The following is a 288,358-nucleotide window of genomic DNA, read 5'->3' as shown; positions in this document are numbered from 1 at the left end:
CTTGTGGCTGTTTCCCACAACAGCAGCTTTAAACCCAGTGCTAATGGTTGCTTAATAGTCACAACGACTGCAGGGGTCTAAATGACACCTGCCCTCAAAAAGTGCCCTTGGGTAGGGAATAGGCAAGAAAATTCAACACATGAGAAATTTTTCAAAAAGTGAATATGAAGAGGGAAGTTGTACTCACACTTTAACAAAAAAAGGAAAAGAAGAAAAAGGATATGCCTAAAGATCAGTATAAGGAATTATTCGCCACATGCGTATCCAACCTCCATAAAGGTTTCAGCTCACAACAGTCAAATGGCCATCAGCAAAAGTCTACAAACTATAAATGCTGAAGGTGTTTTAGAGAAATGTGTACCTTCTATCTGCTGCTGGGATGTAAAGTGGTAACAGCACTAACGCAAACTGAATGGAGCCGCTTGAAAAGGTAGAAATTGAGCTACCATATGATGCGGCAGGGCACCTCTCGGGCTTATAACCTAAGACCACCAGAATCGGAAAGACACAGGCAGTCAAATGTGCACTGCAGCAATACTGAAATAGCCAAGACATGGAAGCAAAAAAAGGTCCATAAACAGATGAATGGACAGAGAAGAAGTGGTATATGGACAGAATGGAATAGTAGCCTCGGGAAAAAAATGAACAATGCCGTTTTCAGGACTACAGTGGAGCCTAGAAATAAGAATATAAGGTTAAGTAAGTCAAAAGGGTATGACAAATATCCTATGATATCATTTGTACATGTTATCCTAAGATTGCTACCAATGAACATATTTCCACAGAAAAAGACACTCACAGACTTATGAAATAAACTAATGGTTAGCCAAAATGAAAGGGGGGAGGATGGGTAAATTAGGACTATGGGATTAACATAAATATACTAATGTATGTTACATGCATATAAACATATAACACATAAACTATATGAATTATATAATCACCAATACCTTTAAAATATACATTCTGTATTCACATACATGGTTACAGAATCCGAAGATGAACAGACATATGTAGGAATCATTGAGCAGATTCTGTACAGCCAGACAATCAAAACACTCTAATCAAATTTACTCAGATAAGAAATAGAAATTAAATTTAAAAAACAAACCTAAGTAAGGAGACATAAACTTCTGGGGGCTTGTCCCAGCACATTCCACTCTAATTTACAACCTCGGAACACTACCTCCAGGAAGATTCTGTTGCCCTAGTAACAAGAGATGAGAACGTAATAATGCTGCCGCCTTGTGGCTCTTTCCCACAACAGCAGCTTTATACCCAGTGCTAATGGTTGCTTAATAGTCACATGGACTGCAGGGCTCTAAATGACACCTGCCCTGAAAAATGCCCTGGGGTAGGGAATAGGCAATAATATTCAACACATGAGAAATTTTTCAAGAAGTCAATAAGAGGAGGGAAGTTGTACTCACTCTTTAAAAAAAAGGAAAAGAAAAAAAAGGACATGCCTAAAGCTCAGTAGAATGAATTTTTAGACACATGCAAATTCAAATTCAAAAAGGTTTCAGCTCACACCAGTCGTTTCCATCAGCAAAATGTCTACAAACTATAAATGCTGAAGGGGTTTCAGAGAACTGTGTACCTTCTAGCTGCTGGTGGGATGTAAAGTGGTAACAGCACTAACGCAAACTGAATGGAGCTGCTTGAAAAGGTAAAAATTGAGCTACCATATGATGCGGCAGGGCACCTCTTGGGCTTATAACCTAAGACTACCAGAATCGGAAAGACACAGGCAGGCAAATGAGCACTGCAGCAATATTGAAATAGCCAAGACATGGAAGCAGAAAAAAGGTTCATAAACAGATGAATGGACAAAGAAGAAGTGGTATACGTACCAAATAGAATAGTAGCCTCGGGAAAAAAATGAACAATGCCGTTTTCAGGACTACAGTTGAGCCTAGAAATAATCATATAACGTTAAGTAACTCAAAAGGGTACGACAAATATCCTATGATAACATTTATACATGTTATCCTAAGATTGCTACCAATGAACATATTTCCACAGAAAAAGACACTCACAGACTTATCAAATAAACTAATGGTTAGCCAAAATGAAAGGTGGGAGGATGGGTTAACTAGGACTATGGGGTTAACATACATATACTAATGTATGTTAAGTGTATAAAAACATATAACAGATAAACTGTATGAATTATATAATCACCAATACCTTTAAAATATACATTTTGTAATCACATACATGGTAACAGGACCCGAGGATGAACAGACATATGTATGAATCATTGAGCAGATTCTGTACAGCCAGGCAATCAAAACACTAAAATCAAATTTACTCTGATAAGAAATAGAAATTAAATTTAAAAAACAAACATAAGTAAGGAGACATAAACTTCTGGAGGCTTGTCCCAGCACATTCCACTCTAATTTACAACCTCGGAACACTACCTCCAGGAACACTCTGTTGCCATAGTAACAAGAGTTGAGAACATAATAATGCTGCTGCCTTGTGGCTGTTTCCCACAACAGCAGCTTTAAACCCAGTGCTAATGGTTGCTTAATAGTCACAACGACTGCAGGGGTCTAAATGACACCTGCCCTCAAAAAATGCCCTGGGGTAGGGAATACGCAAGAAAATTCAACACATGAGAAATTTTTCAAAAAGTGAATATGAAGAGGGAAGTTGTACTCACACTTTAACAAAAAAAGGAAAAGAAGAAAAAGGATATGCCTAAAGATCAGTATAAGGAATTATTCGCCACATGCGTATCCAACCTCCAAAAAGGTTTCAGCTCACACCAGTCAAATGGCCATCAGCAAAAAGTCTACAAACTATAAATGCTGAAGGGGTTTTAGAGAAATGTATACCTTCTATCTGCTGCTGGGATGTAAAGTGGTAACAGCAGTAACGCAAACTGAATGGAGCTGCTTGAAAAGGTAAAAATTGAGCTACCATATGATGCGGCAGGTCACCTTTTGGGCCTATAACCTAAGACCACCTGAATCAGAAAGACACAGGCAGGCAAATGAGCACTGCAGCAATATTGAAATAGCCAAGACATGGAAGCAGAAAAAAGGTTCATAAACAGATGAATGGACAAAGAAGAAGTGGTATACGTACCAAATAGAATAGTAGCCTCGGGAAAAAAATGAACAATGCCGTTTTCAGGACTACAGTTGAGCCTAGAAATAATCATATAAGCTTAAGTAACTCAAAAGGGTACGACAAATATCCTATGATAACATTTATACATGTTATCCTAAGATAGCTACCAATGAACATATTTCCACAGAAAAAGACACTCACAGACTTATGAAATAAACTAATGGTTAGACAAAATGAAAGGTGGGAGGATGGGTAAAATAGGGCTATGGGGTTAACATACATATACTAATGTATGTTAAGTGTATAAAAACATATAACAGATAAACTGTATGAATTATATAATCACCAATACCTTTAAAATATACATTCTGTAATCACATTCATGGTAACAGAATCCGAAGATGAACAGACATATGTAGGAATCATTGAGCAGTTTCTGTACAGCCAGACAATCAAAACACTCTAATCAAATTTACTACGATAAGAAATAGAAATTAAATTTAAAAAACAAACCTAAGTAAGGAGACATAAACTTCTGGGGGCTTGTCCCAGCACATTCCACTCTAATTTACAACCTCGGAACACTACCTCCAGGAAGATTCTGTTGCCCTAGTAACAAGAGATGAGAACGTAATAATGCTGCCGCCTTGTGGCTCTTTCCCACAACAGCAGCTTTAAACCCAGTGCTAATGGTTGCTTAATAGTCACATGGACTGCAGGGCTCTAAATGACACCTGCCCTGAAAAATGCCCTGGGGTAGGGAATAGGCAATAATATTCAACACATGAGAAATTTTTTAAGAAGTCAATAAGAGGAGGGAAGTTGTACTCACTCTTTAAATAAAAAGGAAAAGAAAAAAAAGGACATGCCTAAAGCTCAGTAGAATGAATTATTAGACACATGCAAATTGAAATTCAAAAAGGTTTCAGCTCACACCAGTCGTTTCCATCAGCAAAATGTCTACAAACTATAAATGCTGAAGGGGTTTTAGAGAACTGTGTACCTTCTAGCTGCTGGTGGGATGTAAAGTGGTAACAGCACTAACGCAAACTGAATGGAGCTGCTTGAAAAGATAAAAATTGAGCTACCATATGATGCGGCAGGTCACCTTTTGGGCCTATAACCTAAGACCACCTGAATCGGAAAGACACAGGCAGGCAAATGAGCACTGCAGCAATATTGAAATAGCCAAGACATGGAAGCAGAAAAAAGGTTCATAAACAGATGAATGGACAAAGAAGAAGTGGTATACGTACCAAATAGAATAGTAGCCTCGGGAAAAAAATGAACAATGCCGTTTTCAGGACTACAGTTGAGCCTAGAAATAATCATATAACGTTAAGTAACTCAAAAGGGTACGACAAAATCCTATGAAAACATTTATACATGTTATCCTAAGATTGCTACCAATGAACATATTTCCACAGAAAAAGACACTCACAGACTTATGAAATAAACTAATGGTTAGCCAAAATGAAAGGGGGGAGGATGGGTAAATTAGGACTATGGGGTTAACATACATATACTAATGTATGTTAAGTGTATAAAAACATATAACAGATAAACTGTATGAATTATATAATCACCAATACCTTTAAAATATACATTTTGTAATCACATACATGGTAACAGGACCCGAAGATGAACAGACATATGTATGAATCATTGAGCAGATTCTGTACAGCCAGGCAATCAAAACACGCTAATCAAATTTACTCTGATAAGAAATAGAAATTAAATTTAAAAAACAAACATAAGTAAGGAGACATAAACTTCTGGGGGCTTGTCCCAGCACATTCCACTCTAATTTACAACCTCGGAACACTACCTCCAGGAAGACTCTGTTGCCGTAGTAACAAGAATTGAGAACGTAATAATGCTGCGGCCTTGTGGCTGTTTCCCACAACAGCAGCTTTAAACCCAGTACTAATAGTTGCTTAATAGTCACAAGGACTGCAGGGCTCTAAATGACACCTGCCCTGAAAAATGCCCTGGGGTAGGGAATAGGCAAGAAAATTCAACACATGAGAAATTTTTCAAGAAGTCAATAAGAGGAGGGAAGTTGTACTCACTCTTTAAAAAAAAAGGAAAAGAAAAAAAAGGACATGCCTAAAGCTCAGTATAAGGAATTATTAGACACATGCAAATTCAAATTCAACAAGGTTTCAGCTCACACCAGTCATTTCCATCAGCAAAATGTCTATAAACTATAAATGCTGAAGGGGTTTTAGAGAACTGTGTACCTTCTAGCTGCTGGTGGGATGTAAAGTGGTAACAGCACTAAGGCAAACTGAATGGAGCTGCTTGAAAAGGTAAAAATTGAGCTACCATATGATGCAGCAGGTCACCCTTTGGGCCTATAACCTAAGACCACCTGAATCGGAAAGACACAGGCAGGCAAATGAGCACTGCAGCAATATTGAAATAGCCAAGACATGGAAGCAGAAAAAAGGTTCATAAACAGATGAATGGACAAAGAAGAAGTAGTATACGTACCAAATAGAATAGTAGCCTGGGGAAAAAAATGAACAACGCCGTTTTCAGGACTACAGTTGAGCCTAGAAATAATCATATATGGTTAACTAACTCAAAAGGGTACGACAAAGATCCTATGATAATATTTATACATGTTATCCTAAGATTGCTACCAATGAACATATTTCCACAGAAAAAGACACTCACAGACTTATGAAATAAACTAATGGTTAGCAAAATGAAAGGTGGGAGGATGGGTAAATTAGGACTATGGGGTTAACATACATATACTAATGTATGTTAAGTGTATAAAAACATATAACAGATAAACTGTATGAATTATATAATCACCAATACCTTTAAAATATACATTTTGTAATCACATACATGGTAACAGGACCCGAAGATGAACAGACATATGTATGAATCATTGAGCAGATCCTGTACAGCCAGGCAATCAAAACACTCTAATCAAATTTACGCTGATAAGAAATAGAAATGAAATTTAAAAAACAAACATAAGTAAGGAGACATAAACTTCTGGGGGCTTGTCCCAGCACATTCCACTCTAATTTACAACCTCAGAACACTACCTCCAGGAAGATTCTGTTGCCCTAGTAACAAGAGTTGAGAACGTAATAATGCTGCCGCCTTGTGGCTGTTTCCCACAACAGCAGCTTTAAACCCAGTGCTAATGGTTGCTTAATAGTCACAACGACTGCAGGGGTCTAAATGACACCTGCCCTCAAAAAGTGCCCTTGGGTAGGGAATAGGCAAGAAAATTCAACACATGAGAAATTTTTCAAAAAGTGAATATGAAGAGGGCAGTTGTACTCACACTTTAACAAAAAAAGGAAAAGAAGAAAAAGGATATGCCTAAAGATCAGTATAAGGAATTATTCGCCACATGCGTATCCAACCTCCATAAAGGTTTCAGCTCACAACGGTCAAATGGCCATCAGCAAAAAGTCTACAAACTATAAATGCTGAAGGGGTTTTAGAGAAATGTGTACCTTCTATGTGCTGCTGGGATGTAAAGTGGTAACAGCACTAACGCAAACTGAATGGAGCCGCTTGAAAAGGTAGAAATTGAGCTACCATATGATGCGGCAGGGCACCTCTCGGGCTTATAACCTAAGACCACCAGAATCGGAAAGACACAGGCAGTCAAATGTGCACTGCAGCAATACTGAAATAGCCAAGACATGGAAGCAAAAAAAGGTCCATAAACAGATGAATGGACAGAGAAGAAGTGGTATATGGACAGAATGGAATAGTAGCCTCGGGGAAAAAATGAACAATGCCGTTTTCAGGACTACAGTAGAGCCTAGAAATAATAATATAAGGTTAAGTAAGTCAAAAGGGTATGACAAATATCCTATGATATCATTTATACATGTTATCCTAAGATTGCTACCAATGAACATATTTCCACAGAAAAAGACACTCACAGACTTATGAAATAAACTAATGGTTAGCCAAAATGAAAGGGGGGAGGATGGGTAAATTAGGACTATGGGATTAACATAAATATACTAATGTATGTTACATGCATATAAACATATAACAGATAAACTATATGAATTATATAATCACCAATACCTTTAAAATATACATTCTGTATTCACATACATGGTAACAGAATCCGAAGATGAACAGACATATGTAGGAATCATTGAGCAGATTCTGTACAGCCAGACAATCAAAAGACTCTAATCAAATTTACTCCAAAAAGAAATAGAATTAAATTTAAAAAACAAACATAAGTAAGGAGACATAAACTTCTGGGGGCTCGTCCCAGCACATTCCACTCTAATTTACAACCACGGAACACTACCTCCAGGAAGATTCTGTTGCCCTAGTAACAAGAGATGAGAACGTAATAATGCTGCTGCCTTGTGGCTGTTTCCCACAACAGCAGCATTAAACCCAGTGCTAATGGTTGCTTAATAGTCACAAGGACTGCAGGGCTCTAAATGACACCTGCCCTGAAAAATGCCCTGGGGTAGGGAAAAGGCAAGAAAATTCAACACATGAGAAATTTTTCAAGAAGTCAATAAGAGGAGGGAAGTTGTACTCACTCTTTAAAAAAAAGGAAAAGAAAAAAAGGGACATGCCTAAAGCTCAGTATAAGGAATTATTAGACACATGCAAATTCAAATTCAACAAGGTTTCAGCTCACACCAGTCATTTCCATCAGCAAAATGTCTATAAACTATAAATGCTGAAGGGGTTTTAGAGAAGTGTGTACCTTCTAGCTGCTGGTGGGATGTAAAGTGGTAACAGCACTAACGCAAACTGAATGGAGCTTCTTGAAAAGGTAAAAATTGAGCTACCATATGATGCAGCAGGTCACCCTTTGGGCCTATAACCTAAGACCACCTGAATCGGAAAGACACAGGCAGGCAAATGAGCACTGCAGCAATATTGAAATAGCCAAGACATGGAAGCAGAAAAAAGGTTCATAAACAGATGAATGGACAAAGAAGAAGTAGTATACGTACCAAATAGAATAGTAGCCTGGGGAAAAAAATGAACAACGCTGTTTTCAGGACTACAGTTGAGCCTAGAAATAATCATATAAGGTTAAGTAACTCAAAAGGGTACGACAAAGATCCTATGATAATATTTATACATGTTATCCTAAGATTGCTACCAATGAACATATTTCCACAGAAAAAGACACTCACAGACTTATGAAATAAACTAATGGTTAGCAAAATGAAAGGTGGGAGGATGGGTAAATTAGGACTATGGGGTTAACATACATATACTAATGTATGTTAAGTGTATAACAACATATAACAGATAAACTGTATGAATTATATAATCTCCAATACCTTTAAAATATACATTTTGTAATCACATACATGGTAACAGGACCCGAAGATGAACAGACATATGTATGAATCATTGAGCAGATCCTGTACAGCCAGGCAATCAAAACACTCTAATCAAATTTACGCTGATAAGAAATAGAAATGAAATTTAAAAAACAAACATAAGTAAGGAGACATAAACTTCTGGGGGCTTGTCCCAGCACATTCCACTCTAATTTACAACCTCAGAACACTACCTCCAGGAAGATTCTGTTGCCCTAGTAACAAGAGTTGAGAACGTAATAATGCTGCCGCCTTGTGGCTGTTTCCCACAACAGCAGCTTTAAACCCAGTGCTAATGGTTGCTTAATAGTCACAACGACTGCAGGGGTCTAAATGACACCTGCCCTCAAAAAGTGCCCTTGGGTAGGGAATAGGCAAGAAAATTCAACACATGAGAAATTTTTCAAAAAGTGAATATGAAGAGGGAAGTTGTACTCACACTTTAACAAAAAAAGGAAAAGAAGAAAAAGGATATGCCTAAAGATCAGTATAAGGAATTATTCGCCACATGCGTATCCAACCTCCATAAAGGTTTCAGCTCACAACAGTCAAATGGCCATCAGCAAAAGTCTACAAACTATAAATGCTGAAGGTGTTTTAGAGAAATGTGTACCTTCTATCTGCTGCTGGGATGTAAAGTGGTAACAGCACTAACGCAAACTGAATGGAGCCGCTTGAAAAGGTAGAAATTGAGCTACCATATGATGCGGCAGGGCACCTCTCGGGCTTATAACCTAAGACCACCAGAATCGGAAAGACACAGGCAGTCAAATGTGCACTGCAGCAATACTGAAATAGCCAAGACATGGAAGCAAAAAAAGGTCCATAAACAGATGAATGGACAGAGAAGAAGTGGTATATGGACAGAATGGAATAGTAGCCTCGGGAAAAAAATGAACAATGCCGTTTTCAGGACTACAGTGGAGCCTAGAAATAAGAATATAAGGTTAAGTAAGTCAAAAGGGTATGACAAATATCCTATGATATCATTTGTACATGTTATCCTAAGATTGCTACCAATGAACATATTTCCACAGAAAAAGACACTCACAGACTTATGAAATAAACTAATGGTTAGCCAAAATGAAAGGGGGGAGGATGGGTAAATTAGGACTATGGGATTAACATAAATATACTAATGTATGTTACATGCATATAAACATATAACACATAAACTATATGAATTATATAATCACCAATACCTTTAAAATATACATTCTGTATTCACATACATGGTTACAGAATCCGAAGATGAACAGACATATGTAGGAATCATTGAGCAGATTCTGTACAGCCAGACAATCAAAACACTCTAATCAAATTTACTCAGATAAGAAATAGAAATTAAATTTAAAAAACAAACCTAAGTAAGGAGACATAAACTTCTGGGGGCTTGTCCCAGCACATTCCACTCTAATTTACAACCTCGGAACACTACCTCCAGGAAGATTCTGTTGCCCTAGTAACAAGAGATGAGAACGTAATAATGCTGCCGCCTTGTGGCTCTTTCCCACAACAGCAGCTTTATACCCAGTGCTAATGGTTGCTTAATAGTCACATGGACTGCAGGGCTCTAAATGACACCTGCCCTGAAAAATGCCCTGGGGTAGGGAATAGGCAATAATATTCAACACATGAGAAATTTTTCAAGAAGTCAATAAGAGGAGGGAAGTTGTACTCACTCTTTAAAAAAAAGGAAAAGAAAAAAAAGGACATGCCTAAAGCTCAGTAGAATGAATTTTTAGACACATGCAAATTCAAATTCAAAAAGGTTTCAGCTCACACCAGTCGTTTCCATCAGCAAAATGTCTACAAACTATAAATGCTGAAGGGGTTTCAGAGAACTGTGTACCTTCTAGCTGCTGGTGGGATGTAAAGTGGTAACAGCACTAACGCAAACTGAATGGAGCTGCTTGAAAAGGTAAAAATTGAGCTACCATATGATGCGGCAGGGCACCTCTTGGGCTTATAACCTAAGACTACCAGAATCGGAAAGACACAGGCAGGCAAATGAGCACTGCAGCAATATTGAAATAGCCAAGACATGGAAGCAGAAAAAAGGTTCATAAACAGATGAATGGACAAAGAAGAAGTGGTATACGTACCAAATAGAATAGTAGCCTCGGGAAAAAAATGAACAATGCCGTTTTCAGGACTACAGTTGAGCCTAGAAATAATCATATAACGTTAAGTAACTCAAAAGGGTACGACAAATATCCTATGATAACATTTATACATGTTATCCTAAGATTGCTACCAATGAACATATTTCCACAGAAAAAGACACTCACAGACTTATCAAATAAACTAATGGTTAGCCAAAATGAAAGGTGGGAGGATGGGTTAACTAGGACTATGGGGTTAACATACATATACTAATGTATGTTAAGTGTATAAAAACATATAACAGATAAACTGTATGAATTATATAATCACCAATACCTTTAAAATATACATTTTGTAATCACATACATGGTAACAGGACCCGAGGATGAACAGACATATGTATGAATCATTGAGCAGATTCTGTACAGCCAGGCAATCAAAACACTAAAATCAAATTTACTCTGATAAGAAATAGAAATTAAATTTAAAAAACAAACATAAGTAAGGAGACATAAACTTCTGGAGGCTTGTCCCAGCACATTCCACTCTAATTTACAACCTCGGAACACTACCTCCAGGAACACTCTGTTGCCATAGTAACAAGAGTTGAGAACATAATAATGCTGCTGCCTTGTGGCTGTTTCCCACAACAGCAGCTTTAAACCCAGTGCTAATGGTTGCTTAATAGTCACAACGACTGCAGGGGTCTAAATGACACCTGCCCTCAAAAAATGCCCTGGGGTAGGGAATACGCAAGAAAATTCAACACATGAGAAATTTTTCAAAAAGTGAATATGAAGAGGGAAGTTGTACTCACACTTTAACAAAAAAAGGAAAAGAAGAAAAAGGATATGCCTAAAGATCAGTATAAGGAATTATTCGCCACATGCGTATCCAACCTCCAAAAAGGTTTCAGCTCACACCAGTCAAATGGCCATCAGCAAAAAGTCTACAAACTATAAATGCTGAAGGGGTTTTAGAGAAATGTATACCTTCTATCTGCTGCTGGGATGTAAAGTGGTAACAGCAGTAACGCAAACTGAATGGAGCTGCTTGAAAAGGTAAAAATTGAGCTACCATATGATGCGGCAGGTCACCTTTTGGGCCTATAACCTAAGACCACCTGAATCAGAAAGACACAGGCAGGCAAATGAGCACTGCAGCAATATTGAAATAGCCAAGACATGGAAGCAGAAAAAAGGTTCATAAACAGATGAATGGACAAAGAAGAAGTGGTATACGTACCAAATAGAATAGTAGCCTCGGGAAAAAAATGAACAATGCCGTTTTCAGGACTACAGTTGAGCCTAGAAATAATCATATAAGCTTAAGTAACTCAAAAGGGTACGACAAATATCCTATGATAACATTTATACATGTTATCCTAAGATAGCTACCAATGAACATATTTCCACAGAAAAAGACACTCACAGACTTATGAAATAAACTAATGGTTAGACAAAATGAAAGGTGGGAGGATGGGTAAAATAGGGCTATGGGGTTAACATACATATACTAATGTATGTTAAGTGTATAAAAACATATAACAGATAAACTGTATGAATTATATAATCACCAATACCTTTAAAATATACATTCTGTAATCACATTCATGGTAACAGAATCCGAAGATGAACAGACATATGTAGGAATCATTGAGCAGTTTCTGTACAGCCAGACAATCAAAACACTCTAATCAAATTTACTACGATAAGAAATAGAAATTAAATTTAAAAAACAAACCTAAGTAAGGAGACATAAACTTCTGGGGGCTTGTCCCAGCACATTCCACTCTAATTTACAACCTCGGAACACTACCTCCAGGAAGATTCTGTTGCCCTAGTAACAAGAGATGAGAACGTAATAATGCTGCCGCCTTGTGGCTCTTTCCCACAACAGCAGCTTTAAACCCAGTGCTAATGGTTGCTTAATAGTCACATGGACTGCAGGGCTCTAAATGACACCTGCCCTGAAAAATGCCCTGGGGTAGGGAATAGGCAATAATATTCAACACATGAGAAATTTTTTAAGAAGTCAATAAGAGGAGGGAAGTTGTACTCACTCTTTAAATAAAAAGGAAAAGAAAAAAAAGGACATGCCTAAAGCTCAGTAGAATGAATTATTAGACACATGCAAATTGAAATTCAAAAAGGTTTCAGCTCACACCAGTCGTTTCCATCAGCAAAATGTCTACAAACTATAAATGCTGAAGGGGTTTTAGAGAACTGTGTACCTTCTAGCTGCTGGTGGGATGTAAAGTGGTAACAGCACTAACGCAAACTGAATGGAGCTGCTTGAAAAGATAAAAATTGAGCTACCATATGATGCGGCAGGTCACCTTTTGGGCCTATAACCTAAGACCACCTGAATCGGAAAGACACAGGCAGGCAAATGAGCACTGCAGCAATATTGAAATAGCCAAGACATGGAAGCAGAAAAAAGGTTCATAAACAGATGAATGGACAAAGAAGAAGTGGTATACGTACCAAATAGAATAGTAGCCTCGGGAAAAAAATGAACAATGCCGTTTTCAGGACTACAGTTGAGCCTAGAAATAATCATATAACGTTAAGTAACTCAAAAGGGTACGACAAAATCCTATGAAAACATTTATACATGTTATCCTAAGATTGCTACCAATGAACATATTTCCACAGAAAAAGACACTCACAGACTTATGAAATAAACTAATGGTTAGCCAAAATGAAAGGGGGGAGGATGGGTAAATTAGGACTATGGGGTTAACATACATATACTAATGTATGTTAAGTGTATAAAAACATATAACAGATAAACTGTATGAATTATATAATCACCAATACCTTTAAAATATACATTTTGTAATCACATACATGGTAACAGGACCCGAAGATGAACAGACATATGTATGAATCATTGAGCAGATTCTGTACAGCCAGGCAATCAAAACACGCTAATCAAATTTACTCTGATAAGAAATAGAAATTAAATTTAAAAAACAAACATAAGTAAGGAGACATAAACTTCTGGGGGCTTGTCCCAGCACATTCCACTCTAATTTACAACCTCGGAACACTACCTCCAGGAAGACTCTGTTGCCGTAGTAACAAGAATTGAGAACGTAATAATGCTGCGGCCTTGTGGCTGTTTCCCACAACAGCAGCTTTAAACCCAGTACTAATAGTTGCTTAATAGTCACAAGGACTGCAGGGCTCTAAATGACACCTGCCCTGAAAAATGCCCTGGGGTAGGGAATAGGCAAGAAAATTCAACACATGAGAAATTTTTCAAGAAGTCAATAAGAGGAGGGAAGTTGTACTCACTCTTTAAAAAAAAAGGAAAAGAAAAAAAAGGACATGCCTAAAGCTCAGTATAAGGAATTATTAGACACATGCAAATTCAAATTCAACAAGGTTTCAGCTCACACCAGTCATTTCCATCAGCAAAATGTCTATAAACTATAAATGCTGAAGGGGTTTTAGAGAACTGTGTACCTTCTAGCTGCTGGTGGGATGTAAAGTGGTAACAGCACTAAGGCAAACTGAATGGAGCTGCTTGAAAAGGTAAAAATTGAGCTACCATATGATGCAGCAGGTCACCCTTTGGGCCTATAACCTAAGACCACCTGAATCGGAAAGACACAGGCAGGCAAATGAGCACTGCAGCAATATTGAAATAGCCAAGACATGGAAGCAGAAAAAAGGTTCATAAACAGATGAATGGACAAAGAAGAAGTAGTATACGTACCAAATAGAATAGTAGCCTGGGGAAAAAAATGAACAACGCCGTTTTCAGGACTACAGTTGAGCCTAGAAATAATCATATATGGTTAACTAACTCAAAAGGGTACGACAAAGATCCTATGATAATATTTATACATGTTATCCTAAGATTGCTACCAATGAACATATTTCCACAGAAAAAGACACTCACAGACTTATGAAATAAACTAATGGTTAGCAAAATGAAAGGTGGGAGGATGGGTAAATTAGGACTATGGGGTTAACATACATATACTAATGTATGTTAAGTGTATAAAAACATATAACAGATAAACTGTATGAATTATATAATCACCAATACCTTTAAAATATACATTTTGTAATCACATACATGGTAACAGGACCCGAAGATGAACAGACATATGTATGAATCATTGAGCAGATCCTGTACAGCCAGGCAATCAAAACACTCTAATCAAATTTACGCTGATAAGAAATAGAAATGAAATTTAAAAAACAAACATAAGTAAGGAGACATAAACTTCTGGGGGCTTGTCCCAGCACATTCCACTCTAATTTACAACCTCAGAACACTACCTCCAGGAAGATTCTGTTGCCCTAGTAACAAGAGTTGAGAACGTAATAATGCTGCCGCCTTGTGGCTGTTTCCCACAACAGCAGCTTTAAACCCAGTGCTAATGGTTGCTTAATAGTCACAACGACTGCAGGGGTCTAAATGACACCTGCCCTCAAAAAGTGCCCTTGGGTAGGGAATAGGCAAGAAAATTCAACACATGAGAAATTTTTCAAAAAGTGAATATGAAGAGGGCAGTTGTACTCACACTTTAACAAAAAAAGGAAAAGAAGAAAAAGGATATGCCTAAAGATCAGTATAAGGAATTATTCGCCACATGCGTATCCAACCTCCATAAAGGTTTCAGCTCACAACGGTCAAATGGCCATCAGCAAAAAGTCTACAAACTATAAATGCTGAAGGGGTTTTAGAGAAATGTGTACCTTCTATGTGCTGCTGGGATGTAAAGTGGTAACAGCACTAACGCAAACTGAATGGAGCCGCTTGAAAAGGTAGAAATTGAGCTACCATATGATGCGGCAGGGCACCTCTCGGGCTTATAACCTAAGACCACCAGAATCGGAAAGACACAGGCAGTCAAATGTGCACTGCAGCAATACTGAAATAGCCAAGACATGGAAGCAAAAAAAGGTCCATAAACAGATGAATGGACAGAGAAGAAGTGGTATATGGACAGAATGGAATAGTAGCCTCGGGGAAAAAATGAACAATGCCGTTTTCAGGACTACAGTAGAGCCTAGAAATAATAATATAAGGTTAAGTAAGTCAAAAGGGTATGACAAATATCCTATGATATCATTTATACATGTTATCCTAAGATTGCTACCAATGAACATATTTCCACAGAAAAAGACACTCACAGACTTATGAAATAAACTAATGGTTAGCCAAAATGAAAGGGGGGAGGATGGGTAAATTAGGACTATGGGATTAACATAAATATACTAATGTATGTTACATGCATATAAACATATAACAGATAAACTATATGAATTATATAATCACCAATACCTTTAAAATATACATTCTGTATTCACATACATGGTAACAGAATCCGAAGATGAACAGACATATGTAGGAATCATTGAGCAGATTCTGTACAGCCAGACAATCAAAAGACTCTAATCAAATTTACTCCAAAAAGAAATAGAATTAAATTTAAAAAACAAACATAAGTAAGGAGACATAAACTTCTGGGGGCTCGTCCCAGCACATTCCACTCTAATTTACAACCACGGAACACTACCTCCAGGAAGATTCTGTTGCCCTAGTAACAAGAGATGAGAACGTAATAATGCTGCTGCCTTGTGGCTGTTTCCCACAACAGCAGCATTAAACCCAGTGCTAATGGTTGCTTAATAGTCACAAGGACTGCAGGGCTCTAAATGACACCTGCCCTGAAAAATGCCCTGGGGTAGGGAAAAGGCAAGAAAATTCAACACATGAGAAATTTTTCAAGAAGTCAATAAGAGGAGGGAAGTTGTACTCACTCTTTAAAAAAAAGGAAAAGAAAAAAAGGGACATGCCTAAAGCTCAGTATAAGGAATTATTAGACACATGCAAATTCAAATTCAACAAGGTTTCAGCTCACACCAGTCATTTCCATCAGCAAAATGTCTATAAACTATAAATGCTGAAGGGGTTTTAGAGAAGTGTGTACCTTCTAGCTGCTGGTGGGATGTAAAGTGGTAACAGCACTAACGCAAACTGAATGGAGCTTCTTGAAAAGGTAAAAATTGAGCTACCATATGATGCAGCAGGTCACCCTTTGGGCCTATAACCTAAGACCACCTGAATCGGAAAGACACAGGCAGGCAAATGAGCACTGCAGCAATATTGAAATAGCCAAGACATGGAAGCAGAAAAAAGGTTCATAAACAGATGAATGGACAAAGAAGAAGTAGTATACGTACCAAATAGAATAGTAGCCTGGGGAAAAAAATGAACAACGCTGTTTTCAGGACTACAGTTGAGCCTAGAAATAATCATATAAGGTTAAGTAACTCAAAAGGGTACGACAAAGATCCTATGATAATATTTATACATGTTATCCTAAGATTGCTACCAATGAACATATTTCCACAGAAAAAGACACTCACAGACTTATGAAATAAACTAATGGTTAGCAAAATGAAAGGTGGGAGGATGGGTAAATTAGGACTATGGGGTTAACATACATATACTAATGTATGTTAAGTGTATAAAAACATATAACAGATAAACTGTATGAATTATATAATCACCAATACCTTTAAAATATACATTTTGTAATCACATACATGGTAACAGGACCCGAAGATGAACAGACATATGTATGAATCATTGAGCAGATCCTGTACAGCCAGGCAATCAAAACACTCTAATCAAATTTACGCTGATAAGAAATAGAAATGAAATTTAAAAAACAAACATAAGTAAGGAGACATAAACTTCTGGGGGCTTGTCCCAGCACATTCCACTCTAATTTACAACCTCAGAACACTACCTCCAGGAAGATTCTGTTGCCCTAGTAACAAGATTTGAGAACGTAATAATGCTGCCGCCTTGTGGCTGTTTCCCACAACAGCAGCTTTAAACCCAGTGCTAATGGTTGCTTAATAGTCACAACGACTGCAGGGGTCTAAATGACACCTGCCCTCAAAAAGTGCCCTTGGGTAGGGAATAGGCAAGAAAATTCAACACATGAGAAATTTTTCAAAAAGTGAATATGAAGAGGGAAGTTGTACTCACACTTTAACAAAAAAAGGAAAAGAAGAAAAAGGATATGCCTAAAGATCAGTATAAGGAATTATTCGCCACATGCGTATCCAACCTCCATAAAGGTTTCAGCTCACAACAGTCAAATGGCCATCAGCAAAAAGTCTACAAACTATAAATGCTGAAGGGGTTTTAGAGAAATGTCTACCTTCTATCTGCTGCTGGGATGTAAAGTGGTAACAGCACTAACGCAAACTGAATGGAGCCGCTTGAAAAGGTAGAAATTGAGCTACCATATGATGCGGCAGGGCACCTCTCGGGCTTATAACCTAAGACCACCAGAATCGGAAAGACACAGGCAGTCAAATGTGCACTGCACCAATACTGAAATAGCCAAGACATGGAAGCAGAAAAAAGGTTCATAAACAGATGAATGGACAAAGAAGAAGTGGTATACGTACCAAATAGAATAGTAGCCTCGGGAAAAAAATGAACAATGCCGTTTTCAGGACTACAGTTGAGCCTAGAAATAATCATATAAGGTTAAGTAACTCAAAAGGGTACGACAAATATCCTATGATAACATTTATACATGTTATCCTAAGATAGCTACCAATGAACATATTTCCACAGAAAAAGACACTCACAGACTTATGAAATAAACTAATGGTTAGCCAAAATGAAAGGTGGGAGGATGGGTTAACTAGGACTATGGGGTTAACATACATATACTAATGTATGTTAAGTGTATAAAAACATATAACAGATAAACTGTATGAATTATATAATCACCAATACCTTTAAAATATACATTTTGTAATCACATACATGGTAACAGGACCCGAGGATGAACAGACATATGTATGAATCATTGAGCAGATTCTGTACAGCCAGGCAATCAAAACACTAAAATCAAATTTACTCCGATAAGAAATAGAAATTAAATTTAAAAAACAAACATAAGTAAGGAGACATAAACTTCTGGAGGCTTGTCCCAGCACATTCCACTCTAATTTACAACCTCGGAACACTACCTCCAGGAAGACTCTGTTGCCCTAGTAACAAGAGTTGAGAACGTAATAATGCTGCCGCCTTGTGGCTGTTTCCCACAACAGCAGCTTTAAACCCAGTGCTAATGGTTGCTTCATAGTCAAAACGACTGCAGGGGTCTAAATGACACCTGCCCTCAAAAAATGCCCTGGGGTAGGGAATACGCAAGAAAATTCAACACATGAGAAATTTTTCAAAAAGTGAATATGAAGAGGGAAGTTGTACTCACACTTTAACAAAAAAAGGAAAAGAAGAAAAAGGATATGCCTAAAGATCAGTATAAGGAATTATTCGCCACATGCGTATCCAACCTCCAAAAAGGTTTCAGCTCACACCAGTCATTTCCATCAGCAAAATGTCTATAAACTATAAATGCTGAAGGGGTTTTAGAGAAATGTATACCTTCTAGCTGCTGGTGGGATGTAAAGTGGTAACAGCACTAACGCAAACTGAATGGAGCTGCTTGAAAAGGTAAAAATTGAGCTACCATATGATGCAGCAGGGCACCTCTTGGGCTTATAACCTAAGACTACCAGAATCGGAAAGACACGGGCAGTCAAATGTGCACTGCAGCAATATGGAAATAGCAAAGACATGGAAGCAAAAAAAATGTCCATAAACAGATGAATGGACAGAGAAGAAGTGGTATATGGACAGAATGGAATAGTAGCCTCGGGGAAAAAATGATCAATGCCGTTTTCAGGACTACAGTTGAGCCTAGAAATAATCATATAAGGTTAAGTAAGTCAAAAGGGTATGACAATTATCCTATGATATCATTTATACATGTTATCCTAAGATTGCTACCAATGAACATATTTCCACAGAAAAAGACACTCACAGACTTATGAAATAAACTAATTGTTAGCCAAAATGAAAGGTGGGAGGACGGGTAAATTAGGACTATGGGGTTAACATACATATACTAATGTATGTTAAGTGTATAAAAACATATAACAGATAAACTGTATGAATTATATAATCACCAATACCTTTAAAATATACATTCTGTAATCACATACATGGTAACAGAATCCGAAGATGAACAGACATATGTAGGAATCATTGAGCAGTTTCTGTACAGCCAGACAATCAAAACACTCTAATCAAATTTACTCCGATAAGAAATAGAAATTAAATTTAAAAAACAAACCTAAGCAAGGAGACATAAACTTCTGGGGGCTTGTCCCAGCACATTCCACTCTAATTTACAACCTCGGAACACTACCTCCAGGAAGATTCTGTTGCCCTAGTAACAAGAGATGAGAACGTAATAATGCTGCCGCCTTGTGGCTCTTTCCCACAACAGCAGATTTAAACACAGTGCTAATGGTTGCTTAATAGTCACATGGACTGCAGGGCTCTAAATGACACCTGCCCTGAAAAATGCCCTGGGGTAAGGAATAGGCAAGAATATTCAACACATGAGAAATTTTTCAAGAAATCAATAAGAGGAGGGAAGTTGTACTCACTCTTTAAAAAAGAAGGAAAAGAAAAAAAAGGACATGCCTAAAGCTCAGTAGAATGAATTATTAGACACATGCAAATTCAAATGGAAAAAGATTTCAGCTCACACCAATCGTTTCCATCAGCAAAATGTCTACAAACTATAAATGCTGAAGGGGTTTTAGAGAACTGTGTACCTTCTAGCTGCTGGTGGGATGTAAAGTGGTAACAGCACTAACACAAACTGAATGGAGCTGCATGAAAAGATAAAAATTGAGCTACCATATGATGCGGCAGGTCACCTTTTGGGCCTATAACCTAAGACCACCTGAATCGGAAAGACATAGGCAGGCAAATGAGCACTGCAGCAATAATGAAATAGGCAAGACATGGAAGCAGAAAAAAGGTTCATAAACAGATGAATGGACAAAGAAGAAGTGGTATACGTACCAAATAGAATAGTAGCCTCGGGAAAAAAATGAACAATGCCGTTTTCAGGACTACAGTTGAGCCTAGAAATAATCATATAACGTTAAGTAACTCAAAAGGGTACGACAAATATCCTATGATAACATTTATACATGTTATCCTAAGATTGCTACCAATGAACATATTTCCACAGAAAAAGACACTCACAGACTTATCAAATAAACTAATGGTTAGCCAAAATGAAAGGTGGGAGGATGGGTTAACTAGGACTATGGGGTTAACATACATATACTAATGTATGTTAAGTGTATAAAAACATATAACAGATAAACTGTATGAATTATATAATCACCAATACCTTTAAAATATACATTTTGTAATCACATACATGGTAACAGGACCCGAGGATGAACAGACATATGTATGAATCATTGAGCAGATTCTGTACAGCCAGGCAATCAAAACACTAAAATCAAATTTACTCCGATAAGAAATAGAAATTAAATTTAAAAAACAAACCTAAGTAAGGAGACATAAACTTCTGGAGGCTTGTCCCAGCACATTCCACTCTAATTTACAATCTCGGAACACTACCTCCAGGAAGACTCTGTTGCCATAGTAACAAGAGTTGAGAACGTAATAATGCTGCGGCCTTGTGGCTGTTTCCCACAACAGCAGCTTTAAACCCAGTACTAATAGTTGCTTAATAGTCACAAGGACTGCAGGGCTCTAAATGACACCTGCCCTTTAAAATGCCCTGGGGTAGGGAATAGGCAAGAAAATTCAACACATGAGAAATTTTTCAAGAAGTCAATAAGAGGAGGGAAGTTGTACTCACTCTTTAAAAAAAAGGAAAAGAAAAAAAAGGACATGCCTAAAGCTCAGTATAAGGAATTATTAGACACATGCAAATTCAAATTCAAAAAGGTTTCAGCTCACACCAGTCATTTCCATCAGCAAAATGTCTATAAACTATAAATGCTGAAGGGGTTTTAGAGAACTGTGTACCTTCTAGCTGCTGGTGGGATGTAAAGTGGTAACAGCACTAACGCAAACTGAATGGAGCTTCTTGAAAAGGTAAAAATTGAGCTACCATATGATGCAGCAGGTCACCCTTTGGGCCTATAACCTAAGACCACCTGAATCGGAAAGACACAGGCAGGCAAATGAGCACTGCAGCAATATTGAAATAGCCAAGACATGGAAGCAGAAAAAAGGTTCATAAACAGATGAATGGACAAAGAAGAAGTAGTATACGTACCAAATAGAATAGTAGCCTGGGGAAAAAAATGAACAACGCCGTTTTCAGGACTACAGTTGAGCCTAGAAATAATCATATAAGGTTAAGTAACTCAAAAGGGTACGACAAATATCCTATGATAACATTTATACATGTTATCCTAAGATTGCTACCAATGAACATATTTCCACAGAAAAAGACACTCACAGACTTATGAAATAAACTAATGGTTAGCAAAATGAAAGGTGGGAGGATGGGTAAATTAGGACTATGGGGTTAACATACATATACTAATGTATGTTAAGTGTATAACAACATATAACAGATAAACTGTATGAATTATATAATCTCCAATACCTTTAAAATATACATTTTGTAATCACATACATGGTAACAGGACCCTAAGATGAACAGACATATGTATGAATCATTGAGCAGATCCTGTACAGCCAGGCAATCAAAACACTCTAATCAAATTTACGCTGATAAGAAATAGAAATGAAATTTAAAAAACAAACATAAGTAAGGAGACATAAACTTCTGGGGGCTTGTCCCAGCACATTCCACTCTAATTTACAACCTCAGAACACTACCTCCAGGAAGATTCTGTTGCCCTAGTAACAAGAGTTGAGAACGTAATAATGCTGCCGCCTTCTGGCTGTTTCCCACAACAGCAGCTTTAAACCCAGTGCTAATGGTTGCTTAATAGTCACAACGACTGCAGGGGTCTAAATGACACCTGCCCTCAAAAAGTGCCCTTGGGTAGGGAATAGGCAAGAAAATTCAACACATGAGAAATTTTTCAAAAAGTGAATATGAAGAGGGAAGTTGTACTCACACTTTAACAAAAAAAGGAAAAGAAGAAAAAGGATATGCCTAAAGATCAGTATAAGGAATTATTCGCCACATGCGTATCCAACCTCCATAAAGGTTTCAGCTCACAACAGTCAAATGGCCATCAGCAAAAGTCTACAAACTATAAATGCTGAAGGTGTTTTAGAGAAATGTGTACCTTCTATCTGCTGCTGGGATGTAAAGTGGTAACAGCACTAACGCAAACTGAATGGAGCCGCTTGAAAAGGTAGAAATTGAGCTACCATATGATGCGGCAGGGCACCTCTCGGGCTTATAACCTAAGACCACCAGAATCGGAAGGACACAGGCAGTCAAATGTGCACTGCAGCAATACTGAAATAGCCAAGACATGGAAGCAAAAAAAGGTCCATAAACAGATGAATGGACAGAGAAGAAGTGGTATATGGACAGAATGGAATAGTAGCCTCGGGAAAAAAATGAACAATGCCGTTTTCAGGACTACAGTAGAGCCTAGAAATAATAATATAAGGTTAAGTAAGTCAAAAGGGTATGACAAATATCCTATGATATCATTTGTACATGTTATCCTAAGATTGCTACCAATGAACATATTTCCACAGAAAAAGACACTCACAGACGTATGAAATAAACTAATGGTTAGCCAAAATGAAAGGGGGGAGGATGGGTAAATTAGGACTATGGGATTAACATAAATATACTAATGTATGTTACATGCATATAAACATATAACAGATAAACTATATGAATTATATAATCACCAATACCTTTAAAATATACATTCTGTATTCACATACATGGTAACAGAATCCGAAGATGAACAGACATATGTAGGAATCATTGAGCAGATTCTGTACAGCCAGACAATCAAAAAACTCTAATCAAATTTACTCCAAAAAGAAATAGAATTAAATTTAAAAAACAAACATAAGTAAGGAGACATAAACTTCTGGGGGCTCGTCCCAGCACATTCCACTCTAATTTACAACCACGGAACACTACCTCCAGGAAGATTCTGTTGCCCTAGTAACAAGAGATGAGAACGTAATAATGCTGCCGCCTTGTGGCTGTTTCCCACAACAGCAGCATTAAACCCAGTGCTAATGGTTGCTTAATAGTCACAAGGACTGCAGGGCTCTAAATGACACCTGCCCTGAAAAATGCCCTGGGGTAGGGAATAGGCAAGAAAATTCAACACATGAGAAATTTTTCAAGAAGTCAATAAGAGGAGGGAAGTTGTACTCACTCTTTAAAAAAAAAGGAAAAGAAAAAAAAGGACATGCCTAAAGCTCAGTATAAGGAATTATTAGACACATGCAAATTCAAATTCAACAAGGTTTCAGCTCACACCAGTCATTTCCATCAGCAAAATGTCTATAAACTATAAATGCTGAAGGGGTTTTAGAGAACTGTGTACCTTCTAGCTGCTGGTGGGATGTAAAGTGGTAACAGCACTAACGCAAACTGAATGGAGCTTCTTGACAAGGTAAAAATTGAGCTACCATATGATGCAGCAGGTCACCCTTTGGGCCTATAACCTAAGACCACCTGAATCGGAAAGACACAGGCAGGCAAATGAGCACTGCAGCAATATTGAAATAGCCAAGACATGGAAGCAGAAAAAAGGTTCATAAACAGATGAATGGACAAAGAAGAAGTAGTATACGTACCAAATAGAATAGTAGCCTGGGGAAAAAAATGAACAACGCCGTTTTCAGGACTACAGTTGAGCCTAGAAATAATCATATAAGGTTAAGTAACTCAAAAGGGTACGACAAATATCCTATGATAACATTTATACATGTTATCCTAAGATTGCTACCAATGAACATATTTCCACAGAAAAAGACACTCACAGACTTATGAAATAAACTAATGGTTAGCAAAATGAAAGGTGGGAGGATGGGTAAATTAGGACTATGGGGTTAACATACATATACTAATGTATGTTAAGTGTATAACAACATATAACAGATAAACTGTATGAATTATATAATCTCCAATACCTTTAAAATATACATTTTGTAATCACATACATGGTAACAGGACCCTAAGATGAACAGACATATGTATGAATCATTGAGCAGATCCTGTACAGCCAGGCAATCAAAACACTCTAATCAAATTTACGCTGATAAGAAATAGAAATGAAATTTAAAAAACAAACATAAGTAAGGAGACATAAACTTCTGGGGGCTTGTCCCAGCACATTCCACTCTAATTTACAACCTCAGAACACTACCTCCAGGAAGATTCTGTTGCCCTAGTAACAAGAGTTGAGAACGTAATAATGCTGCCGCCTTGTGGCTGTTTCCCACAACAGCAGCATTAAACCCAGTGCTAATGGTTGCTTAATAGTCACAAGGACTGCAGGGATCTAAATGACACCTGGCCTGAAAAATGCCCTGGGGTAGGGAATAGGCAAGAAAATTCAACACATGAGAAATTTTTCAAGAAGTCAATAAGAGGAGGGAAGTTGTACTCATTCTTTAAAAAAAAAGGAAAAGAAAAAAAAGGACATGCCTAAAGCTCAGTATAAGGAATTATTAGACACATGCAAATTCAATTTCAAAAAGGTTTCAGCTCACACCAGTCATTTCCATCAGCAAAATGTCTACAAACTATAAATGCTGAAGGGGTTTTAGAGAACTGTGTACCTTCTAGCTGCTGGTGGGATGTAAAGTGGTAACAGCACTAACGCAAACTGAATGGAGTTTCTTGAAAAGGTAAAAATTGAGCTACCATATGATGCGGCAGGTCACCTTTTGGGCCTATAACCTAAGACCACCTGAATCGGAAAGACACAGGCAGGCAAATGAGCACTGAAGCAATATTGAAATAGCCAAGACATGGAAGCAGAAAAAGGGTTCATAAACAGATGAATGGACAAAGAAGAAGTGGTATACGTACCAAAGAGCATAGTAGCCTCGGGAAAAAAATGAACAATGCCGTTTTCAGGACTACAGTTGAGCCTAGAAATAATCATATAAGGTTCAGTAAGTCAAAAGGGTATGACAAATATCCTATGATATCATTTATACATGTTATCCTAAGATTGCTACCAATGAACATATTTCCACAGAAAAAGACACTCACAGACTTATGAAATAAACTAATGGTTAGACAAAATGAAAGGTGGGAGGATGGGTAAACTAGGACTATGGGGTTAACATACATATACTAATGTATGTTAAGTGTATAAAAACATATAACAGATAAACTGTATGAATTATATAATCACCAATACCTTTAAAATATACATTCTGTAATCACATACATGGTAACAGAATCCGAAGATGAACAGACATATGTAGGAATCATTGAGCAGTTTCTGTACAGCCAGACAATCAAAACACTCTAATCAAATTTACTCCGATAAGAAATAGAAATTAAATTTAAAAAACAAACCTAAGTAAGGAGACATAAACTTCTGGGGGCTTGTCCCAGCACATTCCACTCTAATTTACAACCTCGGAACACTACCTCCAGGAAGATTCTGTTGCCCTAGTAACAAGAGATGACAACGTAATAATGCTGCCGCCTTGTGGCTCTTTCCCACAACAGCAGCTTTAAACCCAGTGCTAATGGTTGCTTAATAGTCACATGGACTGCAGGGCTCTAAATGACACCTTCCCTGAAAAATGCCCTGGGGTAGGGAATAGGCAAGAAAATTCAACACATGAGAAATTTTTCAAGAAGTCAATAAGAGGAGGGAAGTTGTACTCACTCTTTAAAAAAAAGGAAAAGAAAAAAAAGGACATGCCTAAAGCTCAGTATAAGGAATTATTAGACACATGCAAATTCAAATTCAACAAGGTTTCAGCTCACACCAGTCATTTCCATCAGCAAAATGTCTATAAACTATAAATGCTGAAGGGGTTTTAGAGAACTGTGTACCTTCTAGCTGCTGGTGGGATGTAAAGTGGTAACAGCACTAACGCAAACTGAATGGAGCTTCTTGACAAGGTAAAAATTGAGCTACCATATGATGCAGCAGGTCACCCTTTGGGCCTATAACCTAAGACCACCTGAATCGGAAAGACACAGGCAGGCAAATGAGCACTGCAGCAATATTGAAATAGCCAAGACATGGAAGCAGAAAAAAGGTTCATAAACAGATGAATGGACAAAGAAGAAGTAGTATACGTACCAAATAGAATAGTAGCCTGGGGAAAAAAATGAACAACGCCGTTTTCAGGACTACAGTTGAGCCTAGAAATAATCATATAAGGTTAAGTAACTCAAAAGGGTACGACAAATATCCTATGATAACATTTATACATGTTATCCTAAGATTGCTACCAATGAACATATTTCCACAGAAAAAGACACTCACAGACTTATGAAATAAACTAATGGTTAGCAAAATGAAAGGTGGGAGGATGGGTAAATTAGGACTATGGGGTTAACATACATATACTAATGTATGTTAAGTGTATAACAACATATAACAGATAAACTGTATGAATTATATAATCTCCAATACCTTTAAAATATACATTTTGTAATCACATACATGGTAACAGGACCCTAAGATGAACAGACATATGTATGAATCATTGAGCAGATCCTGTACAGCCAGGCAATCAAAACACTCTAATCAAATTTACGCTGATAAGAAATAGAAATGAAATTTAAAAAACAAACATAAGTAAGGAGACATAAACTTCTGGGGGCTTGTCCCAGCACATTCCACTCTAATTTACAACCTCAGAACACTACCTCCAGGAAGATTCTGTTGCCCTAGTAACAAGAGTTGAGAACGTAATAATGCTGCCGCCTTGTGGCTGTTTCCCACAACAGCAGCTTTAAACCCAGTGCTAATGGTTGCTTAATAGTCACAACGACTGCAGGGGTCTAAATGACACCTGCCCTCAAAAAGTGCCCTTGGGTAGGGAATAGGCAAGAAAATTCAACACATGAGAAATTTTTCAAAAAGTGAATATGAAGAGGGAAGTTGTACTCACACTTTAACAAAAAAAGGAAAAGAAGAAAAAGGATATGCCTAAAGATCAGTATAAGGAATTATTCGCCACATGCGTATCCAACCTCCATAAAGGTTTCAGCTCACAACAGTCAAATGGCCATCAGCAAAAGTCTACAAACTATAAATGCTGAAGGTGTTTTAGAGAAATGTGTACCTTCTATCTGCTGCTGGGATGTAAAGTGGTAACAGCACTAACGCAAACTGAATGGAGCCGCTTGAAAAGGTAGAAATTGAGCTACCATATGATGCGGCAGGGCACCTCTCGGGCTTATAACCTAAGACCACCAGAATCGGAAGGACACAGGCAGTCAAATGTGCACTGCAGCAATACTGAAATAGCCAAGACATGGAAGCAAAAAAAGGTCCATAAACAGATGAATGGACAGAGAAGAAGTGGTATATGGACAGAATGGAATAGTAGCCTCGGGAAAAAAATGAACAATGCCGTTTTCAGGACTACAGTAGAGCCTAGAAATAATAATATAAGGTTAAGTAAGTCAAAAGGGTATGACAAATATCCTATGATATCATTTATACATGTTATCCTAAGATTGCTACCAATGAACATATTTCCACAGAAAAAGACACTCACAGACTTATGAAATAAACTAATGGTTAGCCAAAATGAAAGGGGGGAGGATGGGTAAATTAGGACTATGGGATTAACATAAATATACTAATGTATGTTACATGCATATAAACATATAACAGATAAACTATATGAATTATATAATCACCAATACCTTTAAAATATACATTCTGTATTCACATACATGGTAACAGAATCCGAAGATGAACAGACATATGTAGGAATCATTGAGCAGATTCTGTACAGCCAGACAATCAAAAAACTCTAATCAAATTTACTCCAAAAAGAAATAGAATTAAATTTAAAAAACAAACATAAGTAAGGAGACATAAACTTCTGGGGGCTCGTCCCAGCACATTCCACTCTAATTTACAACCACGGAACACTACCTCCAGGAAGATTCTGTTGCCCTAGTAACAAGAGATGAGAACGTAATAATGCTGCCGCCTTGTGGCTGTTTCCCACAACAGCAGCATTAAACCCAGTGCTAATGGTTGCTTAATAGTCACAAGGACTGCAGGGCTCTAAATGACACCTGCCCTGAAAAATGCCCTGGGGTAGGGAATAGGCAAGAAAATTCAACACATGAGAAATTTTTCAAGAAGTCAATAAGAGGAGGGAAGTTGTACTCACTCTTTAAAAAAAAAGGAAAAGAAAAAAAAGGACATGCCTAAAGCTCAGTATAAGGAATTATTAGACACATGCAAATTCAAATTCAACAAGGTTTCAGCTCACACCAGTCATTTCCATCAGCAAAATGTCTATAAACTATAAATGCTGAAGGGGTTTTAGAGAACTGTGTACCTTCTAGCTGCTGGTGGGATGTAAAGTGGTAACAGCACTAACGCAAACTGAATGGAGCTGCTTGACAAGGTAAAAATTGAGCTACCATATGATGCAGCAGGTCACCCTTTGGGCCTATAACCTAAGACCACCTGAATCGGAAAGACACAGGCAGGCAAATGAGCACTGCAGCAATATTGAAATAGCCAAGACATGGAAGCAGAAAAAAGGTTCATAAACAGATGAATGGACAAAGAAGAAGTAGTATACGTACCAAATAGAATAGTAGCCTGGGGAAAAAAATGAACAACGCCGTTTTCAGGACTACAGTTGAGCCTAGAAATAATCATATAAGGTTAAGTAACTCAAAAGGGTACGACAAATATCCTATGATAACATTTATACATGTTATCCTAAGATTGCTACCAATGAACATATTTCCACAGAAAAGACACTCACAGACTTATGAAATAAACTAATGGTTAGCCAAAATGAAAGGTGGGAGGATGGGTAAATTAGGACTATGGGGTTAACATACATATACTAATGTATGTTAAGTGTATAAAAACATGTAACAGATAAACTGTATGAATTATATAATCACCAATACCTTTAAAATATACATTTTGTAATCACATACATGGTAAGAGGACCCGAAGATGAACAGAAATATGTATGAATCACTGAGCAGATCCTGTACAGCCAGGCAATCAAAACACTCTAATCAAATTTACTCCGATAAGAAATAGAAATTAAATTTAAAAAAACAAACATAAGTAAGGACACATAAACTTCTGGGGGCTTGTCCCAGCACATTCCACTCTAATTTACAACCTCAGAACACTACCTCCAGGAAGATTCTGTTGCCCTAGTAACAAGAGATGAGAACGTAATAATGCTGCTGCCTTGTGGCTCTTTCCCACAACAGCAGCTTTAAACCCAGTGCTAATGTTTGCTTAATAGTCACAAGGACTGCAGGGCTCTAAATGACACCTGCCCTTAAAAATGCCCTGGGGTAGGGAATAGGCAAGAAAATTCAACACATTAGAAATTTTTCAAGAAGTCAATAAGAGGAGGGAAGTTGTACTCACTCTTTAAAAAAAAGGAAAAGAGAAAAAAGGACATTCCTAAACCTCAGTATAAGGAATTATTAGACACATGCAAATGCAAATTCAAAAAGGTTTCAGCTCACACCAGTCATTTCCATCAGCAAAATGTCTACAAACTATAAATGCTGAAGGAGTTTTAGAGAACTGTGTACCTTCTAGATCCTGGTTGGATGTAAAGTGGTAACAGCACTAACGCAAACTGAATTGAGCTGTTGAAAAGGTAAAAATTGAGCTACCATATGATGCGGCAGGTCACCTTTTGGGCCTATAACCTAAGACCACCTGAATCGGAAAGACACAGGCAGGCAAATGAGCACTGCAGCAATATTGAAATAGCCAAGACATGGAAGCAGAAAAAAGGTTCATAAACAGATGAATGGACAAAGAGGAAGTGGTATACGTACCAAATAGAATAGTAGCCTCGGGAAAAAAATGAACAATGCCGTTTTCAGGACTACAGTTGAGCCTAGAAATAATCATATAAGGTTAAGTAACTCAAAAGGGTACGACAAATATCCTATGATAACATTTATACATGTTATCCTAAGATAGCTACCAATGAACATATTTCCACAGAAAAAGACACTCACAGACTTATGAAATAAACTAATGGTTAGACAAAATGAAAGGTGGGAGGATGGGTAAACTAGGACTATGGGGTTAACATACATATACTAATGTATGTTAAGTGTATAAAAACATATAACAGATAAACTGTATGAATTATATAATCACCAATACCTTTAAAATATACATTCTGTAATCACATACATGGTAACAGAATCCGAAGATTAACAGACATATGTAGGAATCATTGAGCAGTTTCTGTACAGCCAGAAAATCAAACACTCTAATCAAATTTACTCAGATAAGAAATAGAAATTAAATTTAAAAAACAAACCTAAGTAAGGAGACATAAACTTCTGGGGGCTTGTCCCAGCATATTCCACTCTAATTTACAACCTTGGAACACTACCTCCAGGAAGATTCTGTTGCCCTAGTAACAAGAGATGAGAACGTAATAATGCTGCCACCTTGTGGCTCTTTCCCACAACAGCAGCTTTAAACCCAGTGCTAATGGTTGCTTAATAGTCACATGGACTGCAGGGCTCTAAATGACACCTGCCCTGAAAAATGCCCTGGGGTAGGGAATAGGCAAAAATATTCAACACATGAGAAATTTTTCAAGAAGTCAATAAGAGGAGGGAAGTTGTACTCACTCTTTAAAAAAAAAGGAAAAGAAAAAAAAGGACATGCCTAAAGCTCAGTAGAATGAATTATTAGACACATGCAAATTCAAATTCAAAAAGGTTTCAGCTCACAACAGTCGTTTCCATCAGCAAAATGTCTACAAACTATAAATGCTGAAGGGGTTTTAGAGAACTGTGTACCTTCTAGCTGCTGGTGGGATGTAAAGTGGTAACAGCATTAACACAAACTGAATGGAGCTGCTTGAAAAGATAAAAATTGAGCTACCATATGATGCGGCAGGTCACCTTTTGGGCCTATAACCTAAGACCACCTGAATGGGAAAGACACAGGCAGGCAAATGAGCACTGCAGCAATATTGAAATAGCCAAGACATGGAAGCAGAAAAAAGGTTCATAAACAGATGAATGGACAAAGAAGAAGTGGTATACATACCAAATAGAATAGTAGCCTCGGGAAAAAAATGAACAATGCCGTTTTCAGGACTACAGTTGAGCCTAGAAATTATCATATAACGTTAAGTAACTCAAAAGGGTACGACAAATATCCTATGAAAACATTTATACATGTTATCCTAAGATTGCTACCAATGAACATATTTCCACAGAAAAAGACACTCACAGACTTATCAAATAAACTAATGGTTAGCCAAAATGAAAGGTGGGAGGATGGGTAAATTACGACTATGGGGTTAACATACATATAGTAATGTATGTTAAGTGTATAAAAACATATAACAGATAAACTGTATGAATTATATAATCACCAATACCTTTAAAATATACATTTTGTAATCACATACATGGTAACAGGACCCGAAGATGAACAGACATATGTATGAATCATTGAGCAGATTCTGTACAGCCAGGCAATCAAAACACTCTAATCAAATTTACTCTGATAAGAAATAGAAATTAAATTTAAAAAACAAACATAAGTAAGGAGACATAAACTTCTGGGGGCTTGTCCCAGCACATTCCACTCTAATTTACAACCTCGGAACACTACCTCCAGGAAGACTCTGTTGCCGTAGTGACAAGAGTTGAGAAGGTAATAATGCTCCCGCCTTGTGGCTGTGTCCCACAACAGCAGCTTTAAACCCAGTACTAATAGTTGCTTAATAGTCACAAGGACTGCAGGGCTCTAAATGACACCTGCCCTCAAAAAATGCCCTGGGGTAGGGAATAGGCAAGAAAATTCAACACATGAGAAATTTTTCAAGAAGTCAATAAGAGGAGGGAAGTTGTACTCACTCTTTAAAAAAAAGGAAAAGAAAAAAAAGGACATGCCTAAAGCTCAGTATAAGGAATTATTAGACACATGCAAATTCAAATTCAAAAAGGTTTCAGCTCACACCAGTCATTTCCATCAGCAAAATGTCTATAAAAAATGCTGAAGGGGTTTTAGAGAACTGTGTACCTTCTAGCTGCTGGTGGGATGTAAAGTGGGAACAGCACTAACGCAAACTGAATGGAGCTTCTTGAAAAGGTAAAAATTGAGCTACCATATGATGCAGCAGGTCACCCTTTGGGCCTATAACCTAAGACCACCTGAATCGGAAAGACACGGGCAGGCAAATGAGCACTGCAGCAATATTGAAATAGCAAAGACATGGAAGCAGAAAAAAGGTTCATAAACAGATGAATGGACAAAGAAGAAGTAGTATACGTACCAAATAGAATAGTAGCCTGGGGAAAAAAATGAACAACGCCGTTTTCAGGACTACAGTTGAGCCTAGAAATAATCATATAAGGTTAAGTAACTCAAAAGGGTACGACAAATATCCTATGATAATATTTATACATGTTATCCTAAGATTGCTACCAATGAACATATTTCCACAGAAAAAGACACTCACAGACTTATGAAATAAACTAATGGTTAGCAAAATGAAAGGTGGGAGGATGGGTAAATTAGGACTATGGGGTTAACATACATATACTAATGTATGTTAAGTGTATAAAAACATATAACAGATAAACTGTATGAATTATATAATCACCAATACCTTTAAAATATACATTTTGTAATCACATACATGGTAACAGGACCCGAAGATGAACAGACATATGTATGAATCATTGAGCAGATCCTGTACTGCCAGGCAATCAAAACACTCTAATCAAATTTACACTGATAAGAAATAGAAATGAAATTTAAAAACAAACATAAGTAAGGAGACATAAACTTCTGGGGGCTTGTCCCAGCACATTCCACTCTAATTTACAACCTCAGAACACTACCTCCATGAATATTCTGTTGCCCTAGTAACAAGAGTTGAGAAAGTAATAATGCTGACGCCTTGTGGCTGTTTCCCACAACAGCAGCTTTAAACCCAGTGCTAATGGTTGCTTAATAGTCACAACGACTGCAGGGGTCTAAATGACACCTGCCCTCAAAAAGTGCCCTTGGGTAGGGAATAGGCAACAAAATTCAACACATGAGAAATTTTTCAAAAAGTGAATATGAAGAGGGAAGTTGTACTCACACTTTAACAAAAAAAGGAAAAGAAGAAAAAGGATATGCCTAAAGATCAGTATAAGGAATTATTCGCCACATGTGTATCCAACCTCCATAAAGGTTTCAGCTCACAACAGTCAAATGGCCATCAGCAAAAGTCTACAAACTATAAATGCTGAAGGTGTTTTAGAGAAATGTGTACCTTCTATCTGCTGCTGGGATGTAAAGTGGTAACAGCACTAACGCAAACTGAATGGAGCCGCTTGAAAAGGTAGAAATTGAGCTACCATACGATGCGGCAGGGCACCTCTCGGGCTTATAACCTAAGACCACCAGAATCGGAAAGACACAGGCAGTCAAATGTGCACTGCAGCAATACTGAAATAGCCAAGACATGGAAGCAAAAAAAGGTCCATAAACAGATGAATGGACAGAGAAGAAGTGGTATATGGACAGAATGGAATAGTAGCCTCGGGAAAAAAATGAACAATGCCGTTTTCAGGAATACAGTAGAGCCTAGAAATAATAATATAAGGTTAAGTAAGTCAAAAGGGTATGACAAATATCCTATGATATCATTTGTACATGTTATCCTAAGATTGCTACCAATGAACATATTTCCACAGAAAAAGACACTCACAGACGTATGAAATAAACTAATGGTTAGCCAAAATGAAAGGGGGGAGGATGGGTAAATTAGGACTATGGGATTAACATAAATATACTAATGTATGTTACATGCATATAAACATATAACAGATAAACTATATGAATTATATAATCACCAATACCTTTAAAATATACATTCTGTATTCACATACATGGTAACAGAATCCGAAGATGAACAGACATATGTAGGAATCATTGAGCAGTTTCTGTACAGCCAGACAATCAAAACACTCTAATCAAATTTACTCCGATAAGAAATAGAAATTTAATTTAAAAAACAAACCTAAGTAAGGAGACATAAACTTCTGGGGGCTTGTCCCAGCACATTCCACTCTAATTTACAACCTCGGAACACTACCACCAGGAAGATTCTGTTGCCCTAGTAACAAGAGATGAGAACGTAATAATGCTGCCGCCTTGTGGCTCTTTCCCACAACAGCAGCTTTAAACCCAGTGCTAATGGTTGCTTAATAGTCACATGGACTGCAGGGCTCTAAATGACACCTGCCCTGAAAAATGCCCAGGGGTAGGGAATAGGCAAGAATATTCAACACATGAGAAATTTTTCAAGAAGTCAATAAGAGGAGGGAAGTTGTACTCACTCTTTAAAAAAAAAGGAAAAGAAAAAAAAGGACATGCCTAAAGCTCAGTAGAATGAATTATTAGACACATGCAAATTCAAATTCAAAAAGGTTTCAGCTCACACCAGTCGTTTCCATCAGCAAAATGACTACAAACTATAAATGCTGAAGGGGTTTTAGAGAACTGTGTACCTTCTAGCTGCTGGTGGGATGTAAAGTGGTAACAGCACTAACGCAAACTGAATGGAGTTTCTTGAAAAGGTAAAAATTGAGCTACCATATGATGCGGCAGGTCACCTTTTGGGCCTATAACCTAAGACCACCTAAATCGGAAAGACACAGGCAGGCAAAGGTGCACTGCAGCAATATTGAAATAGCCAAGACATGGAAGCAGAAAAAAGGTTCATAAACAGATGAATGGACAAAGAGGAAGTGGTATACGTACCAAATAGAATAGTAGCCTCGGGAAAAAAATGAACAATGCCGTTTTCAGGACTACAGTTGAGCCTAGAAATAATCATATAAGGTTAAGTAACTCAAAAGGGTACGACAAATATCCTATGATAACATTTATACATGTTATCCTAAGATAGCTACCAATGAACATATTTCCACAGAAAAAGACACTCACAGACTTATGAAATAAACTAATGGTTAGACAAAATGAAAGGTGGGAGGATGGGTAAACTAGGACTATGGGGTTAACATACATATACTAATGTATGTTAAGTGTATAAAAACATATAACAGATAAACTGTATGAATTATATAATCACCAATACCTTTAAAATATACATTCTGTAATCACATACATGGTAACAGAATCCGAAGATTAACAGACATATGTAGGAATCATTGAGCAGTTTCTGTACAGCCAGAAAATCAAACACTCTAATCAAATTTACTCAGATAAGAAATAGAAATTAAATTTAAAAAACAAACCTAAGTAAGGAGACATAAACTTCTGGGGGCTTGTCCCAGCATATTCCACTCTAATTTACAACCTTGGAACACTACCTCCAGGAAGATTCTGTTGCCCTAGTAACAAGAGATGAGAACGTAATAATGCTGCCACCTTGTGGCTCTTTCCCACAACAGCAGCTTTAAACCCAGTGCTAATGGTTGCTTAATAGTCACATGGACTGCAGGGCTCTAAATGACACCTGCCCTGAAAAATGCCCTGGGGTAGGGAATAGGCAAAAATATTCAACACATGAGAAATTTTTCAAGAAGTCAATAAGAGGAGGGAAGTTGTACTCACTCTTTAAAAAAAAAGGAAAAGAAAAAAAAGGACATGCCTAAAGCTCAGTAGAATGAATTATTAGACACATGCAAATTCAAATTCAAAAAGGTTTCAGCTCACAACAGTCGTTTCCATCAGCAAAATGTCTACAAACTATAAATGCTGAAGGGGTTGTAGAGAACTGTGTACCTTCTAGCTGCTGGTGGGATGTAAAGTGGTAACAGCATTAACACAAACAGAATGGAGCTGCTTGAAAAGATAAAAATTGAGCTACCATATGATGCGGCAGGTCACCTTTTGGGCCTATAACCTAAGACCACCTGAATGGGAAAGACACAGGCAGGCAAATGAGCACTGCAGCAATATTGAAATAGCCAAGACATGGAAGCAGAAAAAAGGTTCATAAACAGATGAATGGACAAAGAAGAAGTGGTATACATACCAAATAGAATAGTAGCCTCGGGAAAAAAATGAACAATGCCGTTTTCAGGACTACAGTTGAGCCTAGAAATTATCATATAACGTTAAGTAACTCAAAAGGGTACGACAAATATCCTATGAAAACATTGATACATGTTATCCTAAGATTGCTACCAATGAACATATTTCCACAGAAAAAGACACTCACAGACTTATCAAATAAACTAATGGTTAGCCAAAATGAAAGGTGGGAGGATGGGTAAATTACGACTATGGGGTTAACATACATATAGTAATGTATGTTAAGTGTATAAAAACATATAACAGATAAACTGTATGAATTATATAATCACCAATACCTTTAAAATATACATTTTGTAATCACATACATGGTAACAGGACCCGAAGATGAACAGACATATGTATGAATCATTGAGCAGATTCTGTACAGCCAGGCAATCAAAACACTCTAATCAAATTTACTCTGATAAGAAATAGAAATTAAATTTAAAAAACAAACATAAGTAAGGAGACATAAACTTCTGGGGGCTTGTCCCAGCACATTCCACTCTAATTTACAACCTCGGAACACTACCTCCAGGAAGACTCTGTTGCCGTAGTAACAAGAGTTGAGAAGGTAATAATGCTGCCGCCTTGTGGCTGTGTCCCACAACAGCAGCTTTAAACCCAGTACTAATAGTTGCTTAATAGTCACAAGGACTGCAGGGCTCTAAATGACACCTGCCCTGAAAACTGCCCTGGGGTAGGGAATAGGCAAGAAAATTCAACACATGAGAAATTTTTCAAGAAGTCAATAAGAGGAGGGAAGTTGTACTCACTCTTTAAAAAAAAGGAAAAGAAAAAAAAGGACATGCCTAAAGCTCAGTATAAGGAATTATTAGACACATGCAAATTCAAATTCAAAAAGGTTTCAGCTCACACCAGTCATTTCCATCAGCAAAATGTCTATAAACTATAAATGCTGAAGGGGTTTTAGAGAACTGTGTACCTTCTAGCTGCTGGTGGGATGTAAAGTGGGAACAGCACTAACGCAAACTGAATGGAGCTTCTTGAAAAGGTAAAAATTGAGCTACCATATGATGCAGCAGGTCACCCTTTGGGCCTATAACCTAAGACCACCTGAATCGGAAAGACACGGGCAGGCAAATGAGCACTGCAGCAATATTGAAATAGCAAAGACATGGAAGCAGAAAAAAGGTTCATAAACAGATGAATGGACAAAGAAGAAGTAGTATACGTACCAAATAGAATAGTAGCCTGGGGAAAAAAATGAACAACGCCATTTTCAGGACTACAGTTGAGCCTAGAAATAATCATATAAGGTTAAGTAACTCAAAAGGGTACGACAAATATCCTATGATAATATTTATACATGTTATCCTAAGATTGCTACCAATGAACATATTTCCACAGAAAAAGACACTCACAGACTTATGAAATAAACTAATGGTTAGCAAAATGAAAGGTGGGAGGATGGGTAAATTAGGACTATGGGGTTAACATACATATACTAATGTATGTTAAGTGTATAAAAACATATAACAGATAAACTGTATGAATTATATAATCACCAATACCTTTAAAATATACATTTTGTAACCACATACATGGTAACAGGACCCGAAGATGAACAGACATATGTATGAATCATTGAGCAGATCCTGTACTGCCAGGAAATCAAAACACTCTAATCAAATTTACACTGATAAGAAATAGAAATGAAATTTAAAAACAAACATAAGTAAGGAGACATAAACTTCTGGGGGCTTGTCCCAGCACATTCCACTCTAATTTTCAACCTCAGAACACTACCTCCATGAATATTCTGTTGCCCTAGTAACAAGAGTTGAGAAAGTAATAATGCTGACGCCTTGTGGCTGTTTCCCACAACAGCAGCTTTAAACCCAGTGCTAATGGTTGCTTAATAGTCACAACGACTGCAGGGGTCTAAATGACACCTGCCCTCAAAAAGTGCCCTTGGGTAGGGAATAGGCAACAAAATTCAACACATGAGAAATTTTTCAAAAAGTGAATATGAAGAGGGAAGTTGTACTCACACTTTAACAAAAAAAGGAAAAGAAGAAAAAGGATATGCCTAAAGATCAGTATAAGGAATTATTCGCCACATGCGTATCCAACCTCCATAAAGGTTTCAGCTCACAACAGTCAAATGGCCATCAGCAAAAGTCTACAAACTATAAATGCTGAAGGTGTTTTAGAGAAATGTGTACCTTCTATCTGCTGCTGGGATGTAAAGTGGTAACAGCACTAACGCAAACTGAATGGAGCCGCTTGAAAAGGTAGAAATTGAGCTACCATATGATGCGGCAGGGCACCTCTCGGGCTTATAACCTAAGACCACCAGAATCGGAAAGACACAGGCAGTCAAATGTGCACTGCAGCAATACTGAAATAGCCAAGACATGGAAGCAAAAAAAGGTCCATAAACAGATGAATGGACAGAGAAGAAGTGGTATATGGACAGAATGGAATAGTAGCCTCGGGAAAAAAATGAACAATGCCGTTTTCAGGACTACAGTAGAGCCTAGAAATAATAATATAAGGTTAAGTAAGTCAAAAGGGTATGACAAATATCCTATGATATCATTTGTACATGTTATCCTAAGATTGCTACCAATGAACATATTTCCACAGAAAAAGACACTCACAGACGTATGAAATAAACTAATGGTTAGCCAAAATGAAAGGGGGGAGGATGGGTAAATTAGGACTATGGGATTAACATAAATATACTAATGTATGTTACATGCATATAAACATATAACAGATAAACTATATGAATTATATAATCACCAATACCTTTAAAATATACATTCTGTATTCACATACATGGTAACAGAATCCGAAGATGAACAGACATATGTAGGAATCATTGAGCAGATTCTGTACAGCCAGACAATCAAAAAACTCTAATCAAATTTACTCCAAAAAGAAATAGAATTAAATTTAAAAAACAAACATAAGTAAGGAGACATAAACTTCTGGGGGCTCGTCCCAGCACATTCCACTCTAATTTACAACCACGGAACACTACCTCCAGGAAGATTCTGTTGCCCTAGTAACAAGAGAGGAGAACGTAATAATGCTGCCGCCTTGTGGCTGTTTCCCACAACAGCAGCATTAAACCCAGTGCTAATGCTTGCTTAATAGTCACAAGGACTGCAGGGCTCTAAATGACACCTGCCCTGAAAAATGCCCTGGGGTAGGGAATAGGCAAGAAAATTCAACACATGAGAAATTTTTCAAGAAATCAATAAGAGGAGGGAAGTTGTACTCACTCTTTAAAAAAAAAGGAAAAGAAAAAAAAGGACATGCCTAAAGCTCAGTATAAGGAATTATTAGACACATGCAAATTCAAATTCAACAAGGTTTCAGCTCACACCAGTCATTTCCATCAGCAAAATGTCTATAAACTATAAATGCTGAAGGGGTTTTAGAGAACTGTGTACCTTCTAGCTGCTGGTGGGATGTAAAGTGGTAACAGCACTAACGCAAACTGAATGGAGCTGCTTGAAAAGGTAAAAATTGAGCTACCATATGATGCGGCAGGGCACCTCTTGGGCTTATAACCTAAGACTACCAGAATCGGAAAGACACAGGCAGTCAAATGTGCACTGCAGCAATATTGAAATAGCAAAGACATGGAAGCAAAAAAAATGTCAATAAACAGATGAATGGACAGAGAAGAAGTGGTATATGGACAGAATGGAATAGTAGCCTCGTGGAAAAAATGAACAATGCCGTTTTCAGGACTACAGTTGAGCCTAGAAATAATCATATAAGGTTAAGTAAGTCAAAAGGGTATGACAAATATCCTATGATATCATTTATACATGTTATCCTAAGATTGCTACCAATGAACATATTTCCACAGAAAAAGACACTCACAGACTTATGAAATAAACTAATTGTTAGCCAAAATGAAAGGTGGGAGGATGGGTAAATTAGGACTATGGGGTTAACATACATATACTAATGTATGTTAAGTGTATAAAAACATATAACAGATAAACTGTATGAATTATATAATCACCAATACCTTTAAAATATACATTCTGTAATAACATACATGGTAACAGAATCCGAAGATGAACAGACATATGTAGGAATCATTGAGCAGTTTCTGTACAGCCAGACAATCAAAACACTCTAATCAAAGTTACTCCGATAAGAAATAGAAATTTAATTTAAAAAACAAACCTAAGTAAGGAGACATAAACTTCTGGGGGCTTGTCCCAGCACATTCCACTCTAATTTACAACTTCGGAACACTACCTCCAGAAAGATTCTGTTGCCCTAGTAACAAGAGATGAGAACGTAATAATGCTGCCGCCTTGTGGCTCTTTCCCACAACAGCAGCATTAAACCCAGTGCTAATGGTTGCTTAATAGTCACAAGGACTGCAGGGATCTAAATGACACCTGGCCTGAAAAATGCCCTGGGGTAGGGAATAGGCAAGAAAATTCAACACATGAGAAATTTTTCAAGAAGTCAATAAGAGGAGGGAAGTTGTACTCATTCTTTAAAAAAAAAGGAAAAGAAAAAAAAGGACATGCCTAAAGCTCAGTATAAGGAATTATTAGACACATGCAAATTCGATTTCAAAAAGGTTTCAGCTCACACCAGTCATTTCCATTAGCAAAATGTCTACAAACTATAAATGCTGAAGGGGTTTTAGAGAACTGTGTACCTTCTAGCTGCTGGTGGGATGTAAAGTGGTAACAGCACTAACGCAAACTGAATGGAGTTTCTTGAAAAGGTAAAAATTGAGCTACCATATGATGCGGCAGGTCACCTTTTGGGCCTATAACCTAAGACCACCTAAATCGGAAAGACACAGGCAGGCAAATGTGCACTGCAGCAATATTGAAATAGCCAAGACATGGAAGCAGAAAAAGGGTTCATAAACAGATGAATGGACAAAGAAGAAGTGGTATACGTACCAAAGAGCATAGTAGCCTCGGGAAAAAAATGAACAATGCCGTTTTCAGGACTACAGTTGAGCCTAGAAATAATCATATAAGGTTAAGTAACTCAAAAGGGTACGACAAATATCCTATGATAACATTTATACATGTTATCCTACGATTGCTACCAATGAACATATTTCCACAGAAAAAGCCACTCACAGACTTATGAAATAAACTAATGGTTAGCCAAAATGAAAGGTGGGAGGATGGGTAAATTAGGACTATGGGGTTAACATACATATACTAATGTATGTTAAGTGTATAAAAACATGTAACAGATAAACTGTATGAATTATATAATCACCAATACCTTTAAAATATACATTTTGTAATCACATACATGGTAAGAGGACCCGAAGATGAACAGACATATGTATGAATCACTGAGCAGATCCTGTACAGCCAGGCAATCAAAACACTCTAATCAAATTTACTCCGATAAGAAATAGAAATTAAATTTAAAAAAACAAACATAAGTAAGGAGACATAAACTTCTGGGGGCTTGTCCCAGCACATTCCACTCTAATTTACAACCTCGGAACACTACCTCCAGGAAGACTCTGTTGCCCTAGTAACAAGAGATGAGAACGTAATAATGCTGCCGCCTTGTGGCTCTTTCCCACAACAGCAGCTTTAAACCCAGTGCTAATGTTTGCTTAATAGTCACAAGGACTGCAGGGCTCTAAATGACACCTGCCCTGAAAAATGCCCTGGGGTAGGGAATAGGCAAGAAAATTCAACACATTAGAAATTTTTCAAGAAGTCAATAAGAGGAGGGAAGTTGTACTCACTCTTTAATAAAAAAGGAAAAGAAAAAAAAGGACATGCCTAAAGCTCAGTATAAGGAATTATTAGACACATGCAAATGCAAATTCAAAAAGGTTTCAGCTCACACCAGTCATTTCCATCAGCAAAATGTCTACAAACTATAAATGCTGAAGGAGTTTTAGAGAACTGTGTACCTTCTAGATCCTGGTTGGATGTAAAGTGGTAACAGCACTAACGCAAACTGAATTGAGCTGTTGAAAAGGTAAAAATTGAGCTACCATATGATGCGGCAGGTCACCTTTTGGGCCTATAACCTAAGACCACCTGAATCGGAAAGACACAGGCAGGCAAATGAGCACTGAAGCAATATTGAAATAGCCAAGACATGGAAGCAGAAAAAAGGTTCATAAACAGATGAATGGACAGAGAAGAAGTGGTATATGGACAGAATGCAATAGTAGCCTCGGGGAAAAAATGAACAATGCCGTTTTAAGGACTAGAGTTGAGCCTAGAAATAATCATATAAGGTTCAGTAAGTCAAAAGGGTATGACAAATATCCTATGATATCATTTATACATGTTATCCTAAGATTGCTACCAATGAACATATTTCCACAGAAAAAGACACTCACAGACTTATGAAATAAACTAATGGTTAGACAAAATGAAAGGTGGGAGGATGGGTAAACTAGGACTATGGGGTTAACATACATATACTAATGTATGTTAAGTGTATAAAAACATATAACAGATAAACTGTATGAATTATATAATCACCAATACCTTTAAAATATACATTCTGTAATCACATACATGGTAACAGAATCCGAAGATGAACAGACATATGTAGGAATCATTGAGCAGTTTCTGTACAGCCAGACAATCAAAACACTCTAATCAAATTTACTCAGATAAGAAATAGAAATTAAATTTAAAAAACAAACCTAAGTAAGGAGACATAAACTTCTGGGGGCTTGTCCCAGCACATTCCACTCTAATTTACAACCTCGGAACACTACCTCCAGGAAGATTCTGTTGCCCTAGTAACAAGAGATGAGAACGTAATAATGCTGCCACCTTGTGGCTCTTTCCCACAACAGCAGCTTTAAACCCAGTGCTAATGGTTGCTTAATAGTCACATGGACTGCAGGGCTCTAAATGACACCTGCCCTGAAAAATGCCCTGGGGTAGGGAATAGGCAAAAATATTCAACACATGAGAAATTTTTCAAGAAGTCAATAAGAGGAGGGAAGTTGTACTCACTCTTTAAAAAAAAAGGAAAAGAAAAAAAAGGACATGCCTAAAGCTCAGTAGAATGAATTATTAGACACATGCAAATTCAAATTCAAAAAGGTTTCAGCTCACACCAGTCGTTTCCATCAGCAAAATGTGTACAAACTATAAATGCTGAAGGGGTTTTAGAGAACTGTGTACCTTCTAGCTGCTGGTGGGATGTAAAGTGGTAACAGCACTAACACAAACTGAATGGAGCTGCTTGAAAAGATAAAAATTGAGCTACCATATGATGCGGCAGGTCACCTTTTGGGCCTATAACCTAAGACCACCTGAATCGGAAAGACACAGGCAGGCAACTGAGCACTGCAGCAATATTGAAATAGCCAAGACATGGAAGCAGAAAAAAGGTTCATAAACAGATGAATGGACAAAGAAGAAGTGGTATACGTACCAAATAGAATAGTAGCCTCGGGAAAAAAATGAACAATGCCGTTTTCAGGACTACAGTTGAGCCTAGAAATAATCATATAACGTTAAGTAACTCAAAAGGGTACGACAAATATCCTATGAAAACATTTATACATGTTATCCTAAGATTGCTACCTATGAACATATTTCCACAGAAAAAGACACTCACAGACTTATCAAATAAACTAATGGTTAGCCAAAATGAAAGGTGGGAGGATGGGTAAATTAGGACTATGGGGTTAACATACATATACTAATGTATGTTAAGTGTATAAAAACATATAACAGATAAACTGTATGAATTATATAATCACCAATACCTTTAAAATATACATTTTGTAATCACATACATGGTAACAGGACCCGAAGATGAACAGACATATGTATGAATCATTGAGCAGATTCTGTACAGCCAGGCAATCAAAACACTCTAATCAAATTTACTCTGATAAGAAATAGAAATTAAATTTAAAAAACAAACCTAAGTAAGGAGACATAAACTTCTGGGGGCTTGTCCCAGCACATTCCACTCTAATTTACAACCTCGGAACACTACCTCCAGGAAGATTCTGTTGCCGTAGTAACAAGAGTTGAGAACGTAATAATGCTGCGGCCTTGTGGCTGTTTCCCACAACAGCAGCTTTAAACCCAGTACTAATAGTTGCTTAATAGTCACAAGGACTGCAGGGCTCCAAATGACACCTGCCCTGAAAAATGCCCTGGGGTAGGGAATAGGCAAGAAAATTCAACACACGAGAAATTTTTCAAGAAGTCAATAAGAGGAGGGAAGTTGTACTCACTCTTTAAAAAAAACGAAAAGAAAAAAAAGGACATGCCTAAAGCTCAGTATAAGGAATTATTAGACACATGCAAATTCAAATTCAAAAAGGTTTCAGCTCACACCAGTCATTTCCATCAGCAAAATGTCTATAAACTATAAATGCTGAAGGGGTTTTAGAGAACTGTGTACCTTCTAGCTGCTGGTGGGATGTAAAGTGGTAACAGCACTAACGCAAACTGAATGGAGCTTCTTGACAAGGTAAAAATTGAGCTACCATATGATGCAGCAGGTCACCCTTTGGGCCTATAACCTAAGACCACCTGAATCGGAAAGACACAGGCAGGCAAATGAGCACTGCAGCAATATTGAAATAACCAAGACATGGAAGCAGAAAAAAGGTTCATAAACAGATGAATGGACAAAGAAGAAGTAGTATACGTACCAAATAGAATAGTAGCCTGGGGAAAAAAATGAACAACGCCGTTTTCAGGACTACAGTTGAGCCTAGAAATAATCATATAAGGTTAACTAACTCAAAAGGGTACGACAAATATCCTATGATAACATTTATACATGTTATCCTAAGATTGCTACCAATGAACATATTTCCACAGAAAAAGACACTCACAGACTTATGAAATAAACTAATGGTTAGCAAAATGAAAGGTGGGAGGATGGGTAAATTAGGACTATGGGGTTAACATACATATACTAATGTATGTTAAGTGTATAAAAACATATAACAGATAAACTGTATGAATTATATAATCACCAATACCTTTAAAATATACATTTTGTAATCACATACATGGTAACAGGACCCAAAGATGAAGAGACATATGTATGAATCATTGAGCAGATCCTGTACAGCCAGGCAATCAAAACACTCTAATCAAATTTACGCTGATAAGAAATAGAAATGAAATTTTAAAAACAAACATAAGTAAGGAGACATAAACTTCTGGGGGCTTGTCCCAGCACATTCCACTCTAATTTACAACCTCAGAACACTACCTCCAGGAAGATTCTGTTGCCCTAGTAACAAGAGTTGAGAACGTAATAATGCTGCCGCCTTGTGGCTGTTTCCCACAACAGCAGCTTTAAACCCAGTGCTAATGGTTGCTTAATAGTCACAACGACTGCAGGGGTCTAAATGACACCTGCCCTCAAAAAGTGCCCTTGGGTAGGGAATAGGCAACAAAATTCAACACATGAGAAATTTTTCAAAAAGTGAATATGAAGAGGGCAGTTGTACTCACACTTTAACAAAAAAAGGAAAAGAAGAAAAAGGATATGCCTAAAGATCAGTATAAGGAATTATTCGCCACATGCGTATCCAACCTCCATAAAGGTTTCAGCTCAGAACGGTCAAATGGCCATCAGCAAAAAGTCTACAAACTATAAATGCTGAAGGGGTTTTAGAGAAATGTGTACCTTCTATGTGCTGCTGGGATGTAAAGTGGTAACAGCACTAACGCAAACTGAATGGAGCCGCTTGAAAAGGTAGAAATTGAGCTACCATATGATGCGGCAGGGCACCTCTCGGGCTTATAACCTAAGACCACCAGAATCGGAAAGACACAGGCAGTCAAATGTGCACTGCAGCAATACTGAAATAGCCAAGACATGGAAGCAAAAAAAGGTCCATAAACAGATGAATGGACAGAGAAGAAGTGGTATATGGACAGAATGGAATAGTAGCCTCGGGGAAAAAATGAACAATGCCGTTTTCAGGACTACAGTAGAGCCTAGAAATAATAATATAAGGTTAAGTAAGTCAAAAGGGTATGACAAATATCCTCTGATATCATTTATACATGTTATCCTAAGATTGCTACCAATGAACATATTTCCACAGAAAAAGACACTCACAGACGTATGAAATAAACTAATGGTTAGCCAAAATGAAAGGGGGGAGGATGGGTAAATTAGGACTATGGGATTAACATAAATATACTAATGTATGTTACATGCATATAAACATATAACAGATAAACTATATGAATTATATAATCACCAATACCTTTAAAATATACATTCTGTATTCACATACATGGTAACAGAATCCGAAGATGAACAGACATATGTAGGAATCATTGAGCAGATTCTGTACAGCCAGACAATCAAAAGACTCTAATCAAATTTACTCCAAAAAGAAATAGAATTAAATTTAAAAAACAAACATAAGTAAGGAGACATAAACTTCTGGGGGCTCGTCCCAGCACATTCCACTCTAATTTACAACCACGGAACACTACCTCCAGGAAGATTCTGTTGCCCTAGTAACAAGAGATGAGAACGTAATAATGCTGCTGCCTTGTGGCTGTTTCCCACAACAGCAGCATTAAACCCAGTGCTAATGGTTGCTTAATAGTCACAAGGACTGCAGGGCTCTAAATGACACCTGCCCTGAAAAATGCCCTGGGGTAGGGAATAGGTAAGAAAATTCAACACATGAGAAATTTTTCAAGAAGTCAATAAGAGTAGGGAAGTTGTACTCACTCTTTAAAAAAAAAGGAAAAGAAAAAAAAGGACATGCCTAAAGCTCAGTATAAGGAATTATTAGACACATGCAAATTCAAATTCAACAAGGTTTCAGCTCACACCACTCATTTCCATCAGCAAAATGTCTATAAACTATAAATGCTGAAGGGGTTTTAGAGAACTGTGTACCTTCTAGCTGCTGGTGGGATGTAAAGTGGTAACAGCACTAACGCAAACTGAATGGAGCTGTTGAAAAGGTAAAAATTGAGCTACCATATGATGCGGCAGGTCACCTTTTGGGCCTATAACCTAAGACCACCTGAATCGGAAAGACACAGGCAGGCAAATGAGCACTGCAGCAATATTGAAATAGCCAAGACATGGAAGCAGAAAAAAGGTTCATAAACAGATGAATGGACAAAGAAGAAGTGGTATACGTACCAAACAGAATAGTAGCCTCGGGAAAAAAATGAACAATGCCGTTTTCAGGACTACAGTTGAGCCTAGAAATAATCATATAAGGTTAAGTAACTCAAAAGGGTACGACAAATATCCTATGATAACATTTATACATGTTATCCTAAGATAGCTACCAATGAACATATTTCCACAGAAAAAGACACTCACAGACTTATGAAATAAACTAATGGTTAGCCAAAATGAAAGGTGGGAGGATGGGTTAACTAGGACTATGGGGTTAACATACATATACTAATGTATGTTAAGTGTATAAAAACATATAACAGATAAACTGTATGAATTATATAATCACCAATACCTTTAAAATATACATTTTGTAATCACATACATGGTAACAGGACCCGAGGATGAACAGACATATGTATGAATCATTGAGCAGATTCTGTACAGCCAGGCAATCAAAACACTAAAATCAAATTTACTCCGATAAGAAATAGAAATTAAATTTAAAAAACAAACATAAGTAAGGAGACATAAACTTCTGGAGGCTTGTCCCAGCACATTCCACTCTAATTTACAACCTCGGAACACTACCTCCAGGAAGACTCTGTTGCCATAGTAACAAGAGTTGAGAACGTAATAATGCTGCCGCCTTGTGGCTGTTTCCCACAACAGCAGCTTTAAACCCAGTGCTAATGGTTGCTTAATAGTCAAAACGACTGCAGGGGTCTAAATGACACCTGCCCTCAAAAAATGCCCTGGGGTAGGGAATACGCAAGAAAATTCAACACATGAGAAATTTTTCAAAAAGTGAATATGAAGAGGGAAGTTGTACTCACACTTTAACAAAAAAAGGAAAAGAAGAAAAAGGATATGCCTAAAGATCAGTATAAGGAATTATTCGCCACATGCGTATCCAACCTCCATAAAGGTTTCAGCTCACACCAGTCAAATGGCCATCAGCAAAAAGTCTACAAACTATAAATGCTGAAGGGGTTTTAGAGAAATGTATACCTTCTATCTGCTGCTGGGATGTAAAGTGGTAACAGCACTAACGCAAACTGAATGGAGCTGCTTGAAAAGGTAAAAATTGAGCTACCATATGATGCGGCAGGGCACCTCTTTGGCTTATAACCTAAGACTACCAGAATCGGAAAGACACAGGCAGTCAAATGTGCACTGCAGCAATATGGAAATAGCAAAGACATGGAAGCAAAAAAAATGTCTATAAACAGATGAATGGACAGAGAAGAAGTGGTATTTGGACAGAATGCAATAGTAGCCTCGGGGAAAAAATGAACAATGCCGTTTTAAGGACTAGAGTTGAGCCTAGAAATAATCATATAAGGTTAAGTAAGTCAAAAGGGTATGACAAATATCCTATGATATCATTTATACATGTTATCCTAAGATTGCTACCAATGAACATATTTCCACAGAGAAAGACACTCACAGACTTATGAAATAAACTAATTGTTAGCCAAAATGAAAGGTGGGAGGATGGGTAAATTAGGACTATGGGGTTAACATACATATACTAATGTATGTTAAGTGTATAAAAACATATAACAGATAAACTGTATGAATTATATAATCACCAATACCTTTAAAATATACATTCTGTAATAACATACATGGTAACAGAATCCGAAGATGAACAGACATATGTAGGAATCATTGAGCAGTTTCTGTACAGCCAGACAATCAAAACACTCTAATCAAATTTACTCAGATAAGAAATAGAAATTTAATTTAAAAAACAAACCTAAGTAAGGAGACATAAACTTCTGGGGGCTTGTCCCAGCACATTCCACTCTAATTTACAACCGCGGAACACTACCACCAGGAAGATTCTGTTGCCCTAGTAACAAGAGATGAGAACGTAATAATGCTGCCGCCTTGTGGCTCTTTCCCACAACAGCAGCTTTAAACCCAGTGCTAATGGTTGCTTAATAGTCACATGGACTGCAGGGCTCTAAATGACACCTGCCCTGAAAAATGCCCAGGGGTAGGGAATAGGCAAGAATATTCAACACATGAGAAATTTTTCAAGAAGTCAATAAGAGGAGGGAAGTTGTACTCACTCTTTAAAAAAAAAGGAAAAGAAAAAAAAGGACATGCCTAAAGCTCAGTAGAATGAATTATTAGACACATGCAAATTCAAATTCAAAAAGGTTTCAGCTCACACCAGTCGTTTCCATCAGCAAAATGACTACAAACTATAAATGCTGAAGGGGTTTTAGAGAACTGTGTACCTTCTAGCTGCTGGTGGGATGTAAAGTGGTAACAGCACTAACGCAAACTGAATGGAGTTTCTTGAAAAGGTAAAAATTGAGCTACCATATGATGCGGCAGGTCACCTTTTGGGCCTATAACCTAAGACCACCTAAATCGGAAAGACACAGGCAGGCAAAGGTGCACTGCAGCAATATTGAAATAGCCAAGACATGGAAGCAGAAAAAGGGTTCATAAACAGATGAATGGACAAAAAAGAAGTGGTATACGTACCAAATAGCATAGTAGCCTTGGGAAAAAAATGAACAATACCGTTTTCCGGACTACAGTTGAGCCTAGAAATAATCATATAAGGTTAAGTAACTCAAAAGGGTACGACAAATATCCTATGATAACATTTATACATGTTATCCTACGATTGCTACCAATGAACATATTTCCACAGAAAAGACACTCACAGACTTATGAAATAAACTAATGGTTAGCCAAAATGAAAGGTGGGAGGATGGGTAAATTAGGACTATGGGGTTAACATACATATACTAATGTATGTTAAGTGTATAAAAACATGTAACAGATAAACTGTATGAATTATATAATCACCAATACCTTTAAAATATACATTTTGTAATCACATACATGGTAAGAGGACCCGAAGATGAACAGAAATATGTATGAATCACTGAGCAGATCCTGTACAGCCAGGCAATCAAAACACTCTAATCAAATTTACTCCGATAAGAAATAGAAATTAAATTTAAAAAAACAAACATAAGTAAGGAGACATAAACTTCTGGGGGCTTGTCCCAGCACATTCCACTCTAATTTACAACCTCAGAACACTACCTCCAGGAAGATTCTGTTGCCCTAGTAACAAGAGATGAGAACGTAATAATGCTGCTGCCTTGTGGCTCTTTCCCACAACAGCAGCTTTAAACCCAGTGCTAATGTTTGCTTAATAGTCACAAGGACTGCAGGGCTCTAAATGACACCTGCCCTTAAAAATGCCCTGGGGTAGGGAATAGGCAAGAAAATTCAACACATTAGAAATTTTTCAAGAAGTCAATAAGAGGAGGGAAGTTGTACTCACTCTTTAAAAAAAAAGGAAAAGAGAAAAAAGGACATTCCTAAACCTCAGTATAAGGAATTATTAGACACATGCAAATGCAAATTCAAAAAGGTTTCAGCTCACACCAGTCATTTCCATCAGCAAAATGTCTACAAACTATAAATGCTGAAGGAGTTTTAGAGAACTGTGTACCTTCTAGATCCTGGTTGGATGTAAAGTGGTAACAGCACTAACGCAAACTGAATTGAGCTGTTGAAAAGGTAAAAATTGAGCTACCATATGATGCGGCAGGTCACCTTTTGGGCCTATAACCTAAGACCACCTGAATCGGAAAGACACAGGCAGGCAAATGAGCACTGCATCAATATTGAAATAGCCAAGACATGGAAGCAGAAAAAAGGTTCATAAACAGATGAATGGACAAAGAGGAAGTGGTATACGTACCAAATAGAATAGTAGCCTCGGGAAAAAAATGAACAATGCCGTTTTCAGGACTACAGTTGAGCCTAGAAATAATCATATAAGGTTAAGTAACTCAAAAGGGTACGACAAATATCCTATGATAACATTTATACATGTTATCCTAAGATAGCTACCAATGAACATATTTCCACAGAAAAAGACACTCACAGACTTATGAAATAAACTAATGGTTAGACAAAATGAAAGGTGGGAGGATGGGTAAACTAGGACTATGGGGTTAACATACATATACTAATGTATGTTAAGTGTATAAAAACATATAACAGATAAACTGTATGAATTATATAATCACCAATACCTTTAAAATATACATTCTGTAATCACATACATGGTAACAGAATCCGAAGATTAACAGACATATGTAGGAATCATTGAGCAGTTTCTGTACAGCCAGAAAATCAAACACTCTAATCAAATTTACTCAGATAAGAAATAGAAATTAAATTTAAAAAACAAACCTAAGTAAGGAGACATAAACTTCTGGGGGCTTGTCCCAGCATATTCCACTCTAATTTACAACCTTGGAACACTACCTCCAGGAAGATTCTGTTGCCCTAGTAACAAGAGATGAGAACGTAATAATGCTGCCACCTTGTGGCTCTTTCCCACAACAGCAGCTTTAAACCCAGTGCTAATGGTTGCTTAATAGTCACATGGACTGCAGGGCTCTAAATGACACCTGCCCTGAAAAATGCCCTGGGGTAGGGAATAGGCAAAAATATTCAACACATGAGAAATTTTTCAAGAAGTCAATAAGAGGAGGGAAGTTGTACTCACTCTTTAAAAAAAAAGGAAAAGAAAAAAAAGGACATGCCTAAAGCTCAGTAGAATGAATTATTAGACACATGCAAATTCAAATTCAAAAAGGTTTCAGCTCACAACAGTCGTTTCCATCAGCAAAATGTCTACAAACTATAAATGCTGAAGGGGTTTTAGAGAACTGTGTACCTTCTAGCTGCTGGTGGGATGTAAAGTGGTAACAGCATTAACACAAACTGAATGGAGCTGCTTGAAAAGATAAAAATTGAGCTACCATATGATGCGGCAGGTCACCTTTTGGGCCTATAACCTAAGACCACCTGAATGGGAAAGACACAGGCAGGCAAATGAGCACTGCAGCAATATTGAAATAGCCAAGACATGGAAGCAGAAAAAAGGTTCATAAACAGATGAATGGACAAAGAAGAAGTGGTATACATACCAAATAGAATAGTAGCCTCGGGAAAAAAATGAACAATGCCGTTTTCAGGACTACAGTTGAGCCTAGAAATTATCATATAACGTTAAGTAACTCAAAAGGGTACGACAAATATCCTATGAAAACATTTATACATGTTATCCTAAGATTGCTACCAATGAACATATTTCCACAGAAAAAGACACTCACAGACTTATCAAATAAACTAATGGTTAGCCAAAATGAAAGGTGGGAGGATGGGTTAACTAGGACTATGGGGTTAACATACATATACTAATGTATGTTAAGTGTATAAAAACATATAACAGATAAACTGTATGAATTATATAATCACCAATACCTTTAAAATATACATTTTGTAATCACATACATGGTAACAGGACCCGAGGATGAACAGACATATGTATGAATCATTGAGCAGATTCTGTACAGCCAGGCAATCAAAACACTAAAATCAAATTTACTCCGATAAGAAATAGAAATTAAATTTAAAAAACAAACATAAGTAAGGAGACATAAACTTCTGGAGGCTTGTCCCAGCACATTCCACTCTAATTTACAACCTCGGAACACTACCTCCAGGAAGACTCTGTTGCCATAGTAACAAGAGTTGAGAACGTAATAATGCTGCCGCCTTGTGGCTGTTTCCCACAACAGCAGCTTTAAACCCAGTGCTAATGGTTGCTTAATAGTCAAAACGACTGCAGGGGTCTAAATGACACCTGCCCTCAAAAAATGCCCTGGGGTAGGGAATACGCAAGAAAATTCAACACATGAGAAATTTTTCAAAAAGTGAATATGAAGAGGGCAGTTGTACTCACACTTTAACAAAAAAAGGAAAAGAAGAAAAAGGATATGCCTAAAGATCAGTATAAGGAATTATTCGCCACATGCGTATCCAACCTCCAAAAAGGTTTCAGCTCACACCAGTCAAATGGCCATCAGCAAAAAGTCTACAAACTATAAATGCTGAAGGGGTTTTAGAGAAATGTATACCTTCTATCTGCTGCTGGGATGAAAAGTGGTAACAGCACTAATGCAAACTGAATGGAGCTGCTTGAAAAGGTAAAAATTGAGCTACCATATGATGCGGCAGGGCACCTCTTGGGCTTATAACCTAAGACTACCAGAATCGGAAAGACACAGGCAGTCAAATGTGCACTGCAGCAATATGGAAATAGCAAAGACATGGAAGCAAAAAAAATGTCCATAAACAGATGAATGGACAAAGAAGAAGTGGTATACGTACCAAATAGAATAGTAGCCTCGGGAAAAAAATGAACAATGCCGTTTTCAGGACTACAGTTGAGCCTAGAAATAATCATATAAGGTTAAGTAACTCAAAAGGGTACGACAAATATCCTATGATAACATTTATACATGTTATCCTAAGATAGCTACCAATGAACATATTTCCACAGAAAAAGACACTCACAGACTTATGAAATAAACTAATGGTTAGACAAAATGAAAGGTGGGAGGATGGGTAAACTAGGACTATGGGGTTAACATACATATACTAATGTATGTTAAGTGTATAAAAACATATAACAGATAAACTGTATGAATTATATAATCACCAATACCTTTAAAATATACATTCTGTAATCACATACATGGTAACAGAATCCGAAGATGAACAGACATATGTAGGAATCATTGAGCAGTTTCTGTACAGCCAGACAATCAAAACACTCTAATCAAATTTACTCCGATAAGAAATAGAAATTAAATTTAAAAAACAAACCTAAGTAAGGAGACATAAACTTCTGGGGGCTTGTCCCAGCACATTCCACTCTAATTTACAACCTCGGAACACTACCTCCAGGAAGATTCTGTTGCCCTAGTAACAAGAGATGAGAACGTAATAATGCTGCCGCCTTGTGGCTCTTTCCCACAACAGCAGCTTTAAACCCAGTGCTAATGGTTGCTTAATAATCACATGGACTGCAGGGCTCTAAATGACACCTGCCCTGAAAAATGCCCTGGGGTAGGGAATAGGCAAGAATATTCAACACATGAGAAATTTTTCAAGAAGTCAATAAGAGGAGGGAAGTTGTACTCACTCTTTAAAAAAAAAGGAAAAGAAAAAAAAGGACATGCCTAAAGCTCAGTAGAATGAATTATTAGACACATGCAAATTCAAATTCAAAAAGGTTTCAGCTCACACCAGTCGTTTCCATCAGCAAAATGTCTACAAACTATAAATGCTGAAGGGGTTTTAGAGAACTGTGTACCTTCTAGCTGCTGGTGGGATGTAAAGTGGTAACAGCACTAACGCAAACTGAATGGAGCTGCTTGAAAAGATAAAAATTGAGCTACCATATGATGCGGCAGGTCACCTTTTGGGCCTATAACCTAAGACCACCTGAATCGGAAAGACACAGGCAGGCAAATGAGCACTGCAGCAATATTGAAATAGCCAAGACATGGAAGCAGAAAAAAGGTTCATAAACAGATGAATGGACAAAGAAGAAGTGGTATACGTACCAAATAGAATAGTAGCCTCGGGAAAAAAATGAACAATGCCGTTTTCAGGACTACAGTTGAGCCTAGAAATAATCATATAACGTTAAGTAACTCAAAAGGGTACGACAAATATCCTATGAAAACATTTATACATGTTATCCTAAGATTGCTACCAATGAACATATTTCCACAGAAAAAGACACTCACAGACTTATCAAATAAACTAATGGTTAGCCAAAATGAAAGGTGGGAGGATGGGTAAATTAGGACTATGGGGTTAACATACATATACTAATGTATGTTAAGTGTATAAAAACATATAACAGATAAACTGTATGAATTATATAATCACCAATACCTTTAAAATATACATTTTGTAATCACATACATGGTAACAGGACCCGAAGATGAACAGACATATGTATGAATCATTGAGCAGATTCTGTACAGCCAGGCAATCAAAACACTCTAATCAAATTTACTCTGATAAGAAATAGAAATTAAATTTAAAAAACAAACATAAGTAAGGAGACATAAACTTCTGGGGGCTTGTCCCAGCACATTCCACTCTAATTTACAACCTCGGAACACGACCTCCAGGAAGACTCTGTTGCCGTAGTAACAAGAGTTGAGAACGTAATAATGCTGCCGCCTTGTGGCTGTTTCCCACAACAGCAGCTTTAAACCCAGTACTAATAGTTGCTTAATAGTCACAAGGACTGCAGGGCTCTAAATGACACCTGCCCTGAAAAATGCCCTGGGGTAGGGAATAGGCAAGAAAATTCAACACATGAGAAATTTTTCAAGAAGTCAATAAGAGGAGGGAAGTTGTACTCACTCTTTAAAAAAAAAGGAAAAGAAAAAAAAGGACATGCCTAAAGCTCAGTATAAGGAATTATTAGACACATGCAAATTCAAATTCAACAAGGTTTCAGCTCACACCAGTCATTTCCATCAGCAAAATGTCTATAAACTATAAATGCTGAAGGGGTTTTAGAGAACTGTGTACCTTCTAGCTGCTGGTGGGATGTAAAGTGGTAACAGCACTAACGCAAACTGAATGGAGCTGCTTGAAAAGGTAAAAATTGAGCTACCATATGATGCAGCAGGTCACCCTTTGGGCCTATAACCTAAGACCACCTGAATCGGAAAGACACAGGCAGGCAAATGAGCACTGCAGCAATATTGAAATAGCCAAGACATGGAAGCAGAAAAAAGGTTCATAAACAGATGAATGGACAAAGAAGAAGTAGTATACGTACCAAATAGAATAGTAGCCTGGGGAAAAAAATGAACAACGCCGTTTTCAGGACTACAGTTGAGCCTAGAAATAATCATATATGGTTAACTAACTCAAAAGGGTACGACAAAGATCCTATGATAATATTTATACATGTTATCCTAAGATTGCTACCAATGAACATATTTCCACAGAAAAAGACACTCACAGACTTATGAAATAAACTAATGGTTAGCAAAATGAAAGGTGGGAGGATGGGTAAATTAGGACTATGGGGTTAACATACATATACTAATGTATGTTAAGTGTATAAAAACATATAACAGATAAACTGTATGAATTATATAATCACCAATACCTTTAAAATATACATTTTGTAATCACATACATGGTAACAGGACCCGAAGATGAACAGACATATGTATGAATCATTGAGCAGATCCTGTACAGCCAGGCAATCAAAACACTCTAATCAAATTTACGCTGATAAGAAATAGAAATGAAATTTAAAAAACAAACATAAGTAAGGAGACATAAACTTCTGGGGGCTTGTCCCAGCACATTCCACTCTAATTTACAACCTCAGAACACTACCTCCAGGAAGATTCTGTTGCCCTAGTAACAAGAGTTGAGAACGTAATAATGCTGCCGCCTTGTGGCTGTTTCCCACAACAGCAGCTTTAAACCCAGTGCTAATGGTTGCTTAATAGTCACAACGACTGCAGGGGTCTAAATGACACCTGCCCTCAAAAAGTGCCCTTGGGTAGGGAATAGGCAAGAAAATTCAACACATGAGAAATTTTCCAAAAAGTGAATATGAAGAGGGCAGTTGTACTCACACTTTAACAAAAAAAGGAAAAGAAGAAAAAGGATATGCCTAAAGATCAGTATAAGGAATTATTCGCCACATGCGTATCCAACCTCCATAAAGGTTTCAGCTCACAACGGTCAAATGGCCATCAGCAAAAAGTCTACAAACTATAAATGCTGAAGGGGTTTTAGAGAAATGTGTACCTTCTATGTGCTGCTGGGATGTAAAGTGGTAACAGCACTAACGCAAACTGAATGGAGCCGCTTGAAAAGGTAGAAATTGAGCTACCATATGATGCGGCAGGGCACCTCTCGGGCTTATAACCTAAGACCACCAGAATCGGAAAGACACAGGCAGTCAAATGTGCACTGCAGCAATACTGAAATAGCCAAGACATGGAAGCAAAAAAAGGTCCATAAACAGATGAATGGACAGAGAAGAAGTGGTATATGGACAGAATGGAATAGTAGCCTCGGGGAAAAAATGAACAATGCCGTTTTAAGGACTACAGTGGAGCCTAGAAATAATAATATAAGGTTAAGTAAGTCAAAAGGGTATGACAAATATCCTATGATATCATTTGTACATGTTATCCTAAGATTGCTACCAATGAACATATTTCCACAGAAAAAGACACTCACAGACTTATGAAATAAACTAATGGTTAGCCAAAATGAAAGGGGGGAGGATGGGTAAATTAGGACTATGGGATTAACATAAATATACTAATGTATGTTACATGCATATAAACATATAACACATAAACTATATGAATTATATAATCACCAATACCTTTAAAATATACATTCTGTATTCACATACATGGTAACAGAATCCGAAGATGAACAGACATATGTAGGAATCATTGAGCAGATTCTGTACAGCCAGACAATCAAAAGACTCTAATCAAATTTACTCCAAAAAGAAATAGAATTAAATTTAAAAAACAAACATAAGTAAGGAGACATAAACTTCTGGGGGCTCGTCCCAGCACATTCCACTCTAATTTACAACCACGGAACACTACCTCCAGGAAGATTCTGTTGCCCTAGTAACAAGAGATGAGAACGTAATAATGCTGCTGCCTTGTGGCTGTTTCCCACAACAGCAGCATTAAACCCAGTGCTAATGGTTGCTTAATAGTCACAAGGACTGCAGGGCTCTAAATGACACCTGCCCTGAAAAATGCCCTGGGGTAGGGAAAAGGCAAGAAAATTCAACACATGAGAAATTTTTCAAGAAGTCAATAAGAGGAGGGAAGTTGTACTCACTCTTTAAAAAAAAGGAAAAGAAAAAAAGGGACATGCCTAAAGCTCAGTATAAGGAATTATTAGACACATGCAAATTCAAATTCAACAAGGTTTCAGCTCACACCAGTCATTTCCATCAGCAAAATGTCTATAAACTATAAATGCTGAAGGGGTTTTAGAGAAGTGTGTACCTTCTAGCTGCTGGTGGGATGTAAAGTGGTAACAGCACTAACGCAAACTGAATGGAGCTTCTTGAAAAGGTAAAAATTGAGCTACCATATGATGCAGCAGGTCACCCTTTGGGCCTATAACCTAAGACCACCTGAATCGGAAAGACACAGGCAGGCAAATGAGCACTGCAGCAATATTGAAATAGCCAAGACATGGAAGCAGAAAAAAGGTTCATAAACAGATGAATGGACAAAGAAGAAGTAGTATACGTACCAAATAGAATAGTAGCCTGGGGAAAAAAATGAACAACGCCGTTTTCAGGACTACAGTTGAGCCTAGAAATAATCATATAAGGTTAAGTAACTCAAAAGGGTACGACAAAGATCCTATGATAATATTTATACATGTTATCCTAAGATTGCTACCAATGAACATATTTCCACAGAAAAAGACACTCACAGACTTATGAAATAAACTAATGGTTAGCAAAATGAAAGGTGGGAGGATGGGTAAATTAGGACTATGGGGTTAACATACATATACTAATGTATGTTAAGTGTATAAAAACATATAACAGATAAACTGTATGAATTATATAATCACCAATACCTTTAAAATATACATTTTGTAATCACATACATGGTAACAGGACCCGAAGATGAACAGACATATGTATGAATCATTGAGCAGATCCTGTACAGCCAGGCAATCAAAACACTCTAATCAAATTTACGCTGATAAGAAATAGAAATGAAATTTAAAAAACAAACATAAGTAAGGAGACATAAACTTCTGGGGGCTTGTCCCAGCACATTCCACTCTAATTTACAACCTCAGAACACTACCTCCAGGAAGATTCTGTTGCCCTAGTAACAAGATTTGAGAACGTAATAATGCTGCCGCCTTGTGGCTGTTTCCCACAACAGCAGCTTTAAACCCAGTGCTAATGGTTGCTTAATAGTCACAACGACTGCAGGGGTCTAAATGACACCTGCCCTCAAAAAGTGCCCTTGGGTAGGGAATAGGCAAGAAAATTCAACACATGAGAAATTTTTCAAAAAGTGAATATGAAGAGGGAAGTTGTACTCACACTTTAACAAAAAAAGGAAAAGAAGAAAAAGGATATGCCTAAAGATCAGTATAAGGAATTATTCGCCACATGCGTATCCAACCTCCATAAAGGTTTCAGCTCACAACAGTCAAATGGCCATCAGCAAAAAGTCTACAAACTATAAATGCTGAAGGGGTTTTAGAGAAATGTCTACCTTCTATCTGCTGCTGGGATGTAAAGTGGTAACAGCACTAACGCAAACTGAATGGAGCCGCTTGAAAAGGTAGAAATTGAGCTACCATATGATGCGGCAGGGCACCTCTCGGGCTTATAACCTAAGACCACCAGAATCGGAAAGACACAGGCAGTCAAATGTGCACTGCAGCAATACTGAAATAGCCAAGACATGGAAGCAGAAAAAAGGTTCATAAACAGATGAATGGACAAAGAAGAAGTGGTATACGTACCAAATAGAATAGTAGCCTCGGGAAAAAAATGAACAATGCCGTTTTCAGGACTACAGTTGAGCCTAGAAATAATCATATAAGGTTAAGTAACTCAAAAGGGTACGACAAATATCCTATGATAACATTTATACATGTTATCCTAAGATAGCTACCAATGAACATATTTCCACAGAAAAAGACACTCACAGACTTATCAAATAAACTAATGGTTAGCCAAAATGAAAGGTGGGAGGATGGGTTAACTAGGACTATGGGGTTAACATACATATACTAATGTATGTTAAGTGTATAAAAACATATAACAGATAAACTGTATGAATTATATAATCACCAATACCTTTAAAATATACATTTTGTAATCACATACATGGTAACAGGACCCGAGGATGAACAGACATATGTATGAATCATTGAACAGATTCTGTACAGCCAGGCAATCAAAACACTAAAATCAAATTTACTCCGATAAGAAATAGAAATTAAATTTAAAAAACAAACATAAGTAAGGAGACATAAACTTCTGGAGGCTTGTCCCAGCACATTCCACTCTAATTTACAACCTCGGAACACTACCTCCAGGAAGACTCTGTTGCCATAGTAACAAGAGTTGAGAACGTAATAATGCTGCCGCCTTGTGGCTGTTTCCCACAACAGCAGCTTTAAACCCAGTGCTAATGGTTGCTTCATAGTCAAAACGACTGCAGGGGTCTAAATGACACCTGCCCTCAAAAAATGCCCTGGGGTAGGGAATACGCAAGAAAATTCAACACATGAGAAATTTTTCAAAAAGTGAATATGAAGAGGGAAGTTGTACTCACACTTTAACAAAAAAAGGAAAAGAAGAAAAAGGATATGCCTAAAGATCAGTATAAGGAATTATTCGCCACATGCGTATCCAACCTCCAAAAAGGTTTCAGCTCACACCAGTCATTTCCATCAGCAAAATGTCTATAAACTATAAATGCTGAAGGGGTTTTAGAGAAATGTATACCTTCTAGCTGCTGGTGGGATGTAAAGTGGTAACAGCACTAACGCAAACTGAATGGAGCTGCTTGAAAAGGTAAAAATTGAGCTACCATATGATGCAGCAGGGCACCTCTTGGGCTTATAACCTAAGACTACCAGAATCGGAAAGACACGGGCAGTCAAATGTGCACTGCAGCAACATGGAAATAGCAAAGACATGGAAGCAAAAAAAATGTCCATAAACAGATAAATGGACAGAGAAGAAGTGGTATATGGACAGAATGGAATAGTAGCCTCGGGGAAAAAATGATCAATGCCGTTTTCAGGACTACAGTTGAGCCTAGAAATAATCATATAAGGTTAAGTAAGTCAAAAGGGTATGACAATTATCCTATGATATCATTTATACATGTTATCCTAAGATTGCTACCAATGAACATATTTCCACAGAAAAAGACACTCACAGACTTATGAAATAAACTAATTGTTAGCCAAAATGAAAGGTGGGAGGACGGGTAAATTAGGACTATGGGGTTAACATACATATACTAATGTATGTTAAGTGTATAAAAACATATAACAGATAAACTGTATGAATTATATAATCACCAATACCTTTAAAATATACATTCTGTAATCACATACATGGTAACAGAATCCGAAGATGAACAGACATATGTAGGAATCATTGAGCAGTTTCTGTACAGCCAGACAATCAAAACACTCTAATCAAATTTACTCCGATAAGAAATAGAAATTAAATTTAAAAAACAAACCTAAGTAAGGAGACATAAACTTCTGGGGGCTTGTCCCAGCACATTCCACTCTAATTTACAACCTCGGAACACTACCTCCAGGAAGATTCTGTTGCCCTAGTAACAAGAGATGAGAACGTAATAATGCTGCCGCCTTGTGGCTCTTTCCCACAACAGCAGATTTAAACACAGTGCTAATGGTTGCTTAATAGTCACATGGACTGCAGGGCTCTAAATGACACCTGCCCTGAAAAATGCCCTGGGGTAAGGAATAGGCAAGAATATTCAACACATGAGAAATTTTTCAAGAAATCAATAAGAGGAGGGAAGTTGTACTCACTCTTTAAAAAAGAAGGAAAAGAAAAAAAAGGACATGCCTAAAGCTCAGTAGAATGAATTATTAGACACATGCAAATTCAAATGGAAAAAGATTTCAGCTCACACCAATCGTTTCCATCAGCAAAATGTCTACAAACTATAAATGCTGAAGGGGTTTTAGAGAACTGTGTACCTTCTAGCTGCTGGTGGGATGTAAAGTGGTAACAGCACTAACACAAACTGAATGGAGCTGCATGAAAAGATAAAAATTGAGCTACCATATGATGCGGCAGGTCACCTTTTGGGCCTATAACCTAAGACCACCTGAATCGGAAAGACACAGGCAGGCAAATGAGCACTGCAGCAATAATGAAATAGCCAAGACATGGAAGCAGAAAAAAGGTTCATAAACAGATGAATGGACAAAGAAGAAGTGGTATACGTACCAAATAGAATAGTAGCCTCGGGAAAAAAATGAACAATGCCGTTTTCAGGACTACAGTTGAGCCTAGAAATAATCATATAACGTTAAGTAACTCAAAAGGGTACGACAAATATCCTATGATAACATTTATACATGTTATCCTAAGATTGCTACCAATGAACATATTTCCACAGAAAAAGACACTCACAGACTTATCAAATAAACTAATGGTTAGCCAAAATGAAAGGTGGGAGGATGGGTTAACTAGGACTATGGGGTTAACATACATATACTAATGTATGTTAAGTGTATAAAAACATATAACAGATAAACTGTATGAATTATATAATCACCAATACCTTTAAAATATACATTTTGTAATCACATACATGGTAACAGGACCCGAGGATGAACAGACATATGTATGAATCATTGAGCAGATTCTGTACAGCCAGGCAATCAAAACACTAAAATCAAATTTACTCCGATAAGAAATAGAAATTAAATTTAAAAAACAAACCTAAGTAAGGAGACATAAACTTCTGGAGGCTTGTCCCAGCACATTCCACTCTAATTTACAACCTCGGAACACTACCTCCAGGAAGACTCTGTTGCCATAGTAACAAGAGTTGAGAACGTAATAATGCTGCGGCCTTGTGGCTGTTTCCCACAACAGCAGCTTTAAACCCAGTACTAATAGTTGCTTAATAGTCACAAGGACTGCAGGGCTCTAAATGACACCTGCCCTTTAAAATGCCCTGGGGTAGGGAATAGGCAAGAAAATTCAACACATGAGAAATTTTTCAAGAAGTCAATAAGAGGAGGGAAGTTGTACTCACTCTTTAAAAAAAAGGAAAAGAAAAAAAAGGACATGCCTAAAGCTCAGTATAAGGAATTATTAGACACATGCAAATTCAAATTCAAAAAGGTTTCAGCTCACACCAGTCATTTCCATCAGCAAAATGTCTATAAACTATAAATGCTGAAGGGGTTTTAGAGAACTGTGTACCTTCTAGCTGCTGGTGGGATGTAAAGTGGTAACAGCACTAACGCAAACTGAATGGAGCTTCTTGAAAAGGTAAAAATTGAGCTACCATATGATGCAGCAGGTCACCCTTTGGGCCTATAACCTAAGACCACCTGAATCGGAAAGACACAGGCAGGCAAATGAGCACTGCAGCAATATTGAAATAGCCAAGACATGGAAGCAGAAAAAAGGTTCATAAACAGATGAATGGACAAAGAAGAAGTAGTATACGTACCAAATAGAATAGTAGCCTGGGGAAAAAAATGAACAACGCCGTTTTCAGGACTACAGTTGAGCCTAGAAATAATCATATAAGGTTAAGTAACTCAAAAGGGTACGACAAATATCCTATGATAACATTTATACATGTTATCCTAAGATTGCTACCAATGAACATATTTCCACAGAAAAAGACACTCACAGACTTATGAAATAAACTAATGGTTAGCAAAATGAAAGGTGGGAGGATGGGTAAATTAGGACTATGGGGTTAACATACATATACTAATGTATGTTAAGTGTATAACAACATATAACAGATAAACTGTATGAATTATATAATCTCCAATACCTTTAAAATATACATTTTGTAATCACATACATGGTAACAGGACCCTAAGATGAACAGACATATGTATGAATCATTGAGCAGATCCTGTACAGCCAGGCAATCAAAACACTCTAATCAAATTTACGCTGATAAGAAATAGAAATGAAATTTAAAAAACAAACATAAGTAAGGAGACATAAACTTCTGGGGGCTTGTCCCAGCACATTCCACTCTAATTTACAACCTCGGAACACTACCTCCAGGAAGATTCTGTTGCCCTAGTAACAAGAGTTGAGAACGTAATAATGCTGCCGCCTTGTGGCTGTTTCCCACAACAGCAGCTTTAAACCCAGTGCTAATGGTTGCTTAATAGTCACAACGACTGCAGGGGTCTAAATGACACCTGCCCTCAAAAAGTGCCCTTGGGTAGGGAATAGGCAAGAAAATTCAACACATGAGAAATTTTTCAAAAAGTGAATATGAAGAGGGAAGTTGTACTCACACTTTAACAAAAAAAGGAAAAGAAGAAAAAGGATATGCCTAAAGATCAGTATAAGGAATTATTCGCCACATGCGTATCCAACCTCCATAAAGGTTTCAGCTCACAACAGTCAAATGGCCATCAGCAAAAGTCTACAAACTATAAATGCTGAAGGTGTTTTAGAGAAATGTGTACCTTCTATCTGCTGCTGGGATGTAAAGTGGTAACAGCACTAACGCAAACTGAATGGAGCCGCTTGAAAAGGTAGAAATTGAGCTACCATATGATGCGGCAGGGCACCTCTCGGGCTTATAACCTAAGACCACCAGAATCGGAAGGACACAGGCAGTCAAATGTGCACTGCAGCAATACTGAAATAGCCAAGACATGGAAGCAAAAAAAGGTCCATAAACAGATGAATGGACAGAGAAGAAGTGGTATATGGACAGAATGGAATAGTAGCCTCGGGAAAAAAATGAACAATGCCGTTTTCAGGACTACAGTAGAGCCTAGAAATAATAATATAAGGTTAAGTAAGTCAAAAGGGTATGACAAATATCCTATGATATCATTTATACATGTTATCCTAAGATTGCTACCAATGAACATATTTCCACAGAAAAAGACACTCACAGACTTATGAAATAAACTAATGGTTAGCCAAAATGAAAGGGGGGAGGATGGGTAAATTAGGACTATGGGATTAACATAAATATACTAATGTATGTTACATGCATATAAACATATAACAGATAAACTATATGAATTATATAATCACCAATACCTTTAAAATATACATTCTGTATTCACATACATGGTAACAGAATCCGAAGATGAACAGACATATGTAGGAATCATTGAGCAGATTCTGTACAGCCAGACAATCAAAAAACTCTAATCAAATTTACTCCAAAAAGAAATAGAATTAAATTTAAAAAACAAACATAAGTAAGGAGACATAAACTTCTGGGGGCTCGTCCCAGCACATTCCACTCTAATTTACAACCACGGAACACTACCTCCAGGAAGATTCTGTTGCCCTAGTAACAAGAGATGAGAACGTAATAATGCTGCCGCCTTGTGGCTGTTTCCCACAACAGCAGCATTAAACCCAGTGCTAATGGTTGCTTAATAGTCACAAGGACTGCAGGGCTCTAAATGACACCTTCCCTGAAAAATGCCCTGGGGTAGGGAATAGGCAAGAAAATTCAACACATGAGAAATTTTTCAAGAAGTCAATAAGAGGAGGGAAGTTGTACTCACTCTTTAAAAAAAAAGGAAAAGAAAAAAAAGGACATGCCTAAAGCTCAGTATAAGGAATTATTAGACACATGCAAATTCAAATTCAACAAGGTTTCAGCTCACACCAGTCATTTCCATCAGCAAAATGTCTATAAACTATAAATGCTGAAGGGGTTTTAGAGAACTGTGTACCTTCTAGCTGCTGGTGGGATGTAAAGTGGTAACAGCACTAACGCAAACTGAATGGAGCTTCTTGACAAGGTAAAAATTGAGCTACCATATGATGCAGCAGGTCACCCTTTGGGCCTATAACCTAAGACCACCTGAATCGGAAAGACACAGGCAGGCAAATGAGCACTGCAGCAATATTGAAATAGCCAAGACATGGAAGCAGAAAAAAGGTTCATAAACAGATGAATGGACAAAGAAGAAGTAGTATACGTACCAAATAGAATAGTAGCCTGGGGAAAAAAATGAACAACGCCGTTTTCAGGACTACAGTTGAGCCTAGAAATAATCATATAAGGTTAAGTAACTCAAAAGGGTACGACAAATATCCTATGATAACATTTATACATGTTATCCTAAGATTGCTACCAATGAACATATTTCCACAGAAAAAGACACTCACAGACTTATGAAATAAACTAATGGTTAGCAAAATGAAAGGTGGGAGGATGGGTAAATTAGGACTATGGGGTTAACATACATATACTAATGTATGTTAAGTGTATAACAACATATAACAGATAAACTGTATGAATTATATAATCTCCAATACCTTTAAAATATACATTTTGTAATCACATACATGGTAACAGGACCCTAAGATGAACAGACATATGTATGAATCATTGAGCAGATCCTGTACAGCCAGGCAATCAAAACACTCTAATCAAATTTACGCTGATAAGAAATAGAAATGAAATTTAAAAAACAAACATAAGTAAGGAGACATAAACTTCTGGGGGCTTGTCCCAGCACATTCCACTCTAATTTACAACCTCAGAACACTACCTCCAGGAAGATTCTGTTGCCCTAGTAACAAGAGTTGAGAACGTAATAATGCTGCCGCCTTGTGGCTGTTTCCCACAACAGCAGCTTTAAACCCAGTGCTAATGGTTGCTTAATAGTCACAACGACTGCAGGGGTCTAAATGACACCTGCCCTCAAAAAGTGCCCTTGGGTAGGGAATAGGCAAGAAAATTCAACACATGAGAAATTTTTCAAAAAGTGAATATGAAGAGGGAAGTTGTACTCACACTTTAACAAAAAAAGGAAAAGAAGAAAAAGGATATGCCTAAAGATCAGTATAAGGAATTATTCGCCACATGCGTATCCAACCTCCATAAAGGTTTCAGCTCACAACAGTCAAATGGCCATCAGCAAAAGTCTACAAACTATAAATGCTGAAGGTGTTTTAGAGAAATGTGTACCTTCTATCTGCTGCTGGGATGTAAAGTGGTAACAGCACTAACGCAAACTGAATGGAGCCGCTTGAAAAGGTAGAAATTGAGCTACCATATGATGCGGCAGGGCACCTCTCGGGCTTATAACCTAAGACCACCAGAATCGGAAGGACACAGGCAGTCAAATGTGCACTGCAGCAATACTGAAATAGCCAAGACATGGAAGCAAAAAAAGGTCCATAAACAGATGAATGGACAGAGAAGAAGTGGTATATGGACAGAATGGAATAGTAGCCTCGGGAAAAAAATGAACAATGCCGTTTTCAGGACTACAGTAGAGCCTAGAAATAATAATATAAGGTTAAGTAAGTCAAAAGGGTATGACAAATATCCTATGATATCATTTATACATGTTATCCTAAGATTGCTACCAATGAACATATTTCCACAGAAAAAGACACTCACAGACTTATGAAATAAACTAATGGTTAGCCAAAATGAAAGGGGGGAGGATGGGTAAATTAGGACTATGGGATTAACATAAATATACTAATGTATGTTACATGCATATAAACATATAACAGATAAACTATATGAATTATATAATCACCAATACCTTTAAAATATACATTCTGTATTCACATACATGGTAACAGAATCCGAAGATGAACAGACATATGTAGGAATCATTGAGCAGATTCTGTACAGCCAGACAATCAAAAAACTCTAATCAAATTTACTCCAAAAAGAAATAGAATTAAATTTAAAAAACAAACATAAGTAAGGAGACATAAACTTCTGGGGGCTCGTCCCAGCACATTCCACTCTAATTTACAACCACGGAACACTACCTCCAGGAAGATTCTGTTGCCCTAGTAACAAGAGATGAGAACGTAATAATGCTGCCGCCTTGTGGCTGTTTCCCACAACAGCAGCATTAAACCCAGTGCTAATGGTTGCTTAATAGTCACAAGGACTGCAGGGCTCTAAATGACACCTGCCCTGAAAAATGCCCTGGGGTAGGGAATAGGCAAGAAAATTCAACACATGAGAAATTTTTCAAGAAGTCAATAAGAGGAGGGAAGTTGTACTCACTCTTTAAAAAAAAAGGAAAAGAAAAAAAAGGACATGCCTAAAGCTCAGTATAAGGAATTATTAGACACATGCAAATTCAAATTCAACAAGGTTTCAGCTCACACCAGTCATTTCCATCAGCAAAATGTCTATAAACTATAAATGCTGAAGGGGTTTTAGAGAACTGTGTACCTTCTAGCTGCTGGTGGGATGTAAAGTGGTAACAGCACTAACGCAAACTGAATGGAGCTTCTTGACAAGGTAAAAATTGAGCTACCATATGATGCAGCAGGTCACCCTTTGGGCCTATAACCTAAGACCACCTGAATCGGAAAGACACAGGCAGGCAAATGAGCACTGCAGCAATATTGAAATAGCCAAGACATGGAAGCAGAAAAAAGGTTCATAAACAGATGAATGGACAAAGAAGAAGTAGTATACGTACCAAATAGAATAGTAGCCTGGGGAAAAAAATGAACAACGCCGTTTTCAGGACTACAGTTGAGCCTAGAAATAATCATATAAGGTTAAGTAACTCAAAAGGGTACGACAAATATCCTATGATAACATTTATACATGTTATCCTAAGATTGCTACCAATGAACATATTTCCACAGAAAAAGACACTCACAGACTTATGAAATAAACTAATGGTTAGCAAAATGAAAGGTGGGAGGATGGGTAAATTAGGACTATGGGGTTAACATACATATACTAATGTATGTTAAGTGTATAACAACATATAACAGATAAACTGTATGAATTATATAATCTCCAATACCTTTAAAATATACATTTTGTAATCACATACATGGTAACAGGACCCTAAGATGAACAGACATATGTATGAATCATTGAGCAGATCCTGTACAGCCAGGCAATCAAAACACTCTAATCAAATTTACGCTGATAAGAAATAGAAATGAAATTTAAAAAACAAACATAAGTAAGGAGACATAAACTTCTGGGGGCTTGTCCCAGCACATTCCACTCTAATTTACAACCTCAGAACACTACCTCCAGGAAGATTCTGTTGCCCTAGTAACAAGAGTTGAGAACGTAATAATGCTGCCGCCTTGTGGCTGTTTCCCACAACAGCAGCTTTAAACCCAGTGCTAATGGTTGCTTAATAGTCACAACGACTGCAGGGGTCTAAATGACACCTGCCCTCAAAAAGTGCCCTTGGGTAGGGAATAGGCAAGAAAATTCAACACATGAGAAATTTTTCAAAAAGTGAATATGAAGAGGGAAGTTGTACTCACACTTTAACAAAAAAAGGAAAAGAAGAAAAAGGATATGCCTAAAGATCAGTATAAGGAATTATTCGCCACATGCGTATCCAACCTCCATAAAGGTTTCAGCTCACAACAGTCAAATGGCCATCAGCAAAAGTCTACAAACTATAAATGCTGAAGGTGTTTTAGAGAAATGTGTACCTTCTATCTGCTGCTGGGATGTAAAGTGGTAACAGCACTAACGCAAACTGAATGGAGCCGCTTGAAAAGGTAGAAATTGAGCTACCATATGATGCGGCAGGGCACCTCTCGGGCTTATAACCTAAGACCACCAGAATCGGAAGGACACAGGCAGTCAAATGTGCACTGCAGCAATACTGAAATAGCCAAGACATGGAAGCAAAAAAAGGTCCATAAACAGATGAATGGACAGAGAAGAAGTGGTATATGGACAGAATGGAATAGTAGCCTCGGGAAAAAAATGAACAATGCCGTTTTCAGGACTACAGTAGAGCCTAGAAATAATAATATAAGGTTAAGTAAGTCAAAAGGGTATGACAAATATCCTATGATATCATTTATACATGTTATCCTAAGATTGCTACCAATGAACATATTTCCACAGAAAAAGACACTCACAGACTTATGAAATAAACTAATGGTTAGCCAAAATGAAAGGGGGGAGGATGGGTAAATTAGGACTATGGGATTAACATAAATATACTAATGTATGTTACATGCATATAAACATATAACAGATAAACTATATGAATTATATAATCACCAATACCTTTAAAATATACATTCTGTATTCACATACATGGTAACAGAATCCGAAGATGAACAGACATATGTAGGAATCATTGAGCAGATTCTGTACAGCCAGACAATCAAAAAACTCTAATCAAATTTACTCCAAAAAGAAATAGAATTAAATTTAAAAAACAAACATAAGTAAGGAGACATAAACTTCTGGGGGCTCGTCCCAGCACATTCCACTCTAATTTACAACCACGGAACACTACCTCCAGGAAGATTCTGTTGCCCTAGTAACAAGAGATGAGAACGTAATAATGCTGCCGCCTTGTGGCTGTTTCCCACAACAGCAGCATTAAACCCAGTGCTAATGGTTGCTTAATAGTCACAAGGACTGCAGGGCTCTAAATGACACCTGCCCTGAAAAATGCCCTGGGGTAGGGAATAGGCAAGAAAATTCAACACATGAGAAATTTTTCAAGAAGTCAATAAGAGGAGGGAAGTTGTACTCACTCTTTAAAAAAAAAGGAAAAGAAAAAAAAGGACATGCCTAAAGCTCAGTATAAGGAATTATTAGACACATGCAAATTCAAATTCAACAAGGTTTCAGCTCACACCAGTCATTTCCATCAGCAAAATGTCTATAAACTATAAATGCTGAAGGGGTTTTAGAGAACTGTGTACCTTCTAGCTGCTGGTGGGATGTAAAGTGGTAACAGCACTAACGCAAACTGAATGGAGCTTCTTGACAAGGTAAAAATTGAGCTACCATATGATGCAGCAGGTCACCCTTTGGGCCTATAACCTAAGACCACCTGAATCGGAAAGACACAGGCAGGCAAATGAGCACTGCAGCAATATTGAAATAGCCAAGACATGGAAGCAGAAAAAAGGTTCATAAACAGATGAATGGACAAAGAAGAAGTAGTATACGTACCAAATAGAATAGTAGCCTGGGGAAAAAAATGAACAACGCCGTTTTCAGGACTACAGTTGAGCCTAGAAATAATCATATAAGGTTAAGTAACTCAAAAGGGTACGACAAATATCCTATGATAACATTTATACATGTTATCCTAAGATTGCTACCAATGAACATATTTCCACAGAAAAAGACACTCACAGACTTATGAAATAAACTAATGGTTAGCAAAATGAAAGGTGGGAGGATGGGTAAATTAGGACTATGGGGTTAACATACATATACTAATGTATGTTAAGTGTATAACAACATATAACAGATAAACTGTATGAATTATATAATCTCCAATACCTTTAAAATATACATTTTGTAATCACATACATGGTAACAGGACCCTAAGATGAACAGACATATGTATGAATCATTGAGCAGATCCTGTACAGCCAGGCAATCAAAACACTCTAATCAAATTTATGCTGATAAGAAATAGAAATGAAATTTAAAAAACAAACATAAGTAAGGAGACATAAACTTCTGGGGGCTTGTCCCAGCACATTCCACTCTAATTTACAACCTCAGAACACTACCTCCAGGAAGATTCTGTTGCCCTAGTAACAAGAGTTGAGAACGTAATAATGCTGCCGCCTTGTGGCTGTTTCCCACAACAGCAGCTTTAAACCCAGTGCTAATGGTTGCTTAATAGTCACAACGACTGCAGGGGTCTAAATGACACCTGCCCTCAAAAAGTGCCCTTGGGTAGGGAATAGGCAAGAAAATTCAACACATGAGAAATTTTTCAAAAAGTGAATATGAAGAGGGAAGTTGTACTCACACTTTAACAAAAAAAGGAAAAGAAGAAAAAGGATATGCCTAAAGATCAGTATAAGGAATTATTCGCCACATGCGTATCCAACCTCCATAAAGGTTTCAGCTCACAACAGTCAAATGGCCATCAGCAAAAGTCTACAAACTATAAATGCTGAAGGTGTTTTAGAGAAATGTGTACCTTCTATCTGCTGCTGGGATGTAAAGTGGTAACAGCACTAACGCAAACTGAATGGAGCCGCTTGAAAAGGTAGAAATTGAGCTACCATATGATGCGGCAGGGCACCTCTCGGGCTTATAACCTAAGACCACCAGAATCGGAAGGACACAGGCAGTCAAATGTGCACTGCAGCAATACTGAAATAGCCAAGACATGGAAGCAAAAAAAGGTCCATAAACAGATGAATGGACAGAGAAGAAGTGGTATATGGACAGAATGGAATAGTAGCCTCGGGAAAAAAATGAACAATGCCGTTTTCAGGACTACAGTAGAGCCTAGAAATAATAATATAAGGTTAAGTAAGTCAAAAGGGTATGACAAATATCCTATGATATCATTTATACATGTTATCCTAAGATTGCTACCAATGAACATATTTCCACAGAAAAAGACACTCACAGACTTATGAAATAAACTAATGGTTAGCCAAAATGAAAGGGGGGAGGATGGGTAAATTAGGACTATGGGATTAACATAAATATACTAATGTATGTTACATGCATATAAACATATAACAGATAAACTATATGAATTATATAATCACCAATACCTTTAAAATATACATTCTGTATTCACATACATGGTAACAGAATCCGAAGATGAACAGACATATGTAGGAATCATTGAGCAGATTCTGTACAGCCAGACAATCAAAAAACTCTAATCAAATTTACTCCAAAAAGAAATAGAATTAAATTTAAAAAACAAACATAAGTAAGGAGACATAAACTTCTGGGGGCTCGTCCCAGCACATTCCACTCTAATTTACAACCACGGAACACTACCTCCAGGAAGATTCTGTTGCCCTAGTAACAAGAGATGAGAACGTAATAATGCTGCCGCCTTGTGGCTGTTTCCCACAACAGCAGCATTAAACCCAGTGCTAATGGTTGCTTAATAGTCACAAGGACTGCAGGGCTCTAAATGACACCTGCCCTGAAAAATGCCCTGGGGTAGGGAATAGGCAAGAAAATTCAACACATGAGAAATTTTTCAAGAAGTCAATAAGAGGAGGGAAGTTGTACTCACTCTTTAAAAAAAAAGGAAAAGAAAAAAAAGGACATGCCTAAAGCTCAGTATAAGGAATTATTAGACACATGCAAATTCAAATTCAACAAGGTTTCAGCTCACACCAGTCATTTCCATCAGCAAAATGTCTATAAACTATAAATGCTGAAGGGGTTTTAGAGAACTGTGTACCTTCTAGCTGCTGGTGGGATGTAAAGTGGTAACAGCACTAACGCAAACTGAATGGAGCTGCTTGAAAAGGTAAAAATTGAGCTACCATATGATGCGGCAGGGCACCTCTTGGGCTTATAACCTAAGACTACCAGAATCGGAAAGACACAGGCAGTCAAATGTGCACTGCAGCAATATTGAAATAGCAAAGACATGGAAGCAAAAAAAATGTCAATAAACAGATGAATGGACAGAGAAGAAGTGGTATATGGACAGAATGGAATAGTAGCCTCGTGGAAAAAATGAACAATGCCGTTTTCAGGACTACAGTAGAGCCTAGAAATAATCATATAAGGTTAAGTAAGTCAAAAGGGTATGACAATTATCCTATGATATCATTTATACATGTTATCCTAAGATTGCTACCAATGAACATATTTCCACAGAAAAAGACACTCACAGACTTATGAAATAAACTAATTGTTAGCCAAAATGAAAGGTGGGAGGACGGGTAAATTAGGACTATGGGGTTAACATACATATACTAATGTATGTTAAGTGTATAAAAACATATAACAGATAAACTGTATGAATTATATAATCACCAATACCTTTAAAATATACATTCTGTAATCACATACATGGTAACAGAATCCGAAGATGAACAGACATATGTAGGAATCATTGAGCAGTTTCTGTACAGCCAGACAATCAAAACACTCTAATCAAATTTACTCCGATAAGAAATAGAAATTAAATTTAAAAAACAAACCTAAGTAAGGAGACATAAACTTCTGGGGGCTTGTCCCAGCACATTCCACTCTAATTTACAACCTCGGAACACTACCTCCAGGAAGATTCTGTTGCCCTAGTAACAAGAGATGAGAACGTAATAATGCTGCCGCCTTGTGGCTCTTTCTCAAAACAGCAGCTTTAAACCCAGTGCTAATGGTTGCTTAATAGTCACATGGACTGCAGGGCTCTAAATGACACCTGCCCTGAAAAATGCCCTGGGGTAAGGAATAGGCAAGAATATTCAACACATGAGAAATTTTTCAAGAAATCAATAAGAGGAGGGAAGTTGTACTCACTCTTTAAAAAAAAAGGAAAAGAAAAAAAAGGACATGCCTAAAGCTCAGTAGAATGAATTATTAGACACATGCAAATTCAAATGGAAAAAGGTTTCAGCTCACACCAATCGTTTCCATCAGCAAAATGTCTACAAACTATAAATGCTGAAGGGGTTTTAGAGAACTGTGTACCTTCTAGCTGCTGGTGGGATGTAAAGTGGTAACAGCACTAACACAAACTGAATGGAGCTGCTTGAAAAGATAAAAATTGAGCTACCATATGATGCGGCAGGTCACCTTTTGGGCCTATAACCTAAGACCACCTGAATCGGAAAGACACAGGCAGGCAAATGAGCACTGCAGCAATATTGAAATAGCCAAGACATGGAAGCAGAAAAAAGGTTCATAAACAGATGAATGGACAAAGAAGAAGTGGTATACGTACCAAATAGAATAGTAGCCTCGGGAAAAAAATGAACAATGCCGTTTTCAGGACTACAGTTGAGCCTAGAAATAATCATATAAGCTTAAGTAACTCAAAAGGGTACGACAAATATCCTATGATAACATTTATACATGTTATCCTAAGATAGCTACCAATGAACATATTTCCACAGAAAAAGACACTCACAGACTTATGAAATAAACTAATGGTTAGCCAAAATGAAAGGTGGGAGGATGGGTTAACTAGGACTATGGGGTTAACATACATATACTAATGTATGTTAAGTGTATAAAAACATATAACAGATAAACTGTATGAATTATATAATCACCAATACCTTTAAAATATACATTTTGTAATCACATACATGGTAACAGGACCCGAGGATGAACAGACATATGTATGAATCATTGAGCAGATTCTGTACAGCCAGGCAATCAAAACACTAAAATCAAATTTACTCTGATAAGAAATAGAAATTAAATTTAAAAAACAAACCTAAGTAAGGAGACATAAACTTCTGGAGGCTTGTCCCAGCACATTCCACTCTAATTTACAACCTCGGAACACTACCTCCAGGAAGACTCTGTTGCCATAGTAACAAGAGTTGAGAACGTAATAATGCTGCCGCCTTGTGGCTGTTTCCCACAACAGCAGCTTTAAACCCAGTGCTAATGGTTGCTTAATAGTCAAAACGACTGCAGGGGTCTAAATGACACGTGCCCTCAAAAAATGCCCTGGGGTAGGGAATAGGCAAGAAAATTCAACACATGAGAAATTTTTCAAAAAGTGAATATGAAGAGGGAAGTTGTACTCACACTTTAACAAAAAAAGGAAAAGAAGAAAAAGGATATGCCTAAAGATCAGTATAAGGAATTATTCGCCACATGCGTATCCAACCTCCAAAAAGGTTTCAGCTCACACCAGTCAAATGGCCATCAGCAAAAAGTCTACAAAGTATAAATGCTGAAAGGGTTTTAGAGAAATGTATACCTTCTATCTGCTGCTGGGATGTAAAGTGGTAACAGCACTAACGCAAACTGAATGGAGCTGCTTGAAAAGGTAAAAATTGAGCTACCATATGATGCGGCAGGGCACCTCTTCGGCTTATAACCTAAGACTACCAGAATCGGAAAGACACAGGCAGTCAAATGTGCACTGCAGCAATATGGAAATAGCAAAGACATGGAAGCAAAAAAAATGTCCATAAACAGATGAATGGACAGAGAAGAAGCGGTATATGGACAGAATGCAATAGTAGCCTCGGAGAAAAAATGAACAATGCCGTTTTAAGGACTAGAGTTGAGCCTAGAAATAATCATATAAGGTTAAGTAAGTCAAAAGGGTATGACAAATATCCTATGATATCATTTATACATGTTATCCTAAGATTGCTACCAATGAACATATTTCCACAGAAAAAGACACTCACAGACTTATGAAATAAACTAATTGTTAGCCAAAATGAAAGGTGGGAGGATGGGTAAATTAGGACTATGGGGTTAACATACATATACTAATGTATGTTAAGTGTATAAAAACATATAACAGATAAACTGTATGAATTATATAATCACCAATACCTTTAAAATATACATTCTGTAATAACATACATGGTAACAGAATCCAAAGATGAACAGACATATGTAGGAATCATTGAGCAGTTTCTGTACAGCCAGACAATCAAAACACTCTAATCAAAGTTACTCCGATAAGAAATAGAAATTTAATTTAAAAAACAAACCTAAGTAAGGAGACATAAACTTCTGGGGGCTTGTCCCAGCACATTCCACTCTAATTTACAACTTCGGAACACTACCTCCAGGAAGATTCTGTTGCCCTAGTAACAAGAGATGAGAACGTAATAATGCTGCCGCCTTGTGGCTCTTTCCCACAACAGCAGCATTAAACCCAGTGCTAATGGTTGCTTAATAGTCACAAGGACTGCAGGGATCTAAATGACACCTGGCCTGAAAAATGCCCTGGGGTAGGGAATAGGCAAGAAAATTCAACACATGAGAAATTTTTCAAGAAGTCAATAAGAGGAGGGAAGTTGTACTCATTCTTTAAAAAAAAAGGAAAAGAAAAAAAAGGACATGCCTAAAGCTCAGTATAAGGAATTATTAGACACATGCAAATTCAATTTCAAAAAGGTTTCAGCTCACACCAGTCATTTCCATCAGCAAAATGTCTACAAACTATAAATGCTGAAGGGGTTTTAGAGAACTGTGTACCTTCTAGCTGCTGGTGGGATGTAAAGTGGTAACAGCACTAACGCAAACTGAATGGAGTTTCTTGAAAAGGTAAAAATTGAGCTACCATATGATGCGGCAGGTCACCTTTTGGGCCTATAACCTAAGACCACCTGAATCGGAAAGACACAGGCAGGCAAATGAGCACTGAAGCAATATTGAAATAGCCAAGACATGGAAGGAGAAAAAGGGTTCATAAACAGATGAATGGACAAAGAAGAAGTGGTATACGTACCAAAGAGCATAGTAGCCTCGGGAAAAAAATGAACAATGCCGTTTTCAGGACTACAGTTGAGCCTAGAAATAATCATATAAGGTTCAGTAAGTCAAAAGGGTATGACAAATATCCTATGATATCATTTATACATGTTATCCTAAGATTGCTACCAATGAACATATTTCCACAGAAAAAGACACTCACAGACTTATGAAATAAACTAATGGTTAGACAAAATGAAAGGTGGGAGGATGGGTAAACTAGGACTATGGGGTTAACATACATATACTAATGTATGTTAAGTGTATAAAAACATATAACAGATAAACTGTATGAATTATATAATCACCAATACCTTTAAAATATACATTCTGTAATCACATACATGGTAACAGAATCCGAAGATGAACAGACATATGTAGGAATCATTGAGCAGTTTCTGTACAGCCAGACAATCAAAACACTCTAATCAAATTTACTCAGATAAGAAATAGAAATTAAATTTAAAAAACAAACCTAAGTAAGGAGACATAAACTTCTGGGGGCTTGTCCCAGCACATTCCACTCTAATTTACAACCTCGGAACACTACCTCCAGGAAGATTCTGTTGCCCTAGTAACAAGAGATGAGAACGTAATAATGCTGCCGCCTTGTGGCTGTTTCCCACAACAGCAGCTTTAAACCCAGTGCTAATGGTTGCTTAATAGTCAAAACGACTGCAGGGGTCTAAATGACACCTGCCCTCAAAAAATACCCTGGGGTAGGGAATAGGCAAGAAAATTCAACACATGAGAAATTTTTCAAGAAGTCAATAAGAGGAGGGAAGTTGTACTCACTCTTTAAAAAAAAGGAAAAGAAAAAAAAGGACATGCCTAAAGCTCAGTATAAGGAATTATTAGACACATGCAAATTCAAATTCAAAAAGGTTTCAGCTCACACCAGTCATTTCCATCAGCAAAATGTCTATAAACTATAAATGCTGAAGGGGTTTTAGAGAACTGTGTACCTTCTAGCTGCTGGTGGGATGTAAAGTGGTAACAGCACTAACGCAAACTGAATGGAGCTGCTTGAAAAGGTAAAAATTGAGCTACCATATGATGCGGCAGGGCACCTCTTCGGCTTATAACCTAAGACTACCAGAATCGGAAAGACACAGGCAGTCAAATGTGCACTGCAGCAATATTGAAATAGCAAAGACATGGAAGCAAAAAAAATGTCCATAAACAGATGAATGGACAGAGAAGAAGTGGTATATGGACAGAATGGAATAGTAGCCTCGGGGAAAAAATGAACAATGCCGTTTTCAGGACTACAGTAGAGCCTAGAAATAATCATATAAGGTTAAGTAAGTCAAAAGGGTATGACAATTATCCTATGATATCATTTATACATGTTATCCTAAGATTGCTACCAATGAACATATTTCCACAGAAAAAGACACTCACAGACTTATGAAATAAACTAATTGTTAGCCAAAATGAAAGGTGGGAGGACGGGTAAATTAGGACTATGGGGTTAACATACATATACTAATGTATGTTAAGTGTATAAAAACATATAACAGATAAACTGTATGAATTATATAATCACCAATACCTTTAAAATATACATTCTGTAATCACATACATGGGAACAGAATCCGAAGATGAACAGACATATGTAGGAATCATTGAGCAGTTTCTGTACAGCCAGACAATCAAAACACTCTAATCAAATTTACTCCGATAAGAAATAGAAATTAAATTTAAAAAACAAACCTAAGTAAGGAGACATAAACTTCTGGGGGCTTGTCCCAGCACATTCCACTCTAATTTACAACCTCGGAACACTACCTCCAGGAAGATTCTGTTGCCCTAGTAACAAGAGATGAGAACGTAATAATGCTGCCGCCTTGTGGCTCTTTCCCACAACAGCAGCTTTAAACCCAGTGCTAATGGTTGCTTAATAATCACATGGACTGCAGGGCTCTAAATGACACCTGCCCTGAAAAATGCCCTGGGGTAAGGAATAGGCAAGAATATTCAACACATGAGAAATTTTTCAAGAAATCAATAAGAGGAGGGAAGTTGTACTCACTCTTTAAAAAAAAAGGAAAAGAAAAAAAAGGACATGCCTAAACCTCATTAGAATGAATTATTAGACACATGCAAATTCAAATGGAAAAAGGTTTCAGCTCACACCAATCGTTTCCATCAGCAAAATGTCTACAAACTATAAATGCTGAAGGGGTTTTAGAGAACTGTGTACCTTCTAGCTGCTGGTGGGATGTAAAGTGGTAACAGCACTAACACAAACTGAATGGAGCTGCTTGAAAAGGTAAAAATTGAGCTACCATATGATGCGGCAGGTCACCTTTTGGGCCTATAACCTAAGACCACCTGAATCGGAAAGACACAGGCAGGCAAATGAGCACTGCAGCAATATTGAAATAGCCAAGACATGGAAGCAGAAAAAAGGTTCATAAACAGATGAATGGACAAAGAAGAAGTGGTATACGTACCAAACAGAATAGTAGCCTCGGGAAAAAAATGAACAATGCCGTTTTCAGGACTACAGTTGAGCCTAGAAATAATCATATAACGTTAAGTAACTCAAAAGGGTACGACAAATATCCTATGATAACATTTATACATGTTATCCTAAGATAGCTACCAATGAACATATTTCCACAGAAAAAGACACTCACAGACTTATCAAATAAACTAATGGTTAGCCACAATGAAAGGTGGGAGGATGGGTTAACTAGGACTATGGGGTTAACATACATATACTAATGTATGTTAAGTGTATAAAAACATATAACAGATAAACTGTATGAATTATATAATCACCAATACCTTTAAAATATACATTTTGTAATCACATACATGGTAACAGGACCCGAGGATGAACAGACATATGTATGAATCATTGAGCAGATTCTGTACAGCCAGGCAATCAAAACACTAAAATCAAATTTACTCCGATAAGAAATAGAAATTAAATTTAAAAAACAAACATAAGTAAGGAGACATAAACTTCTGGAGGCTTGTCCCAGCACATTCCACTCTAATTTACAACCTCGGAACACTACCTCCAGGAAGACTCTGTTGCCATAGTAACAAGAGTTGAGAACATAATAATGCTGCCGCCTTGTGGCTGTTTCCCACAACAGCAGCTTTAAACCCAGTGCTAATGGTTGCTTAATAGTCAAAACGACTGCAGGGGTCTAAATGACACCTGCCCTCAAAAAATACCCTGGGGTAGGGAATAGGCAAGAAAATTCAACACATGAGAAATTTTTCAAGAAATCAATAAGAGGAGGGAAGTTGTACTCACTCTTTAAAAAAAAGGAAAAGAAAAAAAAGGACATGCCTAAAGCTCAGTATAAGGAATTATTAGACACATGCAAATTCAAATTCAAAAAGGTTTCAGCTCACACCAGTCATTTCCATCAGCAAAATGTCTATAAACTATAAATGCTGAAGGGGTTTTAGAGAACTGTGTACCTTCTAGCTGCTGGTGGGATGTAAAGTGGTAACAGCACTAACGCAAACTGAATGGAGCTTCTTGACAAGGTAAAAATTGAGCTACCATATGATGCAGCAGGTCACCCTTTGGGCCTATAACCTAAGACCACCTGAATCGGAAAGACACAGGCAGGCAAATGAGCACTGCAGCAATATTGAAATAGCCAAGACATGGAAGCAGAAAAAAGGTTCATAAACAGATGAATGGACAAAGAAGAAGTAGTATACGTACCAAATAGAATAGTAGCCTGGGGAAAAAAATGAACAACGCCGTTTTCAGGACTACAGTTGAGCCTAGAAATAATCATATAAGGTTAACTAACTCAAAAGGGTACGACAAATATCCTATGATAATATTTATACATGTTATCCTAAGATTGCTACCAATGAACATATTTCCACAGAAAAAGACACTCACAGACTTATGAAATAAACTAATGGTTAGCAAACTGAAAGGTGGGAGGATGGGTAAATTAGGACTATGGGGTTAACATACATATACTAATGTATGTTAAGTGTATAACAACATATAACAGATAAACTGTATGAATTATATAATCACCAATACCTTTAAAATATACATTTTGTAATCACATACATGGTAACAGGACCCGAAGATGAACAGACATATGTATGAATCATTGAGCAGATCCTGTACAGCCAGGCAATCAAAACACTCTAATCAAATTTACGCTGATAAGAAATAGAAATGAAATTTAAAAAACAAACATAAGTAAGGAGACATAAACTTCTGGGGGCTTGTCCCAGCACATTCCACTCTAATTTACAACCTCAGAACACTACCTCCAGGAAGATTCTGTTGCCCTAGTAACAAGAGTTGAGAACGTAATAATGCTGCCGCCTTGTGGCTGTTTCCCACAACAGCAGCTTTAAACCCAGTGCTAATGGTTGCTTAATAGTCACAACGACTGCAGGGGTCTAAATGACACCTGCCCTCAAAAAGTGCCCTTGGGTAGGGAATAGGCAAGAAAATTCAACACATGAGAAATTTTTCAAAAAGTGAATATGAAGAGGGAAGTTGTACTCACACTTTAACAAAAAAAGGAAAAGAAGAAAAAGGATATGCCTAAAGATCAGTATAAGGAATTATTCGCCACATGCGTATCCAACCTCCATAAAGGTTTCAGCTCACAACAGTCAAATGGCCATCAGCAAAAGTCTACAAACTATAAATGCTGAAGGTGTTTTAGAGAAATGTGTACCTTCTATCTGCTGCTGGGATGTAAAGTGGTAACAGCACTAACGCAAACTGAATGGAGCCGCTTGAAAAGGTAGAAATTGAGCTACCATATGATGCGGCAGGGCACCTCTCGGGCTTATAACCTAAGACCACCAGAATCGGAAAGACACAGGCAGTCAAATGTGCACTGCAGCAATACTGAAATAGCCAAGACATGGAAGCAAAAAAAGGTCCATAAACAGATGAATGGACAGAGAAGAAGTGGTATATGGACAGAATGGAATAGTAGCCTCGGGAAAAAAATGAACAATGCCGTTTTCAGGACTACAGTGGAGCCTAGAAATAATAATATAAGGTTAAGTAAGTCAAAAGGGTATGACAAATATCCTATGATATCATTTGTACATGTTATCCTAAGATTGCTACCAATGAACATATTTCCACAGAAAAAGACACTCACAGACTTATGAAATAAACTAATGGTTAGCCAAAATGAAAGGGGGGAGGATGGGTAAATTAGGACTATGGGATTAACATAAATATACTAATGTATGTTACATGCATATAAACATATAACAGATAAACTATATGAATTATATAATCACCAATACCTTTAAAATATACATTCTGTATTCACATACATGGTAACAGAATCCGAAGATGAACAGACATATGTAGGAATCATTGAGCAGATTCTGTACAGCCAGACAATCAAAAAACTCTAATCAAATTTACTCCAAAAAGAAATAGAATTAAATTTAAAAAACAAACATAAGTAAGGAGACATAAACTTCTGGGGGCTCGTCCCAGCACATTCCACTCTAATTTACAACCACGGAACACTACCTCCAGGAAGATTCTGTTGCCCTAGTAACAAGAGATGAGAACGTAATAATGCTGCCGCCTTGTGGCTGTTTCCCACAACAGCAGCATTAAACCCAGTGCTAATGGTTGCTTAATAGTCACAAGGACTGCAGGGCTCTAAATGACACCTGCCCTGAAAAATGCCCTGGGGTAGGGAATAGGCAAGAAAATTCAACACATGAGAAATTTTTCAAGAAGTCAATAAGAGGAGGGAAGTTGTACTCACTCTTTAAAAAAAAGGAAAAGAAAAAAAAGGACATGCCTAAAGCTCAGTATAAGGAATTATTAGACACATGCAAATTCAAATTCAACAAGGTTTCAGCTCACACCAGTCATTTCCATCAGCAAAATGTCTATAAACTATAAATGCTGAAGGGGTTTTAGAGAACTGTGTACCTTCTAGCTGCTGGTGGGATGTAAAGTGGTAACAGCACTAACGCAAACTGAATGGAGCTGCTTGAAAAGGTAAAAATTGAGCTACCATATGATGCAGCAGGGCACCTCATGGGCTTATAACCTAAGACTACCAGAATCGGAAAGACACAGGCAGTCAAATGTGCACTGTAGCAATATTGAAATAGCAAAGACATGGAAGCAAAAAAAATGTCCATAAACAGATGAATGGACAGAGAAGAAGTGGTATATGGACAGAATGGAATAGTAGCCTCGGGGAAAAAATGAACAATGCCGTTTTCAGGACTACAGTAGAGCCTAGAAATAATCATATAAGGTTAAGTAAGTCAAAAGGGTATGACAATTATCCTATGATATCATTTATACATGTTATCCTAAGATTGCTACCAATGAACATATTTCCACAGAAAAAGACACTCACAGACTTATGAAATAAACTAATTGTTAGCCAAAATGAAAGGTGGGAGGATGGGTAAATTAGGACTATGGGGTTAACATACATATACTAATGTATGTTAAGTGTATAAAAACATATAACAGATAAACTGTATGAATTATATAATCACCAATACCTTTAAAATATACATTCTGTAATCACATACATGGTAACAGAATTCGAAGATGAACAGACATATGTAGGAATCATTGAGCAGTTTCTGTACAGCCAGACAATCAAAACACTCTAATCAAATTTACTCCGATAAGAAATAGAAATTACATTTAAAAAACAAACCTAAGTAAGGAGACATAAACTTCTGGGGGCTTGTCCCAGCACATTCCACTCTAATTTACAACCTCGGAACACTACCTCCAGGAAGATTCTGTTGCCCTAGTAACAAGAGATGAGAACGTAATAATGCTGCCGCCTTGTGGCTCTTTCTCACAACAGCAGCTTTAAACCCAGTGCTAATGGTTGCTTAATAGTCACATGGACTGCAGGGCTCTAAATGACACCTGCCCTGAAAAATGCCCTGGGGTAAGGAATAGGCAAGAATATTCAACACATGAGAAATTTTTCAAGAAATCAATAAGAGGAGGGAAGTTGTACTCACTCTTTAAAAAAAAAGGAAAAGAAAAAAAAGGACATGCCTAAAGCTCAGTAGAATGAATTATTAGACACATGCAAATTCAAATGGAAAAAGGTTTCAGCTCACACCAATCGTTTCCATCAGCAAAATGTCTACAAACTATAAATGCTGAAGGGGTTTTAGAGAACTGTGTACCTTCTAGCTGCTGGTGGGATGTAAAGTGGTAACAGCACTAACACAAACTGAATGGAGCTGCTTGAAAAGATAAAAATTGAGGTACCATATGATGCGGCAGGTCACCTTTTGGGCCTATAACCTAAGACCACCTGAATCGGAAAGACACAGGCAGGCAAATGAGCACTGCAGCAATATTGAAATAGCCAAGACATGGAAGCAGAAAAAAGGTTCATAAACAGATGAATGGACAAAGAAGAAGTGGTATACGTACCAAATAGAATAGTAGCCTCGGGAAAAAAATGAACAATGCCGTTTTCAGGACTACAGTTGAGCCTAGAAATAATCATATAACGTTAAGTAACTCAAAAGGGTACGACAAATATCCTATGATAACATTTATACATGTTATCCTAAGATTGCTACCAATGAACATATTTCCACAGAAAAAGACACTCACAGACTTATCAAATAAACTAATGGTTAGCCAAAATGAAAGGTGGGAGGATGGGTTAACTAGGACTATGGGGTTAACATACATATACTAATGTATGTTAAGTGTATAAAAACATATAACAGATAAACTGTATGAATTATATAATCACCAATACCTTTAAAATATACATTTTGTAATCACATACATGGTAACAGGACCCGAGGATGAACAGACATATGTATGAATCATTGAGCAGATTCTGTACAGCCAGGCAATCAAAACACTAAAATCAAATTTACTCCGATAAGAAATAGAAATTAAATTTAAAAAACAAACATAAGTAAGGAGACATAAACTTCTGGAGGCTTGTCCCAGCACATTCCACTCTAATTTACAACCTCGGAACACTACCTCCAGGAAGACTCTGTTGCCATAGTAACAAGAGTTGAGAACGTAATAATGCTGCCGCCTTGTGGCTGTTTCCCACAACAGCAGCTTTAAACCCAGTGCTAATGGTTGCTTAATAGTCAAAACGACTGCAGGGGTCTAAATGACACCTGCCCTCAAAAAATGCCCTGGGGTAGGGAATACGCATGAAAATTCAACACATGAGAAATTTTTCAAAAAGTGAATATGAAGAGGGCAGTTGTACTCACACTTTAACAAAAAAAGGAAAAGAAGAAAAAGGATATGCCTAAAGATCAGTATAAGGAATTATTCGCCACATGCGTATCCAACCTCCAAAAAGGTTTCAGCTCACACCAGTCAAATGGCCATCAGCAAAAAGTCTACAAACTATAAATGCTGAAGGGGTTTTAGAGAAATGTATACCTTCTATCTGCTGCTGGGATGAAAAGTGGTAACAGCACTAATGCAAACTGAATGGAGCTGCTTGAAAAGGTAAAAATTGAGCTACCATATGATGCGGCAGGGCACCTCTTGGGCTTATAACCTAAGACTACCAGAATCGGAAAGACACAGGCAGTCAAATGTGCACTGCAGCAATATGGAAATAGCAAAGACATGGAAGCAAAAAAAATGTCCATAAACAGATGAATGGACAAAGAAGAAGTGGTATACGTACCAAATAGAATAGTAGCCTCGGGAAAAAAATGAACAATGCCGTTTTCAGGACTACAGTTGAGCCTAGAAATAATCATATAAGGTTAAGTAACTCAAAAGGGTACGACAAATATCCTATGATAACATTTATACATGTTATCCTAAGATAGCTACCAATGAACATATTTCCACAGAAAAAGACACTCACAGACTTATGAAATAAACTAATGGTTAGACAAAATGAAAGGTGGGAGGATGGGTAAATTAGGACTATGGGGTTAACATACATATACTAATGTATGTTAAGTGTATAAAAACATATAACAGATAAACTGTATGAATTATATAATCACCAATACCTTTAAAATATACATTCTGTAATCACATACATGGGAACAGAATCCGAAGATGAACAGACATATGTAGGAATCATTGAGCAGTTTCTGTACAGCCAGACAATCAAAACACTCTAATCAAATTTACTCCGATAAGAAATAGAAATTAAATTTAAAAAACAAACCTAAGTAAGGAGACATAAACTTCTGGGGGCTTGTCCCAGCACATTCCACTCTAATTTACAACCTCGGAACACTACCTCCAGGAAGATTCTGTTGCCCTAGTAACAAGAGATGAGAACGTAATAATGCTGCCGCCTTGTGGCTCTTTCCCACAACAGCAGCTTTAAACCCAGTGCTAATGGTTGCTTAATAATCACATGGACTGCAGGGCTCTAAATGACACCTGCCCTGAAAAATGCCCTGGGGTAAGGAATAGGCAAGAATATTCAACACATGAGAAATTTTTCAAGAAATCAATAAGAGGAGGGAAGTTGTACTCACTCTTTAAAAAAAAAGGAAAAGAAAAAAAAGGACATGCCTAAACCTCAGTAGAATGAATTATTAGACACATGCAAATTCAAATGGAAAAAGGTTTCAGCTCACACCAATCGTTTCCATCAGCAAAATGTCTACAAACTATAAATGCTGAAGGGGTTTTAGAGAAATGTGTACCTTCTAGCTGCTGGTGGGATGTAAAGTGGTAACAGCACTAACACAAACTGAATGGAGCTGCTTGAAAAGATAAAAATAGAGCTACCATATGATGCGGCAGGTCACCTTTTGGGCCTATAACCTAAGACCACCTGAATCGGAAAGACACAGGCAGGCAAATGAGCACTGCAGCAATATTGAAATAGCCAAGACATGGAAGCAGAAAAAAGGTTCATAAACAGATGAATGGACAAAGAAGAAGTGGTATACGTACCAAACAGAATAGTAGCCTCGGGAAAAAAATGAACAATGCCGTTTTCAGGACTACAGTTGAGCCTAGAAATAATCATATAACGTTAAGTAACTCAAAAGGGTACGACAAATATCCTATGATAACATTTATACATGTTATCCTAAGATAGCTACCAATGAACATATTTCCACAGAAAAAGACACTCACAGACTTATCAAATAAACTAATGGTTAGCCAAAATGAAAGGTGGGAGGATGGGTTAACTAGGACTATGGGGTTAACATACATATACTAATGTATGTTAAGTGTATAAAAACATATAACAGATAAACTGTATGAATTATATAATCACCAATACCTTTAAAATATACATTTTGTAATCACATACATGGTAACAGGACCCGAGGATGAACAGACATATGTATGAATCATTGAGCAGATTCTGTACAGCCAGGCAATCAAAACACTAAAATCAAATTTACTCCGATAAGAAATAGAAATTAAATTTAAAAAACAAACATAAGTAAGGAGACATAAACTTCTGGAGGCTTGTCCCAGCACATTCCACTCTAATTTACAACCTCGGAACACTACCTCCAGGAAGACTCTGTTGCCATAGTAACAAGAGTTGAGAACGTAATAATGCTGCCGCCTTGTGGCTGTTTCCCACAACAGCAGCTTTAAACCCAGTGCTAATGGTTGCTTAATAGTCAAAACGACTGCAGGGGTCTAAATGACACCTGCCCTCAAAAAATGCCCTGGGGTAGGGAATACGCAAGAAAATTCAACACATGAGAAATTTTTCAAAAAGTGAATATGAAGAGGGCAGTTGTACTCACACTTTAACAAAAAAAGGAAAAGAAGAAAAAGGATATGCCTAAAGATCAGTATAAGGAATTATTCGCCACATGCGTATCCAACCTCCAAAAAGGTTTCAGCTCACACCAGTCAAATGGCCATCAGCAAAAAGTCTACAAACTATAAATGCTGAAGGGGTTTTAGAGAAATGTATACCTTCTATCTGCTGCTGGGATGAAAAGTGGTAACAGCACTAATGCAAACTGAATGGAGCTGCTTGAAAAGGTAAAAATTGAGCTACCATATGATGCGGCAGGGCACCTCTTGGGCTTATAACCTAAGACTACCAGAATCGGAAAGACACAGGCAGTCAAATGTGCACTGCAGCAATATGGAAATAGCAAAGACATGGAAGCAAAAAAAATGTCCATAAACAGATGAATGGACAAAGAAGAAGTGGTATACGTACCAAATAGAATAGTAGCCTCGGGAAAAAAATGAACAATGCCGTTTTCAGGACTACAGTTGAGCCTAGAAATAATCATATAAGGTTAAGTAACTCAAAAGGGTACGACAAATATCCTATGATAACATTTATACATGTTATCCTAAGATAGCTACCAATGAACGTATTTCCACAGAAAAAGACACTCACAGACTTATGAAATAAACTAATGGTTAGACAAAATGAAAGGTGGGAGGATGGGTAAACTAGGACTATGGGGTTAACATACATATACTAATGTATGTTAAGTGTATAAAAACATATAACAGATAAACTGTATGAATTATATAATCACCAATACCTTTAAAATATACATTCTGTAATCACATACATGGGAACAGAATCCGAAGATGAACAGACATATGTAGGAATCATTGAGCAGTTTCTGTACAGCCAGACAATCAAAACACTCTAATCAAATTTACTCCGATAAGAAATAGAAATTAAATTTAAAAAACAAACCTAAGTAAGGAGACATAAACTTCTGGGGGCTTGTCCCAGCACATTCCACTCTAATTTACAACCTCGGAACACTACCTCCAGGAAGATTCTGTTGCCCTAGTAACAAGAGATGAGAACGTAATAATGCTGCCGCCTTGTGGCTCTTTCCCACAACAGCAGCTTTAAACCCAGTGCTAATGGTTGCTTAATAATCACATGGACTGCAGGGCTCTAAATGACACCTGCCCTGAAAAATGCCCTGGGGTAAGGAATAGGCAAGAATATTCAACACATGAGAAATTTTTCAAGAAATCAATAAGAGGAGGGAAGTTGTACTCACTCTTTAAAAAAAAAGGAAAAGAAAAAAAAGGACATGCCTAAACCTCAGTAGAATGAATTATTAGACACATGCAAATTCAAATGGAAAAAGGTTTCAGCTCACACCAATCGTTTCCATCAGCAAAATGTCTACAAACTATAAATGCTGAAGGGGTTTTAGAGAACTGTGTACCTTCTAGCTGCTGGTGGGATGTAAAGTGGTAACAGCACTAACACAAACTGAATGGAGCTGCTTGAAAAGATAAAAATAGAGCTACCATATGATGCGGCAGGTCACCTTTTGGGCCTATAACCTAAGACCACCTGAATCGGAAAGACACAGGCAGGCAAATGAGCACTGCAGCAATATTGAAATAGCCAAGACATGGAAGCAGAAAAAAGGTTCATAAACAGATGAATGGACAAAGAAGAAGTGGTATACGTACCAAACAGAATAGTAGCCTCGGGAAAAAAATGAACAATGCCGTTTTCAGGACTACAGTTGAGCCTAGAAATAATCATATAACGTTAAGTAACTCAAAAGGGTACGACAAATATCCTATGATAACATTTATACATGTTATCCTAAGATAGCTACCAATGAACATATTTCCACAGAAAAAGACACTCACAGACTTATCAAATAAACTAATGGTTAGCCAAAATGAAAGGGGGGAGGATGGGTTAACTAGGACTATGGGGTTAACATACATATACTAATGTATGTTAAGTGTATAAAAACATATAACAGATAAACTGTATGAATTATATAATCACCAATACCTTTAAAATATACATTTTGTAATCACATACATGGTAACAGGACCCGAGGATGAACAGACATATGTATGAATCATTGAGCAGATTCTGTACAGCCAGGCAATCAAAACACTAAAATCAAATTTACTCCGACAAGAAATAGAAATTAAATTTAAAAAACAAACATAAGTAAGGAGACATAAACTTCTGGAGGCTTGTCCCAGCACATTCCACTCTAATTTACAACCTCGGAACACTACCTCCAGGAAGACTCTGTTGCCATAGTAACAAGAGTTGAGAACATAATAATGCTGCCGCCTTGTGGCTGTTTCCCACAACAGCAGCTTTAAACCCAGTGCTAATGGTTGCTTAATAGTCAAAACGACTGCAGGGGTCTAAATGACACCTGCCCTCAAAAAATACCCTGGGGTAGGGAATAGGCAAGAAAATTCAACACATGAGAAATTTTTCAAGAAGTCAATAAGAGGAGGGAAGTTGTACTCACTCTTTAAAAAAAAGGAAAAGAAAAAAAAGGACATGCCTAAAGCTCAGTATAAGGAATTATTAGACACATGCAAATTCAAATTCAAAAAGGTTTCAGCTCACACCAGTCATTTCCATCAGCAAAATGTCTATAAACTATAAATGCTGAAGGGGTTTTAGAGAACTGTGTACCTTCTAGCTGCTGGTGGGATGTAAAGTGGTAACAGCACTAACGCAAACTGAATGGAGCTTCTTGACAAGGTAAAAATTGAGCTACCATATGATGCAGCAGGTCACCCTTTGGGCCTATAACCTAAGACCACCTGAATCGGAAAGACACAGGCAGGCAAATGAGCACTGCAGCAATATTGAAATAGCCAAGACATGGAAGCAGAAAAAAGGTTCATAAACAGATGAATGGACAAAGAAGAAGTAGTATACGTACCAAATAGAATAGTAGCCTGGGGAAAAAAATGAACAACGCCGTTTTCAGGACTACAGTTGAGCCTAGAAATAATCATATAAGGTTAACTAACTCAAAAGGGTACGACAAATATCCTATGATAATATTTATACATGTTATCCTAAGATTGCTACCAATGAACATATTTCCACAGAAAAAGACACTCACAGACTTATGAAATAAACTAATGGTTAGCAAACTGAAAGGTGGGAGGATGGGTAAATTAGGACTATGGGGTTAACATACATATACTAATGTATGTTAAGTGTATAACAACATATAACAGATAAACTGTATGAATTATATAATCACCAATACCTTTAAAATATACATTTTGTAATCACATACATGGTAACAGGACCCGAAGATGAACAGACATATGTATGAATCATTGAGCAGATCCTGTACAGCCAGGCAATCAAAACACTCTAATCAAATTTACGCTGATAAGAAATAGAAATGAAATTTAAAAAACAAACATAAGTAAGGAGACATAAACTTCTGGGGGCTTGTCCCAGCACATTCCACTCTAATTTACAACCTCAGAACACTACCTCCAGGAAGATTCTGTTGCCCTAGTAACAAGAGTTGAGAACGTAATAATGCTGCCGCCTTGTGGCTGTTTCCCACAACAGCAGCTTTAAACCCAGTGCTAATGGTTGCTTAATAGTCACAACGACTGCAGGGGTCTAAATGACACCTGCCCTCAAAAAGTGCCCTTGGGTAGGGAATAGGCAAGAAAATTCAACACATGAGAAATTTTTCAAAAAGTGAATATGAAGAGGGAAGTTGTACTCACACTTTAACAAAAAAAGGAAAAGAAGAAAAAGGATATGCCTAAAGATCAGTATAAGGAATTATTCGCCACATGCGTATCCAACCTCCATAAAGGTTTCAGCTCACAACAGTCAAATGGCCATCAGCAAAAGTCTACAAACTATAAATGCTGAAGGTGTTTTAGAGAAATGTGTACCTTCTATCTGCTGCTGGGATGTAAAGTGGTAACAGCACTAACGCAAACTGAATGGAGCCGCTTGAAAAGGTAGAAATTGAGCTACCATATGATGCGGCAGGGCACCTCTCGGGCTTATAACCTAAGACCACCAGAATCGGAAAGACACAGGCAGTCAAATGTGCACTGCAGCAATACTGAAATAGCCAAGACATGGAAGCAAAAAAAGGTCCATAAACAGATGAATGGACAGAGAAGAAGTGGTATATGGACAGAATGGAATAGTAGCCTCGGGAAAAAAATGAACAATGCCGTTTTCAGGACTACAGTGGAGCCTAGAAATAATAATATAAGGTTAAGTAAGTCAAAAGGGTATGACAAATATCCTATGATATCATTTGTACATGTTATCCTAAGATTGCTACCAATGAACATATTTCCACAGAAAAAGACACTCACAGACTTATGAAATAAACTAATGGTTAGCCAAAATGAAAGGGGGGAGGATGGGTAAATTAGGACTATGGGATTAACATAAATATACTAATGTATGTTACATGCATATAAACATATAACAGATAAACTATATGAATTATATAATCACCAATACCTTTAAAATATACATTCTGTATTCACATACATGGTAACAGAATCCGAAGATGAACAGACATATGTAGGAATCATTGAGCAGATTCTGTACAGCCAGACAATCAAAAAACTCTAATCAAATTTACTCCAAAAAGAAATAGAATTAAATTTAAAAAACAAACATAAGTAAGGAGACATAAACTTCTGGGGGCTCGTCCCAGCACATTCCACTCTAATTTACAACCACGGAACACTACCTCCAGGAAGATTCTGTTGCCCTAGTAACAAGAGATGAGAACGTAATAATGCTGCCGCCTTGTGGCTGTTTCCCACAACAGCAGCATTAAACCCAGTGCTAATGGTTGCTTAATAGTCACAAGGACTGCAGGGCTCTAAATGACACCTGCCCTGAAAAATGCCCTGGGGTAGGGAATAGGCAAGAAAATTCAACACATGAGAAATTTTTCAAGAAGTCAATAAGAGGAGGGAAGTTGTACTCACTCTTTAAAAAAAAAGGAAAAGAAAAAAAAGGACATGCCTAAAGCTCAGTATAAGGAATTATTAGACACATGCAAATTCAAATTCAACAAGGTTTCAGCTCACACCAGTCATTTCCATCAGCAAAATGTCTATAAACTATAAATGCTGAAGGGGTTTTAGAGAACTGTGTACCTTCTAGCTGCTGGTGGGATGTAAAGTGGTAACAGCACTAACGCAAACTGAATGGAGCTGCTTGAAAAGGTAAAAATTGAGCTACCATATGATGCAGCAGGGCACCTCATGGGCTTATAACCTAAGACTACCAGAATCGGAAAGACACAGGCAGTCAAATGTGCACTGCAGCAATACTGAAATAGCAAAGACATGGAAGCAAAAAAAATGTCCATAAACAGATGAATGGACAGAGAAGAAGTGGTATATGGACAGAATGGAATAGTAGCCTCGGGGAAAAAATGAACAATGCCGTTTTCAGGACTACAGTAGAGCCTAGAAATAATCATATAAGGTTAAGTAAGTCAAAGGGGTATGACAATTATCCTATGATATCATTTATACATGTTATCCTAAGATTGCTACCAATGAACATATTTCAACAGAAAAAGACACTCACAGACTTATGAAATAAACTAATTGTTAGCCAAAATGAAAGGTGGGAGGATGGGTAAATTAGGACTATGGGGTTAACATACATATACTAATGTATGTTAAGTGTATAAAAACATATAACAGATAAACTGTATGAATTATATAATCACCAATACCTTTAAAATATACATTCTGTAATCACATACATGGTAACAGAATCCGAAGATGAACAGACATATGTAGGAATCATTGAGCAGTTTCTGTACAGCCAGACAATCAAAACACTCTAATCAAATTTACTCCGATAAGAAATAGAAATTACATTTAAAAAACAAACCTAAGTAAGGAGACATAAACTTCTGGGGGCTTGTCCCAGCACATTCCACTCTAATTTACAACCTCAGAACACTACCTCCAGGAAGATTCTGTTGCCCTAGTAACAAGAGATGAGAACCTAATAATGCTGCCGCCTTGTGGCTCTTTCTCACAACAGCAGCTTTAAACCCAGTGCTAATGGTTGCTTAATAGTCACATGGACTGCAGGGCTCTAAATGACACCTGCCCTGAAAAATGCCCTGGGGTAAGGAATAGGCAAGAATATTCAACACATGAGAAATTTTTCAAGAAATCAATAAGAGGAGGGAAGTTGTACTCACTCTTTAAAAAAAAAGGAAAAGAACAAAAAGGACATGTCTAAAGCTCAGTAGAATGAATTATTAGACACATGCAAATTCAAATGGAAAAAGGTTTCAGCTCACACCAATCGTTTCCATCAGCAAAATGTCTACAAACTATAAATGCTGAAGGGGTTTTAGAGAACTGTGTACCTTCTAGCTGCTGGTGGGATGTAAAGTGGTAACAGCACTAACGCAAACTGAATGGAGCTGCTTGAAAAGATAAAAATTGAGCTACCATATGATGCGGCAGGTCACCTTTTGGGCCTATAACCTAAGACCACCTGAATCGGAAAGACACAGGCAGGCAAATGAGCACTGCAGCAATATTGAAATAGCCAAGACATGGAAGCAGAAAAAAGGTTCATAAACAGATGAATGGACAAAGAAGAAGTGGTATACGTACCAAATAGAATAGTAGCCTCGGGAAAAAAATGAACAATGCCGTTTTCAGGACTACAGTTGAGCCTAGAAATAATCATATAACGTTAAGTAACTCAAAAGGGTACGACAAATATCCTATGAAAACATTTATACATGTTATCCTAAGATTGCTACCAATGAACATATTTCCACAGAAAAAGACACTCACAGACTTATCAAATAAACTAATGGTTAGCCAAAATGAAAGGTGGGAGGATGGGTAAATTAGGACTATGGGGTTAACATACATATACTAATGTATGTTAAGTGTATAAAAACATATAACAGATAAACTGTATGAATTATATAATCACCAATACCTTTAAAATATACATTTTGTAATCACATACATGGTAACAGGACCCGAAGATGAACAGACATATGTATGAATCATTGAGCAGATTCTGTACAGCCAGGCAATCAAAACACTCTAATCAAATTTACTCTGATAAGAAATAGAAATTAAATTTAAAAAACAAACATAAGTAAGGAGACATAAACTTCTGGGGGCTTGTCCCAGCACATTCCACTCTAATTTACAACCTCGGAACACGACCTCCAGGAAGACTCTGTTGCCGTAGTAACAAGAGTTGAGAACGTAATAATGCTGCGGCCTTGTGGCTGTTTCCCACAACAGCAGCTTTAAACCCAGTACTAATAGTTGCTTAATAGTCTCAAGGACTGCAGGGCTCTAAATGACACCTGCCCTGAAAAATGCCCTGGGGTAGGGAATAGGCAAGAAAATTCAACACATGAGAAATTTTTCAAAAAGTGAATATGAAGAGGGAAGTTGTACTCACACTTTAACAAAAAAAGGAAAAGAAGAAAAAGGATATGCCTAAAGATCAGTATAAGGAATTATTCGCCACATGCGTATCCAACCTCCATAAAGGTTTCAGCTCACAACAGTCAAATGGCCGTCAGCAAAAGTCTACAAACTATAAATGCTGAAGGTGTTTTAGAGAAATGTGTACCTTCTATCTGCTGCTGGGATGTAAAGTGGTAACAGCACTAACGCAAACTGAATGGAGCCGCTTGAAAAGGTAGAAATTGAGCTACCATATGATGCGGCAGGGCACCTCTCGGGCTTATAACCTAAGACCACCAGAATCGGAAAGACACAGGCAGTCAAATGTGCACTGCAGCAATACTGAAATAGCCAAGACATGGAAGCAAAAAAAGGTCCATAAACAGATGAATGGACAGAGAAGAAGTGGTATATGGACAGAATGGAATAGTAGCCTCGGGAAAAAAATGAACAATGCCGTTTTCAGGACTACAGTGGAGCCTAGAAATAAGAATATAAGGTTAAGTAAGTCAAAAGGGTATGACAAATATCCTATGATATCATTTGTACATGTTATCCTAAGATTGCTACCAATGAACATATTTCCACAGAAAAAGACACTCACAGACTTATGAAATAAACTAATGGTTAGCCAAAATGAAAGGGGGGAGGATGGGTAAATTAGGACTATGGGATTAACATAAATATACTAATGTATGTTACATGCATATAAACATATAACAGATAAACTATATGAATTATATAATCACCAATACCTTTAAAATATACATTCTGTATTCACATACATGGTAACAGAATCCGAAGATGAACAGACATATGTAGGAATCATTGAGCAGATTCTGTACAGCCAGACAATCAAAAAACTCTAATCAAATTTACTCCAAAAAGAAATAGAATTAAATTTAAAAAACAAACATAAGTAAGGAGACATACACTTCTGGGGGCTCGTCCCAGCACATTCCACTCTAATTTACAACCACGGAACACTACCTCCAGGAAGATTCTGTTGCCCTAGTAACAAGAGATGAGAACGTAATAATGCTGCCGCCTTGTGGCTGTTTCCCACAACAGCAGCATTAAACCCAGTGCTAATGGTTGCTTAATAGTCACAAGGACTGCAGGGCTCTAAATGACACCTGCCCTGAAAAATGCCCTGGGGTAGGGAATAGGCAAGAAAATTCAACACATGAGAAATTTTTCAAGAAGTCAATAAGAGGAGGGAAGTTGTACTCACTCTTTAAAAAAAAAGGAAAAGAAAAAAAAGGACATGCCTAAAGCTCAGTATAAGGAATTATTAGACACATGCAAATTCAAATTCAACAAGGTTTCAGCTCACACCAGTCATTTCCATCAGCAAAATGTCTATAAACTATAAATGCTGAAGGGGTTTTAGAGAACTGTGTACCTTCTAGCTGCTGGTGGGATGTAAAGTGGTAACAGCACTAACGCAAACTGAATGGAGCTGCTTGAAAAGGTAAAAATTGAGCTACCATATGATGCAGCAGGGCACCTCATGGGCTTATAACCTAAGACTACCAGAATCGGAAAGACACAGGCAGTCAAATGTGCACTGCAGCAATACTGAAATAGCAAAGACATGGAAGCAAAAAAAATGTCCATAAACAGATGAATGGACAGAGAAGAAGTGGTATATGGACAGAATGGAATAGTAGCCTCGGGGAAAAAATGAACAATGCCGTTTTCAGGACTACAGTAGAGCCTAGAAATAATCATATAAGGTTAAGTAAGTCAAAGGGGTATGACAATTATCCTATGATATCATTTATACATGTTATCCTAAGATTGCTACCAATGAACATATTTCAACAGAAAAAGACACTCACAGACTTATGAAATAAACTAATTGTTAGCCAAAATGAAAGGTGGGAGGATGGGTAAATTAGGACTATGGGGTTAACATACATATACTAATGTATGTTAAGTGTATAAAAACATATAACAGATAAACTGTATGAATTATATAATCACCAATACCTTTAAAATATACATTCTGTAATCACATACATGGTAACAGAATCCGAAGATGAACAGACATATGTAGGAATCATTGAGCAGTTTCTGTACAGCCAGACAATCAAAACACTCTAATCAAATTTACTCCGATAAGAAATAGAAATTACATTTAAAAAACAAACCTAAGTAAGGAGACATAAACTTCTGGGGGCTTGTCCCAGCACATTCCACTCTAATTTACAACCTCAGAACACTACCTCCAGGAAGATTCTGTTGCCCTAGTAACAAGAGATGAGAACCTAATAATGCTGCCGCCTTGTGGCTCGTTCTCACAACAGCAGCTTTAAACCCAGTGCTAATGGTTGCTTAATAGTCACATGGACTGCAGGGCTCTAAATGACACCTGCCCTGAAAAATGCCCTGGGGTAAGGAATAGGCAAGAATATTCAACACATGAGAAATTTTTCAAGAAATCAATAAGAGGAGGGAAGTTGTACTCACTCTTTAAAAAAAAAGGAAAAGAACAAAAAGGACATGTCTAAAGCTCAGTAGAATGAATTATTAGACACATGCAAATTCAAATGGAAAAAGGTTTCAGCTCACACCAATCGTTTCCATCAGCAAAATGTCTACAAACTATAAATGCTGAAGGGGTTTTAGAGAACTGTGTACCTTCTAGCTGCTGGTGGGATGTAAAGTGGTAACAGCACTAACGCAAACTGAATGGAGCTGCTTGAAAAGATAAAAATTGAGCTACCATATGATGCGGCAGGTCACCTTTTGGGCCTATAACCTAAGACCACCTGAATCGGAAAGACACAGGCAGGCAAATGAGCACTGCAGCAATATTGAAATAGCCAAGACATGGAAGCAGAAAAAAGGTTCATAAACAGATGAATGGACAAAGAAGAAGTGGTATACGTACCAAATAGAATAGTAGCCTCGGGAAAAAAATGAACAATGCCGTTTTCAGGACTACAGTTGAGCCTAGAAATAATCATATAACGTTAAGTAACTCAAAAGGGTACGACAAATATCCTATGAAAACATTTATACATGTTATCCTAAGATTGCTACCAATGAACATATTTCCACAGAAAAAGACACTCACAGACTTATCAAATAAACTAATGGTTAGCCAAAATGAAAGGTGGGAGGATGGGTAAATTAGGACTATGGGGTTAACATACATATACTAATGTATGTTAAGTGTATAAAAACATATAACAGATAAACTGTATGAATTATATAATCACCAATACCTTTAAAATATACATTTTGTAATCACATACATGGTAACAGGACCCGAAGATGAACAGACATATGTATGAATCATTGAGCAGATTCTGTACAGCCAGGCAATCAAAACACTCTAATCAAATTTACTCTGATAAGAAATAGAAATTAAATTTAAAAAACAAACATAAGTAAGGAGACATAAACTTCTGGGGGCTTGTCCCAGCACATTCCACTCTAATTTACAACCTCGGAACACGACCTCCAGGAAGACTCTGTTGCCGTAGTAACAAGAGTTGAGAACGTAATAATGCTGCGGCCTTGTGGCTGTTTCCCACAACAGCAGCTTTAAACCCAGTACTAATAGTTGCTTAATAGTCTCAAGGACTGCAGGGCTCTAAATGACACCTGCCCTGAAAAATGCCCTGGGGTAGGGAATAGGCAAGAAAATTCAACACATGAGAAATTTTTCAAGAAGTCAATAAGAGGAGGGAAGTTGTACTCACTCTTTAAAAAAAAGGAAAAGAAAAAAAAGGACATGCCTAAAGCTCAGTATAAGGAATTATTAGACACATGCAAATTCAAATTCAAAAAGGTTTCAGCTCACACCAGTCATTTCCATCAGCAAAATGTCTATAAACTATAAATGCTGAAGGGGTTTTAGAGAACTGTGTACCTTCTAGCTGCTGGTGGGATGTAAAGTGGTAACAGCACTAACGCAAACTGAATGGAGCTTCTTGACAAGGTAAAAATTGAGCTACCATATGATGCAGCAGGTCACCCTTTGGGCCTATAACCTAAGACCACCTGAATCGGAAAGACACAGGCAGGCAAATGAGCACTGCAGCAATATTGAAATAGCCAAGACATGGAAGCAGAAAAAAGGTTCATAAACAGATGAATGGACAAAGAAGAAGTGGTATACGTACCAAATAGAATAGTAGCCTCGGGAAAAAAATGAACAATGCCGTTTTCAGGACTACAGTTGAGCCTAGAAATAATCATATAACGTTAAGTAACTCAAAAGGGTACGACAAATATCCTATGATAACATTTATACATGTTATCCTAAGATTGCTACCAATGAACATATTTCCACAGAAAAAGACACTCACAGACTTATCAAATAAACTAATGGTTAGCCAAAATGAAAGGTGGGAGGATGGGTTAACTAGGACTATGGGGTTAACATACATATACTAATGTATGTTAAGTGTATAAAAACATATAACAGATAAACTGTATGAATTATATAATCACCAATACCTTTAAAATATACATTTTGTAATCACATACATGGTAACAGGACCCGAGGATGAACAGACATATGTATGAATCATTGAGCAGATTCTGTACAGCCAGGCAATCAAAACACTAAAATCAAATTTACTCCGATAAGAAATAGAAATTAAATTTAAAAAACAAACATAAGTAAGGAGACATAAACTTCTGGAGGCTTGTCCCAGCACATTCCACTCTAATTTACAACCTCGGAACACTACCTCCAGGAAGACTCTGTTGCCATAGTAACAAGAGTTGAGAACGTAATAATGCTGCCGCCTTGTGGCTGTTTCCCACAACAGCAGCTTTAAACCCAGTGCTAATGGTTGCTTAATAGTCAAAACGACTGCAGGGGTCTAAATGACACCTGCCCTCAAAAAATGCCCTGGGGTAGGGAATACGCAAGAAAATTCAACACATGAGAAATTTTTCAAAAAGTGAATATGAAGAGGGCAGTTGTACTCACACTTTAACAAAAAAAGGAAAAGAAGAAAAAGGATATGCCTAAAGATCAGTATAAGGAATTATTCGCCACATGCGTATCCAACCTCCAAAAAGGTTTCAGCTCACACCAGTCAAATGGCCATCAGCAAAAAGTCTACAAACTATAAATGCTGAAGGGGTTTTAGAGAAATGTATACCTTCTATCTGCTGCTGGGATGAAAAGTGGTAACAGCACTAATGCAAACTGAATGGAGCTGCTTGAAAAGGTAAAAATTGAGCTACCATATGATGCGGCAGGGCACCTCTTGGGCTTATAACCTAAGACTACCAGAATCGGAAAGACACAGGCAGTCAAATGTGCACTGCAGCAATATGGAAATAGCAAAGACATGGAAGCAAAAAAAATGTCCATAAACAGATGAATGGACAAAGAAGAAGTGGTATACGTACCAAATAGAATAGTAGCCTCGGGAAAAAAATGAACAATGCCGTTTTCAGGAATACAGTTGAGCCTAGAAATAATCATATAAGGTTAAGTAACTCAAAAGGGTACGACAAATATCCTATGATAACATTTATACATGTTATCCTAAGATAGCTACCAATGAACATATTTCCACAGAAAAAGACACTCACAGACTTATGAAATAAACTAATGGTTAGACAAAATGAAAGGTGGGAGGATGGGTAAACTAGGACTATGGGGTTAACATACATATACTAATGTATGTTAAGTGTATAAAAACATATAACAGATAAACTGTATGAATTATATAATCACCAATACCTTTAAAATATACATTCTGTAATCACATACATGGTAACAGAATCCGAAGATGAACAGACATATGTAGGAATCATTGAGCAGTTTCTGTACAACCAGACAATCAAAACACTCTAATCAAATTTACTCCGATAAGAAATAGAAATTAAATTTAAAAAACAAACCTAAGTAAGGAGACATAAACTTCTGGGGGCTTGTCCCAGCACATTCCACTCTAATTTACAACCTCGGAACACTACCTCCAGGAAGATTCTGTTGCCCTAGTAACAAGAGATGAGAACGTAATAATGCTGCCGCCTTGTGGCTCTTTCCCACAACAGCAGCTTTAAACCCAGTGCTAATGGTTGCTTAATAATCACATGGACTGCAGGGCTCTAAATGACACCTGCCCTGAAAAATGCCCTGGGGTAGGGAATAGGCAAGAATATTCAACACATGAGAAATTTTTCAAGAAGTCAATAAGAGGAGGGAAGTTGTACTCACTCTTTAAAAAAAAAGGAAAAGAAAAAAAAGGACATGCCTAAAGCTCAGTAGAATGAATTATTAGACACATGCAAATTCAAATTCAAAAAGGTTTCAGCTCACACCAGTCGTTTCCATCAGCAAAATGTCTACAAACTATAAATGCTGAAGGGGTTTTAGAGAACTGTGTACCTTCTAGCTGCTGGTGGGATGTAAAGTGGTAACAGCACTAACGCAAACTGAATGGAGCTTCTTGACAAGGTAAAAATTGAGCTACCATATGATGCAGCAGGTCACCCTTTGGGCCTATAACCTAAGACCACCTGAATCGGAAAGACACAGGCAGGCAAATGAGCACTGCAGCAATATTGAAATAGCCAAGACATGGAAGCAGAAAAAAGGTTCATAAACAGATGAATGGACAAAGAAGAAGTAGTATACGTACCAAATAGAATAGTAGCCTGGGGAAAAAAATGAACAACGCCGTTTTCAGGACTACAGTTGAGCCTAGAAATAATCATATAAGGTTAACTAACTCAAAAGGGTACGACAAATATCCTATGATAATATTTATACATGTTATCCTAAGATTGCTACCAATGAACATATTTCCACAGAAAAAGACACTCACAGACTTATGAAATAAACTAATGGTTAGCAAAATGAAAGGTGGGAGGATGGGTAAATTAGGACTATGGGGTTAACATACATATACTAATGTATGTTAAGTGTATAACAACATATAACAGATAAACTGTATGAATTATATAATCTCCAATACCTTTAAAATATACATTTTGTAATCACATACATGGTAACAGGACCCTAAGATGAACAGACATATGTATGAATCATTGAGCAGATCCTGTACAGCCAGGCAATCAAAACACTCTAATCAAATTTACGCTGATAAGAAATAGAAATGAAATTTAAAAAACAAACATAAGTAAGGAGACATAAACTTCTGGGGGCTTGTCCCAGCACATTCCACTCTAATTTACAACCTCAGAACACTACCTCCAGGAAGATTCTGTTGCCCTAGTAACAAGAGTTGAGAACGTAATAATGCTGCCGCCTTGTGGCTGTTTCCCACAACAGCAGCTTTAAACCCAGTGCTAATGGTTGCTTAATAGTCACAACGACTGCAGGGGTCTAAATGACACCTGCCCTCAAAAAGTGCCCTTGGGTAGGGAATAGGCAAGAAAATTCAACACATGAGAAATTTTTCAAAAAGTGAATATGAAGAGGGAAGTTGTACTCACACTTTAACAAAAAAAGGAAAAGAAGAAAAAGGATATGCCTAAAGATCAGTATAAGGAATTATTCGCCACATGCGTATCCAACCTCCATAAAGGTTTCAGCTCACAACAGTCAAATGGCCATCAGCAAAAGTCTACAAACTATAAATGCTGAAGGTGTTTTAGAGAAATGTGTACCTTCTATCTGCTGCTGGGATGTAAAGTGGTAACAGCACTAACGCAAACTGAATGGAGCCGCTTGAAAAGGTAGAAATTGAGCTACCATATGATGCGGCAGGGCACCTCTCGGGCTTATAACCTAAGACCACCAGAATCGGAAAGACACAGGCAGTCAAATGTGCACTGCAGCAATACTGAAATAGCCAAGACATGGAAGCAAAAAAAGGTCCATAAACAGATGAATGGACAGAGAAGAAGTGGTATATGGACAGAATGGAATAGTAGCCTCGGGAAAAAAATGAACAATGCCGTTTTCAGGACTACAGTGGAGCCTAGAAATAAGAATATAAGGTTAAGTAAGTCAAAAGGGTATGACAAATATCCTATGATATCATTTGTACATGTTATCCTAAGATTGCTACCAATGAACATATTTCCACAGAAAAAGACACTCACAGACTTATGAAATAAACTAATGGTTAGCCAAAATGAAAGGGGGGAGGATGGGTAAATTAGGACTATGGGATTAACATAAATATACTAATGTATGTTACATGCATATAAACATATAACACATAAACTATATGAATTATATAATCACCAATACCTTTAAAATATACATTCTGTATTCACATACATGGTTACAGAATCCGAAGATGAACAGACATATGTAGGAATCATTGAGCAGATTCTGTACAGCCAGACAATCAAAACACTCTAATCAAATTTACTCAGATAAGAAATAGAAATTAAATTTAAAAAACAAACCTAAGTAAGGAGACATAAACTTCTGGGGGCTTGTCCCAGCACATTCCACTCTAATTTACAACCTCGGAACACTACCTCCAGGAAGATTCTGTTGCCCTAGTAACAAGAGATGAGAACGTAATAATGCTGCCGCCTTGTGGCTCTTTCCCACAACAGCAGCTTTATACCCAGTGCTAATGGTTGCTTAATAGTCACATGGACTGCAGGGCTCTAAATGACACCTGCCCTGAAAAATGCCCTGGGGTAGGGAATAGGCAATAATATTCAACACATGAGAAATTTTTCAAGAAGTCAATAAGAGGAGGGAAGTTGTACTCACTCTTTAAAAAAAAGGAAAAGAAAAAAAAGGACATGCCTAAAGCTCAGTAGAATGAATTTTTAGACACATGCAAATTCAAATTCAAAAAGGTTTCAGCTCACACCAGTCGTTTCCATCAGCAAAATGTCTACAAACTATAAATGCTGAAGGGGTTTCAGAGAACTGTGTACCTTCTAGCTGCTGGTGGGATGTAAAGTGGTAACAGCACTAACGCAAACTGAATGGAGCTGCTTGAAAAGGTAAAAATTGAGCTACCATATGATGCGGCAGGGCACCTCTTGGGCTTATAACCTAAGACTACCAGAATCGGAAAGACACAGGCAGGCAAATGAGCACTGCAGCAATATTGAAATAGCCAAGACATGGAAGCAGAAAAAAGGTTCATAAACAGATGAATGGACAAAGAAGAAGTGGTATACGTACCAAATAGAATAGTAGCCTCGGGAAAAAAATGAACAATGCCGTTTTCAGGACTACAGTTGAGCCTAGAAATAATCATATAACGTTAAGTAACTCAAAAGGGTACGACAAATATCCTATGATAACATTTATACATGTTATCCTAAGATTGCTACCAATGAACATATTTCCACAGAAAAAGACACTCACAGACTTATCAAATAAACTAATGGTTAGCCAAAATGAAAGGTGGGAGGATGGGTTAACTAGGACTATGGGGTTAACATACATATACTAATGTATGTTAAGTGTATAAAAACATATAACAGATAAACTGTATGAATTATATAATCACCAATACCTTTAAAATATACATTTTGTAATCACATACATGGTAACAGGACCCGAGGATGAACAGACATATGTATGAATCATTGAGCAGATTCTGTACAGCCAGGCAATCAAAACACTAAAATCAAATTTACTCTGATAAGAAATAGAAATTAAATTTAAAAAACAAACATAAGTAAGGAGACATAAACTTCTGGAGGCTTGTCCCAGCACATTCCACTCTAATTTACAACCTCGGAACACTACCTCCAGGAACACTCTGTTGCCATAGTAACAAGAGTTGAGAACATAATAATGCTGCTGCCTTGTGGCTGTTTCCCACAACAGCAGCTTTAAACCCAGTGCTAATGGTTGCTTAATAGTCACAACGACTGCAGGGGTCTAAATGACACCTGCCCTCAAAAAATGCCCTGGGGTAGGGAATACGCAAGAAAATTCAACACATGAGAAATTTTTCAAAAAGTGAATATGAAGAGGGAAGTTGTACTCACACTTTAACAAAAAAAGGAAAAGAAGAAAAAGGATATGCCTAAAGATCAGTATAAGGAATTATTCGCCACATGCGTATCCAACCTCCAAAAAGGTTTCAGCTCACACCAGTCAAATGGCCATCAGCAAAAAGTCTACAAACTATAAATGCTGAAGGGGTTTTAGAGAAATGTATACCTTCTATCTGCTGCTGGGATGTAAAGTGGTAACAGCAGTAACGCAAACTGAATGGAGCTGCTTGAAAAGGTAAAAATTGAGCTACCATATGATGCGGCAGGTCACCTTTTGGGCCTATAACCTAAGACCACCTGAATCAGAAAGACACAGGCAGGCAAATGAGCACTGCAGCAATATTGAAATAGCCAAGACATGGAAGCAGAAAAAAGGTTCATAAACAGATGAATGGACAAAGAAGAAGTGGTATACGTACCAAATAGAATAGTAGCCTCGGGAAAAAAATGAACAATGCCGTTTTCAGGACTACAGTTGAGCCTAGAAATAATCATATAAGCTTAAGTAACTCAAAAGGGTACGACAAATATCCTATGATAACATTTATACATGTTATCCTAAGATAGCTACCAATGAACATATTTCCACAGAAAAAGACACTCACAGACTTATGAAATAAACTAATGGTTAGACAAAATGAAAGGTGGGAGGATGGGTAAAATAGGGCTATGGGGTTAACATACATATACTAATGTATGTTAAGTGTATAAAAACATATAACAGATAAACTGTATGAATTATATAATCACCAATACCTTTAAAATATACATTCTGTAATCACATTCATGGTAACAGAATCCGAAGATGAACAGACATATGTAGGAATCATTGAGCAGTTTCTGTACAGCCAGACAATCAAAACACTCTAATCAAATTTACTACGATAAGAAATAGAAATTAAATTTAAAAAACAAACCTAAGTAAGGAGACATAAACTTCTGGGGGCTTGTCCCAGCACATTCCACTCTAATTTACAACCTCGGAACACTACCTCCAGGAAGATTCTGTTGCCCTAGTAACAAGAGATGAGAACGTAATAATGCTGCCGCCTTGTGGCTCTTTCCCACAACAGCAGCTTTAAACCCAGTGCTAATGGTTGCTTAATAGTCACATGGACTGCAGGGCTCTAAATGACACCTGCCCTGAAAAATGCCCTGGGGTAGGGAATAGGCAATAATATTCAACACATGAGAAATTTTTTAAGAAGTCAATAAGAGGAGGGAAGTTGTACTCACTCTTTAAATAAAAAGGAAAAGAAAAAAAAGGACATGCCTAAAGCTCAGTAGAATGAATTATTAGACACATGCAAATTGAAATTCAAAAAGGTTTCAGCTCACACCAGTCGTTTCCATCAGCAAAATGTCTACAAACTATAAATGCTGAAGGGGTTTTAGAGAACTGTGTACCTTCTAGCTGCTGGTGGGATGTAAAGTGGTAACAGCACTAACGCAAACTGAATGGAGCTGCTTGAAAAGATAAAAATTGAGCTACCATATGATGCGGCAGGTCACCTTTTGGGCCTATAACCTAAGACCACCTGAATCGGAAAGACACAGGCAGGCAAATGAGCACTGCAGCAATATTGAAATAGCCAAGACATGGAAGCAGAAAAAAGGTTCATAAACAGATGAATGGACAAAGAAGAAGTGGTATACGTACCAAATAGAATAGTAGCCTCGGGAAAAAAATGAACAATGCCGTTTTCAGGACTACAGTTGAGCCTAGAAATAATCATATAACGTTAAGTAACTCAAAAGGGTACGACAAAATCCTATGAAAACATTTATACATGTTATCCTAAGATTGCTACCAATGAACATATTTCCACAGAAAAAGACACTCACAGACTTATGAAATAAACTAATGGTTAGCCAAAATGAAAGGGGGGAGGATGGGTAAATTAGGACTATGGGGTTAACATACATATACTAATGTATGTTAAGTGTATAAAAACATATAACAGATAAACTGTATGAATTATATAATCACCAATACCTTTAAAATATACATTTTGTAATCACATACATGGTAACAGGACCCGAAGATGAACAGACATATGTATGAATCATTGAGCAGATTCTGTACAGCCAGGCAATCAAAACACGCTAATCAAATTTACTCTGATAAGAAATAGAAATTAAATTTAAAAAACAAACATAAGTAAGGAGACATAAACTTCTGGGGGCTTGTCCCAGCACATTCCACTCTAATTTACAACCTCGGAACACTACCTCCAGGAAGACTCTGTTGCCGTAGTAACAAGAATTGAGAACGTAATAATGCTGCGGCCTTGTGGCTGTTTCCCACAACAGCAGCTTTAAACCCAGTACTAATAGTTGCTTAATAGTCACAAGGACTGCAGGGCTCTAAATGACACCTGCCCTGAAAAATGCCCTGGGGTAGGGAATAGGCAAGAAAATTCAACACATGAGAAATTTTTCAAGAAGTCAATAAGAGGAGGGAAGTTGTACTCACTCTTTAAAAAAAAAGGAAAAGAAAAAAAAGGACATGCCTAAAGCTCAGTATAAGGAATTATTAGACACATGCAAATTCAAATTCAACAAGGTTTCAGCTCACACCAGTCATTTCCATCAGCAAAATGTCTATAAACTATAAATGCTGAAGGGGTTTTAGAGAACTGTGTACCTTCTAGCTGCTGGTGGGATGTAAAGTGGTAACAGCACTAAGGCAAACTGAATGGAGCTGCTTGAAAAGGTAAAAATTGAGCTACCATATGATGCAGCAGGTCACCCTTTGGGCCTATAACCTAAGACCACCTGAATCGGAAAGACACAGGCAGGCAAATGAGCACTGCAGCAATATTGAAATAGCCAAGACATGGAAGCAGAAAAAAGGTTCATAAACAGATGAATGGACAAAGAAGAAGTAGTATACGTACCAAATAGAATAGTAGCCTGGGGAAAAAAATGAACAACGCCGTTTTCAGGACTACAGTTGAGCCTAGAAATAATCATATATGGTTAACTAACTCAAAAGGGTACGACAAAGATCCTATGATAATATTTATACATGTTATCCTAAGATTGCTACCAATGAACATATTTCCACAGAAAAAGACACTCACAGACTTATGAAATAAACTAATGGTTAGCAAAATGAAAGGTGGGAGGATGGGTAAATTAGGACTATGGGGTTAACATACATATACTAATGTATGTTAAGTGTATAAAAACATATAACAGATAAACTGTATGAATTATATAATCACCAATACCTTTAAAATATACATTTTGTAATCACATACATGGTAACAGGACCCGAAGATGAACAGACATATGTATGAATCATTGAGCAGATCCTGTACAGCCAGGCAATCAAAACACTCTAATCAAATTTACGCTGATAAGAAATAGAAATGAAATTTAAAAAACAAACATAAGTAAGGAGACATAAACTTCTGGGGGCTTGTCCCAGCACATTCCACTCTAATTTACAACCTCAGAACACTACCTCCAGGAAGATTCTGTTGCCCTAGTAACAAGAGTTGAGAACGTAATAATGCTGCCGCCTTGTGGCTGTTTCCCACAACAGCAGCTTTAAACCCAGTGCTAATGGTTGCTTAATAGTCACAACGACTGCAGGGGTCTAAATGACACCTGCCCTCAAAAAGTGCCCTTGGGTAGGGAATAGGCAAGAAAATTCAACACATGAGAAATTTTTCAAAAAGTGAATATGAAGAGGGCAGTTGTACTCACACTTTAACAAAAAAAGGAAAAGAAGAAAAAGGATATGCCTAAAGATCAGTATAAGGAATTATTCGCCACATGCGTATCCAACCTCCATAAAGGTTTCAGCTCACAACGGTCAAATGGCCATCAGCAAAAAGTCTACAAACTATAAATGCTGAAGGGGTTTTAGAGAAATGTGTACCTTCTATGTGCTGCTGGGATGTAAAGTGGTAACAGCACTAACGCAAACTGAATGGAGCCGCTTGAAAAGGTAGAAATTGAGCTACCATATGATGCGGCAGGGCACCTCTCGGGCTTATAACCTAAGACCACCAGAATCGGAAAGACACAGGCAGTCAAATGTGCACTGCAGCAATACTGAAATAGCCAAGACATGGAAGCAAAAAAAGGTCCATAAACAGATGAATGGACAGAGAAGAAGTGGTATATGGACAGAATGGAATAGTAGCCTCGGGGAAAAAATGAACAATGCCGTTTTCAGGACTACAGTAGAGCCTAGAAATAATAATATAAGGTTAAGTAAGTCAAAAGGGTATGACAAATATCCTATGATATCATTTATACATGTTATCCTAAGATTGCTACCAATGAACATATTTCCACAGAAAAAGACACTCACAGACTTATGAAATAAACTAATGGTTAGCCAAAATGAAAGGGGGGAGGATGGGTAAATTAGGACTATGGGATTAACATAAATATACTAATGTATGTTACATGCATATAAACATATAACAGATAAACTATATGAATTATATAATCACCAATACCTTTAAAATATACATTCTGTATTCACATACATGGTAACAGAATCCGAAGATGAACAGACATATGTAGGAATCATTGAGCAGATTCTGTACAGCCAGACAATCAAAAGACTCTAATCAAATTTACTCCAAAAAGAAATAGAATTAAATTTAAAAAACAAACATAAGTAAGGAGACATAAACTTCTGGGGGCTCGTCCCAGCACATTCCACTCTAATTTACAACCACGGAACACTACCTCCAGGAAGATTCTGTTGCCCTAGTAACAAGAGATGAGAACGTAATAATGCTGCTGCCTTGTGGCTGTTTCCCACAACAGCAGCATTAAACCCAGTGCTAATGGTTGCTTAATAGTCACAAGGACTGCAGGGCTCTAAATGACACCTGCCCTGAAAAATGCCCTGGGGTAGGGAAAAGGCAAGAAAATTCAACACATGAGAAATTTTTCAAGAAGTCAATAAGAGGAGGGAAGTTGTACTCACTCTTTAAAAAAAAGGAAAAGAAAAAAAGGGACATGCCTAAAGCTCAGTATAAGGAATTATTAGACACATGCAAATTCAAATTCAACAAGGTTTCAGCTCACACCAGTCATTTCCATCAGCAAAATGTCTATAAACTATAAATGCTGAAGGGGTTTTAGAGAAGTGTGTACCTTCTAGCTGCTGGTGGGATGTAAAGTGGTAACAGCACTAACGCAAACTGAATGGAGCTTCTTGAAAAGGTAAAAATTGAGCTACCATATGATGCAGCAGGTCACCCTTTGGGCCTATAACCTAAGACCACCTGAATCGGAAAGACACAGGCAGGCAAATGAGCACTGCAGCAATATTGAAATAGCCAAGACATGGAAGCAGAAAAAAGGTTCATAAACAGATGAATGGACAAAGAAGAAGTAGTATACGTACCAAATAGAATAGTAGCCTGGGGAAAAAAATGAACAACGCTGTTTTCAGGACTACAGTTGAGCCTAGAAATAATCATATAAGGTTAAGTAACTCAAAAGGGTACGACAAAGATCCTATGATAATATTTATACATGTTATCCTAAGATTGCTACCAATGAACATATTTCCACAGAAAAAGACACTCACAGACTTATGAAATAAACTAATGGTTAGCAAAATGAAAGGTGGGAGGATGGGTAAATTAGGACTATGGGGTTAACATACATATACTAATGTATGTTAAGTGTATAAAAACATATAACAGATAAACTGTATGAATTATATAATCACCAATACCTTTAAAATATACATTTTGTAATCACATACATGGTAACAGGACCCGAAGATGAACAGACATATGTATGAATCATTGAGCAGATCCTGTACAGCCAGGCAATCAAAACACTCTAATCAAATTTACGCTGATAAGAAATAGAAATGAAATTTAAAAAACAAACATAAGTAAGGAGACATAAACTTCTGGGGGCTTGTCCCAGCACATTCCACTCTAATTTACAACCTCAGAACACTACCTCCAGGAAGATTCTGTTGCCCTAGTAACAAGATTTGAGAACGTAATAATGCTGCCGCCTTGTGGCTGTTTCCCACAACAGCAGCTTTAAACCCAGTGCTAATGGTTGCTTAATAGTCACAACGACGGCAGGGGTCTAAATGACACCTGCCCTCAAAAAGTGCCCTTGGGTAGGGAATAGGCAAGAAAATTCAACACATGAGAAATTTTTCAAAAAGTGAATATGAAGAGGGAAGTTGTACTCACACTTTAACAAAAAAAGGAAAAGAAGAAAAAGGATATGCCTAAAGATCAGTATAAGGAATTATTCGCCACATGCGTATCCAACCTCCATAAAGGTTTCAGCTCACAACAGTCAAATGGCCATCAGCAAAAAGTCTACAAACTATAAATGCTGAAGGGGTTTTAGAGAAATGTCTACCTTCTATCTGCTGCTGGGATGTAAAGTGGTAACAGCACTAACGCAAACTGAATGGAGCCGCTTGAAAAGGTAGAAATTGAGCTACCATATGATGCGGCAGGGCACCTCTCGGGCTTATAACCTAAGACCACCAGAATCGGAAAGACACAGGCAGTCAAATGTGCACTGCACCAATACTGAAATAGCCAAGACATGGAAGCAGAAAAAAGGTTCATAAACAGATGAATGGACAAAGAAGAAGTGGTATACGTACCAAATAGAATAGTAGCCTCGGGAAAAAAATGAACAATGCCGTTTTCAGGACTACAGTTGAGCCTAGAAATAATCATATAAGGTTAAGTAACTCAAAAGGGTACGACAAATATCCTATGATAACATTTATACATGTTATCCTAAGATAGCTACCAATGAACATATTTCCACAGAAAAAGACACTCACAGACTTATGAAATAAACTAATGGTTAGCCAAAATGAAAGGTGGGAGGATGGGTTAACTAGGACTATGGGGTTAACATACATATACTAATGTATGTTAAGTGTATAAAAACATATAACAGATAAACTGTATGAATTATATAATCACCAATACCTTTAAAATATACATTTTGTAATCACATACATGGTAACAGGACCCGAGGATGAACAGACATATGTATGAATCATTGAGCAGATTCTGTACAGCCAGGCAATCAAAACACTAAAATCAAATTTACTCCGATAAGAAATAGAAATTAAATTTAAAAAACAAACATAAGTAAGGAGACATAAACTTCTGGAGGCTTGTCCCAGCACATTCCACTCTAATTTACAACCTCGGAACACTACCTCCAGGAAGACTCTGTTGCCCTAGTAACAAGAGTTGAGAACGTAATAATGCTGCCGCCTTGTGGCTGTTTCCCACAACAGCAGCTTTAAACCCAGTGCTAATGGTTGCTTCATAGTCAAAACGACTGCAGGGGTCTAAATGACACCTGCCCTCAAAAAATGCCCTGGGGTAGGGAATACGCAAGAAAATTCAACACATGAGAAATTTTTCAAAAAGTGAATATGAAGAGGGAAGTTGTACTCACACTTTAACAAAAAAAGGAAAAGAAGAAAAAGGATATGCCTAAAGATCAGTATAAGGAATTATTCGCCACATGCGTATCCAACCTCCAAAAAGGTTTCAGCTCACACCAGTCATTTCCATCAGCAAAATGTCTATAAACTATAAATGCTGAAGGGGTTTTAGAGAAATGTATACCTTCTAGCTGCTGGTGGGATGTAAAGTGGTAACAGCACTAACGCAAACTGAATGGAGCTGCTTGAAAAGGTAAAAATTGAGCTACCATATGATGCAGCAGGGCACCTCTTGGGCTTATAACCTAAGACTACCAGAATCGGAAAGACACGGGCAGTCAAATGTGCACTGCAGCAATATGGAAATAGCAAAGACATGGAAGCAAAAAAAATGTCCATAAACAGATGAATGGACAGAGAAGAAGTGGTATATGGACAGAATGGAATAGTAGCCTCGGGGAAAAAATGAACAATGCCGTTTTCAGGACTACAGTTGAGCCTAGAAATAATAATATAAGGTTAAGTAAGTCAAAAGGGTATGACAAATATCCTATGATATCATTTATACATGTTATCCTAAGATTGCTACCAATGAACATATTTCCACAGAAAAAGACACTCACAGACTTATGAAATAAACTAATTGTTAGCCAAAATGAAAGGTGGGAGGACGGGTAAATTAGGACTATGGGGTTAACATACATATACTAATGTATGTTAAGTGTATAAAAACATATAACAGATAAACTGTATGAATTATATAATCACCAATACCTTTAAAATATACATTCTGTAATCACATGCATGGTAACAGAATCCGAAGATGAACAGACATATGTAGGAATCATTGAGCAGTTTCTGTACAGCCAGACAATCAAAACACTCTAATCAAATTTACTCCGATAAGAAATAGAAATTAAATTTAAAAAACAAACCTAAGTAAGGAGACATAAACTTCTGGGGGCTTGTCCCAGCACATTCCACTCTAATTTACAACCTCGGAACACTACCTCCAGGAAGATTCTGTTGCCCTAGTAACAAGAGATGAGAACGTAATAATGCTGCCGCCTTGTGGCTCTTTCTCAAAACAGCAGCTTTAAACCCAGTGCTAATGGTTGCTTAATAGTCACATGGACTGCAGGGCTCTAAATGACACCTGCCCTGAAAAATGCCCTGGGGTAAGGAATAGGCAAGAATATTCAACACATGAGAAATTTTTCAAGAAATCAATAAGAGGAGGGAAGTTGTACTCACTCTTTAAAAAAAAAGGAAAAGAAAAAAAAGGACATGCCTAAAGCTCAGTAGAATGAATTATTAGACACATGCAAATTCAAATGGAAAAAGGTTTCAGCTCACACCAATCGTTTCCATCAGCAAAATGTCTACAAACTATAAATGCTGAAGGGGTTTTAGAGAACTGTGTACCTTCTAGCTGCTGGTGGGATGTAAAGTGGTAACAGCACTAACACAAACTGAATGGAGCTGCTTGAAAAGATAAAAATTGAGCTACCATATGATGCGGCAGGTCACCTTTTGGGCCTATAACCTAAGACCACCTGAATCGGAAAGACACAGGCAGGCAAATGAGCACTGCAGCAATATTGAAATAGCCAAGACATGGAAGCAGAAAAAAGGTTCATAAACAGATGAATGGACAAAGAAGAAGTGGTATACGTACCAAATAGAATAGTAGCCTCGGGAAAAAAATGAACAATGCCGTTTTCAGGACTACAGTTGAGCCTAGAAATAATCATATAAGCTTAAGTAACTCAAAAGGGTACGACAAATATCCTATGATAACATTTATACATGTTATCCTAAGATAGCTACCAATGAACATATTTCCACAGAAAATGACACTCACAGACTTATGAAATAAACTAATGGTTAGCCAAAATGAAAGGTGGGAGGATGGGTTAACTAGGACTATGGGGTTAACATACATATACTAATGTATGTTAAGTGTATAAAAACATATAACAGATAAACTGTATGAATTATATAATCACCAATACCTTTAAAATATACATTTTGTAATCACATACATGGTAACAGGACCCGAGGATGAACAGACATATGTATGAATCATTGAGCAGATTCTGTACAGCCAGGCAATCAAAACACTAAAATCAAATTTACTCTGATAAGAAATAGAAATTAAATTTAAAAAACAAACCTAAGTAAGGAGACATAAACTTCTGGAGGCTTGTCCCAGCACATTCCACTCTAATTTACAACCTCGGAACACTACCTCCAGGAAGACTCTGTTGCCATAGTAACAAGAGTTGAGAACGTAATAATGCTGCCGCCTTGTGGCTGTTTCCCACAACAGCAGCTTTAAACCCAGTGCTAATGGTTGCTTAATAGTCAAAACGACTGCAGGGGTCTAAATGACACGTGCCCTCAAAAAATGCCCTGGGGTAGGGAATAGGCAAGAAAATTCAACACATGAGAAATTTTTCAAAAAGTGAATATGAAGAGGGAAGTTGTACTCACACTTTAACAAAAAAAGGAAAAGAAGAAAAAGGATATGCCTAAAGATCAGTATAAGGAATTATTCGCCACATGCGTATCCAACCTCCAAAAAGGTTTCAGCTCACACCAGTCAAATGGCCATCAGCAAAAAGTCTACAAAGTATAAATGCTGAAAGGGTTTTAGAGAAATGTATACCTTCTATCTGCTGCTGGGATGTAAAGTGGTAACAGCACTAACGCAAACTGAATGGAGCTGCTTGAAAAGGTAAAAATTGAGCTACCATATGATGCGGCAGGGCACCTCTTCGGCTTATAACCTAAGACTACCAGAATCGGAAAGACACAGGCAGTCAAATGTGCACTGCAGCAATATGGAAATAGCAAAGACATGGAAGCAAAAAAAATGTCCATAAACAGATGAATGGACAGAGAAGAAGCGGTATATGGACAGAATGCAATAGTAGCCTCGGAGAAAAAATGAACAATGCCGTTTTAAGGACTAGAGTTGAGCCTAGAAATAATCATATAAGGTTAAGTAAGTCAAAAGGGTATGACAAATATCCTATGATATCATTTATACATGTTATCCTAAGATTGCTACCAATGAACATATTTCCACAGAAAAAGACACTCACAGACTTATGAAATAAACTAATTGTTAGCCAAAATGAAAGGTGGGAGGATGGGTAAATTAGGACTATGGGGTTAACATACATATACTAATGTATGTTAAGTGTATAAAAACATATAACAGATAAACTGTATGAATTATATAATCACCAATACCTTTAAAATATACATTCTGTAATAACATACATGGTAACAGAATCCAAAGATGAACAGACATATGTAGGAATCATTGAGCAGTTTCTGTACAGCCAGACAATCAAAACACTCTAATCAAAGTTACTCCGATAAGAAATAGAAATTTAATTTAAAAAACAAACCTAAGTAAGGAGACATAAACTTCTGGGGGCTTGTCCCAGCACATTCCACTCTAATTTACAACTTCGGAACACTACCTCCAGGAAGATTCTGTTGCCCTAGTAACAAGAGATGAGAACGTAATAATGCTGCCGCCTTGTGGCTCTTTCCCACAACAGCAGCATTAAACCCAGTGCTAATGGTTGCTTAATAGTCACAAGGACTGCAGGGATCTAAATGACACCTGGCCTGAAAAATGCCCTGGGGTAGGGAATAGGCAAGAAAATTCAACACATGAGAAATTTTTCAAGAAGTCAATAAGAGGAGGGAAGTTGTACTCATTCTTTAAAAAAAAAGGAAAAGAAAAAAAAGGACATGCCTAAAGCTCAGTATAAGGAATTATTAGACACATGCAAATTCAATTTCAAAAAGGTTTCAGCTCACACCAGTCATTTCCATCAGCAAAATGTCTACAAACTATAAATGCTGAAGGGGTTTTAGAGAACTGTGTACCTTCTAGCTGCTGGTGGGATGTAAAGTGGTAACAGCACTAACGCAAACTGAATGGAGTTTCTTGAAAAGGTAAAAATTGAGCTACCATATGATGCGGCAGGGCACCTCATGGGCTTATAACCTAAGACCACCTGAATCGGAAAGACACAGGCAGGCAAATGAGCACTGAAGCAATATTGAAATAGCCAAGACATGGAAGCAAAAAAAATGTCCATAAACAGATGAATGGACAGAGAAGAAGTGGTATATGGACAGAATGGAATAGTAGCCTCGGGGAAAAAATGAACAATGCCGTTTTCAGGACTACAGTAGAGCCTAGAAATAATCATATAAGGTTAAGTAAGTCAAAAGGGTATGACAATTATCCTATGATATCATTTATACATGTTATCCTAAGATTGCTACCAATGAACATATTTCCACAGAAAAAGACACTCACAGACTTATGAAATAAACTAATTGTTAGCCAAAATGAAAGGTGGGAGGATGGGTAAATTAGGACTATGGGGTTAACATACATATACTAATGTATGTTAAGTGTATAAAAACATATAACAGATAAACTGTATGAATTATATAATCACCAATACCTTTAAAATATACATTCTGTAATCACATACATGGTAACAGAATTCGAAGATGAACAGACATATGTAGGAATCATTGAGCAGTTTCTGTACAGCCAGACAATCAAAACACTCTAATCAAATTTACTCCGATAAGAAATAGAAATTACATTTAAAAAACAAACCTAAGTAAGGAGACATAAACTTCTGGGGGCTTGTCCCAGCACATTCCACTCTAATTTACAACCTCGGAACACTACCTCCAGGAAGATTCTGTTGCCCTAGTAACAAGAGATGAGAACGTAATAATGCTGCCGCCTTGTGGCTCTTTCTCACAACAGCAGCTTTAAACCCAGTGCTAATGGTTGCTTAATAGTCACATGGACTGCAGGGCTCTAAATGACACCTGCCCTGAAAAATGCCCTGGGGTAAGGAATAGGCAAGAATATTCAACACATGAGAAATTTTTCAAGAAATCAATAAGAGGAGGGAAGTTGTACTCACTCTTTAAAAAAAAAGGAAAAGAAAAAAAAGGACATGCCTAAAGCTCAGTAGAATGAATTATTAGACACATGCAAATTCAAATGGAAAAAGGTTTCAGCTCACACCAATCGTTTCCATCAGCAAAATGTCTACAAACTATAAATGCTGAAGGGGTTTTAGAGAACTGTGTACCTTCTAGCTGCTGGTGGGATGTAAAGTGGTAACAGCACTAACACAAACTGAATGGAGCTGCTTGAAAAGGTAAAAATTGAGCTACCATATGATGCGGCAGGTCACCTTTTGGGCCTATAACCTAAGACCACCTGAATCGGAAAGACACAGGCAGGCAAATGAGCACTGCAGCAATATTGAAATAGCCAAGACATGGAAGCAGAAAAAAGGTTCATAAACAGATGAATGGACAAAGAAGAAGTGGTATACGTACCAAATAGAATAGTAGCCTCGGGAAAAAAATGAACAATGCCGTTTTCAGGACTACAGTTGAGCCTAGAAATAATCATATAACGTTAAGTAACTCAAAAGGGTACGACAAATATCCTATGATAACATTTATACATGTTATCCTAAGATTGCTACCAATGAACATATTTCCACAGAAAAAGACACTCACAGACTTATCAAATAAACTAATGGTTAGCCAAAATGAAAGGTGGGAGGATGGGTTAACTAGGACTATGGGGTTAACATACATATACTAATGTATGTTAAGTGTATAAAAACATATAACAGATAAACTGTATGAATTATATAATCACCAATACCTTTAAAATATACATTTTGTAATCACATACATGGTAACAGGACCCGAGGATGAACAGACATATGTATGAATCATTGAGCAGATTCTGTACAGCCAGGCAATCAAAACACTAAAATCAAATTTACTCCGATAAGAAATAGAAATTAAATTTAAAAAACAAACATAAGTAAGGAGACATAAACTTCTGGAGGCTTGTCCCAGCACATTCCACTCTAATTTACAACCTCGGAACACTACCTCCAGGAAGACTCTGTTGCCATAGTAACAAGAGTTGAGAACGTAATAATGCTGCCGCCTTGTGGCTGTTTCCCACAACAGCAGCTTTAAACCCAGTGCTAATGGTTGCTTAATAGTCAAAACGACTGCAGGGGTCTAAATGACACCTGCCCTCAAAAAATGCCCTGGGGTAGGGAATACGCATGAAAATTCAACACATGAGAAATTTTTCAAAAAGTGAATATGAAGAGGGCAGTTGTACTCACACTTTAACAAAAAAAGGAAAAGAAGAAAAAGGATATGCCTAAAGATCAGTATAAGGAATTATTCGCCACATGCGTATCCAACCTCCAAAAAGGTTTCAGCTCACACCAGTCAAATGGCCATCAGCAAAAAGTCTACAAACTATAAATGCTGAAGGGGTTTTAGAGAAATGTATACCTTCTATCTGCTGCTGGGATGAAAAGTGGTAACAGCACTAATGCAAACTGAATGGAGCTGCTTGAAAAGGTAAAAATTGAGCTACCATATGATGCGGCAGGGCACCTCTTGGGCTTATAACCTAAGACTACCAGAATCGGAAAGACACAGGCAGTCAAATGTGCACTGCAGCAATATGGAAATAGCAAAGACATGGAAGCAAAAAAAATGTCCATAAACAGATGAATGGACAAAGAAGAAGTGGTATACGTACCAAATAGAATAGTAGCCTCGGGAAAAAAATGAACAATGCCGTTTTCAGGACTACAGTTGAGCCTAGAAATAATCATATAAGGTTAAGTAACTCAAAAGGGTACGACAAATATCCTATGATAACATTTATACATGTTATCCTAAGATAGCTACCAATGAACATATTTCCACAGAAAAAGACACTCACAGACTTATGAAATAAACTAATGGTTAGACAAAATGAAAGGTGGGAGGATGGGTAAATTAGGACTATGGGGTTAACATACATATACTAATGTATGTTAAGTGTATAAAAACATATAACAGATAAACTGTATGAATTATATAATCACCAATACCTTTAAAATATACATTCTGTAATCACATACATGGGAACAGAATCCGAAGATGAACAGACATATGTAGGAATCATTGAGCAGTTTCTGTACAGCCAGACAATCAAAACACTCTAATCAAATTTACTCCGATAAGAAATAGAAATTAAATTTAAAAAACAAACCTAAGTAAGGAGACATAAACTTCTGGGGGCTTGTCCCAGCACATTCCACTCTAATTTACAACCTCGGAACACTACCTCCAGGAAGATTCTGTTGCCCTAGTAACAAGAGATGAGAACGTAATAATGCTGCCGCCTTGTGGCTCTTTCCCACAACAGCAGCTTTAAACCCAGTGCTAATGGTTGCTTAATAATCACATGGACTGCAGGGCTCTAAATGACACCTGCCCTGAAAAATGCCCTGGGGTAAGGAATAGGCAAGAATATTCAACACATGAGAAATTTTTCAAGAAATCAATAAGAGGAGGGAAGTTGTACTCACTCTTTAAAAAAAAAGGAAAAGAAAAAAAAGGACATGCCTAAACCTCAGTAGAATGAATTATTAGACACATGCAAATTCAAATGGAAAAAGGTTTCAGCTCACACCAATCGTTTCCATCAGCAAAATGTCTACAAACTATAAATGCTGAAGGGGTTTTAGAGAAATGTGTACCTTCTAGCTGCTGGTGGGATGTAAAGTGGTAACAGCACTAACACAAACTGAATGGAGCTGCTTGAAAAGATAAAAATAGAGCTACCATATGATGCGGCAGGTCACCTTTTGGGCCTATAACCTAAGACCACCTGAATCGGAAAGACACAGGCAGGCAAATGAGCACTGCAGCAATATTGAAATAGCCAAGACATGGAAGCAGAAAAAAGGTTCATAAACAGATGAATGGACAAAGAAGAAGTGGTATACGTACCAAACAGAATAGTAGCCTCGGGAAAAAAATGAACAATGCCGTTTTCAGGACTACAGTTGAGCCTAGAAATAATCATATAACGTTAAGTAACTCAAAAGGGTACGACAAATATCCTATGATAACATTTATACATGTTATCCTAAGATAGCTACCAATGAACATATTTCCACAGAAAAAGACACTCACAGACTTATCAAATAAACTAATGGTTAGCCAAAATGAAAGGTGGGAGGATGGGTTAACTAGGACTATGGGGTTAACATACATATACTAATGTATGTTAAGTGTATAAAAACATATAACAGATAAACTGTATGAATTATATAATCACCAATACCTTTAAAATATACATTTTGTAATCACATACATGGTAACAGGACCCGAGGATGAACAGACATATGTATGAATCATTGAGCAGATTCTGTACAGCCAGGCAATCAAAACACTAAAATCAAATTTACTCCGATAAGAAATAGAAATTAAATTTAAAAAACAAACATAAGTAAGGAGACATAAACTTCTGGAGGCTTGTCCCAGCACATTCCACTCTAATTTACAACCTCGGAACACTACCTCCAGGAAGACTCTGTTGCCATAGTAACAAGAGTTGAGAACGTAATAATGCTGCCGCCTTGTGGCTGTTTCCCACAACAGCAGCTTTAAACCCAGTGCTAATGGTTGCTTAATAGTCAAAACGACTGCAGGGGTCTAAATGACACCTGCCCTCAAAAAATGCCCTGGGGTAGGGAATACGCAAGAAAATTCAACACATGAGAAATTTTTCAAAAAGTGAATATGAAGAGGGCAGTTGTACTCACACTTTAACAAAAAAAGGAAAAGAAGAAAAAGGATATGCCTAAAGATCAGTATAAGGAATTATTCGCCACATGCGTATCCAACCTCCAAAAAGGTTTCAGCTCACACCAGTCAAATGGCCATCAGCAAAAAGTCTACAAACTATAAATGCTGAAGGGGTTTTAGAGAAATGTATACCTTCTATCTGCTGCTGGGATGAAAAGTGGTAACAGCACTAATGCAAACTGAATGGAGCTGCTTGAAAAGGTAAAAATTGAGCTACCATATGATGCGGCAGGGCACCTCTTGGGCTTATAACCTAAGACTACCAGAATCGGAAAGACACAGGCAGTCAAATGTGCACTGCAGCAATATGGAAATAGCAAAGACATGGAAGCAAAAAAAATGTCCATAAACAGATGAATGGACAAAGAAGAAGTGGTATACGTACCAAATAGAATAGTAGCCTCGGGAAAAAAATGAACAATGCCGTTTTCAGGACTACAGTTGAGCCTAGAAATAATCATATAAGGTTAAGTAACTCAAAAGGGTACGACAAATATCCTATGATAACATTTATACATGTTATCCTAAGATAGCTACCAATGAACGTATTTCCACAGAAAAAGACACTCACAGACTTATGAAATAAACTAATGGTTAGACAAAATGAAAGGTGGGAGGATGGGTAAACTAGGACTATGGGGTTAACATACATATACTAATGTATGTTAAGTGTATAAAAACATATAACAGATAAACTGTATGAATTATATAATCACCAATACCTTTAAAATATACATTCTGTAATCACATACATGGGAACAGAATCCGAAGATGAACAGACATATGTAGGAATCATTGAGCAGTTTCTGTACAGCCAGACAATCAAAACACTCTAATCAAATTTACTCCGATAAGAAATAGAAATTAAATTTAAAAAACAAACCTAAGTAAGGAGACATAAACTTCTGGGGGCTTGTCCCAGCACATTCCACTCTAATTTACAACCTCGGAACACTACCTCCAGGAAGATTCTGTTGCCCTAGTAACAAGAGATGAGAACGTAATAATGCTGCCGCCTTGTGGCTCTTTCCCACAACAGCAGCTTTAAACCCAGTGCTAATGGTTGCTTAATAATCACATGGACTGCAGGGCTCTAAATGACACCTGCCCTGAAAAATGCCCTGGGGTAAGGAATAGGCAAGAATATTCAACACATGAGAAATTTTTCAAGAAATCAATAAGAGGAGGGAAGTTGTACTCACTCTTTAAAAAAAAAGGAAAAGAAAAAAAAGGACATGCCTAAACCTCAGTAGAATGAATTATTAGACACATGCAAATTCAAATGGAAAAAGGTTTCAGCTCACACCAATCGTTTCCATCAGCAAAATGTCTACAAACTATAAATGCTGAAGGGGTTTTAGAGAACTGTGTACCTTCTAGCTGCTGGTGGGATGTAAAGTGGTAACAGCACTAACACAAACTGAATGGAGCTGCTTGAAAAGATAAAAATAGAGCTACCATATGATGCGGCAGGTCACCTTTTGGGCCTATAACCTAAGACCACCTGAATCGGAAAGACACAGGCAGGCAAATGAGCACTGCAGCAATATTGAAATAGCCAAGACATGGAAGCAGAAAAAAGGTTCATAAACAGATGAATGGACAAAGAAGAAGTGGTATACGTACCAAACAGAATAGTAGCCTCGGGAAAAAAATGAACAATGCCGTTTTCAGGACTACAGTTGAGCCTAGAAATAATCATATAACGTTAAGTAACTCAAAAGGGTACGACAAATATCCTATGATAACATTTATACATGTTATCCTAAGATAGCTACCAATGAACATATTTCCACAGAAAAAGACACTCACAGACTTATCAAATAAACTAATGGTTAGCCAAAATGAAAGGGGGGAGGATGGGTTAACTAGGACTATGGGGTTAACATACATATACTAATGTATGTTAAGTGTATAAAAACATATAACAGATAAACTGTATGAATTATATAATCACCAATACCTTTAAAATATACATTTTGTAATCACATACATGGTAACAGGACCCGAGGATGAACAGACATATGTATGAATCATTGAGCAGATTCTGTACAGCCAGGCAATCAAAACACTAAAATCAAATTTACTCCGACAAGAAATAGAAATTAAATTTAAAAAACAAACATAAGTAAGGAGACATAAACTTCTGGAGGCTTGTCCCAGCACATTCCACTCTAATTTACAACCTCGGAACACTACCTCCAGGAAGACTCTGTTGCCATAGTAACAAGAGTTGAGAACATAATAATGCTGCCGCCTTGTGGCTGTTTCCCACAACAGCAGCTTTAAACCCAGTGCTAATGGTTGCTTAATAGTCAAAACGACTGCAGGGGTCTAAATGACACCTGCCCTCAAAAAATACCCTGGGGTAGGGAATAGGCAAGAAAATTCAACACATGAGAAATTTTTCAAGAAGTCAATAAGAGGAGGGAAGTTGTACTCACTCTTTAAAAAAAAGGAAAAGAAAAAAAAGGACATGCCTAAAGCTCAGTATAAGGAATTATTAGACACATGCAAATTCAAATTCAAAAAGGTTTCAGCTCACACCAGTCATTTCCATCAGCAAAATGTCTATAAACTATAAATGCTGAAGGGGTTTTAGAGAACTGTGTACCTTCTAGCTGCTGGTGGGATGTAAAGTGGTAACAGCACTAACGCAAACTGAATGGAGCTTCTTGACAAGGTAAAAATTGAGCTACCATATGATGCAGCAGGTCACCCTTTGGGCCTATAACCTAAGACCACCTGAATCGGAAAGACACAGGCAGGCAAATGAGCACTGCAGCAATATTGAAATAGCCAAGACATGGAAGCAGAAAAAAGGTTCATAAACAGATGAATGGACAAAGAAGAAGTAGTATACGTACCAAATAGAATAGTAGCCTGGGGAAAAAAATGAACAACGCCGTTTTCAGGACTACAGTTGAGCCTAGAAATAATCATATAAGGTTAAGTAACTCAAAAGGGTACGACAAATATCCTATGATAACATTTATACATGTTATCCTAAGATTGCTACCAATGAACATATTTCCACAGAAAAAGACACTCACAGACTTATGAAATAAACTAATGGTTAGCAAACTGAAAGGTGGGAGGATGGGTAAATTAGGACTATGGGGTTAACATACATATACTAATGTATGTTAAGTGTATAACAACATATAACAGATAAACTGTATGAATTATATAATCACCAATACCTTTAAAATATACATTTTGTAATCACATACATGGTAACAGGACCCGAAGATGAACAGACATATGTATGAATCATTGAGCAGATCCTGTACAGCCAGGCAATCAAAACACTCTAATCAAATTTACGCTGATAAGAAATAGAAATGAAATTTAAAAAACAAACATAAGTAAGGAGACATAAACTTCTGGGGGCTTGTCCCAGCACATTCCACTCTAATTTACAACCTCAGAACACTACCTCCAGGAAGATTCTGTTGCCCTAGTAACAAGAGTTGAGAACGTAATAATGCTGCCGCCTTGTGGCTGTTTCCCACAACAGCAGCTTTAAACCCAGTGCTAATGGTTGCTTAATAGTCACAACGACTGCAGGGGTCTAAATGACACCTGCCCTCAAAAAGTGCCCTTGGGTAGGGAATAGGCAAGAAAATTCAACACATGAGAAATTTTTCAAAAAGTGAATATGAAGAGGGAAGTTGTACTCACACTTTAACAAAAAAAGGAAAAGAAGAAAAAGGATATGCCTAAAGATCAGTATAAGGAATTATTCGCCACATGCGTATCCAACCTCCATAAAGGTTTCAGCTCACAACAGTCAAATGGCCATCAGCAAAAGTCTACAAACTATAAATGCTGAAGGTGTTTTAGAGAAATGTGTACCTTCTATCTGCTGCTGGGATGTAAAGTGGTAACAGCACTAACGCAAACTGAATGGAGCCGCTTGAAAAGGTAGAAATTGAGCTACCATATGATGCGGCAGGGCACCTCTCGGGCTTATAACCTAAGACCACCAGAATCGGAAAGACACAGGCAGTCAAATGTGCACTGCAGCAATACTGAAATAGCCAAGACATGGAAGCAAAAAAAGGTCCATAAACAGATGAATGGACAGAGAAGAAGTGGTATATGGACAGAATGGAATAGTAGCCTCGGGAAAAAAATGAACAATGCCGTTTTCAGGACTACAGTGGAGCCTAGAAATAATAATATAAGGTTAAGTAAGTCAAAAGGGTATGACAAATATCCTATGATATCATTTGTACATGTTATCCTAAGATTGCTACCAATGAACATATTTCCACAGAAAAAGACACTCACAGACTTATGAAATAAACTAATGGTTAGCCAAAATGAAAGGGGGGAGGATGGGTAAATTAGGACTATGGGATTAACATAAATATACTAATGTATGTTACATGCATATAAACATATAACAGATAAACTATATGAATTATATAATCACCAATACCTTTAAAATATACATTCTGTATTCACATACATGGTAACAGAATCCGAAGATGAACAGACATATGTAGGAATCATTGAGCAGATTCTGTACAGCCAGACAATCAAAAAACTCTAATCAAATTTACTCCAAAAAGAAATAGAATTAAATTTAAAAAACAAACATAAGTAAGGAGACATACACTTCTGGGGGCTCGTCCCAGCACATTCCACTCTAATTTACAACCACGGAACACTACCTCCAGGAAGATTCTGTTGCCCTAGTAACAAGAGATGAGAACGTAATAATGCTGCCGCCTTGTGGCTGTTTCCCACAACAGCAGCATTAAACCCAGTGCTAATGGTTGCTTAATAGTCACAAGGACTGCAGGGCTCTAAATGACACCTGCCCTGAAAAATGCCCTGGGGTAGGGAATAGGCAAGAAAATTCAACACATGAGAAATTTTTCAAGAAGTCAATAAGAGGAGGGAAGTTGTACTCACTCTTTAAAAAAAAAGGAAAAGAAAAAAAAGGACATGCCTAAAGCTCAGTATAAGGAATTATTAGACACATGCAAATTCAAATTCAACAAGGTTTCAGCTCACACCAGTCATTTCCATCAGCAAAATGTCTATAAACTATAAATGCTGAAGGGGTTTTAGAGAACTGTGTACCTTCTAGCTGCTGGTGGGATGTAAAGTGGTAACAGCACTAACGCAAACTGAATGGAGCTGCTTGAAAAGGTAAAAATTGAGCTACCATATGATGCAGCAGGGCACCTCATGGGCTTATAACCTAAGACTACCAGAATCGGAAAGACACAGGCAGTCAAATGTGCACTGCAGCAATACTGAAATAGCAAAGACATGGAAGCAAAAAAAATGTCCATAAACAGATGAATGGACAGAGAAGAAGTGGTATATGGACAGAATGGAATAGTAGCCTCGGGGAAAAAATGAACAATGCCGTTTTCAGGACTACAGTAGAGCCTAGAAATAATCATATAAGGTTAAGTAAGTCAAAGGGGTATGACAATTATCCTATGATATCATTTATACATGTTATCCTAAGATTGCTACCAATGAACATATTTCAACAGAAAAAGACACTCACAGACTTATGAAATAAACTAATTGTTAGCCAAAATGAAAGGTGGGAGGATGGGTAAATTAGGACTATGGGGTTAACATACATATACTAATGTATGTTAAGTGTATAAAAACATATAACAGATAAACTGTATGAATTATATAATCACCAATACCTTTAAAATATACATTCTGTAATCACATACATGGTAACAGAATCCGAAGATGAACAGACATATGTAGGAATCATTGAGCAGTTTCTGTACAGCCAGACAATCAAAACACTCTAATCAAATTTACTCCGATAAGAAATAGAAATTACATTTAAAAAACAAACCTAAGTAAGGAGACATAAACTTCTGGGGGCTTGTCCCAGCACATTCCACTCTAATTTACAACCTCAGAACACTACCTCCAGGAAGATTCTGTTGCCCTAGTAACAAGAGATGAGAACCTAATAATGCTGCCGCCTTGTGGCTCTTTCTCACAACAGCAGCTTTAAACCCAGTGCTAATGGTTGCTTAATAGTCACATGGACTGCAGGGCTCTAAATGACACCTGCCCTGAAAAATGCCCTGGGGTAAGGAATAGGCAAGAATATTCAACACATGAGAAATTTTTCAAGAAATCAATAAGAGGAGGGAAGTTGTACTCACTCTTTAAAAAAAAAGGAAAAGAACAAAAAGGACATGTCTAAAGCTCAGTAGAATGAATTATTAGACACATGCAAATTCAAATGGAAAAAGGTTTCAGCTCACACCAATCGTTTCCATCAGCAAAATGTCTACAAACTATAAATGCTGAAGGGGTTTTAGAGAACTGTGTACCTTCTAGCTGCTGGTGGGATGTAAAGTGGTAACAGCACTAACGCAAACTGAATGGAGCTGCTTGAAAAGATAAAAATTGAGCTACCATATGATGCGGCAGGTCACCTTTTGGGCCTATAACCTAAGACCACCTGAATCGGAAAGACACAGGCAGGCAAATGAGCACTGCAGCAATATTGAAATAGCCAAGACATGGAAGCAGAAAAAAGGTTCATAAACAGATGAATGGACAAAGAAGAAGTGGTATACGTACCAAATAGAATAGTAGCCTCGGGAAAAAAATGAACAATGCCGTTTTCAGGACTACAGTTGAGCCTAGAAATAATCATATAACGTTAAGTAACTCAAAAGGGTACGACAAATATCCTATGAAAACATTTATACATGTTATCCTAAGATTGCTACCAATGAACATATTTCCACAGAAAAAGACACTCACAGACTTATCAAATAAACTAATGGTTAGCCAAAATGAAAGGTGGGAGGATGGGTAAATTAGGACTATGGGGTTAACATACATATACTAATGTATGTTAAGTGTATAAAAACATATAACAGATAAACTGTATGAATTATATAATCACCAATACCTTTAAAATATACATTTTGTAATCACATACATGGTAACAGGACCCGAAGATGAACAGACATATGTATGAATCATTGAGCAGATTCTGTACAGCCAGGCAATCAAAACACTCTAATCAAATTTACTCTGATAAGAAATAGAAATTAAATTTAAAAAACAAACATAAGTAAGGAGACATAAACTTCTGGGGGCTTGTCCCAGCACATTCCACTCTAATTTACAACCTCGGAACACGACCTCCAGGAAGACTCTGTTGCCGTAGTAACAAGAGTTGAGAACGTAATAATGCTGCGGCCTTGTGGCTGTTTCCCACAACAGCAGCTTTAAACCCAGTACTAATAGTTGCTTAATAGTCTCAAGGACTGCAGGGCTCTAAATGACACCTGCCCTGAAAAATGCCCTGGGGTAGGGAATAGGCAAGAAAATTCAACACATGAGAAATTTTTCAAAAAGTGAATATGAAGAGGGAAGTTGTACTCACACTTTAACAAAAAAAGGAAAAGAAGAAAAAGGATATGCCTAAAGATCAGTATAAGGAATTATTCGCCACATGCGTATCCAACCTCCATAAAGGTTTCAGCTCACAACAGTCAAATGGCCATCAGCAAAAGTCTACAAACTATAAATGCTGAAGGTGTTTTAGAGAAATGTGTACCTTCTATCTGCTGCTGGGATGTAAAGTGGTAACAGCACTAACGCAAACTGAATGGAGCCGCTTGAAAAGGTAGAAATTGAGCTACCATATGATGCGGCAGGGCACCTCTCGGGCTTATAACCTAAGACCACCAGAATCGGAAAGACACAGGCAGTCAAATGTGCACTGCAGCAATACTGAAATAGCCAAGACATGGAAGCAAAAAAAGGTCCATAAACAGATGAATGGACAGAGAAGAAGTGGTATATGGACAGAATGGAATAGTAGCCTCGGGAAAAAAATGAACAATGCCGTTTTCAGGACTACAGTGGAGCCTAGAAATAATAATATAAGGTTAAGTAAGTCAAAAGGGTATGACAAATATCCTATGATATCATTTGTACATGTTATCCTAAGATTGCTACCAATGAACATATTTCCACAGAAAAAGACACTCACAGACTTATGAAATAAACTAATGGTTAGCCAAAATGAAAGGGGGGAGGATGGGTAAATTAGGACTATGGGATTAACATAAATATACTAATGTATGTTACATGCATATAAACATATAACAGATAAACTATATGAATTATATAATCACCAATACCTTTAAAATATACATTCTGTATTCACATACATGGTAACAGAATCCGAAGATGAACAGACATATGTAGGAATCATTGAGCAGATTCTGTACAGCCAGACAATCAAAAAACTCTAATCAAATTTACTCCAAAAAGAAATAGAATTAAATTTAAAAAACAAACATAAGTAAGGAGACATACACTTCTGGGGGCTCGTCCCAGCACATTCCACTCTAATTTACAACCACGGAACACTACCTCCAGGAAGATTCTGTTGCCCTAGTAACAAGAGATGAGAACGTAATAATGCTGCCGCCTTGTGGCTGTTTCCCACAACAGCAGCATTAAACCCAGTGCTAATGGTTGCTTAATAGTCACAAGGACTGCAGGGCTCTAAATGACACCTGCCCTGAAAAATGCCCTGGGGTAGGGAATAGGCAAGAAAATTCAACACATGAGAAATTTTTCAAGAAGTCAATAAGAGGAGGGAAGTTGTACTCACTCTTTAAAAAAAAAGGAAAAGAAAAAAAAGGACATGCCTAAAGCTCAGTATAAGGAATTATTAGACACATGCAAATTCAAATTCAACAAGGTTTCAGCTCACACCAGTCATTTCCATCAGCAAAATGTCTATAAACTATAAATGCTGAAGGGGTTTTAGAGAACTGTGTACCTTCTAGCTGCTGGTGGGATGTAAAGTGGTAACAGCACTAACGCAAACTGAATGGAGCTGCTTGAAAAGGTAAAAATTGAGCTACCATATGATGCAGCAGGGCACCTCATGGGCTTATAACCTAAGACTACCAGAATCGGAAAGACACAGGCAGTCAAATGTGCACTGCAGCAATACTGAAATAGCAAAGACATGGAAGCAAAAAAAATGTCCATAAACAGATGAATGGACAGAGAAGAAGTGGTATATGGACAGAATGGAATAGTAGCCTCGGGGAAAAAATGAACAATGCCGTTTTCAGGACTACAGTAGAGCCTAGAAATAATCATATAAGGTTAAGTAAGTCAAAGGGGTATGACAATTATCCTATGATATCATTTATACATGTTATCCTAAGATTGCTACCAATGAACATATTTCAACAGAAAAAGACACTCACAGACTTATGAAATAAACTAATTGTTAGCCAAAATGAAAGGTGGGAGGATGGGTAAATTAGGACTATGGGGTTAACATACATATACTAATGTATGTTAAGTGTATAAAAACATATAACAGATAAACTGTATGAATTATATAATCACCAATACCTTTAAAATATACATTCTGTAATCACATACATGGTAACAGAATCCGAAGATGAACAGACATATGTAGGAATCATTGAGCAGTTTCTGTACAGCCAGACAATCAAAACACTCTAATCAAATTTACTCCGATAAGAAATAGAAATTACATTTAAAAAACAAACCTAAGTAAGGAGACATAAACTTCTGGGGGCTTGTCCCAGCACATTCCACTCTAATTTACAACCTCAGAACACTACCTCCAGGAAGATTCTGTTGCCCTAGTAACAAGAGATGAGAACCTAATAATGCTGCCGCCTTGTGGCTCTTTCTCACAACAGCAGCTTTAAACCCAGTGCTAATGGTTGCTTAATAGTCACATGGACTGCAGGGCTCTAAATGACACCTGCCCTGAAAAATGCCCTGGGGTAAGGAATAGGCAAGAATATTCAACACATGAGAAATTTTTCAAGAAATCAATAAGAGGAGGGAAGTTGTACTCACTCTTTAAAAAAAAAGGAAAAGAACAAAAAGGACATGTCTAAAGCTCAGTAGAATGAATTATTAGACACATGCAAATTCAAATGGAAAAAGGTTTCAGCTCACACCAATCGTTTCCATCAGCAAAATGTCTACAAACTATAAATGCTGAAGGGGTTTTAGAGAACTGTGTACCTTCTAGCTGCTGGTGGGATGTAAAGTGGTAACAGCACTAACGCAAACTGAATGGAGCTGCTTGAAAAGATAAAAATTGAGCTACCATATGATGCGGCAGGTCACCTTTTGGGCCTATAACCTAAGACCACCTGAATCGGAAAGACACAGGCAGGCAAATGAGCACTGCAGCAATATTGAAATAGCCAAGACATGGAAGCAGAAAAAAGGTTCATAAACAGATGAATGGACAAAGAAGAAGTGGTATACGTACCAAATAGAATAGTAGCCTCGGGAAAAAAATGAACAATGCCGTTTTCAGGACTACAGTTGAGCCTAGAAATAATCATATAACGTTAAGTAACTCAAAAGGGTACGACAAATATCCTATGAAAACATTTATACATGTTATCCTAAGATTGCTACCAATGAACATATTTCCACAGAAAAAGACACTCACAGACTTATCAAATAAACTAATGGTTAGCCAAAATGAAAGGTGGGAGGATGGGTAAATTAGGACTATGGGGTTAACATACATATACTAATGTATGTTAAGTGTATAAAAACATATAACAGATAAACTGTATGAATTATATAATCACCAATACCTTTAAAATATACATTTTGTAATCACATACATGGTAACAGGACCCGAAGATGAACAGACATATGTATGAATCATTGAGCAGATTCTGTACAGCCAGGCAATCAAAACACTCTAATCAAATTTACTCTGATAAGAAATAGAAATTAAATTTAAAAAACAAACATAAGTAAGGAGACATAAACTTCTGGGGGCTTGTCCCAGCACATTCCACTCTAATTTACAACCTCGGAACACGACCTCCAGGAAGACTCTGTTGCCGTAGTAACAAGAGTTGAGAACGTAATAATGCTGCGGCCTTGTGGCTGTTTCCCACAACAGCAGCTTTAAACCCAGTACTAATAGTTGCTTAATAGTCTCAAGGACTGCAGGGCTCTAAATGACACCTGCCCTGAAAAATGCCCTGGGGTAGGGAATAGGCAAGAAAATTCAACACATGAGAAATTTTTCAAGAAGTCAATAAGAGGAGGGAAGTTGTACTCACTCTTTAAAAAAAAGGAAAAGAAAAAAAAGGACATGCCTAAAGCTCAGTATAAGGAATTATTAGACACATGCAAATTCAAATTCAAAAAGGTTTCAGCTCACACCAGTCATTTCCATCAGCAAAATGTCTATAAACTATAAATGCTGAAGGGGTTTTAGAGAACTGTGTACCTTCTAGCTGCTGGTGGGATGTAAAGTGGTAACAGCACTAACGCAAACTGAATGGAGCTTCTTGACAAGGTAAAAATTGAGCTACCATATGATGCAGCAGGTCACCCTTTGGGCCTATAACCTAAGACCACCTGAATCGGAAAGACACAGGCAGGCAAATGAGCACTGCAGCAATATTGAAATAGCCAAGACATGGAAGCAGAAAAAAGGTTCATAAACAGATGAATGGACAAAGAAGAAGTGGTATACGTACCAAATAGAATAGTAGCCTCGGGAAAAAAATGAACAATGCCGTTTTCAGGACTACAGTTGAGCCTAGAAATAATCATATAACGTTAAGTAACTCAAAAGGGTACGACAAATATCCTATGATAACATTTATACATGTTATCCTAAGATTGCTACCAATGAACATATTTCCACAGAAAAAGACACTCACAGACTTATCAAATAAACTAATGGTTAGCCAAAATGAAAGGTGGGAGGATGGGTTAACTAGGACTATGGGGTTAACATACATATACTAATGTATGTTAAGTGTATAAAAACATATAACAGATAAACTGTATGAATTATATAATCACCAATACCTTTAAAATATACATTTTGTAATCACATACATGGTAACAGGACCCGAGGATGAACAGACATATGTATGAATCATTGAGCAGATTCTGTACAGCCAGGCAATCAAAACACTAAAATCAAATTTACTCCGATAAGAAATAGAAATTAAATTTAAAAAACAAACATAAGTAAGGAGACATAAACTTCTGGAGGCTTGTCCCAGCACATTCCACTCTAATTTACAACCTCGGAACACTACCTCCAGGAAGACTCTGTTGCCATAGTAACAAGAGTTGAGAACGTAATAATGCTGCCGCCTTGTGGCTGTTTCCCACAACAGCAGCTTTAAACCCAGTGCTAATGGTTGCTTAATAGTCAAAACGACTGCAGGGGTCTAAATGACACCTGCCCTCAAAAAATGCCCTGGGGTAGGGAATACGCAAGAAAATTCAACACATGAGAAATTTTTCAAAAAGTGAATATGAAGAGGGCAGTTGTACTCACACTTTAACAAAAAAAGGAAAAGAAGAAAAAGGATATGCCTAAAGATCAGTATAAGGAATTATTCGCCACATGCGTATCCAACCTCCAAAAAGGTTTCAGCTCACACCAGTCAAATGGCCATCAGCAAAAAGTCTACAAACTATAAATGCTGAAGGGGTTTTAGAGAAATGTATACCTTCTATCTGCTGCTGGGATGAAAAGTGGTAACAGCACTAATGCAAACTGAATGGAGCTGCTTGAAAAGGTAAAAATTGAGCTACCATATGATGCGGCAGGGCACCTCTTGGGCTTATAACCTAAGACTACCAGAATCGGAAAGACACAGGCAGTCAAATGTGCACTGCAGCAATATGGAAATAGCAAAGACATGGAAGCAAAAAAAATGTCCATAAACAGATGAATGGACAAAGAAGAAGTGGTATACGTACCAAATAGAATAGTAGCCTCGGGAAAAAAATGAACAATGCCGTTTTCAGGAATACAGTTGAGCCTAGAAATAATCATATAAGGTTAAGTAACTCAAAAGGGTACGACAAATATCCTATGATAACATTTATACATGTTATCCTAAGATAGCTACCAATGAACATATTTCCACAGAAAAAGACACTCACAGACTTATGAAATAAACTAATGGTTAGACAAAATGAAAGGTGGGAGGATGGGTAAACTAGGACTATGGGGTTAACATACATATACTAATGTATGTTAAGTGTATAAAAACATATAACAGATAAACTGTATGAATTATATAATCACCAATACCTTTAAAATATACATTCTGTAATCACATACATGGTAACAGAATCCGAAGATGAACAGACATATGTAGGAATCATTGAGCAGTTTCTGTACAGCCAGACAATCAAAACACTCTAATCAAATTTACTCCGATAAGAAATAGAAATTAAATTTAAAAAACAAACCTAAGTAAGGAGACATAAACTTCTGGGGGCTTGTCCCAGCACATTCCACTCTAATTTACAACCTCGGAACACTACCTCCAGGAAGATTCTGTTGCCCTAGTAACAAGAGATGAGAACGTAATAATGCTGCCGCCTTGTGGCTCTTTCCCACAACAGCAGCTTTAAACCCAGTGCTAATGGTTGCTTAATAATCACATGGACTGCAGGGCTCTAAATGACACCTGCCCTGAAAAATGCCCTGGGGTAGGGAATAGGCAAGAATATTCAACACATGAGAAATTTTTCAAGAAGTCAATAAGAGGAGGGAAGTTGTACTCACTCTTTAAAAAAAAAGGAAAAGAAAAAAAAGGACATGCCTAAAGCTCAGTAGAATGAATTATTAGACACATGCAAATTCAAATTCAAAAAGGTTTCAGCTCACACCAGTCGTTTCCATCAGCAAAATGTCTACAAACTATAAATGCTGAAGGGGTTTTAGAGAACTGTGTACCTTCTAGCTGCTGGTGGGATGTAAAGTGGTAACAGCACTAACGCAAACTGAATGGAGCTTCTTGACAAGGTAAAAATTGAGCTACCATATGATGCAGCAGGTCACCCTTTGGGCCTATAACCTAAGACCACCTGAATCGGAAAGACACAGGCAGGCAAATGAGCACTGCAGCAATATTGAAATAGCCAAGACATGGAAGCAGAAAAAAGGTTCATAAACAGATGAATGGACAAAGAAGAAGTAGTATACGTACCAAATAGAATAGTAGCCTGGGGAAAAAAATGAACAACGCCGTTTTCAGGACTACAGTTGAGCCTAGAAATAATCATATAAGGTTAACTAACTCAAAAGGGTACGACAAATATCCTATGATAATATTTATACATGTTATCCTAAGATTGCTACCAATGAACATATTTCCACAGAAAAAGACACTCACAGACTTATGAAATAAACTAATGGTTAGCAAAATGAAAGGTGGGAGGATGGGTAAATTAGGACTATGGGGTTAACATACATATACTAATGTATGTTAAGTGTATAACAACATATAACAGATAAACTGTATGAATTATATAATCTCCAATACCTTTAAAATATACATTTTGTAATCACATACATGGTAACAGGACCCTAAGATGAACAGACATATGTATGAATCATTGAGCAGATCCTGTACAGCCAGGCAATCAAAACACTCTAATCAAATTTACGCTGATAAGAAATAGAAATGAAATTTAAAAAACAAACATAAGTAAGGAGACATAAACTTCTGGGGGCTTGTCCCAGCACATTCCACTCTAATTTACAACCTCAGAACACTACCTCCAGGAAGATTCTGTTGCCCTAGTAACAAGAGTTGAGAACGTAATAATGCTGCCGCCTTGTGGCTGTTTCCCACAACAGCAGCTTTAAACCCAGTGCTAATGGTTGCTTAATAGTCACAACGACTGCAGGGGTCTAAATGACACCTGCCCTCAAAAAGTGCCCTTGGGTAGGGAATAGGCAAGAAAATTCAACACATGAGAAATTTTTCAAAAAGTGAATATGAAGAGGGAAGTTGTACTCACACTTTAACAAAAAAAGGAAAAGAAGAAAAAGGATATGCCTAAAGATCAGTATAAGGAATTATTCGCCACATGCGTATCCAACCTCCATAAAGGTTTCAGCTCACAACAGTCAAATGGCCATCAGCAAAAGTCTACAAACTATAAATGCTGAAGGTGTTTTAGAGAAATGTGTACCTTCTATCTGCTGCTGGGATGTAAAGTGGTAACAGCACTAACGCAAACTGAATGGAGCCGCTTGAAAAGGTAGAAATTGAGCTACCATATGATGCGGCAGGGCACCTCTCGGGCTTATAACCTAAGACCACCAGAATCGGAAAGACACAGGCAGTCAAATGTGCACTGCAGCAATACTGAAATAGCCAAGACATGGAAGCAAAAAAAGGTCCATAAACAGATGAATGGACAGAGAAGAAGTGGTATATGGACAGAATGGAATAGTAGCCTCGGGAAAAAAATGAACAATGCCGTTTTCAGGACTACAGTGGAGCCTAGAAATAAGAATATAAGGTTAAGTAAGTCAAAAGGGTATGACAAATATCCTATGATATCATTTGTACATGTTATCCTAAGATTGCTACCAATGAACATATTTCCACAGAAAAAGACACTCACAGACTTATGAAATAAACTAATGGTTAGCCAAAATGAAAGGGGGGAGGATGGGTAAATTAGGACTATGGGATTAACATAAATATACTAATGTATGTTACATGCATATAAACATATAACACATAAACTATATGAATTATATAATCACCAATACCTTTAAAATATACATTCTGTATTCACATACATGGTTACAGAATCCGAAGATGAACAGACATATGTAGGAATCATTGAGCAGATTCTGTACAGCCAGACAATCAAAACACTCTAATCAAATTTACTCAGATAAGAAATAGAAATTAAATTTAAAAAACAAACCTAAGTAAGGAGACATAAACTTCTGGGGGCTTGTCCCAGCACATTCCACTCTAATTTACAACCTCGGAACACTACCTCCAGGAAGATTCTGTTGCCCTAGTAACAAGAGATGAGAACGTAATAATGCTGCCGCCTTGTGGCTCTTTCCCACAACAGCAGCTTTATACCCAGTGCTAATGGTTGCTTAATAGTCACATGGACTGCAGGGCTCTAAATGACACCTGCCCTGAAAAATGCCCTGGGGTAGGGAATAGGCAATAATATTCAACACATGAGAAATTTTTCAAGAAGTCAATAAGAGGAGGGAAGTTGTACTCACTCTTTAAAAAAAAGGAAAAGAAAAAAAAGGACATGCCTAAAGCTCAGTAGAATGAATTTTTAGACACATGCAAATTCAAATTCAAAAAGGTTTCAGCTCACACCAGTCGTTTCCATCAGCAAAATGTCTACAAACTATAAATGCTGAAGGGGTTTCAGAGAACTGTGTACCTTCTAGCTGCTGGTGGGATGTAAAGTGGTAACAGCACTAACGCAAACTGAATGGAGCTGCTTGAAAAGGTAAAAATTGAGCTACCATATGATGCGGCAGGGCACCTCTTGGGCTTATAACCTAAGACTACCAGAATCGGAAAGACACAGGCAGGCAAATGAGCACTGCAGCAATATTGAAATAGCCAAGACATGGAAGCAGAAAAAAGGTTCATAAACAGATGAATGGACAAAGAAGAAGTGGTATACGTACCAAATAGAATAGTAGCCTCGGGAAAAAAATGAACAATGCCGTTTTCAGGACTACAGTTGAGCCTAGAAATAATCATATAACGTTAAGTAACTCAAAAGGGTACGACAAATATCCTATGATAACATTTATACATGTTATCCTAAGATTGCTACCAATGAACATATTTCCACAGAAAAAGACACTCACAGACTTATCAAATAAACTAATGGTTAGCCAAAATGAAAGGTGGGAGGATGGGTTAACTAGGACTATGGGGTTAACATACATATACTAATGTATGTTAAGTGTATAAAAACATATAACAGATAAACTGTATGAATTATATAATCACCAATACCTTTAAAATATACATTTTGTAATCACATACATGGTAACAGGACCCGAGGATGAACAGACATATGTATGAATCATTGAGCAGATTCTGTACAGCCAGGCAATCAAAACACTAAAATCAAATTTACTCTGATAAGAAATAGAAATTAAATTTAAAAAACAAACATAAGTAAGGAGACATAAACTTCTGGAGGCTTGTCCCAGCACATTCCACTCTAATTTACAACCTCGGAACACTACCTCCAGGAACACTCTGTTGCCATAGTAACAAGAGTTGAGAACATAATAATGCTGCTGCCTTGTGGCTGTTTCCCACAACAGCAGCTTTAAACCCAGTGCTAATGGTTGCTTAATAGTCACAACGACTGCAGGGGTCTAAATGACACCTGCCCTCAAAAAATGCCCTGGGGTAGGGAATACGCAAGAAAATTCAACACATGAGAAATTTTTCAAAAAGTGAATATGAAGAGGGAAGTTGTACTCACACTTTAACAAAAAAAGGAAAAGAAGAAAAAGGATATGCCTAAAGATCAGTATAAGGAATTATTCGCCACATGCGTATCCAACCTCCAAAAAGGTTTCAGCTCACACCAGTCAAATGGCCATCAGCAAAAAGTCTACAAACTATAAATGCTGAAGGGGTTTTAGAGAAATGTATACCTTCTATCTGCTGCTGGGATGTAAAGTGGTAACAGCAGTAACGCAAACTGAATGGAGCTGCTTGAAAAGGTAAAAATTGAGCTACCATATGATGCGGCAGGTCACCTTTTGGGCCTATAACCTAAGACCACCTGAATCAGAAAGACACAGGCAGGCAAATGAGCACTGCAGCAATATTGAAATAGCCAAGACATGGAAGCAGAAAAAAGGTTCATAAACAGATGAATGGACAAAGAAGAAGTGGTATACGTACCAAATAGAATAGTAGCCTCGGGAAAAAAATGAACAATGCCGTTTTCAGGACTACAGTTGAGCCTAGAAATAATCATATAAGCTTAAGTAACTCAAAAGGGTACGACAAATATCCTATGATAACATTTATACATGTTATCCTAAGATAGCTACCAATGAACATATTTCCACAGAAAAAGACACTCACAGACTTATGAAATAAACTAATGGTTAGACAAAATGAAAGGTGGGAGGATGGGTAAAATAGGGCTATGGGGTTAACATACATATACTAATGTATGTTAAGTGTATAAAAACATATAACAGATAAACTGTATGAATTATATAATCACCAATACCTTTAAAATATACATTCTGTAATCACATTCATGGTAACAGAATCCGAAGATGAACAGACATATGTAGGAATCATTGAGCAGTTTCTGTACAGCCAGACAATCAAAACACTCTAATCAAATTTACTACGATAAGAAATAGAAATTAAATTTAAAAAACAAACCTAAGTAAGGAGACATAAACTTCTGGGGGCTTGTCCCAGCACATTCCACTCTAATTTACAACCTCGGAACACTACCTCCAGGAAGATTCTGTTGCCCTAGTAACAAGAGATGAGAACGTAATAATGCTGCCGCCTTGTGGCTCTTTCCCACAACAGCAGCTTTAAACCCAGTGCTAATGGTTGCTTAATAGTCACATGGACTGCAGGGCTCTAAATGACACCTGCCCTGAAAAATGCCCTGGGGTAGGAAATAGGCAATAATATTCAACACATGAGAAATTTTTTAAGAAGTCAATAAGAGGAGGGAAGTTGTACTCACTCTTTAAATAAAAAGGAAAAGAAAAAAAAGGACATGCCTAAAGCTCAGTAGAATGAATTATTAGACACATGCAAATTGAAATTCAAAAAGGTTTCAGCTCACACCAGTCGTTTCCATCAGCAAAATGTCTACAAACTATAAATGCTGAAGGGGTTTTAGAGAACTGTGTACCTTCTAGCTGCTGGTGGGATGTAAAGTGGTAACAGCACTAACGCAAACTGAATGGAGCTGCTTGAAAAGATAAAAATTGAGCTACCATATGATGCGGCAGGTCACCTTTTGGGCCTATAACCTAAGACCACCTGAATCGGAAAGACACAGGCAGGCAAATGAGCACTGCAGCAATATTGAAATAGCCAAGACATGGAAGCAGAAAAAAGGTTCATAAACAGATGAATGGACAAAGAAGAAGTGGTATACGTACCAAATAGAATAGTAGCCTCGGGAAAAAAATGAACAATGCCGTTTTCAGGACTACAGTTGAGCCTAGAAATAATCATATAACGTTAAGTAACTCAAAAGGGTACGACAAAATCCTATGAAAACATTTATACATGTTATCCTAAGATTGCTACCAATGAACATATTTCCACAGAAAAAGACACTCACAGACTTATGAAATAAACTAATGGTTAGCCAAAATGAAAGGGGGGAGGATGGGTAAATTAGGACTATGGGGTTAACATACATATACTAATGTATGTTAAGTGTATAAAAACATATAACAGATAAACTGTATGAATTATATAATCACCAATACCTTTAAAATATACATTTTGTAATCACATACATGGTAACAGGACCCGAAGATGAACAGACATATGTATGAATCATTGAGCAGATTCTGTACAGCCAGGCAATCAAAACACGCTAATCAAATTTACTCTGATAAGAAATAGAAATTAAATTTAAAAAACAAACATAAGTAAGGAGACATAAACTTCTGGGGGCTTGTCCCAGCACATTCCACTCTAATTTACAACCTCGGAACACTACCTCCAGGAAGACTCTGTTGCCGTAGTAACAAGAATTGAGAACGTAATAATGCTGCGGCCTTGTGGCTGTTTCCCACAACAGCAGCTTTAAACCCAGTACTAATAGTTGCTTAATAGTCACAAGGACTGCAGGGCTCTAAATGACACCTGCCCTGAAAAATGCCCTGGGGTAGGGAATAGGCAAGAAAATTCAACACATGAGAAATTTTTCAAGAAGTCAATAAGAGGAGGGAAGTTGTACTCACTCTTTAAAAAAAAAGGAAAAGAAAAAAAAGGACATGCCTAAAGCTCAGTATAAGGAATTATTAGACACATGCAAATTCAAATTCAACAAGGTTTCAGCTCACACCAGTCATTTCCATCAGCAAAATGTCTATAAACTATAAATGCTGAAGGGGTTTTAGAGAACTGTGTACCTTCTAGCTGCTGGTGGGATGTAAAGTGGTAACAGCACTAAGGCAAACTGAATGGAGCTGCTTGAAAAGGTAAAAATTGAGCTACCATATGATGCAGCAGGTCACCCTTTGGGCCTATAACCTAAGACCACCTGAATCGGAAAGACACAGGCAGGCAAATGAGCACTGCAGCAATATTGAAATAGCCAAGACATGGAAGCAGAAAAAAGGTTCATAAACAGATGAATGGACAAAGAAGAAGTAGTATACGTACCAAATAGAATAGTAGCCTGGGGAAAAAAATGAACAACGCCGTTTTCAGGACTACAGTTGAGCCTAGAAATAATCATATATGGTTAACTAACTCAAAAGGGTACGACAAAGATCCTATGATAATATTTATACATGTTATCCTAAGATTGCTACCAATGAACATATTTCCACAGAAAAAGACACTCACAGACTTATGAAATAAACTAATGGTTAGCAAAATGAAAGGTGGGAGGATGGGTAAATTAGGACTATGGGGTTAACATACATATACTAATGTATGTTAAGTGTATAAAAACATATAACAGATAAACTGTATGAATTATATAATCACCAATACCTTTAAAATATACATTTTGTAATCACATACATGGTAACAGGACCCGAAGATGAACAGACATATGTATGAATCATTGAGCAGATCCTGTACAGCCAGGCAATCAAAACACTCTAATCAAATTTACGCTGATAAGAAATAGAAATGAAATTTAAAAAACAAACATAAGTAAGGAGACATAAACTTCTGGGGGCTTGTCCCAGCACATTCCACTCTAATTTACAACCTCAGAACACTACCTCCAGGAAGATTCTGTTGCCCTAGTAACAAGAGTTGAGAACGTAATAATGCTGCCGCCTTGTGGCTGTTTCCCACAACAGCAGCTTTAAACCCAGTGCTAATGGTTGCTTAATAGTCACAACGACTGCAGGGGTCTAAATGACACCTGCCCTCAAAAAGTGCCCTTGGGTAGGGAATAGGCAAGAAAATTCAACACATGAGAAATTTTTCAAAAAGTGAATATGAAGAGGGCAGTTGTACTCACACTTTAACAAAAAAAGGAAAAGAAGAAAAAGGATATGCCTAAAGATCAGTATAAGGAATTATTCGCCACATGCGTATCCAACCTCCATAAAGGTTTCAGCTCACAACGGTCAAATGGCCATCAGCAAAAAGTCTACAAACTATAAATGCTGAAGGGGTTTTAGAGAAATGTGTACCTTCTATGTGCTGCTGGGATGTAAAGTGGTAACAGCACTAACGCAAACTGAATGGAGCCGCTTGAAAAGGTAGAAATTGAGCTACCATATGATGCGGCAGGGCACCTCTCGGGCTTATAACCTAAGACCACCAGAATCGGAAAGACACAGGCAGTCAAATGTGCACTGCAGCAATACTGAAATAGCCAAGACATGGAAGCAAAAAAAGGTCCATAAACAGATGAATGGACAGAGAAGAAGTGGTATATGGACAGAATGGAATAGTAGCCTCGGGGAAAAAATGAACAATGCCGTTTTCAGGACTACAGTAGAGCCTAGAAATAATAATATAAGGTTAAGTAAGTCAAAAGGGTATGACAAATATCCTATGATATCATTTATACATGTTATCCTAAGATTGCTACCAATGAACATATTTCCACAGAAAAAGACACTCACAGACTTATGAAATAAACTAATGGTTAGCCAAAATGAAAGGGGGGAGGATGGGTAAATTAGGACTATGGGATTAACATAAATATACTAATGTATGTTACATGCATATAAACATATAACAGATAAACTATATGAATTATATAATCACCAATACCTTTAAAATATACATTCTGTATTCACATACATGGTAACAGAATCCGAAGATGAACAGACATATGTAGGAATCATTGAGCAGATTCTGTACAGCCAGACAATCAAAAGACTCTAATCAAATTTACTCCAAAAAGAAATAGAATTAAATTTAAAAAACAAACATAAGTAAGGAGACATAAACTTCTGGGGGCTCGTCCCAGCACATTCCACTCTAATTTACAACCACGGAACACTACCTCCAGGAAGATTCTGTTGCCCTAGTAACAAGAGATGAGAACGTAATAATGCTGCTGCCTTGTGGCTGTTTCCCACAACAGCAGCATTAAACCCAGTGCTAATGGTTGCTTAATAGTCACAAGGACTGCAGGGCTCTAAATGACACCTGCCCTGAAAAATGCCCTGGGGTAGGGAAAAGGCAAGAAAATTCAACACATGAGAAATTTTTCAAGAAGTCAATAAGAGGAGGGAAGTTGTACTCACTCTTTAAAAAAAAGGAAAAGAAAAAAAGGGACATGCCTAAAGCTCAGTATAAGGAATTATTAGACACATGCAAATTCAAATTCAACAAGGTTTCAGCTCACACCAGTCATTTCCATCAGCAAAATGTCTATAAACTATAAATGCTGAAGGGGTTTTAGAGAAGTGTGTACCTTCTAGCTGCTGGTGGGATGTAAAGTGGTAACAGCACTAACGCAAACTGAATGGAGCTTCTTGAAAAGGTAAAAATTGAGCTACCATATGATGCAGCAGGTCACCCTTTGGGCCTATAACCTAAGACCACCTGAATCGGAAAGACACAGGCAGGCAAATGAGCACTGCAGCAATATTGAAATAGCCAAGACATGGAAGCAGAAAAAAGGTTCATAAACAGATGAATGGACAAAGAAGAAGTAGTATACGTACCAAATAGAATAGTAGCCTGGGGAAAAAAATGAACAACGCTGTTTTCAGGACTACAGTTGAGCCTAGAAATAATCATATAAGGTTAAGTAACTCAAAAGGGTACGACAAAGATCCTATGATAATATTTATACATGTTATCCTAAGATTGCTACCAATGAACATATTTCCACAGAAAAAGACACTCACAGACTTATGAAATAAACTAATGGTTAGCAAAATGAAAGGTGGGAGGATGGGTAAATTAGGACTATGGGGTTAACATACATATACTAATGTATGTTAAGTGTATAAAAACATATAACAGATAAACTGTATGAATTATATAATCACCAATACCTTTAAAATATACATTTTGTAATCACATACATGGTAACAGGACCCGAAGATGAACAGACATATGTATGAATCATTGAGCAGATCCTGTACAGCCAGGCAATCAAAACACTCTAATCAAATTTACGCTGATAAGAAATAGAAATGAAATTTAAAAAACAAACATAAGTAAGGAGACATAAACTTCTGGGGGCTTGTCCCAGCACATTCCACTCTAATTTACAACCTCAGAACACTACCTCCAGGAAGATTCTGTTGCCCTAGTAACAAGATTTGAGAACGTAATAATGCTGCCGCCTTGTGGCTGTTTCCCACAACAGCAGCTTTAAACCCAGTGCTAATGGTTGCTTAATAGTCACAACGACGGCAGGGGTCTAAATGACACCTGCCCTCAAAAAGTGCCCTTGGGTAGGGAATAGGCAAGAAAATTCAACACATGAGAAATTTTTCAAAAAGTGAATATGAAGAGGGAAGTTGTACTCACACTTTAACAAAAAAAGGAAAAGAAGAAAAAGGATATGCCTAAAGATCAGTATAAGGAATTATTCGCCACATGCGTATCCAACCTCCATAAAGGTTTCAGCTCACAACAGTCAAATGGCCATCAGCAAAAAGTCTACAAACTATAAATGCTGAAGGGGTTTTAGAGAAATGTCTACCTTCTATCTGCTGCTGGGATGTAAAGTGGTAACAGCACTAACGCAAACTGAATGGAGCCGCTTGAAAAGGTAGAAATTGAGCTACCATATGATGCGGCAGGGCACCTCTCGGGCTTATAACCTAAGACCACCAGAATCGGAAAGACACAGGCAGTCAAATGTGCACTGCACCAATACTGAAATAGCCAAGACATGGAAGCAGAAAAAAGGTTCATAAACCGATGAATGGACAAAGAAGAAGTGGTATACGTACCAAATAGAATAGTAGCCTCGGGAAAAAAATGAACAATGCCGTTTTCAGGACTACAGTTGAGCCTAGAAATAATCATATAAGGTTAAGTAACTCAAAAGGGTACGACAAATATCCTATGATAACATTTATACATGTTATCCTAAGATAGCTACCAATGAACATATTTCCACAGAAAAAGACACTCACAGACTTATGAAATAAACTAATGGTTAGCCAAAATGAAAGGTGGGAGGATGGGTTAACTAGGACTATGGGGTTAACATACATATACTAATGTATGTTAAGTGTATAAAAACATATAACAGATAAACTGTATGAATTATATAATCACCAATACCTTTAAAATATACATTTTGTAATCACATACATGGTAACAGGACCCGAGGATGAACAGACATATGTATGAATCATTGAGCAGATTCTGTACAGCCAGGCAATCAAAACACTAAAATCAAATTTACTCCGATAAGAAATAGAAATTAAATTTAAAAAACAAACATAAGTAAGGAGACATAAACTTCTGGAGGCTTGTCCCAGCACATTCCACTCTAATTTACAACCTCGGAACACTACCTCCAGGAAGACTCTGTTGCCCTAGTAACAAGAGTTGAGAACGTAATAATGCTGCCGCCTTGTGGCTGTTTCCCACAACAGCAGCTTTAAACCCAGTGCTAATGGTTGCTTCTTAGTCAAAACGACTGCAGGGGTCTAAATGACACCTGCCCTCAAAAAATGCCCTGGGGTAGGGAATACGCAAGAAAATTCAACACATGAGAAATTTTTCAAAAAGTGAATATGAAGAGGGAAGTTGTACTCACACTTTAACAAAAAAAGGAAAAGAAGAAAAAGGATATGCCTAAAGATCAGTATAAGGAATTATTCGCCACATGCGTATCCAACCTCCAAAAAGGTTTCAGCTCACACCAGTCATTTCCATCAGCAAAATGTCTATAAACTATAAATGCTGAAGGGGTTTTAGAGAAATGTATACCTTCTAGCTGCTGGTGGGATGTAAAGTGGTAACAGCACTAACGCAAACTGAATGGAGCTGCTTGAAAAGGTAAAAATTGAGCTACCATATGATGCAGCAGGGCACCTCTTGGGCTTATAACCTAAGACTACCAGAATCGGAAAGACACGGGCAGTCAAATGTGCACTGCAGCAATATGGAAATAGCAAAGACATGGAAGCAAAAAAAATGTCCATAAACAGATGAATGGACAGAGAAGAAGTGGTATATGGACAGAATGGAATAGTAGCCTCGGGGAAAAAATGATCAATGCCGTTTTCAGGACTACAGTTGAGCCTAGAAATAATCATATAAGGTTAAGTAAGTCAAAAGGGTATGACAATTATCCTATGATATCATTTATACATGTTATCCTAAGATTGCTACCAATGAACATATTTCCACAGAAAAAGACACTCACAGACTTATGAAATAAACTAATTGTTAGCCAAAATGAAAGGTGGGAGGACGGGTAAATTAGGACTATGGGGTTAACATACATATACTAATGTATGTTAAGTGTATAAAAACATATAACAGATAAACTGTATGAATTATATAATCACCAATACCTTTAAAATATACATTCTGTAATCACATACATGGTAACAGAATCCGAAGATGAACAGACATATGTAGGAATCATTGAGCAGTTTCTGTACAGCCAGACAATCAAAACACTCTAATCAAATTTACTCCGATAAGAAATAGAAATTAAATTTAAAAAACAAACCTAAGCAAGGAGACATAAACTTCTGGGGGCTTGTCCCAGCACATTCCACTCTAATTTACAACCTCGGAACACTACCTCCAGGAAGATTCTGTTGCCCTAGTAACAAGAGATGAGAACGTAATAATGCTGCCGCCTTGTGGCTCTTTCCCACAACAGCAGATTTAAACACAGTGCTAATGGTTGCTTAATAGTCACATGGACTGCAGGGCTCTAAATGACACCTGCCCTGAAAAATGCCCTGGGGTAAGGAATAGGCAAGAATATTCAACACATGAGAAATTTTTCAAGAAATCAATAAGAGGAGGGAAGTTGTACTCACTCTTTAAAAAAGAAGGAAAAGAAAAAAAAGGACATGCCTAAAGCTCAGTAGAATGAATTATTAGACACATGCAAATTCAAATGGAAAAAGATTTCAGCTCACACCAATCGTTTCCATCAGCAAAATGTCTACAAACTATAAATGCTGAAGGGGTTTTAGAGAACTGTGTACCTTCTAGCTGCTGGTGGGATGTAAAGTGGTAACAGCACTAACACAAACTGAATGGAGCTGCATGAAAAGATAAAAATTGAGCTACCATATGATGCGGCAGGTCACCTTTTGGGCCTATAACCTAAGACCACCTGAATCGGAAAGACATAGGCAGGCAAATGAGCACTGCAGCAATAATGAAATAGCCAAGACATGGAAGCAGAAAAAAGGTTCATAAACAGATGAATGGACAAAGAAGAAGTGGTATACGTACCAAATAGAATAGTAGCCTCGGGAAAAAAATGAACAATGCCGTTTTCAGGACTACAGTTGAGCCTAGAAATAATCATATAACGTTAAGTAACTCAAAAGGGTACGACAAATATCCTATGATAACATTTATACATGTTATCCTAAGATTGCTACCAATGAACATATTTCCACAGAAAAAGACACTCACAGACTTATCAAATAAACTAATGGTTAGCCAAAATGAAAGGTGGGAGGATGGGTTAACTAGGACTATGGGGTTAACATACATATACTAATGTATGTTAAGTGTATAAAAACATATAACAGATAAACTGTATGAATTATATAATCACCAATACCTTTAAAATATACATTTTGTAATCACATACATGGTAACAGGACCCGAGGATGAACAGACATATGTATGAATCATTGAGCAGATTCTGTACAGCCAGGCAATCAAAACACTAAAATCAAATTTACTCCGATAAGAAATAGAAATTAAATTTAAAAAACAAACCTAAGTAAGGAGACATAAACTTCTGGAGGCTTGTCCCAGCACATTCCACTCTAATTTACAATCTCGGAACACTACCTCCAGGAAGACTCTGTTGCCATAGTAACAAGAGTTGAGAACGTAATAATGCTGCGGCCTTGTGGCTGTTTCCCACAACAGCAGCTTTAAACCCAGTACTAATAGTTGCTTAATAGTCACAAGGACTGCAGGGCTCTAAATGACACCTGCCCTTTAAAATGCCCTGGGGTAGGGAATAGGCAAGAAAATTCAACACATGAGAAATTTTTCAAGAAGTCAATAAGAGGAGGGAAGTTGTACTCACTCTTTAAAAAAAAGGAAAAGAAAAAAAAGGACATGCCTAAAGCTCAGTATAAGGAATTATTAGACACATGCAAATTCAAATTCAAAAAGGTTTCAGCTCACACCAGTCATTTCCATCAGCAAAATGTCTATAAACTATAAATGCTGAAGGGGTTTTAGAGAACTGTGTACCTTCTAGCTGCTGGTGGGATGTAAAGTGGTAACAGCACTAACGCAAACTGAATGGAGCTTCTTGAAAAGGTAAAAATTGAGCTACCATATGATGCAGCAGGTCACCCTTTGGGCCTATAACCTAAGACCACCTGAATCGGAAAGACACAGGCAGGCAAATGAGCACTGCAGCAATATTGAAATAGCCAAGACATGGAAGCAGAAAAAAGGTTCATAAACAGATGAATGGACAAAGAAGAAGTAGTATACGTACCAAATAGAATAGTAGCCTGGGGAAAAAAATGAACAACGCCGTTTTCAGGACTACAGTTGAGCCTAGAAATAATCATATAAGGTTAAGTAACTCAAAAGGGTACGACAAATATCCTATGATAACATTTATACATGTTATCCTAAGATTGCTACCAATGAACATATTTCCACAGAAAAAGACACTCACAGACTTATGAAATAAACTAATGGTTAGCAAAATGAAAGGTGGGAGGATGGGTAAATTAGGACTATGGGGTTAACATACATATACTAATGTATGTTAAGTGTATAACAACATATAACAGATAAACTGTATGAATTATATAATCTCCAATACCTTTAAAATATACATTTTGTAATCACATACATGGTAACAGGACCCTAAGATGAACAGACATATGTATGAATCATTGAGCAGATCCTGTACAGCCAGGCAATCAAAACACTCTAATCAAATTTACGCTGATAAGAAATAGAAATGAAATTTAAAAAACAAACATAAGTAAGGAGACATAAACTTCTGGGGGCTTGTCCCAGCACATTCCACTCTAATTTACAACCTCAGAACACTACCTCCAGGAAGATTCTGTTGCCCTAGTAACAAGAGTTGAGAACGTAATAATGCTGCCGCCTTCTGGCTGTTTCCCACAACAGCAGCTTTAAACCCAGTGCTAATGGTTGCTTAATAGTCACAACGACTGCAGGGGTCTAAATGACACCTGCCCTCAAAAAGTGCCCTTGGGTAGGGAATAGGCAAGAAAATTCAACACATGAGAAATTTTTCAAAAAGTGAATATGAAGAGGGAAGTTGTACTCACACTTTAACAAAAAAAGGAAAAGAAGAAAAAGGATATGCCTAAAGATCAGTATAAGGAATTATTCGCCACATGCGTATCCAACCTCCATAAAGGTTTCAGCTCACAACAGTCAAATGGCCATCAGCAAAAGTCTACAAACTATAAATGCTGAAGGTGTTTTAGAGAAATGTGTACCTTCTATCTGCTGCTGGGATGTAAAGTGGTAACAGCACTAACGCAAACTGAATGGAGCCGCTTGAAAAGGTAGAAATTGAGCTACCATATGATGCGGCAGGGCACCTCTCGGGCTTATAACCTAAGACCACCAGAATCGGAAGGACACAGGCAGTCAAATGTGCACTGCAGCAATACTGAAATAGCCAAGACATGGAAGCAAAAAAAGGTCCATAAACAGATGAATGGACAGAGAAGAAGTGGTATATGGACAGAATGGAATAGTAGCCTCGGGAAAAAAATGAACAATGCCGTTTTCAGGACTACAGTAGAGCCTAGAAATAATAATATAAGGTTAAGTAAGTCAAAAGGGTATGACAAATATCCTATGATATCATTTATACATGTTATCCTAAGATTGCTACCAATGAACATATTTCCACAGAAAAAGACACTCACAGACTTATGGAATAAACTAATGGTTAGCCAAAATGAAAGGGGGGAGGATGGGTAAATTAGGACTATGGGATTAACATAAATATACTAATGTATGTTACATGCATATAAACATATAACAGATAAACTATATGAATTATATAATCACCAATACCTTTAAAATATACATTCTGTATTCACATACATGGTAACAGAATCCGAAGATGAACAGACATATGTAGGAATCATTGAGCAGATTCTGTACAGCCAGACAATCAAAAAACTCTAATCAAATTTACTCCAAAAAGAAATAGAATTAAATTTAAAAAACAAACATAAGTAAGGAGACATAAACTTCTGGGGGCTCGTCCCAGCACATTCCACTCTAATTTACAACCACGGAACACTACCTCCAGGAAGATTCTGTTGCCCTAGTAACAAGAGATGAGAACGTAATAATGCTGCCGCCTTGTGGCTGTTTCCCACAACAGCAGCATTAAACCCAGTGCTAATGGTTGCTTAATAGTCACAAGGACTGCAGGGCTCTAAATGACACCTGCCCTGAAAAATGCCCTGGGGTAGGGAATAGGCAAGAAAATTCAACACATGAGAAATTTTTCAAGAAGTCAATAAGAGGAGGGAAGTTGTACTCACTCTTTAAAAAAAAAGGAAAAGAAAAAAAAGGACATGCCTAAAGCTCAGTATAAGGAATTATTAGACACATGCAAATTCAAATTCAACAAGGTTTCAGCTCACACCAGTCATTTCCATCAGCAAAATGTCTATAAACTATAAATGCTGAAGGGGTTTTAGAGAACTGTGTACCTTCTAGCTGCTGGTGGGATGTAAAGTGGTAACAGCACTAACGCAAACTGAATGGAGCTTCTTGACAAGGTAAAAATTGAGCTACCATATGATGCAGCAGGTCACCCTTTGGGCCTATAACCTAAGACCACCTGAATCGGAAAGACACAGGCAGGCAAATGAGCACTGCAGCAATATTGAAATAGCCAAGACATGGAAGCAGAAAAAAGGTTCATAAACAGATGAATGGACAAAGAAGAAGTAGTATACGTACCAAATAGAATAGTAGCCTGGGGAAAAAAATGAACAACGCCGTTTTCAGGACTACAGTTGAGCCTAGAAATAATCATATAAGGTTAAGTAACTCAAAAGGGTACGACAAATATCCTATGATAACATTTATACATGTTATCCTAAGATTGCTACCAATGAACATATTTCCACAGAAAAAGACACTCACAGACTTATGAAATAAACTAATGGTTAGCAAAATGAAAGGTGGGAGGATGGGTAAATTAGGACTATGGGGTTAACATACATATACTAATGTATGTTAAGTGTATAACAACATATAACAGATAAACTGTATGAATTATATAATCTCCAATACCTTTAAAATATACATTTTGTAATCACATACATGGTAACAGGACCCTAAGATGAACAGACATATGTATGAATCATTGAGCAGATCCTGTACAGCCAGGCAATCAAAACACTCTAATCAAATTTACGCTGATAAGAAATAGAAATGAAATTTAAAAAACAAACATAAGTAAGGAGACATAAACTTCTGGGGGCTTGTCCCAGCACATTCCACTCTAATTTACAACCTCAGAACACTACCTCCAGGAAGATTCTGTTGCCCTAGTAACAAGAGTTGAGAACGTAATAATGCTGCCGCCTTGTGGCTGTTTCCCACAACAGCAGCATTAAACCCAGTGCTAATGGTTGCTTAATAGTCACAAGGACTGCAGGGATCTAAATGACACCTGGCCTGAAAAATGCCCTGGGGTAGGGAATAGGCAAGAAAATTCAACACATGAGAAATTTTTCAAGAAGTCAATAAGAGGAGGGAAGTTGTACTCATTCTTTAAAAAAAAAGGAAAAGAAAAAAAAGGACATGCCTAAAGCTCAGTATAAGGAATTATTAGACACATGCAAATTCAATTTCAAAAAGGTTTCAGCTCACACCAGTCATTTCCATCAGCAAAATGTCTACAAACTATAAATGCTGAAGGGGTTTTAGAGAACTGTGTACCTTCTAGCTGCTGGTGGGATGTAAAGTGGTAACAGCACTAACGCAAACTGAATGGAGTTTCTTGAAAAGGTAAAAATTGAGCTACCATATGATGCGGCAGGTCACCTTTTGGGCCTATAACCTAAGACCACCTGAATCGGAAAGACACAGGCAGGCAAATGAGCACTGAAGCAATATTGAAATAGCCAAGACATGGAAGCAGAAAAAGGGTTCATAAACAGATGAATGGACAAAGAAGAAGTGGTATACGTACCAAAGAGCATAGTAGCCTCGGGAAAAAAATGAACAATGCCGTTTTCAGGACTACAGTTGAGCCTAGAAATAATCATATAAGGTTCAGTAAGTCAAAAGGGTATGACAAATATCCTATGATATCATTTATACATGTTATCCTAAGATTGCTACCAATGAACATATTTCCACAGAAAAAGACACTCACAGACTTATGAAATAAACTAATGGTTAGACAAAATGAAAGGTGGGAGGATGGGTAAACTAGGACTATGGGGTTAACATACATATACTAATGTATGTTAAGTGTATAAAAACATATAACAGATAAACTGTATGAATTATATAATCACCAATACCTTTAAAATATACATTCTGTAATCACATACATGGTAACAGAATCCGAAGATGAACAGACATATGTAGGAATCATTGAGCAGTTTCTGTACAGCCAGACAATCAAAACACTCTAATCAAATTTACTCCGATAAGAAATAGAAATTAAATTTAAAAAACAAACCTAAGTAAGGAGACATAAACTTCTGGGGGCTTGTCCCAGCACATTCCACTCTAATTTACAACCTCGGAACACTACCTCCAGGAAGATTCTGTTGCCCTAGTAACAAGAGATGACAACGTAATAATGCTGCCGCCTTGTGGCTCTTTCCCACAACAGCAGCTTTAAACCCAGTGCTAATGGTTGCTTAATAGTCACATGGACTGCAGGGCTCTAAATGACACCTTCCCTGAAAAATGCCCTGGGGTAGGGAATAGGCAAGAAAATTCAACACATGAGAAATTTTTCAAGAAGTCAATAAGAGGAGGGAAGTTGTACTCACTCTTTAAAAAAAAGGAAAAGAAAAAAAAGGACATGCCTAAAGCTCAGTATAAGGAATTATTAGACACATGCAAATTCAAATTCAACAAGGTTTCAGCTCACACCAGTCATTTCCATCAGCAAAATGTCTATAAACTATAAATGCTGAAGGGGTTTTAGAGAACTGTGTACCTTCTAGCTGCTGGTGGGATGTAAAGTGGTAACAGCACTAACGCAAACTGAATGGAGCTTCTTGACAAGGTAAAAATTGAGCTACCATATGATGCAGCAGGTCACCCTTTGGGCCTATAACCTAAGACCACCTGAATCGGAAAGACACAGGCAGGCAAATGAGCACTGCAGCAATATTGAAATAGCCAAGACATGGAAGCAGAAAAAAGGTTCATAAACAGATGAATGGACAAAGAAGAAGTAGTATACGTACCAAATAGAATAGTAGCCTGGGGAAAAAAATGAACAACGCCGTTTTCAGGACTACAGTTGAGCCTAGAAATAATCATATAAGGTTAAGTAACTCAAAAGGGTACGACAAATATCCTATGATAACATTTATACATGTTATCCTAAGATTGCTACCAATGAACATATTTCCACAGAAAAAGACACTCACAGACTTATGAAATAAACTAATGGTTAGCAAAATGAAAGGTGGGAGGATGGGTAAATTAGGACTATGGGGTTAACATACATATACTAATGTATGTTAAGTGTATAACAACATATAACAGATAAACTGTATGAATTATATAATCTCCAATACCTTTAAAATATACATTTTGTAATCACATACATGGTAACAGGACCCTAAGATGAACAGACATATGTATGAATCATTGAGCAGATCCTGTACAGCCAGGCAATCAAAACACTCTAATCAAATTTACGCTGATAAGAAATAGAAATGAAATTTAAAAAACAAACATAAGTAAGGAGACATAAACTTCTGGGGGCTTGTCCCAGCACATTCCACTCTAATTTACAACCTCAGAACACTACCTCCAGGAAGATTCTGTTGCCCTAGTAACAAGAGTTGAGAACGTAATAATGCTGCCGCCTTGTGGCTGTTTCCCACAACAGCAGCTTTAAACCCAGTGCTAATGGTTGCTTAATAGTCACAACGACTGCAGGGGTCTAAATGACACCTGCCCTCAAAAAGTGCCCTTGGGTAGGGAATAGGCAAGAAAATTCAACACATGAGAAATTTTTCAAAAAGTGAATATGAAGAGGGAAGTTGTACTCACACTTTAACAAAAAAAGGAAAAGAAGAAAAAGGATATGCCTAAAGATCAGTATAAGGAATTATTCGCCACATGCGTATCCAACCTCCATAAAGGTTTCAGCTCACAACAGTCAAATGGCCATCAGCAAAAGTCTACAAACTATAAATGCTGAAGGTGTTTTAGAGAAATGTGTACCTTCTATCTGCTGCTGGGATGTAAAGTGGTAACAGCACTAACGCAAACTGAATGGAGCCGCTTGAAAAGGTAGAAATTGAGCTACCATATGATGCGGCAGGGCACCTCTCGGGCTTATAACCTAAGACCACCAGAATCGGAAGGACACAGGCAGTCAAATGTGCACTGCAGCAATACTGAAATAGCCAAGACATGGAAGCAAAAAAAGGTCCATAAACAGATGAATGGACAGAGAAGAAGTGGTATATGGACAGAATGGAATAGTAGCCTCGGGAAAAAAATGAACAATGCCGTTTTCAGGACTACAGTAGAGCCTAGAAATAATAATATAAGGTTAAGTAAGTCAAAAGGGTATGACAAATATCCTATGATATCATTTATACATGTTATCCTAAGATTGCTACCAATGAACATATTTCCACAGAAAAAGACACTCACAGACTTATGAAATAAACTAATGGTTAGCCAAAATGAAAGGGGGGAGGATGGGTAAATTAGGACTATGGGATTAACATAAATATACTAATGTATGTTACATGCATATAAACATATAACAGATAAACTATATGAATTATATAATCACCAATACCTTTAAAATATACATTCTGTATTCACATACATGGTAACAGAATCCGAAGATGAACAGACATATGTAGGAATCATTGAGCAGATTCTGTACAGCCAGACAATCAAAAAACTCTAATCAAATTTACTCCAAAAAGAAATAGAATTAAATTTAAAAAACAAACATAAGTAAGGAGACATAAACTTCTGGGGGCTCGTCCCAGCACATTCCACTCTAATTTACAACCACGGAACACTACCTCCAGGAAGATTCTGTTGCCCTAGTAACAAGAGATGAGAACGTAATAATGCTGCCGCCTTGTGGCTGTTTCCCACAACAGCAGCATTAAACCCAGTGCTAATGGTTGCTTAATAGTCACAAGGACTGCAGGGCTCTAAATGACACCTGCCCTGAAAAATGCCCTGGGGTAGGGAATAGGCAAGAAAATTCAACACATGAGAAATTTTTCAAGAAGTCAATAAGAGGAGGGAAGTTGTACTCACTCTTTAAAAAAAAAGGAAAAGAAAAAAAAGGACATGCCTAAAGCTCAGTATAAGGAATTATTAGACACATGCAAATTCAAATTCAAAAAGGTTTCAGCTCACACCACTCATTTCCATCAGCAAAATGTCTATAAACTATAAATGCTGAAGGGGTTTTAGAGAACTGTGTACCTTCTAGCTGCTGGTGGGATGTAAAGTGGTAACAGCACTAACGCAAACTGAATGGAGCTGCTTGAAAAGGTAAAAATTGAGCTACCATATGATGCAGCAGGTCACCCTTTGGGCCTATAACCTAAGACCACCTGAATCGGAAAGACACAGGCAGGCAAATGAGCACTGCAGCAATATTGAAATAGCCAAGACATGGAAGCAGAAAAAAGGTTCATAAACAGATGAATGGACAAAGAAGAAGTAGTATACGTACCAAATAGAATAGTAGCCTGGGGAAAAAAATGAACAACGCCGTTTTCAGGACTACAGTTGAGCCTAGAAATAATCATATAAGGTTAAGTAACTCAAAAGGGTACGACAAATATCCTATGATAACATTTATACATGTTATCCTAAGATTGCTACCAATGAACATATTTCCACAGAAAAAGACACTCACAGACTTATGAAATAAACTAATGGTTAGCAAAATGAAAGGTGGGAGGATGGGTAAATTAGGACTATGGGGTTAACATACATATACTAATGTATGTTAAGTGTATAACAACATATAACAGATAAACTGTATGAATTATATAATCTCCAATACCTTTAAAATATACATTTTGTAATCACATACATGGTAACAGGACCCTAAGATGAACAGACATATGTATGAATCATTGAGCAGATCCTGTACAGCCAGGCAATCAAAACACTCTAATCAAATTTACGCTGATAAGAAATAGAAATGAAATTTAAAAAACAAACATAAGTAAGGAGACATAAACTTCTGGGGGCTTGTCCCAGCACATTCCACTCTAATTTACAACCTCAGAACACTACCTCCAGGAAGATTCTGTTGCCCTAGTAACAAGAGTTGAGAACGTAATAATGCTGCCGCCTTGTGGCTGTTTCCCACAACAGCAGCTTTAAACCCAGTGCTAATGGTTGCTTAATAGTCACAACGACTGCAGGGGTCTAAATGACACCTGCCCTCAAAAAGTGCCCTTGGGTAGGGAATAGGCAAGAAAATTCAACACATGAGAAATTTTTCAAAAAGTGAATATGAAGAGGGAAGTTGTACTCACACTTTAACAAAAAAAGGAAAAGAAGAAAAAGGATATGCCTAAAGATCAGTATAAGGAATTATTCGCCACATGCGTATCCAACCTCCATAAAGGTTTCAGCTCACAACAGTCAAATGGCCATCAGCAAAAGTCTACAAACTATAAATGCTGAAGGTGTTTTAGAGAAATGTGTACCTTCTATCTGCTGCTGGGATGTAAAGTGGTAACAGCACTAACGCAAACTGAATGGAGCCGCTTGAAAAGGTAGAAATTGAGCTACCATATGATGCGGCAGGGCACCTCTCGGGCTTATAACCTAAGACCACCAGAATCGGAAGGACACAGGCAGTCAAATGTGCACTGCAGCAATACTGAAATAGCCAAGACATGGAAGCAAAAAAAGGTCCATAAACAGATGAATGGACAGAGAAGAAGTGGTATATGGACAGAATGGAATAGTAGCCTCGGGAAAAAAATGAACAATGCCGTTTTCAGGACTACAGTAGAGCCTAGAAATAATAATATAAGGTTAAGTAAGTCAAAAGGGTATGACAAATATCCTATGATATCATTTATACATGTTATCCTAAGATTGCTACCAATGAACATATTTCCACAGAAAAAGACACTCACAGACTTATGAAATAAACTAATGGTTAGCCAAAATGAAAGGGGGGAGGATGGGTAAATTAGGACTATGGGATTAACATAAATATACTAATGTATGTTACATGCATATAAACATATAACAGATAAACTATATGAATTATATAATCACCAATACCTTTAAAATATACATTCTGTATTCACATACATGGTAACAGAATCCGAAGATGAACAGACATATGTAGGAATCATTGAGCAGATTCTGTACAGCCAGACAATCAAAAAACTCTAATCAAATTTACTCCAAAAAGAAATAGAATTAAATTTAAAAAACAAACATAAGTAAGGAGACATAAACTTCTGGGGGCTCGTCCCAGCACATTCCACTCTAATTTACAACCACGGAACACTACCTCCAGGAAGATTCTGTTGCCCTAGTAACAAGAGATGAGAACGTAATAATGCTGCCGCCTTGTGGCTGTTTCCCACAACAGCAGCATTAAACCCAGTGCTAATGGTTGCTTAATAGTCACAAGGACTGCAGGGCTCTAAATGACACCTGCCCTGAAAAATGCCCTGGGGTAGGGAATAGGCAAGAAAATTCAACACATGAGAAATTTTTCAAGAAGTCAATAAGAGGAGGGAAGTTGTACTCACTCTTTAAAAAAAAAGGAAAAGAAAAAAAAGGACATGCCTAAAGCTCAGTATAAGGAATTATTAGACACATGCAAATTCAAATTCAACAAGGTTTCAGCTCACACCAGTCATTTCCATCAGCAAAATGTCTATAAACTATAAATGCTGAAGGGGTTTTAGAGAACTGTGTACCTTCTAGCTGCTGGTGGGATGTAAAGTGGTAACAGCACTAACGCAAACTGAATGGAGCTGCTTGACAAGGTAAAAATTGAGCTACCATATGATGCAGCAGGTCACCCTTTGGGCCTATAACCTAAGACCACCTGAATCGGAAAGACACAGGCAGGCAAATGAGCACTGCAGCAATATTGAAATAGCCAAGACATGGAAGCAGAAAAAAGGTTCATAAACAGATGAATGGACAAAGAAGAAGTAGTATACGTACCAAATAGAATAGTAGCCTGGGGAAAAAAATGAACAACGCCGTTTTCAGGACTACAGTTGAGCCTAGAAATAATCATATAAGGTTAAGTAACTCAAAAGGGTACGACAAATATCCTATGATAACATTTATACATGTTATCCTAAGATTGCTACCAATGAACATATTTCCACAGAAAAAGACACTCACAGACTTATGAAATAAACTAATGGTTAGCAAAATGAAAGGTGGGAGGATGGGTAAATTAGGACTATGGGGTTAACATACATATACTAATGTATGTTAAGTGTATAACAACATATAACAGATAAACTGTATGAATTATATAATCTCCAATACCTTTAAAATATACATTTTGTAATCACATACATGGTAACAGGACCCTAAGATGAACAGACATATGTATGAATCATTGAGCAGATCCTGTACAGCCAGGCAATCAAAACACTCTAATCAAATTTACGCTGATAAGAAATAGAAATGAAATTTAAAAAACAAACATAAGTAAGGAGACATAAACTTCTGGGGGCTTGTCCCAGCACATTCCACTCTAATTTACAACCTCAGAACACTACCTCCAGGAAGATTCTGTTGCCCTAGTAACAAGAGTTGAGAACGTAATAATGCTGCCGCCTTGTGGCTGTTTCCCACAACAGCAGCTTTAAACCCAGTGCTAATGGTTGCTTAATAGTCACAACGACTGCAGGGGTCTAAATGACACCTGCCCTCAAAAAGTGCCCTTGGGTAGGGAATAGGCAAGAAAATTCAACACATGAGAAATTTTTCAAAAAGTGAATATGAAGAGGGAAGTTGTACTCACACTTTAACAAAAAAAGGAAAAGAAGAAAAAGGATATGCCTAAAGATCAGTATAAGGAATTATTCGCCACATGCGTATCCAACCTCCATAAAGGTTTCAGCTCACAACAGTCAAATGGCCATCAGCAAAAGTCTACAAACTATAAATGCTGAAGGTGTTTTAGAGAAATGTGTACCTTCTATCTGCTGCTGGGATGTAAAGTGGTAACAGCACTAACGCAAACTGAATGGAGCCGCTTGAAAAGGTAGAAATTGAGCTACCATATGATGCGGCAGGGCACCTCTCGGGCTTATAACCTAAGACCACCAGAATCGGAAGGACACAGGCAGTCAAATGTGCACTGCAGCAATACTGAAATAGCCAAGACATGGAAGCAAAAAAAGGTCCATAAACAGATGAATGGACAGAGAAGAAGTGGTATATGGACAGAATGGAATAGTAGCCTCGGGAAAAAAATGAACAATGCCGTTTTCAGGACTACAGTAGAGCCTAGAAATAATAATATAAGGTTAAGTAAGTCAAAAGGGTATGACAAATATCCTATGATATCATTTATACATGTTATCCTAAGATTGCTACCAATGAACATATTTCCACAGAAAAAGACACTCACAGACTTATGAAATAAACTAATGGTTAGCCAAAATGAAAGGGGGGAGGATGGGTAAATTAGGACTATGGGATTAACATAAATATACTAATGTATGTTACATGCATATAAACATATAACAGATAAACTATATGAATTATATAATCACCAATACCTTTAAAATATACATTCTGTATTCACATACATGGTAACAGAATCCGAAGATGAACAGACATATGTAGGAATCATTGAGCAGATTCTGTACAGCCAGACAATCAAAAAACTCTAATCAAATTTACTCCAAAAAGAAATAGAATTAAATTTAAAAAACAAACATAAGTAAGGAGACATAAACTTCTGGGGGCTCGTCCCAGCACATTCCACTCTAATTTACAACCACGGAACACTACCTCCAGGAAGATTCTGTTGCCCTAGTAACAAGAGATGAGAACGTAATAATGCTGCCGCCTTGTGGCTGTTTCCCACAACAGCAGCATTAAACCCAGTGCTAATGGTTGCTTAATAGTCACAAGGACTGCAGGGCTCTAAATGACACCTGCCCTGAAAAATGCCCTGGGGTAGGGAATAGGCAAGAAAATTCAACACATGAGAAATTTTTCAAGAAGTCAATAAGAGGAGGGAAGTTGTACTCACTCTTTAAAAAAAAAGGAAAAGAAAAAAAAGGACATGCCTAAAGCTCAGTAGAATGAATTATTAGACACATGCAAATTCAAATTCAACAAGGTTTCAGCTCACACCAGTCATTTCCATCAGCAAAATGTCTATAAACTATAAATGCTGAAGGGGTTTTAGAGAACTGTGTACCTTCTAGCTGCTGGTGGGATGTAAAGTGGTAACAGCACTAACGCAAACTGAATGGAGCTTCTTGACAAGGTAAAAATTGAGCTACCATATGATGCAGCAGGTCACCCTTTGGGCCTATAACCTAAGACCACCTGAATCGGAAAGACACAGGCAGGCAAATGAGCACTGCAGCAATATTGAAATAGCCAAGACATGGAAGCAGAAAAAAGGTTCATAAACAGATGAATGGACAAAGAAGAAGTAGTATACGTACCAAATAGAATAGTAGCCTGGGGAAAAAAATGAACAACGCCGTTTTCAGGACTACAGTTGAGCCTAGAAATAATCATATAAGGTTAAGTAACTCAAAAGGGTACGACAAATATCCTATGATAACATTTATACATGTTATCCTAAGATTGCTACCAATGAACATATTTCCACAGAAAAAGACACTCACAGACTTATGAAATAAACTAATGGTTAGCAAAATGAAAGGTGGGAGGATGGGTAAATTAGGACTATGGGGTTAACATACATATACTAATGTATGTTAAGTGTATAACAACATATAACAGATAAACTGTATGAATTATATAATCTCCAATACCTTTAAAATATACATTTTGTAATCACATACATGGTAACAGGACCCTAAGATGAACAGACATATGTATGAATCATTGAGCAGATCCTGTACAGCCAGGCAATCAAAACACTCTAATCAAATTTACGCTGATAAGAAATAGAAATGAAATTTAAAAAACAAACATAAGTAAGGAGACATAAACTTCTGGGGGCTTGTCCCAGCACATTCCACTCTAATTTACAACCTCAGAACACTACCTCCAGGAAGATTCTGTTGCCCTAGTAACAAGAGTTGAGAACGTAATAATGCTGCCACCTTGTGGCTGTTTCCCACAACAGCAGCATTAAACCCAGTGCTAATGGTTGCTTAATAGTCACAAGGACTGCAGGGATCTAAATGACACCTGGCCTGAAAAATGCCCTGGGGTAGGGAATAGGCAAGAAAATTCAACACATGAGAAATTTTTCAAGAAGTCAATAAGAGGAGGGAAGTTGTACTCATTCTTTAAAAAAAAAGGAAAAGAAAAAAAAGGACATGCCTAAAGCTCAGTATAAGGAATTATTAGACACATGCAAATTCAATTTCAAAAAGGTTTCAGCTCACACCAGTCATTTCCATCAGCAAAATGTCTACAAACTATAAATGCTGAAGGGGTTTTAGAGAACTGTGTACCTTCTAGCTGCTGGTGGGATGTAAAGTGGTAACAGCACTAACGCAAACTGAATGGAGTTTCTTGAAAAGGTAAAAATTGAGCTACCATATGATGCGGCAGGTCACCTTTTGGGCCTATAACCTAAGACCACCTGAATCGGAAAGACACAGGCAGGCAAATGAGCACTGAAGCAATATTGAAATAGCCAAGACATGGAAGCAGAAAAAGGGTTCATAAACAGATGAATGGACAAAGAAGAAGTGGTATACGTACCAAAGAGCATAGTAGCCTCGGGAAAAAAATGAACAATGCCGTTTTCAGGACTACAGTTGAGCCTAGAAATAATCATATAAGGTTCAGTAAGTCAAAAGGGTATGACAAATATCCTATGATATCATTTATACATGTTATCCTAAGATTGCTACCAATGAACATATTTCCACAGAAAAAGACACTCACAGACTTATGAAATAAACTAATGGTTAGACAAAATGAAAGGTGGGAGGATGGGTAAACTAGGACTATGGGGTTAACATACATATACTAATGTATGTTAAGTGTATAAAAACATATAACAGATAAACTGTATGAATTATATAATCACCAATACCTTTAAAATATACATTCTGTAATCACATACATGGTAACAGAATCCGAAGATGAACAGACATATGTAGGAATCATTGAGCAGTTTCTGTACAGCCAGACAATCAAAACACTCTAATCAAATTTACTCCGATAAGAAATAGAAATTAAATTTAAAAAACAAACCTAAGTAAGGAGACATAAACTTCTGGGGGCTTGTCCCAGCACATTCCACTCTAATTTACAACCTCGGAACACTACCTCCAGGAAGATTCTGTTGCCCTAGTAACAAGAGATGACAACGTAATAATGCTGCCGCCTTGTGGCTCTTTCCCACAACAGCAGCTTTAAACCCAGTGCTAATGGTTGCTTAATAGTCACATGGACTGCAGGGCTCTAAATGACACCTTCCCTGAAAAATGCCCTGGGGTAGGGAATAGGCAAGAAAATTCAACACATGAGAAATTTTTCAAGAAGTCAATAAGAGGAGGGAAGTTGTACTCACTCTTTAAAAAAAAGGAAAAGAAAAAAAAGGACATGCCTAAAGCTCAGTATAAGGAATTATTAGACACATGCAAATTCAAATTCAACAAGGTTTCAGCTCACACCAGTCATTTCCATCAGCAAAATGTCTATAAACTATAAATGCTGAAGGGGTTTTAGAGAACTGTGTACCTTCTAGCTGCTGGTGGGATGTAAAGTGGTAACAGCACTAACGCAAACTGAATGGAGCTTCTTGACAAGGTAAAAATTGAGCTACCATATGATGCAGCAGGTCACCCTTTGGGCCTATAACCTAAGACCACCTGAATCGGAAAGACACAGGCAGGCAAATGAGCACTGCAGCAATATTGAAATAGCCAAGACATGGAAGCAGAAAAAAGGTTCATAAACAGATGAATGGACAAAGAAGAAGTGGTATACGTACCAAACAGAATAGTAGCCTCGGGAAAAAAATGAACAATGCCGTTTTCAGGACTACAGTTGAGCCTAGAAATAATCATATAACGTTAAGTAACTCAAAAGGGTACGACAAATATCCTATGATAACATTTATACATGTTATCCTAAGATAGCTACCAATGAACATATTTCCACAGAAAAAGACACTCACAGACTTATCAAATAAACTAATGGTTAGCCAAAATGAAAGGTGGGAGGATGGGTTAACTAGGACTATGGGGTTAACATACATATACTAATGTATGTTAAGTGTATAAAAACATATAACAGATAAACTGTATGAATTATATAATCACCAATACCTTTAAAATATACATTTTGTAATCACATACATGGTAACAGGACCCGAGGATGAACAGACATATGTATGAATCATTGAGCAGATTCTGTACAGCCAGGCAATCAAAACACTAAAATCAAATTTACTCCGATAAGAAATAGAAATTAAATTTAAAAAACAAACATAAGTAAGGAGACATAAACTTCTGGAGGCTTGTCCCAGCACATTCCACTCTAATTTACAACCTCGGAACACTACCTCCAGGAAGACTCTGTTGCCATAGTAACAAGAGTTGAGAACATAATAATGCTGCCGCCTTGTGGCTGTTTCCCACAACAGCAGCTTTAAACCCAGTGCTAATGGTTGCTTAATAGTCAAAACGACTGCAGGGGTCTAAATGACACCTGCCCTCAAAAAATACCCTGGGGTAGGGAATAGGCAAGAAAATTCAACACATGAGAAATTTTTCAAGAAATCAATAAGAGGAGGGAAGTTGTACTCACTCTTTAAAAAAAAGGAAAAGAAAAAAAAGGACATGCCTAAAGCTCAGTATAAGGAATTATTAGACACATGCAAATTCAAATTCAAAAAGGTTTCAGCTCACACCAGTCATTTCCATCAGCAAAATGTCTATAAACTATAAATGCTGAAGGGGTTTTAGAGAACTGTGTACCTTCTAGCTGCTGGTGGGATGTAAAGTGGTAACAGCACTAACGCAAACTGAATGGAGCTTCTTGACAAGGTAAAAATTGAGCTACCATATGATGCAGCAGGTCACCCTTTGGGCCTATAACCTAAGACCACCTGAATCGGAAAGACACAGGCAGGCAAATGAGCACTGCAGCAATATTGAAATAGCCAAGACATGGAAGCAGAAAAAAGGTTCATAAACAGATGAATGGACAAAGAAGAAGTAGTATACGTACCAAATAGAATAGTAGCCTGGGGAAAAAAATGAACAACGCCGTTTTCAGGACTACAGTTGAGCCTAGAAATAATCATATAAGGTTAACTAACTCAAAAGGGTACGACAAATATCCTATGATAATATTTATACATGTTATCCTAAGATTGCTACCAATGAACATATTTCCACAGAAAAAGACACTCACAGACTTATGAAATAAACTAATGGTTAGCAAACTGAAAGGTGGGAGGATGGGTAAATTAGGACTATGGGGTTAACATACATATACTAATGTATGTTAAGTGTATAACAACATATAACAGATAAACTGTATGAATTATATAATCACCAATACCTTTAAAATATACATTTTGTAATCACATACATGGTAACAGGACCCGAAGATGAACAGACATATGTATGAATCATTGAGCAGATCCTGTACAGCCAGGCAATCAAAACACTCTAATCAAATTTACGCTGATAAGAAATAGAAATGAAATTTAAAAAACAAACATAAGTAAGGAGACATAAACTTCTGGGGGCTTGTCCCAGCACATTCCACTCTAATTTACAACCTCAGAACACTACCTCCAGGAAGATTCTGTTGCCCTAGTAACAAGAGTTGAGAACGTAATAATGCTGCCGCCTTGTGGCTGTTTCCCACAACAGCAGCTTTAAACCCAGTGCTAATGGTTGCTTAATAGTCACAACGACTGCAGGGGTCTAAATGACACCTGCCCTCAAAAAGTGCCCTTGGGTAGGGAATAGGCAAGAAAATTCAACACATGAGAAATTTTTCAAAAAGTGAATATGAAGAGGGAAGTTGTACTCACACTTTAACAAAAAAAGGAAAAGAAGAAAAAGGATATGCCTAAAGATCAGTATAAGGAATTATTCGCCACATGCGTATCCAACCTCCATAAAGGTTTCAGCTCACAACAGTCAAATGGCCATCAGCAAAAGTCTACAAACTATAAATGCTGAAGGTGTTTTAGAGAAATGTGTACCTTCTATCTGCTGCTGGGATGTAAAGTGGTAACAGCACTAACGCAAACTGAATGGAGCCGCTTGAAAAGGTAGAAATTGAGCTACCATATGATGCGGCAGGGCACCTCTCGGGCTTATAACCTAAGACCACCAGAATCGGAAAGACACAGGCAGTCAAATGTGCACTGCAGCAATACTGAAATAGCCAAGACATGGAAGCAAAAAAAGGTCCATAAACAGATGAATGGACAGAGAAGAAGTGGTATATGGACAGAATGGAATAGTAGCCTCGGGAAAAAAATGAACAATGCCGTTTTCAGGACTACAGTGGAGCCTAGAAATAATAATATAAGGTTAAGTAAGTCAAAAGGGTATGACAAATATCCTATGATATCATTTGTACATGTTATCCTAAGATTGCTACCAATGAACATATTTCCACAGAAAAAGACACTCACAGACTTATGAAATAAACTAATGGTTAGCCAAAATGAAAGGGGGGAGGATGGGTAAATTAGGACTATGGGATTAACATAAATATACTAATGTATGTTACATGCATATAAACATATAACAGATAAACTATATGAATTATATAATCACCAATACCTTTAAAATATACATTCTGTATTCACATACATGGTAACAGAATCCGAAGATGAACAGACATATGTAGGAATCATTGAGCAGATTCTGTACAGCCAGACAATCAAAAAACTCTAATCAAATTTACTCCAAAAAGAAATAGAATTAAATTTAAAAAACAAACATAAGTAAGGAGACATAAACTTCTGGGGGCTCGTCCCAGCACATTCCACTCTAATTTACAACCACGGAACACTACCTCCAGGAAGATTCTGTTGCCCTAGTAACAAGAGATGAGAACGTAATAATGCTGCCGCCTTGTGGCTGTTTCCCACAACAGCAGCATTAAACCCAGTGCTAATGGTTGCTTAATAGTCACAAGGACTGCAGGGCTCTAAATGACACCTGCCCTGAAAAATGCCCTGGGGTAGGGAATAGGCAAGAAAATTCAACACATGAGAAATTTTTCAAGAAGTCAATAAGAGGAGGGAAGTTGTACTCACTCTTTAAAAAAAAGGAAAAGAAAAAAAAGGACATGCCTAAAGCTCAGTATAAGGAATTATTAGACACATGCAAATTCAAATTCAACAAGGTTTCAGCTCACACCAGTCATTTCCATCAGCAAAATGTCTATAAACTATAAATGCTGAAGGGGTTTTAGAGAACTGTGTACCTTCTAGCTGCTGGTGGGATGTAAAGTGGTAACAGCACTAACGCAAACTGAATGGAGCTGCTTGAAAAGGTAAAAATTGAGCTACCATATGATGCAGCAGGGCACCTCATGGGCTTATAACCTAAGACTACCAGAATCGGAAAGACACAGGCAGTCAAATGTGCACTGTAGCAATATTGAAATAGCAAAGACATGGAAGCAAAAAAAATGTCCATAAACAGATGAATGGACAGAGAAGAAGTGGTATATGGACAGAATGGAATAGTAGCCTCGGGGAAAAAATGAACAATGCCGTTTTCAGGACTACAGTAGAGCCTAGAAATAATCATATAAGGTTAAGTAAGTCAAAAGGGTATGACAATTATCCTATGATATCATTTATACATGTTATCCTAAGATTGCTACCAATGAACATATTTCCACAGAAAAAGACACTCACAGACTTATGAAATAAACTAATTGTTAGCCAAAATGAAAGGTGGGAGGATGGGTAAATTAGGACTATGGGGTTAACATACATATACTAATGTATGTTAAGTGTATAAAAACATATAACAGATAAACTGTATGAATTATATAATCACCAATACCTTTAAAATATACATTCTGTAATCACATACATGGTAACAGAATTCGAAGATGAACAGACATATGTAGGAATCATTGAGCAGTTTCTGTACAGCCAGACAATCAAAACACTCTAATCAAATTTACTCCGATAAGAAATAGAAATTACATTTAAAAAACAAACCTAAGTAAGGAGACATAAACTTCTGGGGGCTTGTCCCAGCACATTCCACTCTAATTTACAACCTCGGAACACTACCTCCAGGAAGATTCTGTTGCCCTAGTAACAAGAGATGAGAACGTAATAATGCTGCCGCCTTGTGGCTCTTTCTCACAACAGCAGCTTTAAACCCAGTGCTAATGGTTGCTTAATAGTCACATGGACTGCAGGGCTCTAAATGACACCTGCCCTGAAAAATGCCCTGGGGTAAGGAATAGGCAAGAATATTCAACACATGAGAAATTTTTCAAGAAATCAATAAGAGGAGGGAAGTTGTACTCACTCTTTAAAAAAAAAGGAAAAGAAAAAAAAGGACATGCCTAAAGCTCAGTAGAATGAATTATTAGACACATGCAAATTCAAATGGAAAAAGGTTTCAGCTCACACCAATCGTTTCCATCAGCAAAATGTCTACAAACTATAAATGCTGAAGGGGTTTTAGAGAACTGTGTACCTTCTAGCTGCTGGTGGGATGTAAAGTGGTAACAGCACTAACACAAACTGAATGGAGCTGCTTGAAAAGATAAAAATTGAGGTACCATATGATGCGGCAGGTCACCTTTTGGGCCTATAACCTAAGACCACCTGAATCGGAAAGACACAGGCAGGCAAATGAGCACTGCAGCAATATTGAAATAGCCAAGACATGGAAGCAGAAAAAAGGTTCATAAACAGATGAATGGACAAAGAAGAAGTGGTATACGTACCAAATAGAATAGTAGCCTCGGGAAAAAAATGAACAATGCCGTTTTCAGGACTACAGTTGAGCCTAGAAATAATCATATAACGTTAAGTAACTCAAAAGGGTACGACAAATATCCTATGATAACATTTATACATGTTATCCTAAGATTGCTACCAATGAACATATTTCCACAGAAAAAGACACTCACAGACTTATCAAATAAACTAATGGTTAGCCAAAATGAAAGGTGGGAGGATGGGTTAACTAGGACTATGGGGTTAACATACATATACTAATGTATGTTAAGTGTATAAAAACATATAACAGATAAACTGTATGAATTATATAATCACCAATACCTTTAAAATATACATTTTGTAATCACATACATGGTAACAGGACCCGAGGATGAACAGACATATGTATGAATCATTGAGCAGATTCTGTACAGCCAGGCAATCAAAACACTAAAATCAAATTTACTCCGATAAGAAATAGAAATTAAATTTAAAAAACAAACATAAGTAAGGAGACATAAACTTCTGGAGGCTTGTCCCAGCACATTCCACTCTAATTTACAACCTCGGAACACTACCTCCAGGAAGACTCTGTTGCCATAGTAACAAGAGTTGAGAACGTAATAATGCTGCCGCCTTGTGGCTGTTTCCCACAACAGCAGCTTTAAACCCAGTGCTAATGGTTGCTTAATAGTCAAAACGACTGCAGGGGTCTAAATGACACCTGCCCTCAAAAAATGCCCTGGGGTAGGGAATACGCATGAAAATTCAACACATGAGAAATTTTTCAAAAAGTGAATATGAAGAGGGCAGTTGTACTCACACTTTAACAAAAAAAGGAAAAGAAGAAAAAGGATATGCCTAAAGATCAGTATAAGGAATTATTCGCCACATGCGTATCCAACCTCCAAAAAGGTTTCAGCTCACACCAGTCAAATGGCCATCAGCAAAAAGTCTACAAACTATAAATGCTGAAGGGGTTTTAGAGAAATGTATACCTTCTATCTGCTGCTGGGATGAAAAGTGGTAACAGCACTAATGCAAACTGAATGGAGCTGCTTGAAAAGGTAAAAATTGAGCTACCATATGATGCGGCAGGGCACCTCTTGGGCTTATAACCTAAGACTACCAGAATCGGAAAGACACAGGCAGTCAAATGTGCACTGCAGCAATATGGAAATAGCAAAGACATGGAAGCAAAAAAAATGTCCATAAACAGATGAATGGACAAAGAAGAAGTGGTATACGTACCAAATAGAATAGTAGCCTCGGGAAAAAAATGAACAATGCCGTTTTCAGGACTACAGTTGAGCCTAGAAATAATCATATAAGGTTAAGTAACTCAAAAGGGTACGACAAATATCCTATGATAACATTTATACATGTTATCCTAAGATAGCTACCAATGAACATATTTCCACAGAAAAAGACACTCACAGACTTATGAAATAAACTAATGGTTAGACAAAATGAAAGGTGGGAGGATGGGTAAATTAGGACTATGGGGTTAACATACATATACTAATGTATGTTAAGTGTATAAAAACATATAACAGATAAACTGTATGAATTATATAATCACCAATACCTTTAAAATATACATTCTGTAATCACATACATGGGAACAGAATCCGAAGATGAACAGACATATGTAGGAATCATTGAGCAGTTTCTGTACAGCCAGACAATCAAAACACTCTAATCAAATTTACTCCGATAAGAAATAGAAATTAAATTTAAAAAACAAACCTAAGTAAGGAGACATAAACTTCTGGGGGCTTGTCCCAGCACATTCCACTCTAATTTACAACCTCGGAACACTACCTCCAGGAAGATTCTGTTGCCCTAGTAACAAGAGATGAGAACGTAATAATGCTGCCGCCTTGTGGCTCTTTCCCACAACAGCAGCTTTAAACCCAGTGCTAATGGTTGCTTAATAATCACATGGACTGCAGGGCTCTAAATGACACCTGCCCTGAAAAATGCCCTGGGGTAAGGAATAGGCAAGAATATTCAACACATGAGAAATTTTTCAAGAAATCAATAAGAGGAGGGAAGTTGTACTCACTCTTTAAAAAAAAAGGAAAAGAAAAAAAAGGACATGCCTAAACCTCAGTAGAATGAATTATTAGACACATGCAAATTCAAATGGAAAAAGGTTTCAGCTCACACCAATCGTTTCCATCAGCAAAATGTCTACAAACTATAAATGCTGAAGGGGTTTTAGAGAAATGTGTACCTTCTAGCTGCTGGTGGGATGTAAAGTGGTAACAGCACTAACACAAACTGAATGGAGCTGCTTGAAAAGATAAAAATAGAGCTACCATATGATGCGGCAGGTCACCTTTTGGGCCTATAACCTAAGACCACCTGAATCGGAAAGACACAGGCAGGCAAATGAGCACTGCAGCAATATTGAAATAGCCAAGACATGGAAGCAGAAAAAAGGTTCATAAACAGATGAATGGACAAAGAAGAAGTGGTATACGTACCAAACAGAATAGTAGCCTCGGGAAAAAAATGAACAATGCCGTTTTCAGGACTACAGTTGAGCCTAGAAATAATCATATAACGTTAAGTAACTCAAAAGGGTACGACAAATATCCTATGATAACATTTATACATGTTATCCTAAGATAGCTACCAATGAACATATTTCCACAGAAAAAGACACTCACAGACTTATCAAATAAACTAATGGTTAGCCAAAATGAAAGGTGGGAGGATGGGTTAACTAGGACTATGGGGTTAACATACATATACTAATGTATGTTAAGTGTATAAAAACATATAACAGATAAACTGTATGAATTATATAATCACCAATACCTTTAAAATATACATTCTGTAATCACATACATGGTAACAGAATCCGAAGATGAACAGACATATGTAGGAATCATTGAGCAGTTTCTGTACAGCCAGACAATCAAAACACTCTAATCAAATTTACTCCGATAAGAAATAGAAATTAAATTTAAAAAACAAACCTAAGTAAGGAGACATAAACTTCTGGGGGCTTGTCCCAGCACATTCCACTCTAATTTACAACCTCGGAACACTACCTCCAGGAAGATTCTGTTGCCCTAGTAACAAGAGATGACAACGTAATAATGCTGCCGCCTTGTGGCTCTTTCCCACAACAGCAGCTTTAAACCCAGTGCTAATGGTTGCTTAATAGTCACATGGACTGCAGGGCTCTAAATGACACCTTCCCTGAAAAATGCCCTGGGGTAGGGAATAGGCAAGAAAATTCAACACATGAGAAATTTTTCAAGAAGTCAATAAGAGGAGGGAAGTTGTACTCACTCTTTAAAAAAAAGGAAAAGAAAAAAAAGGACATGCCTAAAGCTCAGTATAAGGAATTATTAGACACATGCAAATTCAAATTCAACAAGGTTTCAGCTCACACCAGTCATTTCCATCAGCAAAATGTCTATAAACTATAAATGCTGAAGGGGTTTTAGAGAACTGTGTACCTTCTAGCTGCTGGTGGGATGTAAAGTGGTAACAGCACTAACGCAAACTGAATGGAGCTTCTTGACAAGGTAAAAATTGAGCTACCATATGATGCAGCAGGTCACCCTTTGGGCCTATAACCTAAGACCACCTGAATCGGAAAGACACAGGCAGGCAAATGAGCACTGCAGCAATATTGAAATAGCCAAGACATGGAAGCAGAAAAAAGGTTCATAAACAGATGAATGGACAAAGAAGAAGTGGTATACGTACCAAACAGAATAGTAGCCTCGGGAAAAAAATGAACAATGCCGTTTTCAGGACTACAGTTGAGCCTAGAAATAATCATATAACGTTAAGTAACTCAAAAGGGTACGACAAATATCCTATGATAACATTTATACATGTTATCCTAAGATAGCTACCAATGAACATATTTCCACAGAAAAAGACACTCACAGACTTATCAAATAAACTAATGGTTAGCCAAAATGAAAGGTGGGAGGATGGGTTAACTAGGACTATGGGGTTAACATACATATACTAATGTATGTTAAGTGTATAAAAACATATAACAGATAAACTGTATGAATTATATAATCACCAATACCTTTAAAATATACATTTTGTAATCACATACATGGTAACAGGACCCGAGGATGAACAGACATATGTATGAATCATTGAGCAGATTCTGTACAGCCAGGCAATCAAAACACTAAAATCAAATTTACTCCGATAAGAAATAGAAATTAAATTTAAAAAACAAACATAAGTAAGGAGACATAAACTTCTGGAGGCTTGTCCCAGCACATTCCACTCTAATTTACAACCTCGGAACACTACCTCCAGGAAGACTCTGTTGCCATAGTAACAAGAGTTGAGAACATAATAATGCTGCCGCCTTGTGGCTGTTTCCCACAACAGCAGCTTTAAACCCAGTGCTAATGGTTGCTTAATAGTCAAAACGACTGCAGGGGTCTAAATGACACCTGCCCTCAAAAAATACCCTGGGGTAGGGAATAGGCAAGAAAATTCAACACATGAGAAATTTTTCAAGAAATCAATAAGAGGAGGGAAGTTGTACTCACTCTTTAAAAAAAAGGAAAAGAAAAAAAAGGACATGCCTAAAGCTCAGTATAAGGAATTATTAGACACATGCAAATTCAAATTCAAAAAGGTTTCAGCTCACACCAGTCATTTCCATCAGCAAAATGTCTATAAACTATAAATGCTGAAGGGGTTTTAGAGAACTGTGTACCTTCTAGCTGCTGGTGGGATGTAAAGTGGTAACAGCACTAACGCAAACTGAATGGAGCTTCTTGACAAGGTAAAAATTGAGCTACCATATGATGCAGCAGGTCACCCTTTGGGCCTATAACCTAAGACCACCTGAATCGGAAAGACACAGGCAGGCAAATGAGCACTGCAGCAATATTGAAATAGCCAAGACATGGAAGCAGAAAAAAGGTTCATAAACAGATGAATGGACAAAGAAGAAGTAGTATACGTACCAAATAGAATAGTAGCCTGGGGAAAAAAATGAACAACGCCGTTTTCAGGACTACAGTTGAGCCTAGAAATAATCATATAAGGTTAACTAACTCAAAAGGGTACGACAAATATCCTATGATAATATTTATACATGTTATCCTAAGATTGCTACCAATGAACATATTTCCACAGAAAAAGACACTCACAGACTTATGAAATAAACTAATGGTTAGCAAACTGAAAGGTGGGAGGATGGGTAAATTAGGACTATGGGGTTAACATACATATACTAATGTATGTTAAGTGTATAACAACATATAACAGATAAACTGTATGAATTATATAATCACCAATACCTTTAAAATATACATTTTGTAATCACATACATGGTAACAGGACCCGAAGATGAACAGACATATGTATGAATCATTGAGCAGATCCTGTACAGCCAGGCAATCAAAACACTCTAATCAAATTTACGCTGATAAGAAATAGAAATGAAATTTAAAAAACAAACATAAGTAAGGAGACATAAACTTCTGGGGGCTTGTCCCAGCACATTCCACTCTAATTTACAACCTCAGAACACTACCTCCAGGAAGATTCTGTTGCCCTAGTAACAAGAGTTGAGAACGTAATAATGCTGCCGCCTTGTGGCTGTTTCCCACAACAGCAGCTTTAAACCCAGTGCTAATGGTTGCTTAATAGTCACAACGACTGCAGGGGTCTAAATGACACCTGCCCTCAAAAAGTGCCCTTGGGTAGGGAATAGGCAAGAAAATTCAACACATGAGAAATTTTTCAAAAAGTGAATATGAAGAGGGAAGTTGTACTCACACTTTAACAAAAAAAGGAAAAGAAGAAAAAGGATATGCCTAAAGATCAGTATAAGGAATTATTCGCCACATGCGTATCCAACCTCCATAAAGGTTTCAGCTCACAACAGTCAAATGGCCATCAGCAAAAGTCTACAAACTATAAATGCTGAAGGTGTTTTAGAGAAATGTGTACCTTCTATCTGCTGCTGGGATGTAAAGTGGTAACAGCACTAACGCAAACTGAATGGAGCCGCTTGAAAAGGTAGAAATTGAGCTACCATATGATGCGGCAGGGCACCTCTCGGGCTTATAACCTAAGACCACCAGAATCGGAAAGACACAGGCAGTCAAATGTGCACTGCAGCAATACTGAAATAGCCAAGACATGGAAGCAAAAAAAGGTCCATAAACAGATGAATGGACAGAGAAGAAGTGGTATATGGACAGAATGGAATAGTAGCCTCGGGAAAAAAATGAACAATGCCGTTTTCAGGACTACAGTGGAGCCTAGAAATAATAATATAAGGTTAAGTAAGTCAAAAGGGTATGACAAATATCCTATGATATCATTTGTACATGTTATCCTAAGATTGCTACCAATGAACATATTTCCACAGAAAAAGACACTCACAGACTTATGAAATAAACTAATGGTTAGCCAAAATGAAAGGGGGGAGGATGGGTAAATTAGGACTATGGGATTAACATAAATATACTAATGTATGTTACATGCATATAAACATATAACAGATAAACTATATGAATTATATAATCACCAATACCTTTAAAATATACATTCTGTATTCACATACATGGTAACAGAATCCGAAGATGAACAGACATATGTAGGAATCATTGAGCAGATTCTGTACAGCCAGACAATCAAAAAACTCTAATCAAATTTACTCCAAAAAGAAATAGAATTAAATTTAAAAAACAAACATAAGTAAGGAGACATACACTTCTGGGGGCTCGTCCCAGCACATTCCACTCTAATTTACAACCACGGAACACTACCTCCAGGAAGATTCTGTTGCCCTAGTAACAAGAGATGAGAACGTAATAATGCTGCCGCCTTGTGGCTGTTTCCCACAACAGCAGCATTAAACCCAGTGCTAATGGTTGCTTAATAGTCACAAGGACTGCAGGGCTCTAAATGACACCTGCCCTGAAAAATGCCCTGGGGTAGGGAATAGGCAAGAAAATTCAACACATGAGAAATTTTTCAAGAAGTCAATAAGAGGAGGGAAGTTGTACTCACTCTTTAAAAAAAAGGAAAAGAAAAAAAAGGACATGCCTAAAGCTCAGTATAAGGAATTATTAGACACATGCAAATTCAAATTCAACAAGGTTTCAGCTCACACCAGTCATTTCCATCAGCAAAATGTCTATAAACTATAAATGCTGAAGGGGTTTTAGAGAACTGTGTACCTTCTAGCTGCTGGTGGGATGTAAAGTGGTAACAGCACTAACGCAAACTGAATGGAGCTGCTTGAAAAGGTAAAAATTGAGCTACCATATGATGCAGCAGGGCACCTCATGGGCTTATAACCTAAGACTACCAGAATCGGAAAGACACAGGCAGTCAAATGTGCACTGTAGCAATATTGAAATAGCAAAGACATGGAAGCAAAAAAAATGTCCATAAACAGATGAATGGACAGAGAAGAAGTGGTATATGGACAGAATGGAATAGTAGCCTCGGGGAAAAAATGAACAATGCCGTTTTCAGGACTACAGTAGAGCCTAGAAATAATCATATAAGGTTAAGTAAGTCAAAAGGGTATGACAATTATCCTATGATATCATTTATACATGTTATCCTAAGATTGCTACCAATGAACATATTTCCACAGAAAAAGACACTCACAGACTTATGAAATAAACTAATTGTTAGCCAAAATGAAAGGTGGGAGGATGGGTAAATTAGGACTATGGGGTTAACATACATATACTAATGTATGTTAAGTGTATAAAAACATATAACAGATAAACTGTATGAATTATATAATCACCAATACCTTTAAAATATACATTCTGTAATCACATACATGGTAACAGAATTCGAAGATGAACAGACATATGTAGGAATCATTGAGCAGTTTCTGTACAGCCAGACAATCAAAACACTCTAATCAAATTTACTCCGATAAGAAATAGAAATTACATTTAAAAAACAAACCTAAGTAAGGAGACATAAACTTCTGGGGGCTTGTCCCAGCACATTCCACTCTAATTTACAACCTCGGAACACTACCTCCAGGAAGATTCTGTTGCCCTAGTAACAAGAGATGAGAACGTAATAATGCTGCCGCCTTGTGGCTCTTTCTCACAACAGCAGCTTTAAACCCAGTGCTAATGGTTGCTTAATAGTCACATGGACTGCAGGGCTCTAAATGACACCTGCCCTGAAAAATGCCCTGGGGTAAGGAATAGGCAAGAATATTCAACACATGAGAAATTTTTCAAGAAATCAATAAGAGGAGGGAAGTTGTACTCACTCTTTAAAAAAAAAGGAAAAGAAAAAAAAGGACATGCCTAAAGCTCAGTAGAATGAATTATTAGACACATGCAAATTCAAATGGAAAAAGGTTTCAGCTCACACCAATCGTTTCCATCAGCAAAATGTCTACAAACTATAAATGCTGAAGGGGTTTTAGAGAACTGTGTACCTTCTAGCTGCTGGTGGGATGTAAAGTGGTAACAGCACTAACACAAACTGAATGGAGCTGCTTGAAAAGATAAAAATTGAGGTACCATATGATGCGGCAGGTCACCTTTTGGGCCTATAACCTAAGACCACCTGAATCGGAAAGACACAGGCAGGCAAATGAGCACTGCAGCAATATTGAAATAGCCAAGACATGGAAGCAGAAAAAAGGTTCATAAACAGATGAATGGACAAAGAAGAAGTGGTATACGTACCAAATAGAATAGTAGCCTCGGGAAAAAAATGAACAATGCCGTTTTCAGGACTACAGTTGAGCCTAGAAATAATCATATAACGTTAAGTAACTCAAAAGGGTACGACAAATATCCTATGATAACATTTATACATGTTATCCTAAGATTGCTACCAATGAACATATTTCCACAGAAAAAGACACTCACAGACTTATCAAATAAACTAATGGTTAGCCAAAATGAAAGGTGGGAGGATGGGTTAACTAGGACTATGGGGTTAACATACATATACTAATGTATGTTAAGTGTATAAAAACATATAACAGATAAACTGTATGAATTATATAATCACCAATACCTTTAAAATATACATTTTGTAATCACATACATGGTAACAGGACCCGAGGATGAACAGACATATGTATGAATCATTGAGCAGATTCTGTACAGCCAGGCAATCAAAACACTAAAATCAAATTTACTCCGATAAGAAATAGAAATTAAATTTAAAAAACAAACATAAGTAAGGAGACATAAACTTCTGGAGGCTTGTCCCAGCACATTCCACTCTAATTTACAACCTCGGAACACTACCTCCAGGAAGACTCTGTTGCCATAGTAACAAGAGTTGAGAACGTAATAATGCTGCCGCCTTGTGGCTGTTTCCCACAACAGCAGCTTTAAACCCAGTGCTAATGGTTGCTTAATAGTCAAAACGACTGCAGGGGTCTAAATGACACCTGCCCTCAAAAAATGCCCTGGGGTAGGGAATACGCATGAAAATTCAACACATGAGAAATTTTTCAAAAAGTGAATATGAAGAGGGCAGTTGTACTCACACTTTAACAAAAAAAGGAAAAGAAGAAAAAGGATATGCCTAAAGATCAGTATAAGGAATTATTCGCCACATGCGTATCCAACCTCCAAAAAGGTTTCAGCTCACACCAGTCAAATGGCCATCAGCAAAAAGTCTACAAACTATAAATGCTGAAGGGGTTTTAGAGAAATGTATACCTTCTATCTGCTGCTGGGATGAAAAGTGGTAACAGCACTAATGCAAACTGAATGGAGCTGCTTGAAAAGGTAAAAATTGAGCTACCATATGATGCGGCAGGGCACCTCTTGGGCTTATAACCTAAGACTACCAGAATCGGAAAGACACAGGCAGTCAAATGTGCACTGCAGCAATATGGAAATAGCAAAGACATGGAAGCAAAAAAAATGTCCATAAACAGATGAATGGACAAAGAAGAAGTGGTATACGTACCAAATAGAATAGTAGCCTCGGGAAAAAAATGAACAATGCCGTTTTCAGGACTACAGTTGAGCCTAGAAATAATCATATAAGGTTAAGTAACTCAAAAGGGTACGACAAATATCCTATGATAACATTTATACATGTTATCCTAAGATAGCTACCAATGAACATATTTCCACAGAAAAAGACACTCACAGACTTATGAAATAAACTAATGGTTAGACAAAATGAAAGGTGGGAGGATGGGTAAATTAGGACTATGGGGTTAACATACATATACTAATGTATGTTAAGTGTATAAAAACATATAACAGATAAACTGTATGAATTATATAATCACCAATACCTTTAAAATATACATTCTGTAATCACATACATGGGAACAGAATCCGAAGATGAACAGACATATGTAGGAATCATTGAGCAGTTTCTGTACAGCCAGACAATCAAAACACTCTAATCAAATTTACTCCGATAAGAAATAGAAATTAAATTTAAAAAACAAACCTAAGTAAGGAGACATAAACTTCTGGGGGCTTGTCCCAGCACATTCCACTCTAATTTACAACCTCGGAACACTACCTCCAGGAAGATTCTGTTGCCCTAGTAACAAGAGATGAGAACGTAATAATGCTGCCGCCTTGTGGCTCTTTCCCACAACAGCAGCTTTAAACCCAGTGCTAATGGTTGCTTAATAATCACATGGACTGCAGGGCTCTAAATGACACCTGCCCTGAAAAATGCCCTGGGGTAAGGAATAGGCAAGAATATTCAACACATGAGAAATTTTTCAAGAAATCAATAAGAGGAGGGAAGTTGTACTCACTCTTTAAAAAAAAAGGAAAAGAAAAAAAAGGACATGCCTAAACCTCAGTAGAATGAATTATTAGACACATGCAAATTCAAATGGAAAAAGGTTTCAGCTCACACCAATCGTTTCCATCAGCAAAATGTCTACAAACTATAAATGCTGAAGGGGTTTTAGAGAAATGTGTACCTTCTAGCTGCTGGTGGGATGTAAAGTGGTAACAGCACTAACACAAACTGAATGGAGCTGCTTGAAAAGATAAAAATAGAGCTACCATATGATGCGGCAGGTCACCTTTTGGGCCTATAACCTAAGACCACCTGAATCGGAAAGACACAGGCAGGCAAATGAGCACTGCAGCAATATTGAAATAGCCAAGACATGGAAGCAGAAAAAAGGTTCATAAACAGATGAATGGACAAAGAAGAAGTGGTATACGTACCAAACAGAATAGTAGCCTCGGGAAAAAAATGAACAATGCCGTTTTCAGGACTACAGTTGAGCCTAGAAATAATCATATAACGTTAAGTAACTCAAAAGGGTACGACAAATATCCTATGATAACATTTATACATGTTATCCTAAGATAGCTACCAATGAACATATTTCCACAGAAAAAGACACTCACAGACTTATCAAATAAACTAATGGTTAGCCAAAATGAAAGGTGGGAGGATGGGTTAACTAGGACTATGGGGTTAACATACATATACTAATGTATGTTAAGTGTATAAAAACATATAACAGATAAACTGTATGAATTATATAATCACCAATACCTTTAAAATATACATTTTGTAATCACATACATGGTAACAGGACCCGAGGATGAACAGACATATGTATGAATCATTGAGCAGATTCTGTACAGCCAGGCAATCAAAACACTAAAATCAAATTTACTCCGATAAGAAATAGAAATTAAATTTAAAAAACAAACATAAGTAAGGAGACATAAACTTCTGGAGGCTTGTCCCAGCACATTCCACTCTAATTTACAACCTCGGAACACTACCTCCAGGAAGACTCTGTTGCCATAGTAACAAGAGTTGAGAACGTAATAATGCTGCCGCCTTGTGGCTGTTTCCCACAACAGCAGCTTTAAACCCAGTGCTAATGGTTGCTTAATAGTCAAAACGACTGCAGGGGTCTAAATGACACCTGCCCTCAAAAAATGCCCTGGGGTAGGGAATACGAAAGAAAATTCAACACATGAGAAATTTTTCAAAAAGTGAATATGAAGAGGGCAGTTGTACTCACACTTTAACAAAAAAAGGAAAAGAAGAAAAAGGATATGCCTAAAGATCAGTATAAGGAATTATTCGCCACATGCGTATCCAACCTCCAAAAAGGTTTCAGCTCACACCAGTCAAATGGCCATCAGCAAAAAGTCTACAAACTATAAATGCTGAAGGGGTTTTAGAGAAATGTATACCTTCTATCTGCTGCTGGGATGAAAAGTGGTAACAGCACTAATGCAAACTGAATGGAGCTGCTTGAAAAGGTAAAAATTGAGCTACCATATGATGCGGCAGGGCACCTCTTGGGCTTATAACCTAAGACTACCAGAATCGGAAAGACACAGGCAGTCAAATGTGCACTGCAGCAATATGGAAATAGCAAAGACATGGAAGCAAAAAAAATGTCCATAAACAGATGAATGGACAAAGAAGAAGTGGTATACGTACCAAATAGAATAGTAGCCTCGGGAAAAAAATGAACAATGCCGTTTTCAGGACTACAGTTGAGCCTAGAAATAATCATATAAGGTTAAGTAACTCAAAAGGGTACGACAAATATCCTATGATAACATTTATACATGTTATCCTAAGATAGCTACCAATGAACGTATTTCCACAGAAAAAGACACTCACAGACTTATGAAATAAACTAATGGTTAGACAAAATGAAAGGTGGGAGGATGGGTAAACTAGGACTATGGGGTTAACATACATATACTAATGTATGTTAAGTGTATAAAAACATATAACAGATAAACTGTATGAATTATATAATCACCAATACCTTTAAAATATACATTCTGTAATCACATACATGGGAACAGAATCCGAAGATGAACAGACATATGTAGGAATCATTGAGCAGTTTCTGTACAGCCAGACAATCAAAACACTCTAATCAAATTTACTCCGATAAGAAATAGAAATTAAATTTAAAAAACAAACCTAAGTAAGGAGACATAAACTTCTGGGGGCTTGTCCCAGCACATTCCACTCTAATTTACAACCTCGGAACACTACCTCCAGGAAGATTCTGTTGCCCTAGTAACAAGAGATGAGAACGTAATAATGCTGCCGCCTTGTGGCTCTTTCCCACAACAGCAGCTTTAAACCCAGTGCTAATGGTTGCTTAATAATCACATGGACTGCAGGGCTCTAAATGACACCTGCCCTGAAAAATGCCCTGGGGTAAGGAATAGGCAAGAATATTCAACACATGAGAAATTTTTCAAGAAATCAATAAGAGGAGGGAAGTTGTACTCACTCTTTAAAAAAAAAGGAAAAGAAAAAAAAGGACATGCCTAAACCTCAGTAGAATGAATTATTAGACACATGCAAATTCAAATGGAAAAAGGTTTCAGCTCACACCAATCGTTTCCATCAGCAAAATGTCTACAAACTATAAATGCTGAAGGGGTTTTAGAGAACTGTGTACCTTCTAGCTGCTGGTGGGATGTAAAGTGGTAACAGCACTAACACAAACTGAATGGAGCTGCTTGAAAAGATAAAAATAGAGCTACCATATGATGCGGCAGGTCACCTTTTGGGCCTATAACCTAAGACCACCTGAATCGGAAAGACACAGGCAGGCAAATGAGCACTGCAGCAATATTGAAATAGCCAAGACATGGAAGCAGAAAAAAGGTTCATAAACAGATGAATGGACAAAGAAGAAGTGGTATACGTACCAAACAGAATAGTAGCCTCGGGAAAAAAATGAACAATGCCGTTTTCAGGACTACAGTTGAGCCTAGAAATAATCATATAACGTTAAGTAACTCAAAAGGGTACGACAAATATCCTATGATAACATTTATACATGTTATCCTAAGATAGCTACCAATGAACATATTTCCACAGAAAAAGACACTCACAGACTTATCAAATAAACTAATGGTTAGCCAAAATGAAAGGGGGGAGGATGGGTTAACTAGGACTATGGGGTTAACATACATATACTAATGTATGTTAAGTGTATAAAAACATATAACAGATAAACTGTATGAATTATATAATCACCAATACCTTTAAAATATACATTTTGTAATCACATACATGGTAACAGGACCCGAGGATGAACAGACATATGTATGAATCATTGAGCAGATTCTGTACAGCCAGGCAATCAAAACACTAAAATCAAATTTACTCCGACAAGAAATAGAAATTAAATTTAAAAAACAAACATAAGTAAGGAGACATAAACTTCTGGAGGCTTGTCCCAGCACATTCCACTCTAATTTACAACCTCGGAACACTACCTCCAGGAAGACTCTGTTGCCATAGTAACAAGAGTTGAGAACATAATAATGCTGCCGCCTTGTGGCTGTTTCCCACAACAGCAGCTTTAAACCCAGTGCTAATGGTTGCTTAATAGTCAAAACGACTGCAGGGGTCTAAATGACACCTGCCCTCAAAAAATACCCTGGGGTAGGGAATAGGCAAGAAAATTCAACACATGAGAAATTTTTCAAGAAGTCAATAAGAGGAGGGAAGTTGTACTCACTCTTTAAAAAAAAGGAAAAGAAAAAAAAGGACATGCCTAAAGCTCAGTATAAGGAATTATTAGACACATGCAAATTCAAATTCAAAAAGGTTTCAGCTCACACCAGTCATTTCCATCAGCAAAATGTCTATAAACTATAAATGCTGAAGGGGTTTTAGAGAACTGTGTACCTTCTAGCTGCTGGTGGGATGTAAAGTGGTAACAGCACTAACGCAAACTGAATGGAGCTTCTTGACAAGGTAAAAATTGAGCTACCATATGATGCAGCAGGTCACCCTTTGGGCCTATAACCTAAGACCACCTGAATCGGAAAGACACAGGCAGGCAAATGAGCACTGCAGCAATATTGAAATAGCCAAGACATGGAAGCAGAAAAAAGGTTCATAAACAGATGAATGGACAAAGAAGAAGTAGTATACGTACCAAATAGAATAGTAGCCTGGGGAAAAAAATGAACAACGCCGTTTTCAGGACTACAGTTGAGCCTAGAAATAATCATATAAGGTTAACTAACTCAAAAGGGTACGACAAATATCCTATGATAATATTTATACATGTTATCCTAAGATTGCTACCAATGAACATATTTCCACAGAAAAAGACACTCACAGACTTATGAAATAAACTAATGGTTAGCAAACTGAAAGGTGGGAGGATGGGTAAATTAGGACTATGGGGTTAACATACATATACTAATGTATGTTAAGTGTATAACAACATATAACAGATAAACTGTATGAATTATATAATCACCAATACCTTTAAAATATACATTTTGTAATCACATACATGGTAACAGGACCCGAAGATGAACAGACATATGTATGAATCATTGAGCAGATCCTGTACAGCCAGGCAATCAAAACACTCTAATCAAATTTACGCTGATAAGAAATAGAAATGAAATTTAAAAAACAAACATAAGTAAGGAGACATAAACTTCTGGGGGCTTGTCCCAGCACATTCCACTCTAATTTACAACCTCAGAACACTACCTCCAGGAAGATTCTGTTGCCCTAGTAACAAGAGTTGAGAACGTAATAATGCTGCCGCCTTGTGGCTGTTTCCCACAACAGCAGCTTTAAACCCAGTGCTAATGGTTGCTTAATAGTCACAACGACTGCAGGGGTCTAAATGACACCTGCCCTCAAAAAGTGCCCTTGGGTAGGGAATAGGCAAGAAAATTCAACACATGAGAAATTTTTCAAAAAGTGAATATGAAGAGGGAAGTTGTACTCACACTTTAACAAAAAAAGGAAAAGAAGAAAAAGGATATGCCTAAAGATCAGTATAAGGAATTATTCGCCACATGCGTATCCAACCTCCATAAAGGTTTCAGCTCACAACAGTCAAATGGCCATCAGCAAAAGTCTACAAACTATAAATGCTGAAGGTGTTTTAGAGAAATGTGTACCTTCTATCTGCTGCTGGGATGTAAAGTGGTAACAGCACTAACGCAAACTGAATGGAGCCGCTTGAAAAGGTAGAAATTGAGCTACCATATGATGCGGCAGGGCACCTCTCGGGCTTATAACCTAAGACCACCAGAATCGGAAAGACACAGGCAGTCAAATGTGCACTGCAGCAATACTGAAATAGCCAAGACATGGAAGCAAAAAAAGGTCCATAAACAGATGAATGGACAGAGAAGAAGTGGTATATGGACAGAATGGAATAGTAGCCTCGGGAAAAAAATGAACAATGCCGTTTTCAGGACTACAGTGGAGCCTAGAAATAATAATATAAGGTTAAGTAAGTCAAAAGGGTATGACAAATATCCTATGATATCATTTGTACATGTTATCCTAAGATTGCTACCAATGAACATATTTCCACAGAAAAAGACACTCACAGACTTATGAAATAAACTAATGGTTAGCCAAAATGAAAGGGGGGAGGATGGGTAAATTAGGACTATGGGATTAACATAAATATACTAATGTATGTTACATGCATATAAACATATAACAGATAAACTATATGAATTATATAATCACCAATACCTTTAAAATATACATTCTGTATTCACATACATGGTAACAGAATCCGAAGATGAACAGACATATGTAGGAATCATTGAGCAGATTCTGTACAGCCAGACAATCAAAAAACTCTAATCAAATTTACTCCAAAAAGAAATAGAATTAAATTTAAAAAACAAACATAAGTAAGGAGACATACACTTCTGGGGGCTCGTCCCAGCACATTCCACTCTAATTTACAACCACGGAACACTACCTCCAGGAAGATTCTGTTGCCCTAGTAACAAGAGATGAGAACGTAATAATGCTGCCGCCTTGTGGCTGTTTCCCACAACAGCAGCATTAAACCCAGTGCTAATGGTTGCTTAATAGTCACAAGGACTGCAGGGCTCTAAATGACACCTGCCCTGAAAAATGCCCTGGGGTAGGGAATAGGCAAGAAAATTCAACACATGAGAAATTTTTCAAGAAGTCAATAAGAGGAGGGAAGTTGTACTCACTCTTTAAAAAAAAAGGAAAAGAAAAAAAAGGACATGCCTAAAGCTCAGTATAAGGAATTATTAGACACATGCAAATTCAAATTCAACAAGGTTTCAGCTCACACCAGTCATTTCCATCAGCAAAATGTCTATAAACTATAAATGCTGAAGGGGTTTTAGAGAACTGTGTACCTTCTAGCTGCTGGTGGGATGTAAAGTGGTAACAGCACTAACGCAAACTGAATGGAGCTGCTTGAAAAGGTAAAAATTGAGCTACCATATGATGCAGCAGGGCACCTCATGGGCTTATAACCTAAGACTACCAGAATCGGAAAGACACAGGCAGTCAAATGTGCACTGCAGCAATACTGAAATAGCAAAGACATGGAAGCAAAAAAAATGTCCATAAACAGATGAATGGACAGAGAAGAAGTGGTATATGGACAGAATGGAATAGTAGCCTCGGGGAAAAAATGAACAATGCCGTTTTCAGGACTACAGTAGAGCCTAGAAATAATCATATAAGGTTAAGTAAGTCAAAGGGGTATGACAATTATCCTATGATATCATTTATACATGTTATCCTAAGATTGCTACCAATGAACATATTTCAACAGAAAAAGACACTCACAGACTTATGAAATAAACTAATTGTTAGCCAAAATGAAAGGTGGGAGGATGGGTAAATTAGGACTATGGGGTTAACATACATATACTAATGTATGTTAAGTGTATAAAAACATATAACAGATAAACTGTATGAATTATATAATCACCAATACCTTTAAAATATACATTCTGTAATCACATACATGGTAACAGAATCCGAAGATGAACAGACATATGTAGGAATCATTGAGCAGTTTCTGTACAGCCAGACAATCAAAACACTCTAATCAAATTTACTCCGATAAGAAATAGAAATTACATTTAAAAAACAAACCTAAGTAAGGAGACATAAACTTCTGGGGGCTTGTCCCAGCACATTCCACTCTAATTTACAACCTCAGAACACTACCTCCAGGAAGATTCTGTTGCCCTAGTAACAAGAGATGAGAACCTAATAATGCTGCCGCCTTGTGGCTCTTTCTCACAACAGCAGCTTTAAACCCAGTGCTAATGGTTGCTTAATAGTCACATGGACTGCAGGGCTCTAAATGACACCTGCCCTGAAAAATGCCCTGGGGTAAGGAATAGGCAAGAATATTCAACACATGAGAAATTTTTCAAGAAATCAATAAGAGGAGGGAAGTTGTACTCACTCTTTAAAAAAAAAGGAAAAGAACAAAAAGGACATGTCTAAAGCTCAGTAGAATGAATTATTAGACACATGCAAATTCAAATGGAAAAAGGTTTCAGCTCACACCAATCGTTTCCATCAGCAAAATGTCTACAAACTATAAATGCTGAAGGGGTTTTAGAGAACTGTGTACCTTCTAGCTGCTGGTGGGATGTAAAGTGGTAACAGCACTAACGCAAACTGAATGGAGCTGCTTGAAAAGATAAAAATTGAGCTACCATATGATGCGGCAGGTCACCTTTTGGGCCTATAACCTAAGACCACCTGAATCGGAAAGACACAGGCAGGCAAATGAGCACTGCAGCAATATTGAAATAGCCAAGACATGGAAGCAGAAAAAAGGTTCATAAACAGATGAATGGACAAAGAAGAAGTGGTATACGTACCAAATAGAATAGTAGCCTCGGGAAAAAAATGAACAATGCCGTTTTCAGGACTACAGTTGAGCCTAGAAATAATCATATAACGTTAAGTAACTCAAAAGGGTACGACAAATATCCTATGAAAACATTTATACATGTTATCCTAAGATTGCTACCAATGAACATATTTCCACAGAAAAAGACACTCACAGACTTATCAAATAAACTAATGGTTAGCCAAAATGAAAGGTGGGAGGATGGGTAAATTAGGACTATGGGGTTAACATACATATACTAATGTATGTTAAGTGTATAAAAACATATAACAGATAAACTGTATGAATTATATAATCACCAATACCTTTAAAATATACATTTTGTAATCACATACATGGTAACAGGACCCGAAGATGAACAGACATATGTATGAATCATTGAGCAGATTCTGTACAGCCAGGCAATCAAAACACTCTAATCAAATTTACTCTGATAAGAAATAGAAATTAAATTTAAAAAACAAACATAAGTAAGGAGACATAAACTTCTGGGGGCTTGTCCCAGCACATTCCACTCTAATTTACAACCTCGGAACACGACCTCCAGGAAGACTCTGTTGCCGTAGTAACAAGAGTTGAGAACGTAATAATGCTGCGGCCTTGTGGCTGTTTCCCACAACAGCAGCTTTAAACCCAGTACTAATAGTTGCTTAATAGTCTCAAGGACTGCAGGGCTCTAAATGACACCTGCCCTGAAAAATGCCCTGGGGTAGGGAATAGGCAAGAAAATTCAACACATGAGAAATTTTTCAAGAAGTCAATAAGAGGAGGGAAGTTGTACTCACTCTTTAAAAAAAAGGAAAAGAAAAAAAAGGACATGCCTAAAGCTCAGTATAAGGAATTATTAGACACATGCAAATTCAAATTCAAAAAGGTTTCAGCTCACACCAGTCATTTCCATCAGCAAAATGTCTATAAACTATAAATGCTGAAGGGGTTTTAGAGAACTGTGTACCTTCTAGCTGCTGGTGGGATGTAAAGTGGTAACAGCACTAACGCAAACTGAATGGAGCTTCTTGACAAGGTAAAAATTGAGCTACCATATGATGCAGCAGGTCACCCTTTGGGCCTATAACCTAAGACCACCTGAATCGGAAAGACACAGGCAGGCAAATGAGCACTGCAGCAATATTGAAATAGCCAAGACATGGAAGCAGAAAAAAGGTTCATAAACAGATGAATGGACAAAGAAGAAGTGGTATACGTACCAAATAGAATAGTAGCCTCGGGAAAAAAATGAACAATGCCGTTTTCAGGACTACAGTTGAGCCTAGAAATAATCATATAACGTTAAGTAACTCAAAAGGGTACGACAAATATCCTATGATAACATTTATACATGTTATCCTAAGATTGCTACCAATGAACATATTTCCACAGAAAAAGACACTCACAGACTTATCAAATAAACTAATGGTTAGCCAAAATGAAAGGTGGGAGGATGGGTTAACTAGGACTATGGGGTTAACATACATATACTAATGTATGTTAAGTGTATAAAAACATATAACAGATAAACTGTATGAATTATATAATCACCAATACCTTTAAAATATACATTTTGTAATCACATACATGGTAACAGGACCCGAGGATGAACAGACATATGTATGAATCATTGAGCAGATTCTGTACAGCCAGGCAATCAAAACACTAAAATCAAATTTACTCCGATAAGAAATAGAAATTAAATTTAAAAAACAAACATAAGTAAGGAGACATAAACTTCTGGAGGCTTGTCCCAGCACATTCCACTCTAATTTACAACCTCGGAACACTACCTCCAGGAAGACTCTGTTGCCATAGTAACAAGAGTTGAGAACGTAATAATGCTGCCGCCTTGTGGCTGTTTCCCACAACAGCAGCTTTAAACCCAGTGCTAATGGTTGCTTAATAGTCAAAACGACTGCAGGGGTCTAAATGACACCTGCCCTCAAAAAATGCCCTGGGGTAGGGAATACGCAAGAAAATTCAACACATGAGAAATTTTTCAAAAAGTGAATATGAAGAGGGCAGTTGTACTCACACTTTAACAAAAAAAGGAAAAGAAGAAAAAGGATATGCCTAAAGATCAGTATAAGGAATTATTCGCCACATGCGTATCCAACCTCCAAAAAGGTTTCAGCTCACACCAGTCAAATGGCCATCAGCAAAAAGTCTACAAACTATAAATGCTGAAGGGGTTTTAGAGAAATGTATACCTTCTATCTGCTGCTGGGATGAAAAGTGGTAACAGCACTAATGCAAACTGAATGGAGCTGCTTGAAAAGGTAAAAATTGAGCTACCATATGATGCGGCAGGGCACCTCTTGGGCTTATAACCTAAGACTACCAGAATCGGAAAGACACAGGCAGTCAAATGTGCACTGCAGCAATATGGAAATAGCAAAGACATGGAAGCAAAAAAAATGTCCATAAACAGATGAATGGACAAAGAAGAAGTGGTATACGTACCAAATAGAATAGTAGCCTCGGGAAAAAAATGAACAATGCCGTTTTCAGGAATACAGTTGAGCCTAGAAATAATCATATAAGGTTAAGTAACTCAAAAGGGTACGACAAATATCCTATGATAACATTTATACATGTTATCCTAAGATAGCTACCAATGAACATATTTCCACAGAAAAAGACACTCACAGACTTATGAAATAAACTAATGGTTAGACAAAATGAAAGGTGGGAGGATGGGTAAACTAGGACTATGGGGTTAACATACATATACTAATGTATGTTAAGTGTATAAAAACATATAACAGATAAACTGTATGAATTATATAATCACCAATACCTTTAAAATATACATTCTGTAATCACATACATGGTAACAGAATCCGAAGATGAACAGACATATGTAGGAATCATTGAGCAGTTTCTGTACAGCCAGACAATCAAAACACTCTAATCAAATTTACTCCGATAAGAAATAGAAATTAAATTTAAAAAACAAACCTAAGTAAGGAGACATAAACTTCTGGGGGCTTGTCCCAGCACATTCCACTCTAATTTACAACCTCGGAACACTACCTCCAGGAAGATTCTGTTGCCCTAGTAACAAGAGATGAGAACGTAATAATGCTGCCGCCTTGTGGCTCTTTCCCACAACAGCAGCTTTAAACCCAGTGCTAATGGTTGCTTAATAATCACATGGACTGCAGGGCTCTAAATGACACCTGCCCTGAAAAATGCCCTGGGGTAGGGAATAGGCAAGAATATTCAACACATGAGAAATTTTTCAAGAAGTCAATAAGAGGAGGGAAGTTGTACTCACTCTTTAAAAAAAAAGGAAAAGAAAAAAAAGGACATGCCTAAAGCTCAGTAGAATGAATTATTAGACACATGCAAATTCAAATTCAAAAAGGTTTCAGCTCACACCAGTCGTTTCCATCAGCAAAATGTCTACAAACTATAAATGCTGAAGGGGTTTTAGAGAACTGTGTACCTTCTAGCTGCTGGTGGGATGTAAAGTGGTAACAGCACTAACGCAAACTGAATGGAGCTTCTTGACAAGGTAAAAATTGAGCTACCATATGATGCAGCAGGTCACCCTTTGGGCCTATAACCTAAGACCACCTGAATCGGAAAGACACAGGCAGGCAAATGAGCACTGCAGCAATATTGAAATAGCCAAGACATGGAAGCAGAAAAAAGGTTCATAAACAGATGAATGGACAAAGAAGAAGTAGTATACGTACCAAATAGAATAGTAGCCTGGGGAAAAAAATGAACAACGCCGTTTTCAGGACTACAGTTGAGCCTAGAAATAATCATATAAGGTTAACTAACTCAAAAGGGTACGACAAATATCCTATGATAATATTTATACATGTTATCCTAAGATTGCTACCAATGAACATATTTCCACAGAAAAAGACACTCACAGACTTATGAAATAAACTAATGGTTAGCAAAATGAAAGGTGGGAGGATGGGTAAATTAGGACTATGGGGTTAACATACATATACTAATGTATGTTAAGTGTATAACAACATATAACAGATAAACTGTATGAATTATATAATCTCCAATACCTTTAAAATATACATTTTGTAATCACATACATGGTAACAGGACCCTAAGATGAACAGACATATGTATGAATCATTGAGCAGATCCTGTACAGCCAGGCAATCAAAACACTCTAATCAAATTTACGCTGATAAGAAATAGAAATGAAATTTAAAAAACAAACATAAGTAAGGAGACATAAACTTCTGGGGGCTTGTCCCAGCACATTCCACTCTAATTTACAACCTCAGAACACTACCTCCAGGAAGATTCTGTTGCCCTAGTAACAAGAGTTGAGAACGTAATAATGCTGCCGCCTTGTGGCTGTTTCCCACAACAGCAGCTTTAAACCCAGTGCTAATGGTTGCTTAATAGTCACAACGACTGCAGGGGTCTAAATGACACCTGCCCTCAAAAAGTGCCCTTGGGTAGGGAATAGGCAAGAAAATTCAACACATGAGAAATTTTTCAAAAAGTGAATATGAAGAGGGAAGTTGTACTCACACTTTAACAAAAAAAGGAAAAGAAGAAAAAGGATATGCCTAAAGATCAGTATAAGGAATTATTCGCCACATGCGTATCCAACCTCCATAAAGGTTTCAGCTCACAACAGTCAAATGGCCATCAGCAAAAGTCTACAAACTATAAATGCTGAAGGTGTTTTAGAGAAATGTGTACCTTCTATCTGCTGCTGGGATGTAAAGTGGTAACAGCACTAACGCAAACTGAATGGAGCCGCTTGAAAAGGTAGAAATTGAGCTACCATATGATGCGGCAGGGCACCTCTCGGGCTTATAACCTAAGACCACCAGAATCGGAAAGACACAGGCAGTCAAATGTGCACTGCAGCAATACTGAAATAGCCAAGACATGGAAGCAAAAAAAGGTCCATAAACAGATGAATGGACAGAGAAGAAGTGGTATATGGACAGAATGGAATAGTAGCCTCGGGAAAAAAATGAACAATGCCGTTTTCAGGACTACAGTGGAGCCTAGAAATAAGAATATAAGGTTAAGTAAGTCAAAAGGGTATGACAAATATCCTATGATATCATTTGTACATGTTATCCTAAGATTGCTACCAATGAACATATTTCCACAGAAAAAGACACTCACAGACTTATGAAATAAACTAATGGTTAGCCAAAATGAAAGGGGGGAGGATGGGTAAATTAGGACTATGGGATTAACATAAATATACTAATGTATGTTACATGCATATAAACATATAACACATAAACTATATGAATTATATAATCACCAATACCTTTAAAATATACATTCTGTATTCACATACATGGTTACAGAATCCGAAGATGAACAGACATATGTAGGAATCATTGAGCAGATTCTGTACAGCCAGACAATCAAAACACTCTAATCAAATTTACTCAGATAAGAAATAGAAATTAAATTTAAAAAACAAACCTAAGTAAGGAGACATAAACTTCTGGGGGCTTGTCCCAGCACATTCCACTCTAATTTACAACCTCGGAACACTACCTCCAGGAAGATTCTGTTGCCCTAGTAACAAGAGATGAGAACGTAATAATGCTGCCGCCTTGTGGCTCTTTCCCACAACAGCAGCTTTATACCCAGTGCTAATGGTTGCTTAATAGTCACATGGACTGCAGGGCTCTAAATGACACCTGCCCTGAAAAATGCCCTGGGGTAGGGAATAGGCAATAATATTCAACACATGAGAAATTTTTCAAGAAGTCAATAAGAGGAGGGAAGTTGTACTCACTCTTTAAAAAAAAGGAAAAGAAAAAAAAGGACATGCCTAAAGCTCAGTAGAATGAATTTTTAGACACATGCAAATTCAAATTCAAAAAGGTTTCAGCTCACACCAGTCGTTTCCATCAGCAAAATGTCTACAAACTATAAATGCTGAAGGGGTTTCAGAGAACTGTGTACCTTCTAGCTGCTGGTGGGATGTAAAGTGGTAACAGCACTAACGCAAACTGAATGGAGCTGCTTGAAAAGGTAAAAATTGAGCTACCATATGATGCGGCAGGGCACCTCTTGGGCTTATAACCTAAGACTACCAGAATCGGAAAGACACAGGCAGGCAAATGAGCACTGCAGCAATATTGAAATAGCCAAGACATGGAAGCAGAAAAAAGGTTCATAAACAGATGAATGGACAAAGAAGAAGTGGTATACGTACCAAATAGAATAGTAGCCTCGGGAAAAAAATGAACAATGCCGTTTTCAGGACTACAGTTGAGCCTAGAAATAATCATATAACGTTAAGTAACTCAAAAGGGTACGACAAATATCCTATGATAACATTTATACATGTTATCCTAAGATTGCTACCAATGAACATATTTCCACAGAAAAAGACACTCACAGACTTATCAAATAAACTAATGGTTAGCCAAAATGAAAGGTGGGAGGATGGGTTAACTAGGACTATGGGGTTAACATACATATACTAATGTATGTTAAGTGTATAAAAACATATAACAGATAAACTGTATGAATTATATAATCACCAATACCTTTAAAATATACATTTTGTAATCACATACATGGTAACAGGACCCGAGGATGAACAGACATATGTATGAATCATTGAGCAGATTCTGTACAGCCAGGCAATCAAAACACTAAAATCAAATTTACTCTGATAAGAAATAGAAATTAAATTTAAAAAACAAACATAAGTAAGGAGACATAAACTTCTGGAGGCTTGTCCCAGCACATTCCACTCTAATTTACAACCTCGGAACACTACCTCCAGGAACACTCTGTTGCCATAGTAACAAGAGTTGAGAACATAATAATGCTGCTGCCTTGTGGCTGTTTCCCACAACAGCAGCTTTAAACCCAGTGCTAATGGTTGCTTAATAGTCACAACGACTGCAGGGGTCTAAATGACACCTGCCCTCAAAAAATGCCCTGGGGTAGGGAATACGCAAGAAAATTCAACACATGAGAAATTTTTCAAAAAGTGAATATGAAGAGGGAAGTTGTACTCACACTTTAACAAAAAAAGGAAAAGAAGAAAAAGGATATGCCTAAAGATCAGTATAAGGAATTATTCGCCACATGCGTATCCAACCTCCAAAAAGGTTTCAGCTCACACCAGTCAAATGGCCATCAGCAAAAAGTCTACAAACTATAAATGCTGAAGGGGTTTTAGAGAAATGTATACCTTCTATCTGCTGCTGGGATGTAAAGTGGTAACAGCAGTAACGCAAACTGAATGGAGCTGCTTGAAAAGGTAAAAATTGAGCTACCATATGATGCGGCAGGTCACCTTTTGGGCCTATAACCTAAGACCACCTGAATCAGAAAGACACAGGCAGGCAAATGAGCACTGCAGCAATATTGAAATAGCCAAGACATGGAAGCAGAAAAAAGGTTCATAAACAGATGAATGGACAAAGAAGAAGTGGTATACGTACCAAATAGAATAGTAGCCTCGGGAAAAAAATGAACAATGCCGTTTTCAGGACTACAGTTGAGCCTAGAAATAATCATATAAGCTTAAGTAACTCAAAAGGGTACGACAAATATCCTATGATAACATTTATACATGTTATCCTAAGATAGCTACCAATGAACATATTTCCACAGAAAAAGACACTCACAGACTTATGAAATAAACTAATGGTTAGACAAAATGAAAGGTGGGAGGATGGGTAAAATAGGGCTATGGGGTTAACATACATATACTAATGTATGTTAAGTGTATAAAAACATATAACAGATAAACTGTATGAATTATATAATCACCAATACCTTTAAAATATACATTCTGTAATCACATTCATGGTAACAGAATCCGAAGATGAACAGACATATGTAGGAATCATTGAGCAGTTTCTGTACAGCCAGACAATCAAAACACTCTAATCAAATTTACTACGATAAGAAATAGAAATTAAATTTAAAAAACAAACCTAAGTAAGGAGACATAAACTTCTGGGGGCTTGTCCCAGCACATTCCACTCTAATTTACAACCTCGGAACACTACCTCCAGGAAGATTCTGTTGCCCTAGTAACAAGAGATGAGAACGTAATAATGCTGCCGCCTTGTGGCTCTTTCCCACAACAGCAGCTTTAAACCCAGTGCTAATGGTTGCTTAATAGTCACATGGACTGCAGGGCTCTAAATGACACCTGCCCTGAAAAATGCCCTGGGGTAGGGAATAGGCAATAATATTCAACACATGAGAAATTTTTTAAGAAGTCAATAAGAGGAGGGAAGTTGTACTCACTCTTTAAATAAAAAGGAAAAGAAAAAAAAGGACATGCCTAAAGCTCAGTAGAATGAATTATTAGACACATGCAAATTGAAATTCAAAAAGGTTTCAGCTCACACCAGTCGTTTCCATCAGCAAAATGTCTACAAACTATAAATGCTGAAGGGGTTTTAGAGAACTGTGTACCTTCTAGCTGCTGGTGGGATGTAAAGTGGTAACAGCACTAACGCAAACTGAATGGAGCTGCTTGAAAAGATAAAAATTGAGCTACCATATGATGCGGCAGGTCACCTTTTGGGCCTATAACCTAAGACCACCTGAATCGGAAAGACACAGGCAGGCAAATGAGCACTGCAGCAATATTGAAATAGCCAAGACATGGAAGCAGAAAAAAGGTTCATAAACAGATGAATGGACAAAGAAGAAGTGGTATACGTACCAAATAGAATAGTAGCCTCGGGAAAAAAATGAACAATGCCGTTTTCAGGACTACAGTTGAGCCTAGAAATAATCATATAACGTTAAGTAACTCAAAAGGGTACGACAAAATCCTATGAAAACATTTATACATGTTATCCTAAGATTGCTACCAATGAACATATTTCCACAGAAAAAGACACTCACAGACTTATGAAATAAACTAATGGTTAGCCAAAATGAAAGGGGGGAGGATGGGTAAATTAGGACTATGGGGTTAACATACATATACTAATGTATGTTAAGTGTATAAAAACATATAACAGATAAACTGTATGAATTATATAATCACCAATACCTTTAAAATATACATTTTGTAATCACATACATGGTAACAGGACCCGAAGATGAACAGACATATGTATGAATCATTGAGCAGATTCTGTACAGCCAGGCAATCAAAACACGCTAATCAAATTTACTCTGATAAGAAATAGAAATTAAATTTAAAAAACAAACATAAGTAAGGAGACATAAACTTCTGGGGGCTTGTCCCAGCACATTCCACTCTAATTTACAACCTCGGAACACTACCTCCAGGAAGACTCTGTTGCCGTAGTAACAAGAATTGAGAACGTAATAATGCTGCGGCCTTGTGGCTGTTTCCCACAACAGCAGCTTTAAACCCAGTACTAATAGTTGCTTAATAGTCACAAGGACTGCAGGGCTCTAAATGACACCTGCCCTGAAAAATGCCCTGGGGTAGGGAATAGGCAAGAAAATTCAACACATGAGAAATTTTTCAAGAAGTCAATAAGAGGAGGGAAGTTGTACTCACTCTTTAAAAAAAAAGGAAAAGAAAAAAAAGGACATGCCTAAAGCTCAGTATAAGGAATTATTAGACACATGCAAATTCAAATTCAACAAGGTTTCAGCTCACACCAGTCATTTCCATCAGCAAAATGTCTATAAACTATAAATGCTGAAGGGGTTTTAGAGAACTGTGTACCTTCTAGCTGCTGGTGGGATGTAAAGTGGTAACAGCACTAAGGCAAACTGAATGGAGCTGCTTGAAAAGGTAAAAATTGAGCTACCATATGATGCAGCAGGTCACCCTTTGGGCCTATAACCTAAGACCACCTGAATCGGAAAGACACAGGCAGGCAAATGAGCACTGCAGCAATATTGAAATAGCCAAGACATGGAAGCAGAAAAAAGGTTCATAAACAGATGAATGGACAAAGAAGAAGTAGTATACGTACCAAATAGAATAGTAGCCTGGGGAAAAAAATGAACAACGCCGTTTTCAGGACTACAGTTGAGCCTAGAAATAATCATATATGGTTAACTAACTCAAAAGGGTACGACAAAGATCCTATGATAATATTTATACATGTTATCCTAAGATTGCTACCAATGAACATATTTCCACAGAAAAAGACACTCACAGACTTATGAAATAAACTAATGGTTAGCAAAATGAAAGGTGGGAGGATGGGTAAATTAGGACTATGGGGTTAACATACATATACTAATGTATGTTAAGTGTATAAAAACATATAACAGATAAACTGTATGAATTATATAATCACCAATACCTTTAAAATATACATTTTGTAATCACATACATGGTAACAGGACCCGAAGATGAACAGACATATGTATGAATCATTGAGCAGATCCTGTACAGCCAGGCAATCAAAACACTCTAATCAAATTTACGCTGATAAGAAATAGAAATGAAATTTAAAAAACAAACATAAGTAAGGAGACATAAACTTCTGGGGGCTTGTCCCAGCACATTCCACTCTAATTTACAACCTCAGAACACTACCTCCAGGAAGATTCTGTTGCCCTAGTAACAAGAGTTGAGAACGTAATAATGCTGCCGCCTTGTGGCTGTTTCCCACAACAGCAGCTTTAAACCCAGTGCTAATGGTTGCTTAATAGTCACAACGACTGCAGGGGTCTAAATGACACCTGCCCTCAAAAAGTGCCCTTGGGTAGGGAATAGGCAAGAAAATTCAACACATGAGAAATTTTTCAAAAAGTGAATATGAAGAGGGCAGTTGTACTCACACTTTAACAAAAAAAGGAAAAGAAGAAAAAGGATATGCCTAAAGATCAGTATAAGGAATTATTCGCCACATGCGTATCCAACCTCCATAAAGGTTTCAGCTCACAACGGTCAAATGGCCATCAGCAAAAAGTCTACAAACTATAAATGCTGAAGGGGTTTTAGAGAAATGTGTACCTTCTATGTGCTGCTGGGATGTAAAGTGGTAACAGCACTAACGCAAACTGAATGGAGCCGCTTGAAAAGGTAGAAATTGAGCTACCATATGATGCGGCAGGGCACCTCTCGGGCTTATAACCTAAGACCACCAGAATCGGAAAGACACAGGCAGTCAAATGTGCACTGCAGCAATACTGAAATAGCCAAGACATGGAAGCAAAAAAAGGTCCATAAACAGATGAATGGACAGAGAAGAAGTGGTATATGGACAGAATGGAATAGTAGCCTCGGGGAAAAAATGAACAATGCCGTTTTCAGGACTACAGTAGAGCCTATAAATAATAATATAAGGTTAAGTAAGTCAAAAGGGTATGACAAATATCCTATGATATCATTTATACATGTTATCCTAAGATTGCTACCAATGAACATATTTCCACAGAAAAAGACACTCACAGACTTATGAAATAAACTAATGGTTAGCCAAAATGAAAGGGGGGAGGATGGGTAAATTAGGACTATGGGATTAACATAAATATACTAATGTATGTTACATGCATATAAACATATAACAGATAAACTATATGAATTATATAATCACCAATACCTTTAAAATATACATTCTGTATTCACATACATGGTAACAGAATCCGAAGATGAACAGACATATGTAGGAATCATTGAGCAGATTCTGTACAGCCAGACAATCAAAAGACTCTAATCAAATTTACTCCAAAAAGAAATAGAATTAAATTTAAAAAACAAACATAAGTAAGGAGACATAAACTTCTGGGGGCTCGTCCCAGCACATTCCACTCTAATTTACAACCACGGAACACTACCTCCAGGAAGATTCTGTTGCCCTAGTAACAAGAGATGAGAACGTAATAATGCTGCTGCCTTGTGGCTGTTTCCCACAACAGCAGCATTAAACCCAGTGCTAATGGTTGCTTAATAGTCACAAGGACTGCAGGGCTCTAAATGACACCTGCCCTGAAAAATGCCCTGGGGTAGGGAAAAGGCAAGAAAATTCAACACATGAGAAATTTTTCAAGAAGTCAATAAGAGGAGGGAAGTTGTACTCACTCTTTAAAAAAAAGGAAAAGAAAAAAAGGGACATGCCTAAAGCTCAGTATAAGGAATTATTAGACACATGCAAATTCAAATTCAACAAGGTTTCAGCTCACACCAGTCATTTCCATCAGCAAAATGTCTATAAACTATAAATGCTGAAGGGGTTTTAGAGAAGTGTGTACCTTCTAGCTGCTGGTGGGATGTAAAGTGGTAACAGCACTAACGCAAACTGAATGGAGCTTCTTGAAAAGGTAAAAATTGAGCTACCATATGATGCAGCAGGTCACCCTTTGGGCCTATAACCTAAGACCACCTGAATCGGAAAGACACAGGCAGGCAAATGAGCACTGCAGCAATATTGAAATAGCCAAGACATGGAAGCAGAAAAAAGGTTCATAAACAGATGAATGGACAAAGAAGAAGTAGTATACGTACCAAATAGAATAGTAGCCTGGGGAAAAAAATGAACAACGCTGTTTTCAGGACTACAGTTGAGCCTAGAAATAATCATATAAGGTTAAGTAACTCAAAAGGGTACGACAAAGATCCTATGATAATATTTATACATGTTATCCTAAGATTGCTACCAATGAACATATTTCCACAGAAAAAGACACTCACAGACTTATGAAATAAACTAATGGTTAGCAAAATGAAAGGTGGGAGGATGGGTAAATTAGGACTATGGGGTTAACATACATATACTAATGTATGTTAAGTGTATAAAAACATATAACAGATAAACTGTATGAATTATATAATCACCAATACCTTTAAAATATACATTTTGTAATCACATACATGGTAACAGGACCCGAAGATGAACAGACATATGTATGAATCATTGAGCAGATCCTGTACAGCCAGGCAATCAAAACACTCTAATCAAATTTACGCTGATAAGAAATAGAAATGAAATTTAAAAAACAAACATAAGTAAGGAGACATAAACTTCTGGGGGCTTGTCCCAGCACATTCCACTCTAATTTACAACCTCAGAACACTACCTCCAGGAAGATTCTGTTGCCCTAGTAACAAGAGTTGAGAACGTAATAATGCTGCCGCCTTGTGGCTGTTTCCCACAACAGCAGCTTTAAACCCAGTGCTAATGGTTGCTTAATAGTCACAACGACTGCAGGGGTCTAAATGACACCTGCCCTCAAAAAGTGCCCTTGGGTAGGGAATAGGCAAGAAAATTCAACACATGAGAAATTTTTCAAAAAGTGAATATGAAGAGGGAAGTTGTACTCACACTTTAACAAAAAAAGGAAAAGAAGAAAAAGGATATGCCTAAAGATCAGTATAAGGAATTATTCGCCACATGCGTATCCAACCTCCATAAAGGTTTCAGCTCACAACAGTCAAATGGCCATCAGCAAAAAGTCTACAAACTATAAATGCTGAAGGGGTTTTAGAGAAATGTCTACCTTCTATCTGCTGCTGGGATGTAAAGTGGTAACAGCACTAACGCAAACTGAATGGAGCCGCTTGAAAAGGTAGAAATTGAGCTACCATATGATGCGGCAGGGCACCTCTCGGGCTTATAACCTAAGACCACCAGAATCGGAAAGACACAGGCAGTCAAATGTGCACTGCACCAATACTGAAATAGCCAAGACATGGAAGCAGAAAAAAGGTTCATAAACAGATGAATGGACAAAGAAGAAGTGGTATACGTACCAAATAGAATAGTAGCCTCGGGAAAAAAATGAACAATGCCGTTTTCAGGACTACAGTTGAGCCTAGAAATAATCATATAAGGTTAAGTAACTCAAAAGGGTACGACAAATATCCTATGATAACATTTATACATGTTATCCTAAGATAGCTACCAATGAACATATTTCCACAGAAAAAGACACTCACAGACTTATGAAATAAACTAATGGTTAGCCAAAATGAAAGGTGGGAGGATGGGTTAACTAGGACTATGGGGTTAACATACATATACTAATGTATGTTAAGTGTATAAAAACATATAACAGATAAACTGTATGAATTATATAATCACCAATACCTTTAAAATATACATTTTGTAATCACATACATGGTAACAGGACCCGAGGATGAACAGACATATGTATGAATCATTGAGCAGATTCTGTACAGCCAGGCAATCAAAACACTAAAATCAAATTTACTCCGATAAGAAATAGAAATTAAATTTAAAAAACAAACATAAGTAAGGAGACATAAACTTCTGGAGGCTTGTCCCAGCACATTCCACTCTAATTTACAACCTCGGAACACTACCTCCAGGAAGACTCTGTTGCCCTAGTAACAAGAGTTGAGAACGTAATAATGCTGCCGCCTTGTGGCTGTTTCCCACAACAGCAGCTTTAAACCCAGTGCTAATGGTTGCTTCATAGTCAAAACGACTGCAGGGGTCTAAATGACACCTGCCCTCAAAAAATGCCCTGGGGTAGGGAATACGCAAGAAAATTCAACACATGAGAAATTTTTCAAAAAGTGAATATGAAGAGGGAAGTTGTACTCACACTTTAACAAAAAAAGGAAAAGAAGAAAAAGGATATGCCTAAAGATCAGTATAAGGAATTATTCGCCACATGCGTATCCAACCTCCAAAAAGGTTTCAGCTCACACCAGTCATTTCCATCAGCAAAATGTCTATAAACTATAAATGCTGAAGGGGTTTTAGAGAAATGTATACCTTCTAGCTGCTGGTGGGATGTAAAGTGGTAACAGCACTAACGCAAACTGAATGGAGCTGCTTGAAAAGGTAAAAATTGAGCTACCATATGATGCAGCAGGGCACCTCTTGGGCTTATAACCTAAGACTACCAGAATCGGAAAGACACGGGCAGTCAAATGTGCACTGCAGCAATATGGAAATAGCAAAGACATGGAAGCAAAAAAAATGTCCATAAACAGATGAATGGACAGAGAAGAAGTGGTATATGGACAGAATGGAATAGTAGCCTCGGGGAAAAAATGATCAATGCCGTTTTCAGGACTACAGTTGAGCCTAGAAATAATCATATAAGGTTAAGTAAGTCAAAAGGGTATGACAATTATCCTATGATATCATTTATACATGTTATCCTAAGATTGCTACCAATGAACATATTTCCACAGAAAAAGACACTCACAGACTTATGAAATAAACTAATTGTTAGCCAAAATGAAAGGTGGGAGGACGGGTAAATTAGGACTATGGGGTTAACATACATATACTAATGTATGTTAAGTGTATAAAAACATATAACAGATAAACTGTATGAATTATATAATCACCAATACCTTTAAAATATACATTCTGTAATCACATACATGGTAACAGAATCCGAAGATGAACAGACATATGTAGGAATCATTGAGCAGTTTCTGTACAGCCAGACAATCAAAACACTCTAATCAAATTTACTCCGATAAGAAATAGAAATTAAATTTAAAAAACAAACCTAAGCAAGGAGACATAAACTTCTGGGGGCTTGTCCCAGCACATTCCACTCTAATTTACAACCTCGGAACACTACCTCCAGGAAGATTCTGTTGCCCTAGTAACAAGAGATGAGAACGTAATAATGCTGCCGCCTTGTGGCTCTTTCCCACAACAGCAGATTTAAACACAGTGCTAATGGTTGCTTAATAGTCACATGGACTGCAGGGCTCTAAATGACACCTGCCCTGAAAAATGCCCTGGGGTAAGGAATAGGCAAGAATATTCAACACATGAGAAATTTTTCAAGAAATCAATAAGAGGAGGGAAGTTGTACTCACTCTTTAAAAAAGAAGGAAAAGAAAAAAAAGGACATGCCTAAAGCTCAGTAGAATGAATTATTAGACACATGCAAATTCAAATGGAAAAAGATTTCAGCTCACACCAATCGTTTCCATCAGCAAAATGTCTACAAACTATAAATGCTGAAGGGGTTTTAGAGAACTGTGTACCTTCTAGCTGCTGGTGGGATGTAAAGTGGTAACAGCACTAACACAAACTGAATGGAGCTGCATGAAAAGATAAAAATTGAGCTACCATATGATGCGGCAGGTCACCTTTTGGGCCTATAACCTAAGACCACCTGAATCGGAAAGACATAGGCAGGCAAATGAGCACTGCAGCAATAATGAAATAGCCAAGACATGGAAGCAGAAAAAAGGTTCATAAACAGATGAATGGACAAAGAAGAAGTGGTATACGTACCAAATAGAATAGTAGCCTCGGGAAAAAAATGAACAATGCCGTTTTCAGGACTACAGTTGAGCCTAGAAATAATCATATAACGTTAAGTAACTCAAAAGGGTACGACAAATATCCTATGATAACATTTATACATGTTATCCTAAGATTGCTACCAATGAACATATTTCCACAGAAAAAGACACTCACAGACTTATCAAATAAACTAATGGTTAGCCAAAATGAAAGGTGGGAGGATGGGTTAACTAGGACTATGGGGTTAACATACATATACTAATGTATGTTAAGTGTATAAAAACATATAACAGATAAACTGTATGAATTATATAATCACCAATACCTTTAAAATATACATTTTGTAATCACATACATGGTAACAGGACCCGAGGATGAACAGACATATGTATGAATCATTGAGCAGATTCTGTACAGCCAGGCAATCAAAACACTAAAATCAAATTTACTCCGATAAGAAATAGAAATTAAATTTAAAAAACAAACCTAAGTAAGGAGACATAAACTTCTGGAGGCTTGTCCCAGCACATTCCACTCTAATTTACAATCTCGGAACACTACCTCCAGGAAGACTCTGTTGCCATAGTAACAAGAGTTGAGAACGTAATAATGCTGCGGCCTTGTGGCTGTTTCCCACAACAGCAGCTTTAAACCCAGTACTAATAGTTGCTTAATAGTCACAAGGACTGCAGGGCTCTAAATGACACCTGCCCTTTAAAATGCCCTGGGGTAGGGAATAGGCAAGAAAATTCAACACATGAGAAATTTTTCAAGAAGTCAATAAGAGGAGGGAAGTTGTACTCACTCTTTAAAAAAAAGGAAAAGAAAAAAAAGGACATGCCTAAAGCTCAGTATAAGGAATTATTAGACACATGCAAATTCAAATTCAAAAAGGTTTCAGCTCACACCAGTCATTTCCATCAGCAAAATGTCTATAAACTATAAATGCTGAAGGGGTTTTAGAGAACTGTGTACCTTCTAGCTGCTGGTGGGATGTAAAGTGGTAACAGCACTAACGCAAACTGAATGGAGCTTCTTGAAAAGGTAAAAATTGAGCTACCATATGATGCAGCAGGTCACCCTTTGGGCCTATAACCTAAGACCACCTGAATCGGAAAGACACAGGCAGGCAAATGAGCACTGCAGCAATATTGAAATAGCCAAGACATGGAAGCAGAAAAAAGGTTCATAAACAGATGAATGGACAAAGAAGAAGTAGTATACGTACCAAATAGAATAGTAGCCTGGGGAAAAAAATGAACAACGCCGTTTTCAGGACTACAGTTGAGCCTAGAAATAATCATATAAGGTTAAGTAACTCAAAAGGGTACGACAAATATCCTATGATAACATTTATACATGTTATCCTAAGATTGCTACCAATGAACATATTTCCACAGAAAAAGACACTCACAGACTTATGAAATAAACTAATGGTTAGCAAAATGAAAGGTGGGAGGATGGGTAAATTAGGACTATGGGGTTAACATACATATACTAATGTATGTTAAGTGTATAACAACATATAACAGATAAACTGTATGAATTATATAATCTCCAATACCTTTAAAATATACATTTTGTAATCACATACATGGTAACAGGACCCTAAGATGAACAGACATATGTATGAATCATTGAGCAGATCCTGTACAGCCAGGCAATCAAAACACTCTAATCAAATTTACGCTGATAAGAAATAGAAATGAAATTTAAAAAACAAACATAAGTAAGGAGACATAAACTTCTGGGGGCTTGTCCCAGCACATTCCACTCTAATTTACAACCTCAGAACACTACCTCCAGGAAGATTCTGTTGCCCTAGTAACAAGAGTTGAGAACGTAATAATGCTGCCGCCTTCTGGCTGTTTCCCACAACAGCAGCTTTAAACCCAGTGCTAATGGTTGCTTAATAGTCACAACGACTGCAGGGGTCTAAATGACACCTGCCCTCAAAAAGTGCCCTTGGGTAGGGAATAGGCAAGAAAATTCAACACATGAGAAATTTTTCAAAAAGTGAATATGAAGAGGGAAGTTGTACTCACACTTTAACAAAAAAAGGAAAAGAAGAAAAAGGATATGCCTAAAGATCAGTATAAGGAATTATTCGCCACATGCGTATCCAACCTCCATAAAGGTTTCAGCTCACAACAGTCAAATGGCCATCAGCAAAAGTCTACAAACTATAAATGCTGAAGGTGTTTTAGAGAAATGTGTACCTTCTATCTGCTGCTGGGATGTAAAGTGGTAACAGCACTAACGCAAACTGAATGGAGCCGCTTGAAAAGGTAGAAATTGAGCTACCATATGATGCGGCAGGGCACCTCTCGGGCTTATAACCTAAGACCACCAGAATCGGAAGGACACAGGCAGTCAAATGTGCACTGCAGCAATACTGAAATAGCCAAGACATGGAAGCAAAAAAAGGTCCATAAACAGATGAATGGACAGAGAAGAAGTGGTATATGGACAGAATGGAATAGTAGCCTCGGGAAAAAAATGAACAATGCCGTTTTCAGGACTACAGTAGAGCCTAGAAATAATAATATAAGGTTAAGTAAGTCAAAAGGGTATGACAAATATCCTATGATATCATTTATACATGTTATCCTAAGATTGCTACCAATGAACATATTTCCACAGAAAAAGACACTCACAGACTTATGGAATAAACTAATGGTTAGCCAAAATGAAAGGGGGGAGGATGGGTAAATTAGGACTATGGGATTAACATAAATATACTAATGTATGTTACATGCATATAAACATATAACAGATAAACTATATGAATTATATAATCACCAATACCTTTAAAATATACATTCTGTATTCACATACATGGTAACAGAATCCGAAGATGAACAGACATATGTAGGAATCATTGAGCAGATTCTGTACAGCCAGACAATCAAAAAACTCTAATCAAATTTACTCCAAAAAGAAATAGAATTAAATTTAAAAAACAAACATAAGTAAGGAGACATAAACTTCTGGGGGCTCGTCCCAGCACATTCCACTCTAATTTACAACCACGGAACACTACCTCCAGGAAGATTCTGTTGCCCTAGTAACAAGAGATGAGAACGTAATAATGCTGCCGCCTTGTGGCTGTTTCCCACAACAGCAGCATTAAACCCAGTGCTAATGGTTGCTTAATAGTCACAAGGACTGCAGGGCTCTAAATGACACCTGCCCTGAAAAATGCCCTGGGGTAGGGAATAGGCAAGAAAATTCAACACATGAGAAATTTTTCAAGAAGTCAATAAGAGGAGGGAAGTTGTACTCACTCTTTAAAAAAAAAGGAAAAGAAAAAAAAGGACATGCCTAAAGCTCAGTATAAGGAATTATTAGACACATGCAAATTCAAATTCAACAAGGTTTCAGCTCACACCAGTCATTTCCATCAGCAAAATGTCTATAAACTATAAATGCTGAAGGGGTTTTAGAGAACTGTGTACCTTCTAGCTGCTGGTGGGATGTAAAGTGGTAACAGCACTAACGCAAACTGAATGGAGCTTCTTGACAAGGTAAAAATTGAGCTACCATATGATGCAGCAGGTCACCCTTTGGGCCTATAACCTAAGACCACCTGAATCGGAAAGACACAGGCAGGCAAATGAGCACTGCAGCAATATTGAAATAGCCAAGACATGGAAGCAGAAAAAAGGTTCATAAACAGATGAATGGACAAAGAAGAAGTAGTATACGTACCAAATAGAATAGTAGCCTGGGGAAAAAAATGAACAACGCCGTTTTCAGGACTACAGTTGAGCCTAGAAATAATCATATAAGGTTAAGTAACTCAAAAGGGTACGACAAATATCCTATGATAACATTTATACATGTTATCCTAAGATTGCTACCAATGAACATATTTCCACAGAAAAAGACACTCACAGACTTATGAAATAAACTAATGGTTAGCAAAATGAAAGGTGGGAGGATGGGTAAATTAGGACTATGGGGTTAACATACATATACTAATGTATGTTAAGTGTATAACAACATATAACAGATAAACTGTATGAATTATATAATCTCCAATACCTTTAAAATATACATTTTGTAATCACATACATGGTAACAGGACCCTAAGATGAACAGACATATGTATGAATCATTGAGCAGATCCTGTACAGCCAGGCAATCAAAACACTCTAATCAAATTTACGCTGATAAGAAATAGAAATGAAATTTAAAAAACAAACATAAGTAAGGAGACATAAACTTCTGGGGGCTTGTCCCAGCACATTCCACTCTAATTTACAACCTCAGAACACTACCTCCAGGAAGATTCTGTTGCCCTAGTAACAAGAGTTGAGAACGTAATAATGCTGCCGCCTTGTGGCTGTTTCCCACAACAGCAGCATTAAACCCAGTGCTAATGGTTGCTTAATAGTCACAAGGACTGCAGGGATCTAAATGACACCTGGCCTGAAAAATGCCCTGGGGTAGGGAATAGGCAAGAAAATTCAACACATGAGAAATTTTTCAAGAAGTCAATAAGAGGAGGGAAGTTGTACTCATTCTTTAAAAAAAAAGGAAAAGAAAAAAAAGGACATGCCTAAAGCTCAGTATAAGGAATTATTAGACACATGCAAATTCAATTTCAAAAAGGTTTCAGCTCACACCAGTCATTTCCATCAGCAAAATGTCTACAAACTATAAATGCTGAAGGGGTTTTAGAGAACTGTGTACCTTCTAGCTGCTGGTGGGATGTAAAGTGGTAACAGCACTAACGCAAACTGAATGGAGTTTCTTGAAAAGGTAAAAATTGAGCTACCATATGATGCGGCAGGTCACCTTTTGGGCCTATAACCTAAGACCACCTGAATCGGAAAGACACAGGCAGGCAAATGAGCACTGAAGCAATATTGAAATAGCCAAGACATGGAAGCAGAAAAAGGGTTCATAAACAGATGAATGGACAAAGAAGAAGTGGTATACGTACCAAAGAGCATAGTAGCCTCGGGAAAAAAATGAACAATGCCGTTTTCAGGACTACAGTTGAGCCTAGAAATAATCATATAAGGTTCAGTAAGTCAAAAGGGTATGACAAATATCCTATGATATCATTTATACATGTTATCCTAAGATTGCTACCAATGAACATATTTCCACAGAAAAAGACACTCACAGACTTATGAAATAAACTAATGGTTAGACAAAATGAAAGGTGGGAGGATGGGTAAACTAGGACTATGGGGTTAACATACATATACTAATGTATGTTAAGTGTATAAAAACATATAACAGATAAACTGTATGAATTATATAATCACCAATACCTTTAAAATATACATTCTGTAATCACATACATGGTAACAGAATCCGAAGATGAACAGACATATGTAGGAATCATTGAGCAGTTTCTGTACAGCCAGACAATCAAAACACTCTAATCAAATTTACTCCGATAAGAAATAGAAATTAAATTTAAAAAACAAACCTAAGTAAGGAGACATAAACTTCTGGGGGCTTGTCCCAGCACATTCCACTCTAATTTACAACCTCGGAACACTACCTCCAGGAAGATTCTGTTGCCCTAGTAACAAGAGATGACAACGTAATAATGCTGCCGCCTTGTGGCTCTTTCCCACAACAGCAGCTTTAAACCCAGTGCTAATGGTTGCTTAATAGTCACATGGACTGCAGGGCTCTAAATGACACCTTCCCTGAAAAATGCCCTGGGGTAGGGAATAGGCAAGAAAATTCAACACATGAGAAATTTTTCAAGAAGTCAATAAGAGGAGGGAAGTTGTACTCACTCTTTAAAAAAAAGGAAAAGAAAAAAAAGGACATGCCTAAAGCTCAGTATAAGGAATTATTAGACACATGCAAATTCAAATTCAACAAGGTTTCAGCTCACACCAGTCATTTCCATCAGCAAAATGTCTATAAACTATAAATGCTGAAGGGGTTTTAGAGAACTGTGTACCTTCTAGCTGCTGGTGGGATGTAAAGTGGTAACAGCACTAACGCAAACTGAATGGAGCTTCTTGACAAGGTAAAAATTGAGCTACCATATGATGCAGCAGGTCACCCTTTGGGCCTATAACCTAAGACCACCTGAATCGGAAAGACACAGGCAGGCAAATGAGCACTGCAGCAATATTGAAATAGCCAAGACATGGAAGCAGAAAAAAGGTTCATAAACAGATGAATGGACAAAGAAGAAGTAGTATACGTACCAAATAGAATAGTAGCCTGGGGAAAAAAATGAACAACGCCGTTTTCAGGACTACAGTTGAGCCTAGAAATAATCATATAAGGTTAAGTAACTCAAAAGGGTACGACAAATATCCTATGATAACATTTATACATGTTATCCTAAGATTGCTACCAATGAACATATTTCCACAGAAAAAGACACTCACAGACTTATGAAATAAACTAATGGTTAGCAAAATGAAAGGTGGGAGGATGGGTAAATTAGGACTATGGGGTTAACATACATATACTAATGTATGTTAAGTGTATAACAACATATAACAGATAAACTGTATGAATTATATAATCTCCAATACCTTTAAAATATACATTTTGTAATCACATACATGGTAACAGGACCCTAAGATGAACAGACATATGTATGAATCATTGAGCAGATCCTGTACAGCCAGGCAATCAAAACACTCTAATCAAATTTACGCTGATAAGAAATAGAAATGAAATTTAAAAAACAAACATAAGTAAGGAGACATAAACTTCTGGGGGCTTGTCCCAGCACATTCCACTCTAATTTACAACCTCAGAACACTACCTCCAGGAAGATTCTGTTGCCCTAGTAACAAGAGTTGAGAACGTAATAATGCTGCCGCCTTGTGGCTGTTTCCCACAACAGCAGCTTTAAACCCAGTGCTAATGGTTGCTTAATAGTCACAACGACTGCAGGGGTCTAAATGACACCTGCCCTCAAAAAGTGCCCTTGGGTAGGGAATAGGCAAGAAAATTCAACACATGAGAAATTTTTCAAAAAGTGAATATGAAGAGGGAAGTTGTACTCACACTTTAACAAAAAAAGGAAAAGAAGAAAAAGGATATGCCTAAAGATCAGTATAAGGAATTATTCGCCACATGCGTATCCAACCTCCATAAAGGTTTCAGCTCACAACAGTCAAATGGCCATCAGCAAAAGTCTACAAACTATAAATGCTGAAGGTGTTTTAGAGAAATGTGTACCTTCTATCTGCTGCTGGGATGTAAAGTGGTAACAGCACTAACGCAAACTGAATGGAGCCGCTTGAAAAGGTAGAAATTGAGCTACCATATGATGCGGCAGGGCACCTCTCGGGCTTATAACCTAAGACCACCAGAATCGGAAGGACACAGGCAGTCAAATGTGCACTGCAGCAATACTGAAATAGCCAAGACATGGAAGCAAAAAAAGGTCCATAAACAGATGAATGGACAGAGAAGAAGTGGTATATGGACAGAATGGAATAGTAGCCTCGGGAAAAAAATGAACAATGCCGTTTTCAGGACTACAGTAGAGCCTAGAAATAATAATATAAGGTTAAGTAAGTCAAAAGGGTATGACAAATATCCTATGATATCATTTATACATGTTATCCTAAGATTGCTACCAATGAACATATTTCCACAGAAAAAGACACTCACAGACTTATGAAATAAACTAATGGTTAGCCAAAATGAAAGGGGGGAGGATGGGTAAATTAGGACTATGGGATTAACATAAATATACTAATGTATGTTACATGCATATAAACATATAACAGATAAACTATATGAATTATATAATCACCAATACCTTTAAAATATACATTCTGTATTCACATACATGGTAACAGAATCCGAAGATGAACAGACATATGTAGGAATCATTGAGCAGATTCTGTACAGCCAGACAATCAAAAAACTCTAATCAAATTTACTCCAAAAAGAAATAGAATTAAATTTAAAAAACAAACATAAGTAAGGAGACATAAACTTCTGGGGGCTCGTCCCAGCACATTCCACTCTAATTTACAACCACGGAACACTACCTCCAGGAAGATTCTGTTGCCCTAGTAACAAGAGATGAGAACGTAATAATGCTGCCGCCTTGTGGCTGTTTCCCACAACAGCAGCATTAAACCCAGTGCTAATGGTTGCTTAATAGTCACAAGGACTGCAGGGCTCTAAATGACACCTGCCCTGAAAAATGCCCTGGGGTAGGGAATAGGCAAGAAAATTCAACACATGAGAAATTTTTCAAGAAGTCAATAAGAGGAGGGAAGTTGTACTCACTCTTTAAAAAAAAAGGAAAAGAAAAAAAAGGACATGCCTAAAGCTCAGTATAAGGAATTATTAGACACATGCAAATTCAAATTCAACAAGGTTTCAGCTCACACCAGTCATTTCCATCAGCAAAATGTCTATAAACTATAAATGCTGAAGGGGTTTTAGAGAACTGTGTACCTTCTAGCTGCTGGTGGGATGTAAAGTGGTAACAGCACTAACGCAAACTGAATGGAGCTGCTTGAAAAGGTAAAAATTGAGCTACCATATGATGCAGCAGGTCACCCTTTGGGCCTATAACCTAAGACCACCTGAATCGGAAAGACACAGGCAGGCAAATGAGCACTGCAGCAATATTGAAATAGCCAAGACATGGAAGCAGAAAAAAGGTTCATAAACAGATGAATGGACAAAGAAGAAGTAGTATACGTACCAAATAGAATAGTAGCCTGGGGAAAAAAATGAACAACGCCGTTTTCAGGACTACAGTTGAGCCTAGAAATAATCATATAAGGTTAAGTAACTCAAAAGGGTACGACAAATATCCTATGATAACATTTATACATGTTATCCTAAGATTGCTACCAATGAACATATTTCCACAGAAAAAGACACTCACAGACTTATGAAATAAACTAATGGTTAGCAAAATGAAAGGTGGGAGGATGGGTAAATTAGGACTATGGGGTTAACATACATATACTAATGTATGTTAAGTGTATAACAACATATAACAGATAAACTGTATGAATTATATAATCTCCAATACCTTTAAAATATACATTTTGTAATCACATACATGGTAACAGGACCCTAAGATGAACAGACATATGTATGAATCATTGAGCAGATCCTGTACAGCCAGGCAATCAAAACACTCTAATCAAATTTACGCTGATAAGAAATAGAAATGAAATTTAAAAAACAAACATAAGTAAGGAGACATAAACTTCTGGGGGCTTGTCCCAGCACATTCCACTCTAATTTACAACCTCAGAACACTACCTCCAGGAAGATTCTGTTGCCCTAGTAACAAGAGTTGAGAACGTAATAATGCTGCCGCCTTGTGGCTGTTTCCCACAACAGCAGCTTTAAACCCAGTGCTAATGGTTGCTTAATAGTCACAACGACTGCAGGGGTCTAAATGACACCTGCCCTCAAAAAGTGCCCTTGGGTAGGGAATAGGCAAGAAAATTCAACACATGAGAAATTTTTCAAAAAGTGAATATGAAGAGGGAAGTTGTACTCACACTTTAACAAAAAAAGGAAAAGAAGAAAAAGGATATGCCTAAAGATCAGTATAAGGAATTATTCGCCACATGCGTATCCAACCTCCATAAAGGTTTCAGCTCACAACAGTCAAATGGCCATCAGCAAAAGTCTACAAACTATAAATGCTGAAGGTGTTTTAGAGAAATGTGTACCTTCTATCTGCTGCTGGGATGTAAAGTGGTAACAGCACTAACGCAAACTGAATGGAGCCGCTTGAAAAGGTAGAAATTGAGCTACCATATGATGCGGCAGGGCACCTCTCGGGCTTATAACCTAAGACCACCAGAATCGGAAGGACACAGGCAGTCAAATGTGCACTGCAGCAATACTGAAATAGCCAAGACATGGAAGCAAAAAAAGGTCCATAAACAGATGAATGGACAGAGAAGAAGTGGTATATGGACAGAATGGAATAGTAGCCTCGGGAAAAAAATGAACAATGCCGTTTTCAGGACTACAGTAGAGCCTAGAAATAATAATATAAGGTTAAGTAAGTCAAAAGGGTATGACAAATATCCTATGATATCATTTATACATGTTATCCTAAGATTGCTACCAATGAACATATTTCCACAGAAAAAGACACTCACAGACTTATGAAATAAACTAATGGTTAGCCAAAATGAAAGGGGGGAGGATGGGTAAATTAGGACTATGGGATTAACATAAATATACTAATGTATGTTACATGCATATAAACATATAACAGATAAACTATATGAATTATATAATCACCAATACCTTTAAAATATACATTCTGTATTCACATACATGGTAACAGAATCCGAAGATGAACAGACATATGTAGGAATCATTGAGCAGATTCTGTACAGCCAGACAATCAAAAAACTCTAATCAAATTTACTCCAAAAAGAAATAGAATTAAATTTAAAAAACAAACATAAGTAAGGAGACATAAACTTCTGGGGGCTCGTCCCAGCACATTCCACTCTAATTTACAACCACGGAACACTACCTCCAGGAAGATTCTGTTGCCCTAGTAACAAGAGATGAGAACGTAATAATGCTGCCGCCTTGTGGCTGTTTCCCACAACAGCAGCATTAAACCCAGTGCTAATGGTTGCTTAATAGTCACAAGGACTGCAGGGCTCTAAATGACACCTGCCCTGAAAAATGCCCTGGGGTAGGGAATAGGCAAGAAAATTCAACACATGAGAAATTTTTCAAGAAGTCAATAAGAGGAGGGAAGTTGTACTCACTCTTTAAAAAAAAAGGAAAAGAAAAAAAAGGACATGCCTAAAGCTCAGTATAAGGAATTATTAGACACATGCAAATTCAAATTCAACAAGGTTTCAGCTCACACCAGTCATTTCCATCAGCAAAATGTCTATAAACTATAAATGCTGAAGGGGTTTTAGAGAACTGTGTACCTTCTAGCTGCTGGTGGGATGTAAAGTGGTAACAGCACTAACGCAAACTGAATGGAGCTGCTTGACAAGGTAAAAATTGAGCTACCATATGATGCAGCAGGTCACCCTTTGGGCCTATAACCTAAGACCACCTGAATCGGAAAGACACAGGCAGGCAAATGAGCACTGCAGCAATATTGAAATAGCCAAGACATGGAAGCAGAAAAAAGGTTCATAAACAGATGAATGGACAAAGAAGAAGTAGTATACGTACCAAATAGAATAGTAGCCTGGGGAAAAAAATGAACAACGCCGTTTTCAGGACTACAGTTGAGCCTAGAAATAATCATATAAGGTTAAGTAACTCAAAAGGGTACGACAAATATCCTATGATAACATTTATACATGTTATCCTAAGATTGCTACCAATGAACATATTTCCACAGAAAAAGACACTCACAGACTTATGAAATAAACTAATGGTTAGCAAAATGAAAGGTGGGAGGATGGGTAAATTAGGACTATGGGGTTAACATACATATACTAATGTATGTTAAGTGTATAACAACATATAACAGATAAACTGTATGAATTATATAATCTCCAATACCTTTAAAATATACATTTTGTAATCACATACATGGTAACAGGACCCTAAGATGAACAGACATATGTATGAATCATTGAGCAGATCCTGTACAGCCAGGCAATCAAAACACTCTAATCAAATTTACGCTGATAAGAAATAGAAATGAAATTTAAAAAACAAACATAAGTAAGGAGACATAAACTTCTGGGGGCTTGTCCCAGCACATTCCACTCTAATTTACAACCTCAGAACACTACCTCCAGGAAGATTCTGTTGCCCTAGTAACAAGAGTTGAGAACGTAATAATGCTGCCGCCTTGTGGCTGTTTCCCACAACAGCAGCTTTAAACCCAGTGCTAATGGTTGCTTAATAGTCACAACGACTGCAGGGGTCTAAATGACACCTGCCCTCAAAAAGTGCCCTTGGGTAGGGAATAGGCAAGAAAATTCAACACATGAGAAATTTTTCAAAAAGTGAATATGAAGAGGGAAGTTGTACTCACACTTTAACAAAAAAAGGAAAAGAAGAAAAAGGATATGCCTAAAGATCAGTATAAGGAATTATTCGCCACATGCGTATCCAACCTCCATAAAGGTTTCAGCTCACAACAGTCAAATGGCCATCAGCAAAAGTCTACAAACTATAAATGCTGAAGGTGTTTTAGAGAAATGTGTACCTTCTATCTGCTGCTGGGATGTAAAGTGGTAACAGCACTAACGCAAACTGAATGGAGCCGCTTGAAAAGGTAGAAATTGAGCTACCATATGATGCGGCAGGGCACCTCTCGGGCTTATAACCTAAGACCACCAGAATCGGAAGGACACAGGCAGTCAAATGTGCACTGCAGCAATACTGAAATAGCCAAGACATGGAAGCAAAAAAAGGTCCATAAACAGATGAATGGACAGAGAAGAAGTGGTATATGGACAGAATGGAATAGTAGCCTCGGGAAAAAAATGAACAATGCCGTTTTCAGGACTACAGTAGAGCCTAGAAATAATAATATAAGGTTAAGTAATTCAAAAGGGTATGACAAATATCCTATGATATCATTTATACATGTTATCCTAAGATTGCTACCAATGAACATATTTCCACAGAAAAAGACACTCACAGACTTATGAAATAAACTAATGGTTAGCCAAAATGAAAGGGGGGAGGATGGGTAAATTAGGACTATGGGATTAACATAAATATACTAATGTATGTTACATGCATATAAACATATAACAGATAAACTATATGAATTATATAATCACCAATACCTTTAAAATATACATTCTGTATTCACATACATGGTAACAGAATCCGAAGATGAACAGACATATGTAGGAATCATTGAGCAGATTCTGTACAGCCAGACAATCAAAAAACTCTAATCAAATTTACTCCAAAAAGAAATAGAATTAAATTTAAAAAACAAACATAAGTAAGGAGACATAAACTTCTGGGGGCTCGTCCCAGCACATTCCACTCTAATTTACAACCACGGAACACTACCTCCAGGAAGATTCTGTTGCCCTAGTAACAAGAGATGAGAACGTAATAATGCTGCCGCCTTGTGGCTGTTTCCCACAACAGCAGCATTAAACCCAGTGCTAATGGTTGCTTAATAGTCACAAGGACTGCAGGGCTCTAAATGACACCTGCCCTGAAAAATGCCCTGGGGTAGGGAATAGGCAAGAAAATTCAACACATGAGAAATTTTTCAAGAAGTCAATAAGAGGAGGGAAGTTGTACTCACTCTTTAAAAAAAAAGGAAAAGAAAAAAAAGGACATGCCTAAAGCTCAGTAGAATGAATTATTAGACACATGCAAATTCAAATTCAACAAGGTTTCAGCTCACACCAGTCATTTCCATCAGCAAAATGTCTATAAACTATAAATGCTGAAGGGGTTTTAGAGAACTGTGTACCTTCTAGCTGCTGGTGGGATGTAAAGTGGTAACAGCACTAACGCAAACTGAATGGAGCTTCTTGACAAGGTAAAAATTGAGCTACCATATGATGCGGCAGGTCACCCTTTGGGCCTATAACCTAAGACCACCTGAATCGGAAAGACACAGGCAGGCAAATGAGCACTGCAGCAATATTGAAATAGCCAAGACATGGAAGCAGAAAAAAGGTTCATAAACAGATGAATGGACAAAGAAGAAGTAGTATACGTACCAAATAGAATAGTAGCCTGGGGAAAAAAATGAACAACGCCGTTTTCAGGACTACAGTTGAGCCTAGAAATAATCATATAAGGTTAAGTAACTCAAAAGGGTACGACAAATATCCTATGATAACATTTATACATGTTATCCTAAGATTGCTACCAATGAACATATTTCCACAGAAAAAGACACTCACAGACTTATGAAATAAACTAATGGTTAGCAAAATGAAAGGTGGGAGGATGGGTAAATTAGGACTATGGGGTTAACATACATATACTAATGTATGTTAAGTGTATAACAACATATAACAGATAAACTGTATGAATTATATAATCTCCAATACCTTTAAAATATACATTTTGTAATCACATACATGGTAACAGGACCCTAAGATGAACAGACATATGTATGAATCATTGAGCAGATCCTGTACAGCCAGGCAATCAAAACACTCTAATCAAATTTACGCTGATAAGAAATAGAAATGAAATTTAAAAAACAAACATAAGTAAGGAGACATAAACTTCTGGGGGCTTGTCCCAGCACATTCCACTCTAATTTACAACCTCAGAACACTACCTCCAGGAAGATTCTGTTGCCCTAGTAACAAGAGTTGAGAACGTAATAATGCTGCCGCCTTGTGGCTGTTTCCCACAACAGCAGCTTTAAACCCAGTGCTAATGGTTGCTTAATAGTCACAACGACTGCAGGGGTCTAAATGACACCTGCCCTCAAAAAGTGCCCTTGGGTAGGGAATAGGCAAGAAAATTCAACACATGAGAAATTTTTCAAAAAGTGAATATGAAGAGGGAAGTTGTACTCACACTTTAACAAAAAAAGGAAAAGAAGAAAAAGGATATGCCTAAAGATCAGTATAAGGAATTATTCGCCACATGCGTATCCAACCTCCATAAAGGTTTCAGCTCACAACAGTCAAATGGCCATCAGCAAAAGTCTACAAACTATAAATGCTGAAGGTGTTTTAGAGAAATGTGTACCTTCTATCTGCTGCTGGGATGTAAAGTGGTAACAGCACTAACGCAAACTGAATGGAGCCGCTTGAAAAGGTAGAAATTGAGCTACCATATGATGCGGCAGGGCACCTCTCGGGCTTATAACCTAAGACCACCAGAATCGGAAGGACACAGGCAGTCAAATGTGCACTGCAGCAATACTGAAATAGCCAAGACATGGAAGCAAAAAAAGGTCCATAAACAGATGAATGGACAGAGAAGAAGTGGTATATGGACAGAATGGAATAGTAGCCTCGGGAAAAAAATGAACAATGCCGTTTTCAGGACTACAGTAGAGCCTAGAAATAATAATATAAGGTTAAGTAAGTCAAAAGGGTATGACAAATATCCTATGATATCATTTATACATGTTATCCTAAGATTGCTACCAATGAACATATTTCCACAGAAAAAGACACTCACAGACTTATGAAATAAACTAATGGTTAGCCAAAATGAAAGGGGGGAGGATGGGTAAATTAGGACTATGGGATTAACATAAATATACTAATGTATGTTACATGCATATAAACATATAACAGATAAACTATATGAATTATATAATCACCAATACCTTTAAAATATACATTCTGTATTCACATACATGGTAACAGAATCCGAAGATGAACAGACATATGTAGGAATCATTGAGCAGATTCTGTACAGCCAGACAATCAAAAAACTCTAATCAAATTTACTCCAAAAAGAAATAGAATTAAATTTAAAAAACAAACATAAGTAAGGAGACATAAACTTCTGGGGGCTCGTCCCAGCACATTCCACTCTAATTTACAACCACGGAACACTACCTCCAGGAAGATTCTGTTGCCCTAGTAACAAGAGATGAGAACGTAATAATGCTGCCGCCTTGTGGCTGTTTCCCACAACAGCAGCATTAAACCCAGTGCTAATGGTTGCTTAATAGTCACAAGGACTGCAGGGCTCTAAATGACACCTGCCCTGAAAAATGCCCTGGGGTAGGGAATAGGCAAGAAAATTCAACACATGAGAAATTTTTCAAGAAGTCAATAAGAGGAGGGAAGTTGTACTCACTCTTTAAAAAAAAAGGAAAAGAAAAAAAAAGGACATGCCTAAAGCTCAGTATAAGGAATTATTAGACACATGCAAATTCAAATTCAACAAGGTTTCAGCTCACACCAGTCATTTCCATCAGCAAAATGTCTATAAACTATAAATGCTGAAGGGGTTTTAGAGAACTGTGTACCTTCTAGCTGCTGGTGGGATGTAAAGTGGTAACAGCACTAACGCAAACTGAATGGAGCTTCTTGACAAGGTAAAAATTGAGCTACCATATGATGCAGCAGGTCACCCTTTGGGCCTATAACCTAAGACCACCTGAATCGGAAAGACACAGGCAGGCAAATGAGCACTGCAGCAATATTGAAATAGCCAAGACATGGAAGCAGAAAAAAGGTTCATAAACAGATGAATGGACAAAGAAGAAGTAGTATACGTACCAAATAGAATAGTAGCCTGGGGAAAAAAATGAACAACGCCGTTTTCAGGACTACAGTTGAGCCTAGAAATAATCATATAAGGTTAAGTAACTCAAAAGGGTACGACAAATATCCTATGATAACATTTATACATGTTATCCTAAGATTGCTACCAATGAACATATTTCCACAGAAAAAGACACTCACAGACTTATGAAATAAACTAATGGTTAGCAAAATGAAAGGTGGGAGGATGGGTAAATTAGGACTATGGGGTTAACATACATATACTAATGTATGTTAAGTGTATAACAACATATAACAGATAAACTGTATGAATTATATAATCTCCAATACCTTTAAAATATACATTTTGTAATCACATACATGGTAACAGGACCCTAAGATGAACAGACATATGTATGAATCATTGAGCAGATCCTGTACAGCCAGGCAATCAAAACACTCTAATCAAATTTACGCTGATAAGAAATAGAAATGAAATTTAAAAAACAAACATAAGTAAGGAGACATAAACTTCTGGGGGCTTGTCCCAGCACATTCCACTCTAATTTACAACCTCAGAACACTACCTCCAGGAAGATTCTGTTGCCCTAGTAACAAGAGTTGAGAACGTAATAATGCTGCCGCCTTGTGGCTGTTTCCCACAACAGCAGCTTTAAACCCAGTGCTAATGGTTGCTTAATAGTCACAACGACTGCAGGGGTCTAAATGACACCTGCCCTCAAAAAGTGCCCTTGGGTAGGGAATAGGCAAGAAAATTCAACACATGAGAAATTTTTCAAAAAGTGAATATGAAGAGGGAAGTTGTACTCACACTTTAACAAAAAAAGGAAAAGAAGAAAAAGGATATGCCTAAAGATCAGTATAAGGAATTATTCGCCACATGCGTATCCAACCTCCATAAAGGTTTCAGCTCACAACAGTCAAATGGCCATCAGCAAAAGTCTACAAACTATAAATGCTGAAGGTGTTTTAGAGAAATGTGTACCTTCTATCTGCTGCTGGGATGTAAAGTGGTAACAGCACTAACGCAAACTGAATGGAGCCGCTTGAAAAGGTAGAAATTGAGCTACCATATGATGCGGCAGGGCACCTCTCGGGCTTATAACCTAAGACCACCAGAATCGGAAGGACACAGGCAGTCAAATGTGCACTGCAGCAATACTGAAATAGCCAAGACATGGAAGCAAAAAAAGGTCCATAAACAGATGAATGGACAGAGAAGAAGTGGTATATGGACAGAATGGAATAGTAGCCTCGGGAAAAAAATGAACAATGCCGTTTTCAGGACTACAGTAGAGCCTAGAAATAATAATATAAGGTTAAGTAAGTCAAAAGGGTATGACAAATATCCTATGATATCATTTATACATGTTATCCTAAGATTGCTACCAATGAACATATTTCCACAGAAAAAGACACTCACAGACTTATGAAATAAACTAATGGTTAGCCAAAATGAAAGGGGGGAGGATGGGTAAATTAGGACTATGGGATTAACATAAATATACTAATGTATGTTACATGCATATAAACATATAACAGATAAACTATATGAATTATATAATCACCAATACCTTTAAAATATACATTCTGTATTCACATACATGGTAACAGAATCCGAAGATGAACAGACATATGTAGGAATCATTGAGCAGATTCTGTACAGCCAGACAATCAAAAAACTCTAATCAAATTTACTCCAAAAAGAAATAGAATTAAATTTAAAAAACAAACATAAGTAAGGAGACATAAACTTCTGGGGGCTCGTCCCAGCACATTCCACTCTAATTTACAACCACGGAACACTACCTCCAGGAAGATTCTGTTGCCCTAGTAACAAGAGATGAGAACGTAATAATGCTGCCGCCTTGTGGCTGTTTCCCACAACAGCAGCATTAAACCCAGTGCTAATGGTTGCTTAATAGTCACAAGGACTGCAGGGCTCTAAATGACACCTGCCCTGAAAAATGCCCTGGGGTAGGGAATAGGCAAGAAAATTCAACACATGAGAAATTTTTCAAGAAGTCAATAAGAGGAGGGAAGTTGTACTCACTCTTTAAAAAAAAAGGAAAAGAAAAAAAAGGACATGCCTAAAGCTCAGTATAAGGAATTATTAGACACATGCAAATTCAAATTCAACAAGGTTTCAGCTCACACCAGTCATTTCCATCAGCAAAATGTCTATAAACTATAAATGCTGAAGGGGTTTTAGAGAACTGTGTACCTTCTAGCTGCTGGTGGGATGTAAAGTGGTAACAGCACTAACGCAAACTGAATGGAGCTTCTTGACAAGGTAAAAATTGAGCTACCATATGATGCGGCAGGTCACCCTTTGGGCCTATAACCTAAGACCACCTGAATCGGAAAGACACAGGCAGGCAAATGAGCACTGCAGCAATATTGAAATAGCCAAGACATGGAAGCAGAAAAAAGGTTCATAAACAGATGAATGGACAAAGAAGAAGTAGTATACGTACCAAATAGAATAGTAGCCTGGGGAAAAAAATGAACAACGCCGTTTTCAGGACTACAGTTGAGCCTAGAAATAATCATATAAGGTTAAGTAACTCAAAAGGGTACGACAAATATCCTATGATAACATTTATACATGTTATCCTAAGATTGCTACCAATGAACATATTTCCACAGAAAAAGACACTCACAGACTTATGAAATAAACTAATGGTTAGCAAAATGAAAGGTGGGAGGATGGGTAAATTAGGACTATGGGGTTAACATACATATACTAATGTATGTTAAGTGTATAACAACATATAACAGATAAACTGTATGAATTATATAATCTCCAATACCTTTAAAATATACATTTTGTAATCACATACATGGTAACAGGACCCTAAGATGAACAGACATATGTATGAATCATTGAGCAGATCCTGTACAGCCAGGCAATCAAAACACTCTAATCAAATTTACGCTGATAAGAAATAGAAATGAAATTTAAAAAACAAACATAAGTAAGGAGACATAAACTTCTGGGGGCTTGTCCCAGCACATTCCACTCTAATTTACAACCTCAGAACACTACCTCCAGGAAGATTCTGTTGCCCTAGTAACAAGAGTTGAGAACGTAATAATGCTGCCGCCTTGTGGCTGTTTCCCACAACAGCAGCTTTAAACCCAGTGCTAATGGTTGCTTAATAGTCACAACGACTGCAGGGGTCTAAATGACACCTGCCCTCAAAAAGTGCCCTTGGGTAGGGAATAGGCAAGAAAATTCAACACATGAGAAATTTTTCAAAAAGTGAATATGAAGAGGGAAGTTGTACTCACACTTTAACAAAAAAAGGAAAAGAAGAAAAAGGATATGCCTAAAGATCAGTATAAGGAATTATTCGCCACATGCGTATCCAACCTCCATAAAGGTTTCAGCTCACAACAGTCAAATGGCCATCAGCAAAAGTCTACAAACTATAAATGCTGAAGGTGTTTTAGAGAAATGTGTACCTTCTATCTGCTGCTGGGATGTAAAGTGGTAACAGCACTAACGCAAACTGAATGGAGCCGCTTGAAAAGGTAGAAATTGAGCTACCATATGATGCGGCAGGGCACCTCTCGGGCTTATAACCTAAGACCACCAGAATCGGAAGGACACAGGCAGTCAAATGTGCACTGCAGCAATACTGAAATAGCCAAGACATGGAAGCAAAAAAAGGTCCATAAACAGATGAATGGACAGAGAAGAAGTGGTATATGGACAGAATGGAATAGTAGCCTCGGGAAAAAAATGAACAATGCCGTTTTCAGGACTACAGTAGAGCCTAGAAATAATAATATAAGGTTAAGTAAGTCAAAAGGGTATGACAAATATCCTATGATATCATTTATACATGTTATCCTAAGATTGCTACCAATGAACATATTTCCACAGAAAAAGACACTCACAGACTTATGAAATAAACTAATGGTTAGCCAAAATGAAAGGGGGGAGGATGGGTAAATTAGGACTATGGGATTAACATAAATATACTAATGTATGTTACATGCATATAAACATATAACAGATAAACTATATGAATTATATAATCACCAATACCTTTAAAATATACATTCTGTATTCACATACATGGTAACAGAATCCGAAGATGAAAAGACATATGTAGGAATCATTGAGCAGATTCTGTACAGCCAGACAATCAAAAAACTCTAATCAAATTTACTCCAAAAAGAAATAGAATTAAATTTAAAAAACAAACATAAGTAAGGAGACATAAACTTCTGGGGGCTCGTCCCAGCACATTCCACTCTAATTTACAACCACGGAACAGTACCTCCAGGAAGATTCTGTTGCCCTAGTAACAAGAGATGAGAACGTAATAATGCTGCCGCCTTGTGGCTGTTTCCCACAACAGCAGCATTAAACCCAGTGCTAATGGTTGCTTAATAGTCACAAGGACTGCAGGGCTCTAAATGACACCTGCCCTGAAAAATGCCCTGGGGTAGGGAATAGGCAAGAAAATTCAACACATGAGAAATTTTTCAAGAAGTCAATAAGAGGAGGGAAGTTGTACTCACTCTTTAAAAAAAAAGGAAAAGAAAAAAAAGGACATGCCTAAAGCTCAGTATAAGGAATTATTAGACACATGCAAATTCAAATTCAACAAGGTTTCAGCTCACACCAGTCATTTCCATCAGCAAAATGTCTATAAACTATAAATGCTGAAGGGGTTTTAGAGAACTGTGTACCTTCTAGCTGCTGGTGGGATGTAAAGTGGTAACAGCACTAACGCAAACTGAATGGAGCTGCTTGAAAAGGTAAAAATTGAGCTACCATATGATGCGGCAGGGCACCTCTTGGGCTTATAACCTAAGACTACCAGAATCGGAAAGACACAGGCAGTCAAATGTGCACTGCAGCAATATTGAAATAGCAAAGACATGGAAGCAAAAAAAATGTCAATAAACAGATGAATGGACAGAGAAGAAGTGGTATATGGACAGAATGGAATAGTAGCCTCGTGGAAAAAATGAACAATGCCGTTTTCAGGACTACAGTAGAGCCTAGAAATAATCATATAAGGTTAAGTAAGTCAAAAGGGTATGACAATTATCCTATGATATCATTTATACATGTTATCCTAAGATTGCTACCAATGAACATATTTCCACAGAAAAAGACACTCACAGACTTATGAAATAAACTAATTGTTAGCCAAAATGAAAGGTGGGAGGACGGGTAAATTAGGACTATGGGGTTAACATACATATACTAATGTATGTTAAGTGTATAAAAACATATAACAGATAAACTGTATGAATTATATAATCACCAATACCTTTAAAATATACATTCTGTAATCACATACATGGTAACAGAATCCGAAGATGAACAGACATATGTAGGAATCATTGAGCAGTTTCTGTACAGCCAGACAATCAAAACACTCTAATCAAATTTACTCTGATAAGAAATAGAAATTAAATTTAAAAAACAAACCTAAGTAAGGAGACATAAACTTCTGGGGGCTTGTCCCAGCACATTCCACTCTAATTTACAACCTCGGAACACTACCTCCAGGAAGATTCTGTTGCCCTAGTAACAAGAGATGAGAACGTAATAATGCTGCCGCCTTGTGGCTCTTTCCCACAACAGCAGCATTAAACCCAGTGCTAATGGTTGCTTAATAGTCACAAGGACTGCAGGGATCTAAATGACACCTGGCCTGAAAAATGCCCTGGGGTAGGGAATAGGCAAGAAAATTCAACACATGAGAAATTTTTCAAGAAGTCAATAAGAGGAGGGAAGTTGTACTCATTCTTTAAAAAAAAAGGAAAAGAAAAAAAAGGACATGCCTAAAGCTCAGTATAAGGAATTATTAGACACATGCAAATTCAATTTCAAAAAGGTTTCAGCTCACACCAGTCATTTCCATCAGCAAAATGTCTACAAACTATAAATGCTGAAGGGGTTTTAGAGAACTGTGTACCTTCTAGCTGCTGGTGGGATGTAAAGTGGTAACAGCACTAACGCAAACTGAATGGAGTTTCTTGAAAAGGTAAAAATTGAGCTACCATATGATGCGGCAGGTCACCTTTTGGGCCTATAACCTAAGACCACCTGAATCGGAAAGACACAGGCAGGCAAATGAGCACTGAAGCAATATTGAAATAGCCAAGACATGGAAGCAGAAAAAGGGTTCATAAACAGATGAATGGACAAAGAAGAAGTGGTATACGTACCAAAGAGCATAGTAGCCTCGGGAAAAAAATGAACAATGCCGTTTTCAGGACTACAGTTGAGCCTAGAAATAATCATATAAGGTTCAGTAAGTCAAAAGGGTATGACAAATATCCTATGATATCATTTATACATGTTATCCTAAGATTGCTACCAATGAACATATTTCCACAGAAAAAGACACTCACAGACTTATGAAATAAACTAATGGTTAGACAAAATGAAAGGTGGGAGGATGGGTAAACTAGGACTATGGGGTTAACATACATATACTAATGTATGTTAAGTGTATAAAAACATATAACAGATAAACTGTATGAATTATATAATCACCAATACCTTTAAAATATACATTCTGTAATCACATACATGGTAACAGAATCCGAAGATGAACAGACATATGTAGGAATCATTGAGCAGTTTCTGTACAGCCAGACAATCAAAACACTCTAATCAAATTTACTCAGATAAGAAATAGAAATTAAATTTAAAAAGCAAACCTAAGTAAGGAGACATAAACTTCTGGGGGCTTGTCCCAGCACATTCCACTCTAATTTACAACCTCGGAACACTACCTCCAGGAAGATTCTGTTGCCCTAGTAACAAGAGATGAGAACGTAATAATGCTGCCGCCTTGTGGCTCTTTCCCACAACAGCAGCTTTAAACCCAGTGCTAATGGTTGCTTAATAGTCACATGGACTGCAGGGCTCTAAATGACACCTTCCCTGAAAAATGCCCTGGGGTAGGGAATAGGCAAGAAAATTCAACACATGAGAAATTTTTCAAGAAGTCAATAAGAGGAGGGAAGTTGTACTCACTCTTTAAAAAAAAGGAAAAGAAAAAAAAGGACATGCCTAAAGCTCAGTATAAGGAATTATTAGACACATGCAAATTCAAATTCAACAAGGTTTCAGCTCACACCAGTCATTTCCATCAGCAAAATGTCTATAAACTATAAATGCTGAAGGGGTTTTAGAGAACTGTGTACCTTCTAGCTGCTGGTGGGATGTAAAGTGGTAACAGCACTAACGCAAACTGAATGGAGCTTCTTGACAAGGTAAAAATTGAGCTACCATATGATGCAGCAGGTCACCCTTTGGGCCTATAACCTAAGACCACCTGAATCGGAAAGACACAGGCAGGCAAATGAGCACTGCAGCAATATTGAAATAGCCAAGACATGGAAGCAGAAAAAAGGTTCATAAACAGATGAATGGACAAAGAAGAAGTAGTATACGTACCAAATAGAATAGTAGCCTGGGGAAAAAAATGAACAACGCCGTTTTCAGGACTACAGTTGAGCCTAGAAATAATCATATAAGGTTAAGTAACTCAAAAGGGTACGACAAATATCCTATGATAACATTTATACATGTTATCCTAAGATTGCTACCAATGAACATATTTCCACAGAAAAAGACACTCACAGACTTATGAAATAAACTAATGGTTAGCAAAATGAAAGGTGGGAGGATGGGTAAATTAGGACTATGGGGTTAACATACATATACTAATGTATGTTAAGTGTATAACAACATATAACAGATAAACTGTATGAATTATATAATCTCCAATACCTTTAAAATATACATTTTGTAATCACATACATGGTAACAGGACCCTAAGATGAACAGACATATGTATGAATCATTGAGCAGATCCTGTACAGCCAGGCAATCAAAACACTCTAATCAAATTTACGCTGATAAGAAATAGAAATGAAATTTAAAAAACAAACATAAGTAAGGAGACATAAACTTCTGGGGGCTTGTCCCAGCACATTCCACTCTAATTTACAACCTCAGAACACTACCTCCAGGAAGATTCTGTTGCCCTAGTAACAAGAGTTGAGAACGTAATAATGCTGCCGCCTTGTGGCTGTTTCCCACAACAGCAGCTTTAAACCCAGTGCTAATGGTTGCTTAATAGTCACAACGACTGCAGGGGTCTAAATGACACCTGCCCTCAAAAAGTGCCCTTGGGTAGGGAATAGGCAAGAAAATTCAACACATGAGAAATTTTTCAAAAAGTGAATATGAAGAGGGAAGTTGTACTCACACTTTAACAAAAAAAGGAAAAGAAGAAAAAGGATATGCCTAAAGATCAGTATAAGGAATTATTCGCCACATGCGTATCCAACCTCCATAAAGGTTTCAGCTCACAACAGTCAAATGGCCATCAGCAAAAGTCTACAAACTATAAATGCTGAAGGTGTTTTAGAGAAATGTGTACCTTCTATCTGCTGCTGGGATGTAAAGTGGTAACAGCACTAACGCAAACTGAATGGAGCCGCTTGAAAAGGTAGAAATTGAGCTACCATATGATGCGGCAGGGCACCTCTCGGGCTTATAACCTAAGACCACCAGAATCGGAAGGACACAGGCAGTCAAATGTGCACTGCAGCAATACTGAAATAGCCAAGACATGGAAGCAAAAAAAGGTCCATAAACAGATGAATGGACAGAGAAGAAGTGGTATATGGACAGAATGGAATAGTAGCCTCGGGAAAAAAATGAACAATGCCGTTTTCAGGACTACAGTAGAGCCTAGAAATAATAATATAAGGTTAAGTAAGTCAAAAGGGTATGACAAATATCCTATGATATCATTTATACATGTTATCCTAAGATTGCTACCAATGAACATATTTCCACAGAAAAAGACACTCACAGACTTATGAAATAAACTAATGGTTAGCCAAAATGAAAGGGGGGAGGATGGGTAAATTAGGACTATGGGATTAACATAAATATACTAATGTATGTTACATGCATATAAACATATAACAGATAAACTATATGAATTATATAATCACCAATACCTTTAAAATATACATTCTGTATTCACATACATGGTAACAGAATCCGAAGATGAACAGACATATGTAGGAATCATTGAGCAGATTCTGTACAGCCAGACAATCAAAAAACTCTAATCAAATTTACTCCAAAAAGAAATAGAATTAAATTTAAAAAACAAACATAAGTAAGGAGACATAAACTTCTGGGGGCTCGTCCCAGCACATTCCACTCTAATTTACAACCACGGAACACTACCTCCAGGAAGATTCTGTTGCCCTAGTAACAAGAGATGAGAACGTAATAATGCTGCCGCCTTGTGGCTGTTTCCCACAACAGCAGCATTAAACCCAGTGCTAATGGTTGCTTAATAGTCACAAGGACTGCAGGGCTCTAAATGACACCTGCCCTGAAAAATGCCCTGGGGTAGGGAATAGGCAAGAAAATTCAACACATGAGAAATTTTTCAAGAAGTCAATAAGAGGAGGGAAGTTGTACTCACTCTTTAAAAAAAAAGGAAAAGAAAAAAAAAGGACATGCCTAAAGCTCAGTATAAGGAATTATTAGACACATGCAAATTCAAATTCAACAAGGTTTCAGCTCACACCAGTCATTTCCATCAGCAAAATGTCTATAAACTATAAATGCTGAAGGGGTTTTAGAGAACTGTGTACCTTCTAGCTGCTGGTGGGATGTAAAGTGGTAACAGCACTAACGCAAACTGAATGGAGCTTCTTGACAAGGTAAAAATTGAGCTACCATATGATGCAGCAGGTCACCCTTTGGGCCTATAACCTAAGACCACCTGAATCGGAAAGACACAGGCAGGCAAATGAGCACTGCAGCAATATTGAAATAGCCAAGACATGGAAGCAGAAAAAAGGTTCATAAACAGATGAATGGACAAAGAAGAAGTAGTATACGTACCAAATAGAATAGTAGCCTGGGGAAAAAAATGAACAACGCCGTTTTCAGGACTACAGTTGAGCCTAGAAATAATCATATAAGGTTAAGTAACTCAAAAGGGTACGACAAATATCCTATGATAACATTTATACATGTTATCCTAAGATTGCTACCAATGAACATATTTCCACAGAAAAAGACACTCACAGACTTATGAAATAAACTAATGGTTAGCAAAATGAAAGGTGGGAGGATGGGTAAATTAGGACTATGGGGTTAACATACATATACTAATGTATGTTAAGTGTATAACAACATATAACAGATAAACTGTATGAATTATATAATCTCCAATACCTTTAAAATATACATTTTGTAATCACATACATGGTAACAGGACCCTAAGATGAACAGACATATGTATGAATCATTGAGCAGATCCTGTACAGCCAGGCAATCAAAACACTCTAATCAAATTTACGCTGATAAGAAATAGAAATGAAATTTAAAAAACAAACATAAGTAAGGAGACATAAACTTCTGGGGGCTTGTCCCAGCACATTCCACTCTAATTTACAACCTCAGAACACTACCTCCAGGAAGATTCTGTTGCCCTAGTAACAAGAGTTGAGAACGTAATAATGCTGCCGCCTTGTGGCTGTTTCCCACAACAGCAGCTTTAAACCCAGTGCTAATGGTTGCTTAATAGTCACAACGACTGCAGGGGTCTAAATGACACCTGCCCTCAAAAAGTGCCCTTGGGTAGGGAATAGGCAAGAAAATTCAACACATGAGAAATTTTTCAAAAAGTGAATATGAAGAGGGAAGTTGTACTCACACTTTAACAAAAAAAGGAAAAGAAGAAAAAGGATATGCCTAAAGATCAGTATAAGGAATTATTCGCCACATGCGTATCCAACCTCCATAAAGGTTTCAGCTCACAACAGTCAAATGGCCATCAGCAAAAGTCTACAAACTATAAATGCTGAAGGTGTTTTAGAGAAATGTGTACCTTCTATCTGCTGCTGGGATGTAAAGTGGTAACAGCACTAACGCAAACTGAATGGAGCCGCTTGAAAAGGTAGAAATTGAGCTACCATATGATGCGGCAGGGCACCTCTCGGGCTTATAACCTAAGACCACCAGAATCGGAAGGACACAGGCAGTCAAATGTGCACTGCAGCAATACTGAAATAGCCAAGACATGGAAGCAAAAAAAGGTCCATAAACAGATGAATGGACAGAGAAGAAGTGGTATATGGACAGAATGGAATAGTAGCCTCGGGAAAAAAATGAACAATGCCGTTTTCAGGACTACAGTAGAGCCTAGAAATAATAATATAAGGTTAAGTAAGTCAAAAGGGTATGACAAATATCCTATGATATCATTTATACATGTTATCCTAAGATTGCTACCAATGAACATATTTCCACAGAAAAAGACACTCACAGACTTATGAAATAAACTAATGGTTAGCCAAAATGAAAGGGGGGAGGATGGGTAAATTAGGACTATGGGATTAACATAAATATACTAATGTATGTTACATGCATATAAACATATAACAGATAAACTATATGAATTATATAATCACCAATACCTTTAAAATATACATTCTGTATTCACATACATGGTAACAGAATCCGAAGATGAACAGACATATGTAGGAATCATTGAGCAGATTCTGTACAGCCAGACAATCAAAAAACTCTAATCAAATTTACTCCAAAAAGAAATAGAATTAAATTTAAAAAACAAACATAAGTAAGGAGACATAAACTTCTGGGGGCTCGTCCCAGCACATTCCACTCTAATTTACAACCACGGAACAGTACCTCCAGGAAGATTCTGTTGCCCTAGTAACAAGAGATGAGAACGTAATAATGCTGCCGCCTTGTGGCTGTTTCCCACAACAGCAGCATTAAACCCAGTGCTAATGGTTGCTTAATAGTCACAAGGACTGCAGGGCTCTAAATGACACCTGCCCTGAAAAATGCCCTGGGGTAGGGAATAGGCAAGAAAATTCAACACATGAGAAATTTTTCAAGAAGTCAATAAGAGGAGGGAAGTTGTACTCACTCTTTAAAAAAAAAGGAAAAGAAAAAAAAGGACATGCCTAAAGCTCAGTATAAGGAATTATTAGACACATGCAAATTCAAATTCAACAAGGTTTCAGCTCACACCAGTCATTTCCATCAGCAAAATGTCTATAAACTATAAATGCTGAAGGGGTTTTAGAGAACTGTGTACCTTCTAGCTGCTGGTGGGATGTAAAGTGGTAACAGCACTAACGCAAACTGAATGGAGCTTCTTGACAAGGTAAAAATTGAGCTACCATATGATGCGGCAGGTCACCCTTTGGGCCTATAACCTAAGACCACCTGAATCGGAAAGACACAGGCAGGCAAATGAGCACTGCAGCAATATTGAAATAGCCAAGACATGGAAGCAGAAAAAAGGTTCATAAACAGATGAATGGACAAAGAAGAAGTAGTATACGTACCAAATAGAATAGTAGCCTGGGGAAAAAAATGAACAACGCCGTTTTCAGGACTACAGTTGAGCCTAGAAATAATCATATAAGGTTAAGTAACTCAAAAGGGTACGACAAATATCCTATGATAACATTTATACATGTTATCCTAAGATTGCTACCAATGAACATATTTCCACAGAAAAAGACACTCACAGACTTATGAAATAAACTAATGGTTAGCAAAATGAAAGGTGGGAGGATGGGTAAATTAGGACTATGGGGTTAACATACATATACTAATGTATGTTAAGTGTATAACAACATATAACAGATAAACTGTATGAATTATATAATCTCCAATACCTTTAAAATATACATTTTGTAATCACATACATGGTAACAGGACCCTAAGATGAACAGACATATGTATGAATCATTGAGCAGATCCTGTACAGCCAGGCAATCAAAACACTCTAATCAAATTTACGCTGATAAGAAATAGAAATGAAATTTAAAAAACAAACATAAGTAAGGAGACATAAACTTCTGGGGGCTTGTCCCAGCACATTCCACTCTAATTTACAACCTCAGAACACTACCTCCAGGAAGATTCTGTTGCCCTAGTAACAAGAGTTGAGAACGTAATAATGCTGCCGCCTTGTGGCTGTTTCCCACAACAGCAGCTTTAAACCCAGTGCTAATGGTTGCTTAATAGTCACAACGACTGCAGGGGTCTAAATGACACCTGCCCTCAAAAAGTGCCCTTGGGTAGGGAATAGGCAAGAAAATTCAACACATGAGAAATTTTTCAAAAAGTGAATATGAAGAGGGAAGTTGTACTCACACTTTAACAAAAAAAGGAAAAGAAGAAAAAGGATATGCCTAAAGATCAGTATAAGGAATTATTCGCCACATGCGTATCCAACCTCCATAAAGGTTTCAGCTCACAACAGTCAAATGGCCATCAGCAAAAGTCTACAAACTATAAATGCTGAAGGTGTTTTAGAGAAATGTGTACCTTCTATCTGCTGCTGGGATGTAAAGTGGTAACAGCACTAACGCAAACTGAATGGAGCCGCTTGAAAAGGTAGAAATTGAGCTACCATATGATGCGGCAGGGCACCTCTCGGGCTTATAACCTAAGACCACCAGAATCGGAAGGACACAGGCAGTCAAATGTGCACTGCAGCAATACTGAAATAGCCAAGACATGGAAGCAAAAAAAGGTCCATAAACAGATGAATGGACAGAGAAGAAGTGGTATATGGACAGAATGGAATAGTAGCCTCGGGAAAAAAATGAACAATGCCGTTTTCAGGACTACAGTAGAGCCTAGAAATAATAATATAAGGTTAAGTAAGTCAAAAGGGTATGACAAATATCCTATGATATCATTTATACATGTTATCCTAAGATTGCTACCAATGAACATATTTCCACAGAAAAAGACACTCACAGACTTATGAAATAAACTAATGGTTAGCCAAAATGAAAGGGGGGAGGATGGGTAAATTAGGACTATGGGATTAACATAAATATACTAATGTATGTTACATGCATATAAACATATAACAGATAAACTATATGAATTATATAATCACCAATACCTTTAAAATATACATTCTGTATTCACATACATGGTAACAGAATCCGAAGATGAAAAGACATATGTAGGAATCATTGAGCAGATTCTGTACAGCCAGACAATCAAAAAACTCTAATCAAATTTACTCCAAAAAGAAATAGAATTAAATTTAAAAAACAAACATAAGTAAGGAGACATAAACTTCTGGGGGCTCGTCCCAGCACATTCCACTCTAATTTACAACCACGGAACAGTACCTCCAGGAAGATTCTGTTGCCCTAGTAACAAGAGATGAGAACGTAATAATGCTGCCGCCTTGTGGCTGTTTCCCACAACAGCAGCATTAAACCCAGTGCTAATGGTTGCTTAATAGTCACAAGGACTGCAGGGCTCTAAATGACACCTGCCCTGAAAAATGCCCTGGGGTAGGGAATAGGCAAGAAAATTCAACACATGAGAAATTTTTCAAGAAGTCAATAAGAGGAGGGAAGTTGTACTCACTCTTTAAAAAAAAAGGAAAAGAAAAAAAAGGACATGCCTAAAGCTCAGTATAAGGAATTATTAGACACATGCAAATTCAAATTCAACAAGGTTTCAGCTCACACCAGTCATTTCCATCAGCAAAATGTCTATAAACTATAAATGCTGAAGGGGTTTTAGAGAACTGTGTACCTTCTAGCTGCTGGTGGGATGTAAAGTGGTAACAGCACTAACGCAAACTGAATGGAGCTGCTTGAAAAGGTAAAAATTGAGCTACCATATGATGCGGCAGGGCACCTCTTGGGCTTATAACCTAAGACTACCAGAATCGGAAAGACACAGGCAGTCAAATGTGCACTGCAGCAATATTGAAATAGCAAAGACATGGAAGCAAAAAAAATGTCAATAAACAGATGAATGGACAGAGAAGAAGTGGTATATGGACAGAATGGAATAGTAGCCTCGTGGAAAAAATGAACAATGCCGTTTTCAGGACTACAGTAGAGCCTAGAAATAATCATATAAGGTTAAGTAAGTCAAAAGGGTATGACAATTATCCTATGATATCATTTATACATGTTATCCTAAGATTGCTACCAATGAACATATTTCCACAGAAAAAGACACTCACAGACTTATGAAATAAACTAATTGTTAGCCAAAATGAAAGGTGGGAGGACGGGTAAATTAGGACTATGGGGTTAACATACATATACTAATGTATGTTAAGTGTATAAAAACATATAACAGATAAACTGTATGAATTATATAATCACCAATACCTTTAAAATATACATTCTGTAATCACATACATGGTAACAGAATCCGAAGATGAACAGACATATGTAGGAATCATTGAGCAGTTTCTGTACAGCCAGACAATCAAAACACTCTAATCAAATTTACTCCGATAAGAAATAGAAATTAAATTTAAAAAACAAACCTAAGTAAGGAGACATAAACTTCTGGGGGCTTGTCCCAGCACATTCCACTCTAATTTACAACCTCGGAACACTACCTCCAGGAAGATTCTGTTGCCCTAGTAACAAGAGATGAGAACGTAATAATGCTGCCGCCTTGTGGCTCTTTCTCACAACAGCAGCTTTAAACCCAGTGCTAATGGTTGCTTAATAGTCACATGGACTGCAGGGCTCTAAATGACACCTGCCCTGAAAAATGCCCTGGGGTAAGGAATAGGCAAGAATATTCAACACATGAGAAATTTTTCAAGAAATCAATAAGAGGAGGGAAGTTGTACTCACTCTTTAAAAAAAAAGGAAAAGAAAAAAAAGGACATGCCTAAAGCTCAGTAGAATGAATTATTAGACACATGCAAATTCAAATGGAAAAAGGTTTCAGCTCACACCAATCGTTTCCATCAGCAAAATGTCTACAAACTATAAATGCTGAAGGGGTTTTAGAGAACTGTGTACCTTCTAGCTGCTGGTGGGATGTAAAGTGGTAACAGCACTAACACAAACTGAATGGAGCTGCTTGAAAAGATAAAAATTGAGCTACCATATGATGCGGCAGGTCACCTTTTGGGCCTATAACCTAAGACCACCTGAATCGGAAAGACACAGGCAGGCAAATGAGCACTGCAGCAATATTGAAATAGCCAAGACATGGAAGCAGAAAAAAGGTTCATAAACAGATGAATGGACAAAGAAGAAGTGGTATACGTACCAAATAGAATAGTAGCCTCGGGAAAAAAATGAACAATGCCGTTTTCAGGACTACAGTTGAGCCTAGAAATAATCATATAAGCTTAAGTAACTCAAAAGGGTACGACAAATATCCTATGATAACATTTATACATGTTATCCTAAGATAGCTACCAATGAACATATTTCCACAGAAAAAGACACTCACAGACTTATGAAATAAACTAATGGTTAGACAAAATGAAAGGTGGGAGGATGGGTTAACTAGGACTATGGGGTTAACATACATATACTAATGTATGTTAAGTGTATAAAAACATATAACAGATAAACTGTATGAATTATATAATCACCAATACCTTTAAAATATACATTTTGTAATCACATACATGGTAACAGGACCCGAGGATGAACAGACATATGTATGAATCATTGAGCAGATTCTGTACAGCCAGGCAATCAAAACACTAAAATCAAATTTACTCTGATAAGAAATAGAAATTAAATTTAAAAAACAAACCTAAGTAAGGAGACATAAACTTCTGGAGGCTTGTCCCAGCACATTCCACTCTAATTTACAACCTCGGAACACTACCTCCAGGAAGACTCTGTTGCCATAGTAACAAGAGTTGAGAACGTAATAATGCTGCCGCCTTGTGGCTGTTTCCCACAACAGCAGCTTTAAACCCAGTGCTAATGGTTGCTTAATAGTCAAAACGACTGCAGGGGTCTAAATGACACCTGCCCTCAAAAAATGCCCTGGGGTAGGGAATAGGCAAGAAAATTCAACACATGAGAAATTTTTCAAAAAGTGAATATGAAGAGGGAAGTTGTACTCACACTTTAACAAAAAAAGGAAAAGAAGAAAAAGGATATGCCTAAAGATCAGTATAAGGAATTATTCGCCACATGCGTATCCAACCTCCAAAAAGGTTTCAGCTCACACCAGTCAAATGGCCATCAGCAAAAAGTCTACAAAGTATAAATGCTGAAAGGGTTTTAGAGAAATGTATACCTTCTATCTGCTGCTGGGATGTAAAGTGGTAACAGCACTAACGCAAACTGAATGGAGCTGCTTGAAAAGGTAAAAATTGAGCTACCATATGATGCGGCAGGGCACCTCTTCGGCTTATAACCTAAGACTACCAGAATCGGAAAGACACAGGCAGTCAAATGTGCACTGCAGCAATATGGAAATAGCAAAGACATGGAAGCAAAAAAAATGTCCATAAACAGATGAATGGACAGAGAAGAAGCGGTATATGGACAGAATGCAATAGTAGCCTCGGAGAAAAAATGAACAATGCCGTTTTAAGGACTAGAGTTGAGCCTAGAAATAATCATATAAGGTTAAGTAAGTCAAAAGGGTATGACAAATATCCTATGATATCATTTATACATGTTATCCTAAGATTGCTACCAATGAACATATTTCCACAGAAAAAGACACTCACAGACTTATGAAATAAACTAATTGTTAGCCAAAATGAAAGGTGGGAGGATGGGTAAATTAGGACTATGGGGTTAACATACATATACTAATGTATGTTAAGTGTATAAAAACATATAACAGATAAACTGTATGAATTATATAATCACCAATACCTTTAAAATATACATTCTGTAATAACATACATGGTAACAGAATCCAAAGATGAACAGACATATGTAGGAATCATTGAGCAGTTTCTGTACAGCCAGACAATCAAAACACTCTAATCAAAGTTACTCCGATAAGAAATAGAAATTTAATTTAAAAAACAAACCTAAGTAAGGAGACATAAACTTCTGGGGGCTTGTCCCAGCACATTCCACTCTAATTTACAACTTCGGAACACTACCTCCAGGAAGATTCTGTTGCCCTAGTAACAAGAGATGAGAACGTAATAATGCTGCCGCCTTGTGGCTCTTTCCCACAACAGCAGCATTAAACCCAGTGCTAATGGTTGCTTAATAGTCACAAGGACTGCAGGGATCTAAATGACACCTGGCCTGAAAAATGCCCTGGGGTAGGGAATAGGCAAGAAAATTCAACACATGAGAAATTTTTCAAGAAGTCAATAAGAGGAGGGAAGTTGTACTCATTCTTTAAAAAAAAAGGAAAAGAAAAAAAAGGACATGCCTAAAGCTCAGTATAAGGAATTATTAGACACATGCAAATTCAATTTCAAAAAGGTTTCAGCTCACACCAGTCATTTCCATCAGCAAAATGTCTACAAACTATAAATGCTGAAGGGGTTTTAGAGAACTGTGTACCTTCTAGCTGCTGGTGGGATGTAAAGTGGTAACAGCACTAACGCAAACTGAATGGAGTTTCTTGAAAAGGTAAAAATTGAGCTACCATATGATGCGGCAGGTCACCTTTTGGGCCTATAACCTAAGACCACCTGAATCGGAAAGACACAGGCAGGCAAATGAGCACTGAAGCAATATTGAAATAGCCAAGACATGGAAGCAGAAAAAGGGTTCATAAACAGATGAATGGACAAAGAAGAAGTGGTATACGTACCAAAGAGCATAGTAGCCTCGGGAAAAAAATGAACAATGCCGTTTTCAGGACTACAGTTGAGCCTAGAAATAATCATATAAGGTTCAGTAAGTCAAAAGGGTATGACAAATATCCTATGATATCATTTATACATGTTATCCTAAGATTGCTACCAATGAACATATTTCCACAGAAAAAGACACTCACAGACTTATGAAATAAACTAATGGTTAGACAAAATGAAAGGTGGGAGGATGGGTAAACTAGGACTATGGGGTTAACATACATATACTAATGTATGTTAAGTGTATAAAAACATATAACAGATAAACTGTATGAATTATATAATCACCAATACCTTTAAAATATACATTCTGTAATCACATACATGGTAACAGAATCCGAAGATGAACAGACATATGTAGGAATCATTGAGCAGTTTCTGTACAGCCAGACAATCAAAACACTCTAATCAAATTTACTCAGATAAGAAATAGAAATTAAATTTAAAAAACAAACCTAAGTAAGGAGACATAAACTTCTGGGGGCTTGTCCCAGCACATTCCACTCTAATTTACAACCTCGGAACACTACCTCCAGGAAGATTCTGTTGCCCTAGTAACAAGAGATGAGAACGTAATAATGCTGCCGCCTTGTGGCTCTTTCCCACAACAGCAGCTTTAAACCCAGTGCTAATGGTTGCTTAATAGTCACATGGACTGCAGGGCTCTAAATGACACCTTCCCTGAAAAATGCCCTGGGGTAGGGAATAGGCAAGAAAATTCAACACATGAGAAATTTTTCAAGAAGTCAATAAGAGGAGGGAAGTTGTACTCACTCTTTAAAAAAAAGGAAAAGAAAAAAAAGGACATGCCTAAAGCTCAGTATAAGGAATTATTAGACACATGCAAATTCAAATTCAAAAAGGTTTCAGCTCACACCAGTCATTTCCATCAGCAAAATGTCTATAAACTATAAATGCTGAAGGGGTTTTAGAGAACTGTGTACCTTCTAGCTGCTGGTGGGATGTAAAGTGGTAACAGCACTAACGCAAACTGAATGGAGCTTCTTGACAAGGTAAAAATTGAGCTACCATATGATGCAGCAGGTCACCCTTTGGGCCTATAACCTAAGACCACCTGAATCGGAAAGACACAGGCAGGCAAATGAGCACTGCAGCAATATTGAAATAGCCAAGACATGGAAGCAGAAAAAAGGTTCATAAACAGATGAATGGACAAAGAAGAAGTAGTATACGTACCAAATAGAATAGTAGCCTGGGGAAAAAAATGAACAACGCCGTTTTCAGGACTACAGTTGAGCCTAGAAATAATCATATAAGGTTAAGTAACTCAAAAGGGTACGACAAATATCCTATGATAACATTTATACATGTTATCCTAAGATTGCTACCAATGAACATATTTCCACAGAAAAAGACACTCACAGACTTATGAAATAAACTAATGGTTAGCAAAATGAAAGGTGGGAGGATGGGTAAATTAGGACTATGGGGTTAACATACATATACTAATGTATGTTAAGTGTATAACAACATATAACAGATAAACTGTATGAATTATATAATCTCCAATACCTTTAAAATATACATTTTGTAATCACATACATGGTAACAGGACCCTAAGATGAACAGACATATGTATGAATCATTGAGCAGATCCTGTACAGCCAGGCAATCAAAACACTCTAATCAAATTTACGCTGATAAGAAATAGAAATGAAATTTAAAAAACAAACATAAGTAAGGAGACATAAACTTCTGGGGGCTTGTCCCAGCACATTCCACTCTAATTTACAACCTCAGAACACTACCTCCAGGAAGATTCTGTTGCCCTAGTAACAAGAGTTGAGAACGTAATAATGCTGCCGCCTTGTGGCTGTTTCCCACAACAGCAGCTTTAAACCCAGTGCTAATGGTTGCTTAATAGTCACAACGACTGCAGGGGTCTAAATGACACCTGCCCTCAAAAAGTGCCCTTGGGTAGGGAATAGGCAAGAAAATTCAACACATGAGAAATTTTTCAAAAAGTGAATATGAAGAGGGAAGTTGTACTCACACTTTAACAAAAAAAGGAAAAGAAGAAAAAGGATATGCCTAAAGATCAGTATAAGGAATTATTCGCCACATGCGTATCCAACCTCCATAAAGGTTTCAGCTCACAACAGTCAAATGGCCATCAGCAAAAGTCTACAAACTATAAATGCTGAAGGTGTTTTAGAGAAATGTGTACCTTCTATCTGCTGCTGGGATGTAAAGTGGTAACAGCACTAACGCAAACTGAATGGAGCCGCTTGAAAAGGTAGAAATTGAGCTACCATATGATGCGGCAGGGCACCTCTCGGGCTTATAACCTAAGACCACCAGAATCGGAAGGACACAGGCAGTCAAATGTGCACTGCAGCAATACTGAAATAGCCAAGACATGGAAGCAAAAAAAGGTCCATAAACAGATGAATGGACAGAGAAGAAGTGGTATATGGACAGAATGGAATAGTAGCCTCGGGAAAAAAATGAACAATGCCGTTTTCAGGACTACAGTAGAGCCTAGAAATAATAATATAAGGTTAAGTAAGTCAAAAGGGTATGACAAATATCCTATGATATCATTTATACATGTTATCCTAAGATTGCTACCAATGAACATATTTCCACAGAAAAAGACACTCACAGACTTATGAAATAAACTAATGGTTAGCCAAAATGAAAGGGGGGAGGATGGGTAAATTAGGACTATGGGATTAACATAAATATACTAATGTATGTTACATGCATATAAACATATAACAGATAAACTATATGAATTATATAATCACCAATACCTTTAAAATATACATTCTGTATTCACATACATGGTAACAGAATCCGAAGATGAACAGACATATGTAGGAATCATTGAGCAGATTCTGTACAGCCAGACAATCAAAAAACTCTAATCAAATTTACTCCAAAAAGAAATAGAATTAAATTTAAAAAACAAACATAAGTAAGGAGACATAAACTTCTGGGGGCTCGTCCCAGCACATTCCACTCTAATTTACAACCACGGAACACTACCTCCAGGAAGATTCTGTTGCCCTAGTAACAAGAGATGAGAATGTAATAATGCTGCCGCCTTGTGGCTGTTTCCCACAACAGCAGCATTAAACCCAGTGCTAATGGTTGCTTAATAGTCACAAGGACTGCAGGGCTCTAAATGACACCTGCCCTGAAAAATGCCCTGGGGTAGGGAATAGGCAAGAAAATTCAACACATGAGAAATTTTTCAAGAAGTCAATAAGAGGAGGGAAGTTGTACTCACTCTTTAAAAAAAAAGGAAAAGAAAAAAAAGGACATGCCTAAAGCTCAGTATAAGGAATTATTAGACACATGCAAATTCAAATTCAACAAGGTTTCAGCTCACACCAGTCATTTCCATCAGCAAAATGTCTATAAACTATAAATGCTGAAGGGGTTTTAGAGAACTGTGTACCTTCTAGCTGCTGGTGGGATGTAAAGTGGTAACAGCACTAACGCAAACTGAATGGAGCTTCTTGAAAAGGTAAAAATTGAGCTACCATATGATGCAGCAGGTCACCCTTTGGGCCTATAACCTAAGACCACCTGAATCGGAAAGACACAGGCAGGCAAATGAGCACTGCAGCAATATTGAAATAGCCAAGACATGGAAGCAGAAAAAAGGTTCATAAACAGATGAATGGACAAAGAAGAAGTAGTATACGTACCAAATAGAATAGTAGCCTGGGGAAAAAAATGAACAACGCCGTTTTCAGGACTACAGTTGAGCCTAGAAATAATCATATAAGGTTAAGTAACTCAAAAGGGTACGACAAATATCCTATGATAACATTTATACATGTTATCCTAAGATTGCTACCAATGAACATATTTCCACAGAAAAAGACACTCACAGACTTATGAAATAAACTAATGGTTAGCAAAATGAAAGGTGGGAGGATGGGTAAATTAGGACTATGGGGTTAACATACATATACTAATGTATGTTAAGTGTATAACAACATATAACAGATAAACTGTATGAATTATATAATCTCCAATACCTTTAAAATATACATTTTGTAATCACATACATGGTAACAGGACCCTAAGATGAACAGACATATGTATGAATCATTGAGCAGATCCTGTACAGCCAGGCAATCAAAACACTCTAATCAAATTTACGCTGATAAGAAATAGAAATGAAATTTAAAAAACAAACATAAGTAAGGAGACATAAACTTCTGGGGGCTTGTCCCAGCACATTCCACTCTAATTTACAACCTCAGAACACTACCTCCAGGAAGATTCTGTTGCCCTAGTAACAAGAGTTGAGAACGTAATAATGCTGCCGCCTTGTGGCTGTTTCCCACAACAGCAGCTTTAAACCCAGTGCTAATGGTTGCTTAATAGTCACAACGACTGCAGGGGTCTAAATGACACCTGCCCTCAAAAAGTGCCCTTGGGTAGGGAATAGGCAAGAAAATTCAACACATGAGAAATTTTTCAAAAAGTGAATATGAAGAGGGAAGTTGTACTCACACTTTAACAAAAAAAGGAAAAGAAGAAAAAGGATATGCCTAAAGATCAGTATAAGGAATTATTCGCCACATGCGTATCCAACCTCCATAAAGGTTTCAGCTCACAACAGTCAAATGGCCATCAGCAAAAGTCTACAAACTATAAATGCTGAAGGTGTTTTAGAGAAATGTGTACCTTCTATCTGCTGCTGGGATGTAAAGTGGTAACAGCACTAACGCAAACTGAATGGAGCCGCTTGAAAAGGTAGAAATTGAGCTACCATATGATGCGGCAGGGCACCTCTCGGGCTTATAACCTAAGACCACCAGAATCGGAAGGACACAGGCAGTCAAATGTGCACTGCAGCAATACTGAAATAGCCAAGACATGGAAGCAAAAAAAGGTCCATAAACAGATGAATGGACAGAGAAGAAGTGGTATATGGACAGAATGGAATAGTAGCCTCGGGAAAAAAATGAACAATGCCGTTTTCAGGACTACAGTAGAGCCTAGAAATAATAATATAAGGTTAAGTAAGTCAAAAGGGTATGACAAATATCCTATGATATCATTTATACATGTTATCCTAAGATTGCTACCAATGAACATATTTCCACAGAAAAAGACACTCACAGACTTATGAAATAAACTAATGGTTAGCCAAAATGAAAGGGGGGAGGATGGGTAAATTAGGACTATGGGATTAACATAAATATACTAATGTATGTTACATGCATATAAACATATAACAGATAAACTATATGAATTATATAATCACCAATACCTTTAAAATATACATTCTGTATTCACATACATGGTAACAGAATCCGAAGATGAACAGACATATGTAGGAATCATTGAGCAGATTCTGTACAGCCAGACAATCAAAAAACTCTAATCAAATTTACTCCAAAAAGAAATAGAATTAAATTTAAAAAACAAACATAAGTAAGGAGACATAAACTTCTGGGGGCTCGTCCCAGCACATTCCACTCTAATTTACAACCACGGAACACTACCTCCAGGAAGATTCTGTTGCCCTAGTAACAAGAGATGAGAACGTAATAATGCTGCCGCCTTGTGGCTGTTTCCCACAACAGCAGCATTAAACCCAGTGCTAATGGTTGCTTAATAGTCACAAGGACTGCAGGGCTCTAAATGACACCTGCCCTGAAAAATGCCCTGGGGTAGGGAATAGGCAAGAAAATTCAACACATGAGAAATTTTTCAAGAAGTCAATAAAAGGAGGGAAGTTGTACTCACTCTTTAAAAAAAAAGGAAAAGAAAAAAAAGGACATGCCTAAAGCTCAGTATAAGGAATTATTAGACACATGCAAATTCAAATTCAACAAGGTTTCAGCTCACACCAGTCATTTCCATCAGCAAAATGTCTATAAACTATAAATGCTGAAGGGGTTTTAGAGAACTGTGTACCTTCTAGCTGCTGGTGGGATGTAAAGTGGTAACAGCACTAACGCAAACTGAATGGAGCTGCTTGAAAAGGTAAAAATTGAGCTACCATATGATGCGGCAGGGCACCTCTTGGGCTTATAACCTAAGACTACCAGAATCGGAAAGACACAGGCAGTCAAATGTGCACTGCAGCAATATTGAAATGGCAAAGACATGGAAGCAAAAAAAATGTCAATAAACAGATGAATGGACAGAGAAGAAGTGGTATATGGACAGAATGGAATAGTAGCCTCGTGGAAAAAATGAACAATGCCGTTTTCAGGACTACAGTAGAGCCTAGAAATAATCATATAAGGTTAAGTAAGTCAAAAGGGTATGACAATTATCCTATGATATCATTTATACATGTTATCCTAAGATTGCTACCAATGAACATATTTCCACAGAAAAAGACACTCACAGACTTATGAAATAAACTAATTGTTAGCCAAAATGAAAGGTGGGAGGACGGGTAAATTAGGACTATGGGGTTAACATACATATACTAATGTATGTTAAGTGTATAAAAACATATAACAGATAAACTGTATGAATTATATAATCACCAATACCTTTAAAATATACATTCTGTAATCACATACATGGTAACAGAATCCGAAGATGAACAGACATATGTAGGAATCATTGAGCAGATCCTGTACAGCCAGACAATCAAAACACTCTAATCAAATTTACTCCGATAAGAAATAGAAATTAAATTTAAAAAACAAACCTAAGTAAGGAGACATAAACTTCTGGGGGCTTGTCCCAGCACATTCCACTCTAATTTACAACCTCGGAACACTACCTCCAGGAAGATTCTGTTGCCCTAGTAACAAGAGATGAGAACGTAATAATGCTGCCGCCTTGTGGCTCTTTCTCACAACAGCAGCTTTAAACCCAGTGCTAATGGTTGCTTAATAGTCACATGGACTGCAGGGCTCTAAATGACACCTGCCCTGAAAAATGCCCTGGGGTAAGGAATAGGCAAGAATATTCAACACATGAGAAATTTTTCAAGAAATCAATAAGAGGAGGGAAGTTGTACTCACTCTTTAAAAAAAAAGGAAAAGAAAAAAAAGGACATGCCTAAAGCTCAGTAGAATGAATTATTAGACACATGCAAATTCAAATGGAAAAAGGTTTCAGCTCACACCAATCGTTTCCATCAGCAAAATGTCTACAAACTATAAATGCTGAAGGGGTTTTAGAGAACTGTGTACCTTCTAGCTGCTGGTGGGATGTAAAGTGGTAACAGCACTAACACAAACTGAATGGAGCTGCTTGAAAAGATAAAAATTGAGCTACCATATGATGCGGCAGGTCACCTTTTGGGCCTATAACCTAAGACCACCTGAATCGGAAAGACACAGGCAGGCAAATGAGCACTGCAGCAATATTGAAATAGCCAAGACATGGAAGCAGAAAAAAGGTTCATAAACAGATGAATGGACAAAGAAGAAGTGGTATACGTACCAAATAGAATAGTAGCCTCGGGAAAAAAATGAACAATGCCGTTTTCAGGACTACAGTTGAGCCTAGAAATAATCATATAAGCTTAAGTAACTCAAAAGGGTACGACAAATATCCTATGATAACATTTATACATGTTATCCTAAGATAGCTACCAATGAACATATTTCCACAGAAAAAGACACTCACAGACTTATGAAATAAACTAATGGTTAGCCAAAATGAAAGGTGGGAGGATGGGTTAACTAGGACTATGGGGTTAACATACATATACTAATGTATGTTAAGTGTATAAAAACATATAACAGATAAACTGTATGAATTATATAATCACCAATACCTTTAAAATATACATTTTGTAATCACATACATGGTAACAGGACCCGAGGATGAACAGACATATGTATGAATCATTGATCAGATTCTGTACAGCCAGGCAATCAAAACACTAAAATCAAATTTACTCTGATAAGAAATAGAAATTAAATTTAAAAAACAAACCTAAGTAAGGAGACATAAACTTCTGGAGGCTTGTCCCAGCACATTCCACTCTAATTTACAACCTCGGAACACTACCTCCAGGAAGACTCTGTTGCCATAGTAACAAGAGTTGAGAACGTAATAATGCTGCCGCCTTGTGGCTGTTTCCCACAACAGCAGCTTTAAACCCAGTGCTAATGGTTGCTTAATAGTCAAAACGACTGCAGGGGTCTAAATGACACCTGCCCTCAAAAAATGCCCTGGGGTAGGGAATACGCAAGAAAATTCAACACATGAGAAATTTTTCAAAAAGTGAATATGAAGAGGGAAGTTGTACTCACACTTTAACAAAAAAAGGAAAAGAAGAAAAAGGATATGCCTAAAGATCAGTATAAGGAATTATTCGCCACATGCGTATCCAACCTCCAAAAAGGTTTCAGCTCACACCAGTCAAATGGCCATCAGCAAAAAGTCTACAAAGTATAAATGCTGAAAGGGTTTTAGAGAAATATATACCTTCTATCTGCTGCTGGGATGTAAAGTGGTAACAGCACTAACGCAAACTGAATGGAGCTGCTTGAAAAGGTAAAAATTGACCTACCATATGATGCGGCAGGGCACCTCTTCGGCTTATAACCTAAGACTACCAGAATCGGAAAGACACAGGCAGTCAAATGTGCACTGCAGCAATATGGAAATAGCAAAGACATGGAAGCAAAAAAAATGTCCATAAACAGATGAATGGACAGAGAAGAAGCGGTATATGGACAGAATGCAATAGTAGCCTCGGAGAAAAAATGAACAATGCCGTTTTAAGGACTAGAGTTGAGCCTAGAAATAATCATATAAGGTTAAGTAAGTCAAAAGGGTATGACAAATATCCTATGATATCATTTATACATGTTATCCTAAGATTGCTACCAATGAACATATTTCCACAGAAAAAGACACTCACAGACTTATGAAATAAACTAATTGTTAGCCAAAATGAAAGGTGGGAGGATGGGTAAATTAGGACTATGGGGTTAACATACATATACTAATGTATGTTAAGTGTATAAAAACATATAACAGATAAACTGTATGAATTATATAATCACCAATACCTTTAAAATATACATTCTGTAATAACATACATGGTAACAGAATCCAAAGATGAACAGACATATGTAGGAATCATTGAGCAGTTTCTGTACAGCCAGACAATCAAAACGCTCTAATCAAAGTTACTCCGATAAGAAATAGAAATTTAATTTAAAAAACAAACCTAAGTAAGGAGACATAAACTTCTGGGGGCTTGTCCCAGCACATTCCACTCTAATTTACAACTTCGGAACACTACCTCCAGGAAGATTCTGTTGCCCTAGTAACAAGAGATGAGAACGTAATAATGCTGCCGCCTTGTGGCTCTTTCCCACAACAGCAGCATTAAACCCAGTGCTAATGGTTGCTTAATAGTCACAAGGACTGCAGGGATCTAAATGACACCTGGCCTGAAAAATGCCCTGGGGTAGGGAATAGGCAAGAAAATTCAACACATGAGAAATTTTTCAAGAAGTCAATAAGAGGAGGGAAGTTGTACTCATTCTTTAAAAAAAAAGGAAAAGAAAAAAAAGGACATGCCTAAAGCTCAGTATAAGGAATTATTAGACACATGCAAATTCAATTTCAAAAAGGTTTCAGCTCACACCAGTCATTTCCATCAGCAAAATGTCTACAAACTATAAATGCTGAAGGGGTTTTAGAGAACTGTGTACCTTCTAGCTGCTGGTGGGATGTAAAGTGGTAACAGCACTAACGCAAACTGAATGGAGTTTCTTGAAAAGGTAAAAATTGAGCTACCATATGATGCGGCAGGTCACCTTTTGGGCCTATAACCTAAGACCACCTAAATCGGAAAGACACAGGCAGGCAAAGGTGCACTGCAGCAATATTGAAATAGCCAAGACATGGAAGCAGAAAAAGGGTTCATAAACAGATGAATGGACAAAGAAGAAGTGGTATACGTACCAAAGAGCATAGTAGCCTCGGGAAAAAAATGAACAATGCCGTTTTCAGGACTACAGTTGAGCCTAGAAATAATCATATAAGGTTAAGTAACTCAAAAGGGTACGACAAATATCCTATGATAACATTTATACATGTTATCCTACGATTGCTACCAATGAACATATTTCCACAGAAAAAGCCACTCACAGACTTATGAAATAAACTAATGGTTAGCCAAAATGAAAGGTGGGAGGATGGGTAAATTAGGACTATGGGGTTAACATACATATACTAATGTATGTTAAGTGTATAAAAACATGTAACAGATAAACTGTATGAATTATATAATCACCAATACCTTTAAAATATACATTTTGTAATCACATACATGGTAAGAGGACCCGAAGATGAACAGACATATGTATGAATCACTGAGCAGATCCTGTACAGCCAGGCAATCAAAACACTCTAATCAAATTTACTCCGATAAGAAATAGAAATTAAATTTAAAAAAACAAACATAAGTAAGGAGACATAAACTTCTGGGGGCTTGTCCCAGCACATTCCACTCTAATTTACAACCTCGGAACACTACCTCCAGGAAGAGTCTGTTGCCCTAGTAACAAGAGATGAGAACGTAATAATGCTGCCGCCTTGTGGCTCTTTCCCACAACAGCAGCTTTAAACCCAGTGCTAATGTTTGCTTAATAGTCACAAGGACTGCAGGGCTCTAAATGACACCTGCCCTGAAAAATGCCCTGGGGTAGGGAATAGGCAAGAAAATTCAACACATTAGAAATTTTTCAAGAAGTCAATAAGAGGAGGGAAGTTGTACTCACTCTTTAATAAAAAAGGAAAAGAAAAAAAAAGGACATGCCTAAACCTCAGTATAAGGAATTATTAGACACATGCAAATGCAAATTCAAAAAGGTTTCAGCTCACACCAGTCATTTCCATCAGCAAAATGTCTACAAACTATAAATGCTGAAGGAGTTTTAGAGAACTGTGTACCTTCTAGATCCTGGTTGGATGTAAAGTGGTAACAGCACTAACGCAAACTGAATTGAGCTGTTGAAAAGGTAAAAATTGAGCTACCATATGATGCGGCAGGTCACCTTTTGGGCCTATAACCTAAGACCACCTGAATCGGAAAGACACAGGCAGGCAAATGAGCACTGAAGCAATATTGAAATAGCCAAGACATGGAAGCAGAAAAAAGGTTCATAAACAGATGAATGGACAGAGAAGAAGTGGTATATGGACAGAATGCAATAGTAGCCTCGGGGAAAAAATGAACAATGCCGTTTTAAGGACTAGAGTTGAGCCTAGAAATAATCATATAAGGTTCAGTAAGTCAAAAGGGTATGACAAATATCCTATGATATCATTTATACATGTTATCCTAAGATTGCTACCAATGAACATATTTCCACAGAAAAAGACACTCACAGACTTATGAAATAAACTAATGGTTAGACAAAATGAAAGGTGGGAGGATGGGTAAACTAGGACTATGGGGTTAACATACATATACTAATGTATGTTAAGTGTATAAAAACATATAACAGATAAACTGTATGAATTATATAATCACCAATACCTTTAAAATATACATTCTGTAATCACATACATGGTAACAGAATCCGAAGATGAACAGACATATGTAGGAATCATTGAGCAGTTTCTGTACAGCCAGACAATCAAAACACTCTAATCAAATTTACTCAGATAAGAAATAGAAATTAAATTTAAAAAACAAACCTAAGTAAGGAGACATAAACTTCTGGGGGCTTGTCCCAGCACATTCCACTCTAATTTACAACCTCGGAACACTACCTCCAGGAAGATTCTGTTGCCCTAGTAACAAGAGATGAGAACGTAATAATGCTGCCGCCTTGTGGCTCTTTCCCACAACAGCAGCTTTAAACCCAGTGCTAATGGTTGCTTAATAGTCACATGGACTGCAGGGCTCTAAATGACACCTGCCCTGAAAAATGCCCTGGGGTACGGTATAGGCAAAAATATTCAACACATGAGAAATTTTTCAAGAAGTCAATAAGAGGAGGGAAGTTGTACTCACTCTTTAAAAAAAAAGGAAAAGAAAAAAAAGGACATGCCTAAAGCTCAGTAGAATGAATTATTAGACACATGCAAATTCAAATTCAAAAAGGTTTCAGCTCACACCAGTCGTTTCCATCAGCAAAATGTGTACAAACTATAAATGCTGAAGGGGTTTTAGAGAACTGTGTACCTTCTAGCTGCTGGTGGGATGTAAAGTGGTAACAGCACTAACACAAACTGAATGGAGCTGCTTGAAAAGATAAAAATTGAGCTACCATATGATGCGGCAGGTCACCTTTTGGGCCTATAACCTAAGACCACCTGAATCGGAAAGACACAGGCAGGCAAATGAGCACTGCAGCAATATTGAAATAGCCAAGACATGGAAGCAGAAAAAAGGTTCATAAACAAATGAATGGACAAAGAAGAAGTGGTATACGTACCAAATAGAATAGTAGCCTCGGGAAAAAAATGAACAATGCCGTTTTCAGGACTACAGTTGAGCCTAGAAATAATCATATAACGTTAAGTAACTCAAAAGGGTACGACAAATATCCTATGATAACATTTATACATGTTATCCTAAGATTGCTACCAATGAACATATTTCCACAGAAAAAGACACTCACAGACTTATCAAATAAACTAATGGTTAGCCAAAATGAAAGGTGGGAGGATGGGTAAATTAGGACTATGGGGTTAACATACATATACTAATGTATGTTAAGTGTATAAAAACATGTAACAGATAAACTGTATGAATTATATAATCACCAATACCTTTAAAATATACATTTTGTAATCACATACATGGTAAGAGGACCCGAAGATGAACAGAAATATGTATGAATCACTGAGCAGATCCTGTACAGCCAGGCAATCAAAACACTCTAATCAAATTTACTCCGATAAGAAATAGAAATTAAATTTAAAAAAACAAACATAAGTAAGGAGACATAAACTTCTGGGGGCTTGTCCCAGCACATTCCACTCTAATTTACAACCTCGGAACACTACCTCCAGGAAGATTCTGTTGCCCTAGTAACAAGAGATGAGAACGTAATAATGCTGCTGCCTTGTGGCTCTTTCCCACAACAGCAGCTTTAAACCCAGTGCTAATGTTTGCTTAATAGTCACAAGGACTGCAGGGCTCTAAATGACACCTGCCCTTAAAAATGCCCTGGGGTAGGGAATAGGCAAGAAAATTCAACACATGAGAAATTTTTCAAGAAGTCAATAAGAGGAGGGAAGTTGTACTCACTCTTTAAAAAAAAAGGAAAAGAGAAAAAAGGACATTGCTAAACCTCAGTATAAGGAATTATTAGACACATGCAAATGCAAATTCAAAAAGGTTTCAGCTCACACCAGTCATTTCCATCAGCAAAATGTCTACAAACTATAAATGCTGAAGGAGTTTTAGAGAACTGTGTACCTTCTAGATCCTGGTTGGATGTAAAGTGGTAACAGCACTAACGCAAACTGAATTGAGCTGTTGAAAAGGTAAAAATTGAGCTACCATATGATGCGGCAGGTCACCTTTTGGGCCTATAACCTAAGACCACCTGAATCGGAAAGACACAGGCAGGCAAATGAGCACTGCAGTAATATTGAAATAGCCAAGACATGGAAGCAGAAAAAAGGTTCATAAACAGATGAATGGACAAAGAGGAAGTGGTATACGTACCAAATAGAATAGTAGCCTCGGGAAAAAAATGAACAATGCCGTTTTCAGGACTACAGTTGAGCCTAGAAATAATCATATAAGGTTAAGTAACTCAAAAGGGTACGACAAATATCCTATGATAACATTTATACATGTTATCCTAAGATAGCTACCAATGAACATATTTCCACAGAAAAAGACACTCACAGACTTATGAAATAAACTAATGGTTAGACAAAATGAAAGGTGGGAGGATGGGTAAACTAGGACTATGGGGTTAACATACATATACTAATGTATGTTAAGTGTATAAAAACATATAACAGATAAACTGTATGAATTATATAATCACCAATACCTTTAAAATATACATTCTGTAATCACATACATGGTAACAGAATCCGAAGATTAACAGACATATGTAGGAATCATTGAGCAGTTTCTGTACAGCCAGACAATCAAACACTCTAATCAAATTTACTCAGATAAGAAATAGAAATTAAATTTAAAAAACAAACCTAAGTAAGGAGACATAAACTTCTGGGGGCTTGTCCCAGCACATTCCACTCTAATTTACAACCTTGGAACACTACCTCCAGGAAGATTCTGTTGCCCTAGTAACAAGAGATGAGAACGTAATAATGCTGCCACCTTGTGGCTCTTTCCCACAACAGCAGCTTTAAACCCAGTGCTAATGGTTGCTTAATAGTCACATGGACTGCAGGGCTCTCAATGACACCTGCCCTGAAAAATGCCCTGGGGTAGGGAATAGGCAAGAAAATTCAACACATGAGAAATTTTTCAAGAAGTCAATAAGAGGAGGGAAGTTGTACTCACTCTTTAAAAAAAAGGAAAAGAAAAAAAAGGACATGCCTAAAGCTCAGTATAAGGAATTATTAGACACATGCAAATTCAAATTCAAAAAGGTTTCAGCTCACACCAGTCATTTCCATCAGCAAAATGTCTATAAACTATAAATGCTGAAGGGGTTTTAGAGAACTGTGTACCTTCTAGCTGCTGGTGGGATGTAAAGTGGGAACAGCACTAACGCAAACTGAATGGAGCTTCTTGAAAAGGTAAAAATTGAGCTACCATATGATGCAGCAGGTCACCCTTTGGGCCTATAACCTAAGACCACCTGAATCGGAAAGACACGGGCAGGCAAATGAGCACTGCAGCAATATTGAAATAGCAAAGACATGGAAGCAGAAAAAAGGTTCATAAACAGATGAATGGACAAAGAAGAAGTAGTATACGTACCAAATAGAATAGTAGCCTGGGGAAAAAAATGAACAACGCCGTTTTCAGGACTACAGTTGAGCCTAGAAATAATCATATAAGGTTAAGTAACTCAAAAGGGTACGACAAATATCCTATGATAATATTTATACATGTTATCCTAAGATTGCTACCAATGAACATATTTCCACAGAAAAAGACACTCACAGACTTATGAAATAAACTAATGGTTAGCAAAATGAAAGGTGGGAGGATGGGTAAATTAGGACTATGGGGTTAACATACATATACTAATGTATGTTAAGTGTATCACAACATATAACAGATAAACTGTATGAATTATATAATCACCAATACCTTTAAAATATACATTTTGTAATCACATACATGGTAACAGGACCCGAAGATGAACAGACATATGTATGAATCATTGAGCAGATCCTGTACAGCCAGGCAATCAAAACACTCTAATCAAATTTACGCTGATAAGAAATAGAAATGAAATTTAAAAAACAAACATAAGTAAGGAGGCATAAACTTCTGGGGGCTTGTCCCAGCACATTCCACTCTAATTTACAACCTCAGAACACTACCTCCAGGAAGATTCTGTTGCCCTAGTAACAAGAGTTGAGAACGTAATAATGCTGCCGCCTTGTGGCTGTTTCCCACAACAGCAGCTTTAAACCCAGTGCTAATGGTTGCTTAATAGTCACAACGACTGCAGGGGTCTAAATGACACCTGCCCTCAAAAAGTGCCCTTGGGTAGGGAATAGGCAAGAAAATTCAACACATGAGAAATTTTTCAAAAAGTGAATATGAAGAGGGAAGTTGTACTCACACTTTAACAAAAAAAGGAAAAGAAGAAAAAGGATATGCCTAAAGATCAGTATAAGGAATTATTCGCCACATGCGTATCCAACCTCCATAAAGGTTTCAGCTCACAACAGACAAATGGCCATCAGCAAAAGTCTACAAACTATAAATGCTGAAGGTGTTTTAGAGAAATGTGTACCTTCTATCTGCCGCTGGGATGTAAAGTGGTAACAGCACTAACGCAAACTGAATGGAGCCGCTTGAAAAGGTAGAAATTGAGCTACCATATGATGCGGCAGGGCACCTCTCGGGCTTATAACCTAAGACCACCAGAATCGGAAAGACACAGGCAGTCAAATGTGCACTGCAGCAATACTGAAATAGCCAAGACATGGAAGCAAAAAAAGGTCCATAAACAGATGAATGGACAGAGAAGAAGTGGTATATGGACAGAATGGAATAGTAGCCTCGGGAAAAAAATGAACAATGCCGTTTTCAGGACTACAGTAGAGCCTAGAAATAATAATATAAGGTTAAGTAAGTGAAAAGGGTATGACAAATATCCTATGATATCATTTATACATGTTACCCTAAGATTGCTACCAATGAACATATTTCCAGAGAAAAAGACACTCACAGACTTATGAAATAAACTAATGCTTAGCCAAAATGAAAGGGGGGAGAATGGGTAAATTAGGACTATGGGATTAACATAAATATACTAATGTATGTTACATGCATATAAACATATAACAGATAAACTATATGAATTATATAATCACCAATACCTTTAAAATATACATTCTGTATTCACATACATGGTAACAGAATCCAAAGATGAACAGACATATGTAGGAATCATTGAGCAGATTCTGTACAGCCAGACAATCAAAAAACTCTAATCAAATTTACTCCAAAAAGAAATAGAATTAAATTTAAAAAACAAACATAAGTAAGGAGACATAAACTTCTGGGGGCTCGTCCCAGCACATTCCACTCTAATTTACAACCACGGAACACTACCTCCAGGAAGATTCTGTTGCCCTAGTAACAAGAGATGAGAACGTAATAATGCTGCCGCCTTGTGGCTGTTTCCCACAACAGCAGCATTAAACCCAGTGCTAATGGTTGCTTAATAGTCACAAGGACTGCAGGGCTCTAAATGACACCTGCCCTGAAAAATGCCCTGGGGTAGGGAATAGGTAAGAAAATTCAACACATGAGAAATTTTTCAAGAAGTCAATAAGAGGAGGGAAGTTGTACTCACTCTTTAAAAAAAAAGGAAAAGAAAAAAAAGACATGCCTAAAGCTCAGTATAAGGAATTATTAGACACATGCAAATTCAAATTCAACAAGGTTTCAGCTCACACCAGTCATTTCCATCAGCAAAAGGTCTATAAACTATAAATGCTGAAGGGGTTTTAGAGAACTGTGTACCTTCTAGCTGCTGGTGGGATGTAAAGTGGTAACAGCACTAATGCAAACTGAATGGAGCTGCTTGAAAAGGTAAAAATTGAGCTACCATATGATGCGGCAGGTCACCTTTTGGGCCTATAACCTAAGACCACCTGAATCGGAAAGACACAGGCAGGCAAATGAGCACTGCAGCAAAATTGAAATAGCCAAGACATGGAAGCAGAAAAAAGGTTCATAAACAGATGAATGGACAAAGAAGAAGTGGTATACGTACCAAACAGAATAGTAGCCTCGGGAAAAAAATGAACAATGCCGTTTTCAGGACTACAGTTGAGCCTAGAAATAATCATATAAGGTTAAGTAACTCAAAAGGGTACGACAAATATCCTATGATAACATTTATACATGTTATCCTAAGATAGCTACCAATGAACATATTTCCACAGAAAAAGACACTCACAGACTTATGAAATAAACTAATGGTTAGCCAAAATGAAAGGTGGGAGGATGGGTTAACTAGGACTATGGGGTTAACATACATATACTAATGTATGTTAAGTGTATAAAAACATATAACAGATAAACTGTATGAATTATATAATCACCAATACCTTTAAAATATACATTTTGTAATCACATACATGGTAACAGGACCCGAGGATGAACAGACATATGTATGAATCATTGAGCAGATTCTGTACAGCCAGGCAATCAAAACACTAAAATCAAATTTACTCCGATAAGAAATAGAAATTAAATTTAAAAAACAAACCTAAGTAAGGAGACATAAACTTCTGGAGGCTTGTCCCAGCACATTCCACTCTAATTTACAACCTCGGAACACTACCTCCAGGAAGACTCTGTTGCCATAGTAACAAGAGTTGAGAACGTAATAATGCTGCCGCCTTGTGGCTGTTTCCCACAACAGCAGCTTTAAACCCAGTGCTAATGGTTGCTTAATAGTCAAAACGACTGCAGGGGTCTAAATGACACCTGCCCTCAAAAAATGCCCTGGGGTAGGGAATACGCAAGAAAATTCAACACATGAGAAATTTTTCAAAAAGTGAATATGAAGAGGGAAGTTGTACTCACACTTTAACAAAAAAAGGAAAAGAAGAAAAAGGATATGCCTAAAGATCAGTATAAGGAATTATTCGCCACATGCGTATCCAACCTCCAAAAAGGTTTCAGCTCACACCAGTCAAATGGCCATCAGCAAAAAGTCTACAAACTATAAATGCTGAAGGGGTTCTAGAGAAACGTATACCTTCTATCTGCTGCTGGGATGTAAAGTGGTAACAGCACTAACGCAAACTGAATGGAGCTGCTTGAAAAGGTAAAAATTGAGCTACCATATGATGCGGCAGGGCACCTCTTTGGCTTATAACCTAAGACTACCAGAATCGGAAAGACACAGGCAGTCAAATGTGCACTGCAGCAATATGGAAATAGCAAAGACATGGAAGCAAAACAAATGTCTATAAACAGATGAATGGACAGAGAAGAAGTGGTATATGGACAGAATGCAATAGTAGCCTCGGGGAAAAAATGAACAATGCCGTTTTAAGGACTAGAGTTGAGCCTAGAAATAATCATATAAGGTTAAGTAAGTCAAAAGGGTATGACAAATATCCTATGATATCATTTATACATGTTATCCTAAGATTGCTACCAATGAACATATTTCCACAGAAAAAGACACTCACAGACTTATGAAATAAACTAATTGTTAGCCAAAATGAAAGGTGGGAGGATGGGTAAATTAGGACTATGGGGTTAACATACATATACTAATGTATGTTAAGTGTATAAAAACATATAACAGATAAACTGTATGAATTATATAATCACCAATACCTTTAAAATATACATTCTGTAATAACATACATGGTAACAGAATCCGAAGATGAACAGACATATGTAGGAATCATTGAGCAGTTTCTGTACAGCCAGACAATCAAAACACTCTAATCAAATTTACTCCGATAAGAAATAGAAATTTAATTTAAAAAACAAACCTAAGTAAGGAGACATAAACTTCTGGGGGCTTGTCCCAGCACATTCCACTCTAATTTACAACCTCGGAACACTACCACCAGGAAGATTCTGTTGCCCTAGTAACAAGAGATGAGAACGTAATAATGCTGCCGCCTTGTGGCTCTTTCCCACAACAGCAGCTTTAAACCCAGTGCTAATGGTTGCTTAATAGTCACATGGACTGCAGGGCTCTAAATGACACCTGCCCTGAAAAATGCCCTGGGGTAGGGAATAGGCAAGAATATTCAACACATGAGAAATTTTTCAAGAAGTCAATAAGAGGAGGGAAGTTGTACTCACTCTTTAAAAAAAAAGGAAAAGAAAAAAAAGGACATGCCTAAAGTTCAGTAGAATGAATTATTAGACACATGCAAATTCAAATTCAAAAAGGTTTCAGCTCACACCAGTCGTTTCCATCAGCAAAATGTCTACAAACTATAAATGCTGAAGGGGTTTTAGAGAACTGTGTACCTTCTAGCTGCTGGTGGGATGTAAAGTGGTAACAGCACTAACGCAAACTGAATGGAGTTTCTTGAAAAGGTAAAAATTGAGCTACCATATGATGCGCCAGGTCACCTTTTGGGCCTATAACCTAAGACCACCTAAATCGGAAAGACACAGGCAGGCAAAGGTGCACTGCAGCAATATTGAAATAGCCAAGACATGGAAGCAGAAAAAGGGTTCATAAACAGATGAATGGACAAAAAAGAAGTGGTATACGTACCAAATAGCATAGTAGCCTTGGGAAAAAAATGAACAATACCGTTTTCCGGACTACAGTTGAGCCTAGAAATAATCATATAAGGTTAAGTAACTCAAAAGGGTACGACAAATATCCTATGATAACATTTATACATGTTATCCTACGATTGCTACCAATGAACATATTTCCACAGAAAAGACACTCACAGACTTATGAAATAAACTAATGGTTAGCCAAAATGAAAGGTGGGAGGATGGGTAAATTAGGACTATGGGGTTAACATACATATACTAATGTATGTTAAGTGTATAAAAACATGTAACAGATAAACTGTATGAATTATATAATCACCAATACCTTTAAAATATACATTTTGTAATCACATACATGGTAAGAGGACCCGAAGATGAACAGACATATGTATGAATCACTGAGCAGATCCTGTACAGCCAGGCAATCAAAACACTCTAATCAAATTTACTCCGATAAGAAATAGAAATTAAATTTAAAAAAACAAACATAAGTAAGGAGACATAAACTTCTGGGGGCTTGTCCCAGCACATTCCACTCTAATTTACAACCTCGGAACACTACCTCCAGGAAGATTCTGTTGCCCTAGTAACAAGAGATGAGAACGTAATAATGCTGCTGCCTTGTGGCTCTTTCCCACAACAGCAGCTTTAAACCCAGTGCTAATGTTTGCTTAATAGTCACAAGGACTGCAGGGCTCTAAATGACACCTGCCCTGAAAAATGCCCTGGGGTAGGGAATAGGCAAGAAAATTCAACACATTAGAAATTTTTCAAGAAGTCAATAAGAGGAGGGAAGTTGTACTCACTCTTTAAAAAAAAAGGAAAAGAGAAAAAAGGACATTCCTAAACCTCAGTATAAGGAATTATTAGACACATGCAAATGCAAATTCAAAAAGTTTTCAGCTCACACCAGTCATTTCCATCAGCAAAATGTCTACAAACTATAAATGCTGAAGGAGTTTTAGAGAACTGTGTACCTTCTAGATCCTGGTTGGATGTAAAGTGGTAACAGCACTAACGCAAACTGAATTGAGCTGTTGAAAAGGTAAAAATTGAGCTACCATATGATGCGGCAGGTCACCTTTTGGGCCTATAACCTAAGACCACCTGAATCGGAAAGACACAGGCAGGCAAATGAGCACTGCAGCAATATTGAAATAGCCAAGACATGGAAGCAGAAAAAAGGTTCATAAACAGATGAATGGACAAAGAAGAAGTGGTATACGTACCAAATAGAATAGTAGCCTCGGGAAAAAAATGAACAATGCCTTTTTCAGGACTACAGTTGAGCCTAGAAATAATCATATAAGGTTAAGTAACTCAAAAGGGTACGACAAATATCCTATGATAACATTTATACATGTTATCCTAAGATAGCTACCAATGAACATATTTCCACAGAAAAAGACACTCACAGACTTATGAAATAAACTAATGGTTAGACAAAATGAAAGGTGGGAGGATGGGTAAACTAGGACTATGGGGTTAACATACATATACTAATGTATGTTAAGTGTATAAAAACATATAACAGATAAACTGTATGAATTATATAATCACCAATACCTTTAAAATATACATTCTGTAATCACATACATGGTAACAGAATCCGAAGATTAACAGACATATGTAGGAATCATTGAGCAGTTTCTGTACAGCCAGACAATCAAACACTCTAATCAAATTTACTCAGATAAGAAATAGAAATTAAATTTAAAAAACAAACCTAAGTAAGGAGACATAAACTTCTGGGGGCTTGTCCCAGCACATTCCACTCTAATTTACAACCTCGGAACACTACCTCCAGGAAGATTCTGTTGCCCTAGTAACAAGAGATGAGAACGTAATAATGCTGCCACCTTGAGGCTCTTTCCCACAACAGCAGCTTTAAACCCAGTGCTAATGGTTGCTTAATAGTCACATGGACTGCAGGGCTCTAAATGACACCTGCCCTGAAAAATGCCCTGGGGTAGGGAATAGGCAATAATATTCAACACATGAGAAATTTTTCAAGAAGTCAATAAGAGGAGGGAAGTTGTACTCACTCTTTAAAAAAAAAGGAAAAGAAAAAAAAGGACATGCCTAAAGCTCAGTAGAATGAATTATTAGACACATGCAAATTCAAATTCAAAAAGGTTTCAGCTCACACCACTCATTTCCATCAGCAAAATGTCTATAAACTATAAATGCTGAAGGGGTTTTAGAGAACTGTGTACCTTCTAGCTGCTGGTGGGATGTAAAGTGGTAACAGCACTAACGCAAACTGAATGGAGCTTCTTGACAAGGTAAAAATTGAGCTACCATATGATGCAGCAGGTCACCCTTTGGGCCTATAACCTAAGACCACCTGAATCGGAAAGACACGGGCAGGCAAATGAGCACTGCAGCAATATTAAAATAGCAAAGACATGGAAGCAGAAAAAAGGTTCATAAACAGATGAATGGACAAAGAAGAAGTAGTATACGTACCAAATAGAATAGTAGCCTGGGGAAAAAAATGAACAACGCCGTTTTCAGGACTACAGTTGAGCCTAGAAATAATCATATAAGGTTAAGTAACTCAAAAGGGTACGACAAATATCCTATGATAATATTTATACATGTTATCCTAAGATTGCTACCAATGAACATATTTCCACAGAAAAAGACACTCACAGACTTATGAAATAAACTAATGGTTAGCAAAATGAAAGGTGGGAGGATGGGTAAATTAGGACTATGGGGTTAACATACATATACTAATGTATGTTAAGTGTATAACAACATATAACAGATAAACTGTATGAATTATATAATCACCAATACCTTTAAAATATACATTTTGTAATCACATACATGGTAACAGGACCCGAAGATGAACAGACATATGTATGAATCATTGAGCAGATCCTGTACAGCCAGGCAATCAAAACACTCTAATCAAATTTACGCTGATAAGAAATAGAAATGAAATTTAAAAAACAAACATAAGTAAGGAGACATAAACTTCTGGGGGCTTGTCCCAGCACATTCCACTCTAATTTACAACCTCAGAACACTACCTCCAGGAAGATTCTGTTGCCCTATTAACAAGAGTTGAGAACGTAATAATGCTGCCACCTTGTGGCTGTTTCCCACAACAGCAGCTTTAAACCCAGTGCTAATGGTTGCTTAATAGTCACAACGACTGCAGGGGTCTAAATGACACCTGCCCTCAAAAAGTGCCCTTGGGTAGGGAATAGGCAAGAAAATTCAACACATGAGAAATTTTTCAAAAAGTGAATATGAAGAGGGAAGTTGTACTCACACTTTAACAAAAAAAGGAAAAGAAGAAAAAGGATATGCCTAAAGATCAGTATAAGGAATTATTCGCCACATGCGTATCCAACCTCCATAAAGGTTTCAGCTCACAACAGACAAATGGCCATCAGCAAAAGTCTACAAACTATAAATGCTGAAGGTGTTTTAGAGAAATGTGTACCTTCTATCTGCCGCTGGGATGTAAAGTGGTAACAGCACTAACGCAAACTGAATGGAGCCGCTTGAAAAGGTAGAAATTGAGCTACCATATGATGCGGCAGGGCACCTCTCGGGCTTATAACCTAAGACCACCAGAATCGGAAAGACACAGGCAGTCAAATGTGTACTGCAGCAATACTGAAATAGCCAAGACATGGAAGCAAAAAAAGGTCCATAAACAGATGAATGGACAGAGAAGAAGTGGTATATGGACAGAATGGAATAGTAGCCTCGGGAAAAAAATGAACAATGCCGTTTTCAGGACTACAGTAGAGCCTAGAAATAATAATATAAGGTTAAGTAAGTCAAAAGGGTATGACAAATATCCTATGATATCATTTATACATGTTATCCTAAGATTGCTACCAATGAACATATTTCCACAGAAAAAGACACTCACAGACTTATGAAATAAACTAATGCTTAGCCAAAATGAAAGGGGGGAGGATGGGTAAATTAGGACTATGGGATTAACATAAATATACTAATGTATGTTACATGCATATAAACATATAACAGATAAACTATATGAATTATATAATCACCAATACCTTTAAAATATACATTCTGTATTCACATACATGGTAACAGAATCCGAAGATGAACAGACATATGTAGGAATCATTGAGCAGATTCTGTACAGCCAGACAATCAAAAAACTCTAATCAAATTTACTCCAAAAAGAAATAGAATTAAATTTAAAAAACAAACATAAGTAAGGAGACATAAACTTCTGGTGGCTCGTCCCAGCACATTCCACTCTAATTTACAACCACGGAACACTACCTCCAGGAAGATTCTGTTGCCCTAGTAACAAGAGATGAGAACGTAATAATGCTGCCGCCTCGTGGCTGTTTCCCACAACAGCAGCATTAAACCCAGTGCTAATGGTTGCTTAATAGTTACAAGGACTGCAGGGCTCTAAATGACACCTGCCCTGAAAAATGCCCTGGGGTAGGGAATAGGCAAGAAAATTCAACACATGAGAAATTTTTCAAGAAGTCAATAAGAGGAGGGAAGTTGTACTCACTCTTTAAAAAAAAAGGAAAAGAAAAAAAAGGACATGCCTAAAGCTCAGTATAAGGAATTATTAGACACATGCAAATTCAAATTCAAAAAGGTTTCAGCTCACACCAGTCATTTCCATCAGCAAAATGTCTATAAACTATAAATGCTGAAGGGGTTTTAGAGAACTGTGTACCTTCTAGCTGCTGGTGGGATGTAAAGTGGGAACAGCACTAACGCAAACTGAATGGAGCTGCTTGAAAAGATAAAAATTGAGCTACCATATGATGCGGCAGGTCACCTTTTGGGCCTATAACCTAAGACCACCTGAATCGGAAAGACACAGGCAGGCAAATGAGCACTGCAGCAATATTGAAATAGCCAAGACATGGAAGCAGAAAAAAGGTTCATAAACAGATGAATGGACAAAGAAGAAGTGGTATACGTACCAAATAGAATAGTAGCCTCGGGAAAAAAATGAACAATGCCGTTTTCAGGACTACAGTTGAGCCTAGAAATAATCATATAAGCTTAAGTAACTCAAAAGGGTACGACAAATATCCTATGATAACATTTATACATGTTATCCTAAGATTGCTACCAATGAACATATTTCCACAGAAAAAGACACTCACAGACTTATGAAATAAACTAATGGTTAGCCAAAATGAAAGGTGGGAGGATGGGTTAACTAGGACTATGGGGTTAACATACATATACTAATGTATGTTAAGTGTATAAAAACATATAACAGATAAACTGTATGAATTATATAATCACCAATACCTTTAAAATATACATTTTGTAATCACATACATGGTAACAGGACCCGAGGATGAACAGACATATGTATGAATCATTGAGCAGTTTCTGTACAGCCAGGCAATCAAAACACTAAAATCAAATTTACTCCGATAAGAAATAGAAATTAAATTTAAAAAACAAACATAAGTAAGGAGACATAAACTTCTGGGGGCTTGTCCCAGCACATTCCACTCTAATTTACAACCTCGGAACACTACCTCCAGGAAGACTCTGTTGCCATAGTAACAAGAGTTGAGAACGTAATAATGCTGCCGCCTTGTGGCTGTTTCCCACAACAGCAGCTTTAAACCCAGTGCTAAGGGTTGCTTAATAGTCAAAACGACTGCAGGGGTCTAAATGACACCTGCCCTCAAAAAATGCCCTGGGGTAGGGAATACGCAAGAAAATTCAACACATGAGAAATTTTTCAAAAAGTGAATATGAAGAGGGAAGTTGTACTCACACTTTAACAAAAAAAGGAAAAGAAGAAAAAGGATATGCCTAAAGATCAGTATAAGGAATTATTCGCCACATGTGTATCCAACCTCCAAAAAGGTTTCAGCTCACACCAGTCAAATGGCCATCAGCAAAAAGTCTACAAACTATAAATGCTGAAGGGGTTTTAGAGAAATGTATACCTTCTATCTGCTGCTGGGATGTAAAGTGGTAACAGCACTAACGCAAACTGAATGGAGCTGCTTGAAAAGGTAAAAATTGAGCTACCATATGATGCGGCAGGTCACCTTTTGGGCCTATAACCTAAGACCACCTGAATCGGAAAGACACAGGCAGGCAAATGAGCACTGCAGCAATATTGAAATAGCCAAGACATGGAAGCAGAAAAAAGGTTCATAAACAGATGAATGGACAAAGAAGAAGTGGTATACGTACCAAATAGAATAGTAGCCTCGGGAAAAAAATGAACAATGCCGTTTTCAGGACTACAGTTGAGCCTAGAAATAATCATATAAGGTTAAGTAACTCAAAAGGGTACGACAAATATCCTATGATAACATTTATACATGTTATCCTAAGATAGCTACCAATGAACATATTTCCACAGAAAAAGACACTCACAGACTTATGAAATAAACTAATGGTTAGACAAAATGAAAGGTGGGAGGATGGGTAAACTAGGACTATGGGGTTAACATACATATACTAATGTATGTTAAGTGTATAAAAACATATAACAGATAAACTGTAATGAATTATATAATCACCAATACCTTTAAAATATACATTCTGTAATCACATACATGGTAACAGAATCCGAACATGAACAGACATATGTAGGAATCATTGAGCAGTTTCTGTACAGCCAGACAATCAAAACACTCTAATCAAATTTACTCCGATAAGAAATAGAAATTAAATTTAAAAAACAAACCTAAGTAAGGAGACATAAACTTCTGGGGGCTTGTCCCAGCACATTCCACTCTAATTTACAACCTCGGAACACTACCTCCAGGAAGATTCTGTTGCCCTAGTAACAAGAGATGAGAACGTAATAATGCTGCCGCCTTGTGGCTCTTTCCCACAACAGCAGCTTTAAACCCAGTGCTAATGGTTGCTTAATAGTCACATGGACTGCAGGGCTCTAAATGACACCTGCCCTGAAAAATGCCCTGGGGTAGGGAATAGGCAAGAATATTCAACACATGAGAAATTTTTCAAGAAGTCAATAAGAGGAGGGAAGTTGTACTCACTCTTTAAAAAAAAAGGAAAAGAAAAAAAAGGACATGCCTAAAGCTCAGTAGAATGAATTATTAGACACATGCAAATTCAAATTCAAAAAGGTTTCAGCTCACACCAGTCGTTTCCATCAGCAAAATGTGTACAAACTATAAATGCTGAGGGGGTTTTAGAGAACTGTGTACCTTCTAGCTGCTGGTGGGATGTAAAGTGGTAACAGCACTAACACAAACTGAATGGAGCTGCTTGAAAAGATAAAAATTGAGCTACCATATGATGCGGCAGGTCACCTTTTGGGCCTATAACCTAAGACCACCTGAATCGGAAAGACACAGGCAGGCAAATGAGCACTGCAGCAATATTGAAATAGCCAAGACATGGAAGAAGAAAAAAGGTTCATAAACAGATGAATGGACAAAGAAGAAGTGGTATACGTACCAAATAGAATAGTAGCCTCGGGAAAAAAATGAACAATGCCCTTTTCAGGACTACAGTTGAGCCTAGAAATAATCATATAACGTTAAGTAACTCAAAAGGGTACGACAAATATCCTATGAAAACATTTATACATGTTATCCTAAGATTGCTACCAATGAACATATTTCCACAGAAAAAGACACTCACAGACTTATCAAATAAACTAATGGTTAGCCAAAATGAAAGGTGGGAGGATGGGTAAATTAGGACTATGGGGTTAACATACATATAGTAATGTATGTTAAGTGTATAAAAACATATAACAGATAAACTGTATGAATTACATAATCACCAATACCTTTAAAATATACATTTTGTAATCACATACATGGTAACAGGACCCGAAGATGAACAGACATATGTATGAATCATTGAGCAGATTCTGTACAGCCAGGCAATCAAAACACTCTAATCAAATTTACTCTGATAAGAAATAGAAATTAAATTTAAAAAACAAACATAAGTAAGGAGACATAAACTTCTGGGGGCTTGTCCCAGCACATTCCACTCTAATTTACAACCTCAGAACACTACCTCCAGGAAGATTCTGTTGCCCTAGTAACAAGAGTTGAGAACGTAATAATGCTGCCGCCTTGTGGCTGTTTCCCACAACAGCAGCTTTAAACCCAGTGCTAATGGTTGCTTAATAGTCACAACGACTGCAGGGGTCTAAATGACACCTGCCCTCAAAAAGTGCCCTTGGGTAGGGAATAGGCAAGAAAATTCAACACATGAGAAATTTTTCAAAAAGTGAATATGAAGAGGGAAGTTGTACTCACACTTTAACAAAAAAAGGAAAAGAAGAAAAAGGATATGCCTAAAGATCAGTATAAGGAATTATTCGCCACATGCGTATCCAACCTCCAAAAAGGTTTCAGCTCACACCAGTCAAATGGCCATCAGCAAAAAGTCTACAAACTATAAATGCTGAAGGGGTTTTAGAGAAATGTATACCTTCTATCTGCTGCTGGGATGTAAAGTGGTAACAGCACTAACGCAAACTGAATGGAGCTGCTTGAAAAGGTAAAAATTGAGCTACCATATGATGCGGCAGGGCACCTCTTCGGCTTATAACCTAAGACTACCAGAATTGGAAAGACACAGGCAGTCAAATGTGCACTGCAGCAATATGGAATTAGCAAAGACATGGAAGCAAAAAAAATGTCCATAAACAGATGAATGGACAGAGAAGAAGTGGTATATGGACAGAATGCAATAGTAGCCTCGGGGAAAAAATGAACAATGCCGTTTTAAGGACTAGAGTTGAGCCTAGAAATAATCATATAAGGTTAAGTAAGTCAAAAGGGTATGACAAATATCCTATGATATCATTTATACATGTTATCCTAAGATTGCTACCAATGAACATATTTCCACAGAAAAAGACACTCACAGACTTATGAAATAAACTAATTGTTAGCCAAAATGAAAGGTGGGAGGATGGGTAAATTAGGACTATGGGGTTAACATACATATACTAATGTACGTTAAGTGTATAAAAACATATAACAGATAAACTGTATGAATTATATAATCACCAATACCTTTAAAATATACATTTTGTAATCACATACATGGTAACAGGACCCGAAGATGAACAGACATATGTATGAATCATTGAGCAGATTCTGTACAGCCAGGCAATCAAAAGACTCTAATCAAATTTACTCTGATAAGAAATAGAAATTAAATTTAAAAAACAAACATAAGTAAGGAGACATAAACTTCTGGGGGCTTGTCCCAGCACATTCCACTCTAATTTACAACCTCGGAACACTACCTCCAGGAAGACTCTGTTGCCGTAGTAACAAGAGTTGAGAACGTAATAATGCTGCGGCCTTGTGGCTGTTTCCCACAACAGCAGCTTTAAACCCAGTACTAATAGTTGCTTAATAGTCACAAGGACTGCAGGGCTCTAAATGACACCTGCCCTGAAAAATGCCCTGGGGTAGGGAATAGGCAAGAAAATTCAACACATGAGAAATTTTTCAAGAAGTCAATAAGAGGAGGGAAGTTGTACTCACTCTTTAAAAAAAAGGAAAAGAAAAAAAAGGACATGCCTAAAGCTCAGTATAAGGAATTATTAGACACATGCAAATTCAAATTCAAAAAGGTTTCAGCTCACATCAGTCATTTCCATCAGCAAAATGTCTATAAACTAAAAATGCTGAAGGGGTTTTAGAGAACTGTGTACCTTCTAGCTGCTGGTGGGATGTAAAGTGGTAACAGCACTAACGCAAACTGAATGGAGCTTCTTGACAAGGTAAAAATTGAGCTACCATATGATGCAGCAGGTCACCCTTTGGGCCTATAACCTAAGACCACCTGAATCGGAAAGACACAGGCAGGCAAATGAGCACTGCAGCAATATTGAAATAGCCAAGACATGGAAGCAGAAAAAAGGTTCATAAACAGATGAATGGACAAAGAAGAAGTAGTATACGTACCAAATAGAATAGTAGCCTGGGGAAAAAAATGAACAACGCCGTTTTCAGGACTACAGTTGAGCCTAGAAATAATCATATAAGGTTAAGTAACTCAAAAGGGTACGACAAATATCCTATGATAATATTTATACATGTTATCCTAAGATTGCTACCAATGAACATATTTCCACAGAAAAAGACACTCACAGACTTATGAAATAAACTAATGGTTAGCAAAATGAAAGGTGGGAGGATGGGTAAATTAGGACTATGGGGTTAACATACATATACTAATGTATGTTAAGTGTATAACAACATATAACAGATAAACTGTATGAATTATATAATCACCAATACCTTTAAAATATACATTTTGTAATCACATACATGGTAACAGGACCCGAAGATGAACAGACATATGTATGAATCATTGAGCAGATCCTGTACAGCCAGGCAATCAAAACACTCTAATCAAATTTACGCTGATAAGAAATAGAAATGAAATTTAAAAAACAAACATAAGTAAGGAGACATAAACTTCTGGGGGCTTGTCCCAGCACATTCCACTCTAATTTACAACCTCAGAACACTACCTCCAGGAAGATTCTGTTGCCCTAGTAACAAGAGTTGAGAACGTAATAATGCTGCCGCCTTGTGGCTGTTTCCCACAACAGCAGCTTTAAACCCAGTGCTAATGGTTGCTTAATAGTCACAACGACTGCAGGGGTCTAAATGACACCTGCCCTCAAAAAGTGCCCTTGGGTAGGGAATAGGCAAGAAAATTCAACACATGAGAAATTTTTCAAAAAGTGAATATGAAGAGGGAAGTTGTACTCACACTTTAACAAAAAAAGGAAAAGAAGAAAAAGGATATGCCTAAAGATCAGTATAAGGAATTATTCGCCACATGCGTATCCAACCTCCATAAAGGTTTCAGCTCACAACAGTCAAATGGCCATCAGCAAAAGTCTACAAACTATAAATGCTGAAGGTGTTTTAGAGAAATGTGTACCTTCTATCTGCTGCTGGGATGTAAAGTGGTAACAGCACTAACGCAAACTGAATGGAGCCGCTTGAAAAGGTAGAAATTGAGCTACCATATGATGCGGCAGGGCACCTCTCGGGCTTATAACCTAAGACCACCAGAATCGGAAAGACACAGGCAGTCAAATGTGCACTGCAGCAATACTGAAATAGCCAAGACATGGAAGCAAAAAAAGGTCCATAAACAGATGAATGGACAGAGAAGAAGTGGTATATGGACAGAATGGAATAGTAGCCTCGGGGAAAAAATGAACAATGCCGTTTTAAGGACTAGAGTTGAGCCTAGAAATAATCATATAAGGTTAAGTAAGTCAAAAGGGTATGACAAATATCCTATGATATCATTTATACATGTTATCCTAAGATTGCTACCAATGAACGTATTTCCACAGAAAAAGACACTCACAGACTTATGAAATAAACTAATTGTTAGCCAAAATGAAAGGTGGGAGGATGGGTAAATTAGGACTATGGGGTTAACATACATATACTAATGTATGTTAAGTGTATAAAAACATATAACAGATAAACTGTATGAATTATATAATCACCAATACCTTTAAAATATACATTCTGTAATAACATACATGGTAACAGAATCCAAAGATGAACAGACATATGTAGGAATCATTGAGCAGTTTCTGTACAGCCAGACAATCAAAACACTCTAATCAAATTTACTCCGATAAGAAATAGAAATTTAATTTAAAAAACAAACCTAAGTAAGTAGACATAAACTTCTGGGGGCTTGTCCCAGCACATTCCACTCTAATTTACAACCTCGGAACACTACCTCCAGGAAGATTCTGTTGCCCTAGTAACAAGAGATGAGAACGTAATAATGCTGCCGCCTTGTGGCTCTTTCCCACAACAGCAGCTTTAAACCCAGTGCTAATGGTTGCTTAATAGTCACATGGACTGCAGGGCTCTAAATGACACCTGCCCTGAAAAATGCCCTGGGGTAGGGAATAGGCAAGAAAATTCAACACATGAGAAATTTTTCAAGAAGTCAATAAGAGGAGGGAAGTTGTACTCACTCTTTAAAAAAAAGGAAAAGAAAAAAAAGGACATGCCTAAAGCTCAGTATAAGGAATTATTAGACACATGCAAATTCAAATTCAAAAAGGTTTCAGCTCACACCAGTCATTTCCATCAGCAAAATGTCTATAAACTATAAATGCTGAAGGGGTTTTAGAGAACTGTGTACCTTCTAGCTGCTGGTGGGATGTAAAGTGGTAACAGCACTAACGCAAACTGAATGGAGCTTCTTGAAAAGGTAAAAATTGAGCTACCATATGATGCAGCAGGTCACCCTTTGGGCCTATAACCTAAGACCACCTGAATCGGAAAGACACAGGCAGGCAAATGAGCACTGCAGCAATATTGAAATAGCCAAGACATGGAAGCAGAAAAAAGGTTCATAAACAGATGAATGGACAAAGAAGAAGTAGTATACGTACCAAATAGAATAGTAGCCTGGGGAAAAAAATGAACAACGCCGTTTTCAGGACTACAGTTGAGCCTAGAAATAATCATATAAGGTTAAGTAACTCAAAAGGGTACGACAAATATCCTATGATAATATTTATACATGTTATCCTAAGATTGCTACCAATGAACATATTTCCACAGAAAAAGACACTCACAGACTTATGAAATAAACTAATGGTTAGCAAAATGAAAGGTGGGAGGATGGGTAAATTAGGACTATGGGGTTAACATACATATACTAATGTATGTTAAGTGTATAACAACATATAACAGATAAACTGTATGAATTATATAATCACCAATACCTTTAAAATATACATTTTGTAATCACATACATGGTAACAGGACCCGAAGATGAACAGACATATGTATGAATCATTGAGCAGATCCTGTACAGCCAGGCAATCAAAACACTCTAATCAAATTTACGCTGATAAGAAATAGAAATGAAATTTAAAAAACAAACATAAGTAAGGAGACATAAACTTCTGGGGGCTTGTCCCAGCACATTCCACTCTAATTTACAACCTCAGAACACTACCTCCAGGAAGACTCTGTTGCCCTAGTAACAAGAGTTGAGAACGTAATAATGCTGCCGCCTTGTGGCTGTTTCCCACAACAGCAGCTTTAAACCCAGTGCTAATGGTTGCTTAATAGTCACAACGACTGCAGGGGTCTAAATGACACCTGCCCTCAAAAAGTGCCCTTGGGTAGGGAATAGGCAAGAAAATTCAACACATGAGAAATTTTTCAAAAAGTGAATATGAAGAGGGAAGTTGTACTCACACTTTAACAAAAAAAGGAAAAGAAGAAAAAGGATATGCCTAAAGATCAGTATAAGGAATTATTCGCCACATGCGTATCCAACCTCCATAAAGATTTCAGCTCACAACAGTCAAATGGCCATCAGCAAAAGTCTACAAACTATAAATGCTGAAGGTGTTTTAGAGAAATGTGTACCTTCTATCTGCTGCTGGGATGTAAAGTGGTAACAGCACTAACGCAAACTGAATGGAGCCGCTTGAAAAGGTAGAAATTGAGCTACCATATGATGCGGCAGGGCACCTCTCGGGCTTATAACCTAAGACCACCAGAATCGGAAAGACACAGGCAGTCAAATGTGCACTGCAGCAATACTGAAATAGCCAAGACATGGAAGCAAAAAAAGGTCCATAAACAGATGAATGGACAGAGAAGAAGTGGTATATGGACAGAATGGAATAGTAGCCTCGGGAAAAAAATGAACAATGCCGTTTTCAGGACTACAGTAGAGCCTAGAAATAATAATATAAGGTTAAGTAAGTCAAAAGGGTATGACAAATATCCTATGATATCATTTATACATGTTATCCTAAGATTGCTACCAATGAACATATTTCCACAGAAAAAGACACTCACAGACTTATGAAATAAACTAATGGTTAGCCAAAATGAAAGGGGGGAGGATGGGTAAATTAGGACTATGGGATTAACATAAATATACTAATGTATGTTACATGCATATAAACATATAACAGATAAACTATATGAATTATATAATCACCAATACCTTTAAAATATACATTCTGTATTCACATACATGGTAACAGAATCCGAAGATGAACAGACATATGTAGGAATCATTGAGCAGATTCTGTACAGCCAGGCAATCAAAAAACTCTAATCAAATTTACTCCAAAAAGAAATAGAATTAAATTTAAAAAACAAACCTAAGTAAGGAGACATAAACTTCTGGGGGCTTGTCCCAGCACATTCCACTCTAATTTACAACCTCGGAACACTACCTCCAGGAAGATTCTGTTGCCCTAGTAACAAGAGATGAGAACGTAATAATGCTGCCGCCTTGTGGCTCTTTCCCACAACAGCAGCTTTAAACCCAGTGCTAATGGTTGCTTAATAGTCACATGGACTGCAGGGCTCTAAATGACACCTGCCCTGAAAAATGCCCTGGGGTAGGGAATAGGCAAGAAAATTCAACACATGAGAAATTTTTCAAGAAGTCAATAAGAGGAGGGAAGTTGTACTCACTCTTTAAAAAAAAAGGAAAAGAAAAAAAAGGACATGCCTAAACCTCAGTATAAGGAATTATTAGACACATGCAAATGCAAATTCAAAAAGGTTTCAGCTCACACCAGTCATTTCCATCAGCAAAATATCTACAAACTATAAATGCTGAAGGAGTTTTAGAGAACTGTGTACCTTCTAGATCCTGGTGGGATGTAAAGTGGTAACAGCACCAACGCAAACTGAATTGAGCTGTTGAAAAGGTAAAAATTGAGCTACCATATGATGCGGCAGGTCACCTTTTGGGCCTATAACCTAAGACCACCTGAATCGGAAAGACACAGGCAGGCAAATGAGCACTGCAGCAATATTGAAATAGCCAAGACATGGAAGCAGAAGAAAGGTTCATAAACAGATGAATGGACAAAGAAGAAGTGGTATACGTACCAAATAGAATAGTAGCCTCGGGAAAAAAATGAACAATGCCGTTTTCAGGACTACAGTTGAGCCTAGAAATAATCATATAAGGTTAAGTAACTCAAAAGGGTACGACAAATATCCTATGATAACATTTATACATGTTATCCTAAGATAGCTACCAATGAACATATTTCCACAGAAAAAGACACTCACAGACTTATGAAATAAACTAATGGTTAGACAAAATGAAAGGTGGGAGGATGGGTAAACTAGGACTATGGGGTTAACATACATATACTAATGTATGTTAAGTGTATAAAAACATATAACAGATAAACTGTATGAATTATATAATCACCAATACCTTTAAAATATACATTTTGTAATCACATACATGGTAACAGGACCCGAGGATGAACAGACATATGTATGAATCATTGAGCAGATTCTGTACAGCCAGGCAATCAAAACACTAAAATTAAATTTACTCCGATAAGAAATAGAAATTAAATTTAAAAAACAAACATAAGTAAGGAGACATAAACTTCTGGAGGCTTGTCCCAGCACATTCCACTCTAATTTACAACCTCGGAACACTACCTCCAGGAAGACTCTGTTGCCATAGTAACAAGAGTTGAGAACGTAATAATGCTGCCGCCTTGTGGCTGTTTCCCACAACAGCAGCTTTAAACCCAGTGCTAATGGTTGCTTAATAGTCAAAACGACTGCAGGGGTCTAAATGACACCTGCCCTCAAAAAATGCCCTGGGGTAGGGAATACGCAAGAAAATTCAACACATGAGAAATTTTTCAAAAAGTGAATATGAAGAGGGAAGTTGTACTCACACTTTAACAAAAAAAGGAAAAGAAGAAAAAGGATATGCCTAAAGATCAGTATAAGGAATTATTCGCCACATGCGTATCCAACCTCCAAAAAGGTTTCAGCTCACACCAGTCAAATGGCCATCAGCAAAAAGTCTACAAACTATAAATGCTGAAGGGGTTTTAGAGAAATGTATACCTTCTATCTGCTGCTGGGATGTAAAGTGGTAACAGCACTAACGCAAACTGAATGGAGCTGCTTGAAAAGGTAAAAATTGAGCTACCATATGATGCGGCAGGGCACCTCTTCGGCTTATAACCTAAGACTACCAGAATCGGAAAGACACAGGCAGTCAAATGTGCACTGCAGCAATATGGAAATAGCAAAGACATGGAAGCAAAAAAAATGTCCATAAACAGATGAATGGACAGAGAAGAAGTGGTATATGGACAGAATGCAATAGTAGCCTCGGGGAAAAAATGAACAATGCCGTTTTAAGGACTAGAGTTGAGCCTAGAAATAATCATATAAGGTTAAGTAAGTCAAAAGGGTATGACAAATATCCTATGATATCATTTATACATGTTATCCTAAGATTGCTACCAATGAACATATTTCCACAGAAAAAGACACTCACAGACTTATGAAACAAACTAATTGTTAGCCAAAATGAAAGGTGGGAGGATGGGTAAATTAGGACTATGGGGTTAACATACATATACTAATGTATGTTAAGTGTAAAAAACATATAACAGATAAACTGTATGAATTATATAATCACCAATACCTTTAAAATATACATTCTGTAATAACATACATGGTAACAGAATCCGAAGATGAACAGACATATGTAGGAATCATTGAGCAGTTTCTGTACAGCCAGACAATCAAAACACTCAAATCAAATTTACTCTGATAAGAAATAGAAATTTAATTTAAAAAACAAACCTAAGTAAGGAGACATAAACTTCTGGTGGCTTCTCCCAGCACATTCCACGCTAATTTACAACCTCGGAACACTACCTCCAGGAAGATTCTGTTGCCCTAGTAACAAGAGATGAGAACGTAATAATGCTGCCGCCTTGTGGCTCTTTCCCACAACAGCAGCTTAAAACCCAGTGCTAATGGTTGCTTAATAGTCACATGGACTGCAGGGCTCTAAATGACACCTGCCCTGAAAAATGCCCTGGGGTAGGGAATAGGCAAGAATATTCAACACATGAGAAATTTTTCAAGAAGTCAATAGGAGGAGGGAAGTTGTACTCACTCTTTAAAAACAAAGGAAAAGAAAAAAAAGGACATGCCAAAAGCTAAGTATAAGGAATTATTAGACACATGCAAATGCAAATTCAAAAAGGTTTCAGCTCACACCAGTCATTTCCATCAGCAAAATATCTACAAACTATAAATGCTGAAGGAGTTTTAGAGAACTGTGTACCTTCTAGATCCTGGTGGGATGTAAAGTGGTAACAGCACCAACGCAAACTGAATTGAGCTGTTGAAAAGGTAAAAATTGAGCTACCATATGATGCGGCAGGTCACCTTTTGGGCCTATAACCTAAGACCACCTGAATCGGAAAGACACAGGCAGGCAAATGAGCACTGCAGCAATATTGAAATAGCCAAGACATGGAAGCAGAAAAAAGGTTCATAAACAGATGAATGGACAAAGAAGAAGTGGTATACGTACCAAATAGAATAGTAGCCTCGGGAAAAAAATGAACAATGCCGTTTTCAGGACTACAGTTGAGCCTAGAAATAATCATATAAGGTTAAGTAACTCAAAACAGTACGACAAATATCCTATGATAACATTTATACATGTTATCCTAAGATAGCTACCAATGAACATATTTCCACAGAAAAAGACACTCACAGACTTATGAAATAAACTAATGGTTAGACAAAATGAAAGGTGGGAGGATGGGTAAACTAGGACTATGGGGTTAACATACATATACTAATGTATGTTAAGTGTATAAAAACATATAACAGATAAACTGTATGAATTATATAATCACCAATACCTTTAAAATATACATTTTGTAATCACATACATGGTAACAGGACCCGAGGATGAACAGACATATGTATGAATCATTGAGCAGATTCTGTACAGCCAGGCAATCAAAACACTCTAATCAAATTTACTCTGATAAGAAATGAAATTAAATTTAAAAAACAAACATAAGTAAGGAGACATAAACTTCTGGGGGCTTGTCCCAGCACATTCCACTCTAATTTACAACCTCGGATCACTACCTCCAGGAAGACTCTGTTGCCGTAGTAACAAGAGTTGAGAACGTAATAATGCTGCCGCCTTGTGGCTGTTTCCCACAACAGCAGCTTTAAACCCAGTGCTAATAGTTGCTTAATAGTCACAAGGACTGCAGGGCTCTAAATGACACCTGCCCTGAAAATGCCCTGGGGTAGGGAATAGGCAAGAAAATTCAACACATGAGAAATTTTTCAAGAAGTCAATAAGAGGAGGGAAGTTGTACTCACTCTTTAAAAAAAAAGGAAAAGAAAAAAAAGGACATGCCTAAAGCTCAGTATAAGGAATTATTCACCACATGCGTAAACAACCTCCGTAAAGGTTTCAGCTCACAACAGTCAAATGGCCATCAGCAAAAAGTCTACAAACTATAAATGCTGAAGGTGTTTTAGAGAAATGTGTACCTTCTATCTGCTGCTGGAATGTAAAGTGGTAACAGCACTAACGCAAACTGAATGGAGCCGCTTGAAAAGGTAGAAATTGAGCTACCATATGATGCGGCAGGGCACCTCTCGGGCTTATAACCTAAGACCACCAGAATCGGAAAGACACAGGCAGTCAAATGTGCACTGCAGCAATACTGAAATAGCCAAGACATGGAAGCAAAAAAAGGTCCATAAACAGATGAATGGACAGAGAAGAAGTGGTATATGGACAGAATGGAATAGTAGCCTCGGGAAAAAAATGAACAATGCCGTTTTCAGGACTACAGTAGAGCCTAGAAATAATAATATAAGGTTAAGTAAGTCAAAAGGGTATGACAAATATCCTATGATATCATTTATACATGTTATCCTAAGATTGCTACCAATGAACATATTTCCACAGAAAAAGACACTCACAGACTTATGAAATAAACTAATGGTTAGCCAAAATGAAAGGGGGGAGGATGGGTAAATTAGGACTATGGGATTAACATAAATATACTAATGTATGTTACATGTATATAAACATATAACAGATAAACTATATGAATTATATAATTACCAATACCTTTAAAATATACATTCTGTATTCACATACATGGTAACAGAATCCGAAGATGAACAGACATATGTAGGAATCATTGAGCAGATTCTGTACAGCCAGACAATCAAAACACTCTAATCAAATTTACTCCAAAAAGAAATAGAATTAAATTTAAAAAACAAACATAAGTAAGGAGACATAAACTTCTGGGGGCTCGTCCCAGCACATTCCACTCTAATTTACAACCACGGAACACTACCTCCAGGAAGATTCTGTTGCCCTAGTAACAATAGATGAGACGGTAATAATGCTGCCGCCTTGTGGCTGTTTCCCACAACAGCAGCATTAAGCCCAGTGCTAATGGTTGCTTAATAGTCACAAGGACTGCAGGGATCTAAATGACACCTGGCCTGAAAAATGCCCTGGGGTAGGGAATAGGCAAGAAAATTCAACACATAAGAAATTTTTCAAGAAGTCAATAAGAGGAGGGAAGTTGTACTCACTCTTTAAAAAAAAAAGGAAAAGAAAAAAAAGGACATGCCTAAAGCTCAGTATAAGGAATTATTAGACACATGCAAATTCAATTTCAAAAAGGTTTCAGCTCACACCAGTCATTTCCATCAGCAAAATGTCTACAAACTATAAATGCTGAAGGGGTTTTAGAGAACTGTGTACCTTCTAGCTGCTGGTGGGATGTAAAGTGGTAACAGCACTAACGCAAACTGAATGGAGTTTCTTGAAAAGGTAAAAATTGAGCTACCATATGATGCGGCAGGTCACCTTTTGGGCCTATAACCTAAGACCACCTGAATCGGAAAGACACAGGCAGGCAAATGTGCACTGCAGCAATATTGAAATAGCCAAGACATGGAAGCAGAAAAAGGGTTCATAAACAGATGAATGGACAAAGAAGAAGTGGTATACGTATCAAATAGAATAGTAGCCTCGGGAAAAAAATGAACAATGCCGTTTTCAGGACTACAGTTGAGCCTAGAAATAATCATATAAGCTTAAGTAACTCAAAAGGGTACGACAAATATCCTATGATAACATTTATACATGTTATCCTAAGATTGCTACCAATGAACATATTTCCACAGAAAAAGACACTCACAGACTTATGAAATAAACTAATGGTTAGCCAAAATGAAAGGAAGGAGGATCGGTAAATTAGGACTATGGGGTTAACATACATATACTAATGTATGTTAAGTGTATGAAAACATATAACAGATAAATTGTATGAATTATATAATCACCAATACCTTTAAAATATACATTTTGTAATCACATACATGGTAACAGGATCCGAAGATGAACAGACATATGCATGAATCATTGAGCAGATTCTGTAGAGCCAGACAATCAAAACACTCTAATCAAATTTACTCTGATAAGAAATAGAAATTAAATTTAAAAAACAAACATAAGTAAGGAGACATAAACTTCTGGGGGCTTTTCCCAGCACATTCCACTCAAATTTACAACCTTGGAACACTACCTCCAGGAAGACTCTGTTGCTGTATTAACAAGAGTTGAGAACGTAATAATGCTGCCGCCTTGTGGCTGCTTCCCACAACAGCATCTTTAAACCAAGTGCCAATGGTTGCTTCTACAGTCACAAGGAGTGCAGGGCTGTAAATGACACACGCTCTCAAAAATGCCCTGGGGTAGGGAATAGGCAAAAAAATTCAACACATGAGAAATTTTTCAAGAAGTCAATAAGAGGAGGGAAGTTGTACTCACTCTTTAAAAAAAAAGGAAAAGAAAAAAAGGACATGCCTAAAGCTCAGTATAAGGAATTATTAGCCACATGCAAATTCAAATTCAAAAAGGTTTCAGCTCACACCAGTCATGACCATCAGCAAAAAGTCTACAAACTATAAAACCTGAAGGGGTTTTAGAGAACTGTGTACCTTCTAGCTGCTGGTGGGATGTAAAGTGGTAACAGCACTAACACAAACTGAATGGAGCTGCTTGAAAAGGTAAAAATTGAGCTACCATATGATGCGGCATGGCACCTTTTGGGCCTATTACCTACGACCACCAGAATCGGAAAGAGAGAGGCAGGCAAATGTGCACTGCAGCAATACTGAAATAGCCAAGACATGGAAGCAAAAAAAGGTCCATAAACAGATGAATGGACAGAGAAGAAGTGGTATATGGACAGAATGGAATAGTAGCCTCGAGAAAAAAATGAACAATGCCGTTTTCAGGACTACAGTTGAGCCTAGAAATAATCATATAAGGTTAAGTAAGTCAAAAGGGTATGACAAATATCCTATGATATCATTTATACATGTTATCCTAAGATTGCTACCAATGAACATATTTCCACAGAAAAAGACACTCACAGACTTATGAAATAAACTAATGGTTAGCCAAAATGAAAGGTGGGAGGATGGGTAAATTAGGACTATGGGGTTAACATACATATACTACTGTATGTTAAATGTATATAAACATATAACAGATAAACTATATGAATTATATAATCACCAATACCTTTAAAATATACATTCTGTAATCACATACATGGTAACAGGATCTGAAGATGAACAGACATATGTATGAATCTTTGAGCAGATTCTGTACAGCCAGACAATCAAAACACTCTAATCAAATTTACTCCGATAAGAAATAGAAATTAAATTTAAAAAACAAACATAAGTAAGGAGACATAAACTTCTGGGGGCTTGTCCTAGCACATTCCACTCTAATTTACAACCTTAGAACACTACCTCCAGGAAGACTCTGTTTCCCTAGTAACAAGAGTTGAGAACGTAATAATGCTGCCGCCTTCTGGCTGTTTCCCACAACAGCAGCTTTAAACCCAGTGCTAATGGTTGCTTAATAGTCACAAGGACTGCAGGGGTCTAAATGACACCTGCCCTCAAAAAATGCCCTGGGGTAAGGAATAGGTAAGAAAATTCAACACATGAGAAATGTTTCAAGAAGTCAATAAGAGGAGGGAAGTTGTACTCACTCTTTAAAAAAAAAGGAAAAGAAAAAAAAGGACATGCCTAAAGCTCAGTATAAGGACTTATTAGCCACATGCAAATTCAAATTCAAAAAGGTTTCAGCTCACACCAGTCATTTCCATCAGCAAAAAGTCTACAAACTATAAATGCTGAAGGGGTTTTAGAGAACTGTGTACCTTCTAGCTGCTGGTGGGATGTAAAGTGGTAACAGCACTAACGCAAACTGAATGGAGCTGCTCGAAAAGGTAAAAATTGAGCTACCATATGATGCGGCAGGGCACCTCTTGGGCCTATAACCTAAGACCACCAGAATAGGAAAGACAGAGGCAGTCAAATGTGCACTGCAGCAATACTGAAATAGCCAAGACATGGAAGCAAAAAAAGGTCTATAAACAGATGAATGTACAAAGAAGAATTGGTATATGGACAGAATGGAATAGTAGAATTGGGAAAAAAAATGAACAATGCCGTTTTCAGGACTACAGTTGAGCCTAGTAATAATCATATAAGGTTAAGTAAGTCAAAAGGGTATGACAAATATCCTATGATATCATTTATACATGTTATCCTAAGATTGCTACCAATGAACATATTTCCACAGAAAAAGACACTCACAGACTTATCAAATAAACTAATGGTTAGCCAAAATGACACGTGGGAGGATGGGTAACTTAGGACTATGGGGTTAACATACATATACTAATGTATGTTAAATGTATATAAACATATAACATATAAACTGTATGAATTATATAATCACCAATACCTTTAAAATATACATTTTGTAATCACATACATGCTAACAGGATCCGAAGATGAACAGACATACGTATGAATCATTGGGCAGATTCTGTACAGACAGGCAATCAAAACACTCTAATCAAATTTCCTCCGATAAGAAATAGAAATTAAATTTAAAAAAGAAACATAAGTAAGGCGACATAAACTTCTGTGGGCTTGTCCCAGCACATTCCACTCTAATTTACAACCTTGGAACACTACCTCCAGGAAGACTCTGTTGCCGTAGTAACAAGAGTTGAGAACGTAATAATGCTGCCGCCTTTGGCAGTTTCCCACAACAGCATCTTTACACCCAGTGCTAATGGTTGCTTAATAGTCACAAGGACTGCAGGGGTCTAAATGACACCTGCCCTCAAAAAATGCCCTGGGGTAGGGAATAGGCAAGAAAATTCAACACATGAGAAATTTTTCAAGAAGTCAATATGAAGAGGGAAGTTGTACTCACTCTTTAACAAAAAAAGGAAAAGAAGAAAAAGGATATGCCTAAAGATCAGTATAAGGAATTATTAGCCACATGCGTATCCAACCTCCAAAAAGGATTCAGCTCACACCAGTCAAATGGCCATCAGCAAAAATCTACAAACTATAAATGCTGAAGGGGTTTTAGAGATCTTTGTACCTTCTAGCTGCTGGTGGGATGTAAAGTGGTAACAGCACTAACGAAAACTGAATGGAGCTGTTTGAAAAGGTAAAAATTGAGCTACCATATGATGCGGCAGGGCACCTTTTGGGCCTATAACCTAAGACCACCAGAATCGGAAAGACAGAGGCAGTCAAACGTGCACTGCAGCAATACTGAAATAGCCAAGACATGGAAGCAAAAAAAGGTCAATAAACAGGTGAATGGACAAAGAATAAGTGGTATATGGTCAGAATGCAATATCAGTCACGAAAAAAATAAAAGGATCGTATATGCAGCACTAGAGATGAGCCTAGAGATAATCACACAACCTTAAGTAAGTCAGAATGCAAAAGACAAATGTCCTATGATATCACTTATGTTATCTGAAAATTCATAAAAATGAACATATTTCCATAGAGAAAGACAATCTCAGATTGAGAAGACAAACTTATGGTTAATCCAAAGAAAAGGTGTGAGGAATGGATAAATTAGGTTATTGGGGTTAACACACATATACTAATACTTATAAAATATATAATCCCAAAGACCTATGGAATACCAAGAGTGGTCTACTCAACACTCTGTAATAACCTACATGGAAACAGACCCGAAGATCAATAGATGTATGTATATGTGTAAATGAACAAGATTCTGTACACCTTGAACAAAAGGCCTTTTTTCAATCAAATTTGCTCTGATCAAAACTACAACTTAAAGTCACAAACAAGAATTAAGGAAGCTAAAATTTATGGGGTTTTGTCCTGGCACATTCCACTCTAATCTGCAACCTAAAAGCACAACTTGCAGCAAGGTTCTGTTTCCCTAGCAAGCAGAGTTGGCAACGTAGAAATGCTGCCACCCTAAGGCCGTTTCCTCAAACAGCAGCTTTAAATCTACTGCTAATAGTCACTAATATTCACAAGGACTGCAGGGCTATAAATGACTCATGCCCTCAAAAAATGTCCTGGGGTAGGGAATGGCCAAAAAAATCCAAACGCGGCAAATTTTTCAAGAAGGCAATATGAAGTTGTAAGTTTAGCTCAATCTTAAAAAAAATGAAAAGGACATTGATAAACAAAACATCAGGAATTATTAGACTCATTGAAATCCAATCTACACAAAGGTATCACCTCACACCAGTCAGAATGACCATCAGCAAAAAGTCAACAAACAATAGATGTTGAAGAAGTTGTGGAGAATAGCGTAACCTCTCGGTCTAAGTGGGATGTAAAGGGGTAACAGTCAATAATAGGAACAGAATGGCAGTGCGTTTAAAGGTAAAAATTGAGTCACCATATGATCTGGAAGGCCCACTATTGGGCCTGTAACCTGTGAAAGCCAGAACCAAAAAACACGGGATGGAAAATCGTGTATTGCAGCAGTATTTACAATAACCAAGACATGGAAGCCACAAAAATGTCCATCATCAGATGAATGGATGAAAAAGTGGTCCATGTACACAATGCAATATTAGACACAGAAAATAATGAAACAGTGCCGTTTGCAGCACCATAGATGAGGCTACAGATAATCACACAACTTGAAGTAAGTCAGAAAGTGAGAGACACATATCCTATGATATCACGTATAGGTGTTATCTAAAAATTGATAGGAATGAACCTATTTCCACAGAGAAGGACACTCACGTGTTCAGAAAACAAGCTTGTGGTTAACCAAATGGAAAGGTGTGAGGAACGTATAACGGAGGGTATTGGGTTCAACAGACATATGCTAATACTTATAAAATATATAATCATCAAAGACATACCGAATACCAAGAGAGGTCTACACAACATTCTGTAATAACCTATATGGCAACGGGATCCAAACATGAAAAGATATATGTATCAATGAAAGAGACTCTGTACACCTAGAGCAAACACAATATTGCAATCAAATTTGCTCTGAGAAAAATGAAAATTTAACTAAGAATACCAACAACAAATAAGTAGACATAGTTTTGGGGGGTTTGTCCTGGCACATTCCACTCTACTTTACAACCTACAAACAGGACTTCCAGGAAGGCTATGTTGCCCTAGTAACCAGAGTTGGGAATATAGAAATGCTGCCTCCTTGTGGCCGTTTCCTGCAACAGCAGCTTTAAATCCAGAGCTAATGGTCATGTAATATTCACAATTACTACAGGGCTGTAAATGACACCTGCCCTCAAAAAATGTCCTGGTGCAGGTAACGGCCACAGGAATTCAGAACATGGCACATTTTTCAAGGAAACAATTTGAAGAGGTAAGTTTCTGTGTTTCACTTAAAAGAAAAAAAAAGGAAAACGGACGTAGATAAAAGCTCAATATCGGGAATTATTAGATGCATGCAAATTGAAACTACAAAAAGGTATCACCACGCAACACTCAAAATGCCATCAGTAAAAAGTCTACAAACAATAAATCCTGAAGGGGCTTTAGAGATCCGTGTACCCTCTAGTTGCTGGTGGATGTAAACTGGTAACAGCCAGTAGTGAGAACAGAATGGAGGTGCGTTGAAAGGTAAAAATTGAACTACCATATGATCTAGTAGGCCCACTGCTGGGCCTAACCCCTGAGAAGACCAGAATCCCAAAGACACAGGCTGGCAATCCTGCACTGCATCAATATTTAGCATAGCCAAGACTTGGAAGTAACCAAAATGCCCATCAACAGGTGAATGTAAAAAGAAGAAGTGGTCCATGGACACGGTGGAATATTCGCCATGGAAAAGAATGAAACACTGCTCTTTGCAGGACCTTAGATGAGCCTAGAGATAATCACAGAATATGAGGTAAGTCGGAAAGCAGACGACAAATATCCTGTGATATCACTTCTAGGTGTTACCTAACAACTGACACATATGAACATACTTCCACAGAGAAAGACTCTCACAGACTTAGAAAACAAACCACGGTTATCTCAAAGGAAAGGTGGGAGGAATGGATACATTAAGATTACGGTTACCATACGTATACAAATACATATTAAACACATGTGTCAAAAAGAACGACCATATAACAAGGGAGGTCTACTGAACGCTCTGTAATAATTTACATGGGGGCTTGCCTGGTGGCACCGTGGTTAAGAATCCGCCTGCCAATACAGGGGACACTGGTTCGGGAACATCCCACATGCTGCAGAAGCAGGAAATGCAAATCAGCACTACTAAGAAGTCTCACTTCTCAGCAGTCAAAAGGGCCATCCTAAAAAAGTGTAAAAACCAGAAATGCAGGACAGGCCAGGGAGAAATGGGAACCTTGTTATGCTGATGGGCGGGATGTAAATTCCCAATGGCCACTCTGGAGAAGTGTATGGTGTTTCCCAAAACATCTACAAAACACAGCTAGAGAGCATAGGACACTTCCACTCATGGGCATATAAATTGGGAAAACTTCAAATCAACAAGACACAGGCACCCCAAAGTTTAGGGCTGCTCTTTTTACAAGAATCTCCACTTCACTACAACTTAAATATCCCAGGAAAGAGAAAAATGGATAAAGAAGCTGTGGTACTTATGTACAATGGAATATCACTCAGCCATGAAATCAATGTCATAAGGCTAGTAGCAGCATGATGAGTGGATTTAGGTACGATGATTCTAAGTGAAATAAGTCACACAGAAAAAGACACTTATCATAAGATATCACTTATAGAGGGAATGTAAAAATCGCTTCACATGAACTGAATTACAAAACAGAACAGAGTCACACATTTAGAAAACACACTATGGCTGCTTAACGGGAAAGGTGAGGTGGGGTGATGCATAAAACAAGGGTTTGAAATTAGCACAGATACCATTCCATAAACTAAATATGTAATAGACAAGACCTACTTCTTGCTCGGTGAACTGGACTCAACACCCCCTATTTACCGCCCAAGAATATATCTGACTAGTAAGAATCTTAAAACCTATATATTGATATCTCCCTGTAAGTGAATCAAGTGGGCGTAAAGCAGCATAAACACAGCAGTGAAAATCAGCTAAACCCTTCTATAAAGATAAGTTACAAAAAAAAAACAAAGATAGTAAAAGAGAGAGAAATTCTTACAAAATTCGTTCAGGGGCTGTGATGCAACCTGGACTGACCATATCTAGACCCACAGCTGGATGTGACATAAGGGTGGACACTCTAGGGGCTGAGAGGATTGGTGAGGTTGGGGGAGCAAATGCAGACCCTTTAAAGTAATACTGCGTGGTACCCATTGCATGGGTCCCAAATCTCCAGGTTCAAGGGAATCTTCCTACAGTGAAAACATGCATGGGAAACCCAGAGGATGGTACACCGTGTGATCGGGAAAGGTTTCTAAAACGCACCTCATTTCTCATCTCCTGGTGCTCGGGTTCGCCATTCCAGCCGCTTTCCTAACAATCTCCCCACTTGGAGAAGCAGCACCTTTAACCTCCTCTTTCGTACAGTTTGCAATTTGTCCTGAGGATGAACGGGAAGAGGGGGAACCAATGAGAGACTAGCTCTAGGTGTTCGGACCGGCACAGGTCAATCTAATTTGCCATCAGGAAGAAGAATTAACCACAGGCTCAGCCTGACCCCGGAACCAGAATAGGGCCTGAAGCAATCCTGCGCTTTTGTGGCCAGCTCCCAAAAAAGCGAGTTGAAAAATGGAGCTCAGGGGCACTGCAATTCACAAACCTGCAGAGTTATAAATGATAACTATCGTCCAAAAATATATTGAGGGAAGGCAACGAAGAGGATTTGAAAGTAAGGCAGAACTGCAGGAAACAGATTTCAGGAGGTAGATTCGACTCGCCTTTAAAGCACATGAAATGCGGCAAAACGTCGACAATGAGGCCCTTGGCCAAAAAGGGCGTATGCGTTTTTTCCTGAATTCAGGAAAAAACGCATACGCCCTTTTTGGCCAACCAAGCAAGCGGGAAATCCAAATCAGCACTACAAAAATGTCTCACTTCCCATCGGTCAAAAGGGCCATCCTGAAAAAGTGTAAAAGCCAGAAATGCAGGACAGGCCAGAGAGAAAAGGGAGCCTTGTTACGCTGATGGGCGGGATGTAAATTGCCAACGGCCACTCTGGAGAAGTGTATGGTGTTTCCCAAAACATCTGAAAAACACAGCTAGAGAGCATAGGGCACTTCCACTCATGGGCGTATAAATTGGGAAAACTAAAAATGAACAAAACAGAGGCACCCCAAAGTTTAGGGCTGCTCTGTTTACAAGAGCCTCGACTGGCATACAATGTAAATGACCTTGGAAGGAAAAAATGGATTAAGGAGATGCGGTACTTAGGTAAAATGGAATATTTCTCAGCCATGACATGAATGAAAGAAGGCCAGTTGCAGCAACTCGGGTGGACTTAGGTACGATCATTCTAAGTGATATAAGTCAGACAGTAAAAGAGACTTATCATAAGATATCACTTATAGGTGAAATCTAAAAATGGCTACACATGAACTAAATGACAAAACAGAAACAGCGTCACACATTTAGAAAACACACTTATGGCTGCTAAAGGGGAAAGCTGGGGTGGTGTGAGGCATAAACCAGGAGGTTGAAATTAGCATAGATACCGTTCCATAGCCCAAATAGGTAATTGACAAGACCTACTCTATAGCTCAAAGCACTTTAGTGAGCACACTTTCGTCACCAGAATAGAATATAGAAGACTGGTAAGAATCTGAAAAGGAATTGATTGATGTCTCTCTGTAAGTGAATCAAGTGGATGTACAGAAGGAAGAAACACAGCATTGAAAATCAGCTATACCCCATTATAAAACTAAATTAGAAAAGAAAAAAGAGATACAAAGACAGTGAGAGGGAGAGAAATTCTTACAAAATTCATTCAGGGGCTGTGATGCAACCTGGATTGACCACATCTAGACCCACAGAAGAAACCTCCAGAACAAAGGTTCAAGGATAGTGTCTCCAGCGTGTTAGAAAGCTTGCAAGAAAGGCAGTGTGGCTGGAGCACAGTGAGCAAAGGAGAGAACAGTGAATGGAGAAGTGACTTCTTCACTTGTTTCCTTCTAGAGTTTAACAATAAGTTATTTGATCAGACTTTTCTTTTAAAAAAATCACTTCCTTGAATAACAATAGCCAAATAAATATAGGAATTGTTTTGATATTTCTTATTCTTCATAACAATGCTAATGGTGAATTGCATTTATATTA

Source organism: Balaenoptera borealis (genome assembly GCF_965194805.1).
Source record: "Balaenoptera borealis genome assembly, chromosome: 1".
Taxonomy (NCBI): domain Eukaryota; kingdom Metazoa; phylum Chordata; class Mammalia; order Artiodactyla; family Balaenopteridae; genus Balaenoptera; species Balaenoptera borealis.
The sequence above is the reverse complement of the archived record's forward strand: the minus strand, read 5'-3'. Positions refer to the sequence as shown.